The sequence below is a fragment of the Bombus fervidus genome, chromosome 11 (genome assembly GCF_041682495.2).
Source record: "Bombus fervidus isolate BK054 chromosome 11, iyBomFerv1, whole genome shotgun sequence".
Taxonomy (NCBI): domain Eukaryota; kingdom Metazoa; phylum Arthropoda; class Insecta; order Hymenoptera; family Apidae; genus Bombus; species Bombus fervidus.
In genome coordinates, this window is record NC_091527.1 from 460,512 (window position 1) to 704,669 (window position 244,158).

General features: G+C 38.1%; 11 protein-coding genes, 2 long non-coding RNA genes and 1 other non-coding gene across 23 annotated transcripts in view; 9 read left to right on the forward strand and 5 right to left on the reverse strand.

Moving 5' to 3' along the window:
- Positions 1–94,542, forward strand: part of LOC139992540 (mitogen-activated protein kinase kinase kinase 7) — a 207,495-nt gene extending 112,953 nt beyond the window's left edge. The window contains exon 10 of the transcript XR_012453398.1: positions 94,531–94,542. The gene's annotated coding sequence lies outside the window, so the exon portion shown is untranslated. The remainder of the gene's footprint in view (positions 1–94,530) is intronic.
- On the forward strand, positions 77,310–78,437 carry LOC139992144 (uncharacterized). The gene is made up of 3 exons (XM_074111959.1): positions 77,310–77,714; positions 77,820–77,891; positions 77,970–78,437. Exons 2-3 carry the CDS (start codon positions 77,844–77,846, stop codon positions 78,390–78,392), a joined length of 471 nt encoding a protein of 156 aa, XP_073968060.1. The 5' UTR covers positions 77,310–77,714; positions 77,820–77,843; the 3' UTR covers positions 78,393–78,437.
- Positions 94,543–113,012: 18,470 nt separating the features above from the next.
- Positions 113,013–113,117, reverse strand: LOC139992602 (U6atac minor spliceosomal RNA). The gene has a single exon (XR_011801160.1). It is a non-coding gene; the product is annotated as a U6atac minor spliceosomal RNA (small nuclear RNA).
- Positions 113,118–113,979: 862 nt separating this feature from the next.
- Positions 113,980–117,277, forward strand: LOC141445850 (uncharacterized). The gene is made up of 2 exons (XM_074111960.1): positions 113,980–114,105; positions 115,488–117,277. Exon 2 carries the CDS (start codon positions 115,504–115,506, stop codon positions 115,963–115,965), a length of 462 nt encoding a protein of 153 aa, XP_073968061.1. The 5' UTR covers positions 113,980–114,105; positions 115,488–115,503; the 3' UTR covers positions 115,966–117,277.
- Positions 117,278–129,101: 11,824 nt separating this feature from the next.
- On the forward strand, positions 129,102–138,781 carry LOC139992551 (cyclin-dependent kinase-like 4). 5 transcript variants are annotated; one of them, XM_072013486.1, is made up of 7 exons: positions 129,106–129,237; positions 129,307–129,463; positions 134,237–134,426; positions 136,996–137,343; positions 137,696–137,962; positions 138,073–138,231; positions 138,449–138,780. In XM_072013486.1, exons 2-7 carry the CDS (start codon positions 129,396–129,398, stop codon positions 138,596–138,598), a joined length of 1,182 nt encoding a protein of 393 aa, XP_071869587.1. In that variant the 5' UTR covers positions 129,106–129,237; positions 129,307–129,395; the 3' UTR covers positions 138,599–138,780. The 5 variants fall into 5 exon arrangements, with proteins under 5 accessions (XP_071869585.1, XP_071869587.1, XP_071869589.1 ...); XM_072013484.1 differs by having other exon boundaries at positions 129,102–129,463; XM_072013488.1 differs by lacking the exons at positions 129,106–129,237; positions 129,307–129,463 and adding an exon at positions 131,258–131,337.
- A 250-nt stretch (positions 138,782–139,031) lies between these two features.
- Positions 139,032–140,025, reverse strand: LOC139992577 (uncharacterized). The gene is made up of 2 exons (XR_011801143.1): positions 139,465–140,025; positions 139,032–139,337 (listed from the first exon to the last, which is right to left on the reverse strand). It is a non-coding gene; the product is annotated as an uncharacterized lncRNA (long non-coding RNA).
- Positions 140,026–140,071: 46 nt separating this feature from the next.
- On the forward strand, positions 140,072–142,728 carry Dnapol-epsilon58 (DNA polymerase epsilon subunit 2). 2 transcript variants are annotated; one of them, XM_072013472.1, is made up of 5 exons: positions 140,073–140,468; positions 140,526–140,801; positions 140,901–141,444; positions 141,562–142,245; positions 142,323–142,727. In XM_072013472.1, exons 2-5 carry the CDS (start codon positions 140,734–140,736, stop codon positions 142,596–142,598), a joined length of 1,572 nt encoding a protein of 523 aa, XP_071869573.1. In that variant the 5' UTR covers positions 140,073–140,468; positions 140,526–140,733; the 3' UTR covers positions 142,599–142,727. The 2 variants fall into 2 exon arrangements, with proteins under 2 accessions (XP_071869574.1, XP_071869573.1); XM_072013473.1 differs by lacking the exon at positions 140,526–140,801 and having other exon boundaries at positions 140,072–140,468; positions 142,323–142,728.
- A 1,116-nt stretch (positions 142,729–143,844) lies between these two features.
- Positions 143,845–162,425, reverse strand: Hph (HIF prolyl hydroxylase). The gene is made up of 5 exons (XM_072013478.1): positions 162,029–162,425; positions 161,130–161,830; positions 148,097–148,216; positions 144,468–144,678; positions 143,845–144,179 (listed from the first exon to the last, which is right to left on the reverse strand). The coding sequence occupies exons 1-5, from the start codon at positions 162,423–162,425 to the stop codon at positions 144,148–144,150; spliced, it is 1,461 nt and encodes a 486-aa protein (XP_071869579.1). The 3' UTR covers positions 143,845–144,147.
- A 144-nt stretch (positions 162,426–162,569) lies between these two features.
- Ttc30 (tetratricopeptide repeat domain 30) lies at positions 162,570–167,498 on the forward strand. 3 transcript variants are annotated; one of them, XM_072013452.1, is made up of 9 exons: positions 162,570–162,688; positions 163,714–163,779; positions 163,849–164,187; positions 164,260–164,395; positions 164,486–164,650; positions 164,739–165,007; positions 166,273–166,680; positions 166,771–167,155; positions 167,231–167,498. In XM_072013452.1, exons 1-9 carry the CDS (start codon positions 162,647–162,649, stop codon positions 167,371–167,373), a joined length of 1,953 nt encoding a protein of 650 aa, XP_071869553.1. In that variant the 5' UTR covers positions 162,570–162,646; the 3' UTR covers positions 167,374–167,498. The 3 variants fall into 3 exon arrangements, with proteins under 3 accessions (XP_071869553.1, XP_071869554.1, XP_073968079.1); XM_074111978.1 differs by lacking the exon at positions 162,570–162,688 and adding an exon at positions 163,434–163,514; XM_072013453.1 differs by lacking the exon at positions 163,714–163,779 and having other exon boundaries at positions 162,572–162,688.
- On the reverse strand, positions 164,594–167,143 carry LOC139992562 (zinc finger CCHC domain-containing protein 17). Of its 3 annotated transcripts, none has more exons than XM_072013506.2 (3): positions 167,017–167,143; positions 165,910–166,028; positions 164,594–165,809 (listed from the first exon to the last, which is right to left on the reverse strand). In XM_072013506.2, the coding sequence occupies exons 2-3, from the start codon at positions 166,024–166,026 to the stop codon at positions 165,138–165,140; spliced, it is 789 nt and encodes a 262-aa protein (XP_071869607.1). In that variant the 5' UTR covers positions 166,027–166,028; positions 167,017–167,143; the 3' UTR covers positions 164,594–165,137. The 3 variants fall into 3 exon arrangements, with proteins under 3 accessions (XP_071869607.1, XP_071869608.1, XP_071869606.1); XM_072013507.1 differs by lacking the exon at positions 167,017–167,143 and having other exon boundaries at positions 164,594–164,897; positions 165,502–165,809; positions 165,910–166,276; XM_072013505.1 differs by lacking the exon at positions 167,017–167,143 and having other exon boundaries at positions 165,910–166,276.
- Positions 167,499–167,640: 142 nt separating the features above from the next.
- LOC139992567 (26S proteasome non-ATPase regulatory subunit 9) lies at positions 167,641–168,675 on the forward strand. Its single transcript, XM_072013516.1, has 4 exons — positions 167,641–167,786; positions 167,936–168,035; positions 168,114–168,298; positions 168,375–168,675. Exons 1-4 carry the CDS (start codon positions 167,676–167,678, stop codon positions 168,600–168,602), a joined length of 624 nt encoding a protein of 207 aa, XP_071869617.1. The 5' UTR covers positions 167,641–167,675; the 3' UTR covers positions 168,603–168,675.
- Positions 168,676–191,786: 23,111 nt separating this feature from the next.
- Positions 191,787–215,238, forward strand: LOC139992575 (uncharacterized). Its single transcript, XM_072013526.1, has 7 exons — positions 191,787–192,290; positions 193,708–196,575; positions 196,898–198,767; positions 211,854–211,967; positions 212,833–213,023; positions 213,611–213,655; positions 214,609–215,238. Exons 1-7 carry the CDS (start codon positions 191,787–191,789, stop codon positions 214,933–214,935), a joined length of 5,919 nt encoding a protein of 1,972 aa, XP_071869627.1. The 3' UTR covers positions 214,936–215,238.
- Positions 215,239–223,877: 8,639 nt separating this feature from the next.
- Positions 223,878–224,391, forward strand: LOC139992581 (uncharacterized). The gene is made up of 2 exons (XR_011801151.1): positions 223,878–224,096; positions 224,130–224,391. It is a non-coding gene; the product is annotated as an uncharacterized lncRNA (long non-coding RNA).
- Positions 224,392–225,860: 1,469 nt separating this feature from the next.
- LOC139992570 (uncharacterized) lies at positions 225,861–228,666 on the reverse strand. The gene is made up of 4 exons (XM_072013519.1): positions 228,482–228,666; positions 227,811–227,966; positions 226,343–226,504; positions 225,861–226,079 (listed from the first exon to the last, which is right to left on the reverse strand). The coding sequence occupies exons 1-4, from the start codon at positions 228,530–228,532 to the stop codon at positions 225,933–225,935; spliced, it is 516 nt and encodes a 171-aa protein (XP_071869620.1). The 5' UTR covers positions 228,533–228,666; the 3' UTR covers positions 225,861–225,932.
- Between the last annotated feature and the right edge of the window lie 15,492 nt (positions 228,667–244,158).

Sequence of the window (244,158 nt, forward strand, 5' to 3'; positions counted from 1 at the left end):
GTTGTTTGGCTTATGCCGACGCTGAATACAGCGTGCACTATGTTCTGCGTGTAAAATGCAGTAATTTGGGCAATTAAACGTCGAAATATCTCTACGGGGAAGGAAATTACGGTCATTTTTGGTCAAAATCGACGAATGATCGAGTTTTGCGAGTTGTTTGGCTTGTGTCGACGCTTAATACAGCGTGCACTATGTTCTGCGCGTAAAATGCAGTAATTTGGACGTTTAAACGTCGAAAAATCTCCCACGGGTAGGAAATTACGTTCATTTTTCGTCAAAATCGAAGAATGATCGAGTTTTGCGAGTTATTTTTCTTATTTCGACGCTTAATACAGCGTGCACTATGTTCTGCGGGTAAAATGCAGTAATTTGGGCGTTTAAACGTCGAAATATCTCCAACAGGAAGGAAATTACGGTCATTTTTCGTCAAAATCGACAAATGGTCGAGTTTTGCGAGTTGTTTGGCTTGTGTCGACGCTTAATACAGCGTGCACTATGTTCTGCGCGTAAAATGCAGTAATTTGGGCGTTTTAAACGTCGAAATATCTCCAACGGAAGGAAATTACGGTCATTTTTCGTCAAAATCGACGAATGATCGAGTTTTGCGAGTTGTTTGGCTTGTGTCGACGCTTAATACAGCGTGCACTATGTTCTGCGCGTAAAATGCAGTAATTTGGGCGATTAAACGTCGAAATATCTCTACGGGGAAGGAAATTACGGTCATTTTTCGTCAAAATCGACGAATGATCGAGTTTTGCGAGTTGTTTGGCTTGTGTCGACGCTTAATACAGCGTGCACTATGTTCTGCGCGCAAAATGCAGTAATTTGGGCGATTAACGTCGAAATATCTCTACGGGGAAGGAAATTACAGTCATTTTTCGTCAAAATCGACGAATGATCGAGTTTTGCGAGTTGTTTGGCTTATGCCGACGCTGAATACAGCGTGCACTATGTTCTGCGCGTAAAAATGCAGTAATTGGGGCGTTTAAAACGTCGAAAAATCTCCCACGGGAAGGAAATTACGGTCATTTTTCGTCAAATCGACGAATGATCGAGTTTTGCGAGTTGTTTGGCTTATGCCGACGCTGAATACAGCGTGCACTATGTTCTGCGTGTAAAATGCAGTAATTTGGGCAATTAAACGTCCGAAATATCTCTACGGGGAAGGAAATTACGGTCATTTTTCCTCAAATCGACGAATGATCGAGTTTTGCGAGTTGTTTGGCTTGTGTCGACGCTTAATACAGCGTGCACTATGTTCTGCGCGTAAAAATGCAGTAATTTGGACGTTTAAACGTCGAAAAATCTCCCACGGGTAGGAAATTACGTTCATTTTTCGTCAAAATCGAAGAATGATCGAGTTTTGCGAGTTATTTTTCTTATTTCGACGCTTAATACAGCGTGCACTATGTTCTGCGGGTAAAATGCAGTAATTTGGGCGTTAAACGTCGAAATATCTCCAACGGGAAGGAAATTACGGTCATTTTTCGTCAAAATCGACAAATGGTCGAGTTTTGCGAGTTGTTTGGCTTGTGTCGACGCTTAATACAGCGTGCACTATGTTCTGCGCGTAAAATGCAGTAATTTGGGCGTTTAAACGTCGAAATATCTCCAACGGGAAGGAAATTACGGTCATTTTTCGTCAAAATCGACGAATGATCGAGTTTTGCGAGTTGTTTGGCTTGTGTCGACGCTTAATACAGCGTGCACTATGTTCTGCGCGTAAAATGCAGTAATTTGGGCGTTTAAACGTCGAAATATCTCCAACGGGAAGGAAATTACGGTCATTTTTCGTCAAAATCGACGAATGATCGAGTTTTGCGAGTTGTTTGGCTTGTGTCGACGCTTAATACAGCGTGCACTATGTTCTGCGCGTAAAATGCAGTAATTTGGGCGATTAAACGTCGAAATATCTCTACGGGGAAGGAAATTACGGTCATTTTTCGTCAAAATCGACGAATGATCGAGTTTTGCGAGTTGTTTGGCTTGTGTCGACGCTTAATACAGCGTGCACTATGTTCTGCGCGCAAAATGCAGTAATTTGGGCGATTAAACGTCGCAATATCTCTACGGGGAAGGAAATTACAGTCATTTTTCGTCAAAATCGACGAATGATCGAGTTTTGCGAGTTGTTTGGCTTATGCCGACGCTGAATACAGCGTGCACTATGTTCTGCGCGTAAAATGCAGTAATTGGGGCGTTTAAACGTCGAAAAATCTCCCACGGGAAGGAAATTACGGTCATTTTTCGTCAAAATCGACGAATGATCGAGTTTTGCGAGTTGTTTGGCTTATGCCGACGCTGAATACAGCGTGCACTATGTTCTGCGTGTAAAATGCAGTAATTTGGGCAATTAAACGTCGAAATATCTCTACGGGGAAGGAAATTACGGTCATTTTTCCTCAAAATCGACGAATGATCGAGTTTTGCGAGTTGTTTGGCTTGTGTCGACGCTTAATACAGCGTGCACTATGTTCTGCGCGCAAAATGCAGTAATTTGGGCGATTAAACGTCGAAATATCTCTACGGCGAAGGAAATTACAGTCATTTTTCGTCAAAATCGACGAATGATCGAGTTTTGCGAGTTATTTGGCTTGTTTCGACGCTTAATACAGCGTGCACTATGTTCTGCGGGTAAAATGCAGTAATTTGGGCGTTTAAACGTCGAAATATCTCCAACGGGAAGGAAATTACGGTCATTTTTCGTCAAAATCGACGAATGATCGAGTATTGCGAGTTGTTTGGCTTGTGTCGACGCTTAATACAGCGTGCACTATGTTCTGCGCGTAAAATGCAGTAATTTGGGCGTTTAAACGTCGAAATATCTCCAACGGGAAGGAAATTACAGTCATTTTTCGTCAAAATCGACGAATGATCGAGTTTTGCGAGTTGTTTGGCCTGTGTCGACGCTTAATACAGCGTGCACTATGTTCTGCGCGTAAAATGCAGTAATTTGGACGTTTAAACGTCGAAAAATCTCCAACGGGTAGGAAATTACGTTCATTTTTCGTCAAAATCGAAGAATGATCGAGTTTTGCGAGTTATTTTTCTTATTTCGACGCTTAATACAGCGTGCACTATGTTCTGCGGGTAAAATGCAGTAATTTGGGCGTTTAAACGTCGAAATATCTCCAACGGGAAGGAAATTACGGTCATTTTTCGTCAAAATCGACGAATGATCGAGTTTTGCGAGTTGTTTGGCTTGTGTCGACGCTTAATACAGCGTGCACTATGTTCTGCGCGTAAAATGCAGTAATTTGGGCGTTTTAAACGTCGAAATATCTCCAACGGGAAGGAAATTACGGTCATTTTTCGTCAAAATCGACGAATGATCGAGTTTTGCGAGTTGTTTGGCTTGTGTCGACGCTTAATACAGCGTGCACTATGTTCTGCGCGTAAAATGCAGTAATTTGGGCGATTAAACGTCGAAATATCTCTACGGGGAAGGAAATTACGGTCATTTTTCGTCAAAATAGACGAATGATCGAGTTTTGCGAGTTGTTTGGCTTGTGTCGACGCTTAATACAGCGTGCACTATGTTCTGCGCGCAAAATGCAGTAATTTGGGCGATTAAACGTCGAAATATCTCTACGGGGAAGGAAATTACAGTCATTTTTCGTCAAAATCGACGAATGATCGAGTTTTGCGAGTTGTTTGGCTTATGCCGACGCTGAATACAGCGTGCACTATGTTCTGCGTGTAAAATGCAGTAATTTGGGCAATTAAACGTCGAAATATCTCTACGGGGAAGGAAATTACGGTCATTTTTCGTCAAAATCGACAAATGGTCGAGTTTTGCGTGTTGTTTGGCTTGTGTCGACGCTTAATACAGCGTGCACTATGTTCTGCGCGTAAAATGCAGTAATTGGGGCGTTTAAACGTCGAAAAATCTCCCACGGGAAGGAAATTACGGTCATTTTTCGTCAAAATCGACGAATGATCGAGTTTTGCGAGTTGTTTGGCTTATGCCGACGCTGAATACAGCGTGCACTATGTTCTGCGTGTAAAATGCAGTAATTTGGGCGTTTAAACGTCGAAAAATCTCCCACGGGAAGGAAATTACTGTCATTTTCGTCAAAATCGACGAATGATCGAGTTTTGCGAGTTATTTGGCTTGTTTCGACGCTTAATACAGCGTGCACTATGTTCTGCGGGTAAAATGCAGTAATTTGGGCGTTTAAACGTCGAAATATCTCCAACGGGAAGGAAATTACGGTCATTTTTCGTCAAAATCGACGAATGATCGAGTATTGCGAGTTGTTTGGCTTGTGTCGACGCTTAATACAGCGTGCACTATGTTCTGCGCGTAAAATGCAGTAATTTGGGCGTTTAAACGTCGAAATATCTCCAACGGGAAGGAAATTACAGTCATTTTTCGTCAAAATCGACGAATGATCGAGTTTTGCGAGTTGTTTGGCCTGTGTCGACGCTTAATACAGCGTGCACTATGTTCTGCGCGTAAAATGCAGTAATTTGGACGTTTAAACGTCGAAAAATCTCCCACGGGTAGGAAATTACGTTCCATTTTTCGTCAAAATCGAAGAATGATCGAGTTTTGCGAGTTATTTTCTTATATCGACGCTTAATACAGCGTGCACTATGTTCTGCGGGTAAAATGCAGTAATTTGGGCGTTTAAACGTCGAAATATCTCCAACGGGAAGGAAATTACGGTCATTTTTCGTCAAAATCGACGAATGATCGAGTTTTGCGAGTTGTTTGGCTTGTGTCGACGCTTAATACAGCGTTGCACTATGTTCTGCGCGCAAAATGCAGTAATTTGGGCGATTAAACGTCGAAATATCTCTACGGGAAGGAATTACAGTCATTTTTCGTCAAAATCGACGAATGATCGAGTTTCGCGAGTTGTTTGGCTTATGCCGACGCTGAATACAGCGTGCACTATGTTCTGCGCGTAAAATGCTGTAATTGGGGCGTTTATAACGTCGAAAAATCTCCCACGGGAAGGAAAATTACGGTCATTTTTCGTCAAAATCGACGAATGATCGAGTTTTGCGAGTTGTTTGGCTTATGCCGACGCTGAATACAGCGTGCACTATGTTCTGCGCGTAAAATGCTGTAATTGGGGCGTTTAAAACGTCGAAAAATCTCCCACGGGAAGGAAATTACGGTCATTTGTCGTCAAAATCGAAGAATGATCGAGTTTTGCGAGTTATTTTTCTTATTTTCGACGCTTAATACAGCGTGCACTATGTTCTGCGGGTAAAATGCAGTTAATTTGGGCGTTTTAAACGTCGAACTATCTCCAACGGGCAAGGAAATTACGGTCATTTTTCGTCAAAATCGACAAATGGTCGAGTTTTGCGAGTTGTTTGGCTTGTGTCGACGCTTAATACAGCGTGCACTATGTTCTGCGCGTAAAATGCAGTAATTTGGGCGTTTAAACGTCGAAATATCTCCAACGGGAAGGAAATTACGGTCATTTTTCGTCAAAATCGACGAATGATCGAGTTTTGCGAGTTGTTTGGCTTGTGTCGACGCTTAATACAGCGTGCACTATGTTCTGCGCGTAAAATGCAGTAATTTGGGCGGTTAAACGTCGAAATATCTCTACGGGGAAGGAAATTACGGTCATTTTTCGTCAAAATCGACGAATATGATCGAGTTTTGCGAGTTGTTTGCTTGTGTCGACGCTTAATACAGCGTGCACTATGTTCTGCGCGCAAAATGCAGTAATTTGGGCGATTAAACGTCGAAATATCTCTACGGGGAAGGAAAATTACAGTCATTTTTCGTCAAAATCGACGAATGATCGAGTTTTGCGAGTTGTTTGGCTTATGCCGACGCTGAATACAGCGTGCACTATGTTCTGCGCGTAAAATGCAGTAATTGGGGCGTTTAAACGTCGAAAAATCTCCCCACGGGAAGGAAATTACGGTCATTTTTCGTCAAAATCGACGAATGATCGAGTTTTGCGAGTTGTTTGGCTTATGCCGACGCTGAATACAGCGTGCACTATGTTCTGCGTGTAAAATGCAGTAATTTGGGCAATTAAACGTCGAAATATCTCTACGGGGAAGAAATTACGGTCATTTTTCCTCAAAATCGACGAGATGATCGAGTTTTGCGAGTTGTTTGGCTTGTGTCGACGCTTAATACAGCGTGCACTATGTTCTGCGCGTAAAATGCAGTAATTTGGGCGTTTAAACGTCGAAATATCTCCAACGGGAAGGAAATTACGGTCATTTTTCGTCAAAATCGACGAATGATCGAGTTTTGCGAGTTGTTTGGCTTGTGTCGACGCTTAATACAGCGGTGCACTATGTTCTGCGCGTAAATGCAGTAATTTGGCGTTTTAAACGTCGAAATATCTCCAACGGGAAGGAAATTACGGTCATTTTTCGTCAAAATCGACGAATGATCGAGTTTTGCGAGTTGTTTGGCTTGTGTCGACGCTTAATACAGCGTGCACTATGTTCTGCGCGTAAAATGCAGTAATTTGGGCGATTAAACGTCGAAATATCTCTACGGGGAAGGAAATTACGGTCATTTTTCGTCAAAATCGACGAATGATCGAGTTTTGCGAGTGTTTGGCTTGTGTCGACGCTTAATACAGCGGTGCACTATGTTCTGCGCGCAAAATGCAGTAATTTGGGCGATTAAACGTCGAAATATCTCTACGGGGGAAGGAAATTACAGTCATTTTTCGTCAAAATCGACGAATGATCGAGTTTTGCGAGTTGTTTGGCTTATGCCGACGCTGAATACAGCGTGCACTATGTTCTGCGTGTAAAATGCAGTAATTTGGGCAATTAAACGTCGAAATATCTCTACGGGGAAGGAAATTACGGTCATTTTTCGTCAAAATCGACGAATGATCGAGTTTTGCGAGTTGTTTGGCTTGTGTCGACGCTTAATACAGCGTGCACTATGTTCTGCGCGCAAAATGCAGTAATTTGGGCGATTAAACGTCGAAATATCTCTACGGGGAAGGAAATTACAGTCATTTTTCGTCAAATCGACGAGATGATCGAGTTTTGCGAGTTTATTTGGCTTGTTTCGACGCTTAATACAGCGTGCACTATGTTCTGCGGGTAAAATGCAGTAATTTGGGCGTTTAAACGTCGAAATATCTCCAACGGGAAGGAAATTACGGTCATTTTTCGTCAAAATCGACAAATGGTCGAGTTTTGCGTGTTGTTTGGCTTGTGTCGACGCTTAATACAGCGTGCACTATGTTCTGCGCGTAAAATGCAGTAATTGGGGCGTTTAAACGTCGAAAAATCTCCCACGGGAAGGAAATTACGGTCATTTTTCGTCAAAATCGACGAATGATCGAGTTTTTGCGAGTTGTTTGGCTTATGCCGACGCTGAATACAGCGTGCACTATGTTCTGCGTGTAAAATGCAGTAATTTGGGCGTTTAAACGTCGAAAATCTCCCACGGGAAGGAAATTACTGTCATTTTCGTCAAATCGACGAATGATCGAGTTTTGCGAGTTATTTGCTTGTTTCGACGCTTAATACAGCGTGCACTATGTTCTGCGGGTAAAATGCAGTAATTTGGGCGTTTAAACGTCGAAATATCTCAACGGGAAGGAAATTACGGTCATTTTTCGTCAAAATCGACGAATGATCGAGTATTGCGAGTTGTTTGGCTTGTGTCGACGCTTAATACAGCGTGCACTATGTTCTGCGCGTAAAATGCAGTAATTTGGGCGTTTAAACGTCGAAATATCTCCAACGGGAAGGAAATTACAGTCATTTTTCGTCAAAATCGACGAATGATCGAGTTTTGCGAGTTGTTTGGCCTGTGTCGACGCTTAGATACCAGCGTGCACTATGTTCTGCGCGTAAAATGCAGTAATTTGGACGTTTAAACGTCGAAAAATCTCCCACGGGTAGGAAATTACGTTCATTTTTCGTCAAAATCGAAGAATGATCGAGTTTTGCGAGTTATTTTTCTTATATCGACGCTTAATACAGCGTGCACTATGTTCTGCGGGTAAAATGCAGTAATTTGGGCGTTATAAACGTCGAAATATCTCCAACGGGAAGGAAATTACGGTCATTTTTCGTCAAAATCGACGAATGATCGAGTTTTGCGAGTTGTTTGGCTTGTGTCGACGCTTAATACAGCGTGCACTATGTTCTGCGCGCAAAATGCAGTAATTTGGGCGATTAAACGTCGAAATATCTCTACGGGGAAGGAAATTACAGTCATTTTTCGTCAAAATCGACGAATGATCGAGTTTTGCGAGTTGTTTGGCTTATGCAGCGTGCACTATGTTCTGCGCGTAAAATGCTGTAATTGGGGCGTTTAAACGTCGAAAAATCTCCCACGGGAAGGAAATTACGGTCATTTTTCGTCAAAATCGACGAATGATCGAGTTTTGCGAGTTGTTTGGCTTATGCCGACGCTGAATACAGCGTGCACTATGTTCTGCGCGTAAAATGCTGTAATTGGGGCGTTTAAACGTCGAAAAATCTCCCACGGGAAGGAAATTACGGTCATTTTTCGTCAAAATCGAAGAATGATCGAGTTTTGCGAGTTATTTTTCTTATTTCGACGCTTAATACAGCGTGCACTATGTTCTGCGGGTAAAATGCAGTAATTTGGGCGTTTAAACGTCGAAATATCTCCAACGGGAAGGAAATTACGGTCATTTTTCGTCAAAATCGACAAATGGTCGAGTTTTGCGAGTTGTTTGGCTTGTGTCGACGCTTAATACAGCGTGCACTATGTTCTGCGCGTAAAATGCAGTAATTTGGGCGTTTAAACGTCGAAATATCTCCAACGGGAAGGAAATTACGGTCATTTTTCGTCAAAATCGACGAATGATCGAGTTTTGCGAGTTGTTTGGCTTGTGTCGACGCTTAATACAGCGTGCACTATGTTCTGCGCGTAAAATGCAGTAATTTGGGCGGTTAAACGTCGAAATATCTCTACGGGGAAGGAAATTACGGTCATTTTTCGTCAAAATCGACGAATGATCGAGTTTTGCGAGTTGTTTGGCTTGTGTCGACGCTTAATACAGCGTGCACTATGTTCTGCGCGCAAAATGCAGTAATTTGGGCGATTAAACGTCGAAATATCTCTACGGGGAAGGAAATTACAGTCATTTTTCGTCAAAATCGACGAATGATCGAGTTTTGCGAGTTGTTTGGCTTGTGTCGACGCTTAATACAGCGTGCACTATGTTCTGCGCGTAAAATGCAGTAATTGGGGCGTTTAAACGTCGTAAAATCTCCCACGGGAAGGAAATTACGGTCATTTTTCGTCAAAATCGACGAATGATCGAGTTTTGCGAGTTGTTTGGCTTATGCCGACGCTGAATACAGCGTGCACTATGTTCTGCGTGTAAAATGCAGTAATTTGGGCAATTAAACGTCGAAATATCTCTACGGGGAAGGAAATTACGGTCATTTTTCCTCAAAATCGACGAATGATCGAGTTTTGCGAGTTGTTTGGCTTGTGTCGACGCTTAATACAGCGTGCACTATGTTCTGCGCGCAAAATGCAGTAATTTGGGCGATTAAACGTCGAAATATCTCTACGGGGAAGGAAATTACAGTCATTTTTCGTCAAAATCGACGAATGATCGAGTTTTGCGAGTTATTTGGCTTGTTTCGACGCTTAATACAGCGTGCACTATGTTCTGCGGGTAAAATGCAGTAATTTGGGCGTTTTAAACGTCGAAATATCTCCAACGGGAAGGAAATTACGGTCATTTTTCGTCAAAATCGACGAATGATCGAGTATTGCGAGTTGTTTGGCTTGTGTCGACGCTTAATACAGCGTGCACTATGTTCTGCGCGTAAAATGCAGTAATTTGGGCGTTTAAACGTCGAAATATCTCCAACGGGAAGGAAATTACAGTCATTTTTCGTCAAAATCGACGAATGATCGAGTTTTGCGAGTTGTTTGGCCTGTGTCGACGCTTAATACAGCGTGCACTATGTTCTGCGCGTAAAATGCAGTAATTTGGACGTTTAAACGTCGAAAAATCTCCCACGGGTAGGAAATTACGTTCATTTTTCGTCAAAATCGAAGAATGATCGAGTTTTCCGAGTTATTTTTCTTATTTCGACGCTTAATACAGCGTGCACTATGTTCTGCGGGTAAAATGCAGTAATTTGGGCGTTTAAACGTCGAAATATCTCCAACGGGAAGGAAATTACGGTCATTTTTCGTCAAAATCGACGAATGATCGAGTTTTGCGAGTTGTTTGGCTTGTGTCGACGATTAATACAGCGTGCACTATGTTCTGCGCGCAACATGCAGTAATTTGGGCGTTTAAACGTCGAAAAATCTCCCACGGGAAGGAAATTACTGTCATTTTTCGTCAAAATCGGCGAATGATCGAGTTTTGCGAGTTGTTTGGCTTGTGTCGACGATTAATACAGCGTGCACTATGTTCTGCGCGCAAAATGCAGTAATTTGGGCGTTTTAAACGTCGAAAAATCTCCCACGGGAAGGAAATTACTGTCATTTTTCGTCAAAATCGACGAATGATCGAGTTTTGCGAGTTATTTGGCTTGTTTCGACGCTTAATACAGCGTGCACTATGTTCTGCGGGTAAAATGCAGTAATTTGGGCGTTTAAACGTCGAAATATCTCCAACGGGAAGGAAATTACGGTCATTTTTCGTCAAAATCGACGAATGATCGAGTATTGCGAGTTGTTTGGCTTGTGTCGACGCTTAATACCGCGTGCACTATGTTCTGCGCGTAAAATGCAGTAATTTGGGCGTTTAAACGTCGAAATATCTCCAACGGGAAGGAAATTACGGTCATTTTTCGTCAAAATCGACGAATGATCGAGTTTTGCGAGTTGTTTGGCTTGTGTCGACGCTTAATTCAGTGTGCACTATGTTCTGCGCGTAAAATGCAGTAAATTGGGCGTTTAAACGTCGAAATATCTCCAACGGGAAGGAAATAACGGTCATTTTTCGTCAAAATCGACAAATGGTCGAGTTTTGCGAGTTGTTTGGCTTGTGTCGACGCTTAATACAGCGTGCACTATGTTCTGCGCGTAAAATGCAGTAATTTGGGCGTTTAAACGTCGAAATATCTCCAACGGGAAGGAAATTACGGTCATTTTTCGTCAAAATCGACGAATGATCGAGTTTTGCGAGTTGTTTGGCTTGTGTCGACGCTTAATACAGCGTGCACTATGTTCTGCGCGCAAAATGCAGTAATTTGGGCGATTAAACGTCGAAATATCTCTACGGGGATGGAAATTACAGTCATTTTTCGTCAAAATCGACGAATGATCGAGTTTTGCGAGTTGTTTGGCTTGTGTCGACGCACAATACAGCGTGCACTATGTTCTGCGCGTAAAATGCAGTAATTTGGGCATTTAAACGTCGAAATATCTCCAACGGGAAGGAAATTACGGTCATTTTTCGTCAAAATCGACGAATGATCGAGTTTTGCGAGTTGTTTGGCTTGTGTCGACGCTTAATACAGCGTGCACTATGTTCTGCGCGTAAAATGCAGTAATTTGGGCGTTTAAACGTCGAAATATCTCCAACGGGAAGGAAATAACGGTCATTTTTCGTCAAAATCGACAAATGGTCGAGTTTTGCGAGTTGTTTGGCTTGTGTCGACGCTTAATACAGCGTGCACTATGTTCTGCGCGTAAAATGCAGTAATTTGGGCGATTAAACGTCGAAATATCTCTACGGGGAAGGAAATTACGGTCATTTTTCGTCAAAATCGACGAATGATCGAGTTTTGCGAGTTGTTTGGCTTGTGTCGACGCTTAATACAGCGTGCACTATGTTCTGCGCGCAAAATGCAGTAATTTGGGCGATTAAACGTCGAAATATCTCCAACGGGAAGGAAATTACGGTCATTTTTCGTCAAAATCGACGAATGATCGAGTTTTGCGAGTTGTTTGGCTTGTGTCGACGCTTAATACAGCGTGCACTATGTTCTGCGCGTAAAATGCAGTAATTTGGGCGATTAAACGTCGAAATATCTCTACGGGGAAGGAAATTACGGTCATTTTTCGTCAAAATCGACGAATGATCGAGTTTTGCGAGTTGTTTGGCTTGTGTCGACGCTTAATACAGCGTGCACTATGTTCTGCGCGCAAAATGCAGTAATTTGGGCGATTAAACGTCGAAATATCTCTACGGGGATGGAAATTACAGTCATTTTTCGTCAAAATCGACGAATGATCGAGTTTTGCGAGTTGTTTGGCTTGTGTCGACGCACAATACAGCGTGCACTATGTTCTGCGCGTAAAATGCAGTAATTTGGGCATTTAAACGTCGAAATATCTCCAACGGGAAGGAAATTACGGTCATTTTTCGTCAAAATCGACGAATGATCGAGTTTTGCGAGTTGTTTGGCTTGTGTCGACGCTTAATACAGCGTGCACTATGTTCTGCGCGTAAAATGCAGTAATTTGGGCGTTTAAACGTCGAAATATCTCCAACGGGAAGGAAATAACGGTCATTTTTCGTCAAAATCGACAAATGGTCGAGTTTTGCGAGTTGTTTGGCTTGTGTCGACGCTTAATACAGCGTGCACTATGTTCTGCGCGTAAAATGCAGTAATTTGGGCGATTAAACGTCGAAATATCTCTACGGGGAAGGAAATTACGGTCATTTTTCGTCAAAATCGACGAATGATCGAGTTTTGCGAGTTGTTTGGCTTGTGTCGACGCTTAATACAGCGTGCACTATGTTCTGCGCGCAAAATGCAGTAATTTGGGCGATTAAACGTCGAAATATCTCTACGGGGAAGGAAATTACAGTCACTTTTCGTCACAATCGACGAATGATCGAGTTTTGCGAGTTGTTTGGCTTGTGTCGACGCACAATACAGCGTGCACTATGTGCTGCGCGCAAAATGCAGTAATTTGGGCGATTAAACGTCGAAATATCTCTACGGGGAAGGAAATTACAGTCATTTTTCGTCAAAATCGACGAATGATCGAGTTTTGCGAGTTGTTTGGCTTGTGTCGACGCACAATACAGAGTGGACTATGTTCTGCGCGTAAAATGCAGTAATTTGGGCATTTAAACGTCGAAATATCTCCAACGGGAAGGAAATTACGGTCATTTTTCGTCAAAATCGACGAATGTTCGAGTTTTGCGAGTTGTTTGGCTTGTGTCGACGCTTAATACAGCGTGCACTATGTTCTGCGCGTAAAATGCAGTAATTTGGGCATTTAAACGTCGAAATATCTCCAACGGGAAGGAAATTACGGTCATTTTTCGTCAAAATCGACGAATGATCGAGTTTTGCGAGTTGTTTGGCTTGTGTCGACGCTTAATACAGCGTGCACTATGTTCTGCGCGTAAAGTGCAGTAATTTGGGCGTTTAAACGTGGAAATATCTCTACGGGGAAGGAAATTGCGGTCATTTTTCGTCAAAATCGACGAATGATCGAGTTTTGCGAGTTGTTTGGCTTGTGTCGACGCTTAATACAGCGTGCACTATGTTCTGCGCGCAAAATGCAGTAATTTGGGCGATTAAACGTCGAAATATCTCTACGGGGAAGGAAATTACAGTCATTTTTCGTCAAAATCGACGAATGATCGAGTTTTGCGAGTTGTTTGGCTTGTGTCGACGCACAATACAGCGTGCACTATGTTCTGCGCGTAAAATGCAGTAATTTGGGCGATTAAAAGTCGAAATATCTCTACGGGGAAGGAAATTACGGTCATTTTTCGTCAAAATCGACGAATGATCGAGTTTTGCGAGTTGTTTGGCTTGTGTCGACGCTTAATACAGCGTGCGCTATGTTCTGCGCGTAAAATGCAGTAATTTGGGCGTTTAAACGTCGAAAAATCTCTCACGGGAAGGAAATTACGGTCATTTTTCGTCAAAATCGACGAATGATCGAGTTTTGCGAGTGTTTGGCCTGTGTCGACGCTTAATACAGCGTGCACTATGTTCTGCGCGTAAAATGCAGTAATTTGGGCGTTTAAACGTCGAAAAATCTCCCACGGGTAGGAAATTACGTTCATTTTTCGTCAAAATCGAAGAATGATCGAGTTTTGCGAGTTATTTGGCTTGTTTCGACGCTTAATACAGCGTGCACTATGTTCTGCGGGCAAAATGCAGTAATTTGGGCGTTTAAACGTCGAAAAATCTCCCACGGGAAGGAAATTACTGTCATTTTTCGTCAAAATCGACGAATGATCGAGTTTTGCGAGTTATTTGGCTTGTTTCGACGCTTAATACAGCGTGCACTATGTTCTGCGGGTAAAATGCAGTAATTTGGGCGTTTAAACGTCGAAATATCTCCTACGGGAAGGAAATTACGGTCATTTTTCGTCAAAATCGACGAATGATCGAGTATTGCGAGTTGTTTGGCTTGTGTCGACGCTTAATACAGCGTGCACTATGTGCTGCGCGTAAAATGCAGTAATTTGGGCGTTTAAACGTCGAAATATCTCCAACGGGAAGGAAATTACAGTCATTTTCCGTCAAAATCGACGAATGATCGAGTTTTGCGAGTTGTTTGGCTTGTGTCGACGCTTAATACAGCGTGCACTATGTTCTGCGCGTAAAATGCAGTAATTTGGGCGTTTAAACGTCGAAATATCTCCAACGGGAAGGAAATAACGGTCATTTTTCGTCAAAATCGACAAATGGTCGAGTTTTGCGAGTTGTTTGGCTTGTGTCGACGCTTAATACAGCGTGCACTATGTTCTGCGCGTAAAATGCAGTAATTTGGGCGATTAAACGTCGAAATATCTCTACGGGGAAGGAAATTACGGTCATTTTTCGTCAAAATCGACGAATGATCGAGTTTTGCGAGTTGTTTGGCTTGTGTCGACGCTTAATACAGCGTGCACTATGTTCTGCGCGCAAAATGCAGTAATTTGGGCGATTAAACGTCGAAATATCTCTACGGGGAAGGAAATTACAGTCACTTTTCGTCACAATCGACGAATGATCGAGTTTTGCGAGTTGTTTGGCTTGTGTCGACGCACAATACAGCATGCCCTATGTGCTGCGCGCAAAATGCAGTAATTTGGGCGATTAAACGTCGAAATATCTCTACGGGGAAGGAAATTACAGTCATTTTTCGTCAAAATCGACGAATGATCGAGTTTTGCGAGTTGTTTGGCTTGTGTCGACGCACAATACAGAGTGGACTATGTTCTGCGCGTAAAATGCAGTAATTTGGGCATTTAAACGTCGAAATATCTCCAACGGGAAGGAAATTACGGTCATTTTTCGTCAAAATCGACGAATGTTCGAGTTTTGCGAGTTGTTTGGCTTGTGTCGACGCTTAATACAGCGTGCACTATGTTCTGCGCGTAAAATGCAGTAATTTGGGCGTTTAAACGTCGAAATATCTCCAACGGGAAGGAAATAACGGTCATTTTTCGTCAAAATCGACAAATGGTCGAGTTTTGCGAGTTGTTTGGCTTGTGTCGACGCTTAATACAGCGTGCACTATGTTCTGCGCGTAAAATGCAGTAATTTGGGCGATTAAACGTCGAAATATCTCTACGGGGAAGGAAATTACGGTCATTTTTCGTCAAAATCGACGAATGATCGAGTTTTGCGAGTTGTTTGGCCTGTGTCGACGCTTAATACAGCGTGCACTATGTTCTGCGCGTAAAATGCAGTAATTTGGGCATTTAAACGTCGAAATATCTCCAACGGGAAGGAAATTACGGTCATTTTTCGTCAAAATCGACGAATGATCGAGTTTTGCGAGTTGTTTGGCTTGTGTCGACGATTAATACAGCGTGCACTATGTTCTGCGCGCAACATGCAGTAATTTGGGCGTTTAAACGTCGAAAAATCTCCCACGGGAAGGAACTTACTGTCATTTTTCGTCAAAATCGACGAATGATCGAGTTTTGCGAGTTGTTTGGCTTGTGTCGACGATTAATACAGCGTGCACTATGTTCTGCGCGCAAAATGCAGTAATTTGGGCGTTTAAACGTCGAAAAATCTCCCACGGGAAGGAAATTACTGTCATTTTTCGTCAAAATCGACGAATGATCGAGTTTTGCGAGTTATTTGGCTTGTTTCGACGCTTAATACAGCGTGCACTATGTTCTGCGGGTAAAATGCAGTAATTTGGGCGTTTAAACGTCGAAATATCTCCAACGGGAAGGAAATTACGGTCATTTTTCGTCAAAATCGACGAATGATCGAGTATTGCGAGTTGTTTGGCTTGTGTCGACGCTTAATACCGCGTGCACTATGTTCTGCGCGTAAAATGCAGTAATTTGGGCGTTTAAACGTCGAAATATCTCCAACGGGAAGGAAATTACGGTCATTTTTCGTCAAAATCGACGAATGATCGAGTTTTGCGAGTTGTTTGGCTTGTGTCGACGCTTAATTCAGTGTGCACTATGTTCTGCGCGTAAAATGCAGTAAATTGGGCGTTTAAACGTCGAAATATCTCCAACGGGAAGGAAATAACGGTCATTTTTCGTCAAAATCGACAAATGGTCGAGTTTTGCGAGTTGTTTGGCTTGTGTCGACGCTTAATACAGCGTGCACTATGTTGTGCGCGTAAAATGCAGTAATTTGGGCGTTTAAACGTCGAAATATCTCCAACGGGAAGGAAATTACGGTCATTTTTCGTCAAAATCGACGAATGATCGAGTTTTGCGAGTTGTTTGGCTTGTGTCGACGCTTAATACAGCGTGCACTATGTTCTGCGCGTAAAATGCAGTAATTTGGGCGATTAAACGTCGAAATATCTCTACGGGGAAGGAAATTACGGTCATTTTTCGTCAAAATCGACGAATGATCGAGTTTTGCGAGTTGTTTGGCTTGTGTCGACGCTTAATACAGCGTGCACTATGTTCTGCGCGCAAAGTGCAGTAATTTGGGCAATTAAACGTCGAAATATCTCTACGGGGATGGAAATTACAGTCATTTTTCGTCAAAATCGACGAATGATCGAGTTTTGCGAGTTGTTTGGCTTGTGTCGACGCACAATACAGCGTGCACTATGTTCTGCGCGTAAAATGCAGTAATTTGGGCATTTAAACGTCGAAATATCTCCAACGGGAAGGAAATTACGGTCATTTTTCGTCAAAATCGACGAATGATCGAGTTTTGCGAGTTGTTTGGCTTGTGTCGACGCTTAATACAGCGTGCACTATGTTCTGCGCGTAAAATGCAGTAATTTGGGCGTTTAAACGTCGAAATATCTCCAACGGGAAGGAAATAACGGTCATTTTTCGTCAAAATCGACAAATGGTCGAGTTTTGCGAGTTGTTTGGCTTGTGTCGACGCTTAATACAGCGTGCACTATGTTCTGCGCGTAAAATGCAGTAATTTGGGCGATTAAACGTCGAAATATCTCTACGGGGAAGGAAATTACGGTCATTTTTCGTCAAAATCGACGAATGATCGAGTTTTTGCGAGTTGTTTGGCTTGTGTCGACGCTTAATACAGCGTGCACTATGTTCTGCGCGCAAAATGCAGTAATTTGGGCGATTAAACGTCGAAATATCTCTACGGGGAAGGAAATTACAGTCACTTTTCGTCACAATCGACGAATGATCGAGTTTTGCGAGTTGTTTGGCTTGTGTCGACGCTTAATACAGCGTGCACTATGTTCTGCGCGTAAAATGCAGTAATTTGGGCGATTAAACGTCGAAATATCTCTACGGGGAAGGAAATTACGGTCATTTTTCGTCAAAATCGACGAATGATCGAGTTTTGCGAGTTGTTTGGCCTGTGTCGACGCTTAATACAGCGTGCACTATGTTCTGCGCGTAAAATGCAGTAATTTGGGCATTTAAACGTCGAAATATCTCCAACGGGAAGGAAATTACGGTCATTTTTCGTCAAAATCGACGAATGATCGAGTTTTGCGAGTTGTTTGGCTTGTGTCGACGCTTAATACAGCGTGCACTATGTTCTGCGCGTAAAGTGCAGTAATTTGGGCGTTTAAACGTCGAAATATCTCTACGGGGAAGGAAATTGCGGTCATTTTTCGTCAAAATCGACGAATGATCGAGTTTTGCGAGTTGTTTGGCTTGTGTCGACGCTTAATACAGCGTGCACTATGTTCTGCGCGCAAAATGCAGTAATTTGGGCGATTAAACGTCGAAATATCTCTACGGGGAAGGAAATTACAGTCATTTTTCGTCAAAATCGACGAATGATCGAGTTTTGCGAGTTGTTTGGCTTGTGTCGACGCACAATACAGCGTGCACTATGTTCTGCGCGTAAAATGCAGTAATTTGGGCGATTAAACGTCGAAATATCTCTACGGGGAAGGAAATTACGGTCATTTTTCGTCAAAATCGACGAATGATCGAGTTTTGCGAGTTGTTTGGCTTGTGTCGACGCTTAATACAGCGTGCGCTATGTTCTGCGCGTAAAATGCAGTAATTTGGGCGTTTAAACGTCGAAAAATCTCTCACGGGAAGGAAATTACGGTCATTTTTCGTCAAAATCGACGAATGATCGAGTTTTGCGAGTTGTTTGGCCTGTGTCGACGCTTAATACAGCGTGCACTATGTTCTGCGCGTAAAATGCAGTAATTTGGGCGTTTAAACGTCGAAAAATCTCCCACGGGTAGGAAATTACGTTCATTTTTCGTCAAAATCGAAGAATGATCGAGTTTTGCGAGTTATTTGGCTTGTTTCGACGCTTAATACAGCGTGCACTATGTTCTGCGGGCAAAATGCAGTAATTTGGGCGTTTAAACGTCGAAATATCTCCAACGGGAAGGAAATAACGGTCATTTTTCGTCAAAATCGACAAATGGTCGAGTTTTGCGAGTTGTTTGGCTTGTGTCGACGCTTAATACAGCGTGCACTATGTTCTGCGCGTAAAATGCAGTAATTGGGGCGTTTTAAACGTCGAAAAATCTCCCACGGGAAGGAAATTACGGTCATTTTTCGTCAAAATCGACGAATGATCGAGTTTTGCGAGTTGTTTGGCTTATGCCGACGCTGAATACAGCGTGCACTATGTTCTGCGCGTAAAATGCAGTAATTGGGGCGTTTAAGCGTCGAAAAATCTCCCACGGGAAGGAAATTACGGTCATTTTTCGTCAAAATCGACGAATGATCGAGTTTTGCGAGTTGTTTGGCTTATGCCGACGCTGAATACAGCGTGCACTATGTTCTGCGTGTAAAATGCAGTAATTTGGGCGTTTAAACGTCGAAAAATCTCCCACGGGAAGGAAATTACTGTCATTTTTCGTCAAAATCGACGAATGATCGAGTTTTGCGAGTTGTTTGGCTTGTGTCGACGATTAATACAGCGTGCACTATGTTCTGCGCGCAAAATGCAGTAATTTGGGCGTTTTAAACGTCGAAAAATCTCCCACGGGAAGGAAATTACTGTCATTTTTCGTCAAAATCGACGAATGATCGAGTTTTGCGAGTTATTTGGCTTGTTTCGACGCTTAATACAGCGTGCACTATGTTCTGCGGGTAAAATGCAGTAATTTTGGGCGTTTTTAAACGTCGAAATATCTCCTACGGGAAGGAAATTACGGTCATTTTTCGTCAAAATCGACGAATGATCGAGTATTGCGAGTTGTTTGGCTTGTGTCGACGCTTAATACAGCGTGCACTATGTGCTGCGCGTAAAATGCAGTAATTTGGGCGTTTTAAACGTCGAAATATCTCCAACGGGAAGGAAATTACAGTCATTTTTCGTCAAAATCGACGAATGATCGAGTTTTGCGAGTTGTTTGGCCTGTGTCGACGCTTAATACAGCGTGCACTATGTTCTGCGCGTAAAATGCAGTAATTTGGACGTTTTAAACGTCGAAAAATCTCCCACGGGTAGGAAATTACGTTCATTTTTCGTCAAAATCGAAGAATGATCGAGTTTTGCGAGTTATTTTTCTTATTTCGACGCTTAATACAGCGTGCACTATGTTCTGCGGGTAAAATGCAGTAATTTGGGCGTTTTAAACGTCGAAAAAATCTCCCACGGGAAGGAAATTACTGTCATTTTTCGTCAAAATCGACGAATGATCGAGTTTTGCGAGTTGCTTGGCTTGTGTCGACGATTAATACAGCGTGCACTATGTTCTGCGGGTAAAATGCAGTAATTTGGGCGTTTAAACGTCGAAATATCTCCAACGGGAAGGAAATTACGGTCATTTTTCGTCAAAATCGACGAATGATCGAGTATTGCGAGTTGTTTGGCTTGTGTCGACGCTTAATACAGCGTGCACTATGTTCTGCGGGCAAAATGCAGTAATTGGGGCGTTTTAAACGTCGAAAAATCTGCCACGGGAAGGAAATTACTGTCATTTTTCGTCAAAATCGACGAATGATCGAGTTTTGCGAGTTATTTGGCTTGTTTCGACGCTTAATACAGCGTGCACTATGTTCTGCGGGTAAAATGCAGTAATATGGGCGTTTAAATGTCGAAATATCTCCAACGGGAAGGAAATTACGGTCATTTTTCGTCAAAATCGACGAATGATCGAGTATTGCGAGTTGTTTGGCTTGCGTCGACGCTTAATACCGCGTGCACTATGTTCTGCGCGTAAAATGCAGTAATTTGGGCGTTTTAAACGTCGAAATATCTCCAACGGGAAGGAAATAACGGTCATTTTTCGTCAAAATCGACAAATGGTCGAGTTTTGCGAGTTGTTTGGCTTGTGTCGACGCTTAATACAGCGTGCACTATGTTCTGCGCGTAAAATGCAGTAATTTGGGCGTTTTAAACGTCGAAATATCTCCAACGGGAAGGAAATTACGGTCATTTTTCGTCAAAATCGACGAATGATCGAGTTTTGCGAGTTGTTTGGCTTGTGTCGACGCTTAATACAGCGTGCACTATGTTCTGCGCGTAAAATGCAGTAATTTGGGCGATTAAACGTCGAAATATCTCTACGGGGAAGGAAATTACGGTCATTTTTCGTCAAAATCGACGAATGATCGAGTTTTGCGAGTTGTTTGGCTTGTGTCGACGATTAATACAGCGTGCACTATGTTCTGCGCGCAACATGCAGTAATTTGGGCGTTTAAACGTCGAAAAATCTCCCACGGGAAGGAAATTACTGTCATTTTTCGTCAAAATCGACGAATGATCGAGTTTTGCGAGTTGTTTGGCTTGTGTCGACGATTAATACAGCGTGCACTATGTTCTGCGCGCAAAATGCAGTAATTTGGGCGTTTAAACGTCGAAAAATCTCCCACGGGAAGGAAATTACTGTCATTTTTCGTCAAAATCGACGAATGATCGAGTTTTGCGAGTTATTTGGCTTGTTTCGACGCTTAATACAGCGTGCACTATGTTCTGCGGGTAAAATGCAGTAATTTGGGCGTTTAAACGTCGAAATATCTCCAACGGGAAGGAAATTACGGTCATTTTTCGTCAAAATCGACGAATGATCGAGTATTGCGAGTTGTTTGGCTTGTGTCGACGCTTAATACCGCGTGCACTATGTTCTGCGCGTAAAATGCAGTAATTTGGGCGTTTAAACGTCGAAATATCTCCAACGGGAAGGAAATTACGGTCATTTTTCGTCAAAATCGACGAATGATCGAGTTTTGCGAGTTGTTTGGCTTGTGTCGACGCTTAATTCAGTGTGCACTATGTTCTGCGCGTAAAATGCAGTAAATTGGGCGTTTAAACGTCGAAATATCTCCAACGGGAAGGAAATAACGGTCATTTTTCGTCAAAATCGACAAATGGTCGAGTTTTGCGAGTTGTTTGGCTTGTGTCGACGCTTAATACAGCGTGCACTATGTTGTGCGCGTAAAATGCAGTAATTTGGGCGTTTAAACGTCGAAATATCTCCAACGGGAAGGAAATTACGGTCATTTTTCGTCAAAATCGACGAATGATCGAGTTTTGCGAGTTGTTTGGCTTGTGTCGACGCTTAATACAGCGTGCACTATGTTCTGCGCGTAAAATGCAGTAATTTGGGCGATTAAACGTCGAAATATCTCTACGGGGAAGGAAATTACGGTCATTTTTCGTCAAAATCGACGAATGATCGAGTTTTGCGAGTTGTTTGGCTTGTGTCGACGCTTAATACAGCGTGCACTATGTTCTGCGCGCAAACTGCAGTAATTTGGGCAATTAAACGTCGAAATATCTCTACGGGGATGGAAATTACAGTCATTTTTCGTCAAAATCGACGAATGATCGAGTTTTGCGAGTTGTTTGGCTTGTGTCGACGCACAATACAGCGTGCACTATGTTCTGCGCGTAAAATGCAGTAATTTGGGCATTTAAACGTCGAAATATCTCCAACGGGAAGGAAATTACGGTCATTTTTCGTCAAAATCGACGAATGATCGAGTTTTGCGAGTTGTTTGGCTTGTGTCGACGCTTAATACAGCGTGCACTATGTTCTGCGCGTAAAATGCAGTAATTTGGGCGTTTAAACGTCGAAATATCTCCAACGGGAAGGAAATAACGGTCATTTTTCGTCAAAATCGACAAATGGTCGAGTTTTGCGAGTTGTTTGGCTTGTGTCGACGCTTAATACAGCGTGCACTATGTTCTGCGCGTAAAATGCAGTAATTTGGGCGATTAAACGTCGAAATATCTCTACGGGGAAGGAAATTACGGTCATTTTTCGTCAAAATCGACGAATGATCGAGTTTTTGCGAGTTGTTTGGCTTGTGTCGACGCTTAATACAGCGTGCACTATGTTCTGCGCGCAAAATGCAGTAATTTGGGCGATTAAACGTCGAAATATCTCTACGGGGAAGGAAATTACAGTCACTTTTCGTCACAATCGACGAATGATCGAGTTTTGCGAGTTGTTTGGCTTGTGTCGACGCTTAATACAGCGTGCACTATGTTCTGCGCGTAAAATGCAGTAATTTGGGCGATTAAACGTCGAAATATCTCTACGGGGAAGGAAATTACGGTCATTTTTCGTCAAAATCGACGAATGATCGAGTTTTGCGAGTTGTTTGGCCTGTGTCGACGCTTAATACAGCGTGCACTATGTTCTGCGCGTAAAATGCAGTAATTTGGGCATTTAAACGTCGAAATATCTCCAACGGGAAGGAAATTACGGTCATTTTTCGTCAAAATCGACGAATGATCGAGTTTTGCGAGTTGTTTGGCTTGTGTCGACGCTTAATACAGCGTGCACTATGTTCTGCGCGTAAAGTGCAGTAATTTGGGCGTTTAAACGTCGAAATATCTCTACGGGGAAGGAAATTGCGGTCATTTTTCGTCAAAATCGACGAATGATCGAGTTTTGCGAGTTGTTTGGCTTGTGTCGACGCTTAATACAGCGTGCACTATGTTCTGCGCGCAAAATGCAGTAATTTGGGCGATTAAACGTCGAAATATCTCTACGGGGAAGGAAATTACAGTCATTTTTCGTCAAAATCGACGAATGATCGAGTTTTGCGAGTTGTTTGGCTTGTGTCGACGCACAATACAGCGTGCACTATGTTCTGCGCGTAAAATGCAGTAATTTGGGCGATTAAACGTCGAAATATCTCTACGGGGAAGGAAATTACGGTCATTTTTCGTCAAAATCGACGAATGATCGAGTTTTGCGAGTTGTTTGGCTTGTGTCGACGCTTAATACAGCGTGCGCTATGTTCTGCGCGTAAAATGCAGTAATTTGGGCGTTTCAACGTCGAAAAATCTCTCACGGGAAGGAAATTACGGTCATTTTTCGTCAAAATCGACGAATGATCGAGTTTTGCGAGTTGTTTGGCCTGTGTCGACGCTTAATACAGCGTGCACTATGTTCTGCGCGTAAAATGCAGTAATTTGGGCGTTTAAACGTCGAAAAATCTCCCACGGGTAGGAAATTACGTTCATTTTTCGTCAAAATCGAAGAATGATCGAGTTTTGCGAGGTTATTTGGCTTGTTTCGACGCTTAATACAGCGTGCACTATGTTCTGCGGCAAAATGCAGTAATTTGGGCGTTTTAAACGTCGAAATATCTCCAACGGGAAGGAAATAACGGTCATTTTTCGTCAAAATCGACAAATGGTCGAGTTTTGCGAGTTGTTTGGCTTGTGTCGACGCTTAATACAGCGTGCACTATGTTCTGCGCGTAAAATGCAGTAATTGGGGCGTTTTAAACGTCGAAAAATCTCCCACGGGAAGGAAATTACGGTCATTTTTCGTCAAAATCGACGAATGATCGAGTTTTGCGAGTTGTTTGGCTTATGCCGACGCTGAATACAGCGTGCACTATGTTCTGCGCGTAAAATGCAGTAATTGGGGCGTTTTAAGCGTCGAAAAATCTCCCACGGGAAGGAAATTACGGTCATTTTTCGTCAAAATCGACGAATGATCGAGTTTTGCGAGTTGTTTGGCTTATGCCGACGCTGAATACAGCGTGCACTATGTTCTGCGTGTAAAATGCAGTAATTTGGGCGTTTAAACGTCGAAAAATCTCCCACGGGAAGGAAATTACTGTCATTTTTCGTCAAAATCGACGAATGATCGAGTTTTGCGAGTTGTTTGGCTTGTGTCGACGATTAATACAGCGTGCACTATGTTCTGCGCGCAAAATGCAGTAATTTGGGCGTTTAAACGTCGAAAAATCTCCCACGGGAAGGAAATTACTGTCATTTTTCGTCAAAATCGACGAATGATCGAGTTTTGCGAAGTTATTTGGCTTGTTTCGACGCTTAATACAGCGTGCACTATGTTCTGCGGGTAAAATGCAGTAATTTGGGCGTTTAAACGTCGAAATATCTCCTACGGGAAGGAAATTACGGTCATTTTTCGTCAAAATCGACGAATGATCGAGTATTGCGAGTTGTTTGGCTTGTGTCGACGCTTAATACAGCGTGCACTATGTGCTGCGCGTAAAATGCAGTAATTTGGGCGTTTAAACGTCGAAATATCTCCAACGGGAAGGAAATTACAGTCATTTTTCGTCAAAATCGACGAATGATCGAGTTTTGCGAGTTGTTTGGCCTGTGTCGACGCTTAATACAGCGTGCACTATGTTCTGCGCGTAAAATGCAGTAATTTGGACGTTTAAACGTCGAAAAATCTCCCACGGGTAGGAAATTACGTTCATTTTTCGTCAAAATCGAAGAATGATCGAGTTTTGCGAGTTATTTTTCTTATTTCGACGCTTAATACAGCGTGCACTATGTTCTGCGGGTAAAATGCAGTAATTTGGGCGTTTTAAACGTCGAAAAATCTCCCACGGGAAGGAAATTACTGTCATTTTTCGTCAAAATCGACGAATGATCGAGTTTTGCGAGTTGCTTGGCTTGTGTCGACGATTAATACAGCGTGCACTATGTTCTGCGGGTAAAATGCAGTAATTTGGGCGTTTTAAACGTCGAAATATCTCCAACGGAAGGAAATTACGGTCATTTTTCGTCAAAATCGACGAATGATCGAGTATTGCGAGTTGTTTGGCTTGTGTCGACGCTTAATACAGCGTGCACTATGTTCTGCGGGCAAAATGCAGTAATTGGGGCGTTTAAACGTCGAAAAATCTGCCACGGGAAGGAAATTACTGTCATTTTTCGTCAAAATCGACGAATGATCGAGTTTTGCGAGTTATTTGGCTTGTTTCGACGCTTAATACAGCGTGCACTATGTTCTGCGGGTAAAATGCAGTAATATGGGCGTTTAAATGTCGAAATATCTCCAACGGGAAGGAAATTACGGTCATTTTTCGTCAAAATCGACGAATGATCGAGTATTGCGAGTTGTTTGGCTTGCGTCGACGCTTAATACCGCGTGCACTATGTTCTGCGCGTAAAATGCAGTAATTTGGGCGTTTTAAACGTCGAAATATCTCCAACGGGAAGGAAATAACGGTCATTTTTCGTCAAAATCGACAAATGGTCGAGTTTTGCGAGTTGTTTGGCTTGTGTCGACGCTTAATACAGCGTGCACCTATGTTCTGCGCGTAAAATGCAGTAATTTGGGCGTTTTAAACGTCGAAATATCTCCAACGGAAGGAAATTACGGTCATTTTTCGTCAAAATCGACGAATGATCGAGTTTTGCGAGTTGTTTGGCTTGTGTCGACGCTTAATACAGCGTGCACTATGTTCTGCGCGTAAAATGCAGTAATTTGGGCGATTAAACGTCGAAATATCTCTACGGGGAAGGAAATTACGGTCATTTTTCGTCAAAATCGACGAATGATCGAGTTTTGCGAGTTGTTTGGCTTGTGTCGACGATTAATACAGCGTGCACTATGTTCTGCGCGCAAAATGCAGTAATTTGGGCGTTTTAAACGTCGAAAAATCTCCCACGGGAAGGAAATTACTGTCATTTTTCGTCAAAATCGACGAATGATCGAGTTTTGCGAGTTGTTTGGCTTGTGTCGACGATTAATACAGCGTGCACTATGTTCTGCGCGCAAAATGCAGTAATTTGGGCGTTTTAAACGTCGAAAAATCTCCCACGGGAAGGAAATTACTGTCATTTTTCGTCAAAATCGACGAATGATCGAGTTTTGCGAGTTATTTGGCTTGTTTCGACGCTTAATACAGCGTGCACTATGTTCTGCGGGTAAAATGCAGTAATTTGGGCGTTTAAACGTCGAAATATCTCCAACGGGAAGGAAATTACGGTCATTTTTCGTCAAAATCGACGAATGATCGAGTATTGCGAGTTGTTTGGCTTGTGTCGACGCTTAATACAGCGTGCACTATGTTCTGCGCGCAAAATGCAGTAATTTGGGCGTTTTAAACGTCGAAAAATCTCCCACGGGAAGGAAATTACTGTCATTTTTCGTCAAAATCGACGAATGATCGAGTTTTGCGAGTTATTTGGCTTGTTTCGACGCTTAATACAGCGTGCACTATGTTCTGCGGGTAAAATGCAGTAATATGGGCGTTTTAAACGTCGAAATATCTCCAACGGGAAGGAAATTACGGTCATTTTTCGTCAAAATCGACGAATGATCGAGTATTGCGAGTTGTTTGGCTTGCGTCGACGCTTAATACCGCGTGCACTATGTTCTGCGCGCAAAATGCAGTAATTTGGGCGTTTAAACGTCGAAAAATCTCCCACGGGAAGGGAATTACTGTCATTTTTCGTCAAAATCGACGAATGATCGAGTTTTGCGAGTTGTTTGGCTTGTGTCGACGCTTAATTCAGTGTGCACTATGTTCTGCGCGTAAAATGCAGTAAATTGGGCGTTTAAACGTCGAAATATCTCCAACGGGAAGGAAATAACGGTCATTTTTCGTCAAAATCGACAAATGGTCGAGTTTTGCGAGTTGTTTGGCTTGTGTCGACGCTTAATACAGCGTGCACTATGTTCTGCGCGTAAAATGCAGTAATTTGGGCGTTTAAACGTCGAAATATCTCCAACGGGAAGGAAATTACGGTCATTTTTCGTCAAAATCGACGAATGATCGAGTTTTGCGAGTTGTTTGGCTTCTGTCGACGCTTAATACAGCGTGCACTATGTTCTGCGCGCAAAATGCAGTAATTTGGGCGATTAAACGTCGAAATATCTCTACGGGGATGGAAATTACAGTCATTTTTCGTCAAAATCGACGAATGATCGAGTTTTGCGAGTTGTTTGGCTTGTGTCGACGCACAATACAGCGTGCACTATGTTCTGCGCGTAAAATGCAGTAATTTGGGCATTTAAACGTCGAAATATCTCCAACGGGAAGGAAATTACGGTCATTTTTCGTCAAAATCGACGAATGATCGAGTTTTGCGAGTTGTGTGGGTTTGTGTCGACGATTAATACAGCGTGCACTATGTTCTGCGCGTAAAATGCAGTAATTTGGGCGTTTAAACGTCGAAAAATCTCCCACGGGAAGGAAATTACGGTCATTTTTCGTCAAAATCGACGAATGATCGAGTTTTGCGAGTTGTTTGGCTTGTGTCGACGCTCAATACAGCGTGCACTATGTTCTGATCGTAAAATGCAGTAATTTGGGCGTTTAAAGGTCGAATAATCTCCCACGGGAAGGAAATTACGGTCATTTGTCGTCAAAATCGACAAATGATCGAGTTTTGCGAGTTGTTTGGCTTGTGTCGACGCTTAATACAGCGTGCACTATGTTCTGCGCGCAAAATGCAGTAATTTGGGCGATTAAACGTCGAAATATCTCTACGGGGAAGGAAATTACGGTCATTCTTCGTCAAAATCGACGAACGATCGAGTTTTGCGGGTTGTTTGGCTTGTGTCGACGCTGAATACAGCGTGCACTATGTTCTGCGCGTAAAATGCAGTAATTTGGGCGTTTTAAACGTCGAAATATCTCCATCGGGAAGGAAATTACGGTCATTTTTCGTCAAAATCGACGAATGATCGAGTTTTGCGAGTTGTTTGGCTTGTGTCGACGATTAATACAGCGTGCACTATGTTCTGCGCGCAAAATGCAGTAATTTGGGCGTTTAAACGTCGAAAAATCTCCCACGGGAAGGAAATTACGTTCATTTTTCGTCAAAATCGACGAATGATCGAGTTTTGCGAGTTGTTTGGCTTGTGTCGACGCTTAATACAGCGTGCACCATGTTCTGCGCGTAAAATGCAGTAATTTGGGCGATTAAACGTCGAAATATCTCTACGGGGAAGGAAATTACGGTCATTCTCCGTCAAAATCGACGAATGATCGAGTTTTGCGAGTTGTTTGGCTTGTGTCGACGCTGAATACAGCGTGCACTATGTTCTGCGGGTAAAATGCAGTAATTTGGGCGTTTAAACGTCGAAATATCTCCAACGGGACGGAAATTACGGTCATTTTTCGTCAAAATCGACGAATGATCGAGTTTTGCGAGTTGCTTGGCTTGTGTCGACGCTCAATACAGCGTGCGCTATGTTCTGCGCGTAAAATGCAGTAATTGGGGCGTTTCAACGTCGAAAAATCTCTCACGGGAAGGAAATTACGGTCATTTTTCGTCAAAATCGACGAATGATCGAGTTTTGCGAGTTGTTTGGCTTATGTCGACGCTGAATACAGCGTGCACTATGTTCTGCGTGTAAAATGCAGTAATTTGGGCGTTTAAACGTCGAAATATCTCTACGGGGAAGGAAATTACGGTCATTCTCCGTCAAAATCGACGAATGATCGAGTTTTGCGAGTTGTTTGGCTTGTGTCGACGCTGAATACAGCGTGCACTATGTTCTGCGGGTAAAATGCAGTAATTTGGGCGTTTAAACGTCGAAATATCTCCAACGGGACGGAAATTACGGTCATTTTTCGTCAAAATCGACGAATGATCGAGTTTTGCGAGTTGCTTGGCTTGTGTCGACGCTCAATACAGCGTGCGCTATGTTCTGCGCGTAAAATGCAGTAATTGGGGCGTTTAAACGTCGAAAAATCTCTCACGGGAAGGAAATTACGGTCATTTTTCGTCAAAATCGACGAATGATCGAGTTTTGCGAGTTGTTTGGCTTATGTCGACGCTGAATACAGCGTGCACTATGTTCTGCGTGTAAAATGCAGTAATTTGGGCGTTTAAACGTCGAAATATCTCCAACGGGAAGGAAACTACGGTCATTTTTCGTCAAAATCGACGAATGATCGAGTTTTGCGAGTTGTTTGGCTTGTGTCGACGATTAATACAGCGTGCACTATGTTCTGCGCGCAAAATGCAGTAATTTGGGCGTTTAAACGTCGAAATATCTCTACGGGGAAGGAAATTACAGTCATTTTTCATCAAAATCGACGAATGATCGAGTTTTGCGAGTTGTTTGGCTTATGTCGACGCTGAATACAGCGTGCACTATGTTCTGCGCGCAAAATGCAGTAATTTGGGCGTTTAAACGTCGAAAAATCTCCCACGGGAAGGAAATTACTGTCATTTTTCGTCAAAATCGACGAATGATCGAGTTTTGCGAGTTATTTGGCTTGTTTCGACGCTTAATACAGCGTGCACTATGTTCTGCGGGTAAAATGCAGTAATTTGGGCGTTTAAACGTCGAAATATCTCCAACGGGAAGGAAATTACGGTCATTTTTCGTCAAAATCGACGAATGATCGAGTATTGCGAGTTGTTTGGCTTGTGTCGACGCTTAATACAGCGTGCACTATGTTCTGCGCGCAAAATGCAGTAATTTGGGCGTTTAAACGTCGAAAAATCTCCCACGGGAAGGAAATTACTGTCATTTTTCGTCAAAATCGACGAATGATCGAGTTTTGCGAGTTATTTGGCTTGTTTCGACGCTTAATACAGCGTGCACTATGTTCTGCGGGTAAAATGCAGTAATATGGGCGTTTAAACGTCGAAATATCTCCAACGGGAAGGAAATTACGGTCATTTTTCGTCAAAATCGACGAATGATCGAGTATTGCGAGTTGTTTGGCTTGCGTCGACGCTTAATACCGCGTGCACTATGTTCTGCGCGCAAAATGCAGTAATTTGGGCGTTTAAACGTCGAAAAATCTCCCACGGGAAGGAAATTACTGTCATTTTTCGTCAAAATCGACGAATGATCGAGTTTTGCGAGTTGTTTGGCTTGTGTCGACGATTAATACAGCGTGCACTATGTTCTGCGCGCAAAATGCAGTAATTTGGGCGTTTAAACGTCGAAAAATCTCCCACGGGAAGGAAATTACTGTCATTTTTCGTCAAAATCGACGAATGATCGAGTTTTGCGAGTTATTTGGCTTGTTTCGACGCTTAATACAGCGTGCACTATGTTCTGCGGGTAAAATGCAGTAATATGGGCGTTTAAACGTCGAAATATCTCCAACGGGAAGGAAATTACGGTCATTTTTCGTCAAAATCGACGAATGATCGAGTATTGCGAGTTGTTTGGCTTGCGTCGACGCTTAATACCGCGTGCACTATGTTCTGCGCGTAAAATGCAGTAATTTGGGCGTTTAAACGTCGAAATATCTCCAACGGGAAGGAAATTACGGTCATTTTTCGTCAAAATCGACGAATGATCGAGTTTTGCGAGTTGTTTGGCTTGTGTCGACGCTTAATTCAGTGTGCACTATGTTCTGCGCGTAAAATGCAGTAAATTGGGCGTTTAAACGTCGAAATATCTCCAACGGGAAGGAAATAACGGTCATTTTTCGTCAAAATCGACAAATGGTCGAGTTTTGCGAGTTGTTTGGCTTGTGTCGACGCTTAATACAGCGTGCACTATGTTCTGCGCGTAAAATGCAGTAATTTGGGCGTTTAAACGTCGAAATATCTCCAACGGGAAGGAAATTACGGTCATTTTTCGTCAAAATCGACGAATGATCGAGTTTTGCGAGTTGTTTGGCTTCTGTCGACGCTTAATACAGCGTGCACTATGTTCTGCGCGCAAAATGCAGTAATTTGGGCGATTAAACGTCGAAATATCTCTACGGGGATGGAAATTACAGTCATTTTTCGTCAAAATCGACGAATGATCGAGTTTTGCGAGTTGTTTGGCTTGTGTCGACGCACAATACAGCGTGCACTATGTTCTGCGCGTAAAATGCAGTAATTTGGGCATTTAAACGTCGAAATATCTCCAACGGGAAGGAAATTACGGTCATTTTTCGTCAAAATCGACGAATGATCGAGTTTTGCGAGTTGTTTGGTTTGTGTCGACGCTTAATACAGCGTGCACTATGTTCTGCGCGTAAAATGCAGTAATTTGGGCGTTTAAACGTCGAAAAATCTCCCACGGGAAGGAAATTACGGTCATTTTTCGTCAAAATCGACGAATGATCGAGTTTTGCGAGTTGTTTGGCTTGTGTCGACGCTCAATACAGCGTGCACTATGTTCTGATCGTAAAATGCAGTAATTTGGGCGTTTAAACGTCGAATAATCTCCCACGGGAAGGAAATTACGGTCATTTGTCGTCAAAATCGACAAATGATCGAGTTTTGCGAGTTGTTTGGCTTGTGTCGACGCTTAATACAGCGTGCACTATGTTCTGCGCGCAAAATGCAGTAATTTGGGCGATTAAACGTCGAAATATCTCTACGGGGATGGAAATTACAGTCATTTTTCGTCAAAATCGACGAATGATCGAGTTTTGCGAGTTGTTTGGCTTGTGTCGACGCACAATACAGCGTGCACTATGTTCTGCGCGTAAAATGCAGTAATTTGGGCATTTAAACGTCGAAATATCTCCAACGGGAAGGAAATTACGGTCATTTTTCGTCAAAATCGACGAATGATCGAGTTTTGCGAGTTGTTTGGTTTGTGTCGACGCTTAATACAGCGTGCACTATGTTCTGCGCGTAAAATGCAGTAATTTGGGCGTTTAAACGTCGAAAAATCTCCCACGGGAAGGAAATTACGGTCATTTTTCGTCAAAATCGACGAATGATCGAGTTTTGCGAGTTGTTTGGCTTGTGTCGACGCTCAATACAGCGTGCACTATGTTCTGATCGTAAAATGCAGTAATTTGGGCGTTTAAACGTCGAATAATCTCCCACGGGAAGGAAATTACGGTCATTTGTCGTCAAAATCGACAAATGATCGAGTTTTGCGAGTTGTTTGGCTTGTGTCGACGCTTAATACAGCGTGCACTATGTTCTGCGCGCAAAATGCAGTAATTTGGGCGATTAAACGTCGAAATATCTCTACGGGGAAGGAAATTACGGTCATTCTTCGTCAAAATCGACGAACGATCGAGTTTTGCGGGTTGTTTGGCTTGTGTCGACGCTGAATACAGCGTGCACTATGTTCTGCGCGTAAAATGCAGTAATTTGGGCGTTTAAAACGTCGAAATATCTCCATCGGGAAGGAAATTACGGTCATTTTTCGTCAAAATCGACGAATGATCGAGTTTTGCGAGTTGTTTGGCTTGTGTCGACGATTAATACAGCGTGCACTATGTTCTGCGCGCAAAATGCAGTAATTTGGGCGTTTAAACGTCGAAAAATCTCCCACGGGAAGGAAATTACGTTCATTTTTCGTCAAAATCGACGAATGATCGAGTTTTGCGAGTTGTTTGGCTTGTGTCGACGCTTAATACAGCGTGCACCATGTTCTGCGCGTAAAATGCAGTAATTTGGGCGATTAAACGTCGAAATATCTCTACGGGGAAGGAAATTACGGTCATTCTCCGTCAAAATCGACGAATGATCGAGTTTTGCGAGTTGTTTGGCTTGTGTCGACGCTGAATACAGCGTGCACTATGTTCTGCGGGTAAAATGCAGTAATTTGGGCGTTTAAACGTCGAAATATCTCCAACGGGACGGAAATTACGGTCATTTTTCGTCAAAATCGACGAATGATCGAGTTTTGCGAGTTGCTTGGCTTGTGTCGACGCTCAATACAGCGTGCGCTATGTTCTGCGCGTAAAATGCAGTAATTGGGGCGTTTAAACGTCGAAAAATCTCTCACGGGAAGGAAATTACGGTCATTTTTCGTCAAAATCGACGAATGATCGAGTTTTGCGAGTTGTTTGGCTTATGTCGACGCTGAATACAGCGTGCACTATGTTCTGCGTGTAAAATGCAGTAATTTGGGCGTTTAAACGTCGAAATATCTCTACGGGGAAGGAAATTACGGTCATTCTCCGTCAAAATCGACGAATGATCGAGTTTTGCGAGTTGTTTGGCTTGTGTCGACGCTGAATACAGCGTGCACTATGTTCTGCGGGTAAAATGCAGTAATTTGGGCGTTTAAACGTCGAAATATCTCCAACGGGACGGAAATTACGGTCATTTTTCGTCAAAATCGACGAATGATCGAGTTTTGCGAGTTGTTTGGCTTGTGTCGACGATTAATACAGCGTGCACTATGTTCTGCGCGCAAAATGCAGTAATTTGGGCGTTTAAACGTCGAAATATCTCTACGGGGAAGGAAATTACAGTCATTTTTCATCAAAATCGACGAATGATCGAGTTTTGCGAGTTGTTTGGCTTATGTCGACGCTGAATACAGCGTGCACTATGTTCTGCGTGTAAAATGCAGTAATTTGGGCGTTTATACGTCGAAATATCTCCAACGGGAAGGAAATGACGGTCATTCTTCGTCAAAATCGACGAATGATCGAGTTTTGCGAGTTGTTTGGCTTGTGTCGACGCTTAATACAGCGTGCACTATGTTCTGCGCGCAAAATGCAGTAATTTGGGCGTTTAAACGTCGAAAAATCTCCCACGGGAAGGAAATTACGGTCATTTTTCGTCAAAATCGACGAATGATCGAGTTTTGCGAGTTGTTTGGCTTGTGTCGACGCTTAATACAACGTGCACTATATTCTGCGCGTAAAATGCAGTAATTTGGGCGTTTATACGTCGAAATATCTCCAACGGGAAGGAAATGACGGTCATTCTTCGTCAAAATCGACGAATGATCGAGTTTTGCGAGTTGTTTGGCTTGTGTCGACGCTGAATACAACGTGCACTGTGTTCTGCGCGTAAAATGCAGTAATTTGGGCGTTTAAACGTCGAAATATCTCCAACGGGAAGGAAATTACGGTCATTTTTCGTCAAAATCGACAAATGATCGAGTTTTGCGAGTTGTTTGGCTTGTGTCGACGCTTAATACAGCGTGCACTATGTTCTACGCGCAAAATGCAGTAATTTGGGCGATTAAACGTCGAAATATCTCTACGGGGAAGCAAATTACGGTCATTTTTCGTCCAAATCGACGAATGATCGAGTTTTGCGAGTTGTTTGCGTTGTGTCGACGATTAATACAGCGTGCACTATGTTCTGCGCGTAAATTGCAGTAATTTGGGCGTTTAAACGTCGAAATATCTCCCACGGGAAGGAAATTACGGTCATTTTTCTTCCAAATCGACAAATGATCGAGTTTTGCGAGTTGTTTGGCTTGTGTCGACGCTTAATACAGAGTGCACTATGTTCTGCGCGCAAAATGCAGTAATTTGGGCGATTAAACGTCGAAATATCTCTACGGGGACGGAAATTACGGTCATTTTTCGTCAAAATCGACGAATGATCGAGTTTTGCGAGTTGTTTGGCTTGTGTCGACGCTTAATACAGCGTGCACTATGTTCTGCGCGTAAAATGCAGTAATTTGGGCGATTAAACGTCGAAATATCTCTACGGGGAAGGAAATTACGGTCATTTTTCGTCAAAATCGACAAATGATCGAGTTTTGCGAGTTGTTTGGCTTGTGTCGACGCTTAATGCAGAGTGCACTATGTTCTGCGCGCAAAATGCAGTAATTTGGGCGTTTCAACGTCGAAATATCTCCAACGGGAAGGAAATTACGGTCATTTTTCGTCAAAATCGACGAATGATCGAGTTTTGCGAGTTGTTTGGCTTGTGTCGACGCTTAATACTACGTGCACTATATTCTGCGCGTAAAATGCAGTCATTTGGGCGTTTATACGTCGAAATATCTCCAACGGGATGGAAATTACGGTCATTCTTCGTCAAAATCGACGAATGATCGAGTTTTGCGAGTTGTTTGGCTTGTGTCGACGCTGAATACAGCGTGCACTGTGTTCTGCGCGTAAAATGCAGTAATTTGGGCGTTTAAACGTCGAAATATCTCCAACGGGAAGGAAATTACGGTCATTTTTCGTCAAAATCGACAAATGATCGAGTTTTGCGAGTTGTTTGGCTTGTGTCGACGCTTAATACAGCGTGCACTATGTTCTACGCGCAAAATGCAGTAATTTGGGCGATAAAAGGTCGAAATATCTCTACGGGGAAGGAAATTACGGTCATTTTTCGTCAAAATCGACGAATGATCGAGTTTTGCGAGTTGTTTGGCTTGTGTCGACGCTTAATACAGCGTGCACTATGTTCTGCGCGCAAACTGCAGTAATTGGGGCGATTAAACGTCGAAATATCTCTACGGGGAAGGAAATTACGGTAATTTTTCGTCAAAATCGACGAATGATCGAGTTTTGCGAGTTGTTTGGCTTGTGTCGACGCTTAATACAGCGTGCACTCTGTTCTGCGCGCAAAATGCAGTAATTTGGGCGATGAAACGTCGAAATATCTCCAACGGGAAGGAAATTACGATCATTTTTCGTGAAAATCGACGAATGATCGAGTTTTGCGAGTTGTTTGCCTTGTGTCGACGCTTAATACAGCGTGCACTATGTTCTGCGCGTAAAATGCAGTAATTTGGGCGATTAAACGTCGAAATATCTCTACGGGGAAGGAAATTACGGTCATTTTTCGACATAGTCGACGAATGATCGAGTTTTGCGAGTTGTTTGGCTTGTGTCGACGCTCAATACAGCGTGCACTATGTTCTGCGCGTAAAATGCAGTAAATTGGGCGTTTAAACGTCGACATATCTCCAACGGGAAGGAAATAACGGTCATTTTTCGTCAAAATCGACAAATGATCGAGTTTTGCGAGTTGTTTGGCTTGTGTCGACGCTTAATACAGCGTGCACTATGTTCTGCGCGCAAACTGCAGTAATTGGGGCGATTAAACGTCGAAATATCTCTACGGGGAAGGAAATTACGGTCATTTTTCGTCAAAATCGACGAATGATCGAGTTTTGCGAGTTGTTTGGCTCGTGTCGACGCTTAATACATCGTGCACTATATTCTGCGCGTAAAATGCAGTAATTTGGGCGTTTATACGTCGAAATATCTCCAACGGGAAGGAAATTACGGTCATTCTTCGTCAAAATCGACGAATGATCGAGTTTTGCGAGTTGTTTGGCTTGCGTCGACGCTGAATACAGCGTGCACTGTGTTCTACGCGCAAAATGCAGTAATTTGGGCGATTAAACGTCGAATTATCTCTACGGGGAAGGAAATTACGGTCATTTTTCGTCAAAATCGACGAATGATCGAGTTTTGCGAGTTGTTTGCGTTGTGTCGATGCTTAATACAGCGTGCACTATGTTCTGCGCGTAAAATGCATTAACTTTGGCGATTAAATGTCGAAATATCTCTACGGGGAAGGAAATTACGGTCATTTTTCGTCAAAATCGACGAATGATCGAGTTTTGCGAGTTGTTTGGCTTGTGTCGACGCTCAATACAGCGTGCACTATGTTCTGCGCGCAAAATGCAGTAATTTGGGCGATGAAACGTCGAAATATCTCCAACGGGAAGGAAATTACGGTCATTTTTCGTCAAAATCGACGAATGATCGAGTTTTGCGAGTTGTTTGGCTTCTGTCGACGCTTAATACAGCGTGCACTATGTTCTGCGCGTAAATTGCAGTAATTTGGGCGTTTAAACGTCGAAATATCTCCCACGGGAAGGAAATTACGGTCATTTTTCTTCCAAATCGACAAATGATCGAGTTTTGCGAGTTGTTTGGCTTCTGTCGACGCTTAATACAGCGTGCACTATGTTCTGCGCGTAAATTGCAGTAATTTGGGCGTTTAAACGTCGAAATATCTCCAACGGGAATGAAATTACGGTCATTTTTCGTCAAAATCGACAAATGATCGAGTTTTGCGAGTTGTTTGGCTTGTGTCGACGCTTAATACAGCGTGCACTATGTTCTGCGCGCAAACTGCAGTAATTGGGGCGATTAAACGTCGAAATATCTCTACGGGGAAGGAAATTACGGTCATTTTTCGTCAAAATCGACGAATGATCGAGTTTTGCGAGTTGTTGGGCTCGTGTCGACGCTTAATACAGCGTGCACTATGTTCTGCGCGTAAAATGCAGTAATTTGGGCGATTAAACGTCGAAATATCTCCAACGGGAAGGAAATTACGTTCATTTTTCGTTAAAATCGACGAATGATCGACTTTTGCGAGTTGTTTGGCTTGTGTCGACGCTTAATACAGAGTGCACTATGTTCTGCGCGCAAAATGCAGTAATTTGGGCGATTAAACGTCGAAATATCTCTACGGGGAAGGAAATTACGGTCATTTTTCGTCAAAATCGACGGATGATCGAGTTTTGCGAGTTGTTTGGCTTGTGTCGACGCTTAATACAGCGTGCACTATGTTCTACGCGCCAAATGCAGTAATTTGGGCGATTAAACGTCGAAATATCTCTACGGGGAAGGAAATTACGGTCATTTTTCGTCAAAATCGACGAATGATCGAGTTTGGCGAGTTGTTTGCGTTGTGTCGACGCTCAATACAGCGTGCACTATGTTCTGCGCGTAAAATGCAGTAACTTGGGCGATTAAACGTCGAAATATCTCTACGGGGAAGGAAATTACGGTCATTTTTCGTCAAAATCGACGAATGATCGAGTTTTGCGAGTTGTTTGGCTTGTGTCGACGCTTAATACAGCGTGCACTATGTTCTGCGCGTAAAATGCAGTAATTTGGGCGTTTAAACGTCGAAAAATCTCCCACGGGAAGGAAATTACGGTCATTTTTCGTCAAAATCGACGAATGATCGAGTTTTGCGAGTTGTTTGGCTTATGCCGACGCTGAATACAGCGTGCACTATGTTCTGCGTGTAAAATGCAGTAATTTGGTCGTTTAAACGTCGAAATATCTCCAACGGGAAGGAAATTACGGTCAGTTTTCGTCAAAATCGACGAGTGATCGAGTTTTGCGAGTTGTTTGGCTTGTGTCGACGATTAATACAGCGTGCACTATGTTCTGCGCGCAAAATGCAGTTATTTGGGCGTTTAAACGTCGAAAAATCTCCCACGGGAAGGAAATTACTGTCATTTTTCGTCAAAATCGACGAATGATCGAGTTTTGCGAGTTATTTGGCTTGTTTCGACGCTTAATACAGCGTGCACTATGTTCTGCGGGTAAAATGCAGTAATCTGGGCGTTTAAACGTCGAAATATCTCCAACGGGAAGGAAATTACGGTCATTTTTCGTCAAAATCGACAAATGATCGAGTTTTGCGAGTTGTTTGGCTTGTGTCGACGCTTAATACAGCGTGCACTATGTTCTACGCGCCAAATGCAGTAATTTGGGCGATTAAACGTCGAAATATCTCTACGGGGAAGGAAATTACGGTCATTTTTCGTCAAAATCGACGAATGATCGAGTTTGGCGAGTTGTTTGCGTTGTGTCGACGCTCAATACAGCGTGCACTATGTTCTGCGCGTAAAATGCAGTAACTTTGGCGATTAAACGTCGAAATATCTCTACGGGGAAGGAAATTACGGTCATTTTTCGTCAAAATCGACGAATGATCGAGTTTTGCGAGTTGTTTGGCTTGTGTCGACGCTTAATACAGCGTGCACTCTGTTCTGCGCGCAAAATGCAGTAATTTGGGCGATGAAACGTCGAAATATCTCCAACGGGAAGGAAATTACGGTCATTTTTCGTCAAAATCGGCGAATGATCGAGTTTTGCGAGTTGTTTGGCTTCTGTCGACGCTTAATACAGCGTGCACTATGTTCTGCGCGTAAATTGCAGTAATTTGGGCGTTTTAAACGTCGAAATATCTCCCACGGGAAGGAAATTACGGTCATTTTTCTTCCAAATCGACAAATGATCGAGTTTTGCGAGTAGTTTGGCTTGTGTCGACGCTTAATACAGCGTGCACTCTGTTCTGCGGGTAAAATGCAGTAATTTGGGCGTTTAAACGTCGAAATATCTCCAACGGGAATGAAATTACGGTCATTTTTCGTCAAAATCGACAAATGATCGAGTTTTGCGAGTTGTTTGGCTTGTGTCGACGCTTAATACAGCGTGCACTATGTTCTGCGCGCAAACTGCAGTAATTGGGGCGATTAAACGTCGAAATATCTCCCACGGGAAGGAAATTACGGTCATTTTTCTTCCAAATCGACAAATGATCGAGTTTTGCGAGTTGTTTGGCTTGTGTCGACGCTTAATACAGAGTGCACTATGTTCTGCGCGCCAAATGCAGTAATTTGGGCGTTTCAACGTCGAAATATCTCCAACGGGAAGGAAATTACGGTCATTTTTCGTCAAAATCGACGAATGATCGAGTTTTGCGAGTAGTTTGGCTTGTGTCGACGCTTAATACAGCGTGCACTCTGTTCTGCGGGTCAAATGCAGTAATTTGGGCGTTTAAACGTCGAAATATCTCCAACGGGAATGAAATTACGGTCATTTTTCGTCAAAATCGACAAATGATCGAGTTTTGCGAGTTGTTTGGCTTGTGTCGACGCTTAATACAGCGTGCACTATGTTCTGCGCGCAAACTGCAGTAATTGGGGCGATTAAACGTCGAAATATCTCTACGGGGAAGGAAATTACGGTCATTTTTCGTCAAAATCGACGAATGATCGAGTTTTGCGAGTTGTTGGGCTCGTGTCGACGCTTAATACAGCGTGCACTATGTTCTGCGCGTAAAATGCAGTAATTTGGGCGATTAAACGTCGAAATATCTCCAACGGGAAGGAAATTACGTTCATTTTTCGTCAAAATCGACGAATGATCGACTTTTGCGAGTTGTTTGGCTTGTGTCGACGCTTAATACAGAGTGCACTATGTTCTGCGCGCAAAATGCAGTAATTTGGGCGATTAAACGTCGAAATATCTCTACGTGAAAGGAAATTACGGTCATTTTTCGTCAAAATCGACGGATGATCGAGTTTTGCGAGTTGTTTGGCTTGTGTCGACGCTTAATACAGCGTGCACTATGTTCTGCGCGTAAAATGCAGTAATTTGGACGTTTAAACGTCGAAAAATCTCCCACGGGAAGGAAATTACGGTCATTTTTCGTCAAAATCGACGAATGATCGAGTTTTGCGAGTTGTTTGGCTTATGCCGACGCTGAATACAGCGTGCACTATGTTCTGCGTGTAAAATGCAGTAATTTGGGCGTTTAAACGTCGAAATATCTCCAACGGGAAGGAAATTACGGTCAGTTTTCGTCAAAATCGACGAGTGATCGAGTTTTGCGAGTTGTTTGGCTTGTGCCGACGATTAATACAGCGTGCACTATGTTCTGCGCGCAAAATGCAGTAATTTGGGCGTTTAAACGTCGAAAAATCTCCCACGGGAAGGAAATTACTGTCATTTTTTGTCAAAATCGACGAATGATCGAGTTTTGCGAGTTATTTGGCTTGTTTCGACGCTTAATACAGCGTGCACTATGTTCTGCGGGTAAAATGCAGTAATTTGGGCGTTTAAACGTCGAAATATCTCCAACGGGAAGGAAATTACGGTCATTTTTCGTCAAAATCGACAAATGATCGAGTTTTGCGAGTTGTTTGGCTTGTGTCGACGCTTAATACAGCGTGCACTATGTTCTACGCGCCAAATGCAGTAATTTGGGCGATTAAACGTCGAAATATCTCTACGGGGAAGGACATTACGGTCATTTTTCGTCAAAATCGACGAATGATCGAGTTTGGCGAGTTGTTTGCGTTGTGTCGACGCTCAATACAGCGTGCACTATGTTCTGCGCGTAAAATGCAGTAACTTTGGCGATTAAACGTCGAAATATCTCTACGGGGAAGGAAATTACGGTCATTTTTCGTCAAAATCGACGAATGATCGAGTTTTGCGAGTTGTTTGGCTTGTGTCGACGCTTAATACAGCGTGCACTCTGTTCTGCGCGCAAAATGCAGTAATTTGGGCGATGAAACGTCGAAATATCTCCAACGGGAAGGAAATTACGGTCATTTTTCGTCAAAATCGACGGATGATCGAGTTTTGCGAGTTGTTTGGCTTGTGTCGACGCTTAATACAGCGTGCACTATGTTCTACGCGCCAAATGCAGTAATTTGGGCGATTAAACGTCGAAATATCTCTACGGGGAAGGAAATTACGGTCATTTTTCGTCAAAATCGACGAATGATCGAGTTTGGCGAGTTGTTTGCGTTGTGTCGACGCTCAATACAGCGTGCACTATGTTCTGCGCGTAAAATGCAGTAACTTTGGCGATTAAACGTCGAAATATCTCTACGGGGAAGGAAATTACGGTCATTTTTCGTCAAAATCGACGAATGATCGAGTTTGGCGAGTTGTTTGCGTTGTGTCGACGCTCAATACAGCGTGCACTATGTTCTGCGCGTAAAATGCAGTAACTTTGGCGATTAAACGTCGAAATATCTCTACGGGGAAGGAAATTACGGTCATTTTTCGTCAAAATCGACGCATGATCGAGTTTTGCGAGTTGTTTGGCTTGTGTCGACGCTTAATACAGCGTGCACTCTGTTCTGCGCGCAAAATGCAGTAATTTGGGCGATGAAACGTCGAAATATCTCCAACGGGAAGGAAATTACGGTCATTTTTCGTCAAAATCGGCGAATGATCGAGTTTTGCGAGTTGTTTGGCTTCTGTCGACGCTTAATACAGCGTGCACTATGTTCTGCGCGTAAATTGCAGTAATTTGGGCGTTTAAACGTCGAAATATCTCCCACGGGAAGGAAATTACGGTCATTTTTCTTCCAAATCGACAAATGATCGAGTTTTGCGAGTAGTTTGGCTTGTGTCGACGCTTAATACAGCGTGCACTCTGTTCTGCGGGTAAAATGCAGTAATTTGGGCGTTTAAACGTCGAAATATCTCCAACGGGAATGAAATTACGGTCATTTTTCGTCAAAATCGACAAATGATCGAGTTTTGCGAGTTGTTTGGCTTGTGTCGACGCTTAATACAGCGTGCACTATGTTCTGCGCGCAAACTGCAGTAATTGGGGCGATTAAACGTCGAAATATCTCTACGGGGAAGGAAATTACGGTCATTTTTCGTCAAAATCGACGAATGATCGAGTTTTGCGAGTTGTTTGGCTCGTGTCGACGCTTAATACATCGTGCACTATATTCTGCGCGTAAAATGCAGTAATTTGGGCGTTTAATCGTCGAAAAATCTCCCACGGGAAGGAAATTACGGTCATTTTTCGTCAAAATCGACGAATGATCGAGTTTGGCGAGTTGTTTGCGTTGTGTCGACGCTTAATACAGCGTGCACTATGTTCTGCGCGTAAATTGCAGTAATTTGGGCGTTTAAGCGTCGAAATATCTCCCACGGGAAGGAAATTACGGTCATTTTTCTTCCAAATCGACAAATGATCGAGTTTTGCGAGTTGTTTGGCTTGTGTCGACGCTTAATACAGCGTGCACTCTGTTCTGCGCGCAAAATGCAGTAATTTGGGCGATGAAACGTCGAAATATCTCCAACAGGAAGGAAATTACGGTCAGTTTTCGTCAAAATCGACGAGTGATCGAGTTTTGCGAGTTGTTTGGCTTGTGTCGACGATTAATACAGCGTGCACTATGTTCTGCGCGCAAAATGCAGTTATTTGGGCGTTTAAACGTCGAAAAATCTCCCACGGGAAGGAAATTACTGTCATTTTTCGTCAAAATCGACGAATGATCGAGTTTTGCGAGTTATTTGGCTTGTTTCGACGCTTAATACAGCGTGCACTATGTTCTGCGGGTAAAATGCAGTAATCTGGGCGTTTAAACGTCGAAATATCTCCAACGGGAAGGAAATTACGGTCATTTTTCGTCAAAATCGACAAATGATCGAGTTTTGCGAGTTGTTTGGCTTGTGTCGACGCTTAATACAGCGTGCACTATGTTCTACGCGCCAAATGCAGTAATTTGGGCGATTAAACGTCGAAATATCTCTACGGGGAAGGAAATTACGGTCATTTTTCGTCAAAATCGACGAATGATCGAGTTTGGCGAGTTGTTTGCGTTGTGTCGACGCTCAATACAGCGTGCACTATGTTCTGCGCGTAAAATGCAGTAACTTTGGCGATTAAACGTCGAAATATCTCTACGGGGAAGGAAATTACGGTCATTTTTCGTCAAAATCGACGAATGATCGAGTTTTGCGAGTTGTTTGGCTTGTGTCGACGCTTAATACAGCGTGCACTCTGTTCTGCGCGCAAAATGCAGTAATTTGGGCGATGAAACGTCGAAATATCTCCAACGGGAAGGAAATTACGGTCATTTTTCGTCAAAATCGGCGAATGATCGAGTTTTGCGAGTTGTTTGGCTTCTGTCGACGCTTAATACAGCGTGCACTATGTTCTGCGCGTAAATTGCAGTAATTTGGGCGTTTAAACGTCGAAATATCTCCCACGGGAAGGAAATTACGGTCATTTTTCTTCCAAATCGACAAATGATCGAGTTTTGCGAGTAGTTTGGCTTGTGTCGACGCTTAATACAGCGTGCACTCTGTTCTGCGGGTAAAATGCAGTAATTTGGGCGTTTAAACGTCGAAATATCTCCAACGGGAATGAAATTACGGTCATTTTTCGTCAAAATCGACAAATGATCGAGTTTTGCGAGTTGTTTGGCTTGTGTCGACGCTTAATACAGCGTGCACTATGTTCTGCGCGCAAACTGCAGTAATTGGGGCGATTAAACGTCGAAATATCTCCCACGGGAAGGAAATTACGGTCAGTTTTCTTCCAAATCGACAAATGATCGAGTTTTGCGAGTTGTTTGGCTTGTGTCGACGCTTAATACAGAGTGCACTATGTTCTGCGCGCCAAATGCAGTAATTTGGGCGTTTCAACGTCGAAATATCTCCAACGGGAAGGAAATTACGGTCATTTTTCGTCAAAATCGACGAATGATCGAGTTTTGCGAGTAGTTTGGCTTGTGTCGACGCTTAATACAGCGTGCACTCTGTTCTGCGGGTAAAATGCAGTAATTTGGGCGTTTAAACGTCGAAATATCTCCAACGGGAATGAAATTACGGTCATTTTTCGTCAAAATCGACAAATGATCGAGTTTTGCGAGTTGTTTGGCTTGTGTCGACGCTTAATACAGCGTGCACTATGTTCTGCGCGCAAACTGCAGTAATTGGGGCGATTAAACGTCGAAATATCTCTACGGGGAAGGAAATTACGGTCATTTTTCGTCAAAATCGACGAATGATCGAGTTTTGCGAGTTGTTGGGCTCGTGTCGACGCTTAATACAGCGTGCACTATGTTCTGCGCGTAAAATGCAGTAATTTGGGCGATTAAACGTCGAAATATCTCCAACGGGAAGGAAATTACGTTCATTTTTCGTCAAAATCGACGAATGATCGACTTTTGCGAGTTGTTTGGCTTGTGTCGACGCTTAATACAGAGTGCACTATGTTCTGCGCGCAAAATGCAGTAATTTGGGCGATTAAACGTCGAAATATCTCTACGTGAAAGGAAATTACGGTCATTTTTCGTCAAAATCGACGGATGATCGAGTTTTGCGAGTTGTTTGGCTTGTGTCGACGCTTAATACAGCGTGCACTATGTTCTGCGCGTAAAATGCAGTAATTTGGACGTTTAAACGTCGAAAATCTCCACGGAAGGAAATTACGGTAATTTTCGTCAAAATCGACGAATGATCGAGTTTTGCGAGTTGTTTGGCTTATGCCGACGCTGAATACAGCGTGCACTATGTTCTGCGTGTAAAATGCAGTAATTTGGGCGTTTAAACGTCGAAATATCTCCAACGGGAAAGGAAATTACGGTCAGTTTTCGTCAAAATCGACGAGTGATCGAGTTTTGCGAGTTGTTTGGCTTGTGCCGACGATTAATACAGCGTGCACTATGTTCTGCGCGCAAAATGCAGTAATTTGGGCGTTTAACGTCGAAAAATCTCCCACGGGAAGGAAATTACTGTCATTTTTTGTCAAATCGACGAATGATCGAGTTTTGCGAGTTATTTGGCTTGTTTCGACGCTTAATACAGCGTGCACTATGTTCTGCGGGTAAAATGCAGTAATTTGGGCGTTTAAACGTCGAAATATCTCCAACGGAAGGAAATTACGGTCATTTTTCGTCAAAATCGACAAATGATCGAGTTTTGCGAGTTGTTTGGCTTGTGTCGACGCTTAATACAGCGTGCACTATGTTCTACGCGCCAAATGCAGTAATTTGGGCGATTAAACGTCGAAATATCTCTACGGGAAGGAAATTACGGTCATTTTTCGTCAAAATCGACGAATGATCGAGTTTGGCGAGTTGTTTGCGTTGTGTCGACGCTCAATACAGCGTGCACTATGTTCTGCGCGTAAAATGCAGTAACTTTGGCGATTAAACGTCGAAATATCTCTACGGGGAAGGAAATTACGGTCATTTTTCGTCAAAATCGACGAATGATCGAGTTTTGCGAGTTGTTTGGCTTGTGTCGACGCTTAATACAGCGTGCACTCTGTTCTGCGCGCAAAATGCAGTAATTTGGGCGATGAAACGTCGAAATATCTCCAACGGGAAGGAAATTACGGTCATTTTTCGTCAAAATCGACGGATGATCGAGTTTGCGAGTTGTTTGGCTTGTGTCGACGCTTAATACAGGCGTGCACTATGTTCTACGCGCCAAATGCAGTAATTTGGGCGATTAAACGTCGAAATATCTCTACGGGGAAGGAAATTACGGTCATTTTTCGTCAAAATCGACGAATGATCGAGTTTGGCGAGTTGTTTGCGTTGTGTCGACGCTCAATACAGCGTGCACTATGTTCTGCGCGTAAAATGCAGTACTTTGGCGATTAAACGTCGAAATATCTCTACGGGAAGGAATTACGGTCATTTTTCGTCAAAATCGACGAATGATCGAGTTTGGCGAGTTGTTTGCGTTGTGTCGACGCTCAATACAGCGTGCACTATGTTCTGCGCGTAAAATGCAGTAACTTTGGGCGATTAAACGGTCGAAATATCTCTACGGGGAAGGAAATTACGGTCATTTTTCGTCAAAATCGACGCATGATCGAGTTTTGCGAGTTGTTTGGCTTGTGTCGGACGCTTAATACAGCGTGCACTCTGTTCTGCGCGCAAAATGCAGTAATTTGGGCGATGAAACGTCGAAATATCTCCAACGGGAAGGAAATTACGGTCATTTTTCGTCAAAATCGGCGAATGATCGAGTTTTGCGAGTTGTTTGGCTTCTGTCGACGCTTAATACAGCGTGCACTATGTTCTGCGCGTAAATTGCAGTAATTTGGGCGTTTAAACGTCGAAATATCTCCCACGGGAAGGAAATTACGGTCATTTTTCTTCCAAATCGACAAATGATCGAGTTTTGCGAGTAGTTTTGGCTTGTGTCGACGCTTAATACAGCGTGCACTCTGTTCTGCGGGTAAAATGCAGTAATTTGGGCGTTTAAACGTCGAAATATCTCCAACGGGAATGAAATTACGGTCATTTTTCGTCAAAATCGACAAATGATCGAGTTTTGCGAGTTGTTTGGCTTGTGTCGACGCTTAATACAGCGTGCACTATGTTTCTGCGCGCAAACTGCAGTAATTGGGGCGATTAAACGTCGAAATATCTCTACGGGGAAGGAAATTACGGTCATTTTTCGTCAAAATCGACGAATGATCGAGTTTTGCGAGTTGTTTGGCTCGTTGTCGACGCTTAATACATCGTGCACTATATTCTGCGCGTAAAATGCAGTAATTGGGCGTTTAATCGTCGAAAAATCTCCCACGGGAAGGAAATTACGGTCATTTTTCGTCAAAATCGACGAATGATCGAGTTTGGCGAGTTGTTTGCGTTGTGTCGACGCTTAATACAGCGGTGCACTATGTTCTGCGCGTAAATTGCAGTAATTTGGGCGTTTAAGCGTCGAAATATCTCCCACGGGAAGGAAATTACGGTCATTTTTCTTCCAAATCGACAAATGATCGAGTTTTGCGAGTTGTTTGGCTTGTGTTCGACGCTTAATACAGCGTGCACTCTGTTCTGCGCGCAAAATGCAGTAATTTGGGCGATGAAACGTCGAAATATCTCCAACAGGAAGGAAATTACGGTCATTTTTCGTCAAAATCGACGGATGATCGAGTTTTGCGAGTTGTTTGGCTTGTGTCGACGCTTAATACAGCGTGCACTATGTTCTACGCGCCAAATGCAGTAATTTGGGCGATTAAACGTCGAAATATCTCTACGGGGAAGGAAATTACGGTCATTTTTCGACAAAATCGACGAATGATCGAGGTTTGGCGAGTTGTTTGCGTTGTGTCGACGCTCAATACAGCGTGCACTATGTTCTGCGCGTAAAATGCAGTAACTTTGGCGATTAAACGTCGAAATATCTCTACGGGGAAGGAAATTACGGTCATTTTTCGTCAAAATCGACGAATGATCGAGTTTTGCGAGTTGTTTGCTTGTGTCGACGCTTAATACAGCGTGCACTATGTTCTGCGTGTAAAATGCAGTAATTTGGGCGTTTAAACGTCGAAATATCTCCAACGGGAAGGAAATTACGGTCAGTTTTCGTCAAAATCGACGAGTGATCGAGTTTTGCGAGTTGTTTGGCTTGTGTCGACGATTAATACAGCGTGCACTATGTTCTGCGCGCAAAATGCAGTAATTTGGGCGTTTAAACGTCGAAAAATCTCCCACGGGAAGGAAATTACTGTCATTTTTCGTCAAAATCGACGAATGATCGAGTTTTGCGAGTTATTTGGCTTGTTTCGACGCTTAATACAGCGTGCACTATGTTCTGCGGGTAAAATGCAGTAATTTGGGCGTTTAAACGTCGAAATATCTCCAACGGGAAGGAAATTACTGTCATTTTTCGTCAAAATCGACGAATGATCGAGTTTTGCGAGTTATTTGGCTTGTTTCGACGCTTAATACAGCGTGCACTTTGTTCTGCGGGTAAAATGCAGTAATTTGGGCGTTTTAAACGTCGAAATATCTCCAACGGGAAGGAAATTACGGTCATTTTTCGTCAAAATCGACAAATGATCGAGTTTTGCGAGTTGTTTGGCTTGTGTCGACGCTTAATACAGCGTGCACTCTGTTCTGCGCGCAAAATGCAGTAATTTGGGCGATGAAACGTCGAAATATCTCCAACGGGAAGGAAATTACGGTCATTTTTCGTCAAAATCGACGGATGATCGAGTTTTGCGAGTTGTTTGGCTTGTGTCGACGCTTAATACAGCGTGCACTATGTTCTACGCGCCAAATGCAGTAATTTGGGCGATTAAACGTCGAAATATCTCTACGGGGAAGGAAATTACGGTCATTTTTCGTCAAAATCGACGAATGATCGAGTTTGGCGAGTTGTTTGCGTTGTGTCGACGCTCAATACAGCGTGCACTATGTTCTGCGCGTAAAATGCAGTAACTTTGGCGATTAAACGTCGAAATATCTCTACGGGGAAGGAAATTACGGTCATTTTTCGTCAAAATCGACGAATGATCGAGTTTGGCGAGTTGTTTGCGTTGTGTCGACGCTCAATACAGCGTGCACTATGTTCTGCGCGTAAAATGCAGTAACTTTGGCGATTAAACGTCGAAATATCTCTACGGGGAAGGAAATTACGGTCATTTTTCGTCAAAATCGACGCATGATCGAGTTTTGCGAGTTGTTTGGCTTGTGTCGACGCTTAATACAGCGTGCACTCTGTTCTGCGCGCAAAATGCAGTAATTTGGGCGATGAAACGTCGAAATATCTCCAACGGGAAGGAAATTACGGTCATTTTTCGTCAAAATCGGCGAATGATCGAGTTTTGCGAGTTGTTTGGCTTCTGTCGACGCTTAATACAGCGTGCACTATGTTCTGCGCGTAAATTGCAGTAATTTGGGCGTTTAAACGTCGAAATATCTCCCACGGGAAGGAAATTACGGTCATTTTTCGTCAAAATCGGCGAATGATCGAGTTTTGCGAGTAGTTTGGCTTGTGTCGACGCTTAATACAGCGTGCACTATGTTCTGCGCGCAAACTGCAGTAATTGGGGCGATTAAACGTCGAAATATCTCTACGGGGAAGGAAATTACGGTCATTTTTCGTCAAAATCGACGAATGATCGAGTTTTGCGAGTTGTTTGGCTCGTGTCGACGCTTAATACATCGTGCACTATATTCTGCGCGTAAAATGCAGTAATTTGGGCGTTTAATCGTCGAAAAATCTCCCACGGGAAGGAAATTACGGTCATTTTTCGTCAAAATCGACGAATGATCGAGTTTGGCGAGTTGTTTGCGTTGTGTCGACGCTTAATACAGCGTGCACTATGTTCTGCGCGTAAATTGCAGTAATTTGGGCGTTTAAGCGTCGAAATATCTCCCACGGGAAGGAAATTACGGTCATTTTTCTTCCAAATCGACAAATGATCGAGTTTTGCGAGTTGTTTGGCTTGTGTCGACGCTTAATACAGCGTGCACTCTGTTCTGCGCGCAAAATGCAGTAATTTGGGCGATGAAACGTCGAAATATCTCCAACAGGAAGGAAATTACGGTCATTTTTCGTCAAAATCGACGGATGATCGAGTTTTGCGAGTTGTTTGGCTTGTGTCGACGCTTAATACAGCGTGCACTATGTTCTACGCGCCAAATGCAGTAATTTGGGCGATTAAACGTCGAAATATCTCTACGGGGAAGGAAATTACGGTCATTTTTCGACAAAATCGACGAATGATCGAGTTTGGCGAGTTGTTTGCGTTGTGTCGACGCTCAATACAGCGTGCACTATGTTCTGCGCGTAAAATGCAGTAACTTTGGCGATTAAACGTCGAAATATCTCTACGGGGAAGGAAATTACGGTCATTTTTCGTCAAAATCGACGAATGATCGAGTTTTGCGAGTTGTTTGGCTTGTGTCGACGCTTAATACAGCGTGCACTATGTTCTGCGCGTAAAATGCAGTAATTTGGGCGTTTTAAACGTCGAAAAATCTCCCACGGGAAGGAAATTACGGTCATTTTTCGTCAAAATCGACGAATGATCGAGTTTTGCGAGTTGTTTGGCTTATGCCGACGCTGAATACAGCGTGCACTATGTTCTGCGTGTAAAATGCAGTAATTTGGGCGTTTAAACGTCGAAATATCTCCAACGGGAAGGAAATTACGGTCAGTTTTCGTCAAAATCGACGAGTGATCGAGTTTTGCGAGTTGTTTGGCTTGTGTCGACGATTAATACAGCGTGCACTATGTTCTGCGCGCAAACTGCAGTAATTTGGGCGTTTAAACGTCGAAAAATCTCCCACGGGAAGGAAATTACTGTCATTTTTCGTCAAAATCGACGTATGATCGAGTTTTGCGAGTTATTTGGCTTGTTTCGACGCTTAATACAGCGTGCACTATGTTCTGCGGGTAAAATGCAGTAATTTGGGCGTTTAAACGTCGAAATATCTCCAACGGGAAGGAAATTACGGTCATTTTTCGTCAAAATCGACAAATGATCGAGTTTTGCGAGTTGTTTGGCTTGTGTCGACGCTTAATACAGCGCGCACTATGTTCTACGCGCCAAATGCAGTAATTTGGGCGATTAAACGTCGAAATATCTCTACGGGGAAGGAAATTACGGTCATTTTTCGTCAAAATCGACGAATGATCGAGTTTGGCGAGTTGTTTGCGTTGTGTCGACGCTCAATACAGCGTGCACTATGTTCTGCGCGTAAAATGCAGTAACTTTGGCGATTAAACGTCGAAATATCTCTACGGGGAAGGAAATTACGGTCATTTTTCGTCAAAATCGACGAATGATCGAGTTTTGCGAGTTGTTTGGCTTGTGTCGACGCTTAATACAGCGTGCACTCTGTTCTGCGCGCAAAATGCAGTAATTTGGGCGATGAAACGTCGAAATATCTCCAACGGGAAGGAAATTACGGTCATTTTTCGTCAAAATCGACGGATGATCGAGTTTTGCGAGTTGTTTGGCTTGTGTCGACGCTTAATACAGCGTGCACTATGTTCTACGCGCCAAATGCAGTAATTTGGGCGATTAAACGTCGAAATATCTCTACGGGGAAGGAAATTACGGTCATTTTTCGTCAAAATCGACGAATGATCGAGTTTGGCGAGTTGTTTGCGTTGTGTCGACGCTCAATACAGCGTGCACTATGTTCTGCGCGTAAAATGCAGTAACTTTGGCGATTAAACGTCGAAATATCTCTACGGGGAAGGAAATTACGGTCATTTTTCGTCAAAATCGACGAATGATCGAGTTTGGCGAGTTGTTTGCGTTGTGTCGACGCTCAATACAGCGTGCACTATGTTCTGCGCGTAAAATGCAGTAACTTTGGCGATTAAACGTCGAAATATCTCTACGGGGAAGGAAATTACGGTCATTTTTCGTCAAAATCGACGCATGATCGAGTTTTGCGAGTTGTTTGGCTTGTGTCGACGCTTAATACAGCGTGCACTCTGTTCTGCGCGCAAAATGCAGTAATTTGGGCGATGAAACGTCGAAATATCTCCAACGGGAAGGAAATTACGGTCATTTTTCGTCAAAATCGGCGAATGATCGAGTTTTGCGAGTTGTTTGGCTTCTGTCGACGCTTAATACAGCGTGCACTATGTTCTGCGCGTAAATTGCAGTAATTTGGGCGTTTAAACGTCGAAATATCTCCCACGGGAAGGAAATTACGGTCATTTTTCTTCCAAATCGACAAATGATCGAGTTTTGCGAGTAGTTTGGCTTGTGTCGACGCTTAATACAGCGTGCACTCTGTTCTGCGGGTAAAATGCAGTAATTTGGGCGTTTAAACGTCGAAATATCTCCAACGGGAATGAAATTACGGTCATTTTTCGTCAAAATCGACAAATGATCGAGTTTTGCGAGTTGTTTGGCTTGTGTCGACGCTTAATACAGCGTGCACTATGTTCTGCGCGCAAGCTGCAGTAATTGGGGCAATTAAACGTCGAAATATCTCTACGGGGAAGGAAATTACGGTCATTTTTCGTCAAAATCGACGAATGATCGAGTTTTGCGAGTTGTTTGGCTCGTGTCGACGCTTAATACATCGTGCACTATATTCTGCGCGTAAAATGCAGTAATTTGGGCGTTTAATCGTCGAAAAATCTCCCACGGGAAGGAAATTACGGTCATTTTTCGTCAAAATCGACGAATGATCGAGTTTGGCGGGTTGTTTGCGTTGTGTCGACGCTTAATACAGCGTGCACTATGTTCTGCGCGTAAATTGCAGTAATTTGGGCGTTTAAGCGTCGAAATATCTCCCACGGGAAGGAAATTACGGTCATTTTTCTTCCAAATCGACAAATGATCGAGTTTTGCGAGTTGTTTGGCTTGTGTCGACGCTTAATACAGCGTGCACTCTGTTCTGCGCGCAAAATGCAGTAATTTGGGCGATGAAACGTCGAAATATCTCCAACAGGAAGGAAATTACGGTCATTTTTCGTCAAAATCGACGGATGATCGAGTTTTGCGAGTTGTTTGGCTTGTGTCGACGCTTAATACAGCGTGCACTATGTTCTGCGCGTAAAATGCAGTAACTTTGGCGATTAAACGTCGAAATATCTCTACGGGGAAGGAAATTACGGTCATTTTTCGTCAAAATCGACGCATGATCGAGTTTTGCGAGTTGTTTGGCTTGTGTCGACGCTTAATACAGCGTGCACTCTGTTCTGCGCGCAAAATGCAGTAATTTGGGCGATGAAACGTCGAAATATCTCCAACGGAAGGAAATTACGGTCATTTTTCGTCAAAATCGGCGAATGATCGAGTTTTGCGAGTTGTTGGCTTCTGTCGACGCTAATACAGCGTGCACTATGTTCTGCGCGTAAATTGCAGTAATTTGGCGTTTAAACGTCGAAATATCTCCCACGGGAAGGAAATTACGGTCATTTTTCTTCCAAATCGACAAATGATCGAGTTTTGCGAGTAGTTTGGCTTGGTGTCGACGCTTAATACAGCGTGCACTCTGTTCTGCGGGGTAAAATGCAGTAATTTGGGCGTTTTAAACGTCGAAATATCTCCAACGGGAATGAAATTACGGTCATTTTTCGTCAAAATCGACAAATGATCGAGTTTTGCGAGTTGTTTGGCTTGTGTCGACGCTTAATACAGCGTGCACTATGTTCTGCGCGCAAGCTGCAGTAATTGGGGCAATTAAACGTCGAAATATCTCTACGGGGAAGGAAATTACGGTCATTTTTCGTCAAAATCGACGAATGATCGAGTTTTGCGAGTTGTTTGGCTCGTGTCGACGCTTAATACATCGTGCACTATATTCTGCGCGTAAAATGCAGTAATTTGGGCGTTTAATCGTCGAAAAATCTCCCACGGGAAGGAAATTACGGTCATTTTTCGTCAAAATCGACGAATGATCGAGTTTGGCGGGTTGTTTGCGTTGTGTCGACGCTTAATACAGCGTGCACTATGTTCTGCGCGTAAATTGCAGTAATTTGGGCGTTTAAGCGTCGAAATAGTCTCCCACGGGAAGGAAATTACGGTCATTTTTCTTCCAAATCGACAAATGATCGAGTTTTGCGAGTTGTTTGGCTTGTGTCGACGCTTAATACAGCGTGCACTCTGTTCAGCGCGCAAAATGCAGTAATTTGGGCGATGAAACGTCGAAATATCTCCAACAGGAAGGAAATTACGGGTCATTTTTCGTCAAAATCGACGGATGATCGAGTTTTGCGAGTTGTTTGGCTTGTGTCGACGCTTAATACAGCGTGCACTATGTTCTACGCGCCAAATGCAGTAATTTGGGCGATTAAACGTCGAAATATCTCTACGGGGAAGGAAATTACGGTCATTTTTCGACAAAATCGACGAATGATCGAGTTTGGCGAGTTGTTTGCGTTGTGTCGACGCTCAATACAGCGTGCACTATGTTCTGCGCGTAAAATGCAGTAACTTTGGCGATTAAACGTCGAAATATCTCTACGGGGAAGGAAATTACGGTCATTTTTCGTCAAAATCGACGAATGATCGAGTTTTGCGAGTTGTTTGGCTTGTGTCGACGCTTAATACAGCGTGCACTATGTTCTGCGCGTAAAATGCAGTAATTTGGGCGTTTAAACGTCGAAAAATCTCCCACGGAAATTACGGTCATTTTTTCGTCAAAATCGACGAATGATCGAGTTTTGCGAGTTGTTTGGCTTATGCCGACGCTGAATACAGCGCGCACTATGTTCTACGCGCCAAATGCAGTAATTTGGGCGATTAACGTCGAAATATCTCTACGGGGAAGGAAATTACGGTCATTTTTTCGTCAAAATCGACGAATGATCGAGTTTGGCGAGTTGTTTGCGTTGTGTCGACGCTCAATACAGCGTGCACTATGTTCTGCGCGTAACAATGCAGTAACTTTGGCGATTAAACGTCGAAATATCTCTACGGGGAAGGAAATTACGGTCATTTTTCGTCAAAATCGACGAATGATCGAGTTTGCGAGTTGTTTGGCTTGTGTCGACGCTTAATACAGCGTGCACTCTGTTCTGCGCGCAAAATGCAGTAATTTGGGCGATGAACGTCGAAATATCTCCAACGGGAAGGAAATTACGGTCATTTTTCGTCAAAATCGACGGAATGATCGAGTTTTGCGAGTTGTTTGGCTTGTGTCGACGCTTAATACAGCGTGCACTATGTTCTACGCGCCAAATGCAGTAATTTGGGCGATTAAACGTCGAAATATCTCTACGGGGAAGGAAATTACGGTCATTTTTCGTCAAAATCGACGAATGATCGAGTTTGGCGAGTTGTTTGCGTTGTGTCGACGCTCAATACAGCGTGCACTATGTTCTGCGCGTTAAAATGCAGTAACTTTGGCGATTAAACGTCGAAATATCTCTACGGGGAAGGAAATTACGGTCATTTTTCGTCAAAATCGACGAATGATCGAGTTTGGCGAGTTGTTTGCGTTGTGTCGACGCTCAATACAGCGTGCACTATGTTCTGCGCGTAAAATGCAGTAACTTTGGCGATTAAACGTCGAAATATCTCTACGGGGAAGGAAATTACGGTCATTTTTCGTCAAAATCGACGCATGATCGAGTTTTGCGAGTTGTTTGGCTTGTGTCGACGCTTAATACAGCGTGCACTCTGTTCTGCGCGCAAAATGCAGTAATTTGGGCGATGAAACGTCGAAATATCTCCAACGGGAAGGAAATTACGGTCATTTTTCGTCAAAATCGGCGAATGATCGAGTTTTGCGAGTTGTTTGGCTTCTGTCGACGCTTAATACAGCGTGCACTATGTTCTGCGCGTAAATTGCAGTAATTTGGGCGATTAAACGTCGAAATATCTCCCACGGGAAGGAAATTACGGTCATTTTTCTTCCAAATCGACAAATGATCGAGTTTGCGAGTAGTTTGGCTTGTGTCGACGCTTAATACAGCGTGCACTCTGTTCTGCGGGTAAAATGCAGTAATTTGGGCGTTTAAACGTCGAAATATCTCCAACGGGAATGAAATTACGGTCATTTTTCGTCAAAATCGACAAATGATCGAGTTTTGCGAGTTGTTTGGCTTGTGTCGACGCTTAATACAGCGTGCACTATGTTCTGCGCGCAAACTGCAGTAATTGGGGCGATTAAACGTCGAAATATCTCTACGGGGAAGGAAATTACGGTCATTTTTCGTCAAAATCGACGAATGATCGAGTTTTGCGAGTTGTTTGGCTCGTGTCGACGCTTAATACATCGTGCACTATAATTCTGCGCGTAAAATGCAGTAATTTGGGCGTTTAATCGTCGAAAAAATCTCCACGGGAAGGAAATTACGGTCATTTTTCGTCAAAATCGACGAATGATCGAGTTTGGCGAGTTGTTTGCGTTGTGTCGACGCTTAATACAGCGTGCACTATGTTCTGCGCGTAAATTGCAGTAATTTGGGCGTTTAAGCGTCGAAATATCTCCCACGGGAAGGAAATTACGGTCATTTTTCTTCCAAATCGACAAATGATCGAGTTTTGCGAGTTGTTTGGCTTGTGTCGACGCTTAATACAGCGTGCACTCTGTTCTGCGGGTAAAATGCAGTAATGTGGGCGTTTAAACGTCGAAATAACTCCAACGGGAATGAAATTACGGTCATTTTTCGTCAAAATCGACAAATGATCGAGTTTTGCGAGTTGTTTGGCTTGTGTCGACGCTTAATACAGCGTGCACTATGTTCTGCGCGCAAACTGCAGTAATTGGGGCGATTAAACGTCGAAATATCTCTACGGGGAAGGAAATTACGGTCATTTTTCGTCAAAATGGACGAATGATCGAGTTTTGCGAGTTGTTTGGCTTGTGTCGACGCTTAATACAGCGTGCACTATGTTCTGCGCGTAAAATGCACTAATTTGGGCGTTTAAACGTCGAAATATCTCCAACGGGAAGGAAATTACGGTCATTTTTCGTCAAAATCGACGAATGATCGAGTTTTGCGAGTTGTTTGGCCTGTGTCGACGCTTAATACAACGTGCACTATATTCTGCGCGTAAAATGCAGTAATTTGGGCGTTTATACGTCGAAATATCTCCAACGGGAAGGAAATTACGGTCATTCTTCGTCAAAATCGACGAATGATCGAGTTTTGCGAGTTGTTTGGCTTGTGGCGACGCTGAATACAGCGTGCACTGTGTTCTGCGCGTAAAATGCAGTAATTTGGGCATTTAAACGTCGAAATATCTCCAACGGGAAGGAAATTACGGTCATTTTTCGTCAAAATCGACAAATGATCGAGTTTTGCGAGTTGTTTGGCTTGTGTCGACGCTTAATACAGTGCGCACTATGTTCTGCGCGTAAAATGCAGTAATTTGGGCGTCTAAACGTCGAAATATCTCCAACGGGAAGGAAATAACGGTCATTTTTCGTCAAAATCGACAAATGATCGAGTTTTGCGAGTTGTTTGGCTTGTGTCGACGCTTAATACAGCGTGCACTATGTTCTGCGCGTAAAATGCATTAACTTTGGCGATTAAACGTCGAAATATCTCAACGGGGAAGGAAATTACGGTCATTTTTCGTCAAAATCGACGAATGATCGAGTTTTGCGAGTTGTTTGGCTTGTGTCGACGCTTAATACAGCGTGCACTATGTTCTGCGCGTAAAATGCAGTAATTTGGGCGTTTAAACGTCGAAATATCTCCCACGGGATGGAAATTACGGTCATTTTTCTTCCAAATCGACAAATGATCGAGTTTTGCGAGTTGTTTGGCTTGTGTCGACGCTTAATACAGAGTGCACTATGTTCTGCGCGTAAATTGCAGTAATTTGGGCGTTTAAACGTCGAAATATCTCCCACGGGAAGGAAATTACGGTCATTTTTCGTCAAAATCGACGAATGATCGAGTTTGGCGAATTGTTTGCGTTGTGTCGACGCTCAATACAGCGTGCACTATGTTCTGCGCGTAAAATGCAGTAACTTTGGCGATTAAACGTCGAAATATCTCTACGGGGAAGGAAATTACGGTCATTTTTCGTCAAAATCGACGAATGATCGAGTTTTGCGAGTTGTTTGGCTTGTGTCGACGCTTAATACAGCGTGCACTCTGTTCTGCGCGCAAAATGCAGTAATTTGGGCGATGAAACGTCGAAATATCTCCAACGGGAAGGAAATTACGGTCATTTTTCGTCAAAATCGGCGAATGATCGAGTTTTGCGAGTTGTTTGGCTTCTGTCGACGCTTAATACAGCGTGCACTATGTTCTGCGCGTAAATTGCAGTAATTTGGGCGTTTAAACGTCGAAATATCTCCCACGGGAAGGAAATTACGGTCATTTTTCTTCCAAATCGACAAATGATCGAGTTTTGCGAGTAGTTTGGCTTGTGTCGACGCTTAATACAGCGTGCACTCTGTTCTGCGGGTAAAATGCAGTAATTTGGGCGTTTAAACGTCGAAATATCTCCAACGGGAATGAAATTACGGTCATTTTTCGTCAAAATCGACAAATGATCGAGTTTTGCGAGTTGTTTGGCTTGTGTCGACGCTTAATACAGCGTGCACTATGTTCTGCGCGCAAACTGCAGTAATTGGGGCGATTAAACGTCGAAATATCTCTACGGGGAAGGAAATTACGGTTATTTTTCGTCAAAATCGACGAATGATCGAGTTTTGCGAGTTGTTTGGCTCGTGTCGACGCTTAATACATCGTGCACTATATTCTGCGCGTAAAATGCAGTAATTTGGGCGTTTATACGTCGAAATATCTCCAACGGGAAGGAAATTACGGTCATTCTACGTCAAAATCGACGAATGATCGAGTTTTGCGAGTTGTTTGGCTTGTGTCGACGCTTAATACAGCGTGCACTATGTTCTGCGCGTAAAATGCAGTAATTTGGGCGTTTAATCGTCGAAAAATCTCCCACGGGAAGGAAATTACGGTCATTTTTCGTCAAAATCGACGAATGATCGAGTTTGGCGAGTTGTTTGCGTTGTGTCGACGCTTAATACAGCGTGCACTATGTTCTGCGCGTAAATTGCAGTAATTTGGGCGTTTAAACGTCGAAATATCTCCCACGGGAAGGAAATTACGGTCATTTTTCTTCCAAATCGACAAATGATCGAGTTTTGCGAGTTGTTTGGCTTGTGTCGACGCTTAATACAGCGTGCACTATGTTCTGCGCGTAAAATGCATTAACTTTGGCGATTAAACGTCGAAATATCTCAACGGGGAAGGAAATTACGGTCATTTTTCGTCAAAATCGACGAATGATCGAGTTTTGCGAGTTGTTTGGCTTGTGTCGACGCTTAATACAGCGTGCACTATGTTCTGCGCGTAAAATGCAGTAATTTGGGCGTTTAAACGTCGAAATATCTCCCACGGGAAGGAAATTACGGTCAATTTTCTTCCAAATCGACAAATGATCGAGTTTTGCGAGTTGTTTGGCTTGTGTCGACGCTTAATACAGGGTGCACTATGTTCTGCGCGCAAAATGCAGTAATTTGGGCGTTTCAACGTCGAAATATCTCCAACGGGAAGGAAATTACGGTCATTTTTCGTCAAAATCGACGAATGATCGAGTTTTGCGAGTAGTTTGGCTTGTGTCGACGCTTAATACAGCGTGCACTATGTTCTGCGCGTAAAATGCAGTAATTTGGGCGTTTAAACGTCGAAATATCTCCAACGGGAAGGAAATTACGGTCATTTTTCGTCAAAATCGACGAATGATCGAGTTTTGCGAGTTGTTTGGCCTGTGTCGACGCTTAATACAACGTGCACTATATTCTGCGCGTAAAATGCAGTAATTTGGGCGTTTATACGTCGAAATATCTCCAACGGGAAGGAAATTACGGTCATTCTTCGTCAAAATCGACGAATGATCGAGTTTTGCGAGTTGTTTGGCTTGTGTCGACGCTGAATACAGCGTGCACTGTGTTCTGCGCGTAAAATGCAGTAATTTGGGCGTTTAAACGTCGAAATATCTCCAACGGGAAGGAAATTACGGTCATTTTTCGTCAAAATCGACAAATGATCGAGTTTTGCGAGTTGTTTGGCTTGTGTCGACGCTTAATACAGCGTGCACTATGTTCTGCGCGTAAAATGCAGTAATTTGGGCGTTTAAACGTCGAAATATCTCCCACGGGATGGAAATTACGGTCATTTTTCTTCCAAATCGACAAATGATCGAGTTTTGCGAGTTGTTTGGCTTGTGTCGACGCTTAATACAGAGTGCACTATGTTCTGCGCGCAAAATGCAGTAATTTGGGCGTTTCAACGTCGAAATATCTCCAACTGGAAGGAAATTACGGTCATTTTTCGTCAAAATCGTCGAATGATCGAGTTTTGCGAGTAGTTTGGCTTGTGTCGACGCTTAATACAGCGTGCACTCTGTTCTGCGGGTAAAATGCAGTAATTTGGGCGTTTAAACGTCGAAATATCTCCAACGGGAATGAAATTACGGTCATTTTTCGTCAAAATCGACAAATGATCGAGTTTTGCGAGTTGTTTGGCTTGTGTCGACGCTTAATACAGCGTGCACTATGTTCTGCGCGCAAACTGCAGTAATTGGGGCGATTAAACGTCGAAATATCTCTACGGGGAAGGAAATTACGGTCATTTTTCGTCAAAATGGACGAATGATCGAGTTTTGCGAGTTGTTTGGCTTGTGTCGACGCTTAATACAGCGTGCACTATGTTCTGCGCGTAAAATGCAGTAATTTGGGCGTTTAAACGTCGAAATATCTCCAACGGGAAGGAAATTACGGTCATTCTTCGTCAAAATCGACGAATGATCGATATTTGCGAGTTGTTTGGCTTGTGTCGACGCTGAATACAGCGTGCACTGTGTTCTGCGCGTAAAATGCAGTAATTTGGGCGTTTAAGCGTCGAAATATCTCCAACGGGAAGGAAATTACGGTCATTTTTCGTCAAAATCGACGAATGATCGAGTTTTGCGAGTTGTTTGGCTTGTGTCGACGCTTTATACAGCGTGCACTATGTTCTGCGCGTAAAATGCAGTAAGTTGGGCGGTTAAACGTCGAAATATCTCTACGGGGAAGGAAATTACGGTCATTTTTCGTCAAAATGGACGAATGATCGAGTTTTGCGAGTTGTTTGGCTTGTGTCGACGCTTAATACAGCGTGCACTATGTTCTGCGCGTAAAATGCTGTAATTTGGGCGTTTAAACGTCGAAATATCTCCAACGGGAAGGAAATTACGGTCATTTTTCTTCTAAATCGACAAATGATCGAGTTTTGCGAGTTGTTTGGCTTGTGTCGACGCTTAATACAGCGTGCACTATGTTCTGCGCGCAAAATGCAGTAATTTGGGCGATTAAACGTCGAAATATCTCTACGGGGAAGGAAATTACGATCATTTTTCGTGAAAATCGACGAATGATCGAGTTTTGCGAGTTGTTTGCCTTGTGTCGACGCTTAATACAGCGTGCACTATGTTCTGCGCGTAAAATGCAGTAATTTGGGCGATTAAACGTCGAAATATCTCTACGGGGAAGGAAATTACGGTCATTTTTCGACATAGTCGACGAATGATCGAGTTTTGCGAGTTGTTTGGCTTGTGTCGACGCTCAATACAGCGTGCACTATGTTCTGCGCGTAAAATGCAGTAAATTGGGCGTTTAAACGTCGAAATATCTCCAACGGGAAGGAAATAACGGTCATTTTTCGTCAAAATCGACAAATGATAGAGTTTTGCGAGTTGTTTGGCTTGTGTCGACGCTTAATACAGCGTGCACTATGTTCTGCGCGTAAAATGCAGTAATTTGGGCGGCTAAACGTCGAAATATCTCCAACGGGAATGAAATTACGGTCATTTTTCGTCAAAATCGACAAATGATCGAGTTTTGCGAGTTGTTTGGCTTGTGTCGACGCTTAATACAGCGCGCACTATGTTCTGCGCGCAAACTGCAGTAATTGGGGCGATTAAACGTCGAAATATCTCTACGGGGAAGGAAATTACGGTCATTTTTCGTCAAAATGGACGAATGATCGAGTTTTGCGAGTTGTTTGGCTTGTGTCGACGCTTAATACAGCGTGCACTATGTTCTGCGCGTAAAATGCAGTAATTTGGGCGTTTAAACGTCGAAATATCTCCAACGGGAAGGAAATTACGGTCATTTTTCGTCAAAATCGACGAATGATCGAGTTTTGCGAGTTGTTTGGCCTGTGTCGACGCTTAATACAACGTGCACTATATTCTGCGCGTAAAATGCAGTAATTTGGGCGTTTATACGTCGAAATATCTCCAACGGGAAGGAAATTACGGTCATTCTTCGTCAAAATCGACGAATGATCGAGTTTTGCGAGTTGTTTGGCTTGTGTCGACGCTGAATACAGCGTGCACTGTGTTCTGCGCGTAAAATGCAGTAATTTGGGCGTTTAAACGTCGAAATATCTCCAACGGGAAGGAAATTACGGTCATTTTTCGTCAAAATCGACAAATGATCGAGTTTTGCGAGTTGTTTGGCTTGTGTCGACGCTTAATACAGTGTGCACTATGTTCTGCGCGTAAAATGCAGTAATTTGGGCGTCTAAACGTCGAAATATCTCCAACGGGAAGGAAATAACGGTCATTTTTCGTCAAAATCGACAAATGATCGAGTTTTGCGAGTTGTTTGGCTTGTGTCGACGCTTAATACAGCGTGCACTATGTTCTGCGCGTAAAATGCATTAACTTTGGCGATTAAACGTCGAAATATCTCAACGGGGAAGGAAATTACGGTCATTTTTCGTCAAAATCGACGAATGATCGAGTTTTGCGAGTTGTTTGGCTTGTGTCGACGCTTAATACAGCGTGCACTATGTTCTGCGCGTAAAATGCAGTAATTTGGGCGTTTAAACGTCGAAATATCTCCCACGGGATGGAAATTACGGTCATTTTTCTTCCAAATCGACAAATGATCGAGTTTTGCGAGTTGTTTGGCTTGTGTCGACGCTTAATACAGAGTGCACTATGTTCTGCGCGCAAAATGCAGTAATTTGGGCGTTTCAACGTCGAAATATCTCCAACTGGAAGGAAATTACGGTCATTTTTCGTCAAAATCGTCGAATGATCGAGTTTTGCGAGTAGTTTGGCTTGTGTCGACGCTTAATACAGCGTGCACTCTGTTCTGCGGGTAACATGCAGTAATTTGGGCGTTTAAACGTCGAAATATCTCCAACGGGAATGAAATTACGGTCATTTTTCGTCAAAATCGACAAATGATCGAGTTTTGCGAGTTGTTTGGCTTGTGTCGACGCTTAATACAGCGTGCACTATGTTCTGCGCGCAAACTGCAGTAATTGGGGCGATTAAACGTCGAAATATCTCTACGGGGAAGGAAATTACGGTCATTTTTCGTCAAAATGGACGAATGATCGAGTTTTGCGAGTTGTTTGGCTTGTGTCGACGCTTAATACAGCGTGCACTATGTTCTGCGCGTAAAATGCAGTAATTTGGGCGTTTAAACGTCGAAATATCTCCAACGGGAAGGAAATTACGGTCATTCTTCGTCAAAATCGACGAATGATCGATATTTGCGAGTTGTTTGGCTTGTGTCGACGCTGAATACAGCGTGCACTGTGTTCTGCGCGTAAAATGCAGTAATTTGGGCGTTTAAGCGTCGAAATATCTCCAACGGGAAGGAAATTACGGTCATTTTTCGTCAAAATCGACGAATGATCGAGTTTTGCGAGTTGTTTGGCTTGTGTCGACGCTTTATACAGCGTGCACTATGTTCTGCGCGTAAAATGCAGTAAGTTGGGCGGTTAAACGTCGAAATATCTCTACGGGGAAGGAAATTACGGTCATTTTTCGTCAAAATGGACGAATGATCGAGTTTTGCGAGTTGTTTGGCTTGTGTCGACGCTTAATACAGCGTGCACTATGTTCTGCGCGTCAAATGCTGTAATTTGGGCGTTTAAACGTCGAAATATCTCCAACGGGAAGGAAATTACGGTCATTTTTCTTCTAAATCGACAAATGATCGAGTTTTGCGAGTTGTTTGGCTTGTGTCGACGCTTAATACAGCGTGCACTATGTTCTGCGCGCAAAATGCAGTAATTTGGGCGATTAAACGTCGAAATATCTCTACGGGGAAGGAAATTACGATCATTTTTCGTGAAAATCGACGAATGATCGAGTTTTGCGAGTTGTTTGCCTTGTGTCGACGCTTAATACAGCGTGCACTATGTTCTGCGCGTAAAATGCAGTAATTTGGGCGATTAAACGTCGAAATATCTCTACGGGGAAGGAAATTACGGTCATTTTTCGACATAGTCGACGAATGATCGAGTTTTGCGAGTTGTTTGGCTTGTGTCGACGCTCAATACAGCGTGCACTATGTTCTGCGCGTAAAATGCAGTAAATTGGGCGTTTAAACGTCGAAATATCTCCAACGGGAAGGAAATAACGGTCATTTTTCGTCAAAATCGACAAATGATAGAGTTTTGCGAGTTGTTTGGCTTGTGTCGACGCTTAATACAGCGTGCACTATGTTCTGCGCGTAAAATGCAGTAATTTGGGCGGCTAAGCGTCGAAATATCTCCAACGGGAAGGAAATTACGGTCATTTTTCTTCTAAATCGACAAATGATCGAGTTTTGCGAGTTGTTTGGCTTGTGTCGACGCTTAATACAGCCTGCACTATGTTCTGCGCGTAAAATGCAGTAATTTGGGCGTTTAAACGTCGAAAAATCTCCCACGGGAAGGAAATTACTGTCACTTTTCGTCAAAATCGACGAATGATCGAGTTTTGCGAGTTCTTTGGCTTGTTTCGACGCTTAATACAGCGTGCACGATGTTCTGCGCGTAAAATGCAGTAATTTGGCCGTTTAAACGACGAAATATCTCCAACGGGAAGGAAATTACGTTCATTTTTCGTCAAAATCGACGAATGATCGAGTTTTGCGAGTTGTTTGACTTGTTTCGACGCTTAATACAGCGTGCACTATGTTCTGCGTGTAAAATGCAGTAATTTGGGCGTTTAAACGACGAAAAATCTCCCGCGGGAAGGAAATTACGGTCATTTTTCGTCAAAATGGACGAATGATCGAGTTTTGCGAGTTGTTTGGCTTGTTTCGACGGTTAATACAGCGTACACTATGTTCTCCGCGTAAAATGTAGTAATTTGGGCGTGTAAACGTCGAAATATCTCCAACGGGAAGGAAATTACGGTCATTTGTCGTCAAAATCGACGAATGATCGAGTTTTGCGAGTTGTTTGGCTTGTTTCGACGCTTAATACAGCGTGCACTATGTTCTGCGCGTAAAATGTAGTAATTTAAGCGTATAAACATCGAAAAATCTCCCACGGGAAGGAAATTACGGTCATTTTTCGTCAATATGGACGAATGATCGCGTTTTGCGAGTTGTTTGGCTTGTGTCGACGGTTAATACAGCGTGCACTATGTTCTGCGCGTAAAATGCTGTAATTTGGGCGTTTAAACGTCGAAATATCTCCAACGGGAAGGAAATTACGGTCATTTTTCGTCAAAATCGAGGAATGAACGAGTTTTGCTAGTTATTTGGCTTGTTGCGACGCTTAATACAGCGTGCGCCATGTTCTGCGCGTAAAATGCAGTAATTTGGGCGTTTAAACGTCGAAATATCTCCAACGGGAAGGAAATTACGGTCATTTTTCGTCAAAATCGACGAATAAACGGGTTTTGCGAGTTGTTTGGCTTGTGTCGACGCTTAATACAGCGTGCGCTATGTTCTGCGCGTAAAATGCTGTAATTTGGGCGTTTAAACGTCGAAATATCTCCAAAGGGAAGGAAATTACGGTCATTTTTCGTCAAAATCGAGGAATGAACGAGTTTTGCTAGTTATTTGGCTTGTTGCGACGCTTAATACAGCGTGCGCCATGTTCTGCGCGTAAAATGCAGTAATTTGGGCGTTTAAACGTCGAAATATCTCCAACGGGAAGGAAATTACGGTCATTTTTCGTCAAAATCGACGAATGAACGGGTTTTGCGAGTTGTTTGGCTTGTGTCGACGCGTAATACGGCGTGCACTATGTTCTGCGCGTAAAATGCAGTAATCTGGGCGTTTAAACGTCGAAAAATCTCCCACGGGAAGGAAATTACGGTCATTTTTCGTCAAAATCGACGAATGATCGAATTTTGCGAGTTGTTTGGCTTGTGTCGACGCGTAATACAGCGTGCACTATGTTCTGCGCGCAAAATGCAGTAATCTGGGCGTTTAAACGTCGAAATATCTCCCACGGGAAGGAAATTACGGTCATTTTTCGTCAAAATCGACGAATGATCGAGTTTTGCGAGTTGTTTGGCTTGTGCCGACGCTTACTACCGCGTGCGCTATGTTCTGCGCGTAAAATGCAGTCATTTGGACGTTTAAACGTTGAAATATCTCCAACGGGAAGGAAATTACGGTCATTTTTCGTCAAAATAGACGAATGATCGAGTTTTGCGAGTTGTTTGGCTTGTTGCGACGCTTAATACAGCGTGCACTATGTTCTGCGCGTAAAATGTAGTAATTTGGGCGTATAAACGTCGAAATATCTCCAACGGGAAGGAAATTACTGTCATTTTTCGTCAAAATCGAGGAATAATCGAGTTTTGCGAGTTGTTTGACTTGTGTCGACGCGTAATACAGCGTGCACTATGTTCTGCGCCTACAATGCAGTAATTTGTGCGTTTAAACGTCGAAATATCTCCCACGGGAAGGAAATTACAGTCATTTTTCGTCAAAATCGACGAATGATCGAGTTTTGCGAGTTGTTTGGCTTGTTGCGACGCTTAATACAGCGTGCACTATGTTCTGCGCGCAAACTGCAGTAATTGGGGCGATTAAACGTCGAAATATCTCTACGGGGAAGGAAATTACGGTCATTTTTCATCAAAATGGACGAATGATCGAGTTTTGCGAGTTGTTTGGCTTGTGTCGACGCTTAATACAGCGTGCACTATGTTCTGCGCGTAAAATGCAGTAATTTGGGCGTTTAAACGTCGAAATATCTCCAACGGGAAGGAAATTACGGTCATTTTTCGTCAAAATCGACGAATGATCGAGTTTTGCGAGTTGTTTGGCCTGTGTCGACGCTTAATACAACGTGCACTATATTCTGCGCGTAAAATGCAGTAATTTGGGCGTTTATACGTCGAAATATCTCCAACGGGAAGGAAATTACGGTCATTCTTCGTCAAAATCGACGAATGATCGAGTTTTGCGAGTTGTTTGGCTTGTGTCGACGCTGAATACAGCGTGCACTGTGTTCTGCGCGTAAAATGCAGTAATTTGGGCGTTTAAACGTCGAAAAATCTCCCACGGGAAGGAAATGACGGTCATTTTTCGTCAAAATCGACGAATGATCGAGTTTTGCGAGTTGTTTGTCTTGTGTCGACGCGTAATACAGCGTGCACTATGTTATGCGCGTAAAGTGCAGTAATTTGGGCGTTTAAACGTCGAAAAATCTGCCACGGGAAGGAAATTACGGTCATTTTTCGTCAAAATCGACGAATAATCGAGTTTTGCGAGTTGTTTGGCTTGTTTCGACGCTTGATACAGCGTGCACTATGTTCTGCGCGTAAAATGCAGTAATTTGGGCGTTTAAACGTCGAAATATCTCCAACGGGAAGGAAATTACTGTCATTTTTCGTCAAAATCGAGGAATGATCGAGTTTTGCGAGTGTTACGTATTTATTTGTTTTAAGTCAAGTTGAGATTGAAATTGGTAGTTGCTGCCACCAGAAATAGTCCAAGGACTATTTCAAATTTTTATTTATTTCAAACGTTACGGGTAGCGTCGACTAGAGTTTGGTGCTACTGGCAAAACCGATTCCACTTTTCGGCTAACCTGCTATGTGCAGGGATACTAGCACGGGAGAGGATTAAACCTGGTTGAAAGTAGTTTAACAATATCTAATGATTTATTCAAATCTTGCTGGATTTTGATATTGACAGTTGACTGACAGATATAAAATTCTTCGGTTGACAAAATGATAACTCTTTGAACGGTAATATTGTTATTCGCTAGACGAAGGATAATTATTATACTGACTTCTCTGAGTCGCTACATTTATTTATATCTGTCGGAGATGGAAAAGCGTCGGGGTCCTTCCTTTGAAAATGTTTGGGAAGATCTCCAACGTTTGTTCAACTGACGACTTTGTTTACAATTTAAATTGTCTCAATATCATTATGAAAACATAATTAGATAAATATAAAAACATAGATAAATTTTCGCAAGATATAGCTTTTAGAGGCTTTAACTGCCTTTCACTTCAAATACTGTAAACACGGTTTCAAATTGCAAATCGGTTATTGGTATGTTTATTTAGATTTGTGTATAGAGTGGTTTCTTGTTCTCGTTACGGCTCGTGCGGAGCGCGGGACGTGACACGAGTTGTTTGGCTTGTGTCGACGCGTAATACAGCGTGCACTACGTTCTGCGCGTAAAATGCAGTAATTTGGGCGTTTAAACGTCGAAAAATCTCCCACGGGAAGGAAATTACGTTCATTTTTCGTCAAAATCGACGAAATATCGCGTTGTGCGAGCAGTTGGGCTTGTTTCGACGTTTAATTCAGCGATCACTATGTTCTGCTTCTAACATCGGGCGATTTGGGCGTTTAAGCGTCGAATTATCTCCGGCGGGAAGAAAATTACGGTCATTTTTCGTCATAAATTGACGAATGCTCGAGTTTTGCGAGAATTTGAGCTTTTGTCGACGTTTAATTCAGCGTGCACTGTGTTCTGCTTGTAATAAGGAGTGATATTTACGTTTAAACGTCGAAATATCTCCAACGGGAAGGATATTACGGTTTTTTTCAGCAAAATCGACGAAATATCGCGTTTTGCGAGCAGTTTGGCTTGTTTCGACGTTTAATTCAGCGTGCACTGTGTTCTGCATGTAAAACGGAGCGATTTGGACGTCTAATGTCACGTCCCGCGCTCCGCACGAGCCGTAACGAGAACAAGAAACCACTCTATACACAAATCTAAATAAACCTACCAATAACCGATTTGCAATTTGAAAACCTATGGTTCAATATAATATAATATAAACCCAACCAGTATAAAATAAAATAAATAGAACCAACTAATGGATTGAACGAGTCATGAACCAAACAAACAAACCAGGAAATAAGAATAACTACAGAAAGGGAAATGATTGAAACGCCAGGAATATATATATATATAAATATATTTTAATCAATCAACGCTGCAACAACTCGGAGAGTTACACATAAGTATAAACATATATGCCAAACATGTAATAACCTAGTAAATATTAGAGTGAGTACTTCCAATACTATGCAACGAATACAATATTATCAATTTATGAAATATATGTATATATGAAATCTGTTACGACCGTTCGCGGAGAGACGCGGTCGCGAGGAAAACGCGTCAGCGAGAGGCGTAAATTCTCGCTACGATTCGGCTAATCGACGCCGCGAAATAGTCGTTCCCCGTGTTTCGGTTAGGATAACAGGGGTGGTTAATTGAAATTAACACTGTGTTAACAGGTTAATATGATGTATATATTCAACAATGGATTACACAATATTATGAGAGTCACAAGTATTTGACGATGAGTATAGATTATGCGTTACAAAAATAGGACCCGATTTGACGATATGTCTCGATGCGATAGTTAGACTTTGCAAATGAATTGATTGGGGTTAGGTAGAACCGTGATAGACTTACTGACTGTTCGGATGACGAAGATGAACTACGCTGAGAGTGACGATGCTGTGTCAGAGGAGAGCTAGGAAAAGGTGTGTCTAACGCACGGGATCATCGGATTCGTAGATGACAGTTTTTTGGCCAGGAAAGTGAGGGTAATAGACATTGTTTCTATTGGCTATTACGATTGTTGGTGGACCAGGAGGGGTCTTAGCCGCCCTCGATAGAAGGTTGGTAGTGGGAAGCATCGCACGTGTGCAAATAACTAATTTTAAGTGTTTTCCGGACACAAACCAGAGATCTTAGAAATTACTTTCGTAGAAAAGATCCTTGTTCGACCTGAAAAACTTTGTTGAGATTTTCTAAGATTTATGGTCGGTCCTTGAGATTCTTTAGAGTACGCCGTAAGGAGGTGTAGACACATGGCTGCCATGTGCGATGCAAGGCCCCGTCCAGGTAGAGAGTCCGCCGACGTAACAAAATCAAACAAAAACTAATAGTCTAACGAATACATAAAACATACAATGTTATAATATTAAAGAAATAAAGGTTACATTATCAGAAATATATATATATGTGTGCGCATTCAACATTATTAAATCAAATCAGTAATCTAAGATACATACTTAAAACTAGCCTACATTCCGATAAAGAGTTATAAAATACGAACTACATTATGAAACATGCATGTCTATATATAAAATATATATATAAATAATCTATATTCTAAACTAAAACCACTACTAATAATCTATAAAAGAAATAGAACACACAACGTAACACTTGGGACTAAGTAACAACTTGTCGATAAGCCAAACGTTCAAAATAATTAACACCGCAATGACTTGAAGACTTGCATACAGAAATTCTACCATCAAACACAAATAAGTAAAAACACATTAAACACACAATAATTTGGAAATAAAACCTTCAGTACTATTTTGTCACAATACAAGATATATATGTATATATGAAATCAAATAATTGACACATAACCTCAAATACACAACATTACATCGCTAAAGAATCTAAATGAAAATCACACTGCCAGAAATATATACATATATACGTGCGCGTGTGTGTGTTCTATCTTATTAAATGAAGTTAATATAAAATAAATAATTAACATTTCACTTGGTATAAATACTACACTTCCAGAAGAAATATGTATATATACATATGTATATATATGTATATATATGTGTGTATGAATGAGTTTTATATTATCGAACACTCTATAAAATAAACTACTCAAAACAATAAATAACGCTATCGAAGAATTACAAAACATTAATCATATTAAAATCACACACAATATAAATATATATATATATATATATATATATATATATATATATACATGTATATTCACACGAACAATACTATTGTCACCTTAAAGTAATAATAACAATACTAAATAAATAAATGTTCTAATTGCGGTAGAATAAGGAAAAACAAGCGACAGAAAATTACTTCGATATTAAACAAAACTAAAGACCCGCCACTATAACCTCACTGATGACATTTATGAGCAGCCATGTTAGATTTACACGCGACACAATAACACGCGTTATGGCGACATGAATATTAGGGATTAATGGAAATCAGGCGCAAGAAACAAATCATGAAAACACATTATTCTTTAATAAATTCTACGCGCAACTACATTGTCAAATATAAATGTAAATATATATATATATTTAATTTAAAAAGGGGGAAATATAAATACATATATATTTAATAAACATAAACAAAAAAAAGATAACCTTAACAAAAAGGGGGGAAATATAAAATTAAATACACATATATTAAAAAAAAAAAAAGGATAACCTTACAATGGATATATATATATATATATAGAACACAAAAAAAAAAAATAAAAACACAACAAAATGCATCTAAAAAAATATATAATAAGGAACCTACGATTATCAAACAACGCACCAACGAAATTAAAGCAGTTACACCACATCAAAATCGAAGCAAGGAGCTCCAGGATAAAGTTCGCTGAGCACACGCATACACCGGTGGCGCACAACAGGGGAAGTCCCCTTTCTCCCAGAAGCATGGTGGCGAAGATGTGCCTCCAGAACCTCTCCGGGAATTTCATTTACAAGACGAGCTTTTACACAACGATCGGTATCGGCGACTTCGGCCAGAGGGGACTCCCACTCCAATACGACGGTCTCTGCATCGAAGAAACTCTCGTCGACAGTAACAGGATTGTCAAAGTTCAACTCCGACGGAGGATCCACGGCCTCGGCATCAATGTCGAATATTTCCTCCGACCACTCTGGTACTTGTGGTTCATCACAGCGCCGCATGCGTTTGATGGGTCTTTTCGAGTCGCCCATGGGTTCTTCGGAATCCCTCTTTCGCTTGCGCTGAAACAACACAATATAGTTTAAATAGAACGAAACAGAACGAATCAAGCGGATTAAAAACAAGACAAAATACGCACCAGAGAAGTCTGGGTATGAACCCCTGATGGAAATGTCTCCACAAACATTGTTCAAACGTCGATCACCGAAGCCTAGAGAAATAACAAAAAAAAAAAAGAAAAGGAAAAAGGATCAAAATCACGAAAACAACCATAATATGCAAATATCCATCTAAACCAAACTTACGCAAACTAACTCGAAGGAGGAGGCCCTTGTTGTGGGAGAGCAGCGTGTGTGATCGCGCGTGTTGCCCGAGCAAACATCGAAATGATAATGATGCTGCAGCCGCCAGCCCTTGCACGCGCCGAAGAAACACAGGTATTCCCACGGTACAAACGTGGAAGCTTCTCGAAAAGACTAGACCAGCATGGAACGGTTGCCCTTGCACGTGCCGAAGAAACGGAGGTAAATCCCACGGTACAAACGTAGAAGTTTCTCGAAAAAGATTAGACCAGCATGGCACGCTCCAAGTCTCCTAGACGCTAGCTCAGCAGAAACACTAGACCGATGGGAACCAAGTCGAGATATGGAACTTACATTCTCTCACGTACGATTTCTGAAAGCCTAAACTGCAAAATCCCGATTCCCACGGAAGGATACCCCCAGTGGACCACCACCACCACCACCACCTCGTGGGGATGGCATTATAAATAAGCGTAGCAACATAGCGCAGCGCCCAGTTTTTATTAAAGCCCAGTTTTTATTAAAGTCCAGTTTTTATTAAATTCCAGTTAGTTATAAAAGTCATTATTATAAAAGCCCAGTTTTTATTAAAGCCGAGTTAGTTATAAAAGTTCATTATTATAAAAGTCCAGTTTGTTATAAAAGTTCATTATTATAAAAGTCCAGTTTTTTATTAAAGTCCAGTTTTGTTATTAAAGTTCAGTTTTTTAGAGGCTCATTATTAAAATTCGATTATGATAAAAGTGTCCATTCTTATTAAAGCGCATTACTATAAAAGTTCTTTATTATTAAAGTACTCATTTTCATTGTTAAAAAGGTCGATCATTATAAAAGTGTTCATTTTTTTTATAAAAGTCCATTGTTATAAAAGTTCATTTTTATAAAAGTTCTTTATTATTAAAGCGTTCGTCATTATTAAAGTCCATTATTATTTTTACGTTTCGGCGGTCTTTAGTTGTTCAAAAAAAAAAGAGAGAAGAGTCGCGACTAAGAAAAATTTATTTTGAAGTTCACATTCCATCTCTTAGACACGAAGAAAAAACACATTGTAATTGCGGTATTAATCCGGCTAGTAATTTGTAAACCGTGTATCGAAATAAATAAATAAAGTAAAAGTTTGATAATAAATTATATCCGAGTTCGAGAAATAAACCCAGAAATAAAAACACCGACGACCATCAGAGCAGACGAAGTAATGGCACCTGACAGCACTTGTTTCTCAAGGTAAGAAAATTAATTCTAAAAATTTCCTTCTTCTCTGATAATTTCGTTGCGCTCGAGAATTACCTATCATCGATCTCGTTTTATTTTCGTGAACGGTTTGAAGGTAAAATCACTATTTTAAACTTTAAACAAAGGGGTTGTTCGCTGTGTTGGCTTGTGCAAACGGTGTTTTCAGCTACTGAAACACCCACTGATCTTCGCATTCCTCCTCCCATTGTTGGCAAAATATTGCCCGTCTTTGGGCAAGGCTTGCGAAATCACACAAGTCCCGCGCAGAGAGGACCATTAAATACATCATTGACGTCGATCGAAAATTAAGAGCAATACCGGCATTGCTATTAACTGATTTTCTTGCCATCATTGCATGCAATTATAAAAAGGAGAGAAATAGTAGGATAATTTTCTTTGAAAATTTAACTGAAGGATCGTTCGCTGTGTTGGCTTGTGCAAACGGTGTTTTCGATTATCGAAAACACCTATCGATCTTCGCATTCCTCCTCCCATTGTTGGCAAAATATTGCCCGTCTTTGGGCAAGGCTTGCGAAATCACACAAGTTCCACACAGAGAGGATCGTTAGAATCATCCTCGACAATCAAACCCAAAGGCAAGAAAATCGTGGCAATAGAATCCATCGTAGCAAATGAACTGAGCTTTGGTTCTAACAACAAACTATTATAGCGAAATTAAAAGAGAAGAAGAAGGCAAACGTAAAAAAATTAATTTCATATCAAGCAACGAAAATTTGACATTCAAATATTGTACCCAGCTTTAATCCTCTCCCGTGCTAGTATCCCTGCACATAGCAGGTTAGCCGAAAAGTGTAATCGGTTTTGCCAGTAGCACTAAACTCTAGTCGACGCTACCAGTAACGTTTGAAATAAATAAAAATTTGAAATAGTCCTTAGACTATTTCTGGTGGCAGCAACTACCGTATTAATCAGAAATCCAAATAAATAATTCATACACAATAATATCATTTCAATATTTCCCTTCCGAATAAACTCTAAATCAAAAAAAAAAAAAAAAAAATTTTTACAAAATTTCAATCTCAACTTGACTTCAAACAAATAAATACGTAACACTAAACGTCGAAATATCTCCGCCGGGAAGGAAATTACGGTCATTTTTCGTCAAAATCGACGAATGATCGAGTTTTGCGAGTTTGTTGGCTTGTTTCGACGCTTAATACAGCGTGCACTATGTTTTGCGCGTACAATGCAGTGATTTGGGCGTTTAAATGTCGAAATATCTCCACGGGGAAGGACATTACGGTCATTTTACGTCACAATCGACGAATGATCAAGTTTTGCGAGTAGTTGGGCTTGTTTCGTCGTTTAATTCAGCGTGCACTATGTTCTGCTTCTAAAATGGAGTGATTTGGACGTTTAAACGTCGAAATATCTCCGCCGGGAAGAAAATTACGGTCATCATTCGTCAAAAATCGACGCCGTATCGCGTTTTGCGAGCAGTTGGGCTTGTGTCGACGTTTCTTTCAGCGTGCACTATGTTCTGCGTCTAACATCGGGCGATTTGGGCGTTTAAACGTCGAAATATCTCCAACGGGAAGCAAATTACGTTCATTTTTCGGCAAAATCGACGAAATATCGCGTTTTGCGAGCAGTTGGGCTTGTTTCGACGTTTCTTTCAGCGTGCACTATGTTCTGCGTCTAACATCGGGCGATTTGGGCGTTTAAGCGTCGAAATATCTCCGGCGGGAAGAAAATTACGGTCATTTTTCGTCATAAATTGACGAATGATAGCGTTTGGCGATAATTTGTGCTTTTGTTGACGTTTAATTCAGCGTGCACTATGTTCCCCTTAAAAAGGGAAGCGATTTGGACGTTTAAACGTCGAAATATCTCCGCCGGGAAGGAAATTAAGGTCATCTTTCGTCAAAATCGAGGAATGATCGAATTTTGCGCGTTTGTTGGCTTGTTCCGACGTTTAATTCAGCGTGCACTATGTTCTGCGGTTAAGATCGGGAGATTTGGGCGTTTAAGCGTCGAAATATCTCCGACGGGAAGGAAATTACGGACATTTTTCGGCAAAAATTGACGAATGATAGCGTTTGGCGAGAATTTGTACTTTTGTTCACGCTTAATTCAGCGTGCACTATGTTCTGCTTGTCAAATGGAGTGATTTGTACTTTTAAACGTCGAAATATCTCCAACGGGAAGCAAATTACGTTCATTTTTCGGCAAAATCGACGAAATATCGCGTTTTGCGAGCAGTTGGGCTTGTTTCGACGTTTCTTTCAGCGTGCTCTATATTCTGCGTCTAACATCGGGCCATTCGGGCGTTTAAACGTCGAAATATCTCCAACGGGAAGCAAATTACGTTCATTTTTCGGCAAAATCGACGAAATATCGCGTTTTGCGAGCAGTTGGGCTTGTTTCGACGTTTCTTTCAGCGTGCACTATGTTCTGCGTCTAACATCGGGCGATTTGGGCGTTTAAGCGTCGAAATATCTCCGGCGGGAAGATAATTACGGTCATGTTTCGTCATAAATTGACGAATGATCGAGTTTTGCGAGAATTTGTGCTTTCGTTGACGTTTAATTCAGCGTGCACTATGTTCCCCTTAAAAAGGGGAGAGATTTGGACGTTTAAACGTCGAAATATCTCCGCCGGGAAGGAAATTAAGGTCATCTTTCGTCAAAAATCGACGAAATATCGAGTTTTGCGCGTTTGTTGGCTTGTTCCGACGTTTAATTCAGCGTGCACTATGTTCTGCGTTTAAGATCGGGAGATTTGGGCGTTTAAGCGTCGAAATATCTCCGACGGGAAGGAAATTACGGACATTTTTCGTCATAAATTGACGAATGATCGAGTTTTGCGAGAATTTGTGCTTTTGTCGACGTTTAATTCAGCGTGCACTGTGTTCGGCGCGTACAATGCAGTGATTTGGGCGTTTAAATGTCGAAATATCTCCACGGGGAAGGAAATTACGGTCATCTTTCGTCAAAAATTGACGAATGATTGCGTTTTGCGAGAATTTATGCTTTTGTCGTGTTACGTATTTATTTGTTTTAAGTCAAGTTAAGATTAAAATTCTGTAAAATTTTTTTTTTTTTATTTAGAGTTTAGTCGGGAGGGAAATATTGAAATGATGTTATTGTGTATGAATTATTTATTTGGATTTCTGATTAATACGATAGTTGCTGCCACCAGAAATAGTCTAAGGACTATTTCAAATTTTTATTTATTTCAAACGTTACGGGTAGCGTCGACTAGAGTTTAGTGCTACTGGCAAAACCGATTCCACTTTTCGGCTAACCTGCTATGTGCAGGGATACTGGCACGGGAGAGGATTAAAGCTGGGTACAATATTTGAATGTCAAATTTTGCGTTGCTTGATATGAATTTACTTTTTACGTTTGCCTTCTTCTTCTTCTCTTTTAATTTCGCTATAATAGTTTGTTGTTAGAACCAAAGCTCAGTTCATTTGTTACGATGGATTCTATTGCCACGATTTTCTTGCCTTTGGGTTTGATTATCGAGGATGATTCTAACGATCCTCTCTGTGTGGAACTTGTGTGATTTCGCAAGCCTTGCCCAAAGGCGGGCAATATTTTGCCAACAATGGGAGAAGGAATGCGATGATCAGTGGGTGTTTCAGTAGCTGAAAACACCGTTTGCACAAGCCAACACAGCGAACAACCCCTTTGTTTAAAATAGTGATTTTACCTTCAAACCGTTCACGGAAATAAAACGAGATCGATGATAGGTAATTCTCGAGTGTAACGAAATTATCAGAGAAGAAGGAAATTTTTAGAATTCATTTTCTTACCTTGAGAAACAAGTGCTGTCGGGTGCCATTACTTCGTCTGCTCTGATGGTCGTCGGTGTTTTTATCTCTGGGTTTATTTCTCGAACTCGGATATAATTTATTATCAAACTTTTACTTTATTTATTTATTTCGATACACGGTTTACAAATTACTAGCCGGATTAATACCACAATTACAATGTGTTTTTTTTTTTTTGTGTCTAAGAGATGGAATGTGAACTTCAAAATAAATTTTCTTAGTCGCGACTCTTCTCTCTTTTTTTTTTTTTTTTTGAACAACTAAAGACCGCCGAAACGCAAAGATAATAATAATGGACTTTAATAATGACGAACGCTTTAATAATAAAGAACTTTTATAAAAATGAACTTTTATAACAATGGACTTTTATAAAAAAAAATGAACTTTTATAACAACGCGCTTTAATAAGAATGAACACCTTTATAATAATCGACTTCTTTAACAATAATGAGCGCTGCTCTATGTTGCTACGCTTATTTATAATGCCATCCCCACGAGGTGGTGGTGGTGGTGGTGGTCCACTGGGGGTACCCTTCCGTGGGAATCGGGATTTTGCAGTTTGGGCTTTCAGAAATCGTACGTGAGAGAATGTAAGTTCCATATCTCGACTTAGTTCCCATCGGTCCAGTGTTTCTGCTGAGCTAGCGTCTAGGAGACTTGGAGCGTGCCATGCTGGCCTAATCTTTTTCGAGAAGCTTTCACGTTTGTACCGTGGGAATTACCTGTGTTTCTTCGGCGCGTGCAAGGGCTGGCGGCTGCAGCATCATTATCATTTCGATGTTTGCTCGGGCAACACGCGCGATTCGCTGCTCTCCCACAACAAGGGCCTCCTCCTTCGAGTTAGTTTGCGTAAGTTTGGTTTAGATGGATATTTGCATATTATGGTTGTTTTCGTGATTTTGATCCTTTTTCCTTTTTTTTTTTTTTTTTTTTTTTTTGTTGTTGTTTCTCCAGGCTTCGGTGATCGACGTTTGAACAATGTTTGCGGAGGCATTTCCATCAGGGGTTCCTATCCAGACTTCTCTGGTGCGTATTTTGTCTTGTTTTTTAATCCGCTTGATTCGTTCTGTTTCGTTCTATTTAAACTATATTGTGTTGTTTTAGCGCAAGCGAAAGAGGGATTCCGAAGAACCCATGGGCGACTCGAGAAGACTCATCAAACGCATGCGGCGCTGTGATGAACCACAAGTACCAGAGTGGTCGGAGGAAATATTCGACATTGATGCCGAGGCCGTGGATTTTCCGTCGGAGTTGAGTTTTGACAATTTTGTTACTGTCGATGAGAGTTTCTTCGATGCAGAGACCGTCGTATTGGAGTGGGAGCCCCCTCTGGTTGAAGTCGTTGATACCGATCGTTGTGTAAAAGTTTGTTTTGTAAATGAAATTCCCGGGGAGGTTCTGGAGGCACATCTTCGTCACCATGCTTCTGAGAGAAAGGGAATTTCCCCTGTTGTGCGTTATTGGTGTATGCGTGAGTTCAGCGAACTTTGTCCTGGAGCTCCTTGCTTCGATTTTGATTTGGTGTAGCTGCTTTAATTTCGTTGGTTCGTTGTTTGATAATCGTAGGTTCCTTATTATATATTTTTTTAGATGCATTTTGTTGTGTTGTTTTTTTTTTGTTCAATATATATATATATATATATATATATATATATATATATATATATATACATTGTAAGGTTATTTTATTGTTTATGTTTGTTAAATATATGTGTATTTAATTTTATATTTCCCCCTTTTTTAGTTAAGGTTATCTTTTTTGTTTATGTTTGTTAAATATATGTGTATTTAATTTTATATTTCCCCCTTATTTAGTTAATTATATATATATATATTTTTACATTTATATTTGACAATGTAGTTGCGCATAGAATTTATTAAAGAATAATGTGTTTTCATGATTTGTTTCTTGCGCCTGATTTCCATTAATCCCTAATATTCCTGTCGCCATAACGCGTGTTGATGCGCGCGTGTAAATCTAACATGGCCGCTCATAAATGTCAACAGTGAGGTTATAGTGGCGGGTCTTTAGTTTTGTTTGATATCGAAGTAATTTTCTGTCGCTTGTTTTTCCTTATTCTACCGCAATTAGAACATTTATTTATTAATATTGTTATTATTATTACTTTAGAGTGACAATAGTATTGTTCGTGTGAATATACATATATATATATGTCGGAGTAGAATTGTTTGAGTTTTGATTATGGGCGTGTAAAGAATCTTCGCCTGGATTGTTCATTGTAGTTTCACAATCAAGATAACGTTTATTAACACAAATACAGAAGGAATAAGTCTGAACAATAACAATGGTAACTAGACGCTGATGACAATGACCTTAGATTCGATATAGCGAATCCACGGCCCACGGGATATCTGATCTACTTTACTTCTAAGTCGAACTCGACTTACTCCTTGCGATGCAAGGATCGCTTGATCAACTCTTTACTAAGACGTAGAGTATTCACTGATCGTACAAACACAATAGGTATCTAACCAGTGCAACTGTAAGAAAAAGAATGCCTCTCCGTCGCGACGACGCTGCAGAGGAAAACTATGTTGGGATGTGCCTAAGGGCACGAGGTCATAGGATTCGTCAAAGAAAACCTCCGCTCGGAGGGTGAGGGAAATAGACGTTGCTGTTAATTGGTTAATCTCCATGTTGGCGATTAGAAAAGGATGCTAGCCGCTCTCGAGAGAGAGTTCCTAGCGGGAAACGTCGTACTTAAGGAAAGCAGACCTCACGTATCCTGCCGCAACAGGCGACAGACACATGGGCTGATATAACAAAGACTGTTTGCCAATCTAAAGGACTTTAGTTATGCGTCGGCATCTGGCGACCATCTCACCCAAAGAATGGGATCTGTGCGTGGCTGCTGGAACGTCTCATTGTCAAGTGCCGTTACGGCCATTTCTTTAAAGGAAAGCTATGTAACTTCGTATCTCTGTTAGGTCATGTAACGTTCATCCCGTGACCGTGGCTACACTCGGCGACCGGTCGTCGCCTCGATCCCAAGCTCATTGTCTCAAGTTTCGAATGACTGTGTCTGGGTTATTTCGTGAATGCTATTGAGGCTTTTCCAAGCAATTCCAACGGGTGGCCCCGTTGTCCTTTCATCTCCGACATATATATATATATATATATATATATATATATATATTTATATTGTGTGTGATTTTAATATGACTAATGTTTTGTAATTCTTCGATAGCATTATTTATTGTTTTGAGTAGTTTATTTTATAGAGTGTTCGATAATATAAAACACACTCATACACACACACACACGCGCGCACACACACACACACATATATATATATATACATATTTCTTCTGGAAGTGTAGTATTTATACCAAATGAAATGTTAATTATTTATTTTATATTAACTTCATTTAATAAGATAGAACACACACACGAGCACGTATATATGTATATATTTCTGGCAGTGTGATTTTCATTTAGATTCTTTAGTGATGTAATGTTGTGTATTTGAGGTTATGTGTCAATTATTTGATTTCATATATACATATATATATATCTTGTATTGTGACAACATAGTATTGAAGGTTTTATTTCTAAATTATTGTGTATTTAATGTGTTTTTACATATTTGTGTTTGATGGTAGAATTTCTGTATGCAAATCTTCAAGTCATTGCGGTGTTAATTATTTTGAACGTTTGGCCTATCGACAAGTTGTTACTTAGTCCCAAGTGTTACGTTGTGTGTTCTATTTCTTTTATAGATTATTAGTAGTGGTTTTAGTTTAGAATATAGATTATTTATATATATATTTTATATATATAGACATGCATGTTTCATAATGTAGTTCCTATTTTATAACTCTTTATCGGAATGTAGGCTAGTTTTAAGTATGTATCTTAGATTACTGATTTGATTTAATAATGTAGAATGCGCACACATATATATATTTCTGATAATGTAACCTTTATTTCTTTAATATTATAACATTGTATGTTTTATGTATTCGTTAGACTATTAGTTTTTTGATTTCATATATACATATATTTCATAAATTGATAATATTGTATTCGTTGCATAGTATTGGAAGTACTGTCTCTAATATTTACTAGGTTATTATATGTTTGGCATATATGTTTACACTTATATGTAACTCTCCGAGTTGTTGCAGCGTTGTTTGATTAAAATATATTTATATTTACATATATTCCTGGCGTTTCAATCATTTCCCTTTCTGTAGTTATTCTTATTTCCTGGTTTATTTGTTTGGTTAGTGACTCGTTCAATCCATTAGTTGGTTCTATTTATTTTATTTTATACTGGTTGGGTTTATATTATATTGAACCATAGGTTTTCAAATTGCAAGTCGGTTATTGGTAGGTTTATTTAGAGTTGTGTGTATATGTATTTTGTTTATTGGTTGGATCTATTAGTCGCCCTCATTTTGTTAATCCTCCATTTCGTTTCGTAGTGCCGTGTGTTCGTTTGCGCATTCAAATCCTTATTCGCGCGTTTTGTATAGAGTGGTTATCTTGTTCTTGTTACGGCACGTGCGGAGCGCGGGACGTGACACCCCCGCCCTTTCCAAAGGAAATTTGATTGATGGTGTCTCTGAGTTCGTTCATGGCGGATGTAGATGTTGTTGGTTGTTGAGTGACTACCGGTGTTATCGATATCCCTTGAGGTTGTGTTGTTTGATCATCGATATTTCGTCTTCTTTTGAGATATAGTAGCAGGTTGGTGACTAAGCTGCATATTGCTCCTAATAGAGCGATTCCACATCCGTAAGTCTCGTGTAGTTGGTATCCATGTATAACTATGTCTACTATCACTTTGATTAGTTTAAATATCATGAAAAGTTTAAATATCGCCGCACTAATTGTTTCAAATTCGATAATGCCGTTCCACAGCTTTGACGCTGTATCTTGCTATTGTTGGTGGTTTCATCCTTAACTGGTATAATTGCTTTTCCTGCCGCTCCTCTAGCTTCATATCTATTTTATGTATTCTTCTCCGTTAATTCGTCAATGAATAGTCAGTAATTAATTGTAATTAGTTACAAAAATTTGATTTATTTTCCATTTCATGGCTGATCTCTATTAAAATTTTTTCTATATAACAATGATGTATTATATTGTATTAATTATTATTTATTCTTCGTTACAATCTTCCATTTGTTTGATTATTATTTTATTAAATAATTTCCTTCATGGAAAATATAATTGGTTTTGCAACATAAAAGTTCCTACATTCTCGCTTTGATCAGTGTGATCTTCCAAAATGGCCGCTTGTGAATGTCCCTAGTATATAGTCACTTTTATTAATATCGAAATAATTATTTATCTGTTAATTATTTGTACCTTTATTTTAATTGATAACGTGTAGTTGAAATGAAAATAATATTATTTGTGTTTATTATAGTTTGTATAATTATTGCACGTAGAAGCTATTTCATGCTCGCGACGATCAGTATTATTTTCAAAATGGCCGCTTGTGAATGTCTCCAGTAAGAGTATAGTGATGTGTTTTATAACTATTTTTTTGTTAATACCGAAATAATTGTTTATTCGTTACTTATTTGTAACTCTATTTTAGTGCAATTGAAAATTGGAATGACAATAATATTGTTTTTGTGTTTGTTATAATATGTATATATATGCTGTGTGTTACGTATTAGCGTGTGGATTGTATTGTTGTTGAAATCTATAAATTGTTAGTAGCACTGTTTAACTGCTTGATTATGAGTGGTTTATATTCGTGTAGCTTTGTTTAATTGATTTAATTTAACATGTGCATATTGTGTTATATCATCGGTCACTATTATGTATTATAACCTTATTTTCTTATACCTGATTTAATGTGACAATACTGTAATAGCTCAATACAATATAATAATTTCTTACTTTAATCATGTTTATCGTTGATACTCAGTTAACCTATCTTGATTGATTCCTAACCTATCTCTGTATTTATTGTGCGTTTTTATTTCCGTCTTATTAATTTGTCGTTGCTTCTTACTTGTGATTTGCTGTTATTTTGTATTTGTATGGTATAGTTTTTGGAGCTAATCTATATATTATTAGTTAAACCTTACTTATTGAATTATTATTGTTTGTAGTTTTTCTAGTTATATTTTCCAATGCTGCGTCGCTTTCTTGGAACATTTACATGGTACGTGTTTGGCATCTGATTCTTCGTTACATTCTCAGCTTCTATTATGGGTACGTTTATTTATCCTACTTCTGCAAGTATAGAAATGTCATTTAATTTATTTAATTTTATATGTTTATAGTGTTTCCTATCAACGACTATCATTATGTATTATAATACTATTTTCTGTATATTAAATTTGGTATAATAATATTATATAAGTTAAGGTAGTATCTTACCTTCTTATTCCAGTTGTTCATGTTGTTGGTATTCGGTTAACTTATCTTGATTGGTTTATAACCTCTTCTTTCATTCCTTGGCTATTTTACTTCCTTACTAGTTGGTTGTTACTTCATAATTGTACAACACAGTTTGAAGATAGTCCATATCTTATTAGTTAAAACGTTGTTCACTGTATTATTATTGCTTACAGCTTCTCCGACTTTATTCTTAGAGTCCATATGCTGCGTCGCACACGTAGGCATCATCTGTTTCTTCGTTATATCGTCAAATGTCATTGTCATTATTGACAATCCTGGCAGGGACACCACTTATTATGACTACCTTATTTTATCCTAGATCTGTAAGTAATAATAAAAATGCTATATTTGTAAGTATCCATATAGTAGAATAATCTGTCCTTTTTCTTCTTTGCGAAGACCGCTGCATCAACGTTGAGTTATTTTGTTATAATGTCACTAATTCTTCCTTGGTTTTCCAGTTTCCTGTTGCCTTCTTAACCGTTCCAGTAGTATCTGCTTCCGTAGTCCGTACGTGTTCATTTAAATTTAGCGGTAAGTTTCTGGTAGCTGCATCGACTCTTGTGTATACCCCTTCGATGTGAGTAATGACTTTCCTACTACTATCAATTTCTATTCCAAGGCGTTTTATTAACATTCCTCTCTTTTTCAGGTTATAATTGTCAATCTTAATATTTATTAATTTTGGTATTCTCATACCTGTAAGTAAGATAGTCTCAATTTTTCCATTGGCCAACTGTGAGTCTGTTGTTGAACATCAATCATTGATCATTATCGTAGCTTCCTTTAGTTTGATTTTAATGTTGTTGACAATTGAGGTTAATCCATCCTTTTGTTTCAGCTGGCCATCGTATGTTCCTGTGGAATTTTTGCATATACATTAATTTTTACAATAATTAATTGTGTGCAAACCTCGTCGATTTACGAGGTAATTTTCGCTTTTAAACCTCTTCCAATATCTTATTTTATTGATTTAAAGTATTTTATATTTAAATAGTAGTTAGAATACATAATGATTCTTTTTTTTTTTCTTTTAGGTTTCCGCTATATTCATCGTTCGACAAGCAGCGATATACTATATACTACTGTGCTACGTTACCTCTTGAAATCGTTTTGATTATTGTCTATTTCGGTTGTGTGCTAGTTTTAACTTGTTCAGGTGTACTATTCGCGGACCTCCTTTCACTTCAATCTTGACGTTTTGATTCTGCAAAATTTCTAACACTTTATGCGGTCCTATGTATTGATCGGAAAACTTTCCTTTGCTAGGTTCCTTTAGTAGGTATACTAGATCTCCAATTTTGAAATTTTGAGGGTTAATTCGTCTATCGTAATATTCTTTTGACTTTAACTTGGATTTCATCAAATTTTCTCTTGCTGTTTGCTGCACGGTGTTGATTTTATCGAACAGGTCTCTGAGATATTCCGCATAAGTTGGTTCCATGTTTTCTTCGATTAGTATTTCGCCAGTGGGTTCTCTGGCCAAATGCCCAAAGACTAATTCGTGCGGAGAGAATTTCGTTTCTTCGTGTACAGAGGTGTTATAGGAAAACATGGCTAATTCCACCCATTCGTCCCAATTTCTGGAATTTTCAATATATAACGTGAGATATTCAATCAACACGTGGTGAGATCTTTCGATCGAACCATTGCTTTGTGGGTGATATGCTGACGTGATGTATTGTTTGATGCGAAATCTCTTTGCTACCTTCTTCATCAGTGAAGATGTAAAATTCGCTCCCTGGTCGGTAAGAATAGCACTCGGTGACCCAAATCGGCAAATAAATCGTTTTATGAAGACGTCCGCTATTTCCGCTGAAGAAATCCCTTCCATCGGAATCCCGATTGAGTATTTAGTCAATAGGTCTTGAATTGTTAATATGTATTCGTTTCCTTTTACTGTCTTTGGTAATGGACCGACGATATCCATACTAATTTTGTCGAAAGCCCTGCCCGGTGTATCGGTGAGTACCATTGGTTGCTTTGTTTTTATTCTAGTTAACTTTTTCAATTGGCATTCTTTACATGTTCTTACGTATTCCTGGATCTCCTTCATATTTTCCCAATAATAATATTGTCGTATTCTTTGATACGTCTTCGTTACTCCTTTATGTCCCGCTACGGATGATTCGTGTTTTTCTCTTATTATGTTATTTCGTATTTCAACGGGTGGTATGGCTACTTCCCCAGTGCAGACGGTGATGGTTATGGTTTTTTCCATAAATATTTCCTTTAATTTCCTGATTGTATGTCGCCAGGGTATCTCTTCTAAATTTCCTTTGCTGATGCTAAAGGATGTTAATTGTTTTTCGTTTATTACGTCCAGTAAGGATTTCAATGAATTTAATAAATTCTCCGGTGTTATTGGAATGTTTTGGTTTTCCTTGATGGGTAGAGATATTATCTGCTTTGCCGAGTCCTGATATAATCTTGCTTTTTCCAGCATCAGGTCTTCATAATGCGGTAGTTTCCCTGCTTCCTTTATTTCGAAGGCTCCTCTGTCCACCGGATTTCCTTTTATGTCGACGAAAATCACCTTGTGATCATTCATTTTCACTATCGAATCTCTTGTCTCTGAGATCTTCAATTCTGCGAGTGTTGTAGGTTCGGTTTACTCTCCTCGTTGTTGCGTTAGTTCAGAATCAGCCATAGAATGTTCTTCCTCATTTGTTATCTCGATGTCTTCTATTTCTTGATCGGCTATTTCCTCGTCTGCGTTTACCTCAATTTCGGCTAGTGCTTGGTCGAAATATTTTACGGGTGTTTCTTCTATGGTGAGATGCTTTCGAGTAGAAGGTTTTCCCTGTTTATCGTAATGCGACAATACGCGTGGCTTAGCCTCGAATATCGGGGAGTCCTCGGTCGAGGTATCCAGTTGAAATCTTTTTAGATGTGGATATCAATCTGGCGAATCTTCTTCTCGCTTCCTGATTGGCAAGCACATCTCTGGCGGATTTCGGGATAATGCATCTGCGTTCGCGTTCGCTCTACCTTCTTTATATTGGATATCAAATTCAAAGTCCGACAATTTCAATTTCCACTTCCAAATTCTTGACGTGGGATCCTTAATGGAATTCATCCATACTAACGGTTGGTGATCGGTTATTATCGTAAACTTTCTACCATACAGGTATGGTCTGAAATGCATCGTACAGTAAACGATTGCCAGACATTCCTTTTCTATGGTAGAGTAGTTTTGTTCTGCGGGGTTTAGTAGTCTAGAGGCATACGCGATTGGCAAATCTTTTCCAATCGGTCCCTGACTCAATACTCCGCCTATTGCGTATCCTGATGCGTCCGTCGTGAGGTTAAAATGTTTGGAAAAATCCGGATATTGTAGAATGGGTTCCGTCGTGAGAGTTGTTTTTAGAGAGTTGAATGCATTTTCTTGAGTTTCCTGCCACTTGAAGGGAATGTCCTTCTTTAACAATTGTGTTAGTGGTTTTGCAACTTTAGAAAAATTGGGTATGAATCTCCGGTAATATCCCGCTAGTCTTAGAAATTGCTTGATGTTTCTTGCTTTCTTTGGTCGTGGAAAATTTAGTACTGCCTCGATTTTCTTTGGATCTGGCTTAACTCCGTTTTCACTGATCACATGTCCCAAATAATTCACTTCATGGCGTAGAAATTCGCATTTATCGGGTTGCAATCGCAATTTGGCTTTTCTTAACTTGTCCATGAGTTGATTGAATTTAATCTCGTGTTCACGGAGGGATTTGGAATAAATCACAATATCGTCCAGGTAGACAAACAGCTCTATTCCTTGCAATCCTGATAGCACTGAATTCATCAAACGTTGAAATGTTGTTGGAGCATTTTTTAATCCAAAGGACATTCTTTTAAATTGAAAGTGTCCGTATGGTGTTGAAAATGCGGTCTTGTGGGCATCCTCTCGTGCCATTCGGATCTGGTGAAAGCCTGACGCCAAGTCAAACGTGGAAAAATATTTTGCACTTCCCAATTGATCTAGTATTTCCGTGATGTTGGGTAGGGGATAAGCATCGCCAATCGTTTTATTGTTAAGCTTTCTATAATCGATAACCAATCTCCATCGTTTATTTCCCTGTGAATCTGGTTTTTTCGGCACAATCCATAACGGAGAATTGTATGGAGATATCGATGGTTCCACGACGTCAGTATACAGTAATTCTTGAATTTGGCGATTTATCTCTTCTTGATGTACTGGTGGATATTGATACTGTTTAGTATTAATTGGTATATTATCCGTTGTAATTATTCTATGTTCCAAAACTTCAGTTGCTTCCAATGTATCTCCTGGAAGATGAAATCTGTCTTGATTCTTCTGTATTAATTCCTCGACGTTTTTTCTCTCTTCTTTATTCAAGTGTTCGAGCCGTAATAATTTGATTATTTTGTCGAGTCTGCTTTCCTTTGATTTCCAGATCACGTTGCACGTCATGCTAGGGAGCGAGGTGGTATTTTCGAATTCTTTGATTACCATAATAGGAGTGGTAAATTCGTAGTCTCTTGATGTGGTATTTATTATCCTTAGGTAACCTCGTCCCTTGTAGTTTTTCACAACTGCGTTACCAAAATAGACCCCCTTAATTGGCTCGATTTTTGGAATAAATCTCTCGTTTATTTCCGGATTCGCAATATTGATCAAACATGGTACCGAACTCCGTTTTGGCACGATAATCTTTACTCTCGTGTCGACGGGAATATAAATGTTTCCCCACTTGATGTGCTTTCGCTCATAATCTAGACGAGCTTTACATCCTGCGAAAAATTCGGATCCTAGGATTCCGTCTTAATCGATCAGCAATGAGTCATCAACTACATGAAAAATAACTGGATGGCCCGCAACCTGTATTACTGTCTGCCCTAGGGTGACCAGGCTCGTTGCCGTGATTCCTCGAACTTCTATCGATTCTTGCTCGTTGATGATTGCTGAAGCGGGTAAGGCAGGTTTCTTGATAATATTAATTTCTGATCCGGAGTCCAGTAATAAACTCGTCTTGGTTTTTAAATCTGGGGAGACTATTCGCGCGGTTGGAGTACATAGAGAATTATTTGACTTTATTGAAATAATCCGGAGAGGTCGTTGTCCGAATCTGAGTCCGACTCTTGGTGATTCTTGTTTGTTTTCTCGTGGATTGTCTTCCCTTTCCGTTGCTGGTTTTCCCTGTTTCCTGATTGTTCCTGTGCATGATTGCGCGATGGTTTTGGCGTATTGTTTGTAGGTTGAGGTATCGGTGTCGGGGGGGGGGGGGGGGTCGTTGTCCGCGTTCCGTTTGCTGGCGAAGGTCTCTGCCTTTTCGTTGCCGCCTGAACTCTTGGGCGATTCGTAGCGTTGCTCCTTCGAGGTTCGCCCCCCCGTTCTCGAAGGAGTTGGTTGGTTTCCCGATTGCCCCGACGCGTAGGGTACTATTATTCCAGCGTCTACTCTGGCTTTAAATTTGTAACAATCTCTTACAAAATGTCCGGGCTTTTTGCAATACTTGCATACTATAAGTTGTCGGCTCGGAGTGTTTGGACGGTTCTGCGACGGCGGTACACATCTTCGATCGTCGTGGTTGTTCCCGGTGTAGTTATTACTAGGAGGGTTAACGTTGTTTCGGTTGTTCCCGGTATAATTGTTATTAGAAGGACGAGCGTTGTTTCGGTTATTCTCGGTGTAATTATTATTAGGGGGACGAACGTTGTTTCGGTTGTTATTACTTGAGGATGTCGGACGTTGGTATCGCATTCTGTCGTTTACTTGTTTTAGTTCCCGCGTTGCTTTTACGGCTTGGCGATACACGTCTTCTAAGGATTGGTATCCCGATAACCTTACTCGTAGATATACTTCGTTCGGGAGCCCCTTGACGAAAGCCTCCCTCGTGTCCCAATCGATCGTATCTTGAACGTCTTGCGATATGGAACCGTACTGACATCTTTCTCCATCAATTATAGCTAATCTGAGGTTTCTGACGCGGTCTATGTAATCTAATATATTTTCTCCTGGTCGTTGGAATACCGTTCCCAACTCTCCCCTGTACTCGTTAACGGCTTTTCCCGGGCCGAACATATCTTTTAATTTATTCCCGAAATCGTTTAAGGTCACTACCTCATTATCCTCTACGGTGAGAAACGCGTGTCCGCGAAGTTTATTCATTAATAGTTTTACCAACTGAGGCTCTTGATGCCTAGGAATCATACTTCACGCTCGCTCGCATGATCTCAAGAATTGGAACACACACGGTCGGTATCCGTCGAACACTGGTACTGATTCAATCGCGTCCTTTAGTTTAATCGGCTGGTAATTATCGGTCAATCTTGTTTCTCGCAGTGTTATCGGTGATGGTACGGGTGTTTCGGTTTCGTTCGTTTGTCTGCTTACGCGCACGTCTTCTTCTAATTTAATTAGTCTTGAGCTTATGTCGGTCAATACACGGAAATTTTCGTCCCACGCTTTCAATTTTTCCGTCAACGCCAAAAGCGTATCTTCGCCTAGCGAATCCCGGGCGATCGACATTTTCCTACTTATTTTTTAGTTGATATTCGTAAGAGCTTTAATCCTCTGTGGAGCGTATCCCACCGCTGCCACCAAAAAAATATTTATATTATTGTTGTTACGTTTTAAACGCGGGGGAGAGTTTTGTCGCTATTGGTTGTGTTTGATAATGATAGGTTTGGAATCTGTAATCGAAGCTCCGATTGTTCGGTAGTTGCTGCCACCAGAAACAGTTTAAGGATTGTTGATGTAGAGTTAACTATAGTCTAATGCTACTGGTAAACCGATTCCACTTCTCGGCTAACCTGCTATGGGCAGGAGTACTAACACGGGAGAGGATTAAAGTGTTTCAAAATAAATAAGTTGATTTCGATTAACAAAATTTATTCAATTGACCGATTTATAACATCACTAGGGATCTAACAATTGCTGTCGTATAATATAGGTGTTCTAGATAAAAAGAATCGCACTCGAATGTTCGGGTATCGGCGAGGTCGAGGGGGAGAAACTAGGCTCCGAGCTTTCGCTGGTTAATCCTAACTTCTCCTTTCGTTTCTTTTCTTCTCCTTTAATTTCGGCAGATAATAGTCTCTTTAATCATCGATCTGCTCGCTTTTTATTGAGGTGACCTCTACCTCTACGATTCTTTCTTGCTTTTGGTATCTAAGAATGGAGTGATCGGGTTTAGTGATCCTCTCTGTGGATAACTAGTGGGGTTTCGTAAGTCTCGCCTAAAGATGAGCAATGATTGCTAACAGCGGGAAGAGAAGAACGAAAACCCGTAAGCGTTTTCAATGATTGAAAACGCCGTAATCAACGCAACGTCTATAATTGTGTCGATCACTAGTTAACACAGCGAATAATCGTTTGGGAGTAATACAGCGAAATGTCGGTATCGTTTCAATGTCTTCGATATCTTCCGTGTTAGATGTATGTTTGGCAGATTCTATCGTCAATTTGATTGTCAAGGAACAACTTTATTTCGGTACTCAATATCGTACAATTCCGAAATTACCAGAGAAGCAAAGTATACGGAAATAGAAATTCTCACCTTGGTTATATGTGCGAAGGCAATAGGTCCTTGATGTACAACTCGTCGTTAGGTCGCACTTTAAAACTTGTTTCAACTTTACAATCAGCGCAATTATTATTTATAGGTTCTTAGTTGACTCGATTGCGATTAAGACTAACTTGTTAGCAATTGATTGGCAACGAATCGACAATGTTTCGATTAATGGATGAACACCCTTAGAGTTATACTCTTGTGGGTGATTTCGATTACGAACTCACGTGTTGGAACTTTTTCGGACTAACTTTTCTAACTGATTTATTAGCGGACTGACAAAACTAATCGCTTGACAATAATTACTGGCTTGACGGATTAACTATAATGACTGGCTTGACGGATTAACAATAATGACTCTCTGACGGACTAACAATAATTACTGGCTTGACGGACTAACGATAATTACTATTTCGACGTTGAAATATCTCCAACGGGAACGAAATTATATTCAGTTTTCGACAAAATCGTCGAATGATCGTGTTTTGCGAGCTACTGGGCTTGTTTCCAAGATGAAAGTGGCATGCACTGTATTCGGCGTGTGATATAGGGTGAATAGGGCGTTTAGACGTCCAAATATCCCCATCGGGAACGAAATTACAGTCAGTATTCGTCAACATCAAAGAATGATCGCGTTTTCCGAGCTGCTGGGCTTGTTTCGATGCTAACAACGGCGTGCACTACATTCGGTGTGTAAAACTGAGAGAAACGAGCGTTTAAACGTCGAAATATCACCAACGGGAAGAAAATTACATTCATTTTTCATCAAAATCGAAGAAAGATCTCGTTTGGCGTGCTAGTGGGATTGTTTCGACGCTGACTGTGGAGTGCACTGCATTCAGGTAGTAAAATCGTGTGCAAAGAACGCTTAAAGGTCGAAATACCTCCAACGGGAAGGAAACTAGACATTTTTCGTCAAAATCCTCGGAAGATCGCGTTTTGCTAGGTACTTGACTTGTTTCGACTCTGAATGCGGCTTGCACTACATTGGGCGTGTAAAACTGAGTGAAAGGAGCGTTTAAACGCCGAAATACCTCCAACGGGAGGGAAATTATAGACATTTTTCGTCAAAATCAAAGAATGATCGCATATTGCGAGCTGCAGGGCTTGTTTCCAAGATGAAAGCAGCGTGCACTGCATTCGGCTAGTAAAGTCGAGTGAAAGGAGCGTTTAAACGTCGAAATATCTCCAACGGGAAGGAAATTACAGTTAGTTTTCGCCAAAATCGTAGAGAGACTGCTTTTATTATTGTTTTCTGGAAAGTGGTGCGAAGTGGATTAACTATTGTTTTGGTATGCGTTCCGGTTTTCTTCAATTATGGTCATGGAGGCGTCTTTGTCTTCGGCATCTACTCCGATTGTAAAGGCATGTAATTTTTTATTCTAAGTTTATTCCTTACTCGTTCCTTGGTTTATTTATTTTCCTCCATCCATTTCCTTGAGTTTTCTTCTATGCGCAAGAGGAGGAAGCAGGCGCAAGCGATGCGGGTGTGAAGGGCCGTGAGCAAGAACGAAAGGAGAAGGTTTTCCTCCTGGTTGGATCACTAGCTGGTCCCGTTTAATAATGTAAATGTGTAATTCATATATTTTATATGTTCCATAATGTGTATATATACGTATGTCTTTATATTCGTTATATTACTAATTGTCCGATTTAGTGATATGAATTTCATATATATATAGTCCATAATGTAATTTCCATAACACACGTATGTAATTCTTCATGTTATTCAGATTGTTAATTAGTCCTAATGATGTAATTTCGTACATAATTCTTCATATTATTTAGATTGCTAGTTAGTCTTAATGATGTAATTTCATATATTTTACTAATATGTAATTTTCGTGTATTTATATTTTCATGTTAGTACGTGTATAATTTTTTGTGTAGTCTCATACATTTGTATGTTGTTAACTAAGTAGAGTATGTATAGAATTTTTTACATAATTAGGTTGTCAGTTAGTCTTAATGATAATATTTTCTATGTAGTTTCATGTATTTATATTTCTCATGTTTGTTAACTAAGTGAAGCACGTATACAATTTTTAAATTGTTAGTTAGTTCTAATGATATAATTTTTATGTAATTTATTTTTCCATGTTTGTTAACTAAGTAAAGTATGTACCCTGTTGTTCCATTTATTTCCTTTTGCTACTACGTCGTATATAATCGGTCTTATTCTCAATTTCTGTCGGTTCGTGGCTCGCGTTATTCGCATGTTCCATACGGTTTATTAATCGGTTTTACTTAACGGTACATATCTTATATTTTATATACGTATATACTTGTTAGCTTACTGATCGGTTTTACTCAATATATTTTCGTGTTTCTAATACAAATATGTTAGTCTATTATACTTAATCTTACTTAATAGTAATTTTGTATTCGAATGTGTCTATACTTTGTTAGTCTTTTATTAAAGTGTTTTGTTTTCGTTATACCGTATGTTCGTTTCGTATATTCGGGTCGCATGTTGTAGTCTTCGCTTCGCGGGACGTGACAATATATATATGTCGGAGATGAAAGGACAACGGGGCCCCCCGTTGGAATTACTTGAAAAACCTCAATACCCATTACACATCGTCTTTACAAGCAGTATATACCGAGCGTCACGGCGAACGTTACTTTGTGCTTCAAAATATATTCTAAGTTTAACAAAGAGTTAGCCCGTGGACCGTGGATTCGTTATATCGAACCTAAGGTCATTGTCATTAGCGTCTAGTTACCGGGTCACTGGTCGATCTTGTACCAGCTATATCTGTGATAATAAACGCTATATTCGAAAGAAATTACGGTCATTTTTCGTCAAAATCGACGAATGATCGCGTTTTGCGAGATGTTAGGCTTGTTTCGGCGATTAATACAGCATGCACTATGTTCAGCTCGTAAAATGCAGCAATTTGGGCGTTTAAACGTCGAAATATCTCCAACGGGAAGGAAATTACGGTCATTTTTCGGCAAAATCGACGAAATATCGCGTTTTGCGGGCAGTTGGGCTTGTTTCGACGTTTCATTCAGCGTGCACTATGTTCTGCGTCTAACATCGGGCAATTTGGGCGTTTAAACGTCGAAATATCTCCAACGGGAAGGAAATTACAGACATATTTCGTTAAAATTAAAGAAAGATCGCGTTTGGTGAGCTACTGGGACAGTTTCAGCACTGAAAGTGGCGTGCACTATATTCGTTTTGTAAAATGGAGTAAGAGAAGCGTTTAAACGTCGAAGTATCTCCAACGGGGAGGAAATTACACTCAGTTTTCATCAAAATGGTCGAAAAATCGCGTTTGGCGAGCTATTGGGATTGTTGCGACGCTGAAAGTGGCGTGCACTGCATTCGGCTAGTAAAATGGGTTGAAAAGAGCGCCTAATGTCACGTCCCGGAATGAAGCAAGAGCTACAGCATGCGAATAGCGCACATACGGTATAACAAAAGCAAAATAATTTAAATAAACTAACAATATATAGGTATTCACATAAAATATAGAAATCGACGTTATTAACCATATCGAAAGTATTAACATCCATTCAAGAATTCGTATTTATCATTAATTCTAGAATTGATTCTTTACAAAATTCCTAACTCGCGAACTAACATTTTGTAGTAAATTATAATATTCGGTATACTATCCACGATTTACGAAATATTGATCTTCCTTTATACTGCAATATGCAACATGATTTTCCATGGTAAAGTGACCAGCGACCCGGTAACTAGACGTTAATGACAATGACCTTAGGTTCGATATAACGAATCCACGGTCCACGGGCTAACTCTTTGTTAAACTTAGAATATATTTTGAAGCACAAAGTAACGTTCGCCGTGACGCTCGGTATATACTGCTTGTAAAGACGATGTGTAATGGGTATTGAGGTTTTTCAAGTAATTCCAACGGGGGGCCCCGTTGTCCTTTCATCTCCGACATATATATATTGTCACGTCCCGCGAAGCGAAGACTACAACATGCGACCCGAATATACGAAACGAACATACGGTATAACGAAAACAAAACACTTTAATAAAAGACTAACAAAGTATAGACACATTCGAATACAAAATTACTATTAAGTAAGATTAAGTATAATAGACTAACATATTTGTATTAGAAACACGAAAATATATTGAGTAAAACCGATCAGTAAGCTAACAAGTATATACGTATATAAAATATAAGATATGTACCGTTAAGTAAAACCGATTAATAAACCGTATGGAACATGCGAATAACGCGAGCCACGAACCGACAGAAATTGAGAATAAGACCGATTATATACGACGTAGTAGCAAAAGAAAATAAATGGAACAACAGGGTACATACTTTACTTAGTTAACAAACATGGAAAAATAAATTACATAAAAATTATATCATTAGAACTAACTAACAATTTAAAAATTGTATACGTGCTTCACTTAGTTAACAAACATGAGAAATATAAATACATGAAACTACATAGAAAATATTATCATTAAGACTAACTGACAACCTAATTATGTAAAAAATTCTATACATACTCTACTTAGTTAACAACATACAAATGTATGAGACTACACAAAAAATTATACACGTACTAACATGAAAATATAAATACACGAAAATTACATATTAGTAAAATATATGAAATTACATCATTAAGACTAACTAGCAATCTAAATAATATGAAGAATTATGTACGAAATTACATCATTAGGACTAATTAACAATCTGAATAACATGAAGAATTACATACGTGTGTTATGGAAATTACATTATGGACTATATATATATGAAATTCATATCACTAAATCGGACAATTAGTAATATAACGAATATAAAGACATACGTATATATACACATTATGGAACATATAAAATATATGAATTACACATTTACATTATTAAACGGGACCAGCTAGTGATCCAACCAGGAGGAAAACCTTCTCCTTTCGTTCTTGCTCACGGCCCTTCACACCCGCATCGCTTGCGCCTGCTTCCTCCTCTTGCGCATAGAAGAAAACTCAAGGAAATGGATGGAGGAAAATAAATAAACCAAGGAACGAGTAAGGAATAAACTTAGAATAAAAAATTACATGCCTTTACAATCGGAGTAGATGCCGAAGACAAAGACGCCTCCATGACCATAATTGAAGAAAACCGGAACGCATACCAAAACAATAGTTAATCCACTTCGCACCACTTTCCAGAAAACAATAATAAAAGCAGTCTCTCTACGATTTTGGCGAAAACTAACTGTAATTTCCTTCCCGTTGGAGATATTTCGACGTTTAAACGCTCCTTTCACTCGACTTTACTAGCCGAATGCAGTGCACGCTGCTTTCATCTTGGAAACAAGCCCTGCAGCTCGCAATATGCGATCATTCTTTGATTTTGACGAAAAATGTCTATAATTTCCCTCCCGTTGGAGGTATTTCGGCGTTTAAACGCTCCTTTCACTCAGTTTTACACGCCCAATGTAGTGCAAGCCGCATTCAGAGTCGAAACAAGCCAAGTACCTAGCAAAACGCGATCTTCCGAGGATTTTGACGAAAAATGTCTAGTTTCCTTCCCGTTGGAGGTATTTCGACCTTTAAGCGTTCTTTGCACACGATTTTACTACCTGAATGCAGTGCACTCCACAGTCAGCGTCGAAACAATCCCACTAGCACGCCAAACGAGATCTTTCTTCGATTTTGATGAAAAATGAATGTAATTTTCTTCCCGTTGGTGATATTTCGACGTTTAAACGCTCGTTTCTCTCAGTTTTACACACCGAATGTAGTGCACGCCGTTGTTAGCATCGAAACAAGCCCAGCAGCTCGGAAAACGCGATCATTCTTTGATGTTGACGAATACTGACTGTAATTTCGTTCCCGATGGGGATATTTGGACGTCTAAACGCCCTATTCACCCTATATCACACGCCGAATACAGTGCATGCCACTTTCATCTTGGAAACAAGCCCAGTAGCTCGCAAAACACGATCATTCGACGATTTTGTCGAAAACTGAATATAATTTCGTTCCCGTTGGAGATATTTCGACGTCGAAACGCCATTTTCACTCCATTTTACTCGCCGAATGTAGTGCACGCCACATTCAGCGTTGTAACAAACTCTGCAGCTTCCAAAACGCGATCCTACGTCGATTTTGACGAATACTGAATGTAATTTCGTTCCCGGTGGGGATATTTCGATGTCTAAACGCCCTATTCACTCCATTTCACACGCCGAATATAGTGCACACCACTTTCAGCGTCGAAATAAGCCCAGCAGTGCGCAAAGCCCGATCCTTCGTCGATTTTGACGTAAACTGAATATAATTTCGTTCCTGTTTGTGATCTTTCGACGTTTAAACGCTATTTTCACTCTATATTGCAAGCCGAATACATGCTCTTTTTCTTCCCTTCCGGTTTATGATATTTTGCCATTTAGGCGCTGTTTTGCACCCTATTTTTCACGCCCAATGTTGTGCACGTCCGTTTTAGCATCGTATCATGCCAACTCTGCGCAAAGTGCAATCGTCTCAAGATTTTATCGTAAACTAGCAGTTATTTCGCTCCTGTATAAGATGTTTTGACGTTTGAAAGCTGCATTCACTCTAGTTGAGACACCGAATGTCTCGCACGCCTGTTTTGATTTTGAAGCAAGCGCAGCACCGCAAAGAATGCAAACAGTTGAAGAATTTGGCCCGAATTTGGCTGCTTTCCCGCTCCTGTTTGGTACATTTTGACAATTGAAAGCTGGTTTCACTCCATTTAACAGGCCAAATGTCGCACGCGCCTGTTATATTATCGAAGCAAGTGCAGCACCCTCACAGAATGAAATCTTTTGTGAAATTGGTCGAGATTTGCTGTTAATTCGATCTTGTTTGGCGAGCTGTGGGGTAGAAACTATGGAAATGTTTACTATCGAGTGCCGCTACAGCCATTTCTATTTAAGGAAAACTATACAATTACTCTATACCTCTATTAGGTAAACACGTTCATCCCGAGACCGCGGCTACGTTCGGCGACTAGTTGTCGCATCAAGCCCAAGTGCATCGTCGCAGCTCTCAGACAAATATAATCGGATTGTTTAATATTAAATTGTTGCGAGTTTTCCTAAGAATTCCAAGGAGAAGGCCCGGTGTCCTTTCATCTCCAACACGGCCATCCTGACTAGCACACGTCCTCTGGTGTATCTAGAATATTGTGTTTTCCTAACATTAGACTCGATATAATTGACGTTACTTACAATTTTAACGAAATGTCCAAATAAGCCAAGGGTCAAGTTCAATAACAAAAACTTTGATTGAGTGTTCAATGGCAGAAGAAAATAATGATCAGTGGCATTCTAATTAGTACTCAAAGTGCTAGTTGCGTCCTGTGGATTACCAGTCCGATCGTAATGACATGATGGGCCATTCTCGATTTCGCACGCAAATGAATCTCATTTTTCTAGATTGCACGACTACACAGAGCTTCGTTCCACGGTCTTACTGAACTTTGTTACATTGTTGCCCTAAACGCATGTGAATTGCATCACAAGGTCTTACTGATCTTTGTTACATTGTTGCTCCAAACGCATGTGAATTGCATCACAAGGTCTTACTGAGCTTTGTTACATTGTCGCCCCAAACGCATTTGAGTCGCATCACAAGGTCTTATTGAGCTTCGTTACATTGTCGTGATAATAGTGCTAATGATCCTCTGAGATCGGGGTACTCATATCGTCAAGATCGCCGACCTCGCCATCACTACAGACATCCAATTCAGCAGGAATACAACTATCGGGCATTTTCCTTAATCTATCGTGACTGTATTTGTATGATCGTTTACCATCTAATGTTTTTAAAGTATACCTATCTCCGTCCAAAATCTCTGTTATTACAAATGGATCCTTAAATTTTGAATATAATTTAGTTTCATTTCTTTTCTCGTTTTCGCGTAATAAAAAATTACCAAGATTGAATCTAACTACTTTAACTTTCGTCTTGTCGAATCTATCTTTATCACACTTAGAGCTGATCTCTATATTCTGTATAGCCTGATGTCCTACATCGAAGATACCTACTTCTCTTTCTTCAATATTTTTGGATAGCAATAAAGCGTAGAGTCTTGCTGTTTTACCGATTAGTAATTCTAACGGACTTGATTTCGTCACACGATTGGTAGTGCAATTCAAAGCCAATTGTATCTCGCCATTCCTTCTAACCAATAATACTCGTACAGCTTCTCAAGCGTTTTATCCCAACCTAAGTGCATAATTGACTGGTGCACATGATTAATAACGGACCACCTAAAACCTCTGGAGAAAATGGGCAAACAGAGAGTCCTACCTTTTCTCTGTATTTTACAATAAAGGGTACCGGATCGTAATTCATATGTGTTTGTGATATCTTCGGCGAGCTCATCGTCTTGTAATTTATTAACGATTTCTGAAATTTAAGGATCGCGACGTTGTTCCGTTAATAGCCAATCTTCTGAAATTTCAGCCAGATTAATTTCCTTTTCTTTGACTTGTTAATTATACCATGGTCAATGTCTATGGGGTTTCGCGAAAGAAATCTACGTGAGCCATTCATTTACCTTTTTTTACATTTATTTTTTATTATTTTTACCTCGATACATTTTTTTTTTTTTATTGACTGTTTAAATTTTTACAATTTGTCCAGAAGGACATTTGGTAAGATATTATAGCTTAAAGAATAAAAATATAGCATGTGGATGGTTACCCCCAGCGGGGTTCCATCTTCCAGGTTGCCTATTGCATCTCTATTGCGAGGTCTGCGGGATGCTTCCTCTTCAGTCTTCTTTCTATTACGGTTTTGTTTGTTTCAGCAACCAGCTGGTTTGGGTGTGCTGCAAGTCTTTCTTTGTACTTTTTTGCGTATCTAGCGATTTTCTCTTTGACTGTTGGAATTTTTAGATCTTTTCGTAGGTCTTCATTTCTGACGTACCATGGAGCGTTAACTATTGTCCTTAAAATTTTTGCTTGCTCTATTTCTATTTTGCTTATGTGACTCATTGCTGCCGTCCCCCATAGTGGGACTCCGTATGTCCAGATTGGTTTGATTATTGTTTTGTATATATTTAGTTTATTCATTATGCTTAATTTAGATTTTCTATTGATTAACCAGTACATCTGCTCCCTTTTTGCACTTATTCTGTTTATTATTGATTTTATATGGTGGTTCCATGTAAGGTGTGTGTCTAAATGTATTCCTAGATATTTGACTTGCTTTGTTTGTACTATGTGGACGCCGTTCAGTTGGATATCTGGTGTTTTTCATTTTCTAAGTGTAAATGTTATGTGGTTGCACTTGCTGGTGTTCGCTCTTATTTGTTTGTTTTGCAGCCATTTTTCTATTTTTGTAATGTGTTCTTGTAGTAGTGCGGCGGCCGTTTCTGGATTTGCATGCCTCACTAGTATGGCCGTATCGTCCGCGAACGTCAGTGTTTTGCTGTTGAGAGTTGTTGGTATGTCTGCCGTGTATAGTGTGTATAATATTGGTCCTAAGACGCTTCCTTGCGGTACTCCTGCCTTGATATCCTTAATTTCAGAGTATGCATCATTTATTTTTACTACAAAGGTTCTGTTGTTTAAGTAAGATTTGAGTAGTTTGTAGATTTGTTCTGGAAATTGCTTTTTGATTGTTTGAAGAAGTTTTTCATGGTTAACTTTGTTGAATGCTTTTTCGATATCCATAAAGAGTGCTGTGCAGTATTGTTTTGTTTCAAGCGACTGTAAGATTTCATTGACGAGTCTATGCATTTGTTCTATTGTGGAGTGTTTATTCCTGAATCCAAATTGATGGTTCGGTATTAGTTTTTCTTTTTCTATTGTTGGTTTTAAGCGGTTATATATTATTTTCTCTAATAATTTGGAAAACGCAGGTAGTAATGATATCGGCCTGTAGAATGCAGTTAGATGTGGGTTTTTGTTTGGTTTGGGTAACATTAACTGTATTCTTAGAATTGCGTTAAATATTATCGTTGTTAGTCTTATTGCCTTTGGGGGAAGGTTTTTTAAGATTTTCCCATTGATCAATTCAAATCCTGGTGCTTTACTTGTCTTTGTTGCCTCAATTAAGTTTGTAACTTCTTGCGCTGTTGTGCTGAGTATGGTGCAGCGTTTATCAGTTGTGTTGCTGGCATTTTCCACTTCTTCATTTGTTTGCCATCCAGGGATGCTGTTATTAATTTCATACGGCGAAAATATATTTTGTAGGTGCTTTGAGAATTCTTCTGCCTGTTCTTCGTTGGTTCTGGCCCATGTGTTGTCCATTTTTCTGATTGCTGGGATTGTTTTTATTGTTTTCTTAATTTTGTTAGTGACTTTCCATAGGGAGTAGTCGGTATTCTCATGCGCGGATAGTGATTCGATGAATTTTGAGAATTCGTTATTATGATGTTCCTTTATTTTATTCTTTAGTTCCTTTGCAAGTTTATTTAGGTTTTTCTTGTTTTCTCGTGTTCTCTGTTTTTGCCATTTTGCTTTCGCTTTTCTTTTTTCCCTGATTTTGTCGAGGATGTCCTGCGGAATAATTTTTGATTGCCTGCTATTTGTTTCATAGGTGGTGGTTGCCCACGCTGCTTCCTGTATTATTTCTGTCAAAGTTGCTACTGCCTGCTCAATGTGTTCAGGTGTTTTCAACGGGATATTGCAGTTGATTTTGTTTTCGATCAGCTCTTTGAAAGTTTGCCAGTTGGTGGTTTTATTGCAAAGCGACTCTGACTTGTTATAAAGTAGTGGTTTGCTTGTGTATTCTATTATAATTGGTGTATGGTCGGAGTTAAGCTCGAGGCTGGTTGCTATTTTTAATTTGCTTACATTTAGCCCTTTTGTTACTGCAAAATCCAACAGGTCAGGTATTTTATTGGGGTCTGTCGGCCAGTACGTTGGTTTTCCTGTAGATAGTACGTTGAGGTTGCTGCTTCTAATGTATTTTTCCAATGTTCCACCTCTCGGCGTGCTAATTCTCGAACCCCATAATGTGTGCTTTGCATTAAAGTCTCCTGCCGCTATATATTTGTCGCCTAAGGATTGGAAGTACTCTTCCCATTTTTTAAGTGTCATTTTGTGTCTCGGAGGTACATATACTGCTGACATCTGGAAGTAATTGTCATTGGTTTGTATTGTGACAGTGGTTGCTTGTAGGTGTTCTTGATTTGTTTGACTATGTAAGTGATGCTTGATGTAATTTTTTATTATTACTGCAGTTCCTCCATGTGCTTTACCTGAGGGATGTTTGGTATCGTATATGGTGTAGTACGGTATTTTCATGTAGTTTTTTAGGGTGAAATGTGTTTCTGAGACAAGTAGTATATCAATATTATTTTTATACAAAAATATTTTAGTTTCGTGGGCTCGCTGTTGCAAGCCATTGGAGTTCCAGACTGCTATTTTCAAAATGTCCATCTCTATTTTTTACTTAGCAAGTTAGTGAGTAGTTGTAACATGATTGTTGTTTGTTGTGCTTGTTGTCTTAGTATTGTGTTTAGATCACTTACCATTTTTCCTAACATTTCCATACCTTTAATGGATTGTTTGAGCATTTCTTTGATGTCTGTAACGTCTTCGATGTTATTGTTTTCATTCTGATTGATTGCAAGCGTTGGTTTGCTAATGTTTTTAGTTACTTGTGCGTAGCTTCGTTTACCTTGGGGATCTATGTTTCTGCTTATAGCGTTTAGTTCGTGTTGTGCTTTCAATGTTGTTTCGTTATCCGTTATACTTTGTTGTGGTTGATGGTCATTGTGTGATCTGTTGCGAAGTGGAGGAAACAGTTTACGTTGTATTTGTTTCCTTATTTCACATCCTTTGTAGCTGGCTGGGTGGTTTCCGTTACAATTATAGCATTTAACTTCTATTTTTCCTGTGCATGGGCAGTGTATTGTTAGGTGATTTTTTGCACATTTAACACATGCCGGGCTTCTGTTGCAATAATTTTTTGTGTCCGTATTAGTGACACCGCATGCATTGTGGTATATCTTTTTTGTAGCGTGGTGGTTCCACTGTTACAATTGTATTTAGTATTTTTTTGATTTCATAGATTTCCTTGTTATTGGTTCTGGGTTCCAGTTCTATTAAGAATAATGGTAATGGTTGTTTCGTATCGTATCTTGTCATATTGTTTATTGCTCTTGTTTCATGGCCAATTTTTTCTAATTCTTCACTTAATTTTTTCGTGTTAGTTTTTGGATGTAAATCTCTTATAACTATTTTATAACTCCTTTCCGTTTTGAGTTGGTACGTGTGGTAAAAAACCTTTTTTTCCTTTAGTTCCTTTATCACTTTCCTATAAACTTCTGGGGTGTTTGTTTGAATTTTTACTTGTTCTAATTTTGTTTGTTTTATTGTGTAGTTATCCTTCCCGACTATATTGTTTAGTAGATCAATAAGCGGGTCTATTATTTGGGCCTCAACAAATATTGGTGATGGTTTTGATATGTAAGGTGATTTAGTTGTGGTTTTGCTTGTCGGGTCATTGTCTATTTCTTCCGTTAATGAGCTGAAGGAGTTTCTTAAAGGCAATTCTTGCAGCCATCGCTGCTTTTCTGTATCTGTGTTTCCTGCAGCACTTGTGCCTGGAATTATTTTACGTTTTTTGCTAGTCTTTGCTAGCTTCCAGTTTTCGTCCTGGTAACTTCTTTCGTTATCGTGTCTGCACTCCTGCCTTCACTGCTCTTCCATTTCTTCTGTTTCCATATCGTTTTGGTTGTTACTATTTTGCTGTTGTTGCTTTAAGCCTGATAAATCTAACGACCCTTTTATATAATATTTTTCTCCTTTGGTTGCAATCTTGATTGTATATATCTGCTGCTGCATTGTTTGTCACTATCACTATTCGTAGCACTTCTCTGAATCACTTGACTGGAGCACACGTTTGCTTACACACATCTGTTCACCTCGGTTGCCCGAGCGTGACTTTCTCGATACATTGATAATGTCAAAAGTTTGTATGTAAGCCCACCACCTGTAAACATTGTTACTTACATTCGCTTTATTGCTGGACGCCTTCAAAGAATTACAGTCGGTGACAAGAAATTCTCGTCCATGTAAATAGTGACGGAAATGCTTAACAGCGTTTGCAATTGCCAACGTCTCTAGTTCATATGAATGATACCTGGATTCCGCGAGACAAGTTTTCTTATTATAATATTCTATTATTCTGTTTTACCATCACCCTTATGCATTAAAATAGCCCCGAATGGTTATCTAAACTAGCGTCAGTGTGTAATTGTTTCTTCGTCCAGTCGCGAGGAGACGCGGTCGCGTTGAAGCGCGTCAACGGGAGTCGTAAATTCCCGTTACGATTATACGAATCGACACCACGAGCAGAGCGATCCCCTTATTTCTTATGGGATAATAGGGGTGTTTGGTTTTGAATATAACTGGAATCTACAGTTATATAATATATATATCGGGTTTGAGTTGTTGGGGCTTGGGTTATGAGCGTGTAAAGAATCTTCGCCTGGGTTGTTCATTGTTGTTGCACAATCAAGACAGCGTTTATTATCACGGATACAGATGAAATAAGATCGACCAGTGACCGCGGTAACTAGACACTAATGGCAATGACCTTAGGTTCGATATAGCGAATCCACGGTCCACGGGCTCACTCTTTGTTAAACTCAGAATAGAATTCTATGCACAAAAGTAACGTTTGCTATGACGCTCGGTATATTGCTCTCTAGACGATGTGTCACTCACCAAGGACATCACAAGAATAATTGACTGATGGAAACTTTCCTCTCCTTACGATTGCGTTAGCTTTGTTTAACGTTGGCCCGGGATACCAACAAAACTGCTACCGTTGCTAGGCAGATCCGCGTAGCTTGCTCTTGCCCGGGGTTTGATTGTTAACACAACGTGTGTCTCATAATATTGGTACTTTTCTGTTAGGTGAAACGTTCATCCCGTGACCGCGGCTACGCTCGGCGACCGGTTGTCGCCTCGAGCCTAAGCTCATTGTCTCAAGTTTCGAACGACTGTGTCTGGGTTATTTTGTGAATGCTATTGAGGTTTTTCCAAGTAATTCCAACGAGTGACCCCGTTGTCCTTTCATCTCCGACACGGCCATCCTGACTGTCACACGTCCTCGGGTGTATCTAGAATATTGGGTTTTCCCCAAGTTAGAATCGATATAATTGATGTTATTTACAATTTAACTAAATATTAAAATAGGTCAAGGGTCCAGTTTGACAACAAAAATTCTGATCGGATGTTTGATAAAGAAAGAGTTAAAAGAGAGCAGAAATTCGAAACGTTATGATTAATATTCGAAGTACTAGTTGCGTTCTGTGAATTATCAGTCCGAGCGTAATGGTATGATGGACCATTTTCGATCTCGTACCTCGACGGCTCTCACTTCTCTGGATCATGTTACCACACTGAGCATTTGTGAAAACTCATAGTATCGCCCCACTGGGCACTCACAAACTCATTCTATCAAGTGCTGTCGTCAAAATGATCCTCCTCTGAGGTCGGGGCACTCGCATCGTCATGGCCACTGCTCTCACCCCCACCGCAGACATCCAACTCAGTAGGAACGAAACTATCAGGCATTTTCTTCAGTCTATCATGGCTGTATTTATACGACCGTTTGCCATCTAACGTTTTTAAAATGTATCTATCTCCTTCCAAAATTTCTGATATCACAAATGGACCCCTAAATTTCGGATCTAGTTTCGTTTGATTCCTTTCCTCATTTTCCTTTAATACAAAATCACCGACATTGAATTTAACTACTTTTGCTTTCGTTTTATCGAATCTTTCTTTATCGTACTTAGCGCTGTTCTCTATACTTTGTACGGCCTGTTGTCTTACGTTGGAGATATCTACTTCCTTTTCCTCGATATTTGCAGGTAGTAATAACCCATAGGGTCTTGCCGTTTTACTAATTAATAGTTCTAACGGACTCGATTTAGTCACACGGTTGGTGGTGCAATTCAAGGCTAATTGAATTTCTCCGATCGCGTCTTGCCAGGATCGTCCGGTCGTCTCTACTGTCGTAAACATATTTTTCAACGTCCCCATAGTACGCTCTACCTGTCCGTTAGCTCTACTAGCACCGGTTGCTTAGGTGAAGTTTGATTTGTTTATCCCGACAAAACTCTTGAAATTCCTTACCGGTAAAACATCGTCCTTAGTCCGCTATTACCCGAGAGGGGCTACCGAATAGGAATATGGCAGATTTGAGTGCCTTAACGGTGCTGAGTGAATCTATCTTACGGGTATGGTGTAAGTATACAAATGTAGTAAAGGCATCGATTAAGATAATGACATATTCTTTCGAATCATTCTTGCCGCTCAGTTTTCCCGTTAGATCTATGTGAATCGTATGCCAGGGTATGCTGGTCTTAGGTATGGGATGTAATTCGGCTTGTATTTTACCTGAATTTGCCTTAGAAATCTGACAAGCATGACAGTTCTCTACGAATTTGCGAACGTATTTCGCCATTCCTTCGAATCAGTAATACTCGTACAGTTTCTCAAGCGTTTTATCCCAACCTAAGTGCATAATCGCCTGGTGTACATGATTAATGACGGACCACCTAAAGCCTCTTGGTACGACGGGCAGGCAGAGGGTCCTGCCTCTCCTTTGTATCTTACGGTAATGGGTACTGGATCGTAGTTCGTACGTATTCGCGATGCCTTCCGCGAGCTCGTCGTTTTTCAATTTATTGGCGATTTCAAAGATTTGGGGATCGCGACGCTGTTCCGCTAGAAGCCAATCCTTTGAAATTTCGGTGAGATTAATCCTCTTTTCCTTGATTTCGCTAATAGGGATAGGGTCGATGTCGACAGGGTTACGCGAAAAGAAATCTACATGAATCATGCGTTTACCTTCTCGGTACATGATGTCAAACGTAAAAGTTTGTAGATAGGCCCACCACCTATAAACTCGGTCGGTCAATTTCACTTTATTGCGGGCTGCCCTCAACGAATTGCTATCAGTGACAACAAGAAATTCCCGTCCGTACAGATAGTGGCGAAAGTATTTAATGGCGTTTACAACTGCCAGCGTCTCTAGTTCATAAGAATGATACCTGGATTCCGCGGGACTCGTTCTTTTACTATAGTATTCTATTACCCGGTTTTTGCCGTCAATTTTGTGCATTAAAATTGCCCCATATCCGTCCGAACTAGCGTCCGTATGTAGTTCGATCGGGTAATTCGGGTTGAATATTACTAACACCGGCTCATTCGTCAGTACGGAAACTAATTTTTGTCTTATACTTTCGTGCCTATCTGTCCAAATTAAGTTTTTACTACCGGAAGTAAGCGCGTACAGCGGTTTCATTACTTGCGAAAATTTAGGTACGAATTTTCTAAAGTAGGAGGCTAAACCTATGAATTGCCTAAGTTGGGTGACAGTTGTTGGTGCTAGATTGGATAAAGAAGTCAAAGCTTGTACTTTACCAGGGTTGGGGCGAACCTCTCCGTTGTGGATCACGTACCCGAGATAAAGTACCGATGTCTTTAGGAAAGAACATTTGGAGAAATTGAAAGAGAACCCGGCGTTTACGAGGGTATTTAGTACGATGTGCAATCTATCTAGGGCTTGGTCTACTGATTCGGCAATAATTAGGACGTCACCTAGGTAAACGACGGCGTAAGAGTGTGCGAGGTCGCCTAAGGCATTTAGAATGGCCCTTTGGAAAACGGACGGTACATTCTTCAATCCGAACGGCATTGTTAGGCACTCGTACTGACCTCGCATTACCACTACATCGGTCTTTCTTTTGCCGGCAAATTACGAAGCTATGGATTCTCTAATTAGCGAACATTCGGCTCCAGAATCGAAACGAAATGAAAACGACTCATCCAGATGGCTTAGTTTACCCGTTGGAGATTCCACCACGCAGGAGTTGACTCAACATTCGTTATCAGAGTCGCGGTTTGTCTTCCGCAGTAACGGGCAGTTAAGCGCGATATGGCCTTCCTCGCGGCACTTGAAACAGGACACCTCGGATGATACAGCTGGTCGACTTTTCTCCGGGCGTCGTGTAGTCTCCTGTCCCTCGGTCTTCATCCTCGTACGGCGCTCCGCTATTTTATTCCCGGGGACACCGCAATAATGACACTTAATCCGGGGGTCGGACAGCTTCCGTCGTTTTGCTTCGGGGCCTGCCGATGAAGTTCTTGACGAAGGCGTCAGCCTCTTCTTCGCGTAGTGAAAAGCGTTCATTTCCGTAGCAAATTGTTCCAGAGTCTTGACGTCGCTTGTAAGCGCTATCTTCTCGGCACGCTCGTCGCGCAACTCAGGTGATAAAAGACGGCGGCGATCCCACTTCTGATGTCGGGTTGGGGTTAACACTTGGGTTTGGGGCGTGTAAAGAATCTGCGCCAGGGTCGCTCATCGTCGGTGTACAATCGATGATATCTTTTATTGTCACAAATTCAAGATACACTACCGGTCTCAACGATAATGATAATGATCGTGGAGTCGGTATAGCGAATCCACGGCCCACGGGATAACCGATCTAGTTTATTTCAAAGTCTAAGTCGAACTCGACTTACTCCTCGTGATACAAGGATCACTTGATTAACTCTTTGCTAAGACGTAGATTATTCACTGATCGTACAAACACACTAGGTATCTAACAAATGTGACTGTGAGAAAAGGAATGACTTTCCGTCGCAACGACGCTGCAGAGGAAAACTATGGTGGGATGTGCCTAAGGGCATGAGGTCATCGGATTCGTCAAAGAAAGCCTCCGCTCGGAGGGTGAGGGAAATAGACGTTGCTGTTAATTGGTTAATCTACATGTTGGCGGTTAGAAAAGGATGCTAGCCGCTCTCGAGAGAGAGTTCCTAGCGGGAAGCGTCATACGTGAGGAAAGCAGATCTCCCGTATCTTGCCGCAATAGGTGACAGATATACGGGCTGATATAATAAACACTGTTTGCCAATCTAAAGGACTTTAGTTAACCAGATCCTAAGATTTGTAACGGTTCCTCAGGCTATCTGAACATAAACTGCGAATGATGCGTCGGCATCTGGCGATCATCTTACCCAAAGAATGGGGTCTGTGTGTGGCCACTGGAATGTTTCATTGTCAAGTGTCGGTACGGCCAATTCTTTGAAGGAAAGCTATGTAACTTCATATCTCTGTTAGGTGGAACGTTCATCCCGTGGCCGTGGCTACACTCGGCGACCGGTCGTCGCCTCGAGGCCCAGATCATTGTCTCAAGTTTCGAATGGCTGTGTTTGGGTTATTTCGTGAATGCTATTGAGGTTTTTCCAAGTAATTCCAACGGGTGGCCCCGTTGTCCTTTCATCTCCGACATATATATACTTACAATACCTTACAATTTATCCACGCGTTTCTTTGATTCCACATACATCAAATAACCTTAACAAATATGTATTAGGTATATACATTCCATGTTCGGTTTGTATTACCCGGTATGTCAGTGATGCCAACTTAGGCATAACATAATTAACCAATTAATTTATTCAGTTTATGTATGTTGGTGTTCTATTGCAGTTATCCAATCAGATTAACTGTTCATCTAAACTGTTCAATCCGGCTTTACTGCAACGGGTCAATCAAGTTCATCTACAATTGGTATCTCAGGCTCTTCTGCCAATCAATCGTTCGTATTATGTTGTTTCAACATGGCACAGTCTGAATTCTACCTCACGCTTCGCAAATTATTACTCTTAATCTAATTTATTGTGTACTTGGTTTATTTTTACTACAACAATTTTTATTACTGTGATTTGTAATAATATACTGGTTTATAAAATGTACTATTCCATAATTACAGTATTATGTGCTATAGCTTATACCTAAACATCCCTGTTATCTATTAATAATATTAAATAATTTTTAAACCACTATATGAGTGTAATGGATTTGTAGAGGATTGGTAGTTAGAATAACGAGAACCTGCTGTTGCAACCCGTCAAATATATTTAAATTAAATAAATAAATATAGATAATGTCGTTGAGACGCTTGTACCGTGTATAAATCGCAAAATAAGATCGCTGATAAATACTCGATGAATGCTCGATAGATATTCGTAAATACTGCTCAATAACTCTAGATAACTCGTCGATAATAGAACTGATTCAGTTGCGTCCGTTTATTTATACTGGTCGGGGATAGTCGGAATATTCAAATTCGTCTTTGTTCGACGGTTGCACGTAGCGGTAACATTGTTTTGCCCGGAGTTTATTTATTATTAGATTACGTGTATCCTAACGATCTTGATACTCCGAAGCAAAACAACAACATGATTTGAATTGTCCTCTAACTCATGTGCCACTACATGTGCATAAATTGATAAATAACATATATTTAACTCTGAATACAACATAAATATACAAACTTATAAATAAATAACATGCATAAATGAGCTAACTATGATTAGTTAATCGCAAACTAAATAAGTAACTAAATAATTAATTAAATACATGAAATAAATTTAAATAAGATAAATATAAAACGTTTGTTTTGTGCGTACCATCTCGTTTATATTATGTTACAATGGTTTGTTTCATTATATTTAATGCTGCTAGTATATAAAAATGATGACTATCACTGTTATACTGATTATGATTAAAATATTACTTAATCGCTACTGTCTCATTGTTACTGAAAGGGGTCGCAAAGGCAAGATGGCGACAGTAGAAAACTATCCATGTGTCTTCAACTATTATATCACTTTTATATGTATTTCATTTCTATATGGTTAAGTATATGTTAATTTATAAAATTAAAAATGGTTTTCCTTTATTCCTTCGCAGTAGTGTCTGCTTGTGATGTATACTGATTTACGTGATTTCTGTGTTCTTAAACTCTTCGCCGAAAAGATAACCCAGATGTACTATCTTTAATTTCTCAATGACGTGTGTGAAGATTTTCGTCTATAATATCAAAATGAGCTCTATGAGCTCAGAATATGCGGTTCGTTGAAAATAATTAAAAATATTATGAGGCTTAGTGTGTAACAAAAAAAATTTTTATTTTAAGAAGGAAATGATAGCACATATACAATAAGAAAATAATAATCAACATAAATTATAACTAACAATAATTACTTATCAAACATATATACTTATTTAATAATGGGTACATCCCCCTCTATTTTCTATTACTTCTATTGTACGATTTGGTATCAACTTATATAGTTTCTGGATATAATTTTGACAACGTATCCCATTCGCGTACAATTGCATTTTTTAATTCTTGTACGTGTTGATATTGCTTTCCATTCTCGTATACGCCATGAACAAGTTCTGCCCAGCAATTTTCAATAATATTAAGATCCCGGGAGCGTGCAGGCCACGGCAAAATAGATATATTATTTTCATTAAAATATGATTGGACTAATCTTGATGTGTATACAAATACATTATCTTGTTGAAAGATGTAACCAGGTCCAGAAATGCGTTCTGCATGATTATTTATTTGTTTTTTGATTAAATTTATGTATCGGACACTATTCATTCTCCTATTAATGAACTTTATATTTGTCTTTCCGAAATAACCGATGCCGGCCCAAACCATCACGCTGCTTCCTCCCATTTGTCGTCGAATTGCTGACATTGTCTCTTTTCTTATGTCATGAAAATAATATTGGAACCCATCAGGACCATACAGGTGTTGAATCTTTTTCGTCTGAAAATAGTACCCTTCTCCATTTCTTTTTCCAATGCATTCTTTCTTTTGCAAAGCGTAAACGTTCTATTTTGTGTTTCGTTGATAACGAAGGTTTCTTTTTCGATTTTAGCCTCTTAATATCCTTACAGGATATTAGAACTCGACGAACACTTGAAACACTGGCACTAACACTAGATTTTTCCATTATTTGCTTCGTTGTTAACTGCGAGTTGGAAACGCTTATCACGATCGGATAACGATGACGGCCGACCAGTACTTTTCATTTTGCCATAATCTTCAACTTTTTTTAAGAAATTGTGTATTACTTTACGACTTGTTGATATTACTTTCGATATTTTTGCTTCTGATAGCTTTTGCTGTTTTAGTTCAAGAATTTTTTTTTTCAGACTCGTTTAATTTTTTTCCGCGTCCCATACTTACAAATTTATATAATATTGTACTTAAATCTTTACTCGTTGATAGATCATGAACTACTGAGCAATTTCTAAACATATTAACAGAGAGTGCTATCATTTTGACCTTAGTATGGAACAGTTTTTCTTTGTTATAGACAAACAGCTACGTCATTATGACTTATTTACAGCAAGCCGTATATTCCGAGCTCATAATGTTTTGATATTATACGTTACAGACGAAAAGCTTTACACGCGTCATTGAGAAATTAAAGATAGCACACCTGGGCTATCTTTTTGGCGAAGAGTGTAAGATTATGCACTCTTCATCTCTAAAATGTGTTCCTCATGTGTGTGCATTTATGCAGTTCGATGTCGTTCCGGTATAATTTGCATCATTCACAGTCATATTACAGTGATTATGTGTGTATCTGAATTTGAACACTATATATTACTTTACTAAGTTTTAAATCTACGTGCTCAAAGGCTTTTTTTTTGTACGTGGGGAAATCCTCATGGACATTTCGCCGCTCTGGGAAACGGCTGGATAGCGTCGGACTTTACCGACTGAAACCCCACGGTGGTCCGCCTGACGCTCAATAGGGATGCATCTGGATCCCTTTCGAATTACAGCCGGAGCACTCCTGCGTCTTCTCCCATCTGAGAAAGTCGTTCCTAGGTTAGTTGGGGCATTGGCAGGGATCACCCCTCTCAACGCTATCCCCTAGGCCGTCGTGCAAGTCTGAGGAGATCCCAGATCCTCCACGGCGTGTCGGCGTGTCCTTTGGCGCGGAACCCTACAAGCGTGGGATGTTCTCACCCTCTCCCGTTCTGTTCGCTAATTTACAAGCATTACTCCTTCGCAATAGGAGCGGAGTACGAGGAACTCTTGTTGCCCCCTCAGCATTGCTTTCACAACTGACGAGGGGTCTAATCTCTCGCCAATCGCTAGTTGCAGAATAAGATGGGGGGCCTCCCACGTCGGACAAAACTCCAGCGTGTGCTGGGCCGTGTCCTCACGCTCTCCACAGTGGTGACAGGTGTTCGTCACCTTTTTTCTGATTTTCTGCAGGTATTCCCCGAATATTCCATGTCCTGCGAGCACTTACGTCGTCCGGAAAGATATCGAAAGCCCTCCGCGGCCCCTCCAAATCTCCCAATTTGGGAGGGCCGATTTAACACCTCTCGTCTAGCTTCCCCCCCTCCCCCAGGTCTGAAAGGGAAATCCCCGCCTGAGTTCAGGCCTCTCCGGTTAATAAAATCTAGTAAGTGCCGCCGAAAGGCGACAATGTATTACCATTTATATGTGTTCCATCCTGATCTAAAGGAGTGCTAAACGTCTCTCCTTTCATACTACATATGTGCTCAAAGGCTAACATATCCCTATTCTAACACGGTTTCGTTTATTATTTGATTTAATATTTCCACACGTGCTTATAATTCATATGATGTATGCAGCAATCAGTGCATTTGGTTATTAACCTAGTGCACCTGCCATTGGCTATAATAATTATAGAGATATTAAATTCTTATAAAATTTAATAACGCAAAATTCGTATTAATTATTTCTAAATACGTGTTACTATTTGAATTATCATTACTTTCCAATTTTATCATCACATTGTAGTATGGACAAACACCTGTATTTATATATTTGTTCGACTGTTCGCGGAGAGACGCGCTCGCGGTAGAGTGCAAAATGAGAGTCGTAAATTCTCGTTACGATACAATAATCAACGCCACGAATCAGCCGGTTCCCTATCTCGATTAAGATAGTAGAGGTGGTTGAATGATTATAACACTGAATATTGTTGATATAATGATTATAACAGTTTAAATATACATTTTGAAAAACTTTGAAGACTTAAGTATTTATATAAAAAGGCAGGTGGGTAAGCATGAGTGCTGGCCACCCCCAATTAAAGGTCGCTCTGTACATGGGAAAAACCCCCTTTGCCATATTTTCCCGAAATGGACAATAACCTTAAGGAATGCTTCAAATTAAAAGATACTCGTGTGGCCTTAAGGGCCTTAACTATAAAAAATGTTAAAATTTATGATGATTACTTAGGATTATTGCGGGTCCGAGATAAGGATATTTAGATATCTGGTTGCCATCTTGCCCGTAATATAGAGTCTGGTTTATGTAGAGGATCACGAAACGTAACACCTTCGTTAAACTTTAGTTGTTACCCAGCTCCTCGTATGTTATTCTAGCGTAAGAAGAGAAGGAATCGAGGAAGATTTAACTAGAGTGGTTCGAGGAAATTCCTGCAGAAGTCTTCAATGCCCACGTGCGCCATCGCCTTTCCGGACAAGTAGGGGTTTCGCTCGTCATATGATCATTGTGAGTATGTCCCATCAGATGTAACCTCTTGAAAATTTCCCTGATCATATTATTTTAATTTTGGTTATAAATAAAAATATCTAAGCGTGTTGTGGTTTTATTTCCCTAAACTTTTATTCCTAATTCCATTTTGCCCAGAATTATGGCTCGCATTATTTGCGAGTTACGACGCATTCTTTTCCTGTCCCACCTTACGGCTCATGTGAAGCGCGAGACGTGACAACAAGTACGTGCACAACTGTGTCAAATACAATCTTTTTGGTAATTTCGTTAAAATTTATCGTTATTCTGCTCCCGTTTAAGATATCCTGACAACCAAACGCTAGTTTCACTCCATTTTGAAGCCGGATGCTGCGTACGTCAGTTTTAACAAGTACACGCAATCTTTTTGAGAGCTTCATTGAAATAAGCCCAAAACTGCGCAAAATGCAATCTTTTGAAGAATTGGATTGAAATTTGCAGTTATTCCGCTCCCGCTTAGGGTATCCTGACAATTAAAAGCTGGTTTCGCTCATATTTTTAATGCCGAATATCAGGCATTAAAAATTATATACTTTCAACGTCAAGTGCCAGCAAAAAGGAAAACTTCTTGGAAAAGACATGAACAACACTTGCAAGAGAACCATATCAGCAAAACAAGAACTTCTTGGAAAGGACATCGACAGAAACAAAAACTGCGGCATCCACGAGGATAATTACGTGCCGATCGAATAAATAATCACGTGACAATTATCTCATGATTATTTTAATATAAATAAGGGTAGCCGCTTAAAACGTAGGTTCAGTTCAGTTATTAATTGCAGGCGATAACGTTAGTCAGTTTATGAGTTATACAGTTCAATTATAGAGGGATAGTCAGTGAGTCAGTTTAATTCAGTTAAAATCAGTCTGTTATAAAATTTAGTTAAATTCAGTTGGTTATAGAATTCAGTTAAAATCAATCTGTTATAAAATTCAGTTAAATTCAGTCGGTTATAGAACTCAATAAAATCAGTTACATTTAGTCATTACCGAATGTGCAGTTATTAATTGTCAGCCGGTAACATACATCAGTAATAAAGAGTCAGTCAAGAGATTCACTCAGTGTTAACATCAAGTAGTTATAATGACATAGTTCAATCAGTATACTATTTAGAACAATATTTCCGTAGTGCGATCGATAATACATATATAAGCAAAGTGAGAGTTTTAATCATTGTAACATTCTCCTCTTTAATAATTTCGGCTTGAACTACATTTATTACTCGAATAAAATCTTTCGTTAAAATATTCACTCGGGTTTTCTTTATACAATAATTGAGAATAGTAAACATATAAAACTACCGTTAGCTGTTGTAACCTTTGACCCTGACGTGGTTGAAAGAATCGTTCGTGTTACGTAGGTTAGCCTTGCGCTCCATGGCAGAGAAAAGCGGCGAAACAGCGCATCTCGCCGCGATTGAACGCAAGGTGGAAGAGCTATGTCCTTCGCTGATCCAGATGATGGAGGAACGCCTCGAAAACATCGAAAGAAGAAGAGAAAAGGAGGTCGTCTCGGACATGACCACGAGAAGGGTGGAGCCTGGAGTTCCAAACACTCCAGCGATCAAGGAAGAACAAGGGGCTGCCATGGAATGGCAGACCGTTGAAAGAAGAAACAGAAAGAAGAAGGAGCAAGGTGGAGAAACAACCGGCGAAGATAACTCCAGAGGCAGGAGCGAAGAGCCCAAGGAAAGCCCTGGAGTGAGGGTCGGAGAGCGTGCGAAGAGAGGGAGACAAGCTGCATCTCCCACACATACCGCGAACATCGGCGGCGACCATCACACTGAAGGACAAGTCGGACAAATCCTACGCGAAGGTGTTAGTCGCGGCCAAGGATAATGTCCCTCTGGCCGAGGTCGGCATCAAGGCTGTAAGAATGCGTAAAACTATGACCGGAGGAGTCGTTCTGGAGGTCTCCGAGGACCAGAAGAGAGAGAAGGCTGCCGTATTTGCAGCACGGCTGACACAGATCCTAGATCTGAGCAAGGTCCGCGTGGCGACACCCTTCCGAGCCGCGGAAGTAAGGGTGACCAGAACAGACATCTCGGTCACCAAGGAGGAAATTAGTGGAAATTATTAGGAAATTCCTGGCGAAGGAGGGTGGTTGCAAAGCGGAGGACGTCCAACTGGGAGAGATCCGCTTCGCTCGAAATGGTCCCGGGGCAGTGAGGAAACTGACCCATGCTGGAGTCGAGTATAAATTCAATAATTGACTAAAATAAAATTTTAAAAATTGTCGATTTCCAAACAGGAGATCGAGTTCTTTATGTCCACTCAATTTATACAATAATTAAATAGTATTTGCGGTTTGCGACGATAGACTTTTTAATATTCAGGCTAGTTCAGATTTATTCAGACTGACTTGGATAATTTTGAAGGGAGTATTTATATTCTTTATTCGTTGGAGTGGGAGAAGGCTTTAGTCGTACTTATCATATATTTCTGAGAACGGGTAGAGTGACCGAATGCCACCCAGATGGCTGAGAACGAATGCTATCCAGACGGTCACAAGTGATAAGGCGCTTGGAATTTTAACTTATCGCATAGTTAGTCGAATTTCGAAAGTGGAAGCTCATCGAGCGAAGACCTTTGCAATGCCAGAGGTGCCTGGAGATTGGGTATATAAGGAGGACATGCGCCTCCAAGGAGGACAGGGGGCACCTGTGCTACAGATGCGGAGGCTAGGGACAGCAAGCTAAAGAATGCATGGCCGCGAACCCGAAATGCCTGATTTGCTGCGCCCCCCCCCCCCCCAAGAAGGCAACAAGGGGAACCACCCGCGGATCCGCGGTCGCAAGTGGCAACAAAGAAGGCTCGCCGCCGCAGGGAACCCCCGACCCTAAGCCCGCGAACAAGGAGGCTGGCGCGGAGGATGCCATGAAAGCAATCACCTTAGGTAACTAAGAACATGCGCATCCTCTAAGCCAACCTGGAACGGTCAGGAAGGGCGCAAGACCTGCTCTTCCAAACAATCCGAGAGAACGCGGTCGCCATAGCGGTGGTGGCCGAACCATACAGAGTTCTGGATGCTCCGGACTAGGCCGGAGATACGGGGGAAATGGTTGCTATCACCTGGACATCAACGCCAGGGGCATTCGCCCACGGAGCCCCGCTGGAGCGCGGTAACAGATACGTCGCGGTTGAGTGAGCAGGAATGATGGTGGTGTGCTTGTACGTGTCACCCAACAGCGGATGTGCAGCGTTCGAGGAATTCCTGGACGGGGTTGTCGACTGCGTCAGGCACCTTCCTCGGCAGGTGCTCGTCCTGAGAGATTTCAACACACATTCCACGGAATGAGGAAACCCCAGGACTAACGTGCACGGCTGCGTGCTGTCAGATTGGGCCGCGGGACTTGAACTCCTGTTGGAGAACAGGGGCTCTGTCAGCACCTGCGTGACGTGGAGGGGTGCTCCGTCGTTGACATTACATGGGCCTACCCTGACGCATTCAGACGGATCTCAGGCTGGAGAGTGGCTGAAGGGCTTGAGACGCTCTCGGACCACCTCTACATATTCCTAGAGGTGAAAGACACATTTGGACCTGGAACGGCGACCGCGGGTAATGGCCGTGGCTCGCTGAAAGGAAGACGCGCGCGTCCGCCACCAAGGTGGAAGATCAAGGAAAGGGACGAAGATTTGCTTCGAGCGCCCGCAACAGTGGCCAAGAACGTTCACTGAGACATGCCGGCAATATACGATACGTCCATGCCGCGAATCACGCTGGACACCGGGCGAAGCAGAGCCGTATGTTGATGGACCTCCGACATCGCGGAGCTGAGGACGAGATGTGTCCAGGTTCGAAGACGGTATCAGAGGAGTCGCCGCAGACGACGACGCGACGAGGAAAAAATTTCCCTGCGCTACCGAGCGTACCGCGTGCTACGGCGCTCGCTACAAAAGAAGATCAAGGTCGCGAAGGACCATGCTTGGTCTGACCTGGTTGAAGCAGTCGAGTCCGACCCATGGGGAAGGCCATACAGTACGGTGACAAGAAAACTTCGCGCGAAGGGCCCCCTGGCAACGACGGAGATGGAACCGGCGCTGCTGCTGCTGCAGATCATCTGGACGCTCTTCCTCCGTAAGAGAACATCATGACAGAACAGCCGCAGGAAATAACCTGGACGGTGGTGTGGACAGATGACTGGGAAGTCACGGAGACAGAGTTGTGGGAGGCGACCAGAAGAATAGTCTCCCGCGACGTGGCGCCGGGCCCGGACGGGATCTCCGGCCGGATCTGGAGTCTACCTCCGCGCATGGCGGACGGCAAGGCTGATCTTGCTCCGTAAAGTGGGCCGACCGACGACTTTGTCACGTAAAATAAAAAAGAGAAATCGAAGACGAAAAATAAAAGATAAAAATAAAGAAATAAGAAGAGAGAATTTATTTCTTAGCACTTGGTTTACACTAACTATAATTCACTTCTGAACTCCAGCCGCGACTTTTCAAGACTGAAGCTCTTACAACTACTTGACTTTCGGCGGAATCCGATTCGTTTTCTTTGTCATCCCTCAATATCGCTACTATCAACGCGTTTGTTAGGCGTTCTCGAACATTGGGCAAAAGGACCGTTGGGATATTGAGAATTCATTAGGCACCTCGCTTCGGCGATATACATTGTCACCAAGTGCCGCCACATCTTTATTTCCGTCATCAGCCCATCGGTTCCGAAGCGCGGGCTGGTCTCTGATGTGGATTGAGATGTGGTTGATGATACAACTTCGCCGTCGGCATACCGGCCGATATGCATGCTGGACAAGATCGGCAAGCTCCTCAAGAGAGTAGTCGCCGCCTGTCTGGAAAGACACATGTCGGGGCGGGTGCCGGGTTGGCACGAAAGCCAGTACGGCTTCCGGAAGGGATGTTCGACGATCGACGCGGTCAAACGCGTACGGGCACTTACGGAAAAAATGGTTTCCCGAAATGTCGTGAAGTTAGCGGTTATTCTGGATATTGTCAACGCGTTCAACACTATGTCGTGGGACAGGATAATGGCAGCACTAGAACATTTCGAAGTTCCCAGCTACCTCATTCGGCTGATCCGCGCCTACCTCGACGACAGGTGGGTATGTTATGCCAGCAGGAAGGGAGAGGAAACGCGACCCGTCGAGCGCGGCGTTTTGCAGGGCTACGTTTTGGGACCGATCCTGTGGATCATTGCGTACTACAAGGTATTGCACTGCCCGCTGCCTCCTGGCGTGGCCATGGTGTGCTACGCGGTCGACACTCTGGTCCTGGTCGGAGGTCGCGGGTGGCACGTGACGTTACGCATCGGCGAAGTCGCAACGGCCTGCGAGATACGTGCTGTGCGCGGACTGGGCCTGAGGGTCTCCCCTGCGAAGTCGGAGGCCATCTGGTTCTACGATAAGAACAGGCGAGGGACTCCTCCGCCCGGCCTGAGCATAAGCATGGTGGGCGAAATCGTCGGGAAGGGATTGCAGATGAAACACCTGGGTCTCGTCATCGACAGCCAGTGGACGTTCGAGCCGCACTTCGACTCCATGATTCCGAAGGTGTCGGCGGCGGCCAATGCGGTATGCGGCCTGCTGCCGAACATCGGCGGGGCGGGAGTCGTGGTGCGTGGTCCGACTATACGAGGGCGTCGTTCGGTCCTGATTGATGTATCGGGTCCTGGTATGGGCGGACGATCTGATAGCGATTCGTCGCAGCATCCTGCTCCTCAGGAGGTTGCACAGGGTAGCCGCCATCAGAATCGGCAGGGGATACCGAACGGTGTCCTACGCGTCGGCGACCGTTCTGGCCGCATCTCCACCGTGGGAGCTTCGGGCGTTGGTGCTCAAAAGGAGATACACCCACATGAGAGCACTGGACCCGGAAGAGGACTCGGACGAGCAGGCGGCCCCAGACGACCTAGGAACTGCCGAGGAGGATGCGTGGGACCAGTGGCGGTCTCAGCTGATCAACGAGGGAGGCGCACATCGAAGCGTCGAGACCGTCCTCCCAAGTTGGGAGGCATGGAGGAGCCGACGCGGTCTCCCGCTGTCCTTCAGGATGACACAGGTGCTCACAGGACACGGCGTGTTCGGCGAATACCTGATGAAAATCGGACGCAAGACGACGGACATCTGCCACCACTGCTGGGAGGGCTGGGACACAGTGCAGCACACACTGAAAACTTATCCGGTGTGGGAACTGGCCCGCTACGCCTTGCGTCTCGTTATAGGCGAGAGATTGACCTCCTCGGCGATCGCAAAAGCGATGCTGAGCGAGCCGCAAAAATACGAGGCTGTCCGCCTCTTCTGCGAGCGAGTTACGCTCGTAAAGGAGCGGGCAGAAAGGGAGAGAAAGAGAAACTCTCACCCCTGTAGGATAACGCGATGGAGGGGGATGGTGTTCAGGCAACCCAGAGTTAGCGCCAGGGGCAATGGCCTCCACTGGTGCCAATACATTAGGATCGGCTCGATCAAGACGTCGCGGGGAATGGGTAGTAATTCGCAAAGACCGAGACCACGGAGCATTCTTATCATACGCGTAGGCAGGCCATCGTGGAGTTTTAGTCGGTAAGAGTCCGACACTGCTCTGCAAGAACGACATTACAAAAATGGGAACAGTATTTTCAATCCTTAGGTAACAAATACATCGCCATAGGAGACTTCAATGCAAAGCACACGGCTCAAGAATTAACACACCCCGAGGTAAAATACTAGAAAAATATATTGGAAGTAGTAATCTCAACATATTATCTACAGGAAGACCAACATACTGGCCGACAGATCTAAACAAACTTCCTGACTTGCTTGCTTTTGCAGTTATAAAAGGACGAACCGCAAATAAATTATAAATAACACCCAGTCTTGAGCCGATCATATACCGATAATAATAGAATAAACAAGCGAACCAATACTTTATAGCAATCCAAAGACACTTTGCAATAAAAGCACCGAATGGCAAACATTTAAAGAACTAATCGAGAGCAAAACACTCGAACATATCGAACAGGCAGTAACAACATTGACAGAAATTATACAAGAAACAGCATGAGCAACTACTATTTATGAACCAAACAACAGGCAAACAAAAATAATTCCATGACAAAATCAGAGAAAAAAGGAAAGCGAAAGCAAAATGGCAAAAAACGTAGAACACGTGAAAACAAAAAACATCTAAACAAACTTGTAAAAGAAATAAAAAGTAAAATAAAAGATTATAATAATAACGAATTCTCAAAATTCAAAGAGACACTCTCTGCGCACGAGAATGCCAACTACTCTCTATGGAAAGTCACGAACAAAATAAAGAAGCCAATAAAACTAATCCCAGCAATCAGAAAAGCAGACAACACATGAGTCAGAAGCAACGAAGAGCAAGCTGCAGAATTTTCCAATCACCTTTGTAACACATTTACTCCATATAATATTAACAACAGTAAAACCAAATGTCATTCAGACGAAGATGCGCAAAATACTGGTACCCCAACTAACAAGCACTACACCATACCTAATACAACAACATAAGAAATTAGAATCATAATCAAAAAAACAAAAAACAATAAAGCACCAGGAATCAACCTAATCAATAGTAAAATCTTGGAAAACCTTCCCCCAAAAGCAATACGTTTAGTAACAATAATATTCAATGCAATTTTAAGAATTCAATACTTTCCTAATCTGTGGAAGCTAGCACAGATCATAATGTTACCTAAGCCAAAGACTCACACCAAACTGCATCTTACACACCAATATCACTACTTTCTGTGTTTTCCAAAATACTAGAGAAAATAATATACGATTGCCTAAAACCAACAATAGAGGAAGAAAAATTAATACCAGATTACCAATTTGGATTCAGAAACAAACTCTCCACAATAGAGCAAATGCGCAGGTCGTCAACGAAATTTTACTAGCAAAAGAAAAGAAACAATACTGTACAGCTCTCTTCATGGGCGTTGAGAAAGCATTTGACAAAGTGAATCATGAAAGCCTCTTACAAACAATCAAAAAGCATTTCCCGGAACAAATAGAAAAGTGGCTACAAAATAAACAAATGAAAGCAAACCACAGTAAATGCAACCATATTACATTTACACTACGAAAACGAAAACCACTTATCCAAAACCAAATATCCAATTGAATAGCACGCTCATAACACAAACAAGGCAAGTTGAATCCACTTAGACACACAACTTACATGGAAGCAACATACTAAATCGATTATAGATAAAATACGGATAAAAAGAAGACCGATGTACTGGCTAACTAGTCGAAACTCTAAATTCAGTATGGAAAATAAACTAAAAATTTACAAAACGATTGTTACGTCCGGTGACTCTCTACGGTTGAGGCGTCCATCAATTATGCACATATAATTAGCGAGTCGCAGTAATCCTAAGGAACTGCCATAAACCTAAGCAGTTTGATTATACCGTTAAGTCCGTCAATTGGCATAAAACAGCTTCGACCCAGGAAGTTTCTTATGATTATTGCTCGATCAGGTAAAAATAGGGGAAACCTGGGTTTTCCCATATTTCCCGGGATTTCACCCGCAAGCGATCAGTGGTGGGGCGATTACCATCGAACAAGAGATTTCCTTTGCGACAACATCGTCACTGGACTTCATTGGATCTACAACTACTGATCAGTCGATATCTCTGGACTGGATCTGCGACATCAGTACAGTCGACACCTCTAGACTGGTTCATCGACTACAGAACAGTCACCACAACTCTAGACTCGATCTCCGCCTATAGATCAGTCAACATGCACTGATCTGCACTGATTCTCCAATCTGAGAACAGTCAACGTTTCTCTACCGGGTTGTCATCCATCAATCATTCGTCTACTTCACTTATACCTTACGCAACGGCGTAAATGTCTTCTGTAGAAAGTTGTTGGAAATATATATATTATAACCTGCTAACAACAGTGTTATACCAACTCAACCACCCCTGTTATCCTAACAGAAATAAGGGGATTGATCTGTTCGTGGCGTCAATTATCCTAATCGTAACAGGAATTTACGACTCCCGTTGACGCGCTTCCTCGCAATCGTGTCTCCCCGCGACTGGTCGAAAAAACAACGATAATAAAACCAATTTGGACGTACGGAATATCACTATGGGTGACAGCAGTAATGAGTCATATAAATAAACTAGAGTCGCTACAATCCAAGATATTGAGAACAATAGTCAACGCCCCATGGTATGTTAGAAACGAGGATATACACAAAGACTTAAAAATACCAACGGTCAAAAAAAAAAAAATCGGCAGGTACGCAGAAAAGTACAAGGAAAGAACGGCAACATACTCAAACCAGCTGGCTACTGAAGTGAACAAAACTCTCATAAAAAGAGGACTAAAAGAGAAAACACCCCACTGACCTCACTAAAGAAATAAAATAGACAAACTCGAACTCACTAGGGATAGCTATCCACATGTTATTTAGTAATAAAGCTAGAAAAATTTTCCGAGTGTCCAGCTGAACAAATCCTAAAATACAAATTATATAATAAAAAAACAGAAGGACACTGTCCTTCTTCATAATCATGCGACGAACTTCTGGAAATCAATTCTTCTGAAATGTTGCATCGAAATAAGCGATTTTACCTATTTTCGTAATTTTTTGGACCATCGTGGCTAATAAACGTTTCTTTTATACGGCTTTTAAAGCGTAATCTAACGCAAAGTGTCCCGTTTACTTAGCTATGCGTAATGTTTACTCAAATCCATAATGTGTCTTTAATTTCGCGTTTTTATATATTTTCGTGGCGAAAATGTGGTATCATGATCTGGTCTCTGGGATCGTTATCATTCAATTATTTATTAATTTGGAATTCGACTCAAAATTTAAATTTAATTTTAATGTCTCTATTTCGATAACAATCTTGATACGGTATTCGCTGCCACCATAAATACCATAAATAAAATCGTCGGGCGAAAACACGAGGTTGTCTTTCTCAGTGATCAATTTATTCCTTATTGTGACATTGAATTTAACATCTTTCTGCGACTATCAAATCGTTCTGTATTCTCGCCTAGCAACAGCTCATATATGGCGTGCAACGTTTGACTGTAACAGCAAGCATACATGTTACAATGTTGCCATTCTCATGCAATCTCGCCAGAGCGATTTCCGAGTTAAGTGAATAACCCTATAGACGTGAGTATTGCCCTATTTATGACGCCAAAATTAGCGCACATTAGTCCTTATCCTTTTTTATACGCAAGAAATCGTAAAGTGCAATCATTAAAAATTTTTCATTGAAATAGGAGTATCATTGAAATCAGCGTATTTCTGGTACTCTTTGAGAAACCATAACAAATAAGCACACGTTTCACACCATTTTTCATACCTCATGCACAGTACATAAGTCCTTTTAGTTAGCTGTGTGCAACACTTCGTGAAATACAATTCTTTATAATAACTCATTGAAATGTGCGATATAATGTACCTCCGCCCCTGTTTGAGATATCTTGACAAATAAATGTGTGTTTTACTCGAATTTTGACATCGAATGCAATTTCCACGAAATACAATCTTTTAAAATGTTTCATTCAGACAAGCGATACGAATTTTCGTTCCTGATACCGTATCAAATAAACGCGCATTTTATGCCATTTATGTGTCCTTAATACTGCGCACACATGATCTTTTTCTTATTTTACGCAGGACATCGTGAAGCGCAATCTTATAGAACTTGTTACTGTAATATAAGATTTTACGTATTTTCACTCCTATTTGTGCAATACTGAGAAGAAAAAGCGCGTTGTACTACATTTATGACAGCAAATGCATAGCACATTTGTCTCTGACCTTAAGTATGAAGAGAGCGATGTGGCATGCAATTATTTACAATAGTTCATTTTAATTCTCGATTTTACATGTATCCACAACTGTCTAGGGTATGTTGCCGATCAAACTCGCCTCTTTGACGCCGGATGCAGCACAAATTTGACGGTTAGTTTAGCTATGAACAGAGCGTTCTGAATTGCAACCATTTAGAGTAGTTCATTGTAATCTTCGATTTCACATACCTCCATCATCAGTCTATGGTATCCTGACAACAAAACGGGCGTTATACGCCGTTCTTGACATCGAATGCAGCGCACATTAGTCTCTTATCTTAGACATGGATAGAGCGTCGTGGAATGAAATCATTTAGAATAATATTAGTGTTACGTCGCGTGAGTCGGTACCTGCGACGTCCCTCATGGTCAGGCCGCCGAGGCCTGCACATCGTCACACTGACCCGCAATAAACCCAAGGAACCACCATAGCCCACATCTGTTATCCATAAAGTTGCATTCTTTTGAACATCTTCGGTTTATGAGTGGTCCCTTAAAAGGGTCCTTAGGTTTATTGCACGCTCTCACTCATTACGGAGAAAGCAGATGTGCCCAGCGAAATTTTCCCCAGGTACAAGGGCACCCAGGAGCCACAAATGCAGGAGACTTTCTCCTTGTATTTTGTTTCTTGACATTGGCTAGAACCAATGAACATCGCGGATCGTTACCCTCACTTTTCTACCGAAAAGTGTGAACTACGAATCCGAGTTCTTAGTTCAACAAGGATACACCCACATCGAGCTTTCTTCCTAAATAGTACGAGACGGGTCAATCACTGTTCTAATATCCCTCGGGCAGTCAAGTTCACTGTTCTAACACCCCTCGGGCAGTCAAGTCTACGGTTCTAACACTCATTGGGCCGTCAAGTTCTAACATAACTCAGTCAAGTTCTCGCTGCTCTATCAAATCGAACAACCTTCGGGTCCATCACAACGCTTTCCGACACGACGAATTCAAACACGTTCGGTTCACGTTAACTATTGTAATCCAGTGCAAATAAATATACATATATTATATAACTGTGAAGTCCAGTTATATTCCAACCCAATCACCCTTTATTCTCCCACAAGAAATAAGGGGATCGCCCTATTCGTGGTGTCGATTCGTGCAATCGTAGCGGGAATTTATGACTCCCGTTGACGCGCTATAACGCGACTGTCTCCCTGCGACTGGACGAATTAACAATTAGAGTAAATAGTAGAGTAATATTGTAATTCTCGATTTCACATACGTCTGCTCATGTCTGTGACATCCTGACTAACAAACTCGCCCTTTACTCCGTTTTTGACGCCAAATGGTGTGCTCATCGATCATTCACCTGAGACATGTGCAGAATATCGTGAAATGCAATCGTTTATAGCGATTAAGTGATATATCAGATTTTACGTATATCCACTTCTATCTGAGATATCCTGTCAAACGAACGTTCCTTTTACTCCGTTTTTGATGTCAACTTCTACCTACGTTATAATTGCAGTTTACAGCTGAAAAGCCCTATCTGACCCTCCACCGGCCATCTACAAAGCCAAAAATTCACGCAAGACGCGCAATGACGCTTCTACATAGGTTATATATTCCGTCTTCCATCGTCACTTCTACCGAGTGATGGTTACCTTTTACACATTCATACATATAAAAAGTCCAACTTGACCCTTCACCGACCAGCAACAAAACTTTTGATACTCGTTCAGACGGTATGAGCATGAAATAAAATATTACAATTGTTAAAATTATTTAGTTGTTATAAATAAATCAGCACAATTGTAACTATGTTGAAGAATATTGAAGAATTAGATTAAAGATTCAATTCCTGTAATAAAAATGCTGTAATTATTAAGATTATTTCGCTCGTATGAATAACAAGTTGTTTATTTCAAGTATTATTTAGTTATAATTCATTTTATTTTTCGTTTCAAATTGTACAAGCACAATACAATTTCATCACTTACTGTATCCCTACAGAGATAAAAAGAGGCTATTTCCAACGAATGATATAATAAAAATTATTTAGTATATGTATATTTCAATGTTCGTCCCATAAATTCATCAAGTGATAATCTAGGTACTATTCCAAATTATATTTTTATTATCTCATCCACTACTAAAATAATAATTTCTTATACTAGAATATTGCATATATTACATTGTATTGTATACACTGTATATACATTGTACATACATCGCAGCAAAGAGGAAATGTCCCTCTCTGATTGTACGAAGCTCAGGTTCGACTGGTTCCAACCTCGTTTCTTGTACTTCGGGAGCCATATAACTATGTAGTATCGAACTAAACAGGCAATTGGCATTTCAATTCCGAGTTCTAATATATCCATCATACGCGACATTACACCTCATTATTATTTATAATTTAATATCTAATTTGTTAAAGGGAATAGTATACAGTAAATGAGAAATTAAATTAATAATCTTAAATAATTTTATTAATTATGTTTATTAATTATGTTTGCCAAAGCAGGGAATATTACAAATTATGACGATAAATTCAAATTCGTTAAGGCAAAAATAAAATTTTTAAATGGTTCTATCAGGTTTATACACGAGATATCTTTCCAATATCTTTCGATAAAAATATATTGAATGTTGTTAGTTATTTGAGAGTACACGAATGTGAATCGTGTCAGCGAAGCTCGTATCTGAGATCAAATAATTATAATTTCAACATTCGACTCATCACCGAAGAAACAATATCATGCGACTTGCCAATTATAGCATGCACAATAGAATGACAAGGTGTCGTTACATTTGATTTGATTGCATTTGCTTCCTCAAATTCATGATCACGGTTTGATTCCTTCACTTTGGACGGATATGAAGAATCGAACTCTATCCATAAGCATTCAATAATTAAATTTGAATTAATACTGATTTTATATCAAGTAGTTCAATAAAAAAGAAAGTACTGCGTTTGAAATTAAAAAGTAAAATTATAAATGATGATTAAAAATAAAATAGAAATAAAAATATCATTTGAAGAATTTAATTAATATTAGATAAAATAAATCGTTAATTTAATAGTTACAAATTGATGGTATACACAGATTCAGATGGTAATTCAAAAGTGTCGAACCGGAAACCGCATACGGCTCCTTCTGATCTTCAGCCGTTCGATAGAACTACAGAAGTTCCCTCTCTATACATTATGGGTGTAGAATGTTCGTGATCTCGTGCAGTGCGGAGTGCGAAGGAAGAAGGAAAAGAAAAAAGAAGAAAATGAGCGGGCCAGTACCTCGCGGTCCGCCCATTGCAAGCTGGAGGAGGGAACATGATTCTTCCTCGAACATTTAGCCGGTACTACACGGAAGACGTAGACCAAGAAACGCAATTGGCACGACTGGAGCGATTGGTAGAGGAGACTCAGCCTCCATACGCATCCGCGTTCTCGATCTCCGCGCGCTCGCGTTCACGCTAACCGCGTGGGTGTCGTAGGAATCCGGCCAACGACGATCGATTAGATCGAAATCAGAAAGGAAATAGCTTTTTTACAAGCTCGCTCTAATATTGTATTACGTTTCCCCATTAAATGAAACAACTTTCATGTGAAATATCTTCTTGCATTTTTGATAATTAGAGAATAAAGAATACTTCAAAAAATAACAATAGTGTGTATCCATTTACATCAAGTTGGAGTCTATCGCTGCCAACAGTTTTCATAGGAGAGTGACAGACTTTTTTTCAAGTTTTTCGAGTTTAACGAATGTAGCTTCTATAGCTACATATGCATACTATATTGGCTGCATTACTATCGAGGATTAAGTTGAATGTACTAATTTCTATGATTGCCGTAGCGAATTATAGATGGCGTAAGAAACTCTCTAACTTTTTTCAGTTCGGTATTTTCATGATTATATAAACAGGCCTCGACACTTGCTAGGGAAAACCGTCCGAAAATTGAATCGTGTCTACTCGTGACAAAATTCACATGAAAGATCAACAAAGTCAGCATTCTTGCGAGGTGGATAGAGATGAGTAGAGTATCTCTGTCTCTGTCTGAGACATTCATATTATGTCACGCATGCGTAGAACAAGAACCTTCTTGTCTTCCACGTTGATTTTTCACGACTCAATTTCGGAATGAATTTCCCTAGATTTGGGTATATGAACATCGAGATCTTTTTATATGATCGTTGGTATTTCAGAACCAACAGAACAGAAGAGACATGAAGTCTCATTTAATGCCACGACTATTCTGTCCTTAGTTAATGCTAGCAACTCGTACGGATTATTGATCAGTCTCAGTGACGTAGTTAAACAAATGGTCGAACATTTAATCGGTTGGATTCACTGGTGAAAGGTACCGCTGTCAGTAATAATACAACTAATACACCGCACAGTATTTTTATCGATAATGCCGACACCTCAGATGCGGTCAAGAAGAGTCAGACTGAGGTTCTCAACGATGCATTTTGGATATTTCATCAAACAGACGAAATTTCTGTGAGAAGCCTTCGCATGGACAAATGGCTCCAAGATAGAAAGCTTTGGCTTTTAGGTAGCACACTACCTCTGCTACCAAGGAGGTAAACACGTGACTATTTTTTTACGAATCTTTCCTTTGTTCAACCTTTCACATTTAGTATCCATAAAATTTTGCACGATATTAATAATTTTTGTCTTCTTTGCGGAATAGCTTTGAATCTGATAATCTATCACTTTACGGTGACGATGATGATTTCTCAGGTAGAGAATTTGTTAATAATTGAATAAAATCCTTTCTTTATTTAATTTCTATTTATAGCATTTTAATTTTTATTGACAATAAAATATTAGATATAATATAATATTAGAGAATTATGAGAAATGCTATGTTGTTTTATTTAGTTATTCTTATCAGTAGTCGTATTATTAATGACATTGTCATTAGATGGTAATAACAAAATCCGCAATCACTTAGTTGCCAACCCAATATATTATTTTTCGTAATCTGAATATCTGTGAATATATTCGTGGCGTCTTTTCGAATTTTAATATGCATATGACATGATAGTATTTTTGTGACATTTTTCTATTTTATTTAGTTTATGACCAATTTCAGTTTTATTTGAAAATAGAATTTCTTTCTGTTTATTTTGCTTAACTTCACATTTACTGTTTGCAAATTTATTGTTTACAAATAATTTTACGTTTTTTGAAACAAAGAATGGTAGAAAAATATAAGTAAAGAATACCATGACCACAATCTGAAGATCTACTCTTTTCAGAACACTTAACTTTGACATTGAATTGAATCGATCGATATTTGTTATGTAGTTTAAACACGTAAGACACATTGTATACATTAGACGTTGTAAATAGCCATTAAATACAGTTGATGTATCAACAAAATTTTAACACTAGTCCTAATGTAGAATAATTTTCTTAGCGCAAAACAATAATTTCTACACAATGTTGTAGTTCGTCGAACAGTTTATTAAAATGTCAAAGGGTGAAGTTTCATTACTTTAAAGATACTGCTTTAACGTGTCAAATATTACGACTACAGATAATAAGAATAGTAATACAAAGATGACGTAAAAATTAAATGACAAAAATAGTGTACAAAATTATTGTAGGATATTATTACATTAAATATTAAGATATATTAAATTTTAAACTACTTCTGTAATGTTAAACTTCGTAATACTTTAGTAATATTATACCACCTTTCGGATAGTATTATGTACATTCAGCTGGTTTTATACGTTCAATACCTTGTCATAAATGCAAGAATAACATAAAATTTCTTGAAAATAATTTTCGACACAATTTTATAAATATCTACATAGTAATAAAGTAATGAGATAGAAAAAAGTATTTTATTTTGACACATCTTTTCAAAATCTAGTGAGTTTTTAGGTTCTATGTAGTTCTCGCTAATATAGTTATGTCTATAGATATTAAGATAATCCAATCGAAAAATAAATATTTCATATGATAGTTCTACATTTTCTGCCATAAACTTACAATATATGCGAGTGCCACTAAATATTTCATCATTGTGTAATTCATATCCTTCTTAGCGCATTCATAATATAATCTTTACTAGATTAAACTTATTGTCAGAGTTCTAGAGAAAAAATGACGTATCCATATCTAAAATTTCCAATTATCCTATGTTGTAATTAAACTGTTTATTTTATTCAAATATGATTTCCAACTAGTCTTATTAAATCCACTAAATTCGATGCAAAGTTGCATAATTTGTGTCACTTCGTTTCTACGCTAAAAACAATCCACCTTGGTTCATGGTCGTCATTTAAACATGGACAATATGGCAACTTAATATCGATTATCAATAATCAAGAAGTCAACAGTAACGTAAAGTAGTCTTTCAGCGGGTTCAGTAGCGCTCGGCATGTTCAACAATAAAGGTGTTTCAACATCAAAATCCTATGAACTCCATTCTGGGACTTTTGTACGTATAAAATAATTGTTCAAATAAATATGAATAAATTGCAAAAGAAACGTTGCACGATAACGAATATTCTAAATGACAGAACAATATAAATTAGGAAATTTTGGTTTTCGCAATTTTATGTATAAGAATATTATATATATATTTCATATGATACGAGATTTTGTTTCTTACAACAATCTAAATCAAGCAATTCTTATTGCTGAAACTTTCTGCATAAGAATATGTGTCTCATATTAATTTTAATAATAATACTTTAATAATAAAGGTTGTATTATCAAACAATTCGTACCATTTTTGCAACATAATGGAGAAAGCTACCGTATATTATTAATGAAAATAAAATCGGAGTTTTATCAATTTCTTCTTGTCAATGTTATAGTTATAGGATTCGTATTACGACTGACATTTGTAACAAGTAGAACTTTACTTTACATACTATTTACAATAATAATAACAAATAATATAATTATAATAAATATAATGTAATAATAATTATAATTGTGATTATAATTATAGTAGCAATAAATAATGAATAATAGAATTATATAATAATAAATATTCTTTGAGCAGATAAAATTTACAATTGTTGCATGAATTTAACGCAACGCGACGCAGAAAAAGGTCTAAATCAATTCTATTACTTTTTACTCAACGGTATCCCACAACTTATTTGATGAGAACAGTAACGATATTAACCTTATTATTCTTCAGCAGACTATATTTGTGACATCATTTATGTTGACATCATTTTCTTAATTATAACGATAAAGAAGGTTTCTTTAAAAGATTTCTTACCATTTTTCAATTCACTTACTTACCAGGGACGATAACTGAAAGTTGTTCCTTATTAACTGAAGTTAATAGATTTTCGATTTTCATAACTCACGAAATTAGCCAATTCAATATGATACTATTGCAGGGCAGTTGAAACGTTTTTAATTAACACCATTAACCTTTTTGATGGCAGCGATGCATTTTCTGCCGATTAAAAGTTAATTCTGTCTTAACTGTTTAACGATAGCTAAATTATCGAATATCCGGAACCACTGACTTTGGTAACGCTAAAAAGACACGAATATGCTGATGAACTGTTTCCACTTGTCTCGATATGGTCAACGATTTAAGATTTGCAAACTATGGGCAGCGTGTGCCGCTTTGGTAAGCTTCCAATGGACTCACGAAACTCATATGTTCTACATAACCTTTCAGTCTTTATCAAAAACAAAAATATCAGATCCAAAATGAAACATTTTCACTGAAAGTTTATGCGATTTATAATATATACATAAAGTGAGTCACAGAAGTATTCGTACCCCTGCAATTACAATTTCATTTGATGTTTAAAGTTTATATCATAACAAATTGCTGTTTTTCAATAAACGATATATCGATCAAAAGCTTAATTATTACATATATATTCCCATCGATAAACAATGCAAAGTGTTTATTGTTAAAAAAATATTAGTTATCTAAATTCAATAATTATAAGAATACGAATACTTCTGTGACTCACTACACATGTAAAATTAGAGAAATATGAAGATAAATAAAAAACTAACAATATAAATACGTTTTACAAAAGAATAACTAAATTAGTCGCGTAAATGAGAGAAATATATCGAAAACTAAACATTGTGGAGTATTAAATAAAAAACAAATTTGTTTGTACATTTGTTCACTATACAAAATAACACATTTTTCATATGAATATTCGGGAGACATGACATTTTTACACAAGCTGGTCTGTATTACACGATTCAAGGGCGCCTGCGCTCTGATTTCCGATTCGAATAAAGCGAAACAGGGGAGCTTGACCCTTGGTCATTGGCGAGAATACAGTCTGGTCCGCAGCCTTTACAGTGCTAGCATGCTCTTTGCGCAACAGTTCACCTCTTTGCCATGTCTTGCCAAGTATAAAAAGTATGTACGAGCCCAAAATTCACTAGAAACTTTCGTTTTATCCGCTGTTGTTATAAGTTATATAAGCTGTATAAGTTGCACATACCTTAATACTCAGATAGGGGACACTTTCACTTATTTCGAATCAATTGCATTTGCATACAAAACTATATTTTCCTCATTTATCCGTGGAAAAGTGAAGCTGTTCCCAAAAAAATATATATAAGTACAAAAAATAAAACATAATTTACTTAGAAGATATCGTAGAAGTTTTCCCAAATTAAATACGTTTGTATTTATTACTTATCCTTCAAGCTCCTCATTTGGCCATATTTGAATACAGTGGCAAAGTAAGAAAGTAACTTATCTTTTTCAAAAGTCTTCTTTTGCTTCATTTCAAACATTAACAAGATTATAATCAACATTAATTAACAACTTAAGAATCATTTTCATTTCTAATCGTTAGTGTACGTATACGTTCTAGAATCAAGAGTTACGTATGTAACTACATGCTACGCTGTTCATCCAATAAATGATATGAGAAATGTATTTCATGAATCGCGATTGTCAATGCACTTCAATGGGAACACGCGTGTCTCAGAAGATAACATCCGCATCGTACTCATAACTGTGTCACATACTTCGATATAGAACTACTAGTAAAAAATATCGGTGTTTCGCGATTTCTCGCTATTCCATAATTCTTTCAATAATGATCGCATCGAAATATAAATTTCAAATTTCACGTAATTAAATAATCGAAACACAACACTGTGAAACGGTGAAACATTAAAAAAGGATAAATAAATAAATATGATATAAAGAAATATGCGTACAATCAGCAAGTACATATATATACACCCTTATCTTTCAATGTCAACATTATTTCCTTATTAATATTTAAATACGATGTCTCATTGGGCTATGTACGTATATGGCCGTATCTCGTGACCAATTGTAATTATTACTTATAAAAAATAAATATTTTTTTTTATAGGTCACGCGCGCCAAGCAAGGCGATGGACCGATACGAACGACTGGCGCGTCTTGGCGAGGGTAGCTACGGTGTAGTCTTCCAGTGTAGAGATCGGCAAACTGGAAAATTGGTAGCTGTTAAAAAGTTCCAACAAACTGAAGATGATCCTCTTATACGCAAAATCGCACTACGTGAAATAAGGCTCCTTAAGGTCAGTCGTTATGCTTGAAAATACAGTAATGTGTAAAATTCTTAGGCCACCTATACGATATAGTCACTATCGTTTGACTTATTGTTACTGCAAAACCTATTGTCAAATCATACTACATAAGTCACATGGTAGCGATATAGCAGAACAAGCATGATCATTTCAAAATTTCTGTATCATCGTAATCTTTATCATAAATATTATCTCCACCCGAAAAATTTAGATATTTTATTTATCAATCTGATACGTATATACTGTGTTTGAGATGATAAAATGACTTAAATTGAAAGAAGACGGAGATCATATAATATCACAGAGTAGAACAACAGTTTCAATATTTAACAAGATAAAAAGGGATTTCTTTCCTATGTTTATATACATACTTGTATACAAAAAAGAAAGGGTGGAGAAGAAAGAACTGTTGGATATCACAAGGATAGGATCAGACTATCTGAAAATAAGTCCCATGTCTTTCTTTACTTCTCTCTTCTTCCAACATGGTTCTAGCGCTTTACGTATATACATATGTATGCATATACCTTCAAGTGAACGACCCCTTACAAGCTGAAGGTACTAAAGCTCGCAGTGGCTAGTCTCGAATTAAGGAAACTTCGTTCAACAAATATGGAGAAATTCTCGAAAGTATTATTAGTCTTAATTAAAATATAGATGTTTGACATTTCTTAGAATATTTTAAAAATATCGATCAGCTCGTGGAAGAAAAATTCGCGATCTTGCACAGCAACGTAGCAATATAAATTCACCGTCGACGTCGACTGCAAGAAGTGGCCAACGGTCAATACCGTGGCGGTCAATATCTTAGCGTGTTCTGCTCTCGATGACCTAGCCTTATCGAAATAATCAGAGTTCTCTTCCAAACATATGCGCATTCAAACGAGCGTCCACTCTGTTCTGACATTTCGCCTCAAGGATATCTTCTTTCGTCCGTACAGCAAATACGGGGCATGATGTTAATGATTTCTTTTCCACACGACTTTTAATCGCAAACGCTGTCCGCAATAACAAACCAAAGCGAAAAATTTCTGATTTCGATAATTTTTTGATATATTCAAGATCTATATAAACTACAGAAAAAAAAAAAGATAAGCATACTAACGCCAATACTAACGTATACACTAGGAACGCACAATTATTGGCAATATTTATTGTGTATGGTGCCTACATTGCCAACAATTTTTTGCGAATATCTCGGAAACTAAAGTTGAGCGATAGTTATATATATGGAAAAAATTGCTCATAATGTTGATTTCTACACATATTCAGAAATTATCAAAGTCGGTGTGATGAAAGAAAGCTTATATATTATAAGAAGGTAACTATTTACGAAACTGACACCATCTTAGATTTACATGATTTTTTAATATGTTATAGAAATCAAAATTTTAAATAACTTCTTTCTTTGCATATTACCGTCAGACTCTTCTAATTTTCGAGATATTTGCAGAAAACTGAAAACACTGTCAGTACTACAATGAATTCTGCTCTGTAAATGTATCTATGATACAGTCATAAGTAAGGCTGACACGTTCGTCGCTTGGCAATCTCTTTATATCCATCACCCATTGATCTGTTTATTTTTATTCCATACTTTACAAATCTAAATAATCATTCACAATTACATGTGATGCGATACTGTAAGAAATTTTTTCAAAAATCTGTTCCGACGACAAAATGATTTTGTGAATAGAATATAGAGTATCGAAAAATAATTAATTAAATTCTTCATATTACGATATGAAAAGATATTCGCAACGGTAATTAATTAAATTTACAGCGCGCTACGAGGCGGCCATCGACCAATGCTAACGCATACATTGCTACGGACGCATTTGTATAGACAGAATTCACTGTAGTGGTACCAATTGTTTCTTGCGAATATCTCGGAAACTAGCACTGCATAGGAAAAAGTTGTTTAGAATCATGCTCCCAACAATATATTAAAAACTCATCGAAATAAAAAATGGCGGCAGGTTTCTAAATAATTATGTACCTAAATATAATATACATATAGTGCAGAATAGATGAATGTTATCAATGTTGTAAGAAAACGTAAAACTCAAATGTCTGGAACAGTCGCCGGGCCTTCGTCGTCTTTGGCGAAACTTTTTAAGACGAGAAGGCGAACACTTGAAGATAACATAAATGAAGCCCTCTCCCTTCCTGTATTATGGGCTAGCGAGCCCTAACGGTTTCATGATTCCGACACTTAGGATTATTCTCATTCATTCTTTCTACAATCGTCAACACGGACGAACGTCGAAGAATATCCTACGCGACTTCTGTTATTTCGAATCAACGTAACACTTGAGTAACGATCTTATACTTAATTCGCGTAGTTTTATCTTACGATATAGTAACAAATTTTCAGTATAAAAATTATTGTAATTCATAATGTATCAATCTTAAACTTTCTTTTATGTGTCACTTTCATACTGCTGTATCAAAAAAAGTTGAACTGTTGGTTGTTTAATCCTTGAGATACCCAAACTCATTGTATTACATGCAGTATATTTAAAAAACGCTTTGATTATAAAGGTAATTTGATTACTAGAATCTGAAACATCCGAATTTGGTCAATCTTCTGGAGGTCTTCAGACGGAAACGGAAATTGCACCTAGTCTTCGAATACTGCGAGTACACGCTACTGAACGAGATGGAGAGATATCCGAGCGGGTGTCCAGAAATCACCACGAAGCAGCTTACATGGCAAATTCTTCAAGGCATCGCGTATTGTCATCGACTAGGTTGCGTTCACAGGGATGTAAAACCGGAAAATATTTTAATTACAGCCGATGGCGTAGTGAAATTGTGTGATTTTGGTTTCGCACGAATGCTCAGTCCTGGTGAAAATTACACAGAATACGTCGCAACTAGATGGTACAGAGCGCCTGAACTGCTGGTAATTTTTTTTACATAATATAATCATTTCTTTCCATTAATCTTTTAAGACTCCATTCTATATGCACTTGTTATTAATAATTCATTATCTCTAACCGTTGAAATCTTGTGCGTGACATTAATGATAAATTGGTTAAAACAAAAAATAAAATTAATATAGATATTAATCCAGCATACTAATAAAAAAATTATATATTTTTTTGATTCGTTTAAATAATGTATTTTATTAATTATTTCACTAATGATATTTATTCGTATTCTGCTTGAATCTTTTTCGTACTTCTAGATTTTATTGACTTGTATTATAATAATTAAATTATTTTTAATTACTAAGAGAACGTGTTCTTCAACAGGTAGGAGATACTCAATATGGTACACCAGTCGATGTATGGGCAATTGGTTGTGTTTTCGCAGAATTAATACGTGGAGAAGCGTTATGGCCAGGAAAATCAGACGTGGATCAATTGTATTTAATTCGAAGGACTATTGGTGACTTATTACCGAGACACATAGCTATTTTTCAGCAAAATGAATTTTTCGCTGGTATCACTTTACCGACTCCTCAAACCCTCATGCCCCTCGAAACTGCTCTACCTAATAGAGGCAATACAATTCTACAGGTGAATTTTTACATTGCTTTCTTTATCTTAAATAAACGGTTTAAATAAAAAAAGTTTTAGTAAATTGATCATAGGAAGATTTAATTGATTCCATTCATTTCATCTAACAGCTTGACTTTCTTGAGAAATGTTTGAACAAAGATCCTGACGAAAGATGGTCTTGTGAACAACTTCTACAACATTCTTATTTTGAGAATTTTCATTTCAAAATGCCTGAAGTTGAAATGGAAGAATTCGATAAGCTTAAAAAATATCGAGATCGATCACGAGTATGTACATATATTTATATTATATTATAAATATATATATTTATATATTTTATAGTAACAAAAATACAATGAATAATGAACCAGATAGAAAAGATACATGACATTTTTCTTACTACAAAATTTATATCAAATACTAAAATATACAACAAGATAATATATTGCATACAAAATAAGTAACAAAGATACCCTTACCTATTGTATATCTATTGTATTTTAGAATAGTAATTACAGTCAAATGGTATTACCCCAACTTCCTAAGCCTGGTGCTTCAGTACATAGTCAAAATGAAAATTGGCCGAGAAGCTCCTCCATGCATCATCAGCAGCAGGACTTCGATCATCTGCCTATGATTAAAGGCTGTAATTAAGCTCCTCTGTGATTGTAATATACTTATACACATATACATATATATTTATTTGTCTATTTACTTAAACTTTATAGATTTTCATTATATCAATTAATGATTGTTAATAAATTTTATTTTTGTTTTGCACGTTTGTGTTTATAACTTCTGAAGAGATTTTGTTTAAATAGTATGATTTCCATAACATATATATATATATATATATATTGTATCTATATTATATATACATATTAAAATAAAATTTTGTATAAAATGATATTATTCTATACTATTTATAAGGTACATATATATTAATAGATTGTTCTTCTTGAAAGTTAATTACAAAATACAGCCTTTCACATAAGTTTATCTTTTCTTAATTTTATTAATTATTATCATCCTATTTCTTATGCTATAATAAATATTATTATATTATATGCTGAATAAATATTATTACTTCATTAAAATAGTTTAATACTACAGACTTTAGATAGTTTATTACACATTATAAAAGTATGTTATCTCTAATTATGTACTATCTTTCTTCATAATCCGCTGATAGGCTCCTACAAAGGGATGTGGACGTCGATCTTCTTCTGGTACTCTACATTGTATTTTATACCACACAACATGAAGACCAATAATGGCAGCAGTAGTCACCCATAATTGATAATCCATTTTTATATAATCTTTCTCTTTTCGCTTATGCAAAACAGAAAATATCCAGCTATATCTCTTACTAAACCTGATTTATATTATCTTCCTGAATAATATATATAAATAATATATAATAATAATATATTATAAATAATATATATATATATATATATATATATATATATATATAAAAGATATCTTTTGCAAATAAGATATATTTCATAATCACTTACAAAATTTTTTATCAATGTGTAATTAATCCCAATGTATTTTAATGCTTATAGATTACAATCACGATCTATCACACTATAATTGTACATACTTGATCGTAATTTACTTGAATATAATACATAACCTAAATATATTACGTATACTTAAAATTAATTGGCTAATCATATTTTATATGCTCTATCAAAACTTTCCATGAATTTCGTTTCGTACTAATTTGATAATTGTCACTTATCAATTATTAATTATAACACTCTGTAACTGAAAAGTTATGCAGTTAAAATAATAAACAATAGTGTAACCCTCGAATGTCACTAGTCAGCAGCCAATAGTTGCAACCGCAGCAATCAAGTTTTATTTACATTTACTGCCCTGTCTCGTTGGACAGATTATACAGTATAGGGGAATTTAACGCGCCATCTCCGTTGCAAAAGCGACGCCAAAAGATCGTTCCACGTCTTCCAATTCTTCTAATTCTTACAAAGAGAACAAAAATTAACTAAATATTAACTACATAAATATGTATACTGTTAGAAAAAGAAAACAGGTTAAACTTTATTTTAATGAAAATTAAATTATTGGCTTTTTTTTGTTGCTATTTAATAATTTTCAATGCGTAAAATTTGAAAATGCAAGTCTTAGTTATAGAAATCCAGCGGTTCAGAAGTTACGCATATGTAAAGTTAAATATTTTTTGTCAATAATTAAAGTGTTGATGCATAATGTAAATGAACTTTGTTAAAAATTGACATATTAACGTAGTCTGTCACATACGTACACTTGTTACAGCCAGGGACTCCACTCATTGGACGAATCTTGGATAGAAGGCAACATGACGTCAAAATAAACTGTTAAATACGTTTAAAATGCTCAAATTTATATACGCATAACTGGAACATCGCTGGATTCCTAAAGTTAAAAATTGCATTTTCAGATTCTACGCATTGAAAACTACTAAATAGCAATAGTTTTATTCCCATTAAAACGAAGTTCAGCCAGAAAATATTTTGTAAGTGGAAATTTTAGATGGTTTTAGGACAACATAAGTCACATATATATATTTCAGCAAAAAGCGGGAAATTGTTGCAATAATATTTAATATTCTTTAGACTTTAGATTAATTAGATGAAAGTAATAGTGTCATATGAAAGCTTAATGTTTATTTTATATTTTTATTTATTGTTAATTTTATGATATTATCAATATTTCGAATCTGAAGGAAATATTTTCCGTAAGATATAATGTATATAAATGTAATATAATCATCTGTAATTATGCCTGGTGAAAAATTAATAAATGCGGTACGAAGTACCTTTTCGTTATACGGACTTGTACTTTCAAGGTATATCAATTTTTAATGTATTACATATAATATTATGTAAGTATACCAAATCTTAATTTCATTTCTTAATTTTTACGAATCAAATTTTTTGTTGTCTAGGAAACTTAGCGTTTCACTTGCTAAGGAACTTCTAAATGTAGAAGAAAATGAACGTGAAATGTGGCTGATGCAAGTAATAGAGCAAGTTTTAGCTCAAAATTTAAGTGATACACAGATAACCATTGAAAATTTGAAGCTAGCAATAGAAGAATGTATAAAACCCAATGCATTAAAGGATACAGAAACAATACTAAATGTTATAGATGTGTTTGATATACCTAGAATCAAATATGAGTTGTCTGAGAACAAATTTGTTTTGGAAACTGTAACACCAAATTTGGTTGCCGAAGCACAATATAAATCCATACTTTTTAAAGATAGATTTGAGTTGCTTTGGTACAGAACTATGAGACATGAATTATTTACTCCTCCAATGCCTGGTGAAAAAAAAAAAGATTGGATTGAATTAGTACCAATTGAACATCTGTTGAGTGGAAGTAAAGAAGGAAATGTTTATGTTATGGGTCTTCTCTCTCAATTAGTAGAAGGTCAATATTATTTGGAAGACACAGGAGGTACAATAAAAGTTGATTTACAAAAAGCAATATCCTTTTGATGCTCCAGATTTATATAATCATTTATGCAAACATAAATATTTATAAATGTTTCAGTATGCTAAATCAATTATCTGTTAATCGCACTTTCCTTAATATTTGTATACAGATTTCAGGATGGTTTGATCATGGAATGCTCTATAGTAATAGCTAATGGAAATTTCAAGGACGGTATTTTACATGTGAAAAATTTAGGTTTTCCACCAGCAGAATCATCTAGTAATGCACGTGTAGATTTTGGCAATGCTAACACATTTGGTGGTTTGAGCAAGTTTTCTTTGAAACTTTCTGAAAAACTAAAAACTTATGAAGAAAGTAACAAAGATGGAATGATTGTTTTTGTATCTGAAATGTGGTTGGATGATAAAACTGTTTTACGCAAATTTAAAATTATGTTGGAAGGATATTCTGAATATCCACCTATAGCTTTTGTATTATGTGGACATTTTTTAAGTTTTCCTGCAAAACCGTCAAGCAGGCAAAAATTGATAGAGGGATTAAAAAATCTTGCTGATATAATAATACAATATCCAGATATAAATCAAACTTCAAAATTTATTTTTGTACCTGCAACAGATGATATTGGATCACCAAAAATTTTGCCAAAATTGCCACTGCCCAAAAATCTTACAGAAGATTTTAGAAAAAATATACCTGGAGCAATATTTGCTACTAATCCATGTAGAATTCAGTATTGTACGAAAGAAATTGTGGTACTAAGGGGAGATATTTTAACGAAAATGTGTAGGAATACTCTTTACTTTCCATTTCAAGGCAATATCCACGATCATGTAAGCTTTATTATGTTACTAATTGTTTATGTATGTTGTATAAAAATGCGTAACTTCATTTTTGATAAATGTTTCAGTATGCAAAATCAATTATCTCTCAATCTCATTTGACTCCTTTAAGTCTTCCAATGTTACCTGTATATTGGAAATACAACCATGCATTACAAATATATCCTACTCCGGATCTCATTGTAACTGCAGACGGATTTGAAGCATATGAAACTACCTATTCTAATTGTCATATAATCAATCCAGGATCATTTTCAAAAAACGACCATTCCTTCAAAGTATACGTTCCAGCGCTAAATTTAGTTGAACATTGTGCTATTCCCAAAGATATGGATGGTGTTTAACAACAAATTATTACTGACGTTTGAAAATAAATAAAGTATTAACAAGTAAAATATTTTTGTAAATTCAATAATAATAGTAATTTACTGTACCTTCTACTCCTCTATGAACAATTGCATGCCAATTTTATACAGTATATATTTTCACATCACAGCTCTCATAAGTCAAGTTCGATTATTGAAAATAATTTAATTTTTGTTAAATACTTTAATTATAATTAAAAATAATTTTATTTTATTCATTGAGAATACTGGATAACTTCCTGGTTCATGTTGTTTAGCAATGCAACGAAATAATATTGAAGAATAACTTAGTGACTCTTATGATCGAAGATGTTTAATATTATCAACATAATACACCTCAGGCAAATTTAACACTCTCCTCGTTTCTCTTCAGACTGCCTAACAAATTTGTATATCAGACTTTCTATCTGGGACACAGGAAATACGCGTTTATTTAATTATTTTTCTTATCGATTTGTATAAATAGATACATACAATATTAAACACATGTGTTTCTACCTCTTCACAATGTACATAACAATATTACAGGTACAGACTGGGCCGCGGCATATATCAATTCACTGCGCTGGAAGCATAAGTCAATTACTGGCCGTTTAATTAAACATTATATGGATCATAACTTTGTAAAACAACGTATAACATATGAGATGCAATAATAAAACGCGATAGTATGATTTGTAAATATTACAATTTCGTATTAATAACGAGCTGAACTGCTATCAACAATACCAGCTGTACAGAAGTTAAAGGGAACACATGTAAGTTATGTAAATATAATAATTAAGACACAATTTCTGTTTAGTAAATTTTATGATATATATATATATATATACATATATACATATATGTATATATACACATATATATAGAAGAACGTATAAAACCCAATGCGTTAAAGGATACATATATGTATGTATGTATGTATGTATGTGTGTAGAAACATTAATTTTTATTATTTGAATCGATTTTTTTCTCTAGCAGAAACTTCCACTCTTATCCTACGCACACACACACGTTTTCTCGTTCTCTCTGTACATTATATAATTTTAGCAATCGTATACGGATTACGAATGCTGCAAAAATCTGCGTTTAGTGCTCCAAATATTTGAAGCTAAGTATCGTATCGATATGACGTACTTTCAATCGTGGCAAGCGAATGTTAAACTTTTGTTACATCTGAAACGTTCGATTAAGGTATGAGCATTAGTATTAGAAAAAACAAAGATTAATAGCTAATATGTATAATTATGAACTCTCAGGTCTACGCTCACAAACTTATCGAAATATATTACACTGCCGCTATATAAAAAAAGAAGAACACGCTTATATCTATTGCACGTCCTCAAATTTGTATATACTCCGATTTCAGCATCTCCTACACTCTCAACTATATCATAATACAGAATAATACATAATAGTTTATATACCAGTGCTTTCTTCGTGTAACTATGTACAGATGCATAAGTTCAACTAGTAGAGTTACAATTTCAGTCGACGGACGGTGTAACGGTCCTTCAGACTCCATGTCTCACGAACTCTCTTTCTTCGCGTGCAATTCTCCTAAAAAATCAATAGTTAAATCAAATATGTACATATATCATTTCAAATTTGAATAACATATTAATTACTTGTAAAGTTTTATCTAATTTTGATTGCCTCTTCATTCAAAATTTATCTTTTTTAATTAAATATGTATTAAATAATAATAAAATTATTTTTAGTACCATTAATACATTTTTTAATTATTTTGAACAATAAAAGATCTGTTATTGATTGAAACGTGAGATTTTTAAAACTGATAATGAATGCTTTGGTTATAACTAATACATACATCTATTGTGTACCTACTTTCTCTTTGATATCTACGGCAAGCTTGATTCCTTTCTTCCGCATCGAAGTACCATAGAGTGATTGCATATCTGGTTTTGTAAGCTGGCTGAACCTCGTGCGGATTTCTCCTATCAGACCAGAAGAACAATATTCTATCGAAGAGAGGTTCAATATCCGCCACTTGATCACGCCAGCCTTCTGGGAATATCCTCAAGAGGCCGCCGTTTTCCTGTTGATGCAGAAATAATACAATTTATTATTATATACTATTATTTAAATGAGAAATAATTTGAAATAAAAATTTACTATAAATTTGTAAGTTTAAAATGATATATCTCGAGAATTATTCATTTATTAGATTATAGCATGTCTAAACAGTTGTCTAAAAAATATTTATAAATCCTTACAAGGTGATAGCAAAAACTGCGAATATCGAACTATGTTCTTGGTGCAGCCATTTTTTATATTTTAAATGTTTTTATTACAATTTCTCCCATCAAAATTGTGGGCATATGCAAGAGTACCATAATAAATAAACAGAATAACAAATGTACTAAAACAAACTGTAAAAGTTTAATATTAAAAAAACATAATATTAATATTAAAAGAATTTATAAAATAAGATATAAAAGAAGTTATTAATTTCTCGAAAACAAAGGATCGTGTACTCAAACTCTTTCGGAGCTGTTTTACCAACAGCCTAAAGTATCAAATACACATACATACAGCTAATTCATTCGAGATTTCGCAGTTTTGCAATTTCCGTGTGAGATGTTTTTTGTTTAATGCAATTTAATACAAAAGATGTTCATTCTTTAATACATTATTGATGATAATTTATTACCAATCATACTCATTAAGTATTAATGAGTCACAATATTATTTGTCCCAATATAATATTTCAATAAAAAATAGAAAAAATTAATGATTAAATTTGCAGATGTGAAGATAAAACAATAGCGAAAGTTTAAATAAAATAAACACAAATTCAAGAACATACGTACTTTTACTATTAACATTTATATAAAGATTACTCTTTAAATATAGCAATATTTTGTGTTACTCAGCATGAAATTGTTGTAATATAAATTCTTATTTCTATATTATTTTATTATTATTTTTATAATTATTTGTGATATAAATTATTTAGAGGTTTACCCTCATTACCGATTTCGATGATTTTTTAATATGTATGTTGTTGGAAGGGAGGAGAGATGATTCCGAACAATTTTTTCCTATATATGTAACTGCTACGCCCTAGTTTCCGAGATATTCGTAAAAAACTGTTATTCTTAGCACATTGAATTCTGTGCTTATGTACCTGAGACTCATTATTTAAATCTTATCATAGATCTGGCTGTAGGTAGCGTAAAAGATTTGACTCTTTTCACCTTTGAATCTCTTAATCATTTTGTCCTTATATTAAATTTATTACTATTTTACGCAAGCATTGCCGGTCTCCTCACTGCGGCCGGATTGAGAAAAATAACCCAAAACTAAACTTAATACATTGATGATATTTATGTTCAATTGAGTTATAGCAGACATTTCGTCCAGCTTCACGGAAATGATCGGAATATCTAAATATTGTAATATTCAAGTTCGCCCAACTCTCGTTCATACATACTAACCATAAACAAAAGATAAGAGTTAGGTTTGAGTTAGTTTGTATTCGGCCACCGCAAAGCGGAAGTAGGATCGAGCGGCCGCTACATGTATAGAAAAAAGTTTCTCAGTATCAGGACCTCGACAATATATTCAAAAATCATCAAAATCGGTGATGAGGGTAAACTTCTAAATCAATTACTCCTATTCTTTTTTCCTTTTTTTAATTTGTTGGTTGATTACAATATGAATTTTCTTAAAAATTAGCTACTTCAATAAAGAAAACTTCTAGGTTCTTCAAGTTCGTTAACTTTTTAAAGCAAAATTTGAACGCATTTAGAAATACAAAAGTTCCAGACTCAAAGCTTGTTCGGAAAGAGGTCAATATAAACATGAGGATTTTACACAAATTCATCAAGTTTCTCTTTAATGATGTCCTTGTTCGAAAGAGATGTATGTATTTATTTACGGTTAAAGGTAACAGGAACAGGCACACCTGAGATGAGACATTCTACAAACGGTGCTTTTATATTTTTCAAGACAGCATATGTTTGACAGCCCCTATTTTCCGTGTAGGTCAACGTAAACATTGCTCAATACGAGATTCTCGTGCATGTTCGAGATGGAAGCGTTACATGGGGCAACTCACGTAGGCCCTGGATGCCCTTCATGCTCTATTCAACTCTATCGCCTATCCTTTCTCAGAGTGTTCTCACTTTTAAAATTCAAACACGCATGGTCGCACGTGCAGGGTGAAGTAATAAGGAAAGTACATGTGAGAACGAGTGCTAGTCATCATGCTGCTATTGTTATAATTTATTGTAAATTATTATACGATTCTGGTTATTATATAATCATTACAGTTTATTATAATATAAGAATAGAAATATATACATACATTAATATAAACAAATCGTTATTTTTTGTACAGTTTGTAATTTGTTACATTTTTACAACCATTTCTGATTTGGACTTAACGAATTTAACTCTCTTACAAGTGTATCATTCAAATATACTAAATTACAATATCCAGTATATATTGTACATATATTACCATGCGTAATATTATTATTAATATTTATTTCTTGTAAAAAGTTGGAAGTATGTACATATCTCTTATATGTAATACCAAAAATGCAATGAATCGACGATAAAAAAGATTGCTAATTATTTTTTATAGTGTTCATTTTGTGTTATCTTATTACACCATCAAAAGGTTAAACAAAGCACAACATTTACTCCAATATGAGGGGGTTAAATAGTCTATACAGAAAATCACTAAATTTTTTCACTCAAATAATGTGAATTTTCAGGTAAGCGGATTCAACTAGAGTTCAGTTAATCAGACATCTATTCTAGCACGATACTGTTGCATTTCTTGAATATACATACATCTCTAAAACTTCTATTTTAATGTGAATAAATTATAATAGAAATTTGTATTTTGAATTGACTTTGTAAAGTTGTGATTTTCTATCTACTTACTATTTGTAACCAAACGAAAGTAGATATTTTCGAAAGATTACGTATTTCACAAAATCATTGAAGTAAAGAAAAATGTCATGAAACATCACTCAAAGGGACGACCCTGAAATCTATACCTCACAGGAAATTAGTTTTCAGAAGGCACACATTATTATTGTAATGGCTACTTGGGACTATAAAATTGTTCATGCATTATTTTAGAATTAAAAAAGACAAAAACAGAACAAAAATTTAAAATCTTAATAAACATCAGTTAGCAATGTAACATAAAATTATGTTTGCAAATTACAGATTACAACTTATTGATGAATTATAAAAGAAGATGGAGAAACTTGATAGAATTTTCAATATATCGTATCTATATTTAATTATATTTTTATTAGAAATATATTATGAACATTAAGAAATTAGTACAATCAAGCGCAAATAACTATTTTATCTCTTGAAGCCATAGTATAATGATAAAAATGACTAAATATGTATTTCGGTACTAAATTTTCATTTAAGTGATATAAATTTCTTTGCATATTTATTCGTGGCATGTACGTAGATCTTACCTTGATATCCCAATCTCGGTTAAGATAGTATATAGCTGTGATACATCTTCCATCTCGATTGGGGTTATCCACATGTTTCACGTAATGCGAACCGTGACCAGGATAACAAGCCACCATCGCCTGAAAAATAATACATCGCATCATCTTAATCGAAAAAACAAAGCAGTTCTTGCAAACTGGCTTATATGCATTCGCAAACTGATTAATCGTTAGGAATGTAGATCTGAGTGTGTCGTGAAATATGTACAGCTCGTACGTCATCAAACAGCTCGTTGATTTTTTAAACAGAAAGAGATAGGTCATTCTATAATGACGACCGTTTTAACTTAAACATAAATTAAATTCAATCAACTGCTTATAAACAGCTTTTTTTAAATTAAAAACGACAAAATGACGAAGATAAGTGGTCTTAGAGATGTAATAAAACAAATGTCAGATATCGTAATTGATAATCTTATATTATCAGAAGTATATAAATAGGCGCGTAACATATTTATGAAAGATCAATATATCTAAAGTATTTGTTTCTACTACATTATAAGTGTGTGTATTTTCCCAAAGTTCTTATATCGTTGTTGATTTTAAATAGTTTTATAAAAAATTAATTTATTACATTTTTATTACAGATTGTAGATCGCAATAGGTAGTGATGCACCTCGTATAGGTAGTGAAGTGCATAGTTGAATTATTTTTTAAATTTTTATTTATTTTTTAAATATAAGAAGGGTAACAATTATTAAATTGAATTATCAATTCAAGTGTAATCAATATTAAAAGTCTAGAAACTGAAATTTCTAACGCAATTTTCTACTCACTTCGTCATTTTGTTTTAGTCCTACATATTCAGAAAATTATACAATATTAATTATGTTTTCATATTGCGTACCAAGTTATATGTATACATATAACCATTGGGAAGTGTTTTTATATTATACTTGAAGAATTTTAATCAATCGATTAAATGGACATCAGTGATAGCGCCCTGGAAATATCATCGAAGTGAAATTACAATATTATAATATCTCTAATTAGCTTTTATACTTGCTTTTCGCGAAAATAGTGTATGTTTCAATTGGATTTTTTATTAGCGGAAACTTAAAAACCATTTTCCGACAGTATATATCGATTCTTTGACAATTCTTAACGAACTGGGAATAAATTATATTTTATGGAAATTCGATTACTCATTAAAGTTTTTCATGACTTCTAAAATTATTACAGATTATACTTTTCAATGTATATTGATTATTTTTATTATTGTTATAATTTGTTATTTAATAAGAAATATTATTAAGTTAACACACATATCGCCAAATTTTATTATCTAATCAAATATAGTTCAATAAATTAGTGTAAAATTATAAAAATTAATTAATATAGAACGATTATCAAAGATAATTAATTATTATTACATACGGCAAGTTTAAAACATTTAAACGATAATTGTATCTGCTTCTGTTTTCCAAAAATATAACTATGTATATAACCTAAAATTTATGGCGTATATGCACCTGAATGAGTAGTACCTAAAATGCTATATGCAACAAGCCATAGCGAATGAAATCTCAAGCAAGTTTTCAGCTTCTCGTGAGGTGCATCACGTAATGGATGGCAGCAGTACATTTTCTATTCCAATTCCTTTGTTTTCAATGACAGAGTTACGTGAGGTTACAACGACACGTCATTTTCAACACTTATACGTCACGTTATCATTTCGTTCTTTATATTAGTAAAAGTTTTTAAATAAGTAGAAATTTCTGGTAAATCCTACAATGTTTTATTTAAGTCCTTTTTGTGCCAGCTTTGATTTATTTATCAGTTTTCAAATTACTTTTTTATTATATTTTGGCTTCGTGAGAAATTCTGGAAACGAGTGTTGATAATATGTATGTAGGGTATATGTATTTACCAAACTCTTATTATTTCATATTTTATAGCGATTTAAGTTTTTTGAATGAACAGAGACTGAAAACATACAAAACATTAGTACATATCTATAGGATTAGTTTACTTAAAGAATGACACAACTGAGAAAAGTAAATTTTTGAAGAAATCAATTCTACAATTTTTGAGAGAAGATTGTTAATTACTCAACTATTAGCAAAGAAAAAAATATGTTTTTTCTACAATTTTGGTAATCTTTGGGCTTTGAGAGCCTCAAATAAAATATTGCTTGTATGTATTCCGTATTATTAGAAAAACTAATTTTACTGGATAATTATTACATTTCTTAGTAAATAGCTCATTTTTAGAGTTAATTTTTGCAAACAATTCGAAATTCATGATTCTTGAGATGCGTAAGTTTCCTATACAGTAAATACAGAAGTAAATACAGAACATCTCACAACTCTCATGAGAAATTTTTATCACTAAATAAAGAATTCTGAATAAATATTAAATGACTCATCATCATCACAAAAGTACAATAACATTAAATAATTAACAAGAATTAACAGACTATTTATTTCTCTTATTATCCTTATATTAATTTATACTCACTTCAGTTACAACCAAGGCTAGATATAATGGAATAAGTAATTTGAAAAAAGAAACAAGAGATCTTGTATCCTAGTCTCACTTACAAAAAAAGCAAAAATCAAAAGAAGTTTTAAAAGTTCGTGCAAATAGTAAACTGTTGAATAAGCAATGAAGTCAATGATCTGAATAATTGCTCAGCGGAATAGCGTAAAACATAGACCTAGTATCAAGTCAAAATAAAATGCTCATGCGATGTAACTGGTAAATCGTATGACTCACAAGTCGAATGCGATATTATCTACTATTCTCTCTATGCAAATTCATATCTAATGAGGATTTAGCTAATATCTTTGCAACACATGTATTTAAAGTACCTATAGTTTGGCGTATAATCCTTTATAGAAGAAAATATACGCTATTTGCACAGAAAATGATCGTTCTTGAAAATAAAAGTTAGTAGTATATATCAGAAAATAAAGTTTGTTACAATTAATTAAAGTTACCATATTAACTTTTAGTATCTCTTTATTAGCTCTTTCGATGAAATTATTACTCATTATATAAAGTATATGTAAATAAAAAAATAAACCAATTAAAAGCCTTTCATTCCAAGATTTGATGCTTGTCTCCTAACATCATATTTCGATATTGAGATAGTTATTTAAAAAACTATATTTTGGAACTTTCAAAATTTTAAATCTGATATCACCAGAAACGTTTATTCTTCAGATGTCCCTTCGCAAAATTTTATTTTTTGTCCCTAAGAAGGGAAGTAATTGAAAATATGAAATTTCACAAGTGTATGCTAAATCCCAAGAGGATGAACCAACAGATCTCAGAATTACATTACTCAATATCATATTCCACTAACTACTCCTGTGCTGTAACGTAAGATTTACGTCAATAAGAATTTTAGAAGACCTTCACGAGTGACATATTCTTTGATTTTTCGTTCGAACTTTTCGCATCACTAAGATCCTTTTTATATGTAGTTGTTAGATATATATCATAAATATTTCATAAATATATTTTTTCTCGCTGTTTCTCAAACATATAAGGCATAGGCCACAAATTTATTTTCCATCGATAGCAGACGATTCAATACATGCCTCTGATATATTAAAAGCTCACACGATGTCTGTCACTGATTCACATAGATCGTGTTTACTCCAAATGAAGTTTTCGAAAAATTATTATCCAGAATAGGTTTTCAAACTTTTTCAATCTTTCAATACGAAACCAATGAATTGAAATATTTTCTATATTGGTATTTCTTTTCCTCTAAAATTTACACTTTATTATTCATTCATCTATTCACTTGAAACTCGTAGAATTACATAAAAAAAAACAAGTGTATTAACAAATGCGTCGTCTAATCTCAAAAATTCATCGTATATTTAACTTAAAAACACATCCATTATAAAACACATAAAACGATCATAAAAGTTATGAATGATAATCACTAGACCGTGGATTTTTATGCATTTCTCAGAAACTTAAGGATACAGAAACGCACAGAATGTATATAATGTGAAAAGACATATAAAATATCTAAAGCATAGTGTCCGCTAAAATATTTTGCAAATTGCTTAGATACTACCATTTCTTTAAATGCGTCCATAGGAATATGAATTTATATAAATATCCATAACCTAGTAATCCTATTTATATCTACACAAATGAAACAATCAATGATTTTAGAGTTACAAGAGAAGATGTTTATGGAATATTTTAAAGGTTTCAGTAAACGTAAAGTAAATGTTGGTCTAGCTAGACGTATCAATGAAACGTTAAATAGCAGAGCAGTCAAAGGTTCCTGACAATGAGTGCGTACATGTGCCCGAGAAGGGCTGAGATAGTCAGTTACACAGTTTCTTCAGAGGTAGGGCGTATATACATACAAATACTGATCACAATTTAGCCTTGACCTAAATAGACCACTAAGCTCGATGTCCTTGGCACTACATTCGGCGGCGTGTGTATTATCACGTAATCCACGAAATATGTGTCATACGATCGCTTTTTATGTTTACGTTTTGAAATCAGAAACGCCAATGTATAAGGGTGCATCATTGTCATCCGCGTAAGAAATCCATAGGATGTGTCTTTGTCGTTACCAATTCTCAAAATCGAGATATATAGTATGTTTTTCTTACTTAACACTTAGTGTCGCTTTAACTGCAAAACGAGAAAGGTGTGCGAGAATTTGACGAATCGGCATTTATATTATATTAGAAAGTTGATTAATTTACTCTCTTTTATAAATTTCAAGAGATCATAAGCTTTTTTTCAGAAGTAAATATTATTCGCTACTGTTAATTCAATATTGTGGTAAAATCTTGCTTTTGAATCCTATAGTTGCATTTAATCAAATAAATTCGTTAAACAAACGACGTAAAAAAGAGGTAGTAAAATAAAACCATTTACAAACTTTCAAATTATATATAACAATGAGTTTTCTTAAAAACACTTTGACTTCCTCAAGGTCTCTATCGAATTACCGAAAAATGCGCATTCTAATTCAAGTAAATAGACACTCGATACGCGTTCTCTAATAGTGATCCAGAATGGCAAATACCTTTGAAAAAGCTATTCGATAACAAAGAACAACTTTCAGACACGTATACGGCTCAATCGGAAGTATTTTTTCTTCAAAACGATCGCATTTTACCACGTTCAATATTGATATCCATATCGATAGTATTCAATAACTATTGTGCACCATCAAATCACCTTGAGAGACGAACAATTGATACTGAGCTCGTCGCCGTGCATATCGTTTTGTTTTAAACGTTAGAGACAGCAGAAAAACATTCGTGTAATCAGTTAACTATTATCTTTCTTAATTTCCGTCGCGCCATTCGACGACGGAAATTGCTGGAGTATATTAAATACGAAACATTCTTTTCTAACATGGATCATAATCGTATAAATTGACTTAAATTGTCAATAACCTGCGATTGTGCGATTTACAATACGTATACAGTATTAAAGAGCGCGTACACCTTGTTTGAAATCTTTTTTCCTCTCGTTCCTCCCAGTGACCTTGTTATCTGTAGACTGATACGATATATTATAGATAGACTGCAACATCAAGACAAAACGCTCGATATCGTACACTTTACGTGCAGCTCGTCACGTTCCTTAGATAAGTAACACATCCTGCCAAAAGTACGCCATCACGATAATAATGTAAGAATCGTTGCGATAGATTACGAACAGTAGCGTCAAAAATATGTGAATTCTTGACGTGAATATGCGATAGAGTCGTCTGATATGAATGCTGCGCACAGTGAAATTTGTTTTATCGTGTTTATTAAACTGAAAGTCAAACGTCTGTGTGCGATCTTTGTCCCTTCGTTTGGTACAAGTTTGAAGAGAGATTGAGAAGATGGTACTTTGAATAAGAAAGAAAAAAATAGAAAGGAGAGCAGAAAATGATACATACTTTTTTCGTGTGGCTGTTTGTGGAAGAATCTGTCAAATTTCAATTAATCCTTCATAATCTGTGCAGCATTCGACATTTTATTCTAAATGGTCTATGATTAGTAAGTTACAGCTTTAAAAAATGCATAATTTAGATAGGTATATTTTCACATTTTTGTAACCAACAGTGACTATACATTTTACTATTTTTAAATATAAGAACTGGGAAAGATCGAACCAAATATAATATACAACATAACATAACATTTGACCGTAAAGAGTTGAAAAATTTGCTTTTTCCTTGAACTTTTAAATATTTCATATTTCATATTTTTTATGAATGTTTAATTTTTTACAGTGTTCCGTATGGGTAAGACGTAAAATAAACCGGTAAATTTTCTTAAGCTTAAGGTTTAAGATTTATGGTTTAAGTTGTCTATTCAAGTGTAATCCTATTGTTAAATTAAAAAACTACCTGTATAGATGAAGTAATAAATAATAATAATATCGTTTGTTTTTTATATCCATTGTTTTCTTAACAAAAGTTTAATTTAAAAAAAGTAATAAAAAATTGTTTTGCATGTTTGATAGATAATTATATGTGCTACTTGTTTTGTAATTTATGATTGATGATCGTATTAGCGACTGAACGATTTTAACGAAACATATGATTAAACTCGAATTGTTGTCAGAATTGTAACCACTCAGCCATTTATGTGCAATGCAATATGCAATATCAATTATATTCAAATATTTTTAATAAATCCCGTAATATTTTCTTCAATAAGAACAATTTATATCGAAAAATCTCAATATTCGTCGCTCTGTGTACAAAAGATGACAGAAACATCAAAATAAAAAATATATTTCTGGGTATTCTGCTTAAATTACAAACTTTAAGATAGACAACCACATGCAAACAATTAACAAAATTCTGATAATTCTTACCGTGTATACAAATGATATACAATTTAGTAAATACACATATTGAAAATATGCATTATCATATTCTGATTAAATTTCTGAACATATCTAGGTATGTAAAAAACAAAGAAAAGGCCACAGCACAAATTGCGGAAGAATGAATGACCGATCGATGCTTAAATAAATCTGCAGTAGTGGTATTATGAATGACATAGTTTATATTTCTCATAAATTATGCATTGGCTATTGAAAATTCTTTTTTTTTTTTTGACATTCAATTAATTTTTAATGCAATATTTTTAAAACATATTAAAAATTAGAACTGAGAAATATTTTATAAAATTAATACGAGTATCAACAGTCAACTTCTTAAATATCATGTGCTCGAAAATAAGCCGAAGATGAAGATTATTTTTGAATCACTATTTCTTTACGAATATAAATTCGAAATGCAACGAATATAACATTCCGTTTAAAAAATAAATAAGAATGTCGTACCAAGTACGACGTTACGTTATTCATAGTTCAACAGTTTGTATAATACAACAGGTTTAAGTGGACGGTTAACGTTAACACCTTCGTACAATATAATTACACACTGAATTATATTAAATTTCGAATTTCTAATCATACATGATATGCATGTTTTTATCGCAAAAAATAAATTAATTGACGAAAAGTATACTGAAAATTTTACTAAAGCTACTTTGTGAAAGACATTTTTTAACAACCTTAAATTTCACAGCCGTTTTTAGACATCATGAATATTAAATAAGGCTTTGGACTAGAAGCGACAATTCACTGAAAGAAGCAAAACCACGTCCTATCCTCTTTTAAATTCGCAGTACTTTCGATATACAGCAACTATGCCACAATCGGATTTTTCGCATTTGAACAACGACCAAAAATTATTTCAAACCTCATTTCATTGAAACAAATACTCGTTGTAATGTGACAAACAAATCTTTACAACTATAGTTGCAATGCAACTAATCAACAATAATCGAGGCAACGAACCGAAAAGGAATGGAAAAACATCCATATATTATTCATTTAAACGAAACAGGTATTACGTTTCAGGGGAAAAACTGCTTTGCTAATGTTATTGCACGTGTTTCATAGAACCGAAAGGAAAACATACGACACGTTTGTTACACTTCGAATACGGAAAATATTTCTGCAGTATAAGTCACCGATTAGAATCATACAGATATTCATAATACATTCTGCTTTTAAGTAGATACATAATTACGTAGACAACTGTAAAAATTCTTTATCAAAGGTAACTTTGTAGGCGATACAATGTTTGCCGCATACGAAGCAACTTAGTGGCGTGAACGTGAACGCGGATTGTAAATTTTTTGTTGTTAGGTTGGCGTAATTGAGTTACTGCTGATTGTTCGACAGTTGTTGGATCATCCTTCAGGAAAACGTACATGGTATTGATCTATTTTAATCTTAATAAACATATCCTTACATTCTAAGTTTTAAACAATCATTTAAGTTTTAAGTAACGTCTCTCCTTACGCTATAATACCATTTATGTATGGTTGCTGTAAATGATTCGTCGTAGGAAAGATTTGGTATACATCGCACATTGAACAAGGAAATATTGTTATCTATGCTCAATTTACTTCATATTTCTCTCTCTCTCTCTCTCTCTCTCTCTCTCTCTCTCTCTCTCTCTCTCTCTGTATTTGTATATGCGCATGTCATAAATTATAAAAATTTTCATGCGCTTCAACATACTAGATTTTACCAGATTATAATATTTCCTGTTGCTACATTGCCATAAAGTTTTCATTTATTACCTTTCCTGGTAATTGAAATTCTCTTTCGACGAAACATGTAAAATTTTGTTGTATTTTTGTATATGTCTAGTGCAAGTTTGGAATACATACTGATGAAAATGAAAATATGACAAAGTCAGAAACGTAAATGTTAAAAATTTCAAAATGATAAACGATAATGGCCAAAAATAAGGAATTTCATAATAATCTGGTAACGAGAAGCGACTTTTATTTTGTATTAATCCAAAAAATATAGGATATGAAAAAATGTTAATATAAAAAAAGGAACAAAACTTAATTTAGAGAGTAGATTTAAAGAACCATATTGATCATTAAAATTATTAATTATCATTGTTAATAATTTATAGCTGAAACTTGTTGTTGAATAAATATACATTTAAGACCATCGATTTTGCGAAACATCGATCTTGAAAAAATCGTCTAAAAGATCCTATAATCGTGTACCACGAAAATGAAACTGAGAAATTTTAAGTCGTTTATTATACATTTGCGTATATTTGTATGTTTTATATTTTTTAAATATACTTATAGTAACGCGAAAATCTCTATTTATTGCGAAACAGATAGTTAAATTTTGAAATGTAAAAGGAATACCGTGAGCCGTAAAGCATTGTAACGCGGCTATTATAATTATAAATAAAATGGAAGATATGTCATACCGATCAGAAACTCAACAAACACTGGTAAATACCCTCGTGGAAACGACACGACTCTAGGGAGACGAATGAAATCGTTTTCAGACATGATTGGCACGCTCTCAACCGTCTAACTATATGTGCAAATGCATACATGGTTTGTATGTATGTACGTTTGTACCTCGTTGATTATTTCACCTTCACGAAGGTTAAAGAGCGAGATGCAGCCAGCCGGTTGTAAGGATTTAAATTGAAAGTGAACGACCTAACGCGAATGTATTGGTCACTATCGATGAAAGGACTATGTATTAAAGAATGCATAATTTAAATATTACAATAAAAAAAAAAACAGGATAATTTGTCATATTTCTTTATATTTAATAATATTTAATATTTCAGTTTCATATAATGGATTTCACATTTATGCCAAATTATTCTTTCTAGCTTATGAAATTATTTAGTCACGGAATTAATTACCTGTCAAGTCATTTTGTGTACAATAGTCAATTACTTCAAAAATAAAGCATAAAATATAGGATTTTAACTTCTATTAAATATACTTATTTGCCAAAAAAATAAGCAATGAATATAGATATCTAACATATTGCACGCTGTTTTAAAAATTATTATTTTTATTTTTTATGTTTATTGGTAATTACTAATTAATTTGTAATTATAAATTGTAATTATTTTCATAAATGTTCTTCACACATTGTAAAATCGGATGTTTGCCCAAACCTGATAGGGAAGAGTTAAATAAATGTTCTTTGTATTAGGATGAATTCACGTTAAATAATGCAATGTTTTAAAATATTTTCAGTAACTCAGCACTATTTTTGAATATTTGTAAATAAAGTCGTATTGATCTGAAATATCGTTACGCAATGTCGCGTAATTTTAACAATACACAATTATCTAACGACGAAATTCCCCTTAAGATGAAATACCTAGCTTTCTCATTATGCAGATACGATACTGATAGCACTTTTCTAGTCTAGATAGATATCAATCTTCTATCTACAACCTAGAATACATAAAAAATGTGATTTTACGTTGAATCAATAAATTTTAATATTACATCATCATTTATCGTTAGTAAGTTAGGATTCAACTTCAACATGAAGAAGTGAATATGTTTTAAAAATACATTTAACCATTGCCGCAATTATTTTTCTCTTTATACTTCACTCGACGTGCAAAGGAAAAATTATAATAGTTAGGCAGTAGTTCTCATATTTATACAATACTTACGAAATGTTCAATTCCAAATTCTTCGAGTACTATCAGAAAATGCAAGAAAAGTTAAAAAAGAACGGTATCCAGAAACGAAGTTCAACTTAATTAAACGGGAGATTTGGTGCGAGACAGCAAAAGAATTCGAATTGTATCGAATATTTTCTTGCGAACTATAAATGGAAACAGCAACAGAACGGAGCAATATGTTTGGTTTAAAAATATGTATTCGCTTGTTTCTTCGATTTCTGAAGAGACAAAGTATTGTTTAGTCTAAAAGGAGAATCAGTTACGATAGTAAGATTGAAAACTTTTTTTCAGACTTTTACAATTAGTTGCAACAATTTTGGAATCACGTTCGCTTTTCCTCTTTACTTCTATTCCTTGTCGTTCCTGTTTTATGTATTTTAATACAAATGTATATTTGCATTGCATCACAATAATATCAAAAATACATTGAGTTCCATAACATGTACCTTCAAACAATCTTAGGAAATATTATTATATATAGTAATAAATAATAGTGATAAAATAATTTAAAACAGTGATACTCATAACATTATGTAGAATATTTGCACATTACCGAAAATCAATGAAGAGAAATGAGATCCGCTATCATATATTGAGAAAACAGTGGCAAATATCGTCGATATTCGTGGTAATATCTGAGAAGTTATTCAAGAGTATATAAAAAGTTATTCAGCTCGATAAATTTATTTCAAAACACGTTACAACATTAATTTATTAAATCACACAATTTTATAGAAGAAAGAGTGAGTCGAGATAACCTTAAAATCTTTATATCCAACACCACCAATCACACAAAAATTCAATTCTGTCATTCTGTTTCCTGTATGGAACCAAACAAGCTTCAGATGAACAATTTTGTACTCATTGTCTGGAAAATAATCAAATGTACACGAACATATGAACCAAATATAGTATATATCATACGAATAAAGTATTTACTTGAGAAAACTACACTTCTAAGTCGCAACTGATCATTGATACTATTACTTAGGTCGGTCTACATAACACCTCGTATCGTTCTACTCATTCGCCCGCGATTTAGATTCTGTTTACGGCCTTACGGGAGACAGGATGCGTAATCGAGAAAAACGCATATACACTGCCTACTTTCTGGCATAAGAGACGAAAGAGAGAGTCAGTGAAAGACAGGGAGAAAGAGATAACTGCATAATTGTATGAACGAGTCAGCCGTACGGCGTACGTGACCGACTGCACTTCGTGGTTTGCTATTCTCGGTTCTCTGTTTAACGCACGAGCTACCTGAAAGATCACTGCAATTTCGGGATCCTGACCTTCTCTGCCTACCGTCGCTTCCTCCCTCTCTCTTTTAGCCGCTTACAAAATTAAACCGATGCTTCAGGGGACGTAAAAGATTTATTTTTTCACTGATATGTTACATAGAATGAACGCGCGACCCCCCCCCCCCCCCCGTTACCGATATCGTTCATCAGACTTTTATAGCAAATCAGAAAACGTGGCACGGCTTGCATCTCAGTGATTAATTCGATTGTTAGGGCTATCGTGCAAAACAACAGATCATTTCTTCTGGCCAGTGTTACTAATATTTCCGCATTTGCATTGTTTTCACGATATTCAAGAAACTACTTTTTCATTGTTTTGTATAATTCTCGTTCTTCGTAATGATATACATACATAGATTGGAACTTAGTCTGATAGTTGCTTAGAATTAATAACATTTTCAATCTACTGTTATCTAACAATTTAAATATGTAAATATTGTAACAAATTTAATTTCTTAAATCCTATTTCTTACATGTATAAGTAATATTGTACAATTTTTATGATAATAAATAAAATATATAACTGTTTAACAAAAACCATAAATTATAACAATTATGTAGAAGATTACAATATTGGAATAAAACACAAGCAGTTTGTATAAACATATTAAACTACCAAAATGTTCAATTGTTGAAAATATATGTATGTGATTGTGTATTGTATTCAGGAAAAAGAAAACCGTTTTATTGCCAAAGTTTATTTCAAATTATAATAGTTATTCAATTATGCGTTCAATGAATTAATATTTTACGCATAATCAAACATTAAACAAATTTATCATATTAAATGAATAAAAGAAAAATTTTCCTTACAATAACATTTTCAATGCTTCTGAAATTGATTTAGAAATAAAAAGGAATACTCTATCAAAATTATAGAAATGTAGTGAACTTAAATGTATATAGACTTACAACAATGTGTTTGTATATCTATAAGACTATTAATAGGCATTAGTATATCAATTAATGGAGTATTAATACATATCTTATTAATTATTAATACATATTTTGAAATGCTTACTTATGATTCAAATAGTATAAACATAAACTTTGACAAAGTAAGAATATTCAACACAAGACATAAATTAAAGATTGAAATAAATATAAGGTTAATGTATACTTTTGTCGTATGTAACGATAACAGAACTATATGATATATAAACTATATAAAATGTGGGACTATTTTTATTCTTACCTTTGTTCTTCCATTAATCGTGTAGTTTCCCATTTTCCCATTGTTGCACATTTTATTTGCCCTCATAATGACAGCATCAACTTGAGATATGAGCATTCCAATGTTTTGACATTGTTTTTCTTTTCCATCAAGCCACGTTATTTGATCACCACGAATTGTCTTTAAGTCATTTGCACCTGCTTTATTAGAAACCAATTGTCCATCCTTAAATAACCCAGCACTGTACATATTTAAAACTTCGTTTAACACTGCAAGACCTTTTTCGGTTCCTAGAAAATTGTCTACCACACACATACCATATTCATCCATGTCTCTAATCACATTTCTGCTTATATCATCTATTAATTCTTCAAGATTATTTTTATTTTTATGGAGGAAAGGTGGTAAAAGTTCTTCTTCACGAGTTAAATGAACCTCTGGAAAGTTCTTCATACCGTTATGATGTTGTGTAGGCATATCTAATTCATGGTCCTGTAGGTTATCTAGGATTCTTGAACCTTCTAGAGCAGGATTTAACAATTCTGTTCTGGCACCTAATATCGTGTCTTCAGAACTTCCTTCATATGTTATGGGAGAAGTCCATCCATCCACTCTGTTAGTACAAGTACCTTTTGTCTTAGTGTTATTGGACTTCCTCTTGGAATTTCGACTATCCTTATGATTTGATTGTCCTTTTACCTTTTCTATCTGTTTGTTGGTTCCTGTAAACAACAAAATCATGCAACAATTATTAATTAAAATAAATGAAACAAAGAAGTTGTATTTATTTTACAAAAAATCATACATATTTTATAGTATATAATACAGTATTAGCTAGTAAAAGATTACACAACTCTACAATTCTAACGTGAAATAGTTTTAGAAAAAGGCACGTGGGAACAAGATCAAGTTTCACGTACCGCCAAGATGTTTCCCGTTATTATGCACTTCTGGAGCAGCGTTCGAACCTCGCGTTCTTTCTAACACCGACTTCTCGCTTAGGTTAGAAACCACTGGTGTAGTTAAATTCTGGCAGTTTCTTAAGGAGGATTCCTTTTTAGCGGATTTCAAAGTGGAATTTTGACTAGTAGCCGAAACGATATTTGATACGATCGATTCCACAGAATGAGTCGCACAAAATTCTTTGTGACGTTTCCAATCCCGCCTCTGGTGTTCTTTGGTGCAATAAAATACGGCCTTGCACCGTGAACACCTTAGCAGCTTGTCAGTTCTATTACAGATAACACAGCCTACCGTTGTACCAATTTGAACATCACCGCCGGGTGTCTGCGCACGACTGACTATCGGTCCGGACATGTTTCGTCGTTTATTTAGCGGCCACGAGTGTCGACGACATTTCTCCAACGAGGGAAGTCACACACGCACTCAATCTGCGTATAGTACTAGTGCGCTATCGAGACTCTGCAGTGCTTATACCGCTTATAGTACGTACGAATCGTCGTTGGTTTACATACTACATATATGTATGTTATCGGATCCGCAAAAGAGCTATTGGTGAAACGACGATCGAAACACGGATGCTTTCAATGTTCTTTAGTTCTTGCGTTCTTACTACGTGTGTATGTGGTCCTATATATATACTTATACTCTGCGTTGAGTTTCTTCTTTGAAAATTCATTTAAAAGTTAGATATACGAGTATATATTTACTATTTTGACTATTCATTGTCCTTAAGGGGGCGTTACTTTATATTCATGTTTTTGCGATCAAGAATATAAATTCATTACATTTTGCAATATACAGAAACGATCTTTGAGTTTAATTATGCATCTAGTTTTAAGCCATTCTTATATCATGTTATGAGTAATACATATGTAAATATTTTAACGAACAAAAGTTTGTTATTCAATACAAAAAGGGATTTGTATTAAATGTAAATGAGTAATAAATACGCTGTTGTTCATGTAATTTTAGCTAAGCTCAAATTAGGAAGAAATGAATACATAAAAATTTGATACATAAATGTACATAGTGGGATTATTGTAATATTATATAAACACAATATATAATACATATATACAAAATGTAAGAAAATGTTTTACAAATAACAAATCTCTGTAGATACTTATTTATTATAAAAAAAATCATGTCATGACTGAGTAGTGTTCCTTATATTTTGATTTTTAAAATACATAGTATTAAATGCATGAGATTTTATTTCTTTTACAAAAAAGCAGTTGTTTCCATAGTTACGATATTCCTCTTCTATCATAACATTATATACTATACACACATTACGTGTAACATAGTGAGGTCATTAAAACTTTATTGTTTAGAGACAATCCAATGTTTTGTGAATAGAAAAATTATCCTAAAAAGATGACTACTTTTATACCAAATGTGCATATTAAAGATGGAGAATACACAAAAGCTATTTATTCAATGGTACAATTCACTCACATGTCAGAAATTCTATTACTTCTTTAGTCAGTGTTTAAAGTTTAGAGAACAAAAATTTGTTCCGTTAATTACAAGTATATAATTAATATTTAAATAGCATATATCTATTAAAGTCAAATGATAAATTTTAAAAGCGATTTTTTCTAAATATCGAAGAAGTACAGTACAGAAATTAATTTTTCAGATTAAAGAGCAACGATATTCAGAAACAATAAAAGTTTTGATTATTCTTCTAGATTTTTATCCCATTGTATGTATATGTTGAAATATCAATTTCTTTATCAATATCAGTGTTCTGTGCTAATAACTTATTTTACAGTCTAGGCCTTGTTTGTCTCTCCTTGCTCACTGTTATTTTTATACACAAGATTTCATAGCTTCTGCACAATGTTATGAAAAATTAGTTCAATTATGCCCTAATGAAAGTATATATAAGTTGTATCATGCTCAATCTTTACACCAAGCATGTATGTATCAAGAGGCTTGGACAATATGTTCCAATATCATTAATCAAAGCAATTTGGAATTTAAAGTAAAGAAACTACAGGCAGCAATAAAATATGGGCAAGAAGATGTTGTTGCTGCGAAAAATCTTGTAGATCAATGTCCAATGGATGATGTTGATACAGAAATTAATTTAGGATGTCTTCTATATAAGGTACAAAAAGTACCAAAAGAAAGGAAGTAAAATTTCTGTTTACATAATAATGTATACTACTTTCTTGTTTAGGAGGAACAGTATGAACAAGCTCTAAAAAGATTTGTAAATGCATTGCAAATTGTAGGTTTCAAGCCTCATTTATCGTACAATGTGGCACTTTGTTATTTTAAATTAAAAGAATATGCTGCATCATTAAAACATATCGGTAACATTTATATTGTTATAAATCATTAGATTCATAAGCAAATATTTAAAATATAATATTTTATGTTAACACATATTATGCATGTGATAGCTGATATTATAGAACAAGGAATAAGGGAACATCCAGAATTAGGAGTGGGTATGACAACAGAAGGTATAGAAGTACGCAGTGTTGGAAATACATTAACACTTCATGAAACAGCTTTAACAGAAGCATTTAACTTGAAAGCAGCCATAGAATATCAACTACAAAATTGTAATCATTTCATAGTTTAATTTAATTTTTTAAGTTTAAGTTTCCATAGTGTATTTAATATTTCATGCTCTTTATTTACTGCTTTTAGATGAATCAGCAAAAGAAGCATTAACAGATATGCCTCCTAGATCTGAGGAAGAACTTGATGCTGTCACTTTGCATAATCAGGCTTTAATAAATATGGATACAAAGCCAAGTGAGGGATTTGAGAAACTTCAGTTTTTACTACAACAAAATCCATTTCCACCTGAAACTTTTGCAAACTTATTATTGTTATATTGCAAATACCAATATTATGATCTAGCAGCAGATGTTCTTGCTGAAAATGTACACTTGACTTATAAATATTTAACATCAGTAAGTATGATTTTTATTATTATATTGTTAGATACACTGTAAAATAGATGTTTCAAGAGAAATATTTTAATAATTTAAAAATATACAAAATCAGCATGGAAATTAAATTTACATTCTAGTTTTTATGCTTTTATTCATTAGCATATTTAATTTTTGAATGTTTACACTTTTTAGTATGTTTTCCTGAACTTTCTGAATGCTTTCGTTTATGAGCTTTCACATCATGACTAGAAAAATTATCGTTAGAATTTTTATCACTACAAGAACTCTCATGTTTCTTCCTTTTCTTCTTTTGGTCTTTAGAATATTTCTTCTTTTTCTTTTTAATTATATCTTTTTCATCAGAATCACTATCAAGTGCATCCTGTTTGATTTTTTTTGCTTTCTTTTTCTTTTTTAATTTCTTTTGTTTATGTCTTATGTCTTTTTTACTTATATCACTTTGTATTTGTGTAACGTCTTGTTTTTCTTCAATTTCTGGGATCAATTCATACCTTTTTCCATCAGGACTCATAAAGCAGTCTTTAGATAAATGACCAGCAGTTCCACATTTCATACATGTAGTGTTAAGGATTGCTTCTAAGTGTATAATTCTACGATCATGTTTTTCTATAGGCTTTTTCTTTTGCACATCTCTTTGTAGCTGTATTCCATTTGGATCTAAATCTGTACCATTTCCTTGATTTACATACTTCATAGATAGTCCTATTTTGCCATCATCTCCAATATAAATAACTTTACACCATATACGTTCTCCTTTTTGCAAAACTTCTCTAACATTATCGATATGAGCAGAGCTTACCTAATGAAATTATGAAAAAATATAAAATTACAAAAATACAAACTAATTGTATTGTAGAATATAAATAAGTTAATTGATTGCGAATATATTTTTCTAATACCTGTGATTTGTGTATCAGTCCCTGGAAGGAACAACCTGGAATTCTGATAAAAGCTCCATAATTTTGTACAGATGCAATTTCTCCAATAAATATTTGATTTAATTTGCAAGTAGTCATTTCTGTAAACGTATTTAGGCAAGAAGCAACAACAACAAATAAATATCAGTCAAACTTGATGTAAAGGTTAGGTTTACTCATATTCATAATGCTAAATGCAGGACTGTAGCAAGAAAATGAATTTGAGAATGCAGAGAATGATAAATGAAAATGTTATTAGTATATTCTTGTATTCAATACAAATTTATGAAAATTAAAAATAATATGAAAATTTTTATTACGATTATCATAATATTTGTTTCTCAGTATTTATATGATTTTCTGGATGCATTAATCACACAACAAACTTCACCAGAAGAAGCATATCGCAAATTTGACGATCTCGGTAACAAACATATGGAAATATTGCGGAAAGCAACAAAAAGAGTTCAGGAAGCACGATTAAATCATGACGATAGCGCTGTTAAAAAAGCTGTTAATGATTACGAGGAAGCTTTGGAAAGATATGTTCCAGTTTTAATGGCACAGGCTAAAATTTACTGGGAACTTGGAAATTATACGCAAGTCGAAAAAATTTTTAGAAAAAGCGTCGAATTTTGCAATGAACATGATATATGGAAATTAAATGTAGCTCACACCCTTTTTATGCAAGAAAATAAGTTTAAAGAAGCAACGGGATTTTATGAACCAATTGTTAGAAAAAGATATGATAATGTTAGTTGTTTCAAACTTAGCTTTTTATAGTGCGATCTATACATATATGTATGTTAATATGGAAATTATTAAATATTATAAAACTTTTAGATTTTAGATGTGAGCGCTATAGTACTCGCTAATTTATGTGTAAGTTATATCATGACATCCCAAAATGCGGAAGCTGAAGGATTAATGAAAAAGATAGAAAAAGAAGAGCAAGTTGTTTCACGAGAGGATCAAGATAAAAAATTATTTCATTTATGTATTGTGAATTTGGTAATCGGAACTTTATATTGTTCAAAAGGAAATTACGAATTTGGTATATCTAGGGTAATGAAAAGTTTGGAACCTTACAATAAAAAGTTAGGAACAGATACTTGGTTTTACGCGAAGAGGTGTTTTCTGTCCCTTTTAGAACAGTTGGCTAAACAATTAGTAGTTTTAAAAGACACTACACTCCAGGAGTGTATACAATTTTTAGAACACTGTGAAGGTATGTATTTTCCATTTTTATATATTTAACAATATTTTCGTACAATTGTTAAAATATTATTACTTGTATTTCTAGTTTACGGAAGGGATGTGGTAACAGTAGTAGAAGAGCCTTTTGATATGCAAGATATGTTTTCTATTACTCCAAATGGAAAGCAAACGGTTGTTTATGAAGCGCGATATTTGAAAGCCCTATTTTTAAAATTGCAGATGTCTTAAATATATAAATATATATATATATAAATATATTGCAGATGTCTAATTGTATAATATGTACAAAACTTATAAAATATTATTGAAGTATTATATCGAAATGTATATAGAAATATATTATTTACAAATTACGACATCTAAATGTGTACTACTCATTATTTAGAAAAAACTTTTAATTGTTATATATTCGCTTTTAATTTATGAAAGAGAAATCTTGAAAATACATTGAGAATTTAAAAATGATTTTTCGTGTTTTCATTTTCAAGTTACATACTTGATGATTTAGTGCGTACGTCAGTCTAGTGAAAATGGTGGTCGACATGGAATTACAGGAAGCTAAGGATTACGTTCTTCAGCTTATGAAAGACAAAGATAAAATTGAATCGGATTTGAAGGCTTTAAAAGAAATCTTAGATATTGTATGTACATATATTGATATATTTTAAATTTGCATAGAATATCTGTTTAATGACGTTATTGAAAATGAACATAATATAGTTTATAATAGAATGATCTGTCAAATTTTCGAGGAAATGACCGAATGTTTATACATATGTATGAATTGTAGAATCACGTTGGCATGGATGATCCTCTGGTGGACTGCGAGGGATATCCACGAAATGACATTGATGTTTACCAAGTGAGACATGTGAGACATAAGATAATATGTGCGTCTAATTATTACGCAATTTTCTCGAATGAGATTCTACTAACTTGGACTTATTAGTACATTATTAAGTGATTAGGTCTCAGAAATGATCATAAAACATTGATGAAGAAAATAGAAGAAGGTTTGCATGAACTGCATGCCCTAGCAGGAGATCAAACAGAAAATTCTCTTGCAACTACAACTATTGTTCAAGATAATGCACAATTGGATCCTTTCTTGAAAGTGAATTTAGTATCCCCAGGTTCTCCAGCAGAAATAGCGGTAAAAAATTTATTTTAGATTTCCATAATGTTTCTAAACTCACGGAACTGTGATTTACAAATGTTAAATTATATAGGGAATCCAAGTTGATGATCTCATCTTAGAATTTGGTTCCATCGATTGTCGGAATTTTAAATCGTTAAAAGATATTGGAACTTTGGTACAAAATAGCAGATATAAGACAGTAAATATAAAAATCAAACGTGGATCTAATATTGTAGCCCTGACTTTAATTCCACGTCCTTGGATTGGTAATGGTCTTTTGGGTTGCAATGTAATACCTATAGAGTCAGTTGAAAGATAAAGCTTTGTGAGAGAAATTTTTATTTATATGTTTGCTTTGTGCATATATTAGTCAATAAAAGAATATTTATAAATTATTGCGTTTATAATTATTGTATTCATAGTATATTTTTTCTATGCAATGACCTTGGAGTTGACATTAAATAAATGTTAGAGGTATAATCCTAAGATGTTGGATAGTTAGAGACCTTGAAACTCAGTACATTTAATCTATCAATATGAATTTTCACTTTAGTATTTAAAGTGAGTTGCTATAAAGTCAAGCAGATTCGAAGAAGCATCAGTAAATATTGAAAAGCAGTAGCATGATGCATTTCTCATTGATTGTAAGTTATAATTTGTATTATTACTGTATATTAACTTACTTATTAACATTTCTTCTGTATAGGTAACGTTCAGCTTAATTCTTTGTCGATATCAAGTGCTAAATCAAACTAATACTTCTGAGTATTCTGATCAATGTCTATGCTTGCTTGTTTATACTTTATATCCATTCTATAATTCTGAAACATTGCTTGAAGTGTAGAGGGGAGACAAAAGTGTAGATATTTCTACCAATGTAGTAACTATAACTCCACGTGAACAAGAACAATCAGTAATACTCATTGATGATGTTCAACATAGTGGTACAGACATAAAAACACAAGATAATTTATCTTATTTTTTAAATGAAACAAAAGCTATAAACAAAGAACAATTACTAGTAAACAGACCACAGTTTTATAATTATGTAGGTATTAATCATTACTTCTTAAAACCTACTACAATATTGAAATACATATCTTATGAGCAATAATATGAAAGCTATTCATATGATTATGATATGATGGTTCATATGATGCTCATAAGATATACATTTCAATATTACAGAGAAACAGATACAAAGATACAAGTCTTCAAAACAAATAATAAGATATTGTTCGGATTTCAACTGAATTTTATGATTTGGGAGGATATATGTATTAATGAATCAAAGCGATTTTAGATATTAGTATTTATATATCTTATATTGTTAATAATAGAAAATAATTTTACTTGCAGAAAATTATATTAGTGTTAATATTAGAAGGTTTGATTAAACATGAAGTGATTTATAGGTAAAGTCAAAATATTTTTATTTCCAATCTCTGACTTCAAGATAGTGCTGAATTTTTATTTGGTTTAATGTTCCATACTTCACTTTTGAATTTTATATCAAGATGTAGTTAAAATATGTATAGTTATTTACGAATCACTGTATGAAATTTTAGACTATTTTATGCTTTACTAACTTTTCATAAATGTTTTTGAAATTACACTCTTTTCAGCATTATATCGCAGACGAGGTGCAAAATAGACGTGACATGCAATCGATACAATGCTTTTTCATGACCCACGACTTGTTTTGAGAGTTACCTGACCCCCTTACTATTTTTATGTCACATGCGATGTTGTCCATTTAATATAGTATTAGATAATTCCTATATTCACCGTAGCAAATCGCAGAGGGGTTAAAAAAGGAATCAAGGTCGGTATTTCAGAACGTGAGACACCAAGTGCCTTGTTGTATGTAAGTATGTAAGTACATACTTATATAATACATGTATACATAGATTGTACAACACGAAAATGGGAAGTCCACCGTGGCGACACAGCGGTAAGGGAGGTAAGTATGTACTTACATACGGCCCTATATCACTCATCGTTACGCGTTACTGCCTTGTTTTGTTTGTATATGCGATACTTTTGGCCAATACGCATGTTTAACTTTAAGATTGTATTGAGTTTGTCAAAAACAGCCAATCAGATTCGCATTCTTTTCAGAGGACTTCTTTCCATCTGCATCTATATAAGTATTATCAGAGAGGAAATCCTCCCTTGTTCAGCAGGATCAACCTCGCCGTTCTCCATGCCCGGGGGTATACTCCTTCTCTCAGGCATCTGGTGAACAGGCTTTGTAGGCGGGGAGCCAGGACTCCGTCCCGTCCAGGTGTTACGTCGCCGCGGGATGCCATCCTTTTTATTGCTGCGAAGAGCTCCTCTTGGGTGACTCGTAGCTCTTCCATGGTCTCGCTGAGGTGGGAGGATGGTGTCCGCCTCGTGTTGCCGTTGTCCTTGATGTCCTGCTGCCGTGGGAACAAAGTTCCGATGACATTGGCGAGCAACCCTGGTTCCATGTTTACGGTCAGTGGGGGGGGGGGGGGGCTGGTGGTCTCAACTTCTTCGTGACCAGTCGGTAGGGCCGCCCCCACGGGTCGGATTCGACCGACTCGACCAGTTCCATCCAGGACCGGGCTTTCGCGTTCTGGATCTCCTGCTCGAAAGCGCGTCTCTTTTCCCTGTAGCCCTCGTAGCAGCAGGAGATCTCCTCTTCGTCGCGTCTCCGCCTGCGCCTAGCCCTTTGGAGTCTTCTTCGGGCCTGAGCGCATTCTCTTCGGAGTTCCGCGATCTCTTCTGTGCACCAGTAGGCGCAGCGGTTGCGTGCTCCGCCGCCGGGTATGGAGCGCGGCATCGAGGCGTCGCAAGCTGCGCTCATGTCCTTCTGCAGGCTTCCGCTTCCTCGTCGATGCCGCCTTCTTGCGTTGCCCGCGTATCCCAGCTCCACGCGGATGCGGTGACCGAACCTTAACCTAGCCCTAGCGTGGCAGTAAATAAAATGCTGTGCTTTCAGGTTTGAACCAAATTTCTCTTACAAATATTATATTAAAATACATATTTAACCTAATTAGCTCATTTGTTATAGAAAAACTGTCTAAAAGTAAAAATAGGCAATTTATTTCATTATAACTAACGAAATAATTTTATCGAATTACATCATCTAAAAATTTTTGTATGTATCTTCTATGTTTATTCTTTGTTCGATTGAATATAAAATTTCTTCGCTCGAGATGTACTTTTTTAAAAGATCCTTCAAATCACTTGGATTGTCCAGATTATTCGCATTCATCGTATATCTCTTTATTTTATTAATCGCCCTCATGATACAGCTTTCAAATTCTACACTCTTCTCCTTCAACTTTTGATAAGCGCAGTGTAATTCGCTTGTTTTGTGTTTGAGACCGGAATTGATTTTTCTTAAGGCACATAGTTCATTTTTCAAAGCCGCTTTCTCAGATTCTAACCGATCCAATTTCGAATTCGCTGTATCCAGCCGAACCCGTAAAGACTTTTTTTCGTCCCTCAATGTCATCAATTCCGTTTTCAATGCTTGAATTTCTTCAGTCGCGATTCGCAGCTCTTCCTTCCTTTTCTCGTCTTTCGTGAAATTAACAACAAAGCTGCATCTTAGAGAATTTATCTCCATTTTTAGGGCAATGTTCTGCACTTTTAGTTTGTTCGCAATTTCCATTAATTTCTCGATTTGCGTTCCGGCTTGTTCCGTTGTCGACCTGTCGTAAGGGCATATACTTGACTGACCGATACGTGTTACGGCACTTACATTATTCATATCATGACTCAAGTAACTATTGATCTCTTTGTAATAAAGATTCACGATTTCTAGCTTGTTCGAGATAGGTTTAAACACGATTCCATTCGTTTCGTTCTCTACTAATTCAGTCTTCTGCTTTTGAAGCTCATCCTTCGTGCAAGCCAATTGCATTTTAACTTCAAAGTTCTGACTCCTCAAGTTTAATACCTCGAATCGTAACGATTCGTTTTCTACAATCACTTTCTTTAGCTCTTCTTTTGCTTCCATTAATTTTATTTTGTCATTCAAGCGTTTACCAGATTTGCTATTGACAGCTTTTCTCGTTGCACGCTCCACGATTTGTTCATTTTGTTGGTTAAAAATCGACTCGCTATACGTCACTGTTTCTTCTTTTTCTATATTGGAGATTTTGGATCGTAAACTGGTCATATACTCCTGTTCCAACAATTGTTTTTCTTTTTTCAATGTGGCGTTCATCACCTCTAAAATTTGTAATTGGTTCTCCAATATCTTGCATTCGCTGTGAATTTCATTCAGTCTCAAGTTCAGTTCCTCGGTTGCTTTCTTCAACGTTTCGTTGTTTTGTCTTACCTCATCGAGAGTAATTTGTAGAGTCATGTTTTCCGATCTTATTTTACTATAATCCGCTTTTAATTTGTTTAATTCGACAATAGAATGTTGTTCATTCACCGTTTTAACTTTGTTCAATAGATTGTTTAGTGTGACATTGTTCTTATCTAGTTCGTTAATACGTGTTGCGAGTTGATTCTTTTCTAACAGAAGGGTTTGTACGCGATCTTCGAAGCTAATTTTCTTTAAAGTCAGTTCGTTTAAATCATCGCGCAGTTTCGAGTTTTCAAATTCTAGTCGTTTTATTTTGTCCCCGATCCTGCTCGATTCTGTTTGCGTAACTTTTAATTTGTTACTTAAATGTTCGTTGCTCGTTCTAAAGTTTCTGATTTCTTCGAGTAGACTGTCGCGTTCATATTTATACTTATCAATCTTGTCCTCAAGCATGGTACATTTGGTGCGAACGTGATTTACGGATTTTTCTAGTAGCTCCTTTTCGATCTTTATATTCGTCAAATTCGCGTTTAATTGTTCCTTTTCTTTCTCGAGATTCGCCCTTTTGATGTCTAATTCGTTGTAATTGGATTTTAAGTTGGTGAACTCTTTTAATCGTTCATCGGCGGTAGCTTTTTCTGCGCCGAGTTGATACACGAGCACCTCTTTTTTCGACTCTAAATGAAAAATGTTCGTTTCCAGTCTTGTTTTAGCATCGGAAAAATGGTGCAATTTAATTTTCAGATCGGCAATTTCGCGATTCGCATTATCGAAATTCTCATTCGAAATTGCTAAGTCCACCTTCAGTTGTTGTAATTCAGCGTTCATTCTCTCCATCGCTTCTTCCAAACGCTTTGCATTTTCATTTTCTTTTAATTTTTTATTTTCCTTCAAAGTAATCTGAAGGTTTCGTGTCAAGTCTGTGATCTTGGCGTTTAATGCTTTCTCCATCGTGTTTCTTTCGATAAGAACGCTCCTTGCTTCCTCGCTTTTCTTTTGTATGGCGTCACGAATTTTTCCCATTTCCTTTAACAATCTTTCCTTATCGCTCTGAAGATTTTGTAATTTTGTTCTCGTTAAGTTCGTTTCACGTTCCACCTTTTGTAGTTGTTCCAGCTCCTTTTTCGAATCCTCCTGATCACGCTGGAATTCCAACGCTTTCTCCTCCATCATCTTCATTCTCAACTTCGAAAATTTGTTCTCTTCCATTAGCATGACGATCTTTTTTTGTGTATGCTCCAATTTTTTTCTTTCTTGTTCCAACAAATTTTCAGTACCGAACAATTCCTGGTCAAGAACGTTTATATGGGCGTCTTTCTCATTCAGTTTCGACTTTAATCGAATGATCAAGCCCTCCAACTGATCGATTCTCTTGAATGTACTTAGACGATCGCTGGATACGACGATCACTTCTAACTGCTTAATCTCGTGACACACTCTACCGACGAAATTTTCCAATTCTTCAAGGTCTTTCGATTCGTTTGAATTTCCTGCCGCACGACGATTCAATCCATTCATGGTCGACCGTGTCTTCTCGATGATCGTCTCGAGTTCTTCTATTTTAATTAAGTATTCTAGACCATCGCTGCTGCCAATTCTATAATGATTTTTTATATGATTATTCTTTAACTTATCAATTTCGACGTCGATTTCCTTTAAAGTCGAATTCAATGTTGCAAGTTGTTTCAAATACTCGTTAGATTTCATTACTTTGCCTAGAGATAATGGATTAAGTTGGTTGCTAAATTTTGCAAATTCGATGTGCAGTTGCTTTAAATTAACGCTCAATTCGATGATTTTCTGTATATATTTTAAGCAATCCGGATCGCCACCAGCAAGCAGTGCCTCATGGTCGTTTTTTAGCTTGTTTCTTAAATCTTTTGCCAGTCGTTCGATATTATTAAGATTACTCTGACTATTCAAGTCAATGTTCCAAGAATTATTGCCGCCATTAACTTTGAATCTATTTAATTCTGTCTTCAAACGTTTCGTTAGATTATCCAGCTCAATAATTCTTCTCCGATAATCCGTAAGATTACCATTTCTGTATCTTATTACGGCTTTCAGTTTATCGATCTCGACGTACAAATTATCGTTTTTCATTTGCGACTTGTACAAGCGATCGTTTACATTCACTAGTTCCTCGGATAGATTCGCTATTGTCTCAGCGACTTTGTTAACTATATCGGTGAATATAATTTCCATAGTGTAGTCGACCATCATGAAGTGCTTCAGCTTGTATTTTAAGTGTTCGACTTCCGAACTGTGTTCGTGACCCTCTTCCACCTCGTTCAACCGACTTCTCAGATATTGAATCTCTTTGTTTAAACGTTCTCTCTCGACTAAGTACTTCTGTTTAACTTCCACGAGCTTGTCATCGGATTTCCAAACGGTTTCCCGCGTAACGTAGTCTCCATTTAACAGAGCAGATTTAATATCAGCGATTTCTTTCTTCAAATCTTTATTCACCGTCTCTAGCCGTTTAATTTCTGCTCTTTGATGTTCGATCAATCGGACAGCGTGCAAAGTGTCATCCGTGTCTCTTGCAGCGACTCGTAAAGCTAGCTTTAACCGCCAAATGTTGGATCGTAATTTCATACGGTCGTCCCGCCAGTTTCTCATCTGCTTCATTATACTATTCATTTTACATAATGTGGTAGCTGCGACTTGTGCTATTCTCGTTTTCTCTTTGAACGCATTATCGTTATTTACTTTGATCGATAGACAATTGTTAAGATATGCGTCCATCATTGTTAGATACTCGTCTGCCTACCATGTAAATGAAACCGAAATATTCGCTTCAATGTTCGAGTCGGTATGTTGATCGCGATCCAGTTACTTCAGATTTATATTCGCTGGCCGAGTTTTGCTCGGTTGAATTGACAGTGCTGAAAGTGATGTAAAAATACCTCTATGTAGATTTTGTTTACATAGTCAAGTAGAAGAATTAACGGAATATTGATTAATGAAAAATTTGCAAATGATCCTTTGTAAGATAGATTGAAAAACAAGAATAGAATCTGCTACGTTTCTACTCAAAAGATTTTGATTTTGTATCGATAGATAGTTTTATTTCAGCCTAGTGGCCTTGAATTAGGATTGAATAGGATTTGGTTTACAAATTTTATAAACTATAATTATTATCAACATCTACTTCTGTCCTTACTTCTTGTCTCTTTTGCTTTCTGCAATAGCTTTTATTCTTGTTTAATAGCAATATTTATACAATAGATGAAAATAAATTATATTTTCCCATACGAGAACAAAGTTATTCGATTATTCGAATAGCGTATACCATAATGAGTTTAGATAATCACGGTCTCGCCATATACATATAACTATAAGTTAATTTGTATACCGAATCTGTATTTGATACTTTCCTACTTTGATATTTGATAACTGTAATTTTTATTATTGACTCACTTATTTTCATAATTCAAGTACATATCTAAACTTGTAGACCTAAATAATGTACAATATACATGCATGTATATTACAGCGTAAGTTTTGTAAATAAATAAATAAATGACTTACCATATTTTAAATACAAACTGTTTAAGGAGGCATTAAACACAGTTCTCAGATTTTCTGCATCTGTATACGTACATAAAATTTTTATTTTTTATAGCATTTCACATTTTTACGGGATTTTTGTCTAAAAATTTGTGGTTACTTTATGTGGATATTTTTAATCGTGTCATAGAAATAGTTGCCGTCACATATCGTTTTTTGTTTAGTGGAAATTAATATTTTGACTGACATATTCTTTTTTTTAATATCGATTACAGAGCTATTTCTTGTAGAATTATACTAATCGTATATTTCTTTTTTAAAGGCGAACTTGAACTTATAAAACGATTAGAACGATGAGAAATAGACTATGTAATTTGTCGATAATAAATATAACTATGCCTTAGTATTATTGTCAATACAAATATGTTCATGAAATTGAAAACAGAAGGATTTGTTGATACATATACCTAAAAGACAGCAGGGATTTAAAAGAATAAATATATTTCGAATATTTATATTTTTTATAATATTTTGCATTAATTTCGACATTTTATATACACAAGTAGGTTAAATGTAATTATGAACATGGTTTCATTGCATTTTCTAACATCTACAAAATTTTCTGTATCAACATAGCAACTACATCGTCATCGTGCATAATGCAAGGTGTGTCCGAAGATTAGTGTTTCTGTAATATCTGTCTATGCCGTTATGCAAAGCAGCGAATCATACAAATTAATAGAATATTACAACCAATTTGATGGGATACATTAAAAATATTCATAAACGTTTTCTTTTTTGCTGAATATTTTGTACATTGCATGATATATACATATATATGCAGTGTACTATGCATGTACATCGATTATTAAATTTCAGAAATGAAGTATACAGAGTACTAATGGTTTTATTTATTTATTTAGTGTAAAAAATTTAATTTGTAATTATATATTATATCAAAATCTATAAACTGACATTTTTTGAAAATCATTACATCTTATACATATAGTTCTTCTTACTTCTAGTACACATAAAGCAGAATAGCGTCATAATGCTGTTTTATAATAATAATAATAATAATAATAATCATCATCATCATCATCATCATCATCATCATCATTAATATATTTATTTATTCAGAGAGAAGGACTTGGTTTATATATATATATCTAACTTCCAGCTCAATCCCATACAACTCTTTGGTCTCTTTTTCCAGAGAAAAGACCTCTTTTTCTTTTTGCGACTAGTCGCGTGACTGCGTTATCGTACATGGCACGATTTTCATTCATGTTGCTGCGATTACGGATCGCTTGCTACTGCAAGGTTAAGGCATGATTTATCGCGACAAATCAGTCGTGTGCGGCTGCAAAGTATATAGAATATATATATGTATATGTGCCATACACACGTGCAACAGTCGCGCGCAACCGGATGTCACTTTGCTGCTAGAATGTGAGGAGTCTCAGTGACGACGTTTTAATATATATTACCATTAACTTATAACGTTATATAATACTGTATAGTAATAGTATATATGTAATAGTAATATTATTATATGATAATATGTAATACCAATATAAATATTTAATATTATAGTGATGAAAAATTTTCTATCATAATATTACACATATGTTTAGCTATTAATATTATATATATTACTTTTATGCATAGAATTGTGCATAGAATTCTATTCTGAGTTTAACAAAGAGTGAGCCCGTGGACCGTGGATTCGCTATATCGAACCTAAGGTCATTGCCATTAGCGTCTAGTTACCGCGGTCACTGGTCGATCTTATTTCATCTGTATCCGTGATAATAAACGATGTCTTGATTGTGCAACAACAATGAACAACCCAGGCGAAGATTCTTTACACGCCCATAACCCAAGCCCCAACAACTCAAACCCGACATATATATATACACATACTAATAGTTTTTCAACATAAATAGGTTAATAACTTTTTATAAGGAATTCCATGACAAATTGATTAATGTGGTTTAAAAGAAGATATGGTTCTATTAATAAGAATAAAGTTGGTTTTTATTCGATTCTTGAACAATTCTCGCAACACATTCACGAAGATTCAAAGTGACACGAAATCTAGTCAACGAGACACGATCAAAGATGATTGGCTAGTTTTGAGAGAAAGATTTAATTTTCTATCATATGGGTAACAACATTCAAATGGTGCACAACTGTGCAGTGATTTGGACAAACAGTATGTATTTGCAAATTTTCTGATTTTGCTTTTCCTTGTCTCAATAGCAAATACTGAGTCATAAATCTCACACTGTACAGTGAGGCCGTTGCATGTCAAACATAGTGTAAAAATACATTTGCAAAAGTATTCCCATAATTAAAAATTTTATACGGATGGGTAATTGAGCATTTGGATCATGATGTAGAGTGGTCTTCTTTTATATTTATTACTTTTCAACGTTGCCACACGGTTTTGTTTCAATTTAATTAATATGCGATGAGTTTAAGTGTGCTAGGTGTATATTTAAATTGCGGTAAATTTCATTTTGATATCTCTGATAATTTTAGAACTGTGCCTTATTGAATATACGCCTCGTTTATATATTTCTGAATAATCTATTTCTAGATTGTCAGATACGTGGGCGTCGAACGCGATTAGTCGCAAGTGGAAAAGAGGCTTCAGAGCATCCCTCAAATCTGCACTCATCCACGCTCCGATACCAAAACGCACATATCTCCTATTATATCAAATACTACGAATTAAAGAGATATCTTTATTTTTCTTAACTTATACATATTATCCTGCAAGTATTTAACCTACATGCATACCATCACGTATCTATCTCTGGCGTATAATTCGTTCGATACCTATATTTTTACGCTCTTTCTCTAAAACTTTTAACCACCTTATCACCGCTTTGCATATGTTACCTTCCATTATATCTTCCTGTCTTAGTACGAATTAGCATCTTAGTAAGAATTCGGAAATTATTATACACATAATTTAAACGCTCACACAATTCTTGCTAGAATCTATTCTGATGTAATAATCCATTAAATGTTTTGAAATCATATCACTATCAATAATCAGTAGTTGAATTCTCTGTGTTTATTGGAATTAATATCTATAAATTGTTTAACTTTAAAAAGGGAATTGTTCGTTTCGTTCTGTGGCCAAATTTTTATCCGCAAGTTTCGTAATAAGTATGTAAAAGTTAATATCGAGGTTTAGTAACAAAATTTTAGTGGTGTCCTTCCGCACGGGGTACGCGTAATTTATTTACGAACATAGTGGAACTCTATGGCCGGGATATCATCGAAAGTTGCGATTCGTTTGGAAGTTTTCGCCGAATCGGAAAGTAAGTAATTGTGTGGTCCAATGATTCCCTTTAATAAAACAACTTTCTTGGAAATCTACAAAGAAAGTTTCGTTACTTTTAATTATATCGACATTTCGATCGTTTGTATAGCGTACGACAGAAGGAGTGAAGACGAGTGAGAGAGGGAGGGAAGGTGGGAGAAAGAGAGAGAGAGAGAGAGAGAGAGAGAGAGAGAGAGAGAAAGGAGTTTCAGTTTCCGTGTTTTAAAAGACGAGCTTCATCGACGAACTGCATACAAACGCGGTATATTTTAATAATGCGGTTGTAATTAGATATCGTGGAAACGTGTGCCGCATTAATATTATGGTTACCACAGAATTCGCAGGGATTCCTAAAGCAGTATGTACAAATTGGTTACGTGAACAAGCACGAATTAACTAAAAAGAAATTTCATTGTGTTTGAATAACTTGGGCAATTTCGCGTCTACCGCAAGTAAAAGTGCAACTTGCTTTGGGGAACAAATATATGGAAATTGTGTGTTAAATTCGTGGCGAAGTGATCGGTGAAGTTGTCACGGTGATCTCGGAATATAGGATAATTATATTTTATATACCAGTTTGCATACCATAGCCATCAAAACTACAATTAAGCAGTAACAGCATACCTGTGTGACGGCATCCAGCGATAACCCATCCACAGGAACCAAACCCTTCATATAAAAATCCTCACAAGTCAGCACTCGACATTCCATTCCTATTCTGTTCTGTTAATGTGACATTCTGTATCGTTACTCTGTCAGTTTTATAATAAATTTTGAAGTAACTATCATAATTGGAGACAGACGACGACGAAACCGACGGACCAAACACTTCACAAAGGCAACGAATTAGTCACGTTGCGACTAGACAAGGAAACAACTACAACGAAGATCAAGGCCTCGAAGCAGATAAGGCCATAGGAACTGTCGAGACACTACGGGGTCGAGATAACGTAGGCGTTGAAGATTTCATCTTATCGGTCCGCAAAGCAAGAGCTAGGTGCAAGGCAAGTGACAAAGAGCTATTATTAGATCTCATACTGATCGAAAGGATTACCGACAACGCAAAACGAAACATACGATATCTAAAAATTAACTCGTTCGAAGATTTATATTCATGCTTAAGACAACACGTATTAACACCAACAACTATTAGCAATTGTAGGGACAAATTAAAGAATTTAAAACAAGGGGCAAGAGAAAGTGTACAATCTTTCAACTCCAAATTCCGACAACAGCTCAACGAATTAAATTACGCAGTTCAAAATGAAAACCGCACACCGATTGAACGACGCGTAGCTATAGATATTGAAGAACGCGAAGCACTTAACACGTTCGTCGCCACGTCGCACATATCTATGCGACGGGTGTACTTCCGTGGGGACCCCGTCGCTAAAGTATGGTGACGCTCTTCTTGTTTGAGTTAATTAAATATACAATATTATATATAGGATAAACAACATAAAAATATTAAAAACACATTATGCCATACTTTTTATTAATTCATATTCTGGATAATATATTACATTATTCTATATCGCATGGTATTCGTTAAAACATTTCAAAAACATTTGGGATGATTTTGGGCACTTCGAACAATAGTTATAGACTCCGTCATCACTACTCTCCTCACTTTCTGACTCACGCTACTGATTCACGCTGTTTACTGAACATTTTGAGGATGAAAAAATCACTGATGTACGTCTCACAAGTATGCTTCTCGACTAAATGGAAGATCTGAGATATCTGTCATGAAATCCATCGGTATACTCCAACTGGAAAGCTTCTCGCTTTCTCTATTTCAGAAATAAATAATCTTTTCTTTACAATGAATCGAAGGCGATAAACAATGAATCGAAGGTGATAAACGATGAATTCCTGCTTGTCGTTCTATTTACATTTTGCGTACCGGCGATCGGATTTGGGCCCCGCAGGAAACTTAGCCGAATCACGCTGGGTGTTAAAACATATTTGCTTAACTCACGATACGAAATAGGACAGATGGTAGTAGCTAGCGATCCGAAGAACCTGAACCTTGCCCAACAACTAGCAGCTGATAGAGAACAATGGTTACAAGAAGCAAATCGTGTTGCCAACCGCCCAAAGAACCTATCTCACAACATTATATTAGTATCCACGCGAAATATTACCGATCCACGACCACAAACTTTTGCTCAGTCACCTAGCCGACCATTAGATGACCGCATGAAATCGAAGTGTCCCAAGTGTTTACGAATCAGACACACAGCCGAAAACTGCTACTCTCGAAATTTTGCATTCGCCAACCAAAGAAAGATTCCACCCCGAGAAAACCAAACAATGGAGAATCCAGGGGGAAGCTTACCTAGAGTCAACTGCACCACCACCGGAAGATTACTATCAATCGTACTGTAACGAAGAGACGGAGGAAGAGCCAGATTCCTCATCGATACCGGAGCAGGAATCAACCTTATAAAAGAAAAAGCCTCACTAAACGTCCAAACCTCTAACCCAAAGACCTTTCTAATGGGAAGTGACAAACATACCACTAACAAAATTTGCAATTTAACCATGCTCAAGAAAAATCACCAATTCTATGTAGTCCCTAACAACTTTTCCCTAATCGAAGATGGAATAATCGGACTCCCATTCCTTACGAAGTACCGATATAACGTCACTAACGATAAACTGACCTTAGACGAGATCATATTACCATTCCAGAACACCGATAACGAGGTAGGACCAGACGAAACTTTAACTTCAACCCAATACATCGAAGGAAAGCCCACCACAGTATGCTTTATCAACATTGATAAGCAAATCTGTCATATTACAAACGAAATAGAAAAACCCGATAGATTAACACAAATTAATAAATTTGCGCGAGTAATACGCACTAAACATATTGATCCAGAACTTCGAGAACCTCTTGAGAAAATCCTTATTAACAACTTAGACGTTTTTAACATGGAAACAGACTCACTACCATGCACTAACTTAACCGAACATACGATCACACTCAACAGACAAACTCATAAACGTCAAATCTTATAGACCGCCCGAATGTCATAAAAAAGAAATTGAGACTCAAATCAACGACATGCTAGACAAACGCATCAAAGAACCATCGGACAGTCCATATAACGCACCAATTTGGGTAGTTCCAAAGAAATTAGACGCATCAGGTAAACAAAAATGGAGGTTTGTTATAGACTTTAAAAAATTAAACGAGCAAACAGATCAAGACGCGTATCCTTTACTGAATTCGGACGAAATACTCGACCACTTTGGCAAAGCTAAATTTTTCCCAGCACTAGACCTCTCGTCAGGATTTCACCAGATACCCATGGAATAAAAATCTAAAAAATATACTGCATTTTCAACTCCATAAGGTCACTTTCACTATAATCGCATGCCCTTCGGACTCAAAAACGCACCGGCAACGTTCCAACGCATGATAGATACCGCGCTACGGAGATTAATAGGAAATAACTGTTTCGTATACTTAGACGACATCATAATATTCGGAAGATATATTACCATCCAAGAACACAACCGAAATCTAGCTATTGTATTAGACAGATTACAAAATTTAGGATTAAAGATACAACCGGACAAATGCGAATTTCTGAAACCAGAGTTAGAATATTTAGGACACATAGTAACAAAAGAAGAAGTAAAACCTAATCCCAAAAAGATTCAGGCCGTGAAGGATTTTAAAATACCAAAAACCGCGACTTACATAAAATCATTCTTAGGACTCGTCGGGTACTACAGAAAATTTATACGCAATTTTTCCAAAATCGCGAAACCACTGACAGACCTCACAAAGAAAGACACTCCATTCCACTGAACTGATAAACAACAGCTTGCATTTGACACACTGAAACAAAAACTCTGTGAAGCTCCTGTACTGCAATGCCCGGACTTTGAAAAAACATTCACATTAATAACAGACGCAAGTAACGAAGGATTAGGAGCAATACTCTCCCAAGACGGACATCCATGCTGTTACATATTACATATCCCGAACTTTGAACCCTCCTCAGAAAAACTATTCCACAACCGAGAAAGAATTACTAGGAATAGTATGGTCAATCAAAAGACTAAGACAATATTTGCTTGGTAGAAAATTTAAAATTCAAAGTGATCATCAAGCTTTGAAATGGCTAAAAATGTTAAGGATCCCTCATCGAGACTCATGCGATGGCGCTTGAGACTCGAGGAGTATGATTATGAAATAGAATACAAAAAGGGAAAAGAAAATATAGCTGCAGACGCTCTGTCCCGATTGTATCCTATCACAAATGAAGAAATTCAATCCGGCCTAGAAAACCCGAACTATTACGACGAATATATCGACCGGAAAACAAATATTACCCCAGCTCCAATAATTCAAAAGACTAACAGACCACACTTTAAACAAATTACAAAAACCGAATTAGGAGACTTTAACGAACAGCACTGGTTGCATCAATTAACTAAACACTTTATTAACCAGACTGGACACTTGCATATAGGAATAAATGACAATAGCTTCAGCACATTAAAAAAAGTAAACATTCAACTCATGTTAAGGTTTCTAACGACTAGATTCCCTCAAATAAAATTGGTATTTGGACAAGATCCGCCAGTAGACTACGATAACGAACAAAAACAAACTATACTGCGCGAGAATCATAACGAAATAGTAGGACACTTAGGTATACACCGCACCGTGGAACGAATACAAGAACACCATCACTGGACAAACCTAGAGCAGGACGTCACAGAATTTATACAAAACTGCGAAACCTGCCAACAAGAAAAATTAGACCTTATCAGGGTTAAAGAACAACCTATAATAACTGACACACCCCTTAATCCTAACGACAAAATCGTAATGGACATATTCGGACCTCTCACCAAAACCAAGCGAGGCAATCAATTTATCCTGTCTATCCAAGATCAATTAACCAAATATCTCATCCTCATACCCTTGAATGACCAAACAGCCAACTCAATCATTAACGAATTTTTGGATCATTATGTGTACATATTTCCTGCACCGAAAAGTATCCTCACGGACATGGGACGAAATTTCGTATGTAAACTGATGGATACATTTGGAGAGGCTTTCAAGATTCGACACATAAAAACCACTTCTTTTCACCCGCAATCTAACGGATCTCTCGAACGAACACATGCTGTAGTAAAAGATCTTATTCGAACTTGTACGACCGACCGACAAAACAACTGGGACGAAAATTTAAAACTAATATGCATGGGATACAATACTTCAGTACACGAAACGACCGGACATACCCCATTCGAACTAACATTTGGACGACAAGCTAACATGCCGTCCTCGATATCAAACACCCCCACCCTAACTAAAGATCAATTATTTAAACTCTGGAAAAATCGACATAACGCTTACATAGCAGAAGCAAGAGAAATCACTGAATCAAACAAAAGGCGATATCAAAGAGATCAGATTCGAAAAATTATCAAAACACAAACTATATTCCAAGTAAAAGATAAAGTATGGGTACATAACGATCATAAAACCAACAAACTAGACCACGAATGGCTAGGACCGGCTAAAATCCTCTCATCCAATCCACCCACTTATCTTATTGAATATTCCAACGGCCAAACGCAAAGAATCCACGGTAACAGATTGAAACCTTATTTTTCAGGAAAGCGACCATAACATGAATAATTCTAACTCTCGAACACATTCAAAGGGATCTAGTAGTAAGACCACTAAATTATGCCAACATTTTCTTAGAACACATAGATGATTGCTATTTGTACAATGAACAAGTAGATATTACCCTTATAGTGGACCTTAGCGACCCAATCGATGAAAATAATAAATTATAACATGTAATCGAACTAGTAGACCGCCAACGCAAACTACCTTGCGCTTACATAACAGAGATAAACAATCTAAAAATCAAGTATAGAAATCCCCAAAACCTAACGCATCAACCGAAATTGTTATTACATTATGGAAGCAAACGCGGACTACTAACTAACTCAGAACAATACACCTTTGTCGATAGCCACTACTTAAACAAATACTGTAAACAAACGGAAATCATACACATTTGTAAAAGAACACAACCAAGCCACAATAGAATCAATTCACCTGAATGTAAAATCAAATTAATTAATAATCAACAGTCAGTCAAAACTTGCCAAACTGCTGTATTCAAATTGGAAGAATTGACGTTCGTACCTTTACAGACTGAAAATCATTGTCAGTCGAGTAATTCCTAAAAATGTATGTATCAGAATACTTTGCCTTACCGCTCACGTAAATAATATGCATCAAGTACCAGCAGCACCAATTCTTCCATCAGCCCATGGGAAGGTCACTTTTCAAAACATTACAGAAAATGAAGATAACGGGATCATTCAACTTAAAAGCCCCACCAGAGCCTTACGCTTTAGCGGAGCAAAGCGAAGCTAAGGAGAGTGGAGATGTCACGGTGATCTCGGAATATAGGATAATCATATTTTACATACCAGTTCGCATACCATAGCCATCAAAACTACAATTAAGCAGTAACAGCATACCTGTGTGACGGCATCCAGCGATAACCCCTCCACAAGAACCAAACCCTTGATATAAAAATTCTCCCAAGTCAGCACTTGACATTCCATTCCTATTCTGTTCTGTTAATGTGACATTCTGTATCGTTACTCTGTCAGTTTTATAATAAATTTTGAAGCAACTATCATAAATGGAGTACGAATCTCTCACCTTACGTGCGGAACGTGAAATAATCTTGAACCGACGCGACAAAGTCAAAGTCAGTTATAGTTACACGAACGTTCGGGTCGCACTTCGACTCCCTGGTCCCCAGGGTACCGACTATACGAGGGCGACGTTCGGTCCCAAGTAATGTACGGTGCCCCGGTGTGGCGGACGATCTGATGACGAGTCAGTGGATACCGAATGGTGTCCTATGCGTCGGCGACTGTTTTGGCCGCGTCTCCCCCGTGGGAGCTCTGGGTGTTGGTACTTAAGTAGAGATACTTCCGCATGAGAGCGCTGGACCCCGGGGAGACCGCGGCCGAGCAGGCGGCCCCAGACGATCTGGGAACCGCTAAGGAGAATGCGTGCAACCAGTGGCGGTCTCAGCTGATCAATGAGCGAGGCGAACATCGAGGCGTCGAGGAGTTGAAGTTGGGAGGCATGGAGGAGCCGCCGCGGTCTCCCGCTGTCCTTCAGGATGATCCAGATGCACGGTGTGTTCGGCGAGTACCTGATGAAAATGGGACGCGAGACGACGGACATCTATCACCACTGCGGGGAGGATAGGGACACGGCGTAGCATACGCTGGAGTTTTGTCGAGCGTGGGAGCTGCCCCGCTACACCCTGCGTCTCGTTATAGGCGAGAGATTGACCCCCTCGGCGATTGTAGAAGCGATGCTGGGCGGGCCACAGGAATACGAGGCTGTCCGCCTCTTCTGCGAGCGAGTTATGCTCGTAAAGGATAGCTCGTAAAGGGAGAGAAAAAGATACTCTCACCCTTGTAGGATAACGTGATGAAGGGGATGGCGGTCAGGCGACTCAGGGCCGCTCCACTGCCGCCCTAACGGGACGCGACTAGCAGGGGTAATGGCGCAGGGGCAATGGCCTCCACTGGCGCTAATACATTAGAACCGTCTCGATCAAGGGGACGCGTGAAGTGCACTGGTAGTAATTCGCAAAGACCGAGACCACGGGGCATTCTTGTCTCACGCGTAGGCAGGTGTAATAATAGGCCTAATAGTAACAACTAGAGTTATTAGTTACACCACGTACAGTTATAGTCTGACAACTAACCTTTTCAATGTTATCAATTAAAAGCAGAATGAAAAAAATCTTTTAGCTTTTTTCTTATATTTTATTCGAAGCAAAAATCCCCCTTTCATCCCATCTTCGCTATTAATATTTAATAACTTTGCTACAAGCAAATAATATAAAAATAACCGTTTGTAATCGTAAAATATGGAACAAGATACCATTATAGTAAAATCACATTTCTAATTACTTACAGTAATTTATAATAAAACAGTACAGAGAAGTTAATATGCACTTTTTTTTAATTCTTAATTACTTAGTTAAGGACGTAAATCGAATTATTTATTTGAAAACATACATATTTCTTTTATTTTTATTTGAAGAATTTCAAAATTTGTAGGAGCGCGATTTTCCGTGCATGAATCTTCTTGTAATTTTAAACTAAGTAACTTCATAATAAAGAAATACGGTATTTTTGACAAAATTTCAGAAGAAATATTCAGTCTTTGGACAGTTAATTTGCATATTTAGAGCAAAGAAAAGCAACAGCCAGCTGATATTGTACGGAAAGATATTTTTTTTTTGCTATTTCGATGATGTTAATCTATAATCTGGAAGTTATAGCAAACAATGGAAAAGTTATCCTAAATTTTATAGAGAATGGTGCGCTCTGAATATTTATGGAAACACGTTAAATAATACATATATGTATTACGTATGAAAATTGTATCTACCTAAGTATCGTGTCGTCGAAATATAAGTGAATTTATTACGTGGCCCAATAAAACAAACCAGTCTGACGTTAAATCAGATTATCGATCTTTATCGATGACTGCGGTCGTGTGGTGGCAAAAGTGTGACTGCCGCGTCAAAAAATATCATGTCAACCTCGTATATCTAGACTAAATGTTTTCTTTGACCTGGTGCTCGAGGCTAGTTTCGCGCTTAGATGCGCCGAACTGTCTGTAATTGGTTTACGATCATAATTCACTTATATCGGTGATTCGGCGACACCGGCGCGGTGACAGGGAGGAAAAAACACACAACAGGAAAATAGTTACGTTCGGATAACCTGCAAAATATGATTTAACGGTTGGCTGGAAAACGGATTTAAAAGGTTAGAGAACGAAGTAAGAACGCCGATCGTAGATGTTCCACAAATAGGGATAGAAAATATTAAGATACAATCATGCTGTTTTTTGGTCGACATTATTATTGTATAAAGCTCCTTTATTATTAAGTCTGAATTTCTAAAGCCAGTTTGCTTGGCCTCTAAGATTTAAGGTCGTTTTCTTCTTACAGCTACGAATCGATGTTAAAATTCTTGTCTTATGCTGAGAGGCAAGCGGTTTCTGATTACGGAACATTTTGAAAGATTATTCGAATAATGGAGGTTTGCCGGTGTGGATGCGAGGCATCGTCGCAAGAATCGATCGATCCACCGCACGAGCCGTGCTGTTGCTGCAGTTACGATCCATTCAGCGACAAAGAAGCAGAAATCTACGACCTCTCGTTTGCCCTGAAGAAGCTCACTATAATGAAGTGTCAGATGAAAAAGTGGCGAATGGAAAGACTTCAACTCGAGAGCGAAAATAGGTCTCTGAAACAAGCCCTCCAATCATTCGGTATCGATGTATGATATTTCGTAGATTATTTCCTCCTCTTCTTCTTTTCTCCTTTCTGAATCTCTCCTTATTATCTCTGTCTCTCTCTCTTTCTCTCTTAGTCTCTCTGTTTCTCTCTCTGATTCGTTTAGTAGTTAGCTTGTTCGAAATTGATTATGATTGGAATTCTGTACTGATACCCTTGTGATTGCGTTTCTCCTCCCTTACGAATTAGTCGTTTGATTCAAGTCGAAAGGAGTAACGTTTCACGCAATTAGTACTATAAAGAGCGAAACGGCAGAAATTACATACACACTGATCGTCTCGTTCAATAGCATTAGTTCGCGAACAAGTCTTTTTAACTGAGCATTAGGCCATTTTATGAACGCAAACTGTTAAAAAAATTCTGCTTCGAGAATTCTCTTAAAAAACATTTAGTTCAAATATTTTCATTTCAAAAATATTAATCGATTATAGTAGACTGCGCATTTTTTATACATTTATGTGACATTTGAAGATGGAAAAATGCACAAAATGCATATAATATGCAAAAATACTGATATGAAATATCGAAGTATTGGTTATATTTAGGTACCTACTTTTTAACAGGTAAACAATTTGTATTCAATATCCAGTTTTTTAGTTCTGTTTATAAATATGTAAATTTTCATACAAATTCGCAGTCTATTTATCATATTTTAGGTATTTGATATGCTGTTTGTTCTTTCGTCCAGTCGCGGGGAGACGGTCGCGTTGTAACGCGTCAACGAGAGTCGTAAATTCCCGTTACGATTGCACGAATCGACACCACGAGCAGGGCGATCCCCTTATTTCTTTTGGGAGAATAGGGGTGATTGGGTTGGAATATAACTGGACTTCACAGTTATATAATATATGTACATTTAGTTACACTGGATTACAATAATTATAACGTGAACCGAACGTGTTTGAATTCATCGTGTGGGAAAGCACCGTGATGGACCCGAATGTTGATCGATTTAATAGATAGAGCACCGAGAACTTGACTGAATGAATTATGTTAGAACTTGACTGCCCGATGAGTGAAAGAACCGTAGACTTGAGTGCTCGAGTGGTGTTAGAACAGTGAACTTGACTGTCCGAGGGATATTAGAACAGTGATTGACCCGTCTCGTACTATTTAGGAAGAAAGCTCGATGTGGGTGTATCCTTGTTGAATTAAGAACGCGGATTCGTAGTTCACACTTTTCGGTAGAAAAGTGAGGGTAACGATCCGCGATGCCCATTGGTTCTAGCCAATGTTAAGAAACAAAATACAAGGAGAAAGTCTCCTGCATATGTGGCTCCTGGGTGTCGTTGTTCCTGGAGAAAAACCAGCTATTTCGCTGGGCACATCTGCTTTCTCCGTAATCAGTAAGAGCGTGCAAGAGACCGAAGGACTGTTTAAGGGACCACCCATAAACCGAAGATGTTCAAAGGAATGCAGCTTTATAGCTAACAGATGTGGTCTATGGTGGTTCCTTGGGTCTATTGCGGGTCAGTGTGACGATGAGCAGGCCTCGGCGGCCTGACCGCGAGGGACGTCGCACGGACCATCTCGCGCGACGTAATACTGTTAGTTTTTTCACAAAACTTGATGGATTTCTCACCCACTCCTATAAAGCTTACACTTTTGGATTGGGTAGATTTGTAAAGAATACAAATAATTTACTTTATTTAATACACAATAGTTATACACATATCTTATACTCTGAAGACCTCGTAAACCTACTCGCATGCACGCTTGTTGTCAACCGACTCTTTCAAATGCTTCCAAACGACTGCTAATCGTCTTTTGTCCTAACTAAAGCCTGGACGACCTTTGACGCTTACACACACATTCATATGTACAGTGTAACTGTATTATCTTCCTAACAAGATTGTTTCTGTTTTTAACTATGTTATATTAAATATACCAATAAATTTTAACTATTAAATAACATCAAAATCAACAAACTCGTAGATATATTTTATCTCTGTAATCTTCATTTTCTCATTAGCACTTTTCCTGTACTATTCCCATAATACACCAAACTTTCGCTACATTATTTACTTTACGACATAGTACTATATGTATTCAGCTAGTGTATTCATACTAGTAAATTCCGTAATAGTAATACAAACTGAAGATTGTTTCCGAATGTAGACTGGAGCTTCCTAGCATTAGGGACTTTCTTTAAAATTTAGAGCGCTTCCTTTGAAAAGTATCGTACATGTGCACTGTTCCGAATGTTTCTAAAGATTAGATGTTTTCGTGTAGGTGTAAATGCGGATGAGATATTGAAGCCCGATCCGCTGCTAGTGCACTCCCGAGAAGAAATCGAAAGGCTGCAAAATGCAAACGCGGTCCTGCAAGATAAAGCGAGGGATCTTGAGGAAACTCTCGCCGAGCGAGATTGCTGTGACGACCCTGACGCCACGATCCACTTTTTCAGAGAGAAAATAAGATATCTTAGAGAGGGTTTCGCGCTTGAAAAGAAAGAGTACTGTTCGCTACTTTCTCCGCTTCGTAGACCTCGTTTAATCGTTTCCGCTTCCCAACAATAAATCGTTGGTAGCACAATGATATACATTATTGTTCATATGTATCTGAACATTTGGTCGATTAACTTTGCTCAAATAAATCTACGACTACAGAAACATATATAGTGTTTCTTCCAAATTTACATTCACCTGAGCAAATCACATCAACATTCTGGTTATATACTAATGTTACGATAATGAATATTTTTATTTTAAACATTAATATTCGACATATGTAATTTATAGTAAATTTTAACTAAACTGAGTCTGAAACCTTACATTCCTAAGACAAGAGTTGCTTATCAAAATGTTTTGTATTTCCAAACCTGATTAATTTTATGACTTCAATGTATCTCTTATACCAAAACTATCCATGAAACATACTTCTTCGAAAATTTTTTATGGCCTCAGTTTCAAGGTGTCAAAGAAATTTTTTTGCCCTGACAGATTGCGAGACATGATATCGGATTTGAGGTTGAAGCTGGCGCAGACCGAGGAAGACATCAGCTGCCCCGCGATATATCGCTTAAGGGCAAAGCTGCGTGATCTTATGAAAGGTGAAGCGGCTGAACAGCAGATTTCCAAAGTTGTGGAGAAATCGATCGAAACCTTGGTGGACCTTTCTAAGAGCTGCGATGATCTGCGTTTGGAGAACGAACGTCTTCTTGCTCAAGTGACAGACTTGCGCAGTGCATTGGTTGATCTCGAAGGAAAGGAAACGCCAGAAACGATATTGCAAACAGCCGAAACAACCACAGTGCCGGAGTATATTAACATTTCAGATTTATTGGATAAGCTGAACAACTGCGAGGATACCGTGGCTGATCTAAGAAAGCAGTTAGAACAGAAAGACGAGCAGATCGATGCACTGAACAAAGAACTGGAATCGATGATCAGTCAAAAAGGTTTAGAGGAACAGATAGAAGCCATGAAAGAGGAACTTAGGAGGAAAGATGACAAGGTATTACATCTCGATGGTTCTAAACTTAAAGTTAACGTCAGCTGGCGATTACAAATAAGTTTGTAAAACTTATTATATTGCGGTAAAAGTTTGTTAATACTGTAAAACCATAATACAATATATATCAAGACAATGAAACAATTTGAATTGATGCGAAAGTGACAGTGAGAATTAGATGACGAACCTTCCTCTCTATTTCATTCACACTTTGTGTTTCTTTTTCTAACGGTGTATTTCGATTTTAGAGGCAAACGAGAAAGAATTCGCTTGTAGTCGTTTAGTGTAAATGGTCATTAAACGATCTGTTCGTAAACTCATTTCTGTCAAAACAACTTTTTCGTGACGAACGCAAGCCAATGTTCGTAGAAATTAGACCGAGCATCCAGAATGTTCAATGATTAATTTCAGTTTTTAGTCTTTACTTGAACTCGTGACGATTTTTGATAAAAAAGTTTTATAATTTCTCGCGACTTATAAATCTCGTATTGATATGACACTCGTAACATTATCGTAGATAAAAAGAAAGTAAAGTAAAAACAGCATCAGTTTAAATGTTTTTAAATAGATTATATGAGTTATATATATAACTCATATGTTGGAGATGAAAGGACATCGGGGCCTTTCTTTTGGAATTTTTGGGAAGATCCCCAATACTTTAGTCTAGACTATTTATTATAGCTGTACTTAAATAATAAAACTTAGAAGTAGTTGTTATGATTCAATCCGATTATGTTTGCCCGAGATTTGTGACAGTGGGCTTGGGCTCGAGGTGACACAACTGGTCGCTGAACGTAGCCACGGTCACGGGATGAACGTTTTTACCTAACACAGAAGTGCGAATATTATGGGACATACGTTTTATTTAACAATCAAACCCCGGGCAGAAACAATGTCGCCGCTACGCGGGATTGCCTAGCAACGGCGGTTGGAATTTTATTGGTATCCCCGACCAATATACAACAAACAAACGCGATCGTAAGGAGAGGAAAGTTTCCATCATCTTTTATTCTTGCGATGTCCTTGAAGAGTTTCGCATCGTCTTTACGTGCAGTACATACCGAGCGTCACAGCAAACGTTACTTTGTGCTTCAAAAGATATTGTACCTTTAACAAAGAATTACCCCGTTGACCGTGGATTCATTATTGAACCTAAGATCATTGTCATTAACATCTCGAGTGTCTAATCACCATGGCTATTTGTCAAACTCTGTAAAAATCATATTTATACCAGTAAATATAATCTCTATTGTATAACAACGATGGCTAGTCCAAATGAAGATTCGTTACACGCCCTTAAAACTAACGATAACTCGACATATATAAATAAAATACTTTTTAATGAGATTCGAAAATATGATATTAACCGAAACCATGATACCAATGAAAAAACAATTAAAAGACTGTAGCTCTTTTTTAGATCGCAGGACTCCTGAATAACCTAAGACAATCAGAAATAGATTTGTTGGGGTTATCTTCTCTGAAATCCGAAGTGGAGAACCTGAAATCAGAGTTACATGATCTCAAATCAGAGAGAACTGAATTACTGAACGAACTAAACAAACTGCGAGAAGCACTGAAGGATAGAGACGATCAGATAATAGATTTACTGGAGCAGAAGAACAACTTGGAAAAGGAGTACAAGAATAAGACGGCAGAATTACAGTCAAAACTCGATGAGGCAAATGACGAGATCGATAATTTGAAAGCTGAGATAACCAAACTGAAGAATGAGTTGGAAGAGTGTAAGAAGATAAATGCGAAGCTGGAACAGTGCTGTCTGGACAAAAACGCACTTTCGGAAAAGTTACACGGCTTCGAAGAGGACCTTGCAGCCACGAAAGCGATAATAGCGAATCTCGAAAATGAGGTGGACACTTTAAGGCGAGACAAGGAAAATTTGTTGAACGAACTGGACGAGGCAAGGAAACAGATCGAGGCGTTCATTGGACGACTGGAGGATCAAAGGGCGGCCAGGACCGCATTGGAGAAGGAATTGGAGAGAAACCAAGATGAGATTGAATTGTTACAGAGAGAGATTTTCGATCTGAAAGATCAGATCGATGCCGAAAGAAAGGAGAACCACGAGCTTCGCGAAACGTTAGAAGCATCGGTTGACGAGAGGGAAAAGTTGAGGGCTCGGTTAGAGCAGCTGGAGAACGAGAACGATGATCTGATGGAAAGAATAAAGGAGCTAGAAAATTTGAATAACCAGCTAAGGAACGACTACGATAGCATGAAGCAGGCTTTGGACAATTTGCAAGCAGAGATCAATAAACTGGAGGATGAATTGGCCAAGGCGAAGCAAGAACGCGATACGTTGTTGAACGAGAATAACGGTATCAAAAAGCAGCTGGAACAAGCGATGGCGGAGAACGAGAGTCTGAGAGCCAAATTGGACGAAGCTGGTAAAGAACTTAATAAACTGAAAGTACAGAAGGACGAGCTACAGGAGAGCCTCGATGGGATCAATCTCGAGAACGATTCACTGAAACGAGATATGAAGGCGTTAAGGGATGACCTTGAGGATTCCAAAAGGCAAGCGGAGGAACTAAAAGCCGCTGGTGACGCGTTAAAAGCGACGGATAAGGATAAGGTACTTGAACTTGCAAAGCTGCAAGAACAAGTAGAGAACTGCAAGTTCGAAAAGAATCGCTTAACGAAGGAAAATGATGATTTGAAATCTAAAATAATAGAATTACAAGGAAAGTTGGAGGAGTTGGAAAAGTTAAAGGGAAGAAATACAGATTTACTGGCTGAAGTAGATCGTTTGAGAAAAGAATTAGAAAAAGCGTTGGAAGACATTGATCAATTGAAATCCGAAATAGGTTCCTTGAAAGATGGACTCGATAATTGTGTGGGCGAGATGCAAAAGCTGAGAATCGAAAATGGCGACCTCAAAAAACAGAACGAAACCTTGAAGTCTGAGATGCAAGCTATTACCGATCGCTTAATGAAAGACAATGACGATTTAAAAGGAAAAATCTCAGAATTGGAAGAAAAGTTAAGTGAATTGGATAAAATAAAACTAGAAAATGCTGATTTGCTTGATGAAGTAGATCGTTTGAAACAGGAACTGGCAAAAGCCTGGGAAGAAGTTGATCGATTGAAATCTGAAGTAGCATCTCTGAAAAACGCACTCGATAAGTGCGTGGACGAGATGGAAAAGCTGAGAACTGAGAGCGACCAGCTTAAATTGGAGAATCAAGCTTTCAAGTCTGATATTCACGGACTTGATGATCGCTTAACGAAGGAAATCGCCAATCTGAAAGCAATAAACGCGGAATTGGAAGAAAAATTAGTGGCATTCGATAAATTGAAATCGGAAAATGAGGATTTACTTGGTGAAGTCGATCGTTTGAGACGTGAATTGGAAAAAGCCTTAGAGGATATCGATCAATTGAAATCTGAGATAGGTTCTTTGAAAAACGGACTGGATAAATGTGTTGGTGAGTTGGATCAGCTGAGAACTGAAAACAGCGGTTTGAAGTCTGAAATTCAGGGAATGAGGGGCGAAGGGGACAGTTTGTCGGCGGAGTTAAATAATCTGAAGAATGAGAATTCTCTTTTGAAAGACGAAAGAGATCGATTGAGCAAGCAATTGAGCGACTGTAAGATGGAAAATGAAAAATTCAGAGTGGAGAAGGCTCACCTGGAAGCTGAAAATGAGAAGCTGGAAGGAGAGATAAACTCGTGCAAGGAAGAGAATGACAAATTAAAAGACGAACTTGGAAAATCACGGGAACAATTGCAGTCATCGAACGACGAATTGAATAAATTAAAGGCTAATCTCGACAGAGCTGAGGATAAAATTCGGTCTCTGGAGCCGCTGATTTCCCGTTTGCAAAGTGAAAATGATAAATTGCGGGACGATTTGACGAGTTTGAAGAACGAGGCCAACGATTTCAAAGCAAAATTGGCTAGAGAAACGGCTGACAATGAAAAGATGCAGAACGATCTGAAGATATTGGAGGATCAGGTGCACGATTTAAGTAAGAACCTGGTCAATGCTAGGGCAGAAAATGACACTTTGAAACAGGAAAATCAAGGTCTAAAAGACAAGTTATTAAATATGGATCATGATCTATCGAATTTGAAAGCGGAATGTGCGGATCTGAAACGAGAGATTGCTGATTTGAAGAAATTAATCGATGAATTAAAAGATAAAATTGCTAAACTAGAAGCAGACATAGATCATTGGAAAGTGGAGAACTGCAAACTTCAGTTGGACATTGACAAATCGAAAGCTGATCTTGAGAAAGCCTTGAAAGATTTGCTCGAATGCCAGGTAAATTGTGTTGATTTATAAGTATTAACGTTATCTTGGTATATATTTTTATTATAATATATTATTAAATTTTGGTATTAAACATTATGTTATACATACGTATATATATAATATACATAAATTTATTAAGTATTTTAGGTATTTTAGCATTAATTTTAATGTTTTAGCATAATTTTTCATTAAAAATATTTGTGTTTTTCATACGAGAAATGTCTTCTTTGTTTATTAATTGTAAATTAATTGAAAAGAAGTGAAACATCCATTAATCTACAACACTTGTATCATTTTCAATGTTCCTAAATTTGATTTTAATATCTAATAGGCTTCGAAGAAAGTACTAGAAGCAGAGATGTACCGTCTCAAGATTGAGAAAGGCGAGCTTGACAAGAAGCTTGTCGATTTAACGTCTCAACTGGAGCAACAGGAAAAAGCATTCGAAGCAGAAAAATCGGCCAGAAATAAGGGTGATTCAGAAATCGCGGCCTTGAAGGAGGAACTGGATGCCTTGAAGAAGGAACTAGGAAAATTGAGAGCTGACAACAACAGATACAGAAATGAAATAGACGACCTAGGAAGACAGCTTGCGGTAACAAAGAATGAACTGGAGAAATGCAAAGAAGAGGTTTCTGTATTAAGAGATGCCAATAACGCGCTAAAGTCTCAATTGGATCCTTTGAAAAGTTTAAAGGATGAATATAATAAGTTGAAGGCTGATTTCGATTCTCTTAAAGAGGAGAACGTAAACCTTCTGCAAGATAGGAAAAATTTCGAAGACGAGTATACTAGGCTGAAAGGAGAAGGCGATGGACAGAAAGCAGAGATCGATAGATTGAGATCAAATTTGCATGCAGAGGAGGCAGCTGCGGAAAAATTGAGGGCAGATCTTCAAAATTGCCAAACTGAGAAAGATAGACTGCAAAAGCAATTAAACGAAGTGAAAAATGAGTTAGATGAACTAACAAAGGGAAACAATCGTATAAAGAACGAGATCGATAAGCTGAAGAAGGCGCTCGCGGACGCGGAAGCACAGATAAAGTTGCTGGAAAGTGAACTATCCGATTTGTTAGCCGAGAAAAAAGAATTGGTCAACGAACTCTATCGTTTCCGCGAACAGCTAAACAATCGTACAAACGAGCTAGAAGAGCAGATGGCCGCAAAAGATGCGGCCAAGAAGGAATTGGCCGACATGAAGGATGAGCTGACCGCTCTAAAAGCGGCGTTGGATAAGGTTCGTAGCGAAAACGATAAGCTGAGGAACGAGAACGAAAAGCTGAATGTGGAATTAACCAAGTTGAACGGGCAATTAGAAACTCTGAAAGACGATAATGCGAAGCTGGAAAACGAAAACGCGAATCTGAAGAACGAAAATGTGAATCTAAAGAATGACAATGCGAAATTGGTGGCGGAGTTAACCGGAACGAAAAACAAGTTGGCAGAAGCGGAGAAACAGCTGAACGATCTAGAGAAAGAAAACGACGACTTGAATAACAAAATAGGCGATCTCGAGAATACAGTGAACGAACTCGAACCTTTGAAGAAACAATTAGAAGATGCTAAAAAAGAACTGGATAGGCTGAGGCCAGAGCTAGATAGATTGAAATCAGAGAATGCAGAACTTCAAAACAATTTAAATAACGCCATAGAGGAATCGAATAGGTTAAGAAATGATTTGGACAAATTAAAAAGCGATTGCGACAAATTGAAGTCTGAATTAGCTGACCTGAAGGAGGAGAGAGATAGTCAGAAAGAACGGAACGCAGAATTGGAGAAAGAATTAGCCAAAACAAAGAAAGAGAATGCGAATCTCAAGGGCGAGTTAGTCGATTGTCAAGCGAATAACGAAGGATTGCTTGGTGGATTGACAGATTTGAAATCGCAAAATGCAAAACTGCAGGACGATTTAAACGAGGCAAAGCAAGAAGCGAATAAATTGAAAGCCGATTTGGATAAATTGAAAAGCGATTATGGTGAATTGCGGTCGGAATTAGGTAAACTAAGGGATGAGAAGAATAGGCACAAAGAACGCGATACTGCATTAGCTACGGATCTGGATAAATTGAAGAAAGAGAATGACGAGTTAAAAGATGGAAATGAGAAACTGAAAAGCCAGTTATTCGATTGCCAAGAGGAGAGGGAAAGGTTACGCAAGGAATTGGGAAAGCTGAAAAGAGAAAATGCAAAATTGAAAGAAGGTATGACAATTATCCTTTCAATTTGTTTGGAATCCAAATTAGAAGGGCAAGTGCTTGATCTTTTGTTCAAGTCACTTTAATCAACTTTTAATGAACGGAATTTAATATTATTATTTACCTTAAACAGTATCAGGTGTAATTTTACAACGACAATCTTCTCCTCTTATTTCGACTTTAAATTACTCGTGCTCTGATATTTTTAGACTGTAAGAAGATTATAACAGAATATAATATATAAGTTATAAATATAAGCTATAAAGTTATACATTAATATTCTGTACAGAATTGAGTAAGTTAAAAGAAAATTTCTTATTTGTTGAAACTTAATATATATATTTTTTGAGAAGTATTCATGTAACTGAATATTAGAAACTATAATATTGTTTAAAAGTTAAAAATAATTTCTTATTTGGATATATACCATATTAGATTTCTTATGATGACATGAGATTGTATTAAAACTCTGTGTGTTATGTCCGGTGACTCTGCGTAACCCGGAATCCATCTCTCGGTCGAGGCAGCCACTCGCTATGTCAATATAATTAGTTGAACTGTAATAATCATAAGGAACTGTCGTAAAATTAAGCATTTCGATTTGACCGTTAAGTGGTTAAGGCCGTTAAGTGGTATAAAACACCTTCGAGTCCATTGCTCCATCAGGTAAAAGGTGGGGAAACGTGGGTTTTCCCATTTTTCCCGCGATTTCCACCCGTAAACGACCGGTGGTGGGGCGATCAACACCCAGCAAGAGTTTTCCTCTGCGACAGTGACACGACCGGCACACTTCAAAACCGATGGGCTGATGACGGAGATCCACCAGACGGCAAGGGAGTGCACACGGCAACAGGAGGTCCTGGGTTCAGACCCGACACTCGGTAGTTCTCACTACTTCATAACATAACCACTTGTGTGGGTATGCGACAGAGTTGTAAGAGCTTCAGTCTTGGAAAGTCACGGCTGGAGTTTGAAACTAAACTATCATTATTGTAATCAATTTATCAATCGTCACCGAATTTCACTGGTTCAACATCTTCAGAACAGTCAACATAACTAGACTGGTTTTACGACTACAGATTCATAAACTCTGCACTGGTTTCACTTCTTTAACTCAGTCAACATCTCTTCATTCTCTATATCTACTTTTTATCACTCATCTAATTAACACATATATGTACGCACCGAGCCTAAGCATCTTGTCTACAAGTTGTTGGGAGTTTTGGTTCGGGTCAGGGTGAGAGTGGCACGTTTTTTTTTTTATTTATTGTTTGTTAAATTTTTACAATTTGTCCAGAAGGACATTTGGTAAAATGTTATAGCTTAGAGAATAAAAGAATAAAAAAAGTAAAAAAATAAAAATAAAAAAAAATAAAAAAAATATATAAATAAAAATAAATAAATAAAGCATGTGGATGGTTACCCCCAGCGGGGTTCCATCTTCTAGGTTTCTTATTGCATCTCTATTTCGAGGTCTGCGGGATGCTTCCTCTTCAGTCTTCTTTCTATTTTGGTTTTATTTGTTGCAGCAGCCAGCTGGTTTGGGTGTGCTGCAAGTCTTTCTTTGTACTTTTTTGCGTATCTAGCGATTTCCTCTTTGACTGTTGGAATTTTTAGATCTTTTCGTAGGTCTTCATTTCTGACGTACCATGGAGCGTTAACTATTGTCCTTAAAATTTTTGCTTGCTCTATTTCTATTTTGCTTATGTGACTCATTGCTGCCGTCCCCCATAATGGGACTCCGTATGTCCAGATTGGTTTGATTACTGTTTTGTATATATTTAGTTTATTCATTGTGCTTAATTTAGATTTTCTATTGATTAACCAGTACATCTGCTTCCTTTTTGCACTTATTCTGTTTATTATTGATTTTATATGGTGCTTCCATGTAAGGCGTGTGTCTAAATTTATTCCTAGATATTTGACTTGCTTTGTTTGTGCTATGTGGGCGCCGTTCAGTTGAATATCTGGTGTTTTTCCTTTTCTAAGTGTAAATGTTATGTGGTTGCACTTGCTGGTGTTCACTTTTATTTGTTTGTTTTGCAGCCATTTTTCTATTTTTGTAATGTGTTCTTGTAGTAGTGCGGCGGCCGTTTCTAGATTTGCATGCCTCACTAGTATGGCCGTATCGTCCGCAAACGTCAGTGTTTTACTGTTGACAGTTGTTGGTATATCTGCCGTGTATAGTGTGTATAATATTGGTCCTAAGACACTTCCTTGCGGTACTCCTGCCTTGATGTCCTTAATTTCATAGTATGCATCATTTATTTTTACTACAAAGGTTCTGTTGTAAGATTTGAGTAGTTTGTAGATTTGTTCTGGAAATTGCTTTTTGATTGTTTGAAGAAGTTTTTCATGATTAACTTTGTCGAATGCTTTTTCGATATCCATAAAGAGTGCTGTGCAGTATTGTTTTGTTTCAAGCGACTGTAAGATTTCATTGACGAGTCTATGCATTTGTTCTATTGTGGAGTGTTTATTCCTGAATCCAAATTGTTGGTTCGGTATTAGTTTTTCTTTTTCTATTGTTGGTTTTAAGCGGTTATATATTATTTTCTCTAATAATTTGGAAAACGCAGGTAGTAATGACATCGGCCTGTAGGATGCAGTTAGATGTGGGTTTTTGTTTGGTTTGGGTAACATCACTATCTGTGCTATTTTCCATAGTGTAGGAAAGTACTGTATTCTTAGAATTGCGTTAAATATTATCGTTGTTAGTCTTATTGCCTTTGGGGGAAGGTTTTTTAAGATTTTCCCATTGATCAAGTCAAATCCTGGTGCTTTACTTGTCTTTGTTGCCTCAATTAAGTTTCTAACTTCTTGCGCTGTTGTGCTGAGTATGGTGCAGCGTTTATCAGTTGTGTTGCTGGCATTTTCCACTTCTTCATTTGTTTGCCATCCAGGGATGCTGTTATTAATTTCATACGGCGAAAATATATTTTGTAGGTGCTTTGAGAATTCTTCTGCCTGTTCTTCGTTGGTTCTGGCCCATGTGTTGTCCATTTTTCTGATTGCTGGGATTGTTTTTATTGTTTTCTTAATTTTGTTAGTGACTTTCCATAGGGAGTAGTCGGTATTCTCATGCGCGGATAGTGATTCGATGAATTTTGAGAATTCGTTATTATGATGTTCCTTTATTTTATTCTTTAGTTCCTTTGCAAGTTTATTTAGGTTTTTCTTGTTTTCTCGTGTTCTCTGTTTTTGCCATTTTGCTTTCGCTTTTCTTTTTTCCCTGATTTTGTCTAGGATGTCCTGCGGAATAATTTTTGATTGCCTGCTATTTGTTTCATAGGTGGTGGTTGCCCACGCTGCTTCCTGTATTATTTCTGTCAAAGTTGCTACTGCCTGCTCAATGTGTTCAGGTGTTTTCAACGGGATATTGCAGTTGATTTTGTTTTCGATCAGCTCTTTGAAAGTTTGCCAGTTGGTGGTTTTATTGCAAAGCGACTCTGACTTGTTATAAAGTAGTGGTTTGCTTGTATATTCTATTATAATTGGTGTATGGTCGGAGTTAAGCTCGAGGCTGGTTGCTATTTTTAATTTGCTTACATTTAGCCCTTTTGTTACTGCAAAATCCAACAGGTCAGGTATTTTATTGGGGTCTGTCGGCCAGTACGTTGGTTTTCCTGTAGATAGTACGTTGAGGTTGCTGCTTCTAATGTATTTTTCCAATGTTCTACCTCTCGGCGTGCTAATTCTCGAACCCCATAATGTGTGCTTTGCATTAAAGTCTCCTGCCGCTATATATTTGTCGCCTAAGGATTGGAAGTACTCTTCCCATTTTTTAAGTGTCATTTTGTGTCTCGGAGGTACATTTACTGCTGACATCTGGAAGTAATTGTCATTGGTTTGTATTGTGACAGTGGTTGCTTGTAGGTGTTCTTGATTTGTTTGACTATGTAAGTGATGCTTTTTTTTTTTTTTTTTTTTATTTGTTTTATTAAATTTTTACAATTTGTCCAGAAGGACATTTGGTAAAATGTTATAGCTTAGAGAATAAAAGAATAAAAAAAATAAAAAATAAAAATAAATAGAAATAAATAAAATATAGCATGTGGATGGTTACCCCCAGCGGGGTTCCATCTTCTAGGTTTCCTATTGCATCTCTATTTCGAGGTCTGCGGGATGCTTCCTCTTCAGTCTTCTTTCTATTTTGGTTTTATTTGTTTCAGCAGCCAGCTGGTTTGGGTGTGCTGCAAGTCTTTCTTTGTACTTTTTTGCGTATCTAGCGATTTCCTCTTTGACTGTTGGAATTTTTAGATCTTTTCGTAGGTCTTCATTTCTGACGTACCATGGAGCGTTAACTATTGTCCTTAAGATTTTTGCTTGCTCTATTTCTATTTTGCTTATGTGACTCATTGCTGCCGTCCCCCATAATGGGACTCCGTATGTCCAGATTGGTTTGATTATTGTTTTGTATATATTTAGTTTATTCATTGTGCTTAATTTAGATTTTCTATTGATTAACCAGTACATCTGCTTCCTTTTTGCACTTATTCTGTTTATTATTGATTTTATATGGTGCTTCCATGTAAGGCGTGTGTCTAAATTTATTCCCAGATATTTGACTTGCTTTGATTGTGCTATGTGGGCGCCGTTCAGTTGAATATCTGGTGTTTTTCCTTTTCTAAGTGTAAATGTTATGTGGTTGCACTTGCTCGTGTTCACTTTTATTTGTTTGTTTTGCAGCCATTTTTCTATTTTTGTAGTGTGTTCTTGTAGTAGTGCGGCGGCCGTTTCTAGATTTGCATGCCTCACTAGTATGGCCGTATCGTCCGCAAACGTCAGTGTTTTACTGTTGACAGTTGTTGGTATATCTGCCGTGTATAGTGTGTATAATATTGGTCCTAAGACACTTCCTTGCGGTACTCCTGCCTTGATGTCCTTAATTTCAGAGTATGCATCATTTATTTTTACTACAAAGGTTCTGTTGTTTAAGTAGGATTTGAGTAGTTTGTAGATTTGTTCTGGAAATTGCTTTTTGATTGTTTGAAGAAGTTTTTCATGGTTAACTTTGTCGAATGCTTTTTCGATATCCATAAAGAGTGCTGTGCAGTATTGTTTTGTTTCAAGCGACTGTAAGATTTCGTTGACGAGTCTATGCAATTGTTCTATTGTGGAGTGTTTATTCCTGAATCCAAATTGATGGTTCGGTATTAGTTTTTCTTTTTCTATTGTTGGTTTTAAGCGGTTATATATTATTTTCTCTAGTAATTTGGAAAACGCAGGTAGTAATGATATCGGCCTGTAGGATGCAGTTAAATGTGGGTTTTTGTTTGGTTTGGGTAACATCACTATCTGTGCTATTTTCCATAGTGTAGGAAAGTACTGTATTCTTAGAATTGCGTTAAATATTATCGTTGTTAGTCTTATTGCCTTTGGGGGAAGGTTTTTTAAGATTTTCCCATTAATCAAGTCAAATCCTGGTGCTTTACTTGTCTTTGTTGCCTCAATTAAGTTTGTAACTTCTTGCGCTGTTGTGCTGAGTATGGTGCAGCGTTTATCAGTTGTGTTGCTGGCATTTTCCACTTCTTCATTTGTTTGCCATCCAGGGATGCTGTTATCAATTTCATACGGCGAAAATATATTTTGTAGGTGCTTTGAGAATTCTTCTGCCTGTTCTTCGTTGGTTCTGGCCCATGTGTTGTCCATTTTTCTGATTGCTGGGATTGTTTTTACTGTTTTCTTAATTTTGTTAGTGACTTTCCATAGGGAGTAGTCGGTATTCTCATGCGCGGATAGTGATTCGATGAATTTTGAGAATTCGTTATTATGATGTTCCCTTATTTTATTCTTTAGTTCCTTTGCAAGTTTATTTAGGTTTTTCTTGTTTTCTCGTGTTCTCTGTTTTTGCCATTTTGCTTTCGCTTTTCTTTTTTCCCTGATTTTGTCTAGGATGTCCTGCGGAATAATTTTTGATTGCCTGCTATTTGTTTCATAGGTGGTGGTTGCCCACGCTGCTTCCTGTATTATTTCTGTCAAAGTTGCTACTGCCTGCTCAATGTGTTCAGGTGTTTTCAACGGGATATTGCAGTTGATTTTGTTTTCGATCAGTTCTTTGAAAGTTTGCCAGTTGGTGGTTTTATTGCAAAGCGACTCTGACTTGTTATAAAGTAGTGGTTTGCTTGTATATTCTATTATAATTGGTGTATGGTCGGAGTTAAGCTCGAGGCTGGTTGTTATTTTTAATTTGCTTACATTTAGCCCTTTTGTTACTGCAAAATCCAACAGGTCAGGTATTTTATTGGGGTCTGTCGGCCAGTACGTTGGTTTTCCTGTAGATAGTACGTTGAGGTTGCTGCTTCTAATGTATTTTTCCAATGTTCTACCTCTCGGTGTGCTAATTCTCGAACCCCATAATGTGTGCTTTGCATTAAAGTCTCCTGCCGCTATATATTTGTCGCCTAAGGATTGGAAGTACTCTTCCCATTTTTTAAGTGTCATTTTGTGTCTCGGAGGTGCATATACTGCTGACATCTGGAAGTAATTGTCATTGGTTTGTATTGTGACAGTGGTTGCTTGTAGGTGTTCTTGATTTGTTTGACTATGTAAGTGATGCTTGATGTCATTTTTTATTATTACTGCAGTTCCTCCATGTGCTTTACCTGAGGGATGTTTGGTATCGTATATGGTGTAGTACGGTATTTTCATGTAGTTTTTTAGGGTGAAATGTGTTTCTGAGACAAGTAGTATATCAATATTATTTTTATACAAAAATATTTTAGTTTCGTGGGCTCGCTGTTGCAAGCCATTGGAGTTCCAGACTGCTATTTTCAAAATGTCCATCTCTATTTTTTACTTAGCAAGTTAGTGAGTAGTTGTAACATGATTGTTGTTTGTTGTGCTTGTTGTCTTAGTATTGTGTTTAGATCACTTACCATTTTTCCTAACATTTCCATACCTTTAATGGATTGTTTGAGCATTTCTTTGATGTCTGTAACGTCTTCGATGTTATTGTTTTCATTCTGATTGATTGCAAGCGTTGGTTTGCTAATGTTTTTAGTTACTTGTGCGTAGCTTCGTTTACCTTGGGGATCTATGTTTCTGCTTATAGCGTTTAGTTCGTGTTGTGCTTTCAATGTTGTTTCGTTATCCGTTATACTTTGTTGTGGTTGATGGTCATTGTGTGATCTGTTGCGAAGTGGAGGAAACAGTTTACGTTGTATTTGTTTCCTTATTTCACATCCTTTGTAGCTGGCTGGGTGGTTTCCGTTACAATTATAGCATTTAACTTCTTCTATTTTTCCTGTGTATGGGCAGTGTATTGTTAGGTGATTTTTTGCACATTTAACACATGCCGGGCTTCTGTTGCAATAATTTTTTGTGTCCGTATTAGTGACACCGCATGCATTGTGGTATATCTTTTTTGTAGCGTGGTGGTTCCACTGTTACAATTGTATTTAGTATTTTTTTGATTTCATAAATTTCCTTGTTATTGGTTCTGGGTTCCAGTTCTATTAAGAATAGTGGCAATGGTTGCTTCGTATCGTATCTTGTCATATTGTTTATTGCTCTTGTTTCATGGCCAATTTTTCCTAATTCTTCACTTAATTTTTTTGTGTTAGTTTTTGGATGTAAACCTCTTATAACTATTTTATAGCTCCTTTCTGTTTTGAGTTGGTACGTGTGGTATATAGCATTTTTTCCCTTTAGTTCATTTATCACTTTCCTATAAACTTCTGGGGTGTTTGTTTGAATTTTTACTTGTTCTAATTTTGTTTGTTTTATTGTGTAGTTATCCTTCCCGACTACATTGTTTAGTAGATCAATAAGCGGGTCTATTATTTGGGCCTCAACAAATATTGGTGGTGGTTTTGATATGTAAGGTGTTTTAGTTGTGGTTTTGCTTGTCGGGTCATTGTCTATTTCTTCCGTTAGTGAGCTGAAGGAGTTTCTTAAAGGTAATTCTTGCAGCCATCGCTGCTTTCCTGTATCTGGGTTTCCTGCAGCATTTGTGCCTGGAATTATTTTACGTTTTTTGCTAGTCTTTGCTAGCTTCCAGTTTTCGTCCTGGTAACTTATTTTGTTGTCGTGTCTGCACTCCTCCTGTCTCCGCTGCTCTTCCATTTCTTCTATTTCCATATCATTTTGGTTGTTATTATTTTGCTGTTGTTGCTGTAAGCCTGGTAAATCTGACGACCCTTTTATGTAATATTTTTCTCCATTGGTTGCAATCTTGATCGTTGATATCTGTTGTTGCATTGTTTGTCACTATCACTATTCGTAGCACTTCTCTGAATCACTTGACTGGAGCACACGTTTGCTTACACACATCTGTTCGCCTCGGTTGCCCGAGCGAGACTGAGAGTGGCACGTGGACGGAGAGATCTGTGGAAAAAGTGAAGTGTGAAGAGAAAAAGGGAAAAGGAAGAATAAAGAAGCATAAAGAAGCACGAAGAAGGGTGAATAGAAAGTGAGCACACGAGGAGAAGGAAAAGAAAAGAGAAAAAGAAGTTAAGAACGAGAGTGAGTTACAAATAAGAAAAACTAGAAAAGAAGAGGTTAGGAGGCCAGAAACACGGCAAAAGAAAGTAAGGTAGGGAAACGTCAGGTGGCGACAAACAGGGGAAGAGCAAAGAACACTGGTAAGGCAGTAAATAAGGCAGACTTCAATATTAAACTGGACAGATACAGTTCAACAGAAATAGAGACACCAGCCAGAGAGAAAGGAATGGAGGCAATGATGGAAAAAATAGAGAAAATGGAAAGAGGATTCGAGGCAATGATCAAGGAAATAAAGGATATATTCGAAAAGCAAGTGGTGGAGCTGAAGAGGGAAATGAAAGAGGAAAGGGAAAGAAGGGAAAGAGAGAGAAAGAGAGAGACAGAGAGAAAGGAGAATGGGAAAAGGGAAAGAAAGAATTATTGGGTAAAATCAGAAAAATTGAGGAGGAGCAGGGCTGGACAGAGAGAGAGAGAGAGAGAGAGAGAGAGAGAGAGAGAGAGAAGAAACATAGTAATCAAAGGAGTGGACTGGAACGAAGAAAGCATTGAAGAGACAGTAAAGGAGTTCATAAACGAAAAAATGAGGATAGGGGCAGAAGTAGAAAAAGCACATACGATAAAGGTGGGGGGCAAGAACGCAATAATAGTGATGACAATAAAATCGATGGAGGAAAAAAGAAGGATAATGAAGGAGAAAAGCAAATTGGAAAAGGGAGTACAACATAGACGATGATCTGACAAGAAAAGAAAGGGAAACACAGCAACACATAAGAAGGGTAGCTAGAGAAAGAAAGGAAAAGGCCGAATATGTAAAGATTGGATACAAAAAACTAAAAATAGAAAACAAATGGTATAGGTGGAACGAAAACGAAGAGAGACTGGAGGAAGAAAGAAAGAGAGGGGAAGAAAAATGAAAAAAGGGGAAAAAGGGGGGACTACAAAGGGGATGAAAATGTGCTTCTGGAATATAGCAGGGCTAACAAGTAAGGACAAGGAGGTGTGAGATTATCTGGACATTCGACGTGATCGGACTCACGGGAACATGGATAGAGGAAGGCAAATAAGAAAAGTTAAAATGTAAACTACCCAAAAAGTTCCACTGGAAATGCAGGGCAGCAATGAGAGTAGGAAAAACAGAAAAACAAAGGGGGGAATAATAACGGGTATAAATAAAGAACTAAAAGAAATAGAATATAAAGAAATAAGTGATAATATAGTTGAAAGAAAAATAATATACAATGATAAGACGTATAGGATAATGGTAGTTTATAATAAAGATATAAAAGAGACATGGAAAAAAATAGAGGAAGGAGTAGATGAAAGAAAAGAGGAAGTGGCGATCATCGGCGGAGACTGGAATGCAAGAACGGGAGAAGAGAGACGGCCGATAAACGAGAACCTAGGGAAAGAAAAAACAGACGATCAAAAGACAAGAAAATAAACATGGAAGGAAGAACACTGCTAAAGCATCTGGAAGAGAGAGGTTGGACGATAGTCAGTGGCAGAGATAAAGAAGGAGAGGAGTGGACCTATATAGGGAAGAGAGAAAACTCAGATTATGTGATTGGCAATCAAGAGACGACAGAAGAAATAATTAACATAAAAGTAAAGAAAAGAACAGAGTCAGACCACATGTCGTTAGAAATAGAAATAGCGTGGGGGGGGGGCGGAATTACAAAAAAAAAAAAAATAAAGAAAAGAAGGAAAAAGAGAAGGAGAAAAGGGAATGGACAAACGAAAGTGTGGAAAAATACTTGGAGGAATGTAAAGACTAGACCTGTAATGGAAGAACAGTAGAGGAAATGTGGACAGAAATCAAAAAGAAGATAAACGAAGCAATGCCAAAGAAGAAAGCGAAGATAAGGAGATGGGGCATGGGAGAGAAAGCGTGGTATGACAAGGAGTGGAAAGAGAGGAAAAGAGGGATGAGAAGGAAGGTGACAAAGTTTATGAAAGGAAAATGCAGTAGAGAAGCTCTTATAGAGGAAAAAAGTCATTCAGACAATGGTGCAAACAAAGAAAGGAAAAACACAAAGAAGAAGAAATGGAGAAAATCAAGAAGATCAAAACAGAGCAAGAAGCATGGAAATGCATAAATAAATATAGAAGAAGAAGAGAGGGTATAGATGAAGAAATAAGCGAAGAAGAGTGGAACAAGCACTTCATGGAAATTTTAGAAGGAACAGAACTCAAAGAGGGCAGAAAAACGGAGGAGCATCGAGCAGAAGAGAAAATAATGGAGGGGAGAGAAGATAATATAGAGAAGGAAGAGGTGATCTACCAACTAAGAAACTTGACGGAGAAGAAAGCAACGGGGGAAGACGGGTTAGAAAATGAAGTATGAAAGTATGCACCGAAGGAAGCGGGGGAAGCGCTATGGGATTTGTTAAGGAAAATATGGAATGGGGAGGGGATACCAGAAGACTGGAAAAAAGGAGTAATATTCCCGATATACAAGAAGGGGGACAAGAGAGTAGCGGAAAGTTACAGAGGAATAACATTAATGGACACAGCATATGAGATCTACGCAGGGATACTGGACGAACGGCTGAAGGCAGAAATAGAAACCAAACTGGAAGAAAGTCAATTCGGATTTAGAAAAGGAAGAGGAGGGAACAATGCAATATTCGTGATAAACCACATAATAGATAAACAGCTGAGTAGAGAAAAAGGGAAACTATATGCCTGCTTCGCGGATTTAAAAGCGGCGTTCGACAGGTTAAACAGTGAGAAATTGGAGAAGAAAATGAGAAAAATGGGAATTAACGAGAAACTAATTCGAAGGATAAAAGAGCTGTACGCCGAAACAAAGAATGTGGTGAGAATCAAGAATAAAAACACAGAAGAATTTTGGACAGTGAGGGGAGTCAGACAAGGATGCCCGTTGAGCCCGACGTTATTCAACATTTACGTGGCGGGGTTAGAAGAAGAATTAAGGAAAGGACAAGTCGGGGGCACAGTGGTAGTAGAAAGGAAGGTATGGTCACTGACATATGCAGACGATATTGTGCTAATGGCTGATAAAGAAGAGGAACTAAAACAGATGCTAAAAAGATTTGAAAAATTTTTAAAGGAAACCGAATTGGAACTGAGCACGGAAAAGACCAAAATGGTAGTGTTCGAAAAAAGAAAGAACAAGAAGAGACAAAGAAAATGGAAATGGGGAGAGCGAGATTAGAAGAAGTGGAAGAGATAAGATACCTAGAGTACATATTAGAGAAAAACGGCAGTGATGAGAAACATATACAAGACAGGAAAAAGAGAACAGTAATAGCAATGAATAAAACATGGAGCGTGGGAGAAAAAATTTTCAAACAGGACTACAAAAGGAGAATAAAGATGTTGGGAGCACTGGTAGAGAGCGTGGCACTGTTTGGAGCAGAAATATAGGGCTGAAACATAGAAGAAAGGATGGATAAAATACAAAGGAGATATGTAAAATGGATCCTAGGTTTAGACATGACAACACCGAACTACATATTGGCAGAGGAATGCAAATTGATAGAAATAAAAGAAAAAGCACTAAGAAGAGCAGCAAGGTATGAAGGAAAAGCCATAGGATCAAAAAAAGAAGTAAAGGAGTGTATAAAGGAAAGAGAGAGAAACTGGGGAAATGGCCAAGAAGGGAAAAGAGCAAGAAAGAGAAAGAAGGAACTAGAAGAAGTGAGAAATGGAGGGATACAAAGGGAAGCAAGAGAAGAACAAGGAAGGACGGCAGTAGACCAAATTATAGAAGAAAGGAGAAAGAGAAAAGCAGAAGAGGGGGGAAAAGGATAAGGGAGACAAAATATAATAAACATTATAGGAAAATTACCAAAGAAGAGTTACCAAAATACTTATAAGGGAGGATGAAGTGGAAGGACAGATAAATACTAACAAGATTCAGATGTGAAAACGAGACCAAAGCAAGGGAATACTGGAAAGAAGAGGGAGAAAAAAGATGCAGACTATGTGAAAGGAAAGAAGAAGACCTGAGGCACGTAATAGAAGAATGCGAAATAACGGGAGGGACAAAGGAAACAGAGAAAGTTTTGAACGAGACGGGAGGAGGAATAAGGTATCTGAAAACAATAATGGAGAAGAGAAGGCAATACAAAACGGGGAGGAACGACAATAAGGGAGCACAGCAAGCAATAGTCTTAGAAATAGATTACACAGCGGAGTGCAATATAATAGAGTAGATAAGAGGGGAGATAGATACGTAAGAAAAGAGTTTAGAGTTTAGTTAGATAGATATAAGCGAGGAGACAATAAGGTGATAACGCCATAAGAAGGAGAAAATGTAAAAAAGTAATTAGGCAAAAAAAGATGTAAAACCGAAGACTCGTCCAAAGCCGAAAGGCACAGATTAGGTAATAATAAATAAATAAATAAAAATACAAGTTGTTGGAATAAGGAGTAAACCTGTCACCTCAGCGTTATAATCAAATTCAACCACCTCTATTATCCTAATCAAAATAGGGGATCGATCATTTTCGTGGCGTCGATTGTATAATCGTAACGGGAATTTACGACTCCCGTTTGACGCGCTTCCTCGAGATTGCGTCTCTCCGCGAACGGTCGAACATATGTATATTTACATATTTCCTTTTTACGAAAGGATATATATATATATATAATATTTTTAATGAAATGAATTTTATGTAGTGAAAAAGGTGGAGCCCAAGGAAACGGAGATGGACGAAGATATTTTGGATGACTGCGGTGATTTCATAAAGGCGAATGAATTGCTGGGGACGAAATTCAAAAAACAGAATGAAGGTAAAAATTACATTAACTGTTCTACAAATAAAGAACGCGAAAGTTCCGAAGATTGATTTTTATCGTTTTATTGCTTGTTACAACCGCAAATGATTAAGGCAACTGTTATTAACGAATGCTACTGAATACGACTATTTAGAATTTTTATTTGATGCAATTCCTGATCTTAATCTAAATGAGCTTATGATCTTAAAAATTTTGCCGATTCTACAATTATTTACAAAGATCTCATTGTCAGTAGCTTACATAAATGTGTGACTATATAATTGAAATAGATCGTATTCGTATTAATACTTCTCACTGACGTATCGTAAATTGAATCGAATTAAATTTATTTAATTTTATTGTAAATATTTATAAATTCCTAATGTTTATATATTATTATATATATTACAAATATTTTTCCTCCTTCCTTGATAAAGATGAAAGTGCATGAATAGTTCAAAGTTCAAGAATTTTCGTTTTCATGCTTGCTTTAAAATGGAAAATAAAAGTCCATCGAGGCCTTTAAAAATAAAAGTACATCTAATATTTTACATTATGATGTATATTACTAAATACGACGCAATATTATACTAATTAAATCGATAGAAGAGGGAAATAATTATTATAGCTGAACAAAAAGTTACGAATTTTTAAAAGGAATAAAAAAAAAGTTTCTTAAATAAAAATATGTTAAATGAAAGAAAGGTATATCGAATTGTTTCCAAATTCAGAGTTTTAGAGTTTCTATAATTTTAACGGTTTACATTTGATAGTATTAGTTATAACCTATTAGATCCTTAGTTAGTAAAGTATATTTTATTCCTAATTTATACCTTAAATTACAAAATGTAAAATATACATTTCGTAACATTTAAAATAGGTGTGCTGCGCATTCGGAATTATATTAGATATTTGGAAGGTAAAGCTATAGAACCGAAAATGGCGGACAGGCCCGAAGAAGAACTGGAAATTGATCCAGTATTAAGGAAAGACATTGCAGACTTGTTGAAGAAATCTCACGATTTATCTAATGATATCTATCAAACGGAACAGGAAATAAAAAATCTTGGAGTATGTATAACATATGCGATAGATAGGTATATTAAACAAGCTTTATATTTTAAATATTTTAAGTCCTTTATTTCAAAAGACTAATATGTAACATATTTAACAAGGCAATTGATTTATTGATAATGTATCAAGTGTTTCTGTGTTTTTGAATAATTTTCTACTAAAGCAGTTTTCGAAATTTTTTCCGTTTTAAACTATTTTGACAACTAAAAAGGTAAGAACATAAATTAAATTTATGTTATAATTTAATGTTTTTAAGGATAAAAAACTGTGACTATTGATAAATGATAAACGACTTTACATTTCTTCCATTATAATTAGGTATATTCGTTTTATTGAAATAGTCTCCATAATTTCTATTAAAATAAAAGTCAATACATTGTTTTGGGTTTTTTCGTAATAGTTAAAAATGTATAAAAGCATAAATATTTATAGTATATTTAAATATTTAAATAAAATATGATTCTTAATAATAAAAATACTTAATAACAGTATTTATTAACAATTAGATGTAGCTTTACGGAAAAACTCAAATTTATATGTATATGTATTAATACGATCATTTATTATTTTAATATAATGCACAGGCTAAATCTGGCGAGGGCATTTTCGATCCTGACAGCTGGCTAAACGTAAGTCCGAAGACAAGATCCGTTAGATATACTAGCAGAATTTACATACTATTGGAATTTTATTTTTGTATATTTCTAATGGCCGAATGATTTTATATTAATCGGGACTTGGCATTAGCTACAATTTTTATGCAAAAAAGATTTCCCTAATGAAAGGTGAAAGATTTATAGATAGATCATTCAAATCTTTGACAAAAAAGCTCCCATTTAAAAATGTAAGAATGAAAAAATGTATTGCCATAAGCTTTCGCGTGAAATGGTTCTAAATTCGAATCTTCAACAAACGTAATAAATTATAACATAAACGTTAATAATTCACACGTAATTCCTCATAAGAGAAATTTGAATTTTTTGTTTCTTATTTTACCTCCAAATTTATTGGTATTGATTATATCTTTCATATCATCAGTTATTAAGAATCAATGCTGTAGCATTATCAAGAATTTTATAATGAAAAATAATTTAAAAAGTGCTTTATTCGTATATGGAAACATTTAACATATAGACAGGTACAAATATTTTTTGACATATTATACGAATATTGGTGCGTTATTGAATTATATAATATCGATGTATTGTTACCGACGTTGATTATCGCATATGAATCACAATGATATGGATTAGTGATGTTACTTACTAAGTGAATAAACCTGATAGATCTAATAAATCATTCCGTACTCCAGAAATTAATAAATGTCCAACATCCTCCGTTCTATTAAATTGAATGTCCTAAATGTATCTTCAAATTGAAGTAAAAATTTAAATAATATAACTTTAAACAAATTACATTCATAATTTTGTTCATCTATCAAAAAATGGAATATTTCTAACTTAATTGTTAGCTTTATCAATTGAATCTATTCTCTGTGATGAAAATCTTTTAGTTATGTCCATAAAAATACGACATTACGTAAATATTTTCCAATCTTTTCCTTTATTCTTTTTCTTTGCAGTCGTTGACGTTGACACAGTTAGCTGAGCTTCACGATAAGATTTGCCAGTTGACATTGGACATGGTGCACCAGGATAGCAGAGCAGTGCCGTGCGATGGTTATGAACCAGCGACTCCGTCAAAGGCGGATTATAATATTTTGAACCAGCGTATAGCTGCTTTGCAGAAACAGATAGCGGAGAAGCAAATGGAGGCAGGCTGGAAGCTCCAGGAACTGAGGAGGGCTCTTCAAAACGAGCAGGCTAACCTAATTCGAATCTCCGATCAGATGAACTTTGAGAGAAAACGCAATTTGAACCTTCAGCATATCATGGATGATTCACCGTAATCCGGTTTTTCTTTAATCTCGTTCATCGTTCGACGATCGTTTTCTCCAACACATTTCACGGATGAGAAGAATCATATTTCCTTGGTTCTTGAAGCTAATGAATTTAACGAATGCATAGTGAACTATAAGATCAGCAGACTGTATAAGAAAACATAGGTCCTGAAATTGTGTTATCGATGATACATCTGTTTCTTATTCAGTGATCACCGATGTAAGTATATGTAAATAAAAAGTATGTCGTTACAAAATTAATATTCGAATTTTCTTGTGTGATTTGTTGTTTTCACGTTAGTTCCGCATCTCTAAATGTTCAATACGTTAAAAATGAAAATTGCTCGACGAAATAGAAAGAGGGCCTTGATATTGATAAGAATGCGAACAATGTATTGTAATTCACTCATAATTCTGACACTTGAATGCAATTTTAAATTAAAAAAAAAGTTGCTTTGTGATTACATTTCAGGTAAGCATAATCCAAAATATCAGTAATTAAAAAAACAAAATTGAGTTACATGTGAGAACAGAACAGAGGGTACCCTTGCTTGTGTGACAACGACCATACCCAAATCCACGTCATTCCATACTACCTGACAGTGAACCGTTAGGCTTTGACGTGACCTTTGCACAACATTGCATTTTCCCCATTACGTGGGGCAATCAGGATCCTCTCCTTGCCCCTTAACATATAAAAACCTAGGTACCTAACATATAAATTCTTAGAAACGCAACATATAAAAACTGCAAGCATTCGACCACAAAACTAGTCTTGTATACAGTCTTGGCCGCGATTTGAATATCTATTTTGACTTTGCTACTTCATTGTAATATTATACTTAATCATTTTATGAATAAAAACCTACAAAAATATAAAAGCACAGTCAAGTTAAGCTATTGCTCAGCTCTTCCTCTTTGTCACGAATTTTACGTGACACTTGCCTCGGAACTTTTGGAGCATAGAGCACACGAAATCATCGGGTGAAAACGCAACGCTCTATTTTATTTTTTTAGTGGGGTCAGTGGGATCTTTTTTTTATGAGAGTTTTACTCCCTAACCCCAACCAAGCCAGCTGGTTTGGGTGTGTTCTTTCCTTCTATTTTCTTGTGTACCTGCCGATTTCTTCTTTGACCGTTGGTATTTTTAAATCTTTGCGTATATCCTCGTTTCTAACATACCATGGGGCGTTGACTATTGTTCTCAATATCTTCGATTGTGACGACTCTAGTTTATTTATGTGACTCATTACTGATGTCACTCATAGTTGTGTTCCGTACTCCTAATTGGTTTTATTATCGTTTTGTAAATTTCTATTTTATTTTCTATGCTGAGTTTAAAGTTTTGACTAGTTAGCCAGTACGTCGGTCTTTTTTTTATCCGTATCTTGTCTACAATCGATTTAGTATGTTGCTTCCATGTAAGCTGTGTGTCTAAGTGGATTTAACTTGCCTTGTTTGTGTTACGAGTGTGCCATTCAATTGGATATTTGATGGTTTCCGTTTTCGTAGTGTAAATGTAACATGGTTGCATTTACTGGGGGTTGCTTTCGTTTGTTTATCTTGCATCCATTTTTCTATCTTAGTGATATCCTCTTGCAGTAACGTGACTGCTGTTTCTGGATTAGTGTGCCTGACTAGTATAGCCGTATCGTCCACGAATGTCAGTATTTTGCTGTTGGTAACTGTTGATATGTTGGCCGTGTACGGTGTATAGAATATTGGTTCTAAGACGCTTCCTTGCGGTACACCTGCCTTGATGTCTTTAACTTCAGAATATGTGTCCTTTATTTTTACTACAAAGGTTCTATTGCTTAGGTATGATTTGAGTAAGTGGCGGATTTGTTCCGGGAAATGTTTTTTGATTGTTTGTAAAAGGCTTTAATGGTTCACTTTGCCAAATGCTTTCTCGATGTCCATGAAGAGGGCTGTACAATATTGTTTCTTTTCTATTGCTAGTAAAATTTCGTTGACGAGCCCGTGCATTTGCTCTGTCGTGTTCGTGCTTGTTTCTGAATCCTAATTGGTGATCTGGTATTAATTTTGCTTTCTCTATTGTTAGTTTTAGGCGATCGCATATTATTTTCTCTAGTATTTTGGAAAACACAGGAAGTGATATTTGCCTGTAGGATGCAGTTTGGTGTGGGTTTTTGCTTGGCTTAGGTAACATTATGATCTGTGCTAACTTCCATAGATTAGGAAAGTATTGGGAACTTAAAATTGCATTGAATATTAATGTGATTAAACGTATTGCTTTTGGGGGAAGGTTTTTCAAGATTTACCTTAATTTCTTGTGCTGTTGTATTAGGTATGGTGCAGTGTTCGTTAGTTGGGGTACTAGTATTTTGTGCATCTTCGCCTGAATGACATGTGTTTTTACTATTGTTAATATTATATGGAGTAAATTGTTACAAAGGTGATTGAACTATTCTGCAGCTTGCTCTTCGTTGCTTCTGGCCCATGTGTTGCCTGCTTTTCTGATTGCTGGGATTTGTTTTATTGGCTTCTTTATTTTGTTCGTGGCTTTCTATAGAGAGTAGTTGGCATTCTCGTGCGCAGAGAGTGTTTCTATCAATTTTGAGAATTCGTTATTATTATGATCATTTATTTCACTTTTTATTTCCTTTGCGTATTTGTTTAGATGTTTCTTGTTTTCACGTGTTCTATGTTTTTGCCATGTTGCTTTCGCTTTCATCTTTTCTCTGATTTTGTCAAGGATGTCTATTGGAATTATTTTTGTTCCCCTGTTGTTTGGTTCATAATCTGTAGTTGTCCATGCTGCTTCTTCTATAATTTCTATTAATGTTGTTGTTTCTATTAATGTTGTGCCTGTTCGATGTGTTCGGGTGTTTTTAGTGGAATATTGCAGTTGATTTTGCTCTCGATTAATTCTTTAAATGTTTACCATTTATTGCAAAGCACTTTTATTGCAAAGCGTCTCTGGATTGCTATAAAGTATTGGTTCGCTTGTGTATTCTATTATTATCGGTGTACGATCGAAGCTAAACTCAAGACTGGTGTTATTTTTAATTTGTTTGCGTTTATTCCCTTTATAACTGCAAAATCAAGCAAATCAGGAGTTTTGTTTAGATCTGTCGGCAAGTATGTTGGTCCTCCTGTGGATAATATGTTGAGATTACTTGTTCTAATATGTTTTTCTAGTGTTCTACCTCGTGGTGTGTTAATTCTTGAGCCCCATGGCTGTGCTTTGCATTGAAGTCTCCCGCTGTGATGTATTTGTCACCTAAGGATTAAAAGTACTCTTCCCATTTTTGTAACGTCATTTTGTGTCACGGTGGTGCATATACTGCTGACATTAATTGCCATTAATTTGTATTTTAACGGTGGTTGCTTTTACGTGTTCCTGACTGATTTGACTATGTAAGTGGCGTTTGATATTGTTTCTTATGATCTCTGCGGCCCTGCCTGTGCTTTTCTTAAGGGATGTTTGGTATCATAAATGGTGTATTATGGTATTTTCATGTAGCTTTTTGGTGTGAAATGTGTTTCTGAAACAAGTAATATGTCAATGCTATTGTTACATTGAAATTGTTTAGTTTCTAGGGTCTGTTGTTGTAGGCCATTGGAGTTCTAAGCTGCTATTTTCAACGTGTCTATTTCTATTTTTTACTTAATGTGTTTGTAAATAGTTGTAGCATGACTGTAACTTGTTGTGTTTGTTGTCTGATTGCTGCATTTTGCTTACTTATCATTTTTGTTAGCATTTCAGTGCTCTTGATGGATTGCTTGAGGAATTCTTTGATTTCTGTTGCGTCGTTATTGTTGTTGCTTTGGTTTTGCTTGTTTAGGGATGGCGATTGGTTAGTTACTTGTGCATGGGGTGAGTGTCGCGGTGCATCGACTATACGCGGGCGTCGTTCGGTCCCGAGTGATGTACGGGGGATTCTTAGGAAGTTGCACAGGGTAACCGCCATCAGAATCGTCAAGGGATACCGAACGGTGTCCTATGCGTCGGCGACCGTCCTCGCCACGTCTCCACCGTGGGAACATCGGGCGTGGTGCTCAAGAGGAGATACATCTACATGAGAGCGCTGGACCAGGGAGAGGACTCGGCCGAGCAGGCGGCCCCAGACGACCTAGGAACCGCCGAGGAGGATGCGTGGGACCAGTGGCAGTCCCAGCTGATCAGCGAGGGAGGTTAACATCGAGGTGACGAGGCCGTCCTCCCAAGTTGGGAGGCATGGAGGAGCCGACGCGGTCTCCCGCTGTCCTTCAGGATGACCCAGCGCTTACGGGACACGGCGTGTTCGACAAGTTCCTTAGGAAAATCGGACGCAAGACGACGGACATCTGTTGCCACTGCGGTGAGAGCAGGGACACAGCGCAGGGGACGCTGGAGTTTTGCCCGGCACGGGAACGGCTTCGCTACACCTTGCGTCTCATCATAGGCGAGAGGTTGACCCCCTCGGCGATTAGAGAAGCGATGCTGAGCGAGCTGCAGAAATACGAGGCTGTCCGCTTCTTCTGCGAGCGAGTTATGCTTGCAAAGGAACGGGCAGAAAGGGAGAAAAAGAGAAACTCTCACCCTTGTAGGATAACGCGATGGAGGGGGATTGCGGTCAAGCGACCCAGGGCCGCTCCACCACCGCCCTCAACGGAACACGATTAGCAGGGGAATGGCGCTAGGGGCAATGGCCCCCACTGGTGCCAATACAGTAGGATCGGCTCGATCAAGGAACGCGGGGAATGCAGTGATAGTAATTACCAAAGAACGAGGCCGGCGGCATTCTTATTATACGCGCAGGCAGGCCATCGTGGAGTTTTAGTCGGTAAGAGTCCGACACTGCTCTGCTGTTGCCTGCAGCGGCGGAGTGTCCATGAGGATTTCTCCACGTGATAAAAAAAGTTACTTGTGCATAACTTCGGCTACCAAAGGTGTTAATGTTTCTATGATTAGTGTTCGATACGTATTATACATTTGGTGTTGGCTCTGGTTCTGTAATTTCTTGTTGTGAGTGATGCTTGCTGTATGTTCTGCTTCGAAGCGGTGGAAACAGTTTTCGTTGTAGTTGTTTTCTGACTTCGTAGCCTTTATAGCTGGCTGGGTGGTTTCCATTACAGTTATACCATTTTACTTCGTTTATCTTTCTTTTGTATGGGCAGTTTGTTGTTAGGTGGTTTTCTGTACATTTGACACACGCCGGGTTTCTGTTGCAGTTTTTTGTTTGTCCGTATTGTTGACACCGTATGTATTGCGGTATGTCCTTCTTATAACGAGGTGGTTCAATTATTACTATTGCGTTTAGGATCTTTTTAATGCCGAAGACTTCTTTGTTATTAGTTTTGCCTTCAAGTTCTATTAGAAACACTGGTAATGTCTATTTTATATCGTAACTGTTTATATTATTTATTGCTCTTACTTGGTGTCCAATTTTTGCTAGTTCCTCACATATATTTTTTGTGTTTGTTCTTGGGTGTTGTCCTCTAACTACTACTTTGTAGCTCTTTCCTGTTTTAAGCTGGTATGTATGATATACAACGTTCTTTTCTTTTATTGCTTGTGTCACTTTTCTAAAGATTTTTGGAGTTTTTGTTTGTACTTTTACTTGTTCTAGTTTTAGTTGCTTTATAGTGAAGGTTTCTTTTCCAGCAGTCTTGTTCAATAATTCAATTAGGATATCTATTATTTGGGCATCGATGTAGATTGGTTGTTGGTTTAACGATATGAGTTCTGGTTTTTGCTTTTGGGTCCGTATCTACCTCTTCTATGAGTGAATTGAACAAATTTCGGAGTGGGATGTCTTGTAACCACTGTTGCTTTTCTGCGTCTGAAATTTTCATAGCGCTTGTGCCTGGTATTATTTTACGCTTCTTGTATGCTATTGCTACCTTATAGTTTTCATGTTGATAGGCTAGTTCAGCATTGTAGATGTTTTCTTCTTGCTTTTGCAAAGTTTACTTTTTTTTTTATAGGTGAGCTTTCCTGTTCTTTTTCAATTGGTTTTTTTCTGTTTAACGTATTAGTAGCGTTATTTATGTAGTATATTTCATCTTTGTTTGTTATTTTGATTGGCAGTATTTGTTATTGCATTTTGGAGCTTTAACCATTTGGCCGTCATCAATGTCGTTTTGTCCACCTAAATTCACTGCTTGTCGCACTTTCAGTGAAGCTCAGTTTCTCACGTCTATTTAGCTCGAGTGCTCGAGCAGAACTGATCTTCGAGTTTGTCTATTTTATTTCTTTAGTAATATCAGTGGGGTGTTTTCTTTTTAGTCTTCTTTTCTTTACATGGATTTTGCTCGTTTCAGCAGCCAGCTGGTTTGGATGTGTTGCCATTCTTTCCTTGTATTTTTTTGCGCATCTGTCGATTTCTTCTTAGACCATTAGTACAAGAACCTATATGTATAATTAAAATATGGTAATGAGGCGTTGTCCCATTTGAATCATTAGAAAAGTTGAAAAATATTTCTATATCATAGCATTGCATTTTTTTATATTGACATCAAGTATAATAAAACGAATAACACAGCATTTTCTAATTAAGTAGGTTTAATCTTGAAGAAAATGGTTTTAATAGGAAATCAGGAGCTAAAGAAGAAGTCGAGATAGGGTTACAGGTGAAATATGTGAGCCTTATCATTGACACTCAATGGACGTTCGGGCCACACTTCAGGCGTCGACTATATGAGGGTATCGTCCGTTCTCGGATCCTGTACGGGTCTCCGGCGTGGGCAGGGGATCTGATGACGAGTTGTCGCAGTCTGCTCTTGCTGAGGAGGCTACACAGGACGACCGCTATCCGCATAGCGAGGGGGTATAGAACGATATCCCATGCGTCGGCATCCGTGCTAGCTGCGTCACCTCCGTTCGAACTGCAAGCCCTCGTACTCCAACAGTTGTACGACCACCTGTGGGATCTGGGCTGGGGCGACGGGGGAACGCAGCCCACCAACTGTGACCGGCCGGTCCAAGACGTCCTGAGGGAGGCAAAGCGAAGGACATGGGAAAGGTGGCGCTCCCAATTGCTGGATGAAGACACCACGCGGCCGCACCGAGCCGTTCGCGCCATCCTTCCCAACTGCGAGGCCTGGAGGGACCGCGGAGGAGTCCCACTCACATACAGGATGACGCAAGTACTCATCAGTCACGGCGTGTTCGGGGAATACCTGCTAAAAATTCAAAGGGAGGTGACGTCCATCCGTGACCACTGCCAAGAGGAGGAAGACACGGCACAGCACACACTGGAGCGCTGCCCAGCGTGGGAAGAACCGCGCCGCGTACTACGCCTCACCATCGGCGATAGGCTAGCCCCTGAAGCAGTCATAGAGGCCATGATGAGGGGCCAACAGGAGTTAGCCGCCGTCCGCTACTACTGCAAGCAAGTAACGCTAGCGAAGGAGCGGGCGGAGAAGAACAGAGAGAAGAGAGGCGATCCCGTCAGAGTGGCTCGCCGAAGAGAACCGATACGACACCGCGAGACCGCGGCACCACCACTACCGCCGTCATAGAAGAGCGCGGCGAAGGAGCCGTCAGACTGAGGAGGGTGTGGTCCCCCCTCCCTCGCTGCCAAAGTTAACCAGGATGCCTCCCACAACAACAAAGGGAGACGACGACGAAGGAGTGTCACGGAAGTATATCGAATAAAAAGCACCGGGACACTCCTGATAAGCGTCATGACGACCACCGTGGGGTTTTAGCCGGTAAGAGTCCGACACTACCCCGCCGCTTCCTAGAAGAGCGGCGGAGTGTCCATGAGGATTTCCCCACGTATAAAAAAGGTCTTGCCTTTCAATATTGTTTAGAAGAACAATATACAGATGGTATTTAACTCTTAGATTTTTAAGTTTTCACGATGATTGATCGATGTCATGCTTTCAGTTCTTCAAGATCAGTCGTGTTACGTTGTGCGTTGCATTTTTGCGCCAACATTTCGTGTACGTTACATTTCCTTATGCGATCGAAGAAAGTGTGCCTATATCGTGACATCTTCAACTTGTTCATGCAATTGTGCAATGTTTGAGACCGCGTACTGTGATCGATGTAATGTAACATCTAAAGAGGAGAGAGGTCTTTCGAGACTCGTTCAACACAACAACTATTGACTTTTAACGTGTAGATAAATACCCCATCGTCAAAGAGATAGCCCAAGTGTGCTATCTTTAATTTCTCAATGATGCGTGCAAAGTTTTTCGTCTCTAACGTATAATATTAAAACATTATGAGCTCAGAATGTACGGTTAGTTGAAAATAATTAAAAATATTATGAGGTTTAGTGTGTGTCACGTCCCGCGACCCGCACGATCCGTAGCGCGAAAGTAAAATTGATAAATTCTCCTAAATCGAGGTAATTTAAAACGTTTATTCGAAACCGTGTTTACAGTATTTGAAGTGAAAGGCAGTTAAAGCCGCTAAAAGCTATATCTTGCGAAAACTCATCTAACTATGTTTTTATATTATGTCTTTATAACGATATTAAGATAATTTAAATTGGAAACAAACTCGGCAGTTGAACAAACGTTGGGGATGTTCCCAAACATTTTCAAAAGAAAGACCCCGACGTTTTTTCGTCTCCGACGAATATAAATGTAGCGACTCAGAGAAGTCAGGATGAGAATATTTACCGTTCGGTTATCGAGTAAATCAATTACCGTTCGTCTATTGAATATTATAGATTAATTATTCGTTCTATCGAAGAGTCAGTTATCATTTTGTCTATCGAAAACTTAGCTATCGTTTTGTCTATCGAAGAATCAGATCATTTTGTCTATGGAAGAATCAACATTTGTCAACCGAAGAATCATCATTTTGTCAATCGAAGAATTTCATATTCGCCAGCCAATTGTCAATATCGAAATCGAGTAAGATTTCAATAAATCATTTTATATTGTTAATTTACTTTCGAACAACTTTAATCCTCTCCCGTGCCAGTATTCCTGCACATAGCAGATTAGTCGAAAGTGGAGCTTATTGCCAGTTGCATTAAAGATCAGTTGACGCTACCTTCTCGTCGGCGACTAAATAGAACGTAACAGTGTGTAACAAAAAAAAAAAAAAAAAAAAAAAATTTTTATTTTAAGAATGAAATGATAGCACACTCTGTTAATATGTTTAGAAATATTTCAGTAGTTTATGATCTATCAACGAGTAAAGATCACAGTGCAATATTATATAAATTTGTAAGTATGGGACGTGGAAAAAAATTAAACAAGTTTGCAAAAAGCAAATTCTTGAATTAAAACAGCAACAGTTATCAGTAGCAAAAATATCGAAAGTAATAAGAAGAAGTCGTAAAGTAATACACAATTTCTTAAAAAATGTTGAAGATTATGGTAAAAAGAAAAGTACTGGTCGGCCGTCATCGTTATCCGATCGTGATAAGTGAGCAATTTTGCGTGTAGCTTCCAACTCGCAGTTAACAACGAAGCAAATAATGAAAAAATCTAGTGTTAGTGCCAGTTTTTCAAGTGTTCGTCGAGTTTTACTATCCTGCAAAGATATTAAGAGGCTAAAATTGAAAAAGAAACCTTCGTTAACAGCGAAACACAAAGTAAATCGTTTACGCTTTGCAAAAGAAAGAATACATTGGAAAAAAAAAATGGAGGAGGGTACTATTTTCAGACAAAAAAGATTCAACTTGGATGGTCCTGTTGGGTTCCAATATTATTTTCATGACATAAGAAAAGAGACAATGTCAGCAATTCGACGATAAATGGGTGGAAGCAGCGTGATGGTTTGGGCTGGCATCGGTTATTTCGCAAAGATAAATATCAAGTTCATTAATAGGAGAATGAATAGTGTCCGATACATAAATTTAATCAAGTAACAAATAAATAATCATGCTAAACGCATTTCTGGACCTGATTACATCTTTCAACAAGATAATGCATCTGTATACACATCCAAGATTATCCAATCATATTTTAATGAAAATAATATATCTATTTTGCCGTGGCCTGTACACTCCCGGGACCTTAATATTATTGAAAATTGTTGGGCAGAACTTGTTCACGGCGTATACGCGAATGAAAAGTAGTATCAACATCTACAAGAATTAAAAAATGCAATTGTACGCGAATGGGATACGTTGTCAAAATTATATCTAGAAACTATATAAATCGATACCAAATCGTACAATAGAAGTAATAGAAAATAGAGGGGGATGTACCCATTATTAAATAAGTATATATGTTTGATAAGTAATTATTGTTAGTTATAATTTATGTTGATTATTATTTTCTTATTGTATATGTGCTATTATTTCGTTCTTAAAATAAAAATTTTTTTTGTTACACACTAAACCTTATAATATTTTTAATTATTTTCAACGAACCGTATATTCTGAGCTCATAATGTTTTAATATTATACGTTACAAACGAAAAACTTTACACGCGTCATTGAAAAATTAAAGATAGCACACCTGGGCTATCTCTTTGACGAGGAATGTATGTTATAATATGTAAAATGATTATAATTAAAATGTTAAATATAAAAGAGATTATAATTAAAGTGGCATGGTGAAAATAAATATTGCAAGTATGTATAGATACCCATAAATATTGGGTGATTTGCTGATTTCATAAAGGGACAATTGAAAGGTTAGTAAACATCAATTATGAATCCTCATAATTAATTTTTTGGATACCGAATAGTGAAGTAGCAACGAAGGGCCTGAATGCTGGGTTAAATTGATCCACAGAGAAAATGTAGATATATCATACATCTTGAAGTATAGTTTTGCAATAACATTGTTTTGTTTTCGTCGTCTTATTTTCAGTAAGATGCGAGTCGGTTGATACGGTGAACGATCTATAGATTAAATTATGGTGACCTGCATACGAGGGTTAATTTATTTATTCAGCCATAAAATCTTAATTCATCTGTAAAATGTAGCAAAATACTTACGCCAATTCAATAACTATAAATTAGTAGATACCTCAGTAAAAATATTTAAAACACTGTAATAAATGTATCGTATGCTTGCTGGTCAATTTTTATTTTAAACATTATTTTAAATTCTATACGAACATAGGTTCGAAAAATTGATCAATATACTCTTATATAAATATCAAAGTGCACTATCGTGGTATCTTTGTTTGCCAATGTCATATTAAGTAAATAATGACCATCGGGAAATGATGGCGGTAAACCATCCATGCTGTCAATTACGTAGTCTTCTCGTTGGTAAATTCCCTAAAATGTAACAAATTATAAAGTTAATTACCTAACGTTTTCAAAAAAATTTTCGTAAGTATGTAGTACAAGATGATTTCTTTATTCGCTCATTACATATGTACATATATTGTAAAATAGTTTATCAAAATAAAAACCAAAATTTGTATTTTATTAGGTATATAATGAAATATGAAAGAAAAAATAATTAATTCCTCTTTGATAAAAATAAATTAAAGGTTCTCGTCTGTATTACATTTCTGAGTATCAAATTATTTACACACCGGGTCCGGAGGGCAGTTATCGCCATCCATGTTGATTGCTCTTATTATAGGTACCCCTATAGATTTTGAATCCGCTGCAACCTCACAAAAACTTGTATCTATATGAAGTCCAAGATCAACCGTATATTCACCCATTCGAACCGTAAATACGTCGGCTGTTACCTATAAGAAAAATGTTGATGATATGGATATTAATTTAACGAGTAATTTTGTAATCTATCATGTATAGATTATATATAATATCTATTATATATATTATAAATTATATATATGATATTTTACATAATTTCATATCGTTTCTATTACAAGGACATATAATTAATATGTCTTGTATATATCATATTATATAATAATATATAATTTTAACCTGTATTTTAATCACTCTGCTTTCGTGGCAGGATTATTGTTTTAATATGAACAATAATACATATTATTAATAGAGAAGATAATATGAAACCCATTTTCATTTTAATAAAGCTTTTCTAAAACTACGTAATTAATTTACCTAATTACTATATACATACATGTATCTTTTTTTCATCTAATTTTCGTTTATTTCTCTTTCATGTCTAATTGGATAAACTCAAATGAAGAAAGGAGATTTAATTAGAGAATTCACTGGTCTCACTCTGATGATTGTTTGAATACTTGTAAGAAGAAAATATGTAAATAACATTTTTTTTTTTTTCAATGGATCGTTCATCATTTTCCTCTAAGAAAGCGGAATTATTCAAAGAGATCGATAAGAAGACGCATCTCAATGAGATGCAAAGTTAACTCATGGTTAGTAATCAAGATTACATTACAAAAACTTCTTCCCTTGTAACTACATGGTAGTTCCATACGTATTACGTATCATAGTTATTTCCTACTCACACCGCTAAGTAATTAAAACAGTTGATAGATATTACTGTTACATTGAGGTGAATGTACATTTAAACTATAAACTCGAATATGTGTTAACAACTACAAATTTTTACAAGTCTTTATAAGTTAAACAACTGAAAATGATTAATATTCAAAGCAATTGTAGAAAAATTTAGAATATAGCAAGATACTTATATGCATGTATATGTGTAGGTAGAAATAGCAGCCAATATACGAAATATAAAAAATTAAAGCGACAATCTTAGTTGAAGCAAGATGGTTGTACTGCAACTACATATATTAGCTTGTCCGAAAAATTTCTTTCATTTTATGAGGAAATAATAGGCGCACAACATTTTTATTTTATATTATTTTGTCGAATTACGTACGATCCATTTTGTTCTGTTGAGATAAATATCGCGACATTTCACAGACTTGGTTTCACGATTGTATGAAGGTGCACTGTTGTAAAAACAACACGTTTGCAAAAGAAAGACACTTTTCGGAGAACCTAATATATGGAAATTTTTATTAAATTGTTTAAGCTAAATGATTAATCGTTATTTATGATACTGTAATCAAAAATACTTTAAATACATACCTTAGTGTCCTCAGGAAGTGCTTTAATGATCTCTATGTACGTGTTCAGGCTAGCTCCATATGTGCTATCATAGTTTAGTTCAAGATCGCATGACTTTACATATTCTTCATTAATTTGACTACAGTCAATATCTTCCAATATTATGTCGTAATCTGCCTTATATTAACAAATATAAATTACTTAAAAAATTACAAATCAAACATTTAAGAAGCAATGTAAAAACATAAAAGAAAGTTTTCTAGTGAAGTTTCTTCTTTTTATGAACAGTTTTATATTTTCTAATTTTTATCTTTACAATATCTTATATTAATTTCAGATATTTATTAATCTTTATTAAGTTTGGATTATGTTAAAATTTCAAAAGAAATAAACTTCTTTAAGTAAATAAATATGTTATTCATAATATGTATTATTTTCTTGGAATATTCAAACTGTAATTATTTATACTAAAAAAATGATAGTTATAATTACAATAGGTATTATTATTTCTTAGAAAAGTGTATGAGAAAGTTTGTTTCATCCAAAAAGCAAACGTGCCCCGAACTTTTAAACAACGTGGAATGTTTTATAGCATTTCACAGAATATTACTCCAAAGAGAAAATAAACTTACTACACGACTTAATACATCATTTGTAGGAAAAAGTTAAGTATTCAATTATTTTATACTTACCTGCACCATGCACCATCCTAACGCACAGGCTGTGAACAACCAGAAGAGCATCCTGACAGCTAGTATCCTAGACAGCAAGTAATATTAAACGGACTATTTCAATCTGTTAGCGAATAATATTCAGCATTGCTACTGTCATCCATTCGGTTATCCCAAGAAAAAAATCCCGTCTGGTAATGTAACATCTGGTGGATCTGTGATTTTATCACAACTTATTGTCTTTTATAGTCGTGAAACTACTACTAACAACTACATAAAAACACCTGTCACGAACATCGTACATATGTAATTACGAGGGTCATAGTAAAAATTGCTATACTATCATTATGTTATTATTTATTACGTATGTAAGTATACTATTATTATGTTATTATTTATCATTAAATATGTTCATTGACAAATAAGAACGTATTCGCCGCAAAAATATTCCAACAATTTTTGCAACATTGATATTAGACGCATTATCTAACCTTTCCTCAAAGCTACACTAAATCATCAACTATCATAAACATACATACAATAGATATTTTTTCAACTTATGTGTTTAGAAGAATTTTAATACTATTACGAGATCAGAACTCATCGGATTATATATTAAACGTTGCAGCAAGTTTATTCTTTGTAAAGTGAAGACATTGACTCCTCCCACTCTGGCTACTAAATATGTACTCATAACAATATTGTTTATATTATTGCATAATATACGATGAAATAAGTATATAAATAGCAAAATATTTAATCGTAGATTCAATTTATTGTATTATAAACGTTCTACCTCGATTTCTTTTTTGTCTAAAAATACATTTCCTGTACCTTGAAGCACGATAAGTGTAGAACGGCTTCTAAAATTTTATTTCGAGTAATAATTATAAACTAAATTAAATTAAACGTGAAAGAAGGAATTTTTCTATTTACCTATATATTCGTTACCGTATATGGTCAAAGACTGTTTTAAGAGTAAACCGTTCAATTTGAATGAGCGAATAAGATAAATGATCGGTCGAAACTTATAACGTTTGAACAAGAGTTCGAAGAGTAAGCAATTTCTCATTTTATATTTTTTGTTTCATTCTTCTCTCACCTAAAACTACATGCATCCACAAGAAATTGAATTTTTCCGGAGAAATATGCCTGTATATCAACAAAAATGATCTTCTCGGTCTGCAGCCAGCTTCTATCAGTGCTCTTTCTCCTCTTCGCGTGACCATATTAAAAAGAATACGAAATAAGTCAATTCATTGACCGTTAACACTGACATGCTCCCTGTTAATCGACAAAAAAGGGACATAATGTGACCTGTATCCGCTATTTTTCGATTCCCGACCTTGAACGAGTTATCATTGCTGCCTGAAGCAATACATCGCTCACTGGCCAAAAGATAAATTACAATATCGTTGATGCATTCGTTGAAATTCTTGCTCTCGAGGATATCTATCCGAGATCAAATAACCCTACGAATAACCTGGACATTGGTGTTTTGCAAAAAATGTAAATATGTAGATGTAAAAAATATAATTTTAACGTTAATCCCCCTCCAACATTTCCACCTATACACACCTATCGGTTAGTAATGTAGAATCTCAATTATCATAACGTCGATAAAATTTCACGTTTCAAGTGACAAGATACATAATACTATCATTAATATTTGTTTCTTATGAAAAGTTGAAAGTAATACATATACTATTTATATTTGATCCCAGAAATACAATAAATCTTGACAATGAATAAATAATTATTTTCTAAATCGCTTATTCTGATTTTCAGTCATTCTTAGTCAGTATTAATAAATTCCAAGAATAAACTGCTTCATAAATCTAAAGGAATTATCAAAATTATTGATTTAATAATTAGTCAATTATTGCGAAAATGTGCATGTACATATTAATGTATGTACATTGTGTATAAACATCTGTAGTTCAACGATAATGCATCGAGTATAAAATTTCCTAAACAAATCGCGTTCGTTAAAAATTTAATTTATCCCCGGAAAGATAAATCGACAAAGCAAAACGGGAAGTTTCGCAAACGCTAACTTACGACCTATCATCACTTCGATAATACACGGACGCTTTACGAACTTATTCCAATTCCGACTGGATGGACACGCGGTTAAATGGATTTCGTCAATTCATTTACCACTTGATCTAGCTGCTCATTTCAATTATATGCGTACTCTTTGTCAGTAGTATCCAGTAGTGGACCATCGCGGCATCGTGGCGTGCACATGCACACTGCACACTATACACGCGAGCCACACCAACGACGGTTCCTGATAAAATCGTGGGAACGGATGCGATCCACGATGCAATCGAATTAATCTCGATGGAACAACACCGTGTCACAAAATGAAACAGGAAATTGCGTTGTTATTAACCATTACTGTTTTCGAGAACGTAGCTCGTTAGTAGCCTCAGCCGCATTTTTTCTTCCTCTTCCTATCTATTCCTCTATGCTGCGCTTTGTTAATTAGAATGTAACCGGTGCGATGCGACGCGATTAAATTACTCGGCTACAAGTAATTTATACGATCGCGAGCGAGCTTGGTCGTTGTAAACACCATCGGTGTAGCATGCATCGGTTATATGGAGAAATTTTGTTGTCGACTTGTAGATTTAGAAAAATCGTGCGGCTGTGATATCTTTTGTAAGGATAACGTCCAAGAGATAAAGAACGGCGAGGATTTATATAGATAAGTAATGACGAGAATAGTCTCGTAATTGCCGAGATCTTTGAGGTAGTAGATTTGAGAATAAAGAAAATTTATTGCGTAGGTACAAGATTTATCTTCTGACTCATTTTTAGTAGATTGGAGATTCTCTTTTCCACATTATAATTATTTATTAGTTAGACAGAAATTTTAACTGGTTATTTTTTTGTAATAGATTATTAGCGACTTAGTTGAAGCTATAGATTGAGTTTCATATTTCTGGCAAAAGAATGGTTTGTAGAGATTTTAGCAAGTGTAACGTCTGATTTAAATTTTCTAAACTGTTTTATAGGAGGAGGATTAATATTGAGGTGTGATCTACCAACAGAAAATTTCTTACGTTATAGAACGAAATCGTACACATTCATTTTTATATTGTCTATATTACATAACAGAGTGTTCTTTTTTTCAAGAGATATCTACAAGCGGGCTAATTTCAGATATATGTATAATTTACTCTGATTTTTTACATTATGACCTAATTCTGTCTTAAATTGTCAAAAAATAGTTTGTCATCTTCTACAATGTAAACAACAAACATGATCAGAATCCTTAATCTTATTTTATTCTGCGAAACGAATATTTCTTTTTAATTTCCTGTAGATATTTTCTGTAAACATTTCATTACTAAGGAACTATGTAATAAGAATTTTGTTCGTACAATCGATGATATGGTATGTGCTATGTCACTCTACTTTATTATCGAGTTAATCGCGATATCGTGAACCTTTTTCGTTATATATAAAGTTGAGTGAGGCAAATAAAAATATTTGTGTGGTCTGATACTGTAATATCAAAAATAATATGTAAATATTATGTTAGGTCCGGTGACTTTGCGTAACCCGGAATCCATCTCTCGGTCTAGGCAGCCACTCGCTATGTCAATATAATTAGTTGAACCGTAATAATCATAAGGAACTGTCGTAAAACTAAGCATTTCGATTTGACCGTTAAGGCCGTTAAGTGGTATAAAACACTTTCGAGTCAAGATCTTCCTTATGGTTATTGCTCTATCAGCTAAAAAGTGGGGAAACGTGTGTTTTCCCATTTTTTCCGAGATTTCCACCCGTTAGCGACCGGTGGTAGGGCGACCAACACCCAGCAAGAGTTTTCCTCTGCGACAGCAGAATCGTCACCGAACTGTACTGGTTTTACGACTACAGATCAGTCAACATCTCTACGTTGGGTTCACTAAATTAAGTTGTTGAATAAAGAGTAAATTATAACCTGTTACCTTAGCGTTATAATTAAATTCAATCACCTCTATTATCCTAATCGAAATAGGGGATCGATCATTTTCGTGGCGTCGATTGTACAATCCTAACGGGAATTTACGACTTCCGTTGACGCGCTTCCTCGAGATCGCGTCTCTCCGCGAAAGATAAGAAAACATATTATGTAGTATTGTTTCAAGTCTAAAAACTTCTTTCTTTTATTTGAGATATTTATACAAAGACCACTTGAAGCACAATTATTCAAAAGTATCTAATTGTATATTTCCTTAAAATTTTTATTTTATTGAATGTTTAAATTCAAAATCTAAAAGTTTCTAAAACATAAATAAGATATTATATTACATTAAAATGTTCACCCTTAAATATGAATTTCGAAAAATATGTTAATTTTTTAAATTTTCAAACAAGTTGCATATACGTATACGCAAGCATGTAGGTATAATAAAATAAGGAAATCTGTAATTTTTTTTGACAACATGCAGTTCTGATAAAATTCGATTCGAATTATAAGTTACAGCTTTCTCGTGAATTTTTAATACGTGTTCAAAATAATTGAAAAGATTAGGATTTATGACATTCTTAATTGGTCTAAGCCTGAAAAACTCTTGAAGGGTCAACAGTATCGTAAATCACTCGGTAAAAGAAGCAAACTTTTATTCTTCACCCTACCTTAAACGATCAGCAGTCGGGCAGATACGAGAAATCGTAGTCGCCGCATACGATGGGCAAATGCGAAGAATCAATTCTTAAGAGTCGCTATCTTCCATCTAATGGAAACCAAAGGTCGTGGTCTGGTCGCCATATACACAGAGCAGAGGTGCCAAGGAGCAGTCATCAACCGTATTCTACGACTGACTTTGCGTATGTGATTCTGTCGTGTCCGGTGGTGAGACCACGACCGTTAATCTTCGTAAGACGGAGGAAAACCATACTCTACGACTGACTGGTTAAATCTGCCTCGTTGTGTTTAGCGCTCATATTACCATCCTTTTTTTTTTTTATCGTGGGGAAATCCTCATGGACACTCGGCGCTGCGTAGTAACGACCATGTAGTGTCGGACTCTTACTGACTAAAACCCCACGGTGGTCATCACGACGTTCGGAGGTGCACCCGGGGTCTCTTGCGAATCACTACCGAGTGCAACTTCGTCGTCTATCTCCCTGCCGTTGTTGTTGTCTAGGGAGGCGTCCCGGCTTGAGTTGAAAAGCTAAGGGGAACCACTCCCCCTAGCGCCAGGTTCCCTAGTCTGACGCACCCGGGGTAGCGACGGTGGCGCCGCGCCCCTGCGTCGTAAGGAGCCTCTACGGTGTTGATGCGACGATCTACTGGGATCGGCTTTTCTCTCCCGGTCCCTTTCTGCCCGCCCCTTTCTCTGCATAACCTCCTCGCAGTAGGTGCGGACAGCGTTAAACTCCTGGGGCCCTCGGAGCATGGCCTCAACGACCGCTTCCGGAGCCAACCTCTCGCCGATGTCGAGCTGCAGGACGCGCCGCGGTTCCGTCCATGCTGGACAAAACTCCAGCGTGTGCTGCGCCGTGTCCTCCTCTTCCCCACAGTGGTGACAGATGGACGTCACCTCCCGCCCGATCTTCAGCAGGTACTCACCGAAGACCCCGTGTCCGGTGAGCATCTGTGTCGTCCTGAAGGTGAGCGGAACCCCGTCTTGATCTCCCCAAGCCTCCCAATTGGGAAGCACGGCGCGGACGGTTCGGTGTGGCCGCCTGGCGTCCTCCTCCGTCTGCTGGGAGCGCCACCGCTCCCAGATCTCCAGCTTTGCCTCTTCCCGGACGTTCGAGGCCGAGAGGCCGTCTGGCGGCAGCGTCGTCGTCGAAGGCGGTGCCCTCAGGTGTTCATACACCCGACAGAGCTCGAGGGCCCGCAGCTCAAACGGGGGCGACGCCGCCAGCACTGTCGCCGACTCGTAGGATATTGTTCGATATCCTCTGGCTATTCGGATAGCGGTCGTCCTCTGCAGTCTCCTCACCAGGGTACAACTGCGACGGTTGGCCATCAGGTCCCGGGCCCACACCGGTGCCCCATAGAGGACCCGGGACCGGATCACTCCCTCGTAGAGTCGGCGGACTCCCGACCCTGCTCCGCCTATATTCGGAAGAAGGCCGCACAAGGCGTTGGCTGCGGCCGTCACCCTCGGGACCAGGAGCACGAAATGTGGTCCGAACGTCCACCGACTGTCGAAGGTGAGGCCCAGGTACCTCATACGACACTTCACCGGCACCGCTTCGCCATTTATGGCCACGGACAAACCATCGAGAAGGGAACCTCTGCGGCGGTGGTCGATGAACCACAGGGTCTCCGACTTGGCCGGCGACACGCTCAATCCCAGTCGCTGAATAGCGTGCACCGCGCACGCCACAGCGTCTTCCGTGAGAATCACGGTCTTGCTCCACCACCGTCCCCCGGCTAGCACCAAGGTACCGTCGGCGTAGCAAACCAAGTCCGTGCCCGGGGGCATCGGGCATCGAAGGACGGAGTCGTAGGCCGTGATCCACAAGATCGGTCCTAGCACCGAACCCTGCGGGACGCCGCGCTCCACACGTCTTCTCTCTTCCCCGTTCCTCCCAGTGAAGGTGATCCATCTATCGTTCAGGTAGGCTCCGATGACCTCAACCAGGTACGCCGGCACCTCGAAGTGTCGCAGAGCCTCCACTATCCTCGCCCAGAGGATAGAGTTGAAGGCGTTGCTGACGTCCAGGGAGACCGCTACCGCCATCCCGTAGCGGGAAACCATGTCCTCCGCCATGCTCCTCACCCGCTTCACAGCTTCCACCGTGGAGCGACCCCGGCGAAAGCCGTACTGACTGTCGTGCCATCCGGGCACCCGCCCCGAGATATGGGCCTCCAGACGGGCGGCGATCACCCTCTCGAAAAGCTTCCCGATCTCGTCCAGCAGGCATATCGGCCTGTACGCCGACGGCGAGTCCGGCGGACGATCCTCCTTTCGCAGCAGGACCAATCTCGCCGCCCGCCACATTCGCGGGACTCATATTACCATCTGGAGATATCGTAAGGCGAAGGAACAACACTACTCTTGATGACTGCTCCTTGGCGTCTCTGCCCTTTGTGAGTTTTCCGGGCCTAGACCACTCTTGGAGCTCATTCAGTAGTGTCATATATCCTTACCTTTTTAGTTGTCTTAAACATGCCGTCCACGTTGAACGCTTTGCACTCAACATTAATAATTACAATATGACAGTATGATACTGATGCGCATATCACACCATAGTCAAACAGTACAAGTTTATCATGTATGCCAAGACGTATGTATAGGATGTATAATTACGTCCTATGAATTTACGTAGATACAATGGATATAGGTATACAATGTTATAGACAATACAATATTAAAGACAATATACAATGTAAATTTTCCCGGTAATTCCGAGATTGTCGGCTTGACAAGTCTCGATTCAGATTAACCCGATCCTAGTGACCGATCCACGATTGTTGGATCTTCGTTGTCTACTGGCAGATTGCAAATTTTTATCACCAATCGTTTCACAACCCCATGTTCTCATTGAGACGACTCTCGTGACGTCATTCTTGCCTGGGTACATCTCGGTGATTCGGTCGAGTTTTCAACGAAACAGGGGAAGATCATCGTCCTTGACCGTCACATTAGTCCCGAGGTCGAAATGCTCTGGAACAGCGGTTCTCCACTTGTGCTGCTGCTGGAGCTGGCGCAAATAATCGTGTTGCCAACGTCCCTAAAATTCTTGATACATTGCTCAGAGAAGCTGAAAACGACTCAAACGATTGATTTCATGTCAGTGACGTCAGGACGAGATATATCAAACAGTGGGCCTCGCGTAAGAAAGAGCCAAGGAACCAAAGGAATCAAATGAGTAGGATCGGTTCAAACAGGATGCAATGACCGAAAATTCATACAAGCCTCGACCTGCGTCAAAACTATGTATATTTCTTCAAATGTCAAGCGAGTTTCTCCGAATACTCGCAATAAATGATGTTTGGCTAATTTTACAACGCCTTCCTATAACCCATCAAAATGTGGGTCATGGGGAAGGATGAAATGCAAATCTAAGTCTTCAGTAACCGGGAACTTGAGAAAGCGCCACTTACTGATCTCAGACGTGAGAAACTGTGCTTCAGTGAAAGTGCGACAAGTACTGAATTGCAGCGGTTAACAATCAACGATCACTGTCAAACGATAAAAGTTCCAAAATGCAACATCAAATACCGCCAATCAAAATCATAATTAACATTGAAAAATACTACAAAAACAAAGTTATAAATATGTTAAGTCGAAAACCATCACTTAAAAAAGAACAGGAAAGCTCAGCCATAAAAGTAGTGGAAACATTGCAATAGCAAGCGGAGAACAACAACGACGACGAACTATCACATCAAAACTAGAAGGTAGCAGCAGCTCACAAGAAGCGTAAAATGATCCCAGGCATAATCGCTATGGAGATTTCAGATACATAAACGTAATAGTGGCTACAAGACACCCCACTCCGAAATTCATTCAATTCACTGATAGAAGAAGAGGTTGATACGGACCCAAAAGGAAAAGTCACAGCTCATATCGTTAAGCCACCACCGATCTACATTGATGCCCAAATAATAGATCTCCTAATTGAACTATTGAACAAGACTGCTGGAAAAGAAAACTTCACTATAAAGCAACTAAAACTGGAACAAGTAAAGGTACAAACAAAAACTCCGGAAATCTTTAGAAAAGTGACACAAGCAATAAAGGAAAAGAACGCTGGGTATCATATATACCAGGTTAAAACAGGAAAGAGGTACACAGTAGTAGTTAGAGGACTACACCCAAGAACAAACACAAAAAATATATGTGAGAAACTAGCAAAAATCAGACACCAAGTAAGAGCAATAAATAATATAACCAGATACGATATAAGACAGCCATTATCACTGTTTCCAATAGAACTTGAACGTAAAACTAATAACAAAGAAATCTTCGGCATTAAAAGGATCCTAAATACAATAGTAACAATTGAGTCACCTCGTTATAAGAATGAAATACCGAAATGCACGGTGTCAACAATACGGACACACAAAAAATTACTGCAACAGAAACCCGACGTATGTCAAATATGCAGAAAATCACCTAACAACAAACTGCCGATACAAAAGAAAGATAAACGAAGTAAAATGGTATAACTGTAATGGAAAACACCCGGCCAGCTATAAAGGCTACGAAGTCAGAAAACAACTACAACGAAAACTGTTTCCATCGCTTCGAAGCAGAACAGACGGCTACTATCCCTCACAACATCAAATTACAGAACCAGAGCCAACATCAAATCTACAAAACGTACCCAACACTAACCATAGAAACATCAACACCTTTGGTAGCCGAAATTATGCACAAGTAACTAATCAAACACCACCCTTAAACAATCAAAACCAAAACAACAACAATAACGACGCTGCAAAAATCAAGGAACTGCTCAAGCAATCTATCAAAAACACTGAAATGCTAAGAGAAATGATAAGTGAGCAAAATGTAGCACACAGACAACAAACACAACAAGTTTCAGTCATGCTACAAGTACTTACTAAGTACTTACTAATGTTAAGTTAAAAATAGAAATGGACACGTTGAAAATAGCAGCTTGGAACTCCAATGGTCTACAACAACGGATCCTCGAAACTAAAACATTTCTGTATAACAATAATATTGACATATTACATGTTTCAGAAACACGTTTTACGCTAAAAAGCTACACGAAAATACCATATATATATATACCATACAATACGTACAATACCATATACACCATCTATGATACCAAACATCCCTTAAGGAAAGCACACGGAGGAGCCGCAGTGATAATAAGAAACAATATCAAACGCCACTTGTATAGCCAAATCAGTCAGGAACACGTTCAAGTAACCATCGTTAAAATACAAATTAATGGCAGTTACTTCCAAATGTTAGCAGTATATGCACCATTGTGACACAAAATGACGTTACAAAAATGGGAAGAGTACTTTTAATCCTTAGGTGACAAATACATCACAGCGGGAGACTTCAATGCAAAGCACAGCCATGGGGCTCAAGAATTAACACACCACGAGGTAGAACACTAGAAAAACATATTAGAACAAGTAATCTCAACATATTATCCACAGGAGGACCAACATACTTACCGACAGATCTAAACAAGACTCCTGATTTGCTTGATTTTGCAGTTATAAAGGGACTAAACGCAAACAAATTAAAAATAACACCCAGTCTTGAGCTTAGCTCCGATCATACACCGATAATAATAGAATACACAAGCAAACCAATACTTTGTAGCAATCCAGAGACACTTTGGAATAAAAGTACTTTACAATAAATGGCAAACATCTAAAGAATTAATCGAGAGCAAAATCAACTGCAATATTCCACTAAAAAACACCCGAACACATCGAACAGGCACAACATTAATAGAAACAACAACATTAATAGAAATTATACAAGAAGCAGTATGGCCAACTACTAATTATGAACCAAACATCAGGCAAACAAAAATAATTCCAATAGATATCCTTGACAAAATCAGAGAAAAAAGGAAAACGAAAGCAAAATGGCAAAAACATAGAACACGTCTAAACAAAAAACATCTAAATAAACTTGCAAAGGAAATAGAAAATAAAATAGAAGATCATAATAATAACGAATTCCCAAAATTCACAGAAACACTCTCCGCGCACGAGGATGCTTTTTACTCTCTATGGAAAGCCACGAACTAATTAAATATGCCAATAAAACTGATCCCAGCAATCAGAAAAGCAGGCAATACATGTTCCAGAAGCAACGAAGAGCAAGCTGCAGAATTCTCCAACCACGTTTGTAACATATTTACTCCATATAATATTAACAACAGTAAAACGAAACCTTGGACTACCTGGATCTCACGAAGATTTTGGAGTATGTGCTGAGCCTTTTTACCCTTTATCAGTTCTGTTGCCAGAGGGTTCATCGCCTCCGTACTATGCATGCGATCCTCAACGGCGTAGCTGCACGGCACAGAACAACAGAAGGTGTCAGGCCCCTTGTCAGCAGTCGAAACTACTATAACTAATATTTGCTATTCTTGCAATTAATGCTACGGCAATCCTTAAGAATATCTTCCCTCAAAGCCGCTATGCCCCAGGTTGGGCCTAAATTCCGAGCACACACTTATTATCATGATTTCAGCTATTGGTAATACAATACTTTTGGAAATGGATCGATACAGCACGATGGATCATGTTCTGTAATATTTAATTTCACAAATTAATTGGAATTACGCACATATCTTAACAGCTTGGCTATAATTACAAACAGCTTCGTGGGTCAATCTCTGAGATAAACATAGATTGTTGCTGTCTAACTCGACGTCCGATAAAATTGAGATTTAATATTGCTTTCGCAAGTCCAGGGCAATATTCTAGGCACCAGTTATAACGCAACTATATATATTGTATAAGATAGTGACATCCAATGAAATATCTTATAAAAGTTGTGCACGAATTATATATAACGCGATATGCCATCAACTCGTACAAAGCTACAAGAAAGTCGTTTATCTATATCTATAAAGAGTGGAAATATATATACATATTAAGAATTTATGAAATGTTTCCATTTAAAATATTTCTCCTTGTTCAAGAATTCAAGATGACAAATTACGTATAAACGATTACATAAATGAAAGAAAAAAGAATCGAGGAGAATTCTACCACTATGATAAAAAATATGTACACATCTATATATACATAATTATATACAATATTTATTATTTTACATTGTATATATATAAAATTACATAAGACGAGAAAAAATGAATCCTATTCAAATTTAATTATTCTTAATCTTTTTGAAGATATTTGAGCAACAATTATCTTTACAAATACCGCTATCAATTCTTTTTATCACTCTTTAATTACTAGTTATCTTCCTAAATATATTCATGTGACTGACTGTATTGATTCTAAAAGTTTCCACAACGCGTGTGGTATAATACGTACATATATTTAAATACTTGTAATTATACAAACTAATGAGAAAATTTATACGAAAGAGTTCGTAGTAGTTCACTCTTTAATAAAGAATCTAATTGATAAGAAATTTAGCTGCAGACAAGATATTTACAGACATCGTAGCATTCAAAGTAAGTCATACGACTGGAATAGATTATATTTCTATTTTAGCTGGGATTTATAAAGAAAATATACAAAAATGTTGTGTGATAAAGAACATTTAAATCGTTCTGACATTACTTTTTTCATTAAACATTAACGAAGAAGTTAATATATGAAGAAGTTATATATGTACATATATATTTTTTAATAAAATTGCGCACTTTTCTTTATGAATATGGGGTATAAGTCGATTTTTCGGAACATTTTGTGTGTAAAGATATTGAGATACAATAATAAGATTTGAAAAATATTTTAAAGTTTTTATAAGGCATATTCAAAATGTTTCGCAAATGTTACTAATTGTAGATATTTACGAATATGAGATATTCTGTTGATGAACCTCACATGAATTGGGTAATACGAGTTTTCGTCCATTTGTCGTAACGAGTTCAAGTTTGTATGATTAATCCTCAATTGGTTACCATTGAGTTATAAGTCATTCAAATGAGTTGGGTTAGATACTAAAAACGATAATAGGTTTACGTGTATCAAGATACCTTTATTTATATTTATCACATAAAATGTAGAATAAAAAAATTTAATTACGTATGTACTTGGAAATTAAGTAATCTAATCAAAATTTCACCTAAATTATCCCATATGACTTAACCCTATACATATACCATATGTACAATTAAGGATACAAAATGACAGATATATCTACATATTTAATGATCCTTCATAAATTTAAGGATAAAAGTTTCCTACGAAACATAGGAAAGGTGTATACAGAGTGTTCGGCTACAGGTGTGAAAAAATTTAAGAAGCGATTCTTGAAACTAAAATGAGATGAAAATCATGAATTAAAAAATTACGTTTTCGACTTTGTTTTTTAGCTATTGACAATTAAAAATTAGCCGAAATATCCCTGTGCTCGAGCAATCCTCCTTAGACGAACGAAAGTAGGTTAGCCTAAACAGAGGAGTGCACAGAGATCTTCAAATAGAATGCTACATGGGCAATAGCTTACAAGTCACAGAGAATCCTGCGCAACGTTTTGTAAGAAAAATCGTGGTTTAAACATTATACTTGCCTATTCGTTAAAATCCATAACAGCCTATCGAACACCGTCTTATGGAATTTTCGAGTAGAGAGGATTAATGTTTCTTCTAATCCTTTGGCTCAATAAATAATCACTAAATTATAGCATATATAAACGATGTTTACACAAATTTCACACACGCACCGCGATCGTCCCGTTCGCGGATATCCACAGAAAAATCACACACGCATTAAGTATTCTTTAAATGCGGTCGAACGCTGTCTTGCATGAACGACACACATTTTCCACACAAATTACTGATCACTGCATATTACAGTATTCACGCACATACATATGAAATAAAAAATAAAGAAACCAAAAGAAACTACAAGAAAAATTGTTTAAATCTATACCCGAAGGATTAGTTATGGTATCGTTTTATAGAGTAACATTTAATAATACAAATTAATGTACAGTCAGATGAAAAATTATATTTATCGCGTTGAATCGCCTTTCATAGGTTCTCGCTTTCGTTGCTGAAATGATACTATCCTTGCAAAGCAGTTCTAGTCATTTTTAAATCACCATATCTGGCATGCAGACTATCCATTTTTTCAATAGGCATACCCAACCATTCTTTTAACATGAACACCTCAGATATCGTGACGGTCCTGGGTAATTTCGAGGAAATCATGCAAAGAAAACGAAAGCGCTGGCGAAGAATTAAAATTCGTAATTCGAATCGTAAATTATTTTTTGGAATGAACTCTCCACTAATACCTTTTTACGTAACATGTTTCAGCGATTTTAGGAATTTGGTAAGAGAGTAAAGCAGTTCTGAAAGGACAGAATCATTTCAACAGACAAAGAGAAACGTTAGGAGAATTGTATCAAGATAAAGTTCGAATTAATTGTAGATTTGGCATAAGTTTGTTATTTTGCTGTAGATTTTTTTGGACCGTGTAATGTCTTCTGGGTGTGTAGCGTGTACAGTGCGTGTTGTATGTATCATACTTATCGTGAACTTTGTTTGCAGGAAAACAGAAACTATGTTGCACATTTACTGTAGCGGTTCTTATTTTAGGTATGATTTTTCTGTAAACTATCTGAACATGCGCGATGCGTGTGTGATTTTTCTGTGGACACCCGCGGATGAGACAATCGTGGTGCGTGTATTATTTTGGTGTAGATGCGTGTGCGAATCTTGTGCGAATGTCGCCTATGTGCTATTGTTACAGACACTCGTAGCCGGGACAATCGCGGTGCGTGTGTAATTTTGCTGTGGATGCTCGCGGACGGAACAATCGCAGTTTATGTCTCTGAATACCATAGTCTTCTGTTCTACGACGTGTAAGAGGATTGAGGAATACTGTATCGCTGCTTAGTGTGACCTCATTTCGTTTGTGTAGAGAGGTTTGCTCGCGTGCAGGAGTGTTTTGGCAAATTTTTAATTATTAATAACTAAAAAGCAAAGTAGAAAACACAATTTTTTTATTCATGATTTTCATCTTATTTTTGTTTCAAGAATCACCCCTTCAATGTTTTCACACCTGTAGCCGAATATCCTGTATACATCTCTTCTCTGTCTTGTAGAAAACTTTTATTTTTTAATTTATAAAGGATCAGTAAATATGTAGATACTTTGTTATCTTTAATAGTCAATATATTTTTCTGCTTTTTCAGCATTATTCAGTATTATTTAGCACTATTCGAATCATTAATTTTTCCCTTGAATCACCTATTGTGAACGATTGTATGTATAATTTTACTAGTTTTTATAATTTATTATAATTTGTATTTTATGTGCGTTCCATAATACGTTTTATAATTTAACTTAATCTTTTCTTGTACAGATACATTCAATTAAACATTATATAACAATAATTTTCTAAAATTGTTACCAATAAATACCGTCAGAAATCTCTTTACTTCATTATTACATATCAAACATTTACCTTTTTTTCTTGAAAACATATAGTTTCATTATTTCTTAAATTTCGATAGGTAGTTTCCAGAACATTTGAAGAAATAGATGATATAATACACAAACGTATTAGGGAAGTAAAGAGAAAAAGGAATCTATTTTATTCGTTAAACACGTGTCTGCCTGTCTCTCTACTTCTTAATAAAAACGCTTTAGAAATACATGTCGGGTTATCATTAGAATTAGGACTAAGGGTATGTAATGAATCTTCACTGAAATTGGCCATCGTTGTTACACAATCGAGGTAATGTTTATTAGCACAAGTGTGGATACTACAAAATTGACAAGTAACCGCGGTGGTTAGACGTTAATGACAATGGTCTTAGGTTCGATAACGAATCCGCGGTCAACGGAATAACAATTGTACTTTCCTCCAAAGTCTAAGTCGGACTCTTCGTTAAAACGTGAGGTATTTACTGATCGTGAAGACGTTATACTCGCTGATGAGATCGCACGAGAATGTTCCTCTCCGTCGCGGTTATGCAGCGGGTGTGGCTAAGGGTACGAGATCATCGGATTCGTCGAGGAAAACCTTCGCTCAGAAAAGTGAGGGAAATGGATGTTGCTGTTAATTGGTTAATTTC

What these genes read in the sequence shown, in the direction of transcription:
- LOC139992144 (XM_074111959.1), top strand. Translation starts at nt 77,844, where the DNA reads ATGTTTGCGGAGGCATTTCCATCAGGGGTTCCTATCCAGACTTCTCTG. An exon ending in TTCCTATCCAGACTTCTCTG is followed by an intron (nt 77,892 to 77,969) that starts GTGCGTATTTTG and finishes GTGTTGTTTTAG; the next exon opens with CGCAAGCGAAAGAGGGATTC.
- LOC141445850 (XM_074111960.1), top strand. Translation starts at nt 115,504, where the DNA reads ATGGCAGAGAAAAGCGGCGAAACAGCGCATCTCGCCGCGATTGAACGC.
- LOC139992551 (XM_072013483.1), top strand. Translation starts at nt 133,061, where the DNA reads ATGACATTTTTACACAAGCTGGTCTGTATTACACGATTCAAGGGCGCC. An exon ending in GTGAAATAAGGCTCCTTAAG is followed by an intron (nt 134,427 to 136,995) that starts GTCAGTCGTTAT and finishes TTTGATTACTAG; the next exon opens with AATCTGAAACATCCGAATTT. An exon ending in AATATCGAGATCGATCACGA is followed by an intron (nt 138,232 to 138,448) that starts GTATGTACATAT and finishes ATTGTATTTTAG; the next exon opens with AATAGTAATTACAGTCAAAT.
- Dnapol-epsilon58 (XM_072013472.1), top strand. Translation starts at nt 140,734, where the DNA reads ATGCCTGGTGAAAAATTAATAAATGCGGTACGAAGTACCTTTTCGTTA. An exon ending in TACGGACTTGTACTTTCAAG is followed by an intron (nt 140,802 to 140,900) that starts GTATATCAATTT and finishes TTTGTTGTCTAG; the next exon opens with GAAACTTAGCGTTTCACTTG. An exon ending in AAGGCAATATCCACGATCAT is followed by an intron (nt 142,246 to 142,322) that starts GTAAGCTTTATT and finishes TAAATGTTTCAG; the next exon opens with TATGCAAAATCAATTATCTC.
- Hph (XM_072013478.1), bottom strand. Translation starts at nt 162,425, where the DNA reads ATGTCCGGACCGATAGTCAGTCGTGCGCAGACACCCGGCGGTGATGTT. An exon ending in TAACGGGAAACATCTTGGCG is followed by an intron (nt 161,831 to 162,028) that starts GTACGTGAAACT and finishes TGTTGTTTACAG; the next exon opens with GAACCAACAAACAGATAGAA. An exon ending in CCGTAGATATCAAAGAGAAA is followed by an intron (nt 144,180 to 144,467) that starts GTAGGTACACAA and finishes TTGATTTTTTAG; the next exon opens with GAGAATTGCACGCGAAGAAA.
- Ttc30 (XM_074111978.1), top strand. Translation starts at nt 163,449, where the DNA reads ATGACTACTTTTATACCAAATGTGCATATTAAAGATGGAGAATACACA. An exon ending in TTCTAGATTTTTATCCCATT is followed by an intron (nt 163,780 to 163,848) that starts GTATGTATATGT and finishes CTTATTTTACAG; the next exon opens with TCTAGGCCTTGTTTGTCTCT. An exon ending in AGAATATCAACTACAAAATT is followed by an intron (nt 164,651 to 164,738) that starts GTAATCATTTCA and finishes TACTGCTTTTAG; the next exon opens with ATGAATCAGCAAAAGAAGCA.
- LOC139992562 (XM_072013506.2), bottom strand. Translation starts at nt 166,026, where the DNA reads ATGACTACTTGCAAATTAAATCAAATATTTATTGGAGAAATTGCATCT. An exon ending in GACTGATACACAAATCACAG is followed by an intron (nt 165,810 to 165,909) that starts GTATTAGAAAAA and finishes TAATTTCATTAG; the next exon opens with GTAAGCTCTGCTCATATCGA.
- LOC139992567 (XM_072013516.1), top strand. Translation starts at nt 167,676, where the DNA reads ATGGTGGTCGACATGGAATTACAGGAAGCTAAGGATTACGTTCTTCAG. An exon ending in TGTGAGACATAAGATAATAT is followed by an intron (nt 168,036 to 168,113) that starts GTGCGTCTAATT and finishes TTAAGTGATTAG; the next exon opens with GTCTCAGAAATGATCATAAA. An exon ending in GTTCTCCAGCAGAAATAGCG is followed by an intron (nt 168,299 to 168,374) that starts GTAAAAAATTTA and finishes TAAATTATATAG; the next exon opens with GGAATCCAAGTTGATGATCT.
- LOC139992575 (XM_072013526.1), top strand. Translation starts at nt 191,787, where the DNA reads ATGATATCGGATTTGAGGTTGAAGCTGGCGCAGACCGAGGAAGACATC. An exon ending in TTAGGAGGAAAGATGACAAG is followed by an intron (nt 192,291 to 193,707) that starts GTATTACATCTC and finishes GCTCTTTTTTAG; the next exon opens with ATCGCAGGACTCCTGAATAA. An exon ending in ATTCAAAAAACAGAATGAAG is followed by an intron (nt 211,968 to 212,832) that starts GTAAAAATTACA and finishes CATTTAAAATAG; the next exon opens with GTGTGCTGCGCATTCGGAAT.
- LOC139992570 (XM_072013519.1), bottom strand. Translation starts at nt 228,532, where the DNA reads ATGCTCTTCTGGTTGTTCACAGCCTGTGCGTTAGGATGGTGCATGGTG. An exon ending in TAGGATGGTGCATGGTGCAG is followed by an intron (nt 227,967 to 228,481) that starts GTAAGTATAAAA and finishes TGTTAATATAAG; the next exon opens with GCAGATTACGACATAATATT. An exon ending in ATAACTGCCCTCCGGACCCG is followed by an intron (nt 226,080 to 226,342) that starts GTGTGTAAATAA and finishes GTTACATTTTAG; the next exon opens with GGAATTTACCAACGAGAAGA.